The sequence below is a fragment of the Podarcis liolepis genome, assembly GCF_965112155.1.
Source record: "Podarcis liolepis genome assembly, chromosome: 13".
Taxonomy (NCBI): Eukaryota; Metazoa; Chordata; class Lepidosauria; order Squamata; family Lacertidae; genus Podarcis; species Podarcis liolepis.
The window spans coordinates 36,450,452-36,738,809 of NC_139573.1; the positions used below are offsets into that span (position 1 = coordinate 36,450,452).

The following is a 288,358-nucleotide window of genomic DNA, read 5'->3' on the forward strand; positions in this document are numbered from 1 at the left end:
TTGTTTTATTTGTTATTACACCTTGCATTTTTGTGCTTTTATATTGCAAACTGCCGCATGATCCTCAGATGAAGGGCAGTGTATAAATTTAATAAATAACTGAATAAATCCAGAACATCCCATGACTGAGCCATGAAACTGGAAACATCCTGCTGACGCCCATCTTCAGATTAAAACCTTTGCCCATCCTTCTGCAATTCTCTGTCCCAAAGCAGGTCAGCCGAAATCCCCTCCCCGGCCACCTCCATCTGCTGACTGTCTCTTTCTTGTGATCCCTCCCATTCAGTAGGAGGTTCGACCACAGGGCTACATGGATGGCAACGCCCGGTCTATTATGGTCCCTACCACCAGGCCACCATACAATCGTCCTCTCTCTTCCTCCTTAATTGTGGCTGGCCCGGTGATACCCGGCAATCAGTCATGCAGGGTTCAGAAGCTATTTCCAGCTCCTAATTGAAATCTTGCTTGCAAAAATGCCACAAGGCCCATTAGCAAGACCTAAAAGAGAGCCTTGGAGGAGACAGGGCAGAGAGGAAATGTTTCTTCAAATACAGGACTCTCTGGGACGGGTTGCATTACAAGAGTAGAAGGAGGGGAATCTCTCTGTGTTTTGTATATGTATGTGGAGAAGAGAGGAGAGGTATTTGTGCACACACACATCACGGCGATATTTTTTCTCTAAAATCGTATCTGCATTATAAAGAACTGATCAAGTTTGCATATGAGTCTGCGGGAGTTTGAAGCAAGTCAGTTTGCAATGGGATTTACAAAGCAAGAAATTCCTCAGGCATCGCTGTGCCCAGTTTTAATTTGAGACAGAGTTCTGTGTTGCACTTCCGAGCATAGGCTAAGGGGCCTTCTCACTGTTGAATCAAGGGGCAACCATGACAGAACCAAGTCGTACCCTCCAACATTTCTCTGATGAAAATAGGGGTGTCCTATTCTGTAATGTTTTTATTATCTATACCCAGCTCATCTGACTGTGTTGTCCCAGCCACTCTAGTGGCTTCCAACATATATAAAAACATAATAAAACATTCAACATTTTAAAAACTCCCCTACATGCCTTCAGGTGTCTTCTAAAGGTTGTATAGTTACTTATCTCCTTGGCTCAGGGGCTCGCATAACTCCATACTCGCCAACATTTCTTCAATTAAAATATGGATGTCTTAAGGAAAAGCAGGATATTCCAGGATCTAATCAGAAACTGGAACAGCTTCTGTAAATCCAGGACTGTCCCTGGATAATAGGGGCATATGGTGGGTCTGCAATGTGGAATGCTCCCATGCAAGGTTTCAGCCAGCCATGCCCTGTTTCAGCATACTCCATTCCATCCCTTCCCCTCCTACCAATCATCCCCCCCCCCCGTTTTATTCTCCCTTAGTCACTCAGCATTCTCTGGCCACTGCACATGCTCATTGGTCCTCCCCTTTTAGAGAAGCCCTCCAGGTGACCCACTGATCAATGAGGAGGACCACCTTTGCTTCCTGGAGCCACCCCATTCTGAGAGGACTCCAGCCGCAGGTGCTTGTTTTCACTGAGTGTTCAACTAACCACTCGTGGCTTGAACCGAGAAGGCAATAGAGTCAAGTAAACAGACAAATCAAGTTCTTTTTTTCTAAAAAAAAATGTTTAGGGGTACAGTGGCACCTCTGGTTACAAACTTAATTCGCTCCGGAGGTCTGTTCTTAACCTGAAACCATTCTTAACCTGAGGCATAGCTGTCAACTTTTTCCTTTTTTTGCGAGGAATCCTATTCGGAATAAGGGAATTTCCCTTTAAACAAGGGAAATGTTGAAAGCTATGATCTGAGGCACCACTTTAGCTAATGGGGCCTCCCGCTGCCGCCACACCACTGGTGCGTGATTTCTGTTCTCATCCTGAGGTAAAGTGCTTAACCCGAGGTACTACTTCCGGGGTTAGGGGAGTCTGTAACCCAAAGCGTTTGCAACCCAAAGTGTTTGTAACCCAAGGTACCACTGTACTCTCATTTTCCTACTCATATTGAAATACTGCCCCTCAATGAGGCCAAACTTAGATTCACAAACTGTATACGGGTATGCGTACCCCTGCGTCCCCCCCAGAAAAAAAAGCACTGGACAAATCAACCGAGAATGCAACCTGGCCCTAGACAGGCTGTTGCTCAGAGCTCATTCTTGTGTAGTGGAAGCCCCATTGCCATGGCAACCCCTCGTTGGTTCATGGGTTGAGGTAGGCCCCCAATTGATGCACTAGCTCAGGAAAACCATCCACATGGAAAAGCAGGTGAGCCGCGAGACAAGTTTGGGCAGAAAACACGTCAAGGCAGAAAGTTCAGAAAGTGAAGGAGCTGCCTGAAATCTGTGAGTTAAGCTCAAAGCTCAACTTCCCGAATTAGCAGTAGTGAGGAGCGACGTTGCCTAAAAGACCTAGGAAGCTGATACCTTCTACCCTACAAATCCCAGATTTGTAGGCGCTTGCAAGGGGTAATAACAGTGGGGAAACACTCTTGTGAATGCTCAGGTGCTCTGCCATTGTACTGTAAAGCATTCCCTAGGAAGAGGATCCTATCTTATTTTTAAAATTATTAACACTTTACGTTGCTTTTTACCATTTTAATGTAATTATTTTATATTTCCCACTGTTTCTTAAACATTTTACATTGTTTTTAATTCTACATTTAATAGTGTACTTAATGTATTATCTTGCCTTATATGTGCTCTGTTTCTTCCTACCTTCTCTACTGGTTATTGACTGAAATAAATATAGTGGTACCTTGGTATTCGAACCTAATCTGTTCTGAAAAACCATTCGAGTTCCAAAATGTTCGAAAACCGAAGCATTTACTTATGGAATACTCAATACAGAAGCTGCATGGCACGTTCGACTTCCGAAAAGCGTTCAACAACCGAAGCAGTTATTTCCGGGTTTTTGGTGTTTGAAAACCGAAACGTTCGATGTTACAGGCTTTGTAAATTAATATAAAGGCCCTAAGTTTGGCTTGGCAACATATGGGCAGTTAAAAGTTCTTTCCTTATTCCTGATTGGATTCAAACATCTGGGTGGCAACAGGTGGCCCATCCATCATCATCATCAACATTTGTTCACAACCGAAAAATAGAAAACGAAACTACAAAATACAGTGGTACCTCGGTTTTCGAACTTAATCCATTCCGGAAGAGCATTCGAGTTGCGAAAGGTTCGAAAACCAAGGCACAAAGGGCAGTCTGCAAATTTAATAGAGAAAACTGAGAAAACCAACATATACACTCAGTGGAAGTCGTTCGACTTCCAAGACATGCTTGAAAACAGAAGCATTTACTTCTGGGTTTACAGCATTAAAAACCTGAAATGTTCGACTTCCAAGACATTCGTAAACTGAGGTACGACTGTGTTAAATGTTCAGAAAAAGTCAGAAGCCCAAGGCAGTATAAGTTCTTCAACTAAGTTTATTCAACATTTGTCAGTGACAACAGCTCACTCATAGAAACATGAGAACCAAACTGACTGGACAACACAATAATGAACCTGAGCATGAACTGACCGTTGACAGTTGGAAGTTCAGGTACTTACTTCTCATTAGAACGTTCGTCTACCAATGCTGCTACGATTGGTTAGATACGCGCCTTGTAACATAAAATGTGTTAAACTCAATACATAACACTCCTTCCCCAACTTCCTAACAAAAGGAACAAACATAGTCATCAAGATGTGCCAGCCTTTTCCGCTCCTGCTGGGACCGTCACGGTTCCTGTGCCCGAGTGGGTGACCCAGGAGGTTCCTCCGGTACCCGCGCGCGGTCTGAGTGTACCCCAGGCCGGCTCCGATGGGGTCACTGCTGATGGAGCTACTGAGGATTCTGGCCTGAAGTTGCCCTGCTGGGGTAACTCAGTCACCGGCAACCCGTCTGGTTCCCACCCTGGCCTGGGCACAGAATCTCCCGAAGTACCCATTTCTCTGTCCTCTGGTTCCGCTCGAAGTTCCGTGTTCAGAGGTGCCCTGACTCTGAACTGGTTGAGGTGTCTCTTCCAAACCAGTCCCCTGTCCAACTCTACCTCATAGGAAACTGGACCAGTACTGCTGGCAATGATACCAGAGACCCAATGATACCAGGGACCCAACCCTCTCCTGGCCCATAGTTTCGGGCGTACACAGTGTCGCCCAGGGAACACAAGAACCAAACTGACTGGACAACATGATAATAATGCCAAGCATGAACTGACTGTTGACAGTTGACAGTTGAAAGAGCATGCACTTACTTGCCATTAGAACGTTTGTCTACCAACGCTTCTACGATTGGTTAGAACACACCTTGTAACATAAAATGTGTTAAACCCAATACATAACAGGCGGTCTGCAAATTTAATAGAGAAAATAGAGAAAATAAACATATACGCTCAGCGGAAGTCGTTCAACATCCGAGGAGTGCTCGAAAACAGAAGCATTTACTTCCAGGTTTACGGCGTTTGAAAATCATAGCATTCGACTTCTGGGACGTTCGAAAACCAAGGTACCACTGTATATATAAAGATTGACTATTAAACTACTTTGGGAACTGTAGTTCTGTGAAGGGACTCCCAATAACTCTCAGCACCCTTAACAAACTACAGTTCCCAGGATTCTTTTTTGGTGGAACTTTGACTGTTTAAAGCGATAAGATACTGCTTTAAAAGAATAGTGCAGATGGGGCCTTTCTCTGATATATATATATGTCGAAAGCAACTTACAAAACCTACTAATGCAATAGCAAGTGAAAATTTCCACATGAGTAATAAAACCAGGTTTTACTGTAGAGTTAGCAGAGAGTGACCCAGTGATTAATAATAGCAGTTGGAGTACCCCAAAAATTATAAGACAGTGAGGGCTGGGACTGCCACAGCCTTGGTGCCACCATAGAGAAGGCCATGTGGAGGGGCACAGAGGGAACTTCCACAAGGCTCTCCGCATATGGGTTGGTAACATTTACTGCACACCTTTCACAGGTGAATATATGAAAATCTAGGGTTGTACAACATGACTAGGTAGGAAGGGGACCCCCCCCCCCCGTTTTACTTCTCTTTTTTGTCTCAACTGAAAGTGACTGGTTGACAAAGGAGAAATCTGGCTGTTATCCCTTGTTCCTTAGTAGCAGCGCCTACAATGTGGGAGAGTGGCGAACCCAGCACATGACATCCTTGGTTAGGCACCACTGCTGAAATCTATTCTGGGCCTCTCTTTTCAAAAGCATCCAGATTGGGAAACCACCATTTAAATTTCCCAAAATGCCCTAGAGCAGAATTGACATCAGCCAGCATAGTCAAAGACCAGGGATGATGGGAGTTGCAGTCCAAAATTATATAATTAAATAATAATAATAATAATAATAATAATAATAATAATAATAATAATAATAATTTATTTATTTATACTCCACCCATCTGGCAGGGCTTCCCCAGCCACTCTGGGCGGCTTCCAAAAAAAATTAAAATACTGTAATACATCAAACATTAAAAGCTTCCCTAAACAGGGCTGCCTTCAGATGTCTTCTAAAAGTCACCAGGCTCCCAGTTGTCTTAGGACTCAGGGGTCAGCAAACTTTTTCAGCAGGGGGCCGGTCCACTGTCCCTCAGACCATGTGGTGGGCCTGTATATATTTTTTTTGGGGGGGGGGGAAATGAACGAATTCCTATGCCCCACAAATAACCCAGAGATGCATTTTAAATAAAAGCACACATTCTACTCATGTAAAAACATGCTGATTCCCAGACCATCCACAGGCCGGATTTAGAAGGCAATTGGGCTGGATCTGGGCCCTGGGCCTTAGTTTGCCTACCCATGTCTTAGGTGGATTGTGGGCAACTTCTGTCAACACTGCTGGGGAAGTGGGGTAGAAAAGGCTGAGAGGTGAGAGAGCAGGGAATTGGGGGACCACCTCAACCCTTTAGACCAGAGGCAACAGCTAGATATGCCTAATGCTGCCTGAGGTGACAAAGTGGAATCATTGACGTTTTTCACAGTGCCCCCAATATATACAGACCCTCCAAGTGTCCCTATTTTCTAGGGATGTCTGTGATTTAGAGAACCCATTCCAGTTTCTGATTTGATCCTGGAATGTCTCGCTTTTCCTTAGGCTGTCCCTATTTTCATTGGAGAAATGTTGGAGGGTATGATGTTATCCAACCCCCGAGCCATTTGAAAGCAATCCTGTATAGGGAAGTTTTTTATGTTTAATGTTTTGTTATGTTTTTATATACGTCAGAAGCTGCCCAGAGTGCTGAGGCAACCCAATAAGATGTGTGGGGTATAAATTGTAAAATTATCATCACGGAATGGGACGTCCCTATTTTCATCGGAGAAATGTTGGAGGGTATGATACAGTATATGGTGTATTTTTCGGCACTATAGGAAATCAAAACAATGACTTCCTGAAGTGCCGCCATTTTAATTTCCCACAATCCCCCAGAATGTGACATTCCAGTGACGCATCCCAGACCCAACCACTTGGGACCAATTGGAGTGCTGGAATATGCCCACATGACCCCACCCAGCAGGCTCATGATGCAAATGGGATGCCATAGCTCCAAGTGGGAGAGGAAAGAATGTGTGATTCAGCCCACTATGTATAAAGGCATCTGCACGGAATGCTGTGTCATAACATAAAGTTATGGGTGCAGTGGAAAGGCGTACCATGGGAAACAGGAGCTTTGGCCTAGATAAAAGCTTTAACCAGGCCCACATTTCAACATTGGGGGGGGGTCAACTTCCCTCCCTCCCCCCAGACCCACTGATCCGGATCACAGTGGGAAAGCTTCACATGTTCTAAGCCTCAGCTCTGGCACTGAAAAAGTAGCCAGGAATGGAAAAGCTCTGGAATGTGGTCTGAGCTTGGAGGCAGTCAGTTGCCATCTTGACACAAGCCACCACATTTAAGGAGCCAACTTGTATGGGTATTGTGAGGGTTTGATTAGCTGCTTGTGCGTGAAAACGTGCTCCCTCAGAGTTTGTGCGACCCCACAAACCTCCGTGTGTGACGGAGCTCCTCAGACATGTCTGCTCTAGTCACTAGTAGTGTCCGACAGTGGCTGTCTGCGGAAGCGTTTCCAGCAAAGAAGTTCCTTAACGGAAACGCGTCTCCTGGACTCACGGCGTGACAGTTTCCTGCGAGGTGTGGGTCTCCCTATGGGAGACTCCGATACCTCCCCACTGTTCTCGCTGGAAGCCTCCCTGAGCCCTCCCTCCTGCTCGCATTCCCTCAGAGACCCACTCCTCCCCCTGCTGGTCCCTGCTTCAGCAGTTGAGTCTCTTTCATCCTGCCTGAGTCCCTCCACCACCTGATGCTCTGATGGCAGTTCCCTGACATCCACCTCCCCTCCAGGGCCCCCCTCACCCCCTCCCAATTCCTCCCCCCTGGGAGGTGAAGGGCTAAAACCCCGAAACGAATCTTCCTCATCTTCTGACGTCTCGAACAATTCTCTCCATCGATCGTCGTCCTGGCCAGCTGAATCCTCCTCCTCTTCAGAATCTGGGAACCCCTCCAACTCCTCTTCCTCGTCGGTGGTGGCAAAGTATTCCCTTCGGAACCTCGCTACAGGCTGAGGTTTACGTGGGAACCTCTGATGAAAAGTCTCTATTAAAACCTCGTCATTGACATCCTCTGCCCTAACCCAGGTGTTTTCCGACTCCGGTTCCCCTTCCCACATTACCAAATACTCTACTTGATCTCCCTTCCACCTGGAATCGAGGATCTCCGCTACATGGTAGCTGTGTTCCTTCTCCTCCATTGCTGGTCCCCTAGTGACCCTCCCCTCACTGTCTCCTCTATACGGTGACAGCAACTACCTGTGAAAAACTGGGTGCAGCTTCATGTGGTTCGGTAACCGGAGCCTGAAAGCCACTGGATTGACCTGCTGTATGACTTCAAACGGACCCAGCCTTTTGGGTCTTAATTTCTTACAACCTCCTTTGAATGGCAACCCTTGGGTTGACAGCCACACCTGGTCCCCCACCCTGATGCTTTCACCTTCCCTTCTGTTTTTGTCTGCCTGCCTCTTATATTCCTCCTTAGCCCTGTTTAAGTTGAGTTGGAGCTGGCGATGGATCGCTTCCATTTCTTCCACGAACTGTTCTGCAGCTGGAACGCTCCAGTTCTCCCCCTCCCCCCCTGGGAAGGCTCTGGGATGGCACCCGTGATTAGCCAAAAAGGGGCTCATCCCCGTGGACACGTTCTCTGCATTGTTGTAGGCAAATTCTGCCAACGCCAGCTTCTCCACCCAATCATTCTCTCTGTCATTAACATAACACCTCAAATATTGTTGGAGAACCCCATTTGCTCTTTCCGCCTGCCCGTTGGTTTCAGGATGACGGGCCGTCGAGAAATTAACCTCTACATGCAGTAAGCTCATGAGCTTCCTCCAGAACCTGGAAGTAAATTGTTTCCCTCGGTCTGAAACCACCCTCAAGGGGGCGCCATGCAACCTAAACACATTCTCTACAAACAATTTGGCGGTTTCTTCTGCTGTAACCGCATGTGAGCAGGCTATGAAGTGGGCCATTTTAGTTAACAGGTCTACTACAACCATGATGGCTGTTTTCCCTCTAGACCTTGGCAGATCAGTCATGAAATCTATTGCCACTGCTTCCCACGGTCTCTCAGGTGTGGGCAGTGGTTCTAATAAACCAGCCGGCGCCTGCCTCTCCCCCTTGGCTCTTTGGCATTGTTCACACCCTCTCACATACTCCCGCACATCTTCCCTGACCTTGGGCCACCAAAATTCCCTGGTAACCAGCCACATGGTTTTGTGTTGCCCAAAGTGCCCTGCTGTGGGGCTATCGTGCAGCTGCTTGAGTACCTTCTCCCTCAATTCCCCTTCAGGTATATATAACGCTCCCTTATAATACAATGCCCCATTTCTCTCCTCAAAACCACCGGATTTGTCTTCCTCCCCTCTGAGATCCCTGAGTTTCCCCTGGGCGTATGCATCCTGCACCGTGCCCTCTACCAATTCCCTTTGCCCCACCAAAGTCGCCCCACACACCCAGCGGTCCTCTGGAATGATATGGGTTTCTTCGGGTGCTCCCTCCCCCTCCAAATATTCAGGTTTGCGTGAGAGAGCGTCCGCCCTAACATTCTCTGGGCCTGGCACATAACAAATCTCAAAGTTAAATTTGGAGAACTCTTGGGCCCATCTCAACTGCCTTTGGTTGAGCACTCGCGCCGTTCTCCAGTACTCTAGATTTTTATGGTCCGTGCACACTTGCACTTTATGTTGTGCACCAACTAGCAGATGCCTCCATCTCCGGAACGCCTCATGAATAGCAAGCAGTTCTCGGTCGTACACCGTGTAGTTCCTCTCGGATTTGTTCAGCTTCCGCGAGAAGAAGGCACACGGACGCCACTCTGACTCCTCCTTCCCCGGCTGCAGAAGAAGCACCGCCCCTATGGCTCTGTCAGATGCGTCTGTTTCAACCCTTAGCTTCTTTCGTAAATCCACATGCAGAAGTTGTTCTTCAGAGGCGAAGGCCCTTTTCAGTTCCTCAAACGCTCGCTCCGCCTCCGCCGTCCATACAAACTTCTTTTTACTGCTGAGACAGTCAGTGATGGGCGCCGTCAGATGGGCGAAGTTGCGGATGAACTTACGATAAAAGTTTCCAAACCCTAGGAACCTCTGCACATCCTTCTTGGTTTTGGGTGTTTTCCATTCCAGCACTGCCTGTACCTTGCCGGGATCCATGGCCAATCCCTTGTCTGACAGGCGGTACCCCAGGAATTCCACCTCCTTGGTATGGAACCGACACTTCTCCAGTTTGACCCACAGCCTGTTGGCTTGCAGTCTGCTCAACACTTCTCTGACGTCTCTCACATGTTGCTCCTCATTCTCAGAATACACCAACACATCATCTAGAAAGGCAACGCAATTCTTGTAGAGCAAAGGGCCCAGCACGTGGTTCATAAAAGATTGAAAACACGCGGAGCCTGCTTACAAGCCATTAGCTGTCTGCGCACCACCCCTTCCTCAATATCGCTGGAAAACATGATATCCATTGCACGAAAGAACTTCATTGTGTCCTTTAGTATGTCATTGTGCGTTGCCATTAGGGGTCGAACCCAGTCTCTAGCCCCTTTCTCAAGATGCCCAATTACAAAAGCAACTCGCGATTCCTCATCAGGGAACTCATCGAACTGCACATTAAGGGCATATTGCATCTCTGTCCTAAAAGCATGGTAGTCCTTGGGGTCCCCCCCAAATTTCTGCACCAATCCTGGTACCTTTCTGGGGAATTGAGTGGCTCTCCCCTTCTTGTCTGCATCCTGAGCCCTTCTCTCCTCCAGCCTCGCCGTCTGCAGGGCCAGTTGAACCTCCAACGCTCGGTATCTATCTTCCAAGCTTGGACCAGCTCCAGCCCCTGCTCCTCCGGTTCCGGTTGGTTCGCTCATGATGCCTTCTCTTGCACAGGCAGCGTACAAAGACTGTCGGACTGCTGTGAGGGTTTGATTAGCTGCTTGTGCGTGAAAACGTGCTCCCTCAGAGTTTGTGCGACCCCACAAACCTCCGTGTGTGACGGAGCTCCTCAGACATGTCTGCTCTAGTCACTAGTAGTGTCCGACAGTGGCTGTCTGCGGAAGCGTTTCCAGCAAAGAAGTTCCTTAACGGAAACGCGTCTCCTGGACTCACGGCGTGACAGTTTCCTGCGAGGTGTGGGTCTCCCTATGGGAGACTCCGATACCTCCCCACTGTTCTCGCTGGAAGCCTCCCTGAGCCCTCCCTCCTGCTCGCATTCCCTCAGAGACCCACTCCTCCCCCTGCTGGTCCCTGCTTCAGCAGTTGAGTCTCTTTCATCCTGCCTGAGTCCCTCCACCACCTGATGCTCTGATGGCAGTTCCCTGACAGGTATGCCATACAAAAAAATCCCTTTTTTAAAAAGTGAAATATATCAGCCCTCGGTGCTCAGAACAGGCAGGTTTTTGTTAGAGCGGGGTTTCCCAAACTTAGGTCTCCTGCTGTTTTTGGACTACAACTCCCACCTTCCCTGACCACTGGTCCTGCTAGCTAGGGATGGTGGGAGTTGTAGTCCAAAAACAGCTGGAGGGCCAAGTTTGGGTTAGAGTGCTAGCCTGGGACCTGGGACACCAAGGCTCAAATATCCACTGAGCCCCAAATCTCGCCGGGTGACCTTGAGGCATTCACTGTCTCACAATAACCTCCATCACAGGGTTACTGTGAGGATTTTTTTAAAATTTTAAACAATTTACAGTGGTACCTCGGGATACATACGCTTCAGGTTACATATGCTTCAGGTTACAGACTCCGCTAAGCCAGAAATAGTGCTTCAGGTTAAGAACTTTGCTTCAGGATGAGAACAGAAATCGTGCTCCGGCAGCGCAGCGGCAGCAGGAGGCCCCATTAGCTAAAGTGGTGCTTCAGGTTAAGAACAGTTTCAGGTTAAGAACGGACCTCCAGAATGAATTAAGTACTTAACCTGAGGTACCACTGTATTATAAATATCAATACATTACAAAACAATATACACTTAACATTACATTACATATGTTACACACAAAACATACAACACATATCTCACCTTCACCACCCCTTCTACCTACCTACCAACTAAGAGGCAAACATACTATGAGGATGAAATGGTGAGGGGCAGGAACCCTATATTCTACCTTGAGCTCCTTAGAGGAAAGATGGGATAGACATCTAATAAATGATTAAATAAAAATAAATATTTATCATTGTTGCTCCCTCTAGTCAACCCTGCCTCTAATGGGCCCTGAGCTTTTACTTAAGCCAGAGTGCTTTTCTGCTATAGCAGTTCAATAGATACAGTGGTGCCCCGCAAGACGAATGCCTCGCAAGACGGAAAACCCGCTAGACGAAAGGGTTTTCCGTTTTTGAGCTGCTTCGCAAGACGATTTTCCCTATGGGCTTGCTTTGCAAGACGAAAACGTCTTGCGAGTGTTCCGATTTTTCCCCGCTCTCCCCCCTTTTTCTAAGCCGCTAAGCCGCTAAATAGCCTTTTAGCCGCTAATCCGCTAAGCCTTTAATAGCCGCTAAGCCTTTAATAGCCGCTAAACTGCTAATAGCGCTAATCCGCTAAGCTGCTAATAGGGTTGCTTCGCAAGACAAAAAACCGCTAGACGAAGAGACTCAAGGAACGGATTAATTTCGTCTTGCGAGGCACCACTGTAATGTTCTTGCACCTAGAAAATGAGACTGCTCCCGCTTGCAACTTTCCCCCTGGTGATGATTCATGGGCTGCATCCAGAAGGCATGTACTGAGAGCAAATTTCAGCACCTGCCATCCCCGGATAGCTGCTTTGGCAATGTTAGGAGGGTTGTGGCGATGCCTGCTCCAGTTTGGCTGTACCTACCTGCCTGCTGCCCTTGGCTCTGCATTTCCCTAGCAGTGGGCCACACATTGCCCAATGCCCAAGAGTTGGGGCAATATGGGCAGGCAGCTCACAGCCACCTGGTGCAAGACACTGATGCCGTGCCTGCCCATTGCTGCAAGTAAGCCCCACTAGAGGGGGGGGGGGTCCACAGATGCTGGAACCACGAGGAAGAAGGGGAAGTCAGTGTGCTGCAGGCGCAGCGATGGAGCCAATCTACTTGCCCAAATCTGTACCTGCATCAAGCTGGCCTTCCTGCCAATTCGGTGGAGGCGGATAGCACAGTTGGTTAGAGCACGAAGCCAAGGTTGCAGGTTCAATCCCCATAAGGGACAGCTGCATATTCTTGCATTGCAGGGGGTTGAACTAAATGTTCCTCTGGGTCCCTTCCAACTCTATGATTTTATGAGACCCCCTCACCCCTGGTGTTGGAAAGCCAGATACTGTGCTACTGCACTCTGCCTTGCCAACCACTCCTGAGCGCCATCCTCTGGACAGTCATAAGCAGGCAAGTGGGCACTAGCACAGGGATCAGCAAACTTTTTCAGCAGGGGGATGGTCCACTGTCCCTCAGACCTTGTGGGGGACTATATTTTGAAGGGGGCAGAATGAACGAATTCCTATGCCCCACAAATAACCCAGAGGTGCACTTTAAATAAAAGGGCACTTTCTACACATGTAAGAACACGCTGATTCCCGGACCATCCACGGGCTGGATTTAGAAGGCGATTGGTCCAGATTTGGCCCCCGGGGCTTAGTTTGCCTGTCTGTGCTGACTAGCAGATGGCAGGCTGAGCTTGCTAGGGAAGGGCCCCATTCACTCTGATGGACCATTCTTCAAATGGGTGCACCTTCAACCTGAACCTAGCATGGGTATGGGCAGGGATAGGACTTCTGGAGCGAACCAGTGGCAGTTCTGCACTCAGGGGTTGAGATGCTATTTGATTGTCAGCTTCTTCCTCAGCATTCTTAGCCTCTAGGTCTGGAGATTCAATATGGAAAAACTGATGAAACAGCTGCGGAGAAACGTTTTCCACTTTGGGCATATTCTTCATACTCTCTCTTTTTTCAAAAAGGCAAAGCCTGCTGCCAGTGACTTTGAAGACAGTGAAATTTGCAGAGGAAGTTGAGGAGCAGCGGGGACTTGCTATAAGCAAGAATGAACACATGATAAATCCATAATGGCTAGTATTTGGCCGTAAGGAAACAAAAGAAAAGTCTTGCTCACGTCAGCGCTTATTTACCTAGAACAGAAACGGCAGAAGGTACAGCATATATCTGCTGCTAGATCCCGGATGAGTTGCAGTAGCTTGGCAAGTGTTTCTGACTTTAAATTGTCAACAACAAAAGACTCTCCACCACCCCACTCCAAAGTGCTATATTTTTCCGTCTATAAGACGCCCCCAGGTATAAGATGCCCCCTATTTTGGGGGACTATGGTTTAAGAAAATGGAGGAAGATCTATCCGTGTATAAGTCGCCCCCAAATTTTGGTCATTATTTTTTAGGGGGGAAACCTAGTCTTATACACGGAAAAATACGGTACGTTGTTATAATCCCTGATGTGTTGTAACATGGATGCATGTTTGTGTTTACAGAGCATCTCAAGTATATGATTCCTGATACCAGAAATCTACAGGGTCATATATACCAAAACTTTCCAAATCTCCTCCCATACCAGAAATCTATAACAAAGATGAAAGACACACAAAAGTAACTTTAATTTTGAAAACAAGAGGAGGTTGCCATCTCCCAGGGAAATCTGAAGATGTGCAGATGACCATGGTTTTGAAGACTTCACAAGGCAGTTAGGCAAACCTATCTTTGTGTCCATCTTATTAGTTTTTAAATTTATTCCAAACACAGAATGCTGGGTTTCCATTGTAGAATTTGTATTGCAGAATTTAGTGCACACACACGCACACACGAAGGCCTGGCAGAAACGAAACTGCTTAGCCCTCCCATGAATATAATTAAATCCGTACTGGAACTATATAAAGAGAGAATGCAAGCTAGATTGGGGAATGGGGGAGGTTGGAAGGGAGGAATGGTTGCAGACCTGGGGTAGGGGTGGGTGAGAGCAGCCACATCATTAAAGGAGTCTTGGCCCAAAGCGGGGCCCTTGATTCAGAGCAGCTGCACCAGGCATAGGGAGAGAGAAATGGCTGCCTAGCCAGTAGAGGAGTTTCACCAAGAGGAGAGAGGGAGAGAGAGATGGGGAGCTGGCAGGCATGACAGAATTTGCAACTGGCACTCAAGTGGGGAGAGATTTTCAAGAGAAGGGAGGGAAGCATGTCTTCCGAATGCTTCACATACAAAAGGGGGTGGGGTGGGGGGAATAATTTATACATCAGGTTTCATCCCTTCGCTTTGACCTCATTCCAGGCAAGAAAGAAGGGAGAGAAACTCAGATGCCACGTGTTCCAAATGCCGGGAATTGTGGTCTGGCAGAACATTGCCTGTGCTGAAAAAGAAGAGAAACTTCTTAACGCTGCCTTTTCTTCTTGGTACCATTCTCATCCTTTGCTTTGGACAGCAGTGACTTCAGCTGGCAAAAAACAAAAAATGCCCTGCTTATCCACAAAACTTATTCCAGAACAGGAGGTTTTCACTCTTGCCACACTTAGGTGTTGCAAGATCTGCATGTACACAACGCATTAACGTGAGCGCGCAAACACACGGCGCACCACTTCCTTTGATCGCAACAAATATCCACAATATCCCAGAGGGAAAGCAGCGTTCAAATGTTGCCACCAATTTACCATTCTGGTGACGTGTCCCAGGGTAGGTGGTAGAGAGGGTGGTCTAAACCACTGAGCCTCTTGGGCTTGCCAATCAGAAGGTCGGCGGTTTGAATCCTTGTGACGGGGTGAGCTCCCGTTGCTCTGTCCCAGCTCCTGCCAACCTAGCAGTTCAAAAGCATGCCAGTGCAAGTAGATAAATAGGTACCGCTGCGGTGGGAAGGTAAACTGCATTTCCATGCGCTCTGGTTTCCGTCACGGTGTCTCGCTGCGCAAGAAGTGGTTTAATCATGCTGGCCAGATGACCCGGAAAGCTGTCTATGGACAAACGCTGTCTCCCTCAGCCTGAAAGCAAGATGGGCACCGCAACCCCATAGTCGCCTTTGACTGGACTTAACCATCCAGAGTTGAACTAGATGATCCTTGGGACCTCTTTCTACTCTAAAATTTTATGATTCTTTGAGACCACAAGCGTGGGCAGATGTGACTTTAGCAGCTGCTATTCAGATAAGTCAAATAGTCCACAAGCTGCATTGCTCAAGGAGAGAGAAGGAGGGAGAGAGAGATCTTAGTCTCCAGAATTGCCTAGGCGCTGTCAAAATAGGACATTTGTGCAGATTCCCAGGACCCCCCCCCCCTTAGCAGAATGAACACGAGGGTCATTCTGCCACATTTTGAATTACCATCTAAAGCAGGGGGCAAAATAAGACCACTAAGTCTAAAATAACTGCACCATTGCCTGGACTTTTAACTATGTTTGCTGGTGCCTCAGATGGAAGTGAAATTGCCCTTGCTTTATGCACCATATCAACTTTATTTCAAATACTGCTGTTCCATAGGAGATTCTAGAGAAGGAAGCCTGGCTCCAGAATGCCCCTTATTTTATTTTTTTCATTCTGACAATTTTTTATTTTTATCTTGTTCTGGCAAAGCCTGCGAAGTTTCCAGCTCTGCTGTTGGCTGTGACGAAACGTTTGGCTGGTGCCATTGAATGGTAACCTTTAAAGTACTTGAAGGCTGGATTACAGGTGGGGAAGAAAGAGAACAACAGTTCCAGGCCCACTTTGTACTTCCTCGTGCCATTGCTTGTGTTGGCAAAAGGGGGAGGCGATAGGATGACTGTTAATGGAGATTTCTCATAGTAAGGCAAGGGGTCATCAACATGGCGCCTGCAAGTACAATAGAGTCTTCAAGGTCTTCCCTTGGCACCTACAAAGCTTCAGAGCGCCCTGCCACTCATGGCACCCTTGGCCATGCAGTGATGAGGTCCCCCTTCCTCCCTCAAATAGTACATAGAGCTGAAGGAGGAAGTTGGAAGAATGACGCTCTTCCCCACTTCCTCTTTCAACTCTATATGCTTTTTGAGGCTCAGGTTAATTCTACTGACTCCAAATTTCCCACTCAGAACGTGAAGTCTGAGCACACTTTATCTCTCTCTGTCTTGGGGGCCTGGAAGGTGGGAGAATAGCCACTTGGGGGGATGGTGCCCATGGCATTCTCGAAAAATACAAATGTACCTATGCTTGTGACATCCCTGTTGAACCAAGAGGTTCTGCCCCTTCAATTTCTGTTGATACTTTGTTTAAGATTTTCTTGTCCAAACTCTCCCCTTGCAGCTGGGTGTTTGGGTGTCAGGGAGAGGAGAACATTGTCTTGCTTTCCCCTTTATTAATATCATATCGCTCCTCTTCTCTGCATTAGCTACCTGGGTCACTGCAGTAATCTCTCCCGGCAGATTTGGGTTCTCTCCGCTTTTCAGATTCAGGGCTCTAAGAACTGTAGCTCTGATCAGTGTTAGCAGGTCTCTCGCCTCCAACATACCACGTTTTTTGGTGATTATGGGGTCTGTGAGGTGCTGCGAGAGTGCATGGAAAATGATAATCTTCCATTCCTTAGGGATGTGGGGTATGGAGGATTCTCCCTGCACTGCTGGCCACAGTCTGTCCAGAGGGAGCAAGGAACTACAGTTCCCACAATGCAGCGCAATAGCACAATGAGACTTACGCTGTTTGCAGCTTGCGCTCCAGGAATCAACCCTACCTTGTTGCAACGTGTGACCCCCAAATGATTCCTCAGGCTGCCAGGGAGGACCCCAACTCATGCCACACAGAGACCTTGAAGTGCCGATGTAGGGCAGTCCTAAGCTCAGCACTGTTGGTGCTGCAGCTGTGTCCAAGGGCCTCTGGAAGTTCTCCACCTAATTTATGGACAGAGAAATTGCAGTGCTGCTGGAGAAAACCGGCTCACTAAATCTCTACAGCTGATAGATAAATTCTCCCAATGGGGTGGGGCTCATCATTAGCAGTGGTAGGAGCACAATGCTTCCTTTCCCCCCAGAAATATTTTTTGGGGGGCACCAGTAGCCACTTGCCAAAGCTCGCTTCCACGGGGGGGGGGTGGAGCTCACAGTTGCTTACCAGAAGGGGGAAGGCCGAGGCAGCAGGGAGGTTGATGTCATGGGCAAACATTGGCGCTTTGCCAACTGCCCCTCTCCCTCCTGGTGAGAACAAACAACCCAGCTGCTAGGAAGCTAGAGCATCATCTCTGCCCCAACCTCTGAGCCACTTCTGGCTGCTGCTTCAGGTGGCAACAGCCGCTGCCACTGTACTGGCAGCCCGGCAGCCATTTTGTTTCAAATCTAGCATCGTGTCAGGGCCTTGTGTGTATGAGACGTGCCTCCCCCCCAAAAAATACCCGGAGACAATTCTGCACAGTGGCCTTTCCCCCCTTGGATAGGAGTGGGTGGGGTGAGAGGGAGAGGTGAAACAAAGAAAAATATACATTTCCTCTGAAAAATAGTCATCACTCTGAAATGTTTCACCTCAGCTCTAGGATATGCTGGGGAAAACGTCCTCAGAAGAATAGTTTGGCTGTGGGATGAGTTGTCTTAGGGGGGCAAAGAGGCATAGCTGTCAACATTTCCCTTTTTTAAAAGGGAAATTCCCTTATTCCGAATAGGATTCCTCGCAAGAAAAGGTAAAAGTTGACAGCTAGGCAAAGAGGAGACTCTTCTTCCTGAGGACTGAGATGTTGCCATTTGTGCGTGAGGGTTGCAGGGGACGAGGGTCCATTGGTGGGCGAAGTGGACTTGGAAGAAGAGGGCTGAGGGAGAAGGTCCCGGATCCATCAGTCCAAGATCCTTTGCCGACCGGTGTCGCACGGTACAGCAAATCCTGAGCACATCCTGTAATTGAAAGCAGATGCATTGCTGCTGCTGCTGCTGAAAAAAGGAAACCCAAGCCATGAGGAATTTCTGCCGGCTCCTGTGCCCAGATTGGTTTCTCCCCCCCACTTTCCCCCTCCCTCCCTTCCTTTCTTTCTCCTCACTGCCCCCATTCTTTCGGTCTCCTCCCTCTCTCGTTGCAATCCCTTCCCTGCCCCCAATGAGAAGGCTTTCTTTCATCTTGGCCGCTTTCCTCCAAGTCGTCGTTCCCCCCACCTCCACCTCCTTCGCAGATCAGCTGATGCTACTTACTGGCTCCCACACCAAAAGTGGGTTTGGTGGAGCTTCCAGCTGGGAGGAGCAGACACGTCCTCAGGCCTCCGGATCGGCATCTGTGCCGGGGAGACGGCTATCCACGTCGGCAACCGTGGCAAAGAGAGGAGGGGAAGGGAGGGAGTTCCAACCCGGGGGGGGGGCAGGGGGAGATGACAGCATGCTGGAGGATGGAAGCTTTCCACCAGGCAGTCTCTTGTAGGCTCCAGCTCGGGTTGAATTTGGCCCTGTCCTCCCTGGACGGAATTGTGACACGGCCCTTTGGAAATTTCCCCCATTCCTTATTAAAATTTTGGTCATCCTGATTTCTGCTTCTTCCAGTCATTTTAGCCCTTTTGGCACAATCCGTCAACTTGATCTGCCATTCTTCTCTGGCCAGGACTTTATCTTCTTTCCATCTCTGAGCCAAGAACATCCACACAGCTGTGGTCGCATATATAAATAGTATTTTCTGCCCCCCTGGAATTTTGGCACCTAGAATTCCAAAAAGGAAGGCTTTGCAAAATAAACCATGCAAAAGAAGATAAGAGAGCTCCCTCACATTTGCTTGGTTGCATGCTTTGTATACATGTACATAGACTTGTAGAATTGGAAGGGACCCTTAGGGTCATCTAGTCCAACCCTCTGCAAGGCAGGAATATGTATGGGGAATCGAACCTGTGACTTCAGTGTTATCAGCACCATGCTCTAACCAGCTGAGCTATCTATCTGATCAGCTCTGAGAACATATTGGTTCTATGGCAGGTCCCATGGCAGGCATTGGCTTAACTGCTCTGATGTCATGGAAGGGTGGGCGGGTTGACTTTAGCCATTCATTTTGAGCATCTAGTGGACAAGGAGTCTTGGGAAATATAAGAACTGGAATGTCAAGATCCTTGAGGTACTTTTCTTTAAATCCTTTTGTGTTCCCTGCAACCCAGTCTAGGGTCTTTGGGACAAACCTTGGTGCAGAATAAGAATTCATTGCTTCTCGGCCTTTTGGCTACGATCAAAATGGAATAATAATTGTTTTTGGTGGCAGCTGATGGTGCAGGCTTTAATACAAGGTGTGACCGGAAAGTTTGGTGAATGGTCACAGAAATCAGACAGCGAGAAATATTCGAACATACAATCAGCATTGGAAACCCGTGAAATGCTCACAATTGTGTCTGAGATGAAGCTATAACTTGAAAGACAGTGTATGAGTGGTTTAAGGAGTTTCCATGAAGGGCGGCAAACCTTCAAAGATGACCCTCGCTCTGGTAGACTTTCGACGAGCAGAACGGAGGCAAATGTCGACAGAATTCATGAGTTATTGATGCGGGATCAGCGTTTGTCCGTCCGAATGATAGCGGAAGAATTGCATATTCCGTGTGAAATCATTACTGAGGTTACTGAGTTGTCCCACCCTCCATATTCTCCCGATCTGGCCCCACCGGATTTCTTTTTCCAAAACTGAAATCTGCATCGAAAAGGCACAGATTTTCCAACATTTCACACGTCCAAGCTGCTGTGACGAGGGAACTGAAAGCAGTACGAAAAGAGGACTTCTCCAGAAGCTTCCAACAGTTCTACGAACATTGTCAACGGTGTGTTGTATCAGAGGAGGCTTACTTTGAAGGCCTCTAAGGCATGTATGTTCAAATATTTCTCGCTGTCCGGTTTCTGTGACCATTCACCGAACTTTCCGGTCACACCTTGTATATTTAAATATACATAGTATAAATGGAGGCTGAGTACTCTGGCTTGGAATCTTTATTATTGGAAATGAGAGGAAAGTACTCTTTATATGCTCAGCAGCGCTGTTTTCTGTGTTACGGCTGAACCGCCCTCACATTCAAAGCACGTCCCAGGGCTTAGTCCTTGCTTTGGACACCTCTCGAAAGAACAAGACAACACATGCCATTTTCCACTACCAGAGCTGAAGCGTTTAGCTGGTGGAACTTTCTGCCTCGCTTCCTCTCTTGAAGTAGGGAAATAGGTGTTTATTTAGGTCAGACAGAGATTAAAAGCAGCAGCCCAGCCCTGCCTGTCAGGGTTGGGGTGGAGAACGTGAGATGGTCGGGGCAGGTATAAATAACTTCCTAGTATGTGTCTAGGAAGGTAAAGGAATGTGATTTAAAACCCATTGAAGCACACAAGAGTCGGGGAAAGAAGGCCAATCTAGAAGGCGAGTGCCCATCTCTCTCCAAATGCCTAGCTTTTCTGGCATGAACTACATTTTCCCCATTTTTTTTTTTAAATCTGCTTCTCATTCGTGAAGCACAGTTTGCTTTTAGGAATCATAAGGTTCAAACTCAGCATTCAAAGGCAATCATTTATGCTGCAAGCTTATGCATTGCTGTGCAAATTAATTGAAACAACGCATGTTTTCTATGCCACATCGATCAGTCTGTCAAGCGCCCACAAAAGAAGATGTTTTAGGGGTGCTTCAGTTATTATGGTGTCGGAAGCCTGCAACCAATAGAAGGAATGGTGCGCTCGCCACAATATATTGAGGTTCTACGAAAGAGAGTTATTCCAGAGCTGGAAAAGAGGTATCCTGACAGTACTGGAATATTGCAGCAGGACTCAGCCCCCTGTCACACATCGAAAGTGGTGAAGAAATTCATGCCAGAGCAGCAAATACATGTACTTGATTGGCTAGGGAATTCCCTGGACGTAAATCCCATTGAGAATTTGTGGGCTATATGCAAAAGTCGCCTCCGTGCTGTAGAATGTACGACTATGGAGAAGCTCATTCAGGCGCTGATTCAAGCGTGATAGAGGGATCCGAAAATCAACAGTGACTGTTAGAAACTAGTAGACTCCATGCCAAACCGTGTTCAAATGCTGCTTAAAAATAGCGGAGGTCATATCCGTTACTAATGTACGTATATGTGGGTTTTGTACAATAAACTACTGTACTAAATTCATTGTTTGTTTCAATTAATTTGCACAAGGGTGTAGTTGTTGTTATTTGTCGAGGGCCACATTCCCCTGGAGGAACTCTGCCAGGGGCCACTGGCTGAAGCCGGTTCTGGACAGCGCCGAAGCCTAGAGTGGGTGGACCATACTTTTGGTCTCTCTTTCTCCCATCCTGGTTTCCCTTCCTCTTCCACCCCCTTTCAGGGGGTTGGGCAGGCGGCGGGGAGGTGGATAGATCTCTCTTGCAAGAAACCCCAACCCTTCACTTGGAGGAGGTGTCTCCCAGCAGGAAAGGGAGGAGCTGTCTGTTTTGCTTCTCTCATTTTTTTCGTTTTTCGCAATCTCCACATTTCTGCAGCGATTTGCAAATTTTCTTTTTACAAATCCTCGTGAAAATCCTTCAGGATCTTCAGCAGGGAGATCACATTCTCTAAAGGCATATGATGATGTTCATATTGTCCTGCCTAGGGCTGATGGAGCTTGTGGCCAAAAACTTCAGGGTTGGGGGCACCAGGTTGATGACAGATGAATAATATGCAGGAGGCCCAGGCCTTAGCAGGCATATTTATGGTATTTACATTCCCCATTCTATTACGTGCCATGGCAGACATTTTATCCATAAACATAGTGCTCTTTGTCCTGTGGAACCCATTCCCTTAAGGGAGATGTTTCTGCTGACTTCCCAGCAGTACTTTGAGGGAAGATTCACCCCAGCTGAGATGCTGAGCTGGGGCAGAATGCAGGCCAGGACACCCTCCTTACTGCTCCACATTCTTTGGTCCTCTTTCGGAAGAATATCAGAAAAGCAGGGAAGGGGAAGGCTGGGATCAGGCTGTGAGCATCAGAAATTTTGTTGTCTGTCTCGAGAAACAATGGAGTGCTCCTCCAGGGGTATAGTCAAACTACTGTGCTAGCAACACTGAAATGACCTACCCTGGGCACAAGTCTGCCAGCGTGCCTGGAAGGCAGGGGCAATGTCTCTGTTTCACTTTGGGGGCGGGGAGAGATACTGAGCTTTTTCAGCTGGTGTGAGTTAAAGATGGAGTGCAAACTATAATGGTTGCAAGAGTCTGCTTTAGGAACCTAGGGCAGGATTCCCTGCAGATTCCCTGTCCAGGGCAGCTGTTTACCAGCTCCATCTGGGATGCAGGCTGAGACCCTACCTGCCCGCAGATTGTCTCGCCAGAGTAGTGCATGCTCTGGTTATCACCTGCTTGGACTACTGCAATGTGCACTATGTGGGGTTACCTTTGAAGGTAGCCTGAAAACTACAACTAATCCAGAATGCAGCAGCTAGACTAGTGATTGGGGGTGGCTGCTGAGATCATATAACAGTGGTCCTGAAAGACCTACATTGGCTCCCAGTACGTTTCCGAGCACAATTCAAAGTGTTGGTGCTGACCTTTAAAGCCCTAAACAGCCTCGGCCCAGTATACCTGAAGGAGGGTCTCCACCCCCATTGTTCAGCCGGGACACTGAGGTCCAGCTCCGAGGGCCTTCTGATGGTTCCCTTCCTGTGAGAAGCGAGGTTACAAGGAACCAGGCAGAGGGCCTTCTCAGTAGTGGCACCCACCCTGTGGAACGCCCTCCCATCAGATGTCAAGGAAATAAACAACTATCTGACTTTTAGAAGATATCTGAAGGCAGCCCTGCTCAGGGAAGTTTTTAATGTGTTTTTATTGTTCTAGACTTAGGTAGGTAGCCGTGTTGGTCTGCCGTAGTCGGAAAAAAATAAAAAAAAAATCATTCCAGTAGCACCTTAGAGACCAACTAAGTTTGTTAATGGTATGAGCTTTTATGTGCATGCATGAAGGTATCTGAAGAAGTGTGCATGCACATGAAAGCTCATACCAATAACAAACTTAGTTGGTCTCTAAGGTGCTACTGGAAAGAATTTTTTAAATTTTGTTTTGATCTTTTATTGTGTTATTAATAATCTGCTGTAAGCTGCCCAGAGTGGCTGGGGAGGCCCAGTCAGATGGGCGGGGTATAAAAAAGTTGTTGTTGTTGTTGTTGTTGTTGTTGATGATGATGATGATAATGATGATGATGATGATGATGTTACATAAATTAAAGCGCTGATTGACAGAAGCTCCCAGTCCTAACAGGAGTTCCCATGTGTTTGTCAGAACATTTGTACAAAAATTGTACAAAAACTGGTGTAAATCACTAACGTTCCCAAGTCTGGCTTTCTTGCAAATAGTTTAAGATGTTTAATAACATCCTATGGTTTAGTGAAGTTTAAAAATGTCTTATGGCTCTCACATTTTGACACACACAACACACAGCTTCTTTCATTAATATAGACCTGTAAATTATCCCCGAACATCTTGGTGGGGGCGGTATCAACCTCCCTATTAGATCATACTACTTAACTCCTCCATGTCCAGCAGCTCAAAGGATCATTTCTCCTCCCCTGCACTTCATTCAGCCTCCAGGCAATGATAAATCAAGGGGAAACCCTTCCACATCCCGCCTCCCCAAGCATCTCTGGAGAAGAACCGCCGACTGCTCCTCTCCCTCCCAGGACATTCCTTTGGGATCATTACTCATCTGGAGTTGTCCCTAAAAGGAGAGAGATTCTCATGAAAACAGGGAGGAGGGAGAGTTGTGGTTAGGTCTGTGAGGAGCTGGGAATTGAGAATAATGTCCCCCTGCAGCTCCAAGTAATAATGTACAAAGAAGAAGGAAGGAAGGAAGGAAGGAAGGAAGGAAGGAAGGAAGGAAGGAAGGAAGGAAGGAAGGAAGGAAGGAAGGAAGGCTAGATGATAGAGAGAGAGAATAAAGGAAAGGAAAGGTTTCACCAGAAATGGAGAAAAGAAGAGAAATGGGTCAAAAAGAAAAATGCTGAATTGAGGAAATGGAAGTTTACTTGAGACTAAATAAGAAGACAAAGGAAATAACTAGTCAATTGGTTAATTATTCAGTTTCCTTTCAAATAAATTTCCATGTTACCAAACCTCAGTATGGGAGTCTATTTAAAAGGCTGAAAGAGGTGTAAGACAACTTACAACCCAACCCTACACGTTTTTAGTCAGAAGCATTTCCCAACATGCTCAACAGAACTTTACTCACCTGGAAGTAAGGCCTATTAAACTCATGGACCTCATTTGTGAGTACACACACTTTGAGTTTTTCCATTATAATTTAATTTTTAAAATGCCACTACTCATTCTTAGAAAGAAAAGCCCTCTTTGATTTTGCAGTAACACACCAGATGCTACTGCAAACTCAAAAAACTTTCAAGGTCACTCTTTGCCCACAGCCCCATCGATTAAACTGGATTCTACCAATGTCTCATTCCAGACATTTAATCCACAAATGAAACTGATTAAAGCTTGTGGCACCAGCTGTGAATACTTAATGTCAACACTAGTTTGATGTGCCAAGAAACTTGTTGATTCAGGCTAATAGATGCAGCCAAAATGGTAAAACTCTCCTTAACCTGACCTGGAAATAAACAGGAAACACTATGGAACTCCAATTTCAGTAGCCTGGAAGTTCCACTTCCTGGTTACTTTCGAAGCCATTTTCCCTCTCTCTCCTGCAGGATAGGAGAGACAGCTGTCCATAGGAAATTAAGGACTTATTCTAACTGTAACTAGGTAGCAGATATCCTACCTTTATCATTTTTTAACAAAACAACATATCAAGTATACATTGACATATAGTAAAAAAAAAGTCAAATAAGCAATAAAACAATAAACAAAATAAAAAGAGTGGGCCTATTTCTTTAGTACCTACACATATAGAAGAAGTTCTAGAAGGGACCTAGAAGGGGAATCCTTACTTCTTTTTTAAGTAGAAGAAAATCCAGAAATTCACGTTCTTTCTAATGCAAATCTTATTTCGTGTGCAAAATAGGAGTTAATTTGCAGACTCATTTTCCCTTGAGACTGTGTAAAACGAAACCTCTGCACCACACTGGAGCCAGACAGTTTTGTGAAGCTGTATCCATTTCTATGGCTTTTCCCCCCAGACAGAAACGTTCAATGATGCAAAGGCTGCAAACATTGGCATATGGAAATAATGCCATCACCTTGTGTGAGAACTTTTGAGTAGGCCTGACGATGACAAGGACCTGATCCAGGCATATTTGTGAGTCTAGATTAAGCTTTTAGGTGGCTGCTGGAAATAGCAAACTGACACATTCTTGAACTCGTCAGATCAGTAGCTGAACCACAACCAGGATGAGGGGAAATTCAAAGAAATTTTAATCCCCCATGGCCGCTGCCAGAGCGGTACCTATTTATCTACTTGCACTTTGATGTGCTTTTGAACTGCTAGGTTGGCAGGAGCAGGGACCGAGCAATGGAAGCTCACCCCGTCGCAGGGATTCAAACCACTGACCTTCTGATTGGCAAGCCCTAGGCTCTGTGGTTTAACCCACAGCACCACCTGTGTCCCTCTAGGCAGTCTACAATCTGCAATTAAAGAGCATAATGTCTGATGGTTGGCCGGGGACGGGGAGGCAGCTATTTTGATCTACTGAAGGCATGGGGAACCTGTGGCCATCCAGATGTTGTTAGACTCCAATTCTCATCCACCCCACCAGCATCGCCAATGGTCAGGGAAGACGGGAGTTGTAGCCCAGCAACATCTCAAGGACCACAGGTTCCCCATCCCTGGTCTTCTTCTTTGACAATCACTCATAGCCAAGTAAGATTGTCTTCCATAAACATGGTTTTAACGGTGAGTCCGTACGTGACTATGGAGGCCAATTCTGGATCCACACGTCCTTCCACAGTGCAGACATAGGTTTCTGGGCAGGAGTTGATCACGGTGAGGGTTTGCCAAGTGTGCCTTCCTCTTTGCAGGTTTCTCCCTTTTCTCCTGAGTTTGAGCATCTTCAAAGCCCATGACACCTTTGGTAAAGGCGGTTCTCCGATTGGAGCACTCGCAGGCCAGTGTTTCCCAGTTGTTAGTGTTTATATTACATTTTTTTTAAGATTTGCCTTGAGGGAGTCTTTAAACCTCTTTTGTTGACCACCTGCATTACGCTTTCCATTTTTAAGTTCGGAATAGAGTAGTTGCTTTGGAAGACGATAATCAGGCATCCGCACAACATGACCAGTCCAATAAGGTTGATGTTGAAGAATATTTGCTTCTTCCAGTACACTGGCATTAGTTCGTCTGCCTTTCCAAGTGATGTGTAGAAATTTTCGGAGATACCATATCCAGGAATGTTAGGCTAGACACAGGGCCCTCTGCCTTTCCTTCAGCCAGTGGTACTCCCAAATGACCTGCCAATTTGTGAATGAACCATGTTGATGCTGCTCATTGCTGGCTGCCAGCCAAGCTGTTAAACCTGGAAGTCTTCGAGGTAATAATCCAGAGGGTCTTCAGAGGAGCTCAGAATGCAACGTCCCCCATGGTCTTGCCCCATTTCATGTCAGGTCCAGCTAGGGAGGGACAAATGCATCCATTTCAGTTCCTCTCTGTTTCTCTCTTTTTTTTTTCAACCTAATTTCCACATCAGGGATTTATTTGTTTTAGTCTTCATGAAATCCTATCAGCATTTTGGTGTGAATTTCTCCTTGGGTACACATGTGTATGCAATTTTGCCTAATAAATGAATTTTGCAATGCGATTTAATCCCGAATGGCCACTGCCTGGTGCAATGCGATTCCATCTAAAATAATGCATTTTGTATATTATTATCCCTAAGGGCTTGCCCATACTTCCTCTTGCCCTTCAGCGTTCCCTTAGGGAAAAACCATTCTCAAGTGCTCAATCAGAGCAAATGGCAATTCGAGTTTTCTCCTGGGAAAGGAGCGGTGCAAGTGAAAAACCACTCACACCTGTGCCAGGACAAACAGAAGTATGGGAGAGCCCTAATATATGCCCTGTAATGCACACTTTGCCTTAATATATGCATTTTTGTGCACACTGCTTGGCTGGAAAGTTGCATTGCAAAATTCAGAGCAGTGTGAATTTCAAAGGGTGGTTGTGTTTCCATTTGTGCATTATTATGGAAAGTTCAAATTAGGTAGACCCGCCTTTAAATGAGACCTCAATAATCAATCTGTTGTGATGGTCACAGATCAGTTGATACATTGGAGTCAAACAGATTTTACTGTGTACAATCCAGCATGGCAGGGGATTAACAGCACATCAGAGATTTAATTTTTGAGAGCTGTGTGCATGCAAGCATAGTGTTCACCTGCTTGCATGCAGCTCAGGTGGAGAAGATACATAAACTGAGGTTGGGGGCGGGGCCTCCCTGTTGCTGCAAATACATCACCAGTTGCACACCTAGAAGCAGCTGAGAACTGCAGGACTGATAGAGGTGCATTTTCCTAATTTGTAAGTGTACTTTTGACAATAAGTGAGTTAATTCCTCACTCTGGACTTTCCTTGCCTGTCAGTGCCATGACACTGCCCCTGCCACTAAATGGTCCTCCTTGTTAGGCCTTCTCTCCTCTTGCACTAGCTGTAACAACAAGTCCCATAATCCCTGGTGGTAAATGATGCTCTGCAGAGTATTTTCGAACCAAGGATTTTCTTCTGTTGCGATGCAAACCTTTCCTACCATATATTCCTGCCCCAAAGTTACAGCTTTTTGGCTTGGGAGATACTGGCAGAGAATACAGGAGTTTTTGAGCATCCCTACTGTGGTCTAAACCACTGAGCCTACGGCTTGCCAATCGGAAGGTCAGCAGTTCGAATCCCCACGACAGGGTGAGCTCCCATTGCTTGGTCACTGCTCCTGCCAACCTAGCAGTTCAAAAGCACATCAAAGTGCAAGTAGATAAATAGGTACCGCTCTGGCGGGAAGGTAAATGGTGTTTCCGTGCGCTGCTCTGGTTCTCCAGAAGCGGCTTAGTCATGCTGGCCACATGACCCAGAAAAAGTGTCTGCGGACAAACATCGGCTCCATCGGCCAGTAAAGTGAGATGAGCACCGCAACTGCAGAGTCGTTCATGACTGGACTTAAATGACCTTTAAAGCCCTAAACGGCCTCGGTCCAGTATATCTGAAGGAGTGTCTCCACCCCCGTCGTTCTACCCAGACACTGAGGTCCAGCACCAAGGGACCTCTGGCAGTTCCCTCACTGCGAGAAGCCAAGTTACAGGGAATCAGGCAGAGGGCTTTCTCGGTAGTGGCACCCTCCCTGTGGAACGCCCTCCCACCAGATGTCAAAGAGAACAACAACTACCAGACTTTTAGAAGACATCTGGGGTATAAATAATAAATTATTGTTATTATTACTGTCAGGGGTCCTTTACCTTTACCTTTTTACTGAATGCTCAAAAAGCCCGATGGGTTTTAGAAGCAAGCCCGAGAAGGAGGATGAGGTTATCGCCATTTACTAAATAAATAAATAAATAAATAAATAAATAAATAATAGTGGGGAGAGACACAGCTACAGGAATAAACATATCCTTCCTTCTGTATCTTCCTTCTTCCTGCTGCATCTGGAAAAGAAGGAAGTTGCAGTGATATATTTTTACAAGGGTGCTGATAAGAAGGAATACCACCGAGGAAGGAATTTCTTGTTCTGAAACACGTCAGTCAATAATGTAAGATTTGGGGCACCTTTAGAAATCCTCTCTCTTTTATTTATTCCACGTCCCCACATACACCATCGTATCAGCAGCAATTCTTACCAGGAGGTCAAATATCGTAGCAAGTCCTTGGAGGTTTTCATCAATCAAATCCTAGGTGGAAAAGAGTTGGTGGGTTTTCATCTGCTGCTGTCTTGAAAGTTGCCATATGCCCTCTTTTTCCAGGGCATGCCCTCTTTTTCATAAAGGGAGCCGTCATAGAGATCCACAATTAAAGTAGAAGTCGGCAAATGCGTCCTCATTTTTGCACTTCAAAATATGGCAACTCTATTTCTGTTTTATTGTGTAAGTCATGTGTCCATGAGAATGACTCCAGTTAAGCCCTATTGAGGGCTCATTCACACTTCCCTTCATATCTCAATTCTAGGCACAAGTCTGGGCTTTCCAGGTCCAATCATCATCATCATCATCATCTATTTGTACCCTGCCCATCTGGCTGGGTTTCCCCAGCCACTCTGAGCAGCTTCCAACGTATATAAAAACATAATAAATAGAATAGAATAGAATAGAATAGAATAGAATAGAATAGAATAGAATAGAATAGAATAGAATAGAATAGAATAGAATAGAATAGATTCTTTATTGTCATTACACAAGTGCAACATTGCACAAAGTGCAACGAAATTGGATGCCATCCCTTAAAAACAGCAAAAGCAAAACAACAACAACAACCAAACAAACCACATTCCAGCCACACCCACACCAACACCCATCAAACTCCCAGGTCACACTATCGAGTTACAGCATTCAAAAAGGCCACAGCTCTTGGATAGAAACTGTTTTTCAGTCTATTTGTCTTTGACTTGATGTTTCTATATCTCCTGCCAGAAGGCAGTAGTGCAAACAGACTGTGTCCCGGGTGAGATGAATCCTGCAGGATGTTATTTGCTTTCCTAAGACAACGGGAACCGTACAGTTCTTCCAAAGATGGGAGAGGATGACCAATAATCCTTTGGGCTGTGGTTATGACCTTCTGGAGCACCTTCCTCTCCCTAGCTGTACAACTGGAGAACCAAGCACAAATACAGTATGTAAGAATGCTCTCTATGGAGCCTCGGTAGAAGGACACCAGCAGTCTCTCACTCAGATTGTTCTTCTTTAAAAGTCTGAGGAAATAAATTCTCTGCTGGGCCTTCTTCACCAGAGCAGTGGTATGTGCGCTCCAAGTCATGCCCTGATCGATAGTTACTCCCAAAAACCTGAATTCCGCCACCCTCTCCACCCGTTCCCCGTTGATATACAAGGGCTGAATGTCCACCTTTTTTTTCCTGTAATCCACCACCAATTCCTTGGTCTTAGCCGTATTAAGAGCCAGATTGTTCTCTCCACACCAAACACAGAGCCGCTCCACCTCGTCACGATAGGCGGACTCATTAAACTTTTAATGTTTAATAAAACATTAAACATTAAAAGACTTCCCAATACAAGGCTGCCTTCAGATGTCTTCTAAAGATTATATAGTTACTCATCTCCTTGACATCTGATGGGAGGGTTTTCCACAGGGTGGGTGCCACTACCAAGAAGGCCCTCTGCAGGGCTCCCGGTAGCTTTACCCATCACTTTCTATGGGAAAACCCATGTTTTACTGCTGAATCAGAGCAAACTGCAAACAGGTTTTCCGCAAATTGCCACTTGCTCTGATTCAGAGGTAAAATGCGGGTTCTCTCGGAGGAATCGCTGAAACAAAGGAAACAAAAAGATGGTTGGAGACACTCCTGGAAAGTCCGAACCTACACCTAGAAAATATGGAGCAAAGGTCAGTGTGGATACAGCCTCAGTGTAGAGCCATTGAAATCAATGAACCTAAGGGAGTAATATTCCTTAATTAAGGGATTTACTCTTATTAGAACTATCATTGCATGCAATCCATGGAATGAAAAGCAGGATAAGAATTATTATTATTATTATTATTATTATTATTATTATTATTATTATTACCCCGCCCATCTGGCTGGGTTTCCCTAGCCACTCTGGGCGGCTCCCAACAGAATATTAAAGACATGATAAAACATCAGACATTAAAAATTTCCCTAAACAGGGCTGCCTACAGATGTCTTCTAAAAGTCAGATAGTTGTTTATTTCCTTGACATCTAGTGGGAGGACATTCCACAGGGTGGGTGCCACTACCAAGAAGGCCCTCTGCTTGGTTCCCTGTAACCACACTTCTATCAGTGAGGGAACTGCCAGAAGGCCCTCGGTGCTGGACCTCAGTGTACTGGCTGAATGATGGGGGTGGAGATGCTCCTTCGGGTATACTGGACCGAGGCTATTTAGGGCTTTAAAGGTCAACACCAACACTTTGAATTGTGCTCGCAAACGTACTGGGAGCCAATGTAGGTCTTTCAGAACCGGTGTTATGTGGTCTCGGCAGCCGCCCCCAGCCACCAGTCTAGCAGCTGCATTCTGGATTAGTTGGAGTTTCCGGGTTACCTTCAAAGGTAGCCCCACATAGAGTGCATTGCAGTAGTCCAAGCTACTAATGAGAGCGGCAGAATACCTACACATAATTTAGAACGGGGGGGGGGGCAGTAGATAGACCAGAATCTGCTGCTGTATGGACAAGCATTTAGGACTCCTGGTTGTTTAAGAACAAAATAGCCACCAAGCCACCCCAATTATACTGGTGAAACGAAGGAACAAAGCAGGGGCTGTTGTGAAACCAGGGACAGGTTTTGGAGTAGGATGGTGAGCAAGATTCTAGCACTCAAATTCCCAGGCTCAGAATTCTTTAATCCTAGTTCTATGCCTTGGCTTTGGTTGGTGGATCTAGCATTCTATAGTAACGTCGATCCTGCAACCTCAGAGTCTCCCAGCTCCAGTTCGGAACGTATATGTGCGATCCAATGATAGCCGACCTTCATAAACATCTACTTGAAAGCATCTCATTTGGCTCCGAATTTCATATTCCTCCAAGGACACAGTCTGGATGACATGCAAATCTCCAGGGAAGAGACCCATGATCTCCTGCTTCCAGACAGAGACGTTTAGAGCTAATAGGAATACATAAGAACCCTTCTGAGCGGAACGGTCTGGGCTTGCATAATTCAGAGGGAGAGGGAGGGAGAAGAGAGGGAGGATGGGCCCCATGGGTTGTTCTGGCTCTTTCATCCCATCCCCTGCTTGCACACATCAGTCAGAAAGGCAGAGGCTGAGCAGAAAGGGTGCTGGTCTGGTGGTCCGAACCCTGGTGTGCACCTTTGTGTGAGAACAAAAGGAGGGCCGGGGGAAAGAAAGGGTTACATGAGTCAAACAACACCCTCCTCCTTTTCCTTGCAGCCCCACTACTCCAAGATGATGTATCTATCCAAGCATTTCTTGTTCCACTTGGCTCTCGTCGACTGACAGCATTATCTACAGCTTTCGAAGGACTGCAGTCAGAGTTTCCACCACCTTCTGCTCAAGCCACTGTTTTTCCCTTCTTTCTCTCTCGCTCGAAGGAAAGGGGCTGGGAGTGAGAGACAGGGGTGTGTGATCGTGGTGGAATGTGCACAGAAAGGCAAGGATGGGAAGGGGAGGGATGAAGGGAGACGAGGAAGGAAGAAGGATCAGCTTGTCTCAGAGATAACTGGCGAAAATGCACAGCTAAAAATGGGCAATGCTTATACATTTGGAAAGCCAACTGAGGAATGTAAACACGAGAGCCGCTGCATGTGTGTGGCTGGTCCTCGATGTAATCTGCTTCTTGGGTCTCCCAGGTGACAAGGGTAAAGATCAGAGGAAGCCTATGGACCACGCGCATACGAATTTAATAGGCTCCTGCATTGTACTATTATCCTACTTCATGGAGTGCCAAGAAGATACAGGGTTTTGCTTCCTTTGGATGGGAGATTTGTACCCTGTAATATTTGTGGTGTCTCTGCAATGTTTGCAACAGCAGCAGCAGCAACAACAACAATTTATTAGTTATACCTCACCCATCTGGCTGGGTTTCCCCAGCCACTCTGAGCACCTCCCAACAGAATTTTAAAAACACAATAAAACATTAAAAACTTCCCTAAACAGATGTCTTCTAAAAGTCAGATAGCTGTTTATTTCCTTGACATCTGGTGGGAGGGCATTCCACAGGGCGGGTGCCACTACCAAGAAGGCCCTCTGCCTGGTTCCCTGTAACCACACTTCTCACAGTGAGGGACCGCCAGAAGGCTCTTGGCGCAGGACCTCAGTTTCTGGGCTGAACGATGAGGGTGGAGATGCTCCTTCAGGTATATTGGGCTGAGGTCCTTTGGGGCTTTAAAGGTCAGCACCAACACTTTGAATTGTGCTTGGAAACGTACTGGGAGCCAATGTAGGTCTTTCAGGACTGGTATTATATGGTCTGTCTGAGGTCTGTCTGAATAGCGATACATAAATACCATAAGTGAGTGAGTAAGTAAAGCAGAGCAATTTTCCTCTCGCACTGGTAATTAACTTGTAGCTAGAAGTCATCACTATCTTACACAGTGTTGCATAGTGGATAAGGGCACAGGTGCTGAACCTTTGACACTCCAAATGTTGTTTGACTACAACTCCCATCAGCCTTGGCTATCTGCCATGTTGGGTGAGGCTGATGGGAGATGTAGTTTGGCAGCATCTGGGGGGCCAAAGGTTTCCCAAACCTGATCTAAGTAAGCAATATCTATCATCTCAAGTCATGTGCTTATCAATACTCTCCAAGGCCTCTATAATAGAACCACAGAATTGTCGAGTTGGACGAGACCCCAAGGGGCAACTGGTCCAATCTCCTGCAAAGCAGGAATCTCAACTGGATCATACATGACATATGGCCATCAGACTGCTGCTTAAAAACCTCCAAGGAAGGAGAGTTGACCACCTCTGGTGGGAGTCTGTTCCACTGTCAAACAACTCTTACCATCAGAAAGTTCTTCCTGAGGTTTAGTTGGAATCACCTTTCTTGTAATCTGAATCTCTTGGTTTGGATCCTCCCCTCCAGAGCAGGAGAAAACAAGCTTGCTCCATCTTCTGTGTGACAGCCCTTTAGAAACTTGAAGATGGCTATCATATCTTCTTTCAGTTTCCTCTTTACCAGGCTAAACATACCCAGCTCCTTCAACCGCTCCTCATAAGGCTTGGTTTCCAGACCCTTCATCATCTTGGTCATCCTCCTATGCACACGTTCCAGCTTGTTAATATCCTTCTTAGATTTCCAGACCCTTCATCATCTTGGTCATCCTCCTATGCATACGTTCCAGCTTGTTAATATCCTTCTCAGGTATCAAAGCTGATCTTAGGGGCAAGTTACATATTTTTGTTAGAATATCAGCAATTTCACATTTGAGTTGTTTAGGATGCCACTTAGACCTGCTATTTTTTTCATTTTAAATTTCTCAGCAACGCCTAGAATTTCATGTGTTGTCACCACTAGTTGCCTTAGTTCCTCATATTCCTTTCCTGAATAAGTTCCAGGAATGGGAATTTGATTGACACCTTTTGGTGAGAAAACAGGTGGAAACAATCTGTTCTGCTATGCAATCTCCTTTTCCTCCTTTAGCACACCTTGGACACTCTTGTCATCCAAAAGTCTAACCATCCCATAGCTGGTTGCTTGCTTCTAATGTATTTAAATAATTTCTTATTGTTGGTTTTCATGTTTTCAGCAATGTGCTCTTTGAATTCTTCTTTCTTTCTTTCTTTCTTTCTTTCTTTCTTTCTTTCTTTCTTTCTTTCTTTCTTTCGCATCCTCTTATAATTTGCATTTCTTTTACCAAGGTTTTCCTAAATGTGTGTTTTTTGTTGTGTTTTCCTTTTTTAAAAAAATGAAATTACAGATTTTGGCGGGAAGTAAAGGGACCATCTTTCTTTCTTTCTTTCTTTCTTTCTTTCTTTCTTTCTTTCTTTCTTTCTTTTTCTTTCTTTCTTTTAATTGGGTTTTATAAACAAGAATAATGTTATACAAATAAGTATACCAAGTTTTCTCGTGTAATTTGTATATCACAAAAATAGCATAATAGATGTGGAAGAATATATACAACATATATTTCATTATTAGTGGTCAATGTATATGTTTGTGGTTCATGGATTGGTTTAAACAATTAGGAAGAAGAAGATGAAAGTGGGGGAGGGGGAGAGGGAATGGTGAGTGAGGTGGGGTCAGGTGGTTATGCTTCTGTTATTCTATTATTCTACTTAGTGGGGGGGGATTGTGTCAGCATTACTTGTATGAGTTGTCTTACCATTCACTTGTTGTATTTCCTTGGTGGTGAGAGAGGGTGGAGTGTCTTAGGGTGTGGTTGGTTGTCTTTGGTTGGCTGTAGTGAGAATTTTTTGTGCATGTGAGTGTGTATTTTTGAATCAGGTTAGCCAGGTTGATTTGTATGCTGTCAGCTGAAACTGACACAGGGACAAATAGAAGAAGACACCTTCACCCCAGTTTGGTTCCCTTTTATCACATACACAGCACAACAAGACCATATCTATCTATCATCTATCTATCTATCTATCTATCTATCTATCTATCTATCTATCTATCTATCATCATCTATCATCTATCATCTATCTATCTATCTATCTATCTATCTATCTATCTATCTACCTATCAATCATCTACCTATCTATCTATCTCTCTATCATCATCTATATCTATCTATCTATCTATCTATCTATCTATCTATCTATCTATCATCTATCATCTATCATCTATCTATCATCATCTATTTATATCTATCTATCATCATCTATCATCTATCTATCATCTATCTCTATCTATCTATCTATCTATCTATCTATCATCTAATCTATCTATCATCTATCTATCTATCTACCATATTTTTTGCACCATAACACTCACTTTTTTCCTCCTAGAAAGTAAGGGGAAATGTCTGTGCATGTTATGGAGCGAATGCCTGCGGGCGGGTGGAGGGGGATCTGCTGCAGTCATGAGCAGAGGATCCATGGTTCCCCTTCCTTCCCTCCTCCGTGGTTACAAAGCATGGATCCACATGGATCCTCAGGATTTTTGCATTGGGCTACTCCGAACTCACTCTCAGATCACATGTCTGTGGCCACAGCATGAACCACAAAAATCATATATCCACTATTTCGTTTAGAATATTTTTTCCCTTGTTTTCCTCCTCTAAAAACTACGTGCGTGTTATGGTCTGGTGCGTGTTATAGAGCGAAAAATACGGTATCTATCTATCATCTCTCTAGTGCTTTTCTTCTTTAAAAAAATGTTTAGGGATACTCTCGTTTTCCTACTCATATTGAAATCCTGTTCCTCAATGAGGCCAAAATTAGATTCACAAAATGTTTAGGGGTATGGGTCCCCCTGCATCCCCACCCCCAGAAAAAAGCACTCTATCTATCTATCTATCTAATCTATCACAGTGTTTTCCACCCCAGTTCCTTCTGACCATCCTGTTATATGAAGAAGGGGAGCTGAGCTGAGTTGTAAAAATGAGCTGCAATTTAACTGATTTTGCAAAGCTGAGATGTCCACCACCTCCTTCACTTGTGTAGCCTTAATTCTGTACATGTAGAATTAAGCTTAAATAAGGAAAGAAGAAAAAAAGAAAAAGACAAATCTCTTGCGTCATGTCTATTTTGGCTCTGAGTCTCTTACTGGTTGAAATATACCCTGTGAAAGATTCCTGCTTGCACACATACATCCAATAATACCCAAGTGCTGCTTGAAAATTTGCAGCTGGAGTGATTTGTTTCCATAAGCAGATGGTTTTATTGTTGTTAATTTATCCCGGGTTTTCGTTTTATTCTTGAATGTGTGTATGCACGCGCCTGCACCCGAGAGAGGAAGAACGAGATTGCTTCCTCTAAGACATCCTGGCCTTTACAGAATTTGGTAGCCTCTGAAGTACAAACGAGGGAATAAAAGAGAATATTTTTTCCTATTTTCTGGCAGTTGAAAAGCACCGGGTAAAGGTTTCAACAGACAAGCGGTGAGCAGGCTCGCCCAAATTTAAAAACCCGATAGAATGCCAGAAGTGAGCTGCAATCCTATATATGTGTCTACTCAGAGAAGCAAGCCTCGTTGAGTTCCATGAGACTAACTTCCAAGTAAGTGTGCTTAGCTGAAGCAGGGTTCGACAGTTGCAGTCTTCCTCCACTTCCATTCTCCATTTTATATACTTTCCCAACTCTTCCTCCCCCTTTTTTCTTCCTCCTATACCTCCCTCCCCCTCCTCCTGTCTGTGACATTTGTTTTAAAGCTTTCTGACTTTTTAAGCTATTTTTTCCACAAAGCTTGCCAAGAGAGGCTAATCAGAAACAAGTGCGGTTCTTCTGCTTCCAGGCGGGAGCCCATCCCTGCAGCTCTCTTTTCACAGTCCAGCTACAGCTCTGGGCTCTGGGCTCCTCCGTCCAGAAGCCCTATTGGGTGGGGGACATCAAAACCCCTCTTTTCCATTGGTTTAGATGCCCTCCATTTGCATCGTAGAATTGTAACCTTGGAAGGGGAACCAAGGGTCATCTACTCCAACCCCATGCAATGCAGAAATCTCAGCTGAAGCATCTATTTCAGATGGCCGCCCAACCACTGCTTAATAACCTCCACAGAAGGAGAGTCCATAACCTCCCAGGTAAGACTGTTCCACTGTCAAACAGCTCTTACTGTCAGAAACTTTCCCCTGGTGTTTCGTTGGAATCGCCTTTTCTTGTCACTTGAAACTATTGGTTTGAGTCCTGTCCTCCAGAGCAGGAGGAAGCAAGTTTGCTCCACCTTCCATGTGACAGCCCTTGAGATATTTGAAGATGGTTATCATATCTCATAGGGACGCAGGTGGCACTGTGGGTTAAACCACAGAGACTAGCACTTGCCGATCAGAAGGTCGGCGGTTCGAATCTCCGTGACAGGGTGAGATTCTGTTGCTCGGTCCCTGATCCTGCCAACCTAGCAGTTTGAAAGCATGTCAAAGTGCAAGTAGATAAATAGGTACCGCTCTGGCGGGAAGGTAAACGGCATTTCCATGGGCTGCTCTGGTTTGCCAGAAGCGGCTTAGACATGCTGGCCACTTGACCTGGAAGCTGTAGGCCGGCTCCCTCGGCCAATAAAGCGAGATGAGCACCGCAACCCCAGAGTCGTCCATGACTGGACCTATTGGTCAGGGGTCCCTTTAACTTTTTTAAAAAGATAAAACGTCTCCTTGATGGGGTTTGGTAGATCCAGGAGCTAGACTTATGCTATGCCTCTCCTTTGTCTCCATGCAGAGGTCTCGTCACGGTCATTGGGATCGGCGTGGGTGTGGGCGGTTTGAATCCCCACGACGGGGTGAGCTCCTGTTGCTCGGTCCCTGCTCCTGCAAGTATATAAATAGGTACTGCTCCGGTGGGAAGGTAAACGGTGTTTCCGTGCGCTGCTCTGGTTCGCTAGAAGCGGCTTAGTCATGACCCAGAAGCTGTACTCCGGCTCCCTCGGCTGATAAAGCGAGATGAGCGCCGCAACCCCAGAGTCGGCCACGACTGGACCTAATAGTCAGGGGTCCCTTTACCTTTACCTAACTGCCCACAGACGCCGGGTGTTGGTGCCCCCAATTTATGAGCTTTAAAACCTTGCATTGCGATGATTTTGGTTTGTCTTCCAATGTAAGTCAGCAGAGCACTTCAGTCAGTCGTGAAGCACCGTCGTGACACTTTTCTCCCAGGAATGGCAGTGTTTCACCACCTCAGCAGTGTCGGGCGCTGGTCACAGTGCCCTTTTGGCATCTGGCCTGATGTAGTTGGTGACAAGCTTGTTGTCATTGCCACAGTGTAGTCCAAAGAGCAAAACATCGCTGGCTGTGAAGCCGGGAAGGAAAGGACTCCAAGCGAAATCAGGGTGTGGCGGAGCCAGACAGTGTGCCAGGAATTCCATGCGGTTGAAAACATAGGAGATGATTACCTATTTATTGACACCCCACCTTTTTCCCTGACAGAAACTCAAAGTGGCTTACAGTCAAATTAAGAAGTGCTGAATCCACACACACAGAGAGAATAATAATAAAAAAGAATTGTTATGCATATGTATAATGTATATGCAAGGTTTTTTTTTTTATCCCGGAGCTGAGCTCCTGTCTCAGGTGGGTGCCATTGCCATTCTAAGAGCAGCACCTCTTTTCCTGGAAAAATAGCATTGGAAACACAAGGACCAATCTAACTGAGTTTGAGAAATAAGTACACAAATTTTAAAAATAGGAAAGGATTTGTGTGTGTAACACTGAAGGAAATGGACCAACACAGCGGTTTTAATATCAGAATCATATCATATCTCATCTCAGCCTCCTCTTTTCCTTTTTTATTTAAATAAATGATTTTTATTGAGTTTTCCATATTTAATTACATTTCATTACACAAATCTATAACATAAAGCGTTGCTCAGACAGAGCATCGACTTCCTTCCCTCCCTCTTTCTGACTTCCAAACATCTTTTAGTAAATTCTCGCATTTCTATAGCCACTTTTTTACCTTATATCTTCTTTTTTTTAGAAATCGCCTCATTATATGTAAATCGGTTCCTTATTTTCACGTTACAAAGCATTTCAATTCAAACCTACAAACGCTTTCAAATATTTACAATTTTCTTTCATATAAAGTATAAATTGGCTCCAGTCCTTCTGAAACAGTTCGTCTCGCCAATTCTGAATCTTCCCCGTCAGCTTTTGCCATCTCCACATATTCTACCATCTTTATCTGCCATTCTTCCAATGCAGGAAGTTCCTGCTGCTTCTATTTCTGGGCCAGGAGTATTCTTGCAGCTGTTGTGGCATACATAAACAAATTTACGTCTTTTTTCTGAATTTCCTCTCCAATTAACCCTAACAAAAATGCCTCTGGTTTTTTATTGAAGTTATATTTAAAAACCTTTTTCATTTACTAGCACAAGGTTGGAAGAACGAAGAAATCCCAACTAAAGAATCATGGCAAGAGAAATTGATGGATTATGCAGAACTGGCAAAACTGACACATAAGCTACGGGACAAGGACAACTGTGATTTCAAAGATGAATGGGAACCCTTTACAGAGTACTTGATGACGCAACAAAGTGAATTGGACTCCTTGGCAAGTTTTGAATAAACACAAACTCTTTATTGACAATAATCAGTTAGACAATTTAAGGATTTATACAATTTTGTAACATGCAGAGAACAGTATTCACAGAGAAACCAAAGACTGGAACTGAGGGGAGTCAAGGTGGGGGGTTGTTCTTTATGGGAGGGTGGGGGGAGGGAGGAAAATGGAGAAAATTAAGGATGTGATATTTTTGGATAACATGTTTTGTTCAAGTTTCTAATAAAAATTTATTTGAAAAATGAAAATCTCATTTTTCATCTCATTGTATATTATACCTCAGAAGGCTTTCACCTCCTTTCAATCTCCTCTTTTCCAGGCTAAACCTACCCAGGGCCTTCAACCATTCCTCATAAGGCTTGGTTTCCAGACCCTTGATCATCTTGGTTGCCTTCCTCTGGACACATCCCAGCTTGTCAGCATCCTTCTTAAATTTGTGGTGCCCAGAATTGGACACAGTATTCCAGGCGTGGTCTGACCAAGGCAGAAGACAGTCCGACAAAGACTTCCCTTAATCTGGACACTATACTTCTGTTGATGCAGCCTAGAATAGCATTGGCTTTTTTTGCTGCTCCATCACACTGTTGACTCATGTTAAGCTTGTGGTCCACCAAGACCCCTGGATCATTTTCACATGTACTGCTAGTAAGCCAGGTGTCTCCCATCTTATATTTGTGCATCTGGTTCTTCCTGCCCAACAGCAGAACCTTACATTTGTCCCTATTGAAATTCATGAAGTAGAGAAGGAAAGGATTGGGCCAGGACCAGCAGTGGAAAAACACAAGCCTCTCAACTTGCTTACTGCCAGAAGCAGGCTGACATGCAAGGATCAATGCTAGGGTGTTTGGAGTATCAAAGAAGGTATCTGAGCATGTACAGAGAGCACTGCTGGGCTTCCAGGTCGGAAGGTGTGACTGTGCAATTCACTGAGCAACCAGAAACAGACTTGCTCCCAGTGTGTGAACTCTGCACATGCTCCAGAATCCCCAGCAATGTGTGAACGGGGGATGCTAGAGGAATTCAATTTTTATCCATTCTGGTGTGTTTTGCATCTCCTGGGCTATTGCATAGATTGGAACATTAACTTAATCTTTGGATCTCACACGTTCCTGGATTTTGCAATACCATTCTTGGTTCAAAAACATTCCAAAATGTGTGGTTTTGTTAAAAAAAAATTGGATGCTGGGATGAAATTGTTGAAAAATGCATACACTGAGAAATTAAGTATTCACAGATTCGCGGGAAAATGAGATGGAACAGATTTGTGAATGGACACATGCATCATTGACACAGGCTGTCAGCCTATCCCAAATGTGAGCCTGACATTTGAGGTTGCAAGTGAAGAAACAGCAAACAAAGAAGGTTGGTCAATGTGTGCCTTGGAGAAGTTGCTGGACTACAGCTCCCATCGCTGGACAGGGGTGGCACTGTGGGTTAAACCACAGAGCCTAGGACTTGTCGATCAGAAGGTCAGCGGTTCGAATCCCTGTGACGGGGTGAGCTCCCGTTGCTCAGTCCCTGCTCCTGCCAACCTAGCAGTTCGAAAGCACGTCAAAGTGCAGGTAGATAAATAGGTACCGCTCCAGCGGGAAGGTAAACAGCGTTTCTGTGCGTTGCTCTGGTTCTGGTGGCTTAGTCATGCTGGCCACATGAAAAGGAAGCTGTACGCCAGCTCCCTCAGCCAATAAAGCGAGATGAGCACCGCAACCCCAGAGTCGGCCACGACTGGGCCTAATGGTCAGGGGTCCCTTTACCTTTACAGCTCCCATCATCCCTGACCAATGGCTATGCTGTTGGGGGGTTGATGGGAGCTGGAGTCCACCAGGGGTTGGACCAGATTACCCTTGTGGTCCCTTTCAACTCTACAGTTCTGGGATTCTATGACATCTGGTTGGCTAACCCTGCAGACTTTAAGTATTCGGGAAATGCAATGTCCCCAGATGAGAACTGCTTCTTGTGTTGGGAAGGCTCCTCTATACCCCCTGCAAGAAATAGATGGCCACCGCTGAACATTTGCTGCAACGTTGCACAGAAACAGGAAAGGCCCAAATTCCTGTATCTGTGTGTCATCGCTGCAGCGACTTTAATGACATGTTTTTCTCCCAGACATTAATGTTTCCGCATCTTTATAAACACCGCATCTACTGTTTGAGACTGTTTCTCTCCTCAAAGGAGCAACGGCGAAGGGAACTGAAGGCCAGGACCGAATTTGATAAACTCCCCTGTCACCTCAAGTGGAGGTGACAGACATTTGTTCTTCAGTCCAAGACAAGCATTGCATGGAGAAAAGAGCAGCAGCAGAGTCATCATCATCGTAATAATAGTTGTTGTTGCTGTTGTTGTTAATAATATTCCGCCCTTCATCATAAGATCTCAGGCTGCTTCACAGAATAAAAACAAGTACAGTGGTACCTTGGGTTAAGAACTTAATTCGTTCTGGAGGTCCGTTCTTAACCTGAAACTGTTCTTAACCTGAGGTACCACTTTAGCTAATGGGGCCTCCTGCTGCCGCCGCGCGATTTCTGTTCTCATCCTGAGGTAAAGTTCTTAACCCGAAGTACTATTTCTGGGTTAGCGGAGTCTGTAATCTGAAACATCTGTAACCTGAAGCGTCTGTAACCTGAGGTACCACTGTAAATAATTAAAAACAAAACAGTAAAACAAACGAACACACACCCTTTCCCACAGACATATTTCAAAGTCTGCACAATCAAACCTTCGTTCCTGAACGGCTCCATTTTGGAACGTTTTGGCTCCCGAACGCCAAAACCCCAGTAGTCAATGTTCCAGTTTTCAAACTTTTTTGGAAGCCGAATGTCTGACGCGGCTTCCGCTTGAGTGCAAGAACCTCTTGCAACCAGTCGAAAGCTGTGCCTCGGTTGTCAAACTTTTCAGAAGCCGAACAGTCTTCCGGAACGGATTGCGTTCAAGAACCAAGGTTTGACTGTAGAATATTGATCAGCCAAAGGCCTGGTTGAAGAGGAACGTTTCCACCTGTCGCCTAAAATATATATAATGAAGGCGCCAGGTGAACCTCCCTGGGGAGAGCATTCCGCAAATGGGGAGTCACTGCAGAAAAGGCCCCGTTCTCCAGCTTCTTGACCATTGGACCCTCTACTGGTCTTGTCCACTCAGTCTGCCGGAGCTTGTCTTTGCATGCAGAGAAGTCTCTAACTCACTGAGGGTTTTGAGACCCATCGGCTACCCTCACCTGGTTTAGCCGGGCAGTCGAAGCCATTTCCCGGGGTGTGGCCATTATTTCATGCTGGCAGCTTCTAGGAGCCACAGGTGAGAGCTGAGAGCAGGCTGCGGACCATAGGTGGACAAACCTCCCCAGAAGGTGCATGACGTGTTTCCCACCAGAGGTACTGCCCTTCCTCTGACACCCCATATACTTGTGTGCAGCATATTTAAAGGTTGCTGCGACTTATGAAGATCTGAGGACTGGGATATTAATTCCAACAACGGCATCCTAGAGTGGGTGGGTTATGATGTAGATTCATCAAGAGGCCCCAATTGCTCCAACCCAGTAAGGTTTCATGGCAGATCAGGGTGAGGAGAAAAAGACTCTCCACTTGACTGGTGGAAATATTCTGTACAGTGGGACCTCAGGTTACAGACGCTTCAGGTTACAGACTCCTCTAACCCAGAAACAGGACAGTGGTACCTCGGGTTAAGTACTTAATTCATTCCGGAGGTCCATTCTTAACCTGAAACTGTTCTTAACCTGAAGCACCACTTTAGCTAATGGGGCCTCCTGCTGCTGCTGCACTGCTGGAGCACGATTTCTGTTCTCATCCTGAAGCAAAGTTCTTAACCTGAGGTAATATTTCTGGATTAGCAGAGTCTTTAACCTGAAGCGTCTGTAACCTGAAGCGTATGTAACCCAAGATACCACAGTACCTCGGGTTAAGAACTTTGCTTCAGGATGAGAACAGAAATCACAGGGCAGCAGTGGGAGGCCCCATTAGCTAAAGTGGTACGTCAGGTTAAGAACAGTTTCAGGTTGAGAACAGACCTCCGGAACGAATTAAGTTTTTAAGCAGAAGTACCACTGTAATTGTAAACCCTTTACATCTTAGCCTTAAGAGGGCCTCTCTTAAAGGTAAAGGGACCCCTGACCATTAGGTCCAGTCGTGACCGACTCTGGGGTTGCAGCACTCATCTCGCTTTATTGGCCAAGGGAGCTTCCGGGTCATGTGGCCAGCATAACTAAGCCGCTTCTGGTGAACCAGAGCAGCGCACGGAAACACTGTTTACCTTCCTGCTGGAGCGGTACCTATCTATCTACTTGCACGTTGTGCTTTTGAACTGCTAGGTTGGCAGGAGCAGGGACCGAGCAACGGGAGCTCACCCCGTCATGCGGATTCGAACTTCTGATTGGCAAGTCCTAGGCTCGTACAATTTCTATGACTTCACCTGCTTCAAAATGTGGTTCGCCAGCCTTGCTATATATTGGCATCTCCCTGGTCGTTCTGCTGAGTAGGGGCCCCTGGACATCTGCCCCAAAGTCTTGGCCTGATGGGGCCACTGCACTTGCCGCAGGATCCTATCCCGCCCTTGGTCTTAATGCCATACTTCCTGCCACCACCACCCCCAAAAGGGAGGTCTCTGCATAGTTTGAGAAACCATGGGATAGATGCTAGGGAGTTTGCCCCAACTTTCTTGCCCAAACCCCAAGCAAAAAAGCTCAGCCAGCCTTGAGTTCCACCCTGCGCTTTTGCTATTCGGCATATTTGGGGAGGAGGTGGTTTGAAGCGAAACGCAGACCAGCATTGCTTCTTAAAACAAATTCTGCAAGACTGGGAAAGGAAAAAATTCCCGGGGTCTTGAAATTTGAGATATTCCACATCCACCCTAATTTCAAAGCAGTTCGCATGATCATAGGCATAGCTGCTGTTCCTTATGTTCAAAAAAAGAACGTACTTGTGGGGGGGGGGGAACAAGGTTGAGAAAATGTGTGGCCCAATTACTGCTTTTCCTGGTGCCATTCAGTGAGGTGGCAAGAGCTGGTCTGGGCAATCCTTTGGGCAGCAAAATCTGTTATTGTAGGGAAAGGGAGGTGGAGGAGGGAAAAGAAGGGATGAGAAGAGAAGCTGCTCTTTCCCCTCCTTCTCTTTCAGACTATAATGTGCTGCGCTGGCAGATCCAGAAATAGAAAGCAAATGTGAGGCTGGCGGGAGGACAATAACCGAAGATCAAATTCAGTCGTTCCATGGTCTGAGTCACAAAGGAGGAATGGGGGGTGAGAGCACGGCTCAAGAAAACTCCTGCAAGATTCTTTTTATTATTATTATTAAAGAAAATATATGCATTGCACCAGGAGCCAGCACCAGAAAGCATGAGGCCTTTATCAGGATGATGTCGTCACATTTCCATGTGCAGAATGTGTCCCCCATGTCCAGTTTGTGCATGCTAGTAGATTTCTAAGAATGAGAAATTAGGGGACTCCTCCTCTAACCTGGAGCTAGATGTGTGAGAGAGCAAAATTTCCAGTAAAGGAATGCACTCTGTACATGCCCATCCATACTCTTTCTTCTCATCTTCCCTAGCAGAAGAGGAGGGGGAATATTTGCCCCCGCCTGATTCCAGCGTTTCCAGAAGCAGAGAGTCAGGCAGAAACAGAAGCTTGCACTGTTGAGAAAGGAGCTACCCAGCTATGAGATGATGATAATAATAATAATAATAATAATAATAATAATAATAATAATAATAATAAATTTTATTTATACCCCACCCTCCCCAGCCTAGACCGGGCTCAGGGCAGCTAACACCCGATATAAGAACAAATTGATTGAAATACAACTTAAAAATAAGATTAAAATACGACATTAAAACAATAAAATGCAGCCTCATTTCAATGGAAACTCAAATCAAAAACTTTTGGGGGGATGAAAACGTCAAGTCTTCACCGAGGCTAACTATCCAGACTGGTCCTACATGGGCCAGAAAAAAAGCCAGGGAAGTTGATAGTAGCTAAGATAGTAGCTAAGCAACCAGAAGGGAGGGAGCAGCTGGGTGATACATCAATAGAGAGTGGGGGGAACCCCCTGCCTCCCCCCCAACTTGGAGGTCCAAGCATGTCAGAGAACAAAGGGGATGTGCGGGGGGGGGGGACGGACTTCCCATTGGCACACTTCTTGCTGCGGAAGTGGGGAGGAGTCAGAGTAGGCAACTGATAGGCTTGTGGAGGGTTGCCTGTTTGCGCTGGTAACAGAATGCTGTAATAAAAGGACTATAAATCTACCAAATGCTCTTTAATTCTTATCGGTGAGACACCGGAAGGGAGAGGGGACCTCCCGTACTTGACACTAAATGTCTAGGGCCAGCCCTATCCTTGGCTGGTGCTGATGAGAATATTGTATTTGCAGGAGGCCCTCACCTGCAGGCCGCAGTGTCCGATTAGGTTTATAATGTTAGGATATGGTTCCATTCCACCTTAAAAGGGGACAGGCATGACTGTTGTGTGTCACATGCCTATTTACTTCCAGCGTCTGCTGGGAACTTCCGTTTGTATATAGCTTTTTCTTGCTGCTGTTTTGCTGGACATGAAGGGAAGCAGACATGTTTTTTCCTTTGTTCCCGCTGCTGAATAAAATGCTGTAATATACTGCTTACACATGGCTCTGTCCGCCTCTTCTGCTGTGGGAAGATTTATACACTCTGCTGATAGAGCGTGCACGCATCTCTAAACGTATCTGAAGCTCGTGTTGCTGATTGATGCTGTTCCAAGGGACACCGGTGATCGTCCGGCTGCCGGCCGGTGGCTGGAGCAAGCTGGAGGCCTGCCTGATGCCCCCGTCTCCCCGGCAGTATCCCAACATATAAGGGGTGAGGCGATCTTTCAGGTGTATCAGTGGGGCTTCCGGCTAGGCACATTTGTATAGGATTGCAGCCAAGCAGTCCTATGGAGCAGGGCAGGGAGAATCCAAGGGAGACGAACCATTACAAAGCCATGCCAAGCTCCCACTGGCATGGTACAAAGCAAGAAGGCAGCATTCCCCCCAGTTAGAGGGTAAATAACTACACCAGCCCAGGGTTGTGCATTTCCCTACCCCATTTTTTAGGGCATGTCAGAGGAAAGGCGGGCCTCTGACCCTGGCAAATCCCCCTGACACTAGTGCTGTGCCCATTTCTCAAAAGGTTTCTTTGCCTGTGAAAGAAGGCATAATTCATTGCTTGGGGAGGAAGGCAGGCAGTAGCAAAGGATTTTTCAATTTCAGTTCGGTTAGTTTCTCGTCTTTTGAGTCTTAAATACAGCTCTCCACATTTTTTTCCAGCAATTTGTCATACAAAATGGCTCACAAAAGTGCATTATATTGCTTGCAAAAAATTTGTGTGGATTAGTGAATTTTTTTAATTTAAAAAAAATCCTCATGAAAATTCAGCAGCATTTTAATGTTAATTTCTCCTAATAAAGACATTGTGGTATGCAATTTTCACTAATCCACACATTTTTTGCAAGCAATATAATGCGCTTTTGTAAGTCATTTTCACCCAAATATCCACGTTCATACTCATTTCTGCCCAATACATACACTTTGGTAAACATAGCCTGGTTGGACAACTACTTCGAAAAATTCAGATTAATGTGAATTTCTGCGTATTTCAGAAAATGCGAATTTGGACAGGTTCCGCTTTAAAGATGAAGCAAATCAAATTTCCCTGAAGTCCGTAGCCACCACTGGCCTGGACTATCGCAGGAGGGTATCGGAGAGTTCTTCGGGGAAACAGGGAGGGATGGGAAGGGTTAAGCACTATCCTCCCACCTAAAGCTTCTCTGCTGTGAATCACACCCTCCCAGGCCTGATTGGAATAGGAGAAGCAGCAGAAGCAGCAGCAGCTGGATTTGGAAACTATCATCATCCAATTGGAGTATTGCACTTTGTCATCTTGCTAAGGAAGAACGCGGGGCGGGGTGAGCCGGGGAGGGGGGGGTCGGTGGCGGTGGCAGGAGAAGAAATCACAGCTTTGGAGCGAATCATTTTGGGATGTCAAAGCTAGTTGTTTTCTTTTGTCCCGGCCCTCTTCTCCAACTTCCCGTTACAAGACCCCAAACCCGTCGTTAAGAGAGCAGCTCCATTTGCGGCTGTTTAGTCTTGTGGCGAGAAGGTAGATGGGCTAATTACAGAGAGTGCTCGAGGCGCGCAGTCCGCTTCAAAGGCCTCTCTCGGTTCTCGGGGAACACACTGGCTTCCCTGCGGGCGGCGTGCCAGGTAAACAGCAGCCCGCAAAGACCGTTTTGGCAGAAGCACCCACCTGCCTTGCCCTGCTATTTAAGCTTTTCAGAATGGAGCTTTAATTCTAGCGTCAAGAAAGGATGGCATGTAATTAGCATCCCTAAAAAGGCTCTCCGGGCTAACTTGTAATCTCGGAGATGGGCAGTTGGCTCGGCGCATTGCAATGAAGAGTTGATGGAGAAGCAGAAGGGGGACGCAGGGAAAAGGGGGGAGGCTTGCGGCTGCCAATTTAAACACACCCCTCCTTGCTCGAGGGAACCGCAGGCACCCAGCACCAAAAACAGTAGCAGGAAAGGGCACTGCAGGCTCGTCGGATGGGCAAATCGGAGGATCTTTTTCGCCCTCCCAAGTCTAAGAGGAGAGCAGGAAGCCGAGAGGCTGATACGGCTAACTGGGCAATGATCTAAGAGGAGGGCAGCCCCACTTCCTTCGCAGATACGAACGCAAAGCGGCAACTGAGACACCACTGTGCGTTTAGGGATCTAACGCAACTCTCTCCATGGTCTGCTCGCTTTTGTTTGTGCAGGGATGATTCTCTCTCTCTCTCAATTGTCTGTTTTACAATTTAGAATATTCATTTAAGCAACCTTGAAATATCAATGCTCTTCTTCTCTTCCCATGGTTCATTTTGCATATCATAAATCCCTGCATATTTTACATAAACGAAACCATTCAGTATTCCATTATTGCAGCCATCAAAACTTATTTACACTGTTGAATTTATCTTAATGCTGCCAGAGTTTTCAAATGCACACAATTCCCCCCTCCCATGTATTCAACAAACATTTTCCATTCTTCTCTAAATGTATGTTCTTCTTGTTCTCTTATTCGATATGTTAAGTCCGCAAGCTGCACATATTCCATCAGTTTAAGTTGCCATTCTTCTTGAGTTGGGACCTCGCTCGTTTTCCATTTGGGGGCTAACAAAACATGGGCCGCAGTGGTGGCATACTGTACATAAAGAACCTTTTTTTGACACCTGGGAATATCTGTCTGAATTATCCCGAGTGGTACCTCAGTTTAAGAACAGCCCTGTTTATGAACTATTCGGTTTACGAATTCTGCAAAACCAGAAGTAGTGTCCCAGATTGTGAACTTTACCTCGGTCTAAGAACGGGAGCTGAACAGTGGAAGGGCACCAGCAGCGGGAGGCCTCATTAGGGAAAGCGCACCTCGGTTTAAGTACGGTTTTGGTTTAAGAACGGACTTCCGGAACGGATTAAGTTTATAAACCGAGGTACTACTGTATACTTTCAAACATTTTTTTCCAATTCATTATGCAGTATTTCCCAATACTCTTTTACCCTTTTACAGGTCCACCACATATGAAAGAACGTTCCCTCAACCTCATTGCATCACCAGCACTTACCTTTTAATTTTATTTGTGGAAGGGGTTATGGTGAAACATTCCATCAGCTGGGCTTTAGGGTTGCCACCTTTGGTTGGGCAAAATATGGGGGCAGGGTGGGCAAAATAAAGGACAGGTCATGGAAATGAGGATTGGGTAGAACACACTCTCTCATGACACCAAATCCTCCCCCCCTTTGTGTGTGGTTTTTTTTTGGGGGGGGGGTTCCCTGCATTCGGCTTCCCACTCCCCTCGCCACCCCAGCCTCGCTCTTCCCCTTGACTCACGTAGATGGGCAGAAGGCATGGGTAGATTATGGCTCCCATGGGCGACTTGAGCTGCAGATCCAGCCTGTCGCCCATGCTAGCATCGGAGGAAACTCGAACGCAGAACAGGAGGTGAGAGGAGGGAGGAGGAGAGGTCAGGTTGGTGTGGTGGAGGGGGCCAAGCGGTGGTGGGCCCACACCATGCTAGACCGGCGGGTGGAGACTGAGGGGGCACAACAACAAGAGGGGGTGAGGGAGGGAGAGTAAGTCGCTCCTTCCCCCTTCTCTATATTGCCCCTCGAGCTCGGTCAGGCTCCCCATCAGAGACACAGCCACCATTTTGGGTCGGCAAAGCTCGAATATGGATGGGGGAAGTGTCCCATTTGAAGTCCGAACAGGACAGGGGACACTTTTGGCCAAAAATGGGGTGGTCCTGTTTTTCTAGGATGTGTGGCGAACCTACTGAGCTCCTTGCCACATGGTCTAAGAGTGGTACAGGCCAGTCTAAATCAGTACAGGCCAGACACAAGTTTACAGTGGTACTTCTGGTTAAGAACTTAATTCATTCCGGAGGTCCCTTCTTAACCTGAAACTGTTCTTAACCTGAAGCACCACTTTAGCTAATGGGGCCTCCCACTGCTGCTGCGCCACCAGAGCGTGATTTCTGTTCTCATCCTGAAGCAAAGTTCTTAACCTGAGGTACTATTTCTGGGTTAGCAGAGTCTGTAACCTGAAGCGTCTGTAACCTGAAGTGTCTGTAACCCGAGGTACCACTGTACTACCTATGCAAGACTACAAGGAATGTGATATGAGAGGGCCATGCAATTCTCCCCACAGAGCTGCAATTTCTGGGAATTCTGGGAATTCTAGTTCTGTAAGGAAGAATAGGAGTCTCCTAATGGGTCTCAGCACTCTTAATAAACTACAGCTCCCAGGATTCTCTGGGTGAAGCCGTAATGGTGGCATAAATAGTGTTTTAAATGTATACTGCACATGGGGTCAGAGACAGAGGTCCAGCTCAATCTTGGGAAAGTCTGGCTTCTTCAAGCCCCTTGGGAACACAAGAGGGCTAGGGAGGCTAATTTGAAATTATCCCAGGAAGGGGATTTTTTTTAAAAAAATAATAATCAGACATATATCCTCGTAATTAACCCAGTTTATGCTGCTTTGGTTATGAATTTCTCCCTCCTGGTGTATGTATTGTATGTAAAGGTAAAGGGACCCCTGACCATTAGGTCCAGTCGTGACCGACTCTGGGGTTGCGGTGCTCATCTCGCTTTATTGGCCGAGGGAGCTTCTGGGTCATGTGGCCAGCATGACTAAGCCGCTTCTGGCGAACCAGAGCAGCGCACGGAAACGCCGTTTACCTCCCCACCGGAGCGGTACCTATTTATCTACTTGCACTTTGACGTGTTTTTGAACTGCTAGGTTGGCAGGCGCTGGGACCGAGCAACGGGAGCTCACCCCGTCGCGGGGATTCGAACCGCCGACCTTCTGATTGGCAAGTCCTAGGCTCTGTGGTTTAACCCACAGCGCCACCCGCATCCCTTATGTATTGTATGTACAAGGGGACTTATCACCTGTCACTAGCTCAGAGACCCATATTTTAATCCTCTGGCCTTCAGTAATCAACATACAGTGCAAATGGATGCAAAAAATGTGAGTCCATCTTCTTGGTGAAAGCAGGCGGGGAGAAAACTAGGACTTAGTGAGTTCCAAGACAGCCAGTGGGAGAAACACTTAGCATTCCTTTGAAAATATACTGTGAATTTCATTCTGGCAAAATCCCAGCTCCAGAGTTCCTCATTATTTTTCCTTCAGCTGCTTCTCCCCACCGCTAAATAAATTGGAATGTTTGTTTATTTTTGTCTGCACACACACACACACAGGCTTTCTTGGTTTCTGTATTTGGCTTCTTCCCAACCACAGCAAATAGCCATGGTCTGAGAGTTTAAAAAGGGCCACGCACTTCTGCGAGGAACCACAGCAAAGGAGCAAAAAGAGTCGCCGTGGAACTCAGCGGAGATTTTTATATAGCTAGGGTGTGCCTGCGGTTTAGAAATTAAGAGCAGCCCATTCTGATTTCAGCTGCTTTTCCTGGGCAGGAGGGAGTGGGGAACCTGTTCGCAAGAGCGTGGCACAAATTCAGGTCCCACGACACACATTTTTGAGACAATGACCAAGGAATGATACAAGAATGGATCTTGTGGTAGCTCCAGGTTTGATGGGGCCATAAGCAAAACGCCCTCTGATGGTGGGCCAAGCAAACCATCATTTCAGCATTGCCAGAAAAAGAGGGCAAACGATGGCTTACCTAGTGGCAGGAATCAGAGTAGCACCATGCGGCTGGGTTGAGCCGCCATTTTCATTTCTCACAATGTCCCTGACTGTCCTGCCCATCTTGAAGAGGGATGGGAAATAGGGGGCCCTTCCTTGGACTCCAACTCCAATCAGCCCCACTCGGTATGGCCAGTGGTGAGGGATGATGGGAAATGGAGTCCACACACATTCCCCAGCCCCGCTCTAGGGCGTTGTGGGGAATTAAAATGGCCGCTTCCCCGAAGACCTGACAGCCAATTGCCCAAAGATGCCAAGTGCTGGGTAGTAGTAGTAGTAGTAGTAGTAGTAATAATAATAATAATAATAATAATAATAATAATTTATTACTTATATCCCCGCCCATCTGGCCGGGCCTCCAGAGCCACTCTGGGTGGCTTCCAACAAAATATTAAAATACAATAATGCATCAAACATTAAAAGCTTCTCTAAAGAGGGCTGCCTTCAGATGTGTTCTAAAGGTCGGGTAGTTGTTGCTCTCTTTGACATCTGGTGGGAGGGCGTTCCACAGGGCGGGTGCCACTACTGAGAAGGCCCTCTGCCTGGTTCCCTGTAACTTGGATCTTAATCATTACTTTCCAATAGGTGCACAAAGACAAAGAACTATGCTTCTGATCAGAATTGCGTACAGTCAAGACACTTTGGGTGCAATGGCAGGTGGGATTGCCAAAGTCTCTCCCCACTCCCCACTCCCTTTCTAATTTATTTTTTTATTTATTTGCATGAAATGCACATGAGTTACATACGTGTAAGCTGCGGGCTTGCTGCGATGCACGTGACCATCAAAGGCCCGATTGTTTTGGGACGCATTTTAACTCAAAGCGAAGCTGTTCTCCTTCTAAGGTGCTTCGTTCCTAAAGTGTGTTTTCCCTCATGGAGAGCTGGGCAAAAGAGTTTGGCCATCTTTAAGCAGGGGCGGGCTGTTACTGGGGAGATTTATATGTTGCCATTTATTGATTGACAACCCTGTTTGTTAAATACACTGCACGCAGTGACGAGCTTCCTCTTTCGCTGCATGCTTCGGATCTCCCGCCCTCCCTCCCTAATGTTAGGCTGTTTGCTTGACCTTGCTATGCCTGTCATGAGGTCGTCTGCTTTGGGGCAGGGGCCTGGTAGGAATTTTGTCCATTTGGCTGCTTAGTGTGTGCCACTTGGTTTTTGCCTACTGCGTAGCAAATCGTCACAACTTGTAAGGTTGTGGTTAGGCATCGGTTTGGGAATTGGTTGGTGGAGGGGTATGGATTTGGCTGTGCCTGCCCCTCCCAAATGCTGCTGCTGCTGCAAGGGTTTTCCATTAAAGGAACCCAGGGGCTCACCATGCTTTTGTCCGAACCCCCTGGCAAGGGTCTAGGGCCACGCAAGAGCCCCTGGGAGCATGCTGGGGCAGTGGCGTAGCGTGGGTTGTCAGCACCCAGGGCAAGGCAAGTAATTTGCGCCCCCTAACCCTTGGATTTGCGCCCCCTAACCCTAGCCCCCAGATGTTGCGCCCGGTGCGGCCGGCCCCCCCTGCACCCCCCATGCTACGCCACTGTGCTGGGGAGAGGTGAGGCGTGGTTCCCAGTCCCGTCTCTCTCCCCAGGTGACTTACCCTTTCTGACTTTGCGGAGGGTATGAATGTCAGAGCTGTCCCAGTGCGGGGTCAGTTAGTCGCTACCAATGCCTAAGCAACCACTCACATTGCTGTATTTTTAATAAAGTTGTGGCCAAAATTATGCCAAAAACCTTAAACAAAAATCAAGTGTCATTGTGTTCTTATTTGGGGTGTCTTGGGGACCTCGATGTGCAATTGTCCCTCCATCTGAAGCCTTTTGCCGTCCATTTTGGAAGCGTGCTGTATTCAAAAGCATCCCCCCTCCAACAACTGCCCAAATCCTTTGCTTCCTTCTCTTGCTGCCTCCTTCTTCCCCAGACCAGTTACGTTTTGCTCCCCTCCTATTCTACGAGATGGTTTAGCCCACAGAGCTGCCTTTGGACTCTGTCCTTATAAAGACTCCTGCGCAGGAAGAAGCAGGAACCACAAGGGGCAAAGTGGAGGCACTTAGGGGGTGTTTGTTCTGGCAAAGAGAGGCCTGGCATCCTCGCCACATCTGGAGAGGCCAAGGGAAAAGAGAGACAGCACTCCCCTCACACAGATACCTCCCTGGCAGTCCAGGAAAGGGTGGGGCACAGCACAGAGCCAGGAGAAAATGCCACGAAAATGTCCCAGTTTCACCACTTGCGAGCTGCAGTATTTCGCCTTGAGAAGCTTCCCTCAGTCTGGCCTTTTTTCCCCCAGTGCCGGGATTCGGCCCCAGGGATCTGTGATTCAATAAGAAAAGTGCCTCTGGACATGTGCAAAGGACCTGGTACCAGTTCCTGGAGTGACGGGGAAGAATTTTGGGGGTTCTAGAGGGTTTTGGATTCCAGATAGACGTGAATCCACACCATGGGTAGGCAAACTAAGGCCCGGGGGCCTAATCCAGCCCAATCGCCTTCTAAATCCAGCCCATGGACGGTCCAGGAATTAGCGTGTTTTTACATAAGTAGAATGTGTCCTTTTATTTAAAATGCTTTGGTTTATTTGTGGGGCTTGCCTGGTGTTTTTTACATGAGTAGAATGACTGGTCCCACATCAAATGGAGGCGCCTTTTGCATGGTTGCACGCAGCCCCCCAGATCCCAGTGCGACTCCTGGTAGTTCGTGCTGGCTTCATCCTCCCCAGGCTGGATACCTGGAGGTCTCCGCCTACCTCAGCCAATCGCCCAATCCCGCCTGGGGAGGCGTTGCCAGGGGATTGGCCAGGTAAGGGGAGGGACTATCCTGCCCACATAACAGAAGATGAATCTTACCTGCAAAGTGGAATGTGTGATTTTATTTAAAATGCATCTCTGGGTTATTTGTGGGGCATAGGAATTGGTTCATTTTTCCCCCCAAAATACAGTCCGGCCCCCCACAAGGTCTGAGGGACAGTGGACCAGCCCCCTGCTGTAAAGGTTTGCTGACCCCTGATCCACACCCTTCTCATTTTTTAATCTTAAAAAGTGTCGGGCCTTTATGAACACAAAACTGGATTGAATGTGCGTCTGCGAGGCTTTGAGCTCAGGCCTTTTGCTAATACTCTAAGCAGGAAAGTCCTTGGAGACAAATAGGTCAATTTTGGTTTCTCTCTGTTGCTCGTTTTTCCAAGTTCAGTTCTTTACCTTTCCACAATAGCTTGCAGTTTAAAAAGAAATAAATTATTATTTAATCCTCATGAAAATTTAATGGCATTTTTGTGGATTTCTTCCAATCTGGAAAATTTTGTATGCAGCTTTGCCTAATACACAGTTTTTGCAAAGAGGCTTCCCCTAATGTAATGCACATTTCTGCATAATCTTTACTCATCTATTTGCACATTAAAGGTAAAGGTAAAGGAACCCCTGAACATTAGGTGCAGTCGTGACTGACTCTGGGGTTGTGGCACTCATCTCGCTTTATTGGCCGAGGGAGCCGGCGTACAGCTTCCGGGTCATGTGGCCAGCATGACTAAGCCGCTTCTGGCGAACCAGAGCAGCACACGGAAACGGCGTTTACTGCCAGAGCGGTACCTATTTAGCTACTTGCACTTGACGTGCTTTCGAACTGCTAGGTTGGCAGAAGCAGGGACCGAGCAACGGGAGCTCACCCCGTCGCGGGGATTCAAACCGCCAACCTTCTGATTGGCAAGTCCTAGGCTCTATGGTTTAACCCACAGCGCCACCCGCGTCCCATTACCTGGCTGAAAAATCTGGATGTGTGGATTTGGAAGGATAGCTGTGCTTCTCTTCATGTCCTGGGTTAGGCAAGTTTGCCTTCAAAATGCAAACCAAATCAAATTTCTCATCCATCCCTCCTTGTGCCCAAGTCAGCCTGGCTAATCATCCAACCACATATGAGGCAGAAGCTACATGCCTATGACACTGTTAACACGCATTCACCCAGCCAGAGCCTTCATTCAAGGTTGCTTCTAGTTTCCCTCACTATCATCTTCAATCTCTGAAATGTTTCTGAACTACGACCGAACTATTTCTTCCTGAAGTAATTATGTGTGTTCTGCATTGCTCATTGGTGTGGAATTAGAATTATTTTATTCTGCTATTTTTATTTTTTAATTATTATTATTCCTCTCCTTGCATCTACAGAACGTATATGGGAATTGCTACAGAATAAACAACTGTAGCAGGGATGAACAGTGCTTTTTTTTCTCTCAACCGGAGCATTTCCGGTACCTCTCAGGTGGGCGCCATTATGGGCCGGTGACTTGCGTGGCATGTTCCTGGGCCCCCCCCCCAGTGGAAATAATGATACATGACACAATTATTAAGGCTAATGGGCTTAAAAAGGCCACAACTTTATTAGTTACAGGTGATGAGCAGTATTGGCTTAGGCATTGGTCCTAACCGACTATATTCGACTTCAGCCCGTCTGCTTGAAGTCCGGGAAGGGTTAACCACCAGTCGGGGGAGTCCTGCTGATGCACATCAACTAGGAACTCCCCCAGGGTCACCGATAGGGGGGGTGTCTTAGGCCCTCACCTCCCTAGGCTTCGGACAGAGCCACGCCCCCCCAGAATCCTTTAACGGACTACCCTTCAATATGTGGGGCAGGTGATGGCGCTACCTCCCCTCTTCCATCTACAGAACTATTCCAATGCCTAACCGCCAATACCCAGAAAGTTGTGACCATTTGTTACGAGGTAGGCGAAAACCAAGTGGCTGGTGCCAATTTGCCAAGTGGAAAAATTCCTACCAGGCCCCTCAACAGCGACCAACCAAGGTCCATAGCAAGGTCAAGGAACGAAAACCTTATAGGGCAGGAGGGTGGGAAAAGCAGGAACAGCTGATGAGTAGCAAAGAGGGAGATTCCCGGCTGCGTCCTGCCTTAAATAGGGCAGGCCATGTCCCTGAGCCAGCCGATTGGCCAGCCAGGGAGTGACACGGCTTGGAACCCCCCCCCAAATCGTGCGGGGGCTGAGCTCCAGCCTCTGCACGTGTGGAGGGGGCATGAAGCCCGCAACCCCACCTCCTCCATAGGGCGAAAGTGGCTTTGCTCTAACAACTTCATGCTGAGCTCCGGCATCTATTTTTTGGGAAGGAAAGCACTGGGAATGAGGAACCGGAGGTCCTCCGGAAGCTGCTGGACTACAGCTCCCATCATCCCTGACTATTGGCCATGCTGGCTGGGGTTGATGGGAGTTGTAGTCCAACAATATCTGGAGGCCACCACATCAGCTCCCAATTAAACTACATTGTTGATACCTGCCTAGATGTGGACTTCTTCCACCTTCTATGTTGCAGTGCTCACTTGACTCTTTTGGCAGGAGCTTGTGCCTTTTTCTGCTCCATTTCTAGCTTCGGTGAGGAGGGGCGAGACAATGATTTATTCATCTGCCCCCATCCACTTTCTCCTCCAGCAGTTGAGGAAATCCATGGGTGGGTGGGAGAGTCATTCCATCCAAAAAAATGTGGGTTTTGCTCCAGTTCTGCAAGCCAACTGAATTCACCTCATCATGCAAGAACAGCTTCCCCCCAACTTGGGACCCACAAGATAGTTTTGGACCACAACTTCCACCGATCTCTCTCTCTCTCTCTCTCTTTTGGCATATAATTTTTATTAAATTTTCTGTTTTACAATTTAAAATTCTCATTTTTACATGCTTAAGATATCAATGCTCTTCTTCTCTTTCCATGTTTCATTTTACATATAATAAATGCCTGCATATTTTACAAAAACTATACCATTCAATTTTCCATTATTGCATCCCTCAAAACTTATTTACACCGTTGAATTTATCTTAATGCTGCCAAAGTTTTCAGCTGTACACTATTATTTCCCAAATATTCAATAAACATTTTCCAATCTTCTCTAAACATATGTTCTCTTATTCTATATGTTAAGTCTGCAAGCTGTGTATATTCTGTCAGCTTAAGTTGCCATTCTTCTTTGGTTGGGACCTCGTTCGTTTTCCATTTTGGGACTAACAAAACAGGGTCCACAGTAGCAGCATACATAAATAACCTTTTTTGACATCTGGGAATTTCAGTCTGAATTATCCCCAAAAGAAAGGACTCTGGTTTTGCGGGGGGGGGGAGTACTTTCAAACATTTTTTTCCAATTCAGTATGGATCGTTCCCCAATACGCTTTTACCCTTCTACAAGTCCACCACATAGGAAAGTACGTTCCTTCCACCTCTTTGCATCTCCACTAATCTCGGCCAGCACAGCACAACATCTGGAGGGCAACCGGTTGGAGAAGCCTGCTCTAGAGCCTTGAGACGTTTCACCTCATTCTCAGAGCAGGGGCAGTGGGCACACCTTAACCTGTGAGTATACGGTGTGTACACACAAAGGAGGTTCAGCTCCAAGACATTCAGCCCTGGTGCTCCTGGGCTCTGCCAAGAACTCATTCTGTAGTGTTCAAACACGGCGCCGCCACATCCCCTTGTCCTCACATCTGTGGAATGACCTCGAGTTATTTATTTGATGGACTATTTTGCGCCTCAAAAGGCTTCAGCTTCAGGAGAGCGGCCGCAAATGCTGGCCCCAATCCAGGAAGCCCGAAGCGATGCACTGCTGCAGCCAGAGACCAACACTTCCAAGTCATAGCTGTCAACTTACAGATTTGAAAATAAGGGACCAGCAGCCTCGAAAATAAGGGATCAGCAGCCAAAATAAGGGATTTTGCTTAGCTTATACAGAAATCCGCCACTGATGGAGCTGTGCTGCTTTTGCTGCCACTGACTGTGTTTTGCAGGGGGTTGGATTAGATGATCCTAAGGGTCTACAACTCCAACCAAAGAAGAGTGGCAGACAAAACTGATGAACGACGTCGAGATGGCAAAGCTTACAGGCAGAATTAGAAACCAGGAAGAGGACCTCTTTAATAAAGAATGGGGAAAGGGTATAATTTAGTTGAAAAGCTATTGTAAAGAGTTACATACATTGGTAGGATTGACAGTAAAAGTTTGAGCTATGGATGGACAAATGATTTATAAAAATAGAGTTATGAAAGGGATGCAGAGGGGGAAATCACTACATTAAGATGCTGCACTGGTTGGAGGGTATGCTAAGCAGCACATCGGGGCTGCCGTTGTCCTGGCACGAGGAATTCCATCGGCCTTTCCCCGCCCGAGAGAGAGGGAGGGAGGGAGACTCTTGCCCACGCCACCCGCGAGCCCGGCATAAGGCAGTTGCGGCGCCACGGCGGCAGCTGAAGCACCGCCCTTCTGAGTCTCTCCCCATCCCCTCCTCTTCCTCCTCCCTCAGGCCGCCTCCTCAGCCGCCTCCAGCTTCCCCTGGCAGCATGGCGGAAGTCTCGCAAGAGGGGCTGTCTGCCTGCCCACCGCCACCTGTCTCCTCACGACGCACCCCTGAGGGGGGAAAGGGAGAGACAGAGACGCGGCTGCTTGTGGCGGCAGAGGACACCGAGCCGCTGCTTCCCTCCCGAGCCGGGCGAACATGAAACCCGGGAAATTTAAGGGACATCATCAATAAGGGACAGCAGCGGGACACAGCGCTGGGATAAGGGAGTTTCCTACCAAATAAGGGACGGTTGACAGCTATGTTCCAAGTTGTGCTGTGGCTGCCTAAGGAATATCCAAAGAGGGATATCCATGGAAATATCCAAAGGAAATCCTTGAGGAATATCCATGGGCTTGCATACGCATTAGAGCATGGGCAAGCCACTGGGGTCCCCCTATGCCAGATGTTTCAGGACCGCAACTCCCATCAGCCCTTGCCAGCATGGCCATTGGTCAAGGATGCTGGGAGTTATAGTCTCATTCTCATCAAACCTTTATTGGCATCGCATACAAACATTCAGAATAAATAGGCCAGTGCGATCTCATTGCCATTTCAACAGTACAGTCATTTGCCAAAGGGAAGAAGAGGTGAGCAATCTATTTCATCTCTGTGGGTCTCCAGCAAGGGCAGGATCCTGTAGTGTATTTTGGCGACAAAAAAATCAAATAGAGGAACTTAGCTACTGTCTTGGTGAGCTCCGGGTCTCTCCCCTGTAATAAGAAGCGTATAACCTCTGTCTCTGGTTTCCATGTTGGAATACATAAAAAGGTAAAGGTAAAGGGACCCCTGACCATTAAGTCCAGTCGTGACCGACTCTGGGTTGCGGTGCTCATCTCACTGTATTGGCCGAGGGAGCCAGTGTTTGTCTGTAGACAGCTTCCGGGTCATGTGGCCAGCATGACTAAGCCGCTTCTGGAGAACCAGAGCAGCACATGGAAACGCCATTTACCTTCCCGCCGGAGCGGTACCTATTTATCTACTTGCACTTTGACGTGCTTTTGAACTGCTAGCTTGGCAGGAGCGGGGACCGAACAATGGGAGCTCACCTTGTCATGGGGGTGACCTTCTGATCCGCAAGTCCTAGGCTCTGTAGTTTAACCCACAGCACCACCCGTGTCCCAAATAGATGGAATACATAGATGGTCTAGAAATTGTTGGCGGAGACCATCATACCTTTTACATTTAAGGGCCATGTGAGCGAGAGTTTCCACCAGGTGGGCATCGCATGGGCAGATCCTATCTCCTTCTGCCATACCCTCAAACCTACCCCAAAGGAGGTTAGAAGGATTAGAATTGAACCTAGCCAGCGAAAAAGCCCTTCTTTCTTGCGGGTTAAACAAAAATTGTAAATAATTAAGGTTAAAATCCTGCGCCCAAGAGAGTCGAAAATAAAGAGGGGGACGTGTTTTTTCCGCAGCGGAGATTAGTTCCTGGCGATCTACTTCCCACAGCCTAGTTTTTAACATGGCCTTGGCGATTGGGAAAGCCACAGCATCCAGGAGATGCTCTGAAATCCCGAGTTGCCGTGTCTTTGCGCAAAACAGTTGTAGCCCTGGGCAAGGGAAGAGTTATAGTCCATCAATATGTGGATACCCGTCTGCCACAGGATGGGTGGATCTGTTCTCTGCCCCCCCCCCCCGCTGCCCAACAGCAAGCGATTTTGTAGCTCATATAGCCGCTCCATATGCAGAAACTTGGACCGTGCTCTCTGGGTGGGAAGACGTATTTTCCAAGGCTGCTCATTCCAGTCTTTTAAATGTCTCTGGTTCCACTCTCATCTAAGGTATCCCGTTTTCTGCTCCCCCCCCCCTCTGCATTTCCACATTCCCATCTCTCCCGTTCTAGAGTTTCTCCTCGCCTCAAGCTCCATCTTCTGGTCCCCTTGCAGCACGGGCTGCTGGCTATGACTCAGCCGGGACTGGGGTTCCATTCCACCCTGAGCCACACATACATACTTGTGATGTCATACACCCCCCCCTCTCCCCCCCCCACTGCACCGCTGCCAAAGCAAACACAAAGCAGAAGCACTGCACCATCTGGAAGCCTGCGAGCTCCAGGAGCGGTGGGGGCGAAAGGCGAGACGCGAACCTTTCTCCTTGCAAGCCAACCCCCTTGCCCTCTGCTCTCCGGCCCGGCAACGTCAGCCCCGCTCCTCCCGGCACGCAGAGGGTTAAGCGCAACGCTGTCAACCAGAGGTCCTCCAGCCCCTCTCCGACATACCAAGCCTAGGTTTGATTTTATTTTTTGCAAAGCTCGGAAAGCCACAGGAACTCGGCCAGCTCAAGAGCTGGGATGTGGCAGCTCTCAGCGAAACCGCAGAGCTGCCTGGCGATGATGGAAGGTGGTTGATCACAGCCAGATGAACCTACGAGGGAGAGAAGAGACCCCGTGGCAATTCCAGCATGGTGTTGGTACTGCAAGGCAGGGGATGGGGTGGGAAGGGAAGGCAGGAAGGCAGGCAGGCATGTCTCAAAGTGGAGAAGGCAATGTTATCCTGCGCTGCCTTGCAAGCTGATATGGTTATACAGTGGTACTTTGGTTACAGTCGCTTCAGGTTACAGACTCCGCTAACCCAGAAATAGTACCTCGGGTTTGCTTCAGGATGAGAACAGAAATTGCACAGTGGCGACAGCGGGAGGCCCCATTAGCTAAAGTGGTACCTCAGGTTAAGAACAGTTTCAGGTTATGAACAGATCTCTGGAACAAATTAAGTTCTTAACCAGAGGTTCTGCTGTATTAGCGAAGAACAGTTTCAGGTTAAGAACGGGCCTCCGGAACGAATTAAGTTCTTAACCAGAGGTACCACTGTCTATATGAGCATGAGGGGCAACGGAGCAGGGCAGGATGTTGAAAGCCCCTCATGCTACCTATTACAGTGGTACCTCGGGTTACAGACGCTTCAGGTTACAGACTCCGCTAACCCAGAAATAGTACCTCGGGTTAAGAACTTTGCTTCAGGATGAGAACAGAAATCGCGTGGCAGTGGGAGGCCCCATTAGCTAAAGTGGTACCTCAGGTTAAGAACAGTTTCAGGTTAAGAATGGACCTCCAGAACGAATTAAGTTCTTAACCCGAGGTACCAGTATACAACCTCCCCCCCCCCACAAGGTTTCACCAAGTTGCAAGAAGGAGAAAGGCTGGGGAGATTGGAGCCTGTATAACCAGGAGTGGGCCACTGGGAGTCCCCCAAATATTTTGGGGCTTCAGTTCCCAGCCACCCACCCCGCCTTCCTCATGGCCATAGGATGATGAGAAGCGGGAAAGAAAAAGAAGGTACCTATTGCCCTTAGTGATGGTCATGTAAAGTAATAAATTGAATTTATGTTGCCTTTTCGGTGGTGGCTCCCCTCCTCCCCTCCATGAATGCCCACCACACAAAATGGTGGCCGGGGTGCCAGCATAATTGCTGCCATGGCTGCTCATAGTTGCCCAGAAAAAAAAAACTTTGGGGAAAAGAAGTAAGCAGGCCTGCATTACATTGAAACTGTTGGCGAATTTCTCCCATGAGCTGAGAAATTCATCCCCAGCCGCTTCTATGTCGGTGTCCAGTAGGGTGAGGAATTTCAAGCAACCATTTGCACAAAACTCTACTTCGCATGCAGACTTACACACATCCTCCATCTATCCAGACAGGGTTCTCTCTCTTTTTTTCTTTTTTGAAGATTTGAATATTGGTCACACGTGGTAGCCAAGTGAATTCTTGAGGCCTTTGCAATGGAAGACAAAGCCAGCAAGCTCCACACAGGATGCTGGAAGGAATTAATGGAGAAACAAAAGAGAAGTACTCACAAATCAGAACCACATAGGAGAGCAGGATAATGCTGCTCCTCCCCTACCCTTTAAAAATCCATCTTTGAGCTTGAGGTGACTATAATAAAAGCAAAAAATACCCCCCCAAAAAACACCCCACTTATAATTGTTCCTTTTTGACAGGGCACTTAATTTGAAAAGTGCTTGGCACAAAATCCATCAACCTATTTGTAATTTGGTAGCTGTTATCCACACAGGAGGGGCTAATATGGCTGCAAATCTCATCTAATCGTGTCACAAAGAAAGATGTTATTGCAGCTTTATTTCTCCATAACAGCAAGGGGGGCATCAATTTTTATTTTTATTTTCAAATAAGGATTCAGATTTTTGACTCTGAGCCAAATTGGACTGATTCCAAAGCACCTAGACTATTTTCCAAAGTGCTGAATCAAACGTGATCTCGTGATCAATCCACAGCACTAGAGTTTGGACCCTGATCTCTTGAGTCAAACACTTCAGGAAAGACTCAACAGGCAGGTTCATTTTTCACAAGATATCTTCAGGAGGAACAGTCCATTAAAAACCTGCATACTCAAAATCATTGAGCATAATGTGGAGCCGAGTCAAATCTCTCAGAGGAATTTTCTCTGAAGATTTTCCAGACCATGAGACTTAATCTTCGGGGTGTGGGTTCGAGCCCCATGCTGGGCAAAAGATTCCTGCATTGCAGAGGGGTAGACTAGATAACCCTCGTGGTCCCTTCCAGCTCTATGACTCTATAAGGACTACTGCAATGCACACTACGTGGGGCTACCTTTGAAGGTGACCCGGAAACTACAACTAATCCAGAATGCGGCAGCTAGACTGGTGACTGGGAGCAGCCTACATAACACCGGTCTTGAAAGACCTACATTGGCTCCCAGTACGTTTCCGAGCACAATTCAAAGTGTTGGTGCTGACCTTTAAAGCCCTATAAACGGCCTCAGCCCAGTATACCTGAAGGAGCGTCTCCACCCCCATCGTTCTGCCCAGACACTGAGGTCCAGCGCCGAGGGCCTTCTGGCGGTTCCCTCACTGCGAGAAGCAAAGCTACAGGGAACCAGGCAGAGGGCCTTCTCGGTAGTGGCACCCGTCCTGTGGAACGCCCTCCCATCAGATGTCAAAGAGATAAACAACTACCTGACATTTAGAAGACATCTGAAGGCAGCCCCATTCAGGGAAGTTTTTAATGTGTGACATTTTAATGTATTTTTAATCTTTGTTGGAAGCCGCCCAGAGTGGCTGGGGAAACCCAGCCAGATGGGTGGGGTATATTATTATCATTATTATTATTTCTTTTGTAGTAGCCACATTGCCTTAGACGGACTCTAGGACCAGGGCTTTGTGAAGGATGCAAAATGGCAGCTAGACTGCTAACACACCTGCTTATTGTGCTAACTGCAGTAGAAGTCGAAATAAATTTTTATGTGGGGGGGGGGGAGAGGAGGAGGAAAACCTGCCAATGTTGAGGCCACCCCCCATGAAACTCTTGGGGAAATTCTCTCCCCCCCACCCGCAGAAATTTGCTGAAATCCCCAGTTCTGCTGTCCCCAGATAGGGTGGAAAATTTGGAGTAGCTCTAGCATCATTAGAAAATCGTGAGCTTCCAGGGGTGGGGGGTGTGGAGAGACCCCGAGAGACACCCAGGACCCAGTGTTTGCCCTAGAATAATTGGGAATAATGAAAAGAAGGCTTGTATTCCCCCCCTTGCTTTTCGTAGCCATCTTCCTAGATCCCAGCTTCCCTGTTTTCAGGAGACGAACAACAAAGACTCGCCGAATGAGTCATCCAAACATCTGGAAAAACTGCAACACAAAGCAAAGCCAGCAACACCCCAAGCAGTGCCTCTCGCTTTGCAGTCCGACCAAGCCCTGTGGTCCAAGGTCTTGTTGCTTTTCTCTGCATCTTTCCAGTTACACCCAGAGCCTTCCTGATTGGTCGAGACTTCTCTCAGGGCCAAATCAGCTCCCGCTTATTCGCTTCTTGCTGACTAACCCCTGCCTCCTTTTTTGCCATTGGATAATAATAATAAAAACCCACTCGCCCCTCCCCGGAGCTGTTTCCCCTCACCACCAAGGAAAGAGTAGCAGGTCAGGAAAGCTGGAGTCCATATAAGGGAAAACAAAAGATAGGTTTCTGGCACAAAGATGTGTCGGAATCGGGCTCAAAGCTGCTCTTGACGGACCAGGATGCTTCGGGATGGCTTTTGACATCTCTTCTATATAGTGTCGGAGAAGCTGTGTGATTTAGCTGGTTTTTTTATTTACAGGAAAGCACTTTTAAAAAATGAGCTGGGAACACTATATTTTGCAGGCAATTCTATTCTGTCCCTTGTGGCTTAGATTATGGATTTTTTTTTTTATGGGCGTGAATTACTTTCCCCAGCCACTAGCACTGCCACGTTGATTGATCCCTGCAATTATTTTGCTTTCAGAGAAGAGTTGCAGTCAGTTCTTTTTTGCTCTGCTTTCCTCTCTTATCTGACTTCTCTACATTCCTCAGCCAGGAGTGTATGTGTTTGCCAATTTAGGATTCCACCCCATTCACCACAACTTATAATAATTGTGTTAGTCTTTAAGGTGCCATAGGACTCTTTGCTACTGGAACCTAGGCTTAGGCTCAGCCAGGATTCAGATTTAAAATGTCTGGCTGGTTTCCAGTTTTGTTTTGCAAAGAAATAAAAGGAGTGCCTCAGATTGTGTTTGAACATTAATGACTAGGTAGCCTCCGGTAACCTTCACACTTCTGAGCATAAGAGGTTTCTGAGTATAAGGTGCAAGTTTCCAAAATAATGCATAACATTAAATGTCTGTCTCGTTCGTATCACTTCACATGACCGAAGATCATAACTGGCCTCTATGCACCTTGGATTATAGATTATAGACAAGGTTCTCCAGAAGTTCTTCCAAGCAGGCATGAGCTTCAAATTGTCCTGCTACAACAATTAATTGAGTCATCAGTTAAATCAATTGATTTAAAAAGCAAACAAACAAACAAAGTATCCCTGAGCAGAAGACATATATAATTTTTAATACAAGCGACTGTAAAGTGTGGAGATGGCAATCCCTATTTTGAAGGCCATCCCCTCACTTTTCTCACACACAAGATGTCTCTTCCAAGATGGCTCCTGCCGCAACATATTTGTGTCATCTAGAAACAAAGAAACAGGCACCTCAATTCAGAAATATTATTTCTACTTGGATGTAACTTTTAACGATTAATGAACGGACTAAAATTTATTTCATCAGGTTGCGTCCATAATAAGTTTAGAAAATTAAGTGACTTGTGCCCAAGGAAAGGCAGGGGTGCCATGTGTAGGAAGAAATTACTACTCAAAGTATTAATGCTGTAATCCTCAACACATTTACTAGTAAGAAAGCTCTGTTGGCAGGTGTAGGGACCGAGCAACGGGAGCTCACCCCATCGTAGGGATTCGAACCACCAACCTTCTGATCGGCAAGTCCTAGGCTCTGTGGTTTAACCCACAGCGCCACCCACTTCCCATCCCTCAAAACTTACACTATGGTAAATTTGTACGTCGTGATTGAACGACAGGACTCTTCTCCATATCGCCAAAGGGTGCTGTAGAAGTAAAGGTACATTCTAAAGGTAAAGAGGACGCGGGTGGTGCTGTGGTCTAAACCACTGAGCCTCTTGGGCTTGCTGATCAGAAGGTCGGCGGTTTGAATCCCCATGACAGGGTGAGCTTCCATTGCTCGGTCCCTGCTCCTGCCAACCTAGCAGTTCGAAAGCACACCAGTGCAAGTAGATAAATAGGTACCACTGCAGAGGGAAGGTAAACAGCGTTTCCTTGCACTCTGGTTTCCATCACGGTGTCCAGTTGTGCCAGAAGCGGTTTAGTCCTGCTGGCCGCAGGACCCGGAAAGCTGTCTGTGGACAAACGCTGGCTCCCTCAGCCTGAAAGTGAGATGAGTGCCGCAACCCCATAATCGCCTTTGACTGGACTTAACCATCCAGGGGTCCTTTACTTTTACCTACCTGCTGTAGAATTTTTAAAGGTGCGAAGGTCGATTTGATGGGCTTCACCATGTCAGCGAATTGGAATCAAAAGGAGGTACGTATTGTTTTGAAGTTTTCTCCCTCCCTCCTTCCTAAACAAGAAGAGGAAACCATTGCAGACAGCTTTATTTTACTTTGTATTTATTTTATTTTGTGGCCGGGGGATGCAACGCATCGAGCTGATTACTCTCCCGCCCGACCCCATCCCTTACACACATTTGCAGATCCTTTTTCATCCTGAAATGTTCTCTCCTCAGTGTCCACCTCATCTGGTTCCCAGCTGCTGCTGAGGCGCTGGCTCGCATTCTCTCCTTGCGGTTGCCTTCCTTTAAAGCTTCTTGTTGTTTTTTCCCCCTGAAGTTTGATGCATGTAGAGTCGGGCTGGGTTCCTGCTGATGTGGCAGCGAGAGATACTCTAGCCTAGAAAGAATCTCATTCTCTCCCAACAAGAAGAGCTGTCCTTAAAAAAAAAAGGAGAGAGAAAATTGGCAACGATGGATCCAGTTCTCCTCTTCCATCCTTGTGATCATGCCCTCCCTGTGATCTTGTTAGCACCTGCGCTTCTTGTTGTTTTTTACCCTTTCGTTCAGTTGTCGCCCCTGATTTTCATGCACAAAAGGACTGCAGAGAAGGAGATGGCTCCCTGCCCAGACATTGCATCCACCTCTGCTCCACATTCCTTTCTTCCATTGCTCTGTCCGCCCGCCTCCTTTCCTCTTGAGTTCAGGGCAGCTCTAACAGGCTTGAAGTCTGTTCCCTTCTGCTTCGCAAAGGAGCCACATTCCTCTGCAGCATCTTCAAGTGGTCATTTCCTTCCTGTTCCTAACTGACCACCCTGTTTGTACGCCTATGTATCAGTTCTCACGAGTCTGACGCCTATCAGGTTAGAGACGGGTTCAGTGCAGATGAATGGAGTCCCCACGTACATCCTATTCCACCCAGTCCCTGATCGTCTGCATTTGACGCAAGGGAGGTCAAGGTCTGAGCACAAGTGGGGATATTCTCTGCACCCTGCCTCCTGTCAATGCATATACAGTGGTACCTCGAGTTACATACGCTTCAGGTTACAGGCGCTTCAGGTTACAGACTCTGCTAACCCAGAAATGGTACCTCGGGTTAAGAACTTTGCTTCAGGATGAGAACAGAAATCACACGGTGGTGGCGTGACAGCAGCGGGAGGCTCCATTAGCTAAAGTGGTGCTTCAGGTTTAGAACAGTTTCAGGTTAAGAACGGACCGCCAGAACGAATTCAGTAGTAACCAGAGGTACCACTGTAGTGTTTGTGTCAAAACAGCTTTATGCTGAGTATGACCATCGGCCAGCTGACCTCTCCAGACAACAGAATGACTCTTCTTTTCTTATGTCTGTGGCTGCAATCTCCTGGGTGACACAGATGCTTGAATAAAGGTAAAGGTAACCCTGACCGTTAGGTCCGGTCGCGGACAACTCTGGGGTTGCACGCTCATCTCGCTCTATAGGCCGAGGGAGCGGGCATTTGTCCGCAGACAGATTCCGGGTCATGTGGCCAGCATGACTAAGCCACTTCTGGAGAACCAGAGCAGTGCACAGAAATGCCGTTTACCTTCCTGCCAGAGCGACCATGCGTATTCCTTCCATTTCCCTCCCTCCCACTCCTCTGCCCATGCTATGCCACTGCATCAATGATGGCCGTATCACTACTTCTTACAAGAGTGTTTTTTGGGGTTATAAGCCTGCTTTTCAGAGTTGTTGTTTAGTCGTTTAGTCGTGTCCGTCTCTTCGTGACCCCATGGACCAGAGCACGCCAGGCACTCCTGTCTTCCACTGCCTCCCTCAGTTTGGTCAAACTCATGCTGGTAGCTTCAAGAACACTGTCCAACCATCTTGTCCTCTGTCCTCCCCTTCTCCTTGTGCCCTCCATCTTCCCGAACATCAGGGTCTTTTCCAGGGAGTCTTCTCTTCTCATGAGGTGGCCAAAGTATTGGAGCCTCAGCTTCAGGACCTGTCCTTCCAGTGAGCCCTCAGGGCTGATTTCCTTAAGAATGGATAGGTTTGATCTTCTTGCAGTCCATGGAACTCTCAAGAGTCTCTTCCAGCACCAGAATTCAAAAGCATCAATTCTTCGGCGATCAGCCTTCTTTATGGTCCAGCTCTCACTTCCATACATTACTAACCATATGTAATGGAAAACCATAGCTTTAACTATACGGACCTTTGTCGGCAGCTTTTCAGAGTACACTGCCATAGCGGTGATGATGATGATGACGATGACAACAACAACAACAACTTATTATATTTGTATGCCCCCCATCTGACTGGGTTGCCCCAACCACTCTGGGAAGCTCCCAACAAAAGACAATAAAAACACAACACAAATTCACACACACTAAAAACTTCCCTGAACAGGGCTGCCTTCAGATGTCTTTTAAGTTCAGAATGATCTGCTGAAGGAGTTGGGAATCTGGGGCACCCCAGGTGTTGCTGGACTGTAATTCCCATAACCTCTGACACCAACCATGCTGACTGATGCTGATGGGAGTTGGAGTCCAACAAAATCTGGAGGGGGGTCACGTGTTCCCAAGTCCTCAGCTGTGTTGCACTTTATTCCATCTTCCTAATGTTTCCATGTGCGTTAGCTTTCATGTTTACTTCCACATGACGTAAATGCTGCCCACTTCAGAAGTTTAGTGCTCATTTCTGCCTGTGGGAAGGCAAGACCTTCCATTTCAGCAATTGCATCATGGGCTAAGACCTGCCGGGGATGTGCTGCTGTGCTCATTAGTCCTGACCCTCAGCCAAGTCTGTGAAGATCTTGCTAATAAGGAGAACTCCAACTTGAACAGTGTGATTTACAGCTGGCTCGCTCTGTGACAATTGCCTCCTCCTCAGTCTCAACATTGAACTTGTAGAACTCAGCAGGGAGGATGATGGGAACAAAGGTAGAACTATTGGGCTCTGCCATTGGCTCTGGTGGCATCTACAGTTGCCTCCCTGCTTTTTACCCTCCCAGTTCCAGTGGGCACAAGTCACCACTGCCCAGTGCTGGTCGAAGAAGAAGACGAAGAGGAGGACGAGGACGAGGAGGAGTTTGGATTTGATATCCCGCCTTATTACTACCCTAAGGAGTCTCAAAGCAGCTAACAATCTCCTTTCCCTTCCTCCCCCACAACAAACAGTCTGTGAAGTGAGTGAGGTGAGGCTGAGAGACTTCAGGGAAGTGTGACTGGCCCAAGGTCACCCAGCAGCTGCATATGGAGGAGCGGGGAATCGAACCCGGTTCACCAGATTACGAGTCCACCGCTCTTAACCACTACACCACATGCAGAACCAATTCAGCCTCCCTGCTGCATTGCCCCTCTGTGCCCTGCTAATGCAACCACAAACTTCCTGCCTAGCAGCTAACTAGTGTCTCTGCCCCACCTGGTGAGCTGCTTCGGCCTGAAAGTGAAAATGTCTGTTGCACTTCCAGAGACAATAGGCAGACTGGAATCCTTTGCAATTCTCACCTTGCTGGGTTTTGCAATGCAATAATAACAATGAAGGGTTCAAAAAATGTGTGGCCGAGTAAAAAGTGCTCATAAAAAATGCATGGATTCATGAAAATAGTGTACAAGAGAAAGTGCTTGCCGTAATGTGTATATTGGGGGTGGGGGCAAATGCACACTAAAACAGTGGCAATTCTTCTGTGAGTACTTAGAAAATCCAAAACCAAGCTAATGTGGAAATGGGAAAATAAGAAGTAGGAACTGAGTTTGACAAGTTTTTAAAGTTTTTAATGCTTGACGTTTTATTGCCCAGAGTGGCTGGGGGAAAACAGCCTGATATGTGGGATATAAATTCATCATCATCATCATTTTCCATCCCTACAGACAGACTTCCAGAGGTGTCATGATCACCCCTATCATGCCACTATTCATTTCACACTGTGATTGTGACATTAATATTGAATGGAAGGTGAAGAGAAGGGTTGCGTTTGACCAAATAAACCCCCATTTCTTTGCCAAAGGAAGCGTCTGCACTTTCGTAGCCCTTTCCGCATGCTTTGCCGAACTCCTTAAGCACGTTCTTTCCCTAAATAGCCGTTTCGGTGGGCGCAGCGCTATGCCAGCCTACGCTAAACGAACACTTCCCATCCTGCATTTTAGGAAGATAGTGGCTTTCAAACCACCACTTGGATCTCTGCGCGTTTAGTGGGATTAAGATGCGGTGAGGGCAAACATTAGGTTCCAGCCCTACACGGTCATTAAGGATAATGAAACACCTTGCAGCCTCGGATCTCTCCTGTGTGTGGCTCAATTAAAAAACAACAACTGCCTCTTGCCTTCCCCAGAGAACCGCAAGCAGAGAGAGAGTGTTGTCAGGGAACAGGAGTTGCGCCTTTGCTACTGCAGAAAGGATTCTTAATAAACCGTGAATGTGTCACTTACATCCGTGTTTGCGTGCTGAGGTCCCCCAAAACACCCCTACCCCAATAACTCACACATCACACAGAATTTTTGTTTAAGGTTTTTGGCATAATTTTGGCCACAACTTTATTAACATACATAGAGGTGAGTGGTTGCTTAGGCATTGGTTAGGACCATCTGTCCCCCCGCCTTGGGGACAGAACTGACTCCCGGATTCCAGCGAAAGTCAGTGAGGGGAAACAATATTGGGGAGAACTGGAGCTGTGACACAGGCCCTCAGCTTCTCCCCGCATGCTCCCAGGGGCTTACGCAGCCCAAACCCGATTCCAGGGGTTTGGACGAAAGGATGGCAAGCCCCTGAATTCCTTTAACGGAATTCCCTTGTTGCAGCAGCAGCATTGGAGGGGCAGGCCCAGCCAATCCTTACCCCTCCACCAACCAATTTTAACCAATGCCTAACCGCCAACCTTACAAGTTGTGACGATTTGCTACACAGTAGGCAAAAACCAAATGGTACCAGCCAATCAGCCAGATGGACAAAATTCCTACCAGGCCCCCGCCCCAATGGCAGACGACCCCATGACAGGCATAGCAAGGTCAAAGCACAAGCCCAAAACAAGGGCGGGCGGGCGGGTGATCCGGTGCCCACAGCGAAAGAGAAAGCAGCTCGCTGTGAGCACGGCTTAAATAATCTCTGTTCCCACCCCCCAGCAACTCGGGCAACCAATCTTTGCCAGGCCCATCTAACCCAAACTGCCTGGCAACAGTGGGGTGTCTTGCCTGGCCCCAACCACAACACATGCTCTCTATTAATGAGAACACGCTTTGGCAACCATACCACTTGCTAACAGTAGTGTCATGGCAAATTTAAGGTGCAGGAGCTCAGAGTGACAATAGCCATGCCGCCAAGAAAAGCCCCAATGTGTAGAGAGCTGTGTTGATTCATTATCATGCTTGCATGTGGGCGCATGATAATTTTTTCCTATTTTTTATGTTCTTCTTCTTACCAGCTTACGCCAAACAGAACAAAAGAATTAGGAAAAATTAGCATGACCCAGTCAAAATCCAGCCAACAGAACTTGAAAACACTGGCTATTGGTTGGCTCGTGGCCCCAAATAACTTCTTTTTGGAAACATTTTCCAGTCCTGCCATTCAGTCTCAGTGGAAGGGAGAGGCTATAATTAGCGGGTATCCAAAGTGCTTAGCCATATTTCCAGGCACTAGGAGGCCCCGAAAATGGAACCAAATTGTTGGGTCTTCCTCCTTTTGCCTTTGTTTTTCTCTGATAACATTAATTATTGGGAATTAAAGCCAGTCTCGGCTGAGCAACTGTGGGACAAGTTTAAACTCTTCCCACCTGGGCCAAGTGCTTGAAAGAATTTGCCAAGGGACAGCACCAGACTGCAAGTTAGCAGAAAGCTCCTAGGGTAGATAGATAGATGATAGATGATAGATGATAGATAGATAGATGATAGATGATAGATAGATAGATGATAGATAGATAGATAGATAGATAGATAGATAGATAGATAGATGATAGATAGATAGATAGATAGATAGATAGATAGATGATAGATGATAGATAGATATAGATAGATGGATGATAGATAGATAGATAGATAGATAGATGATAGATAGATAGATAGATAGATAGATAGATGATAGAGAGATAGAGATAGAGATAGAGAGAGAGAGAGAGAGAGAGAGAGAGAGAGAGATAGAGATAGAGATAGAGATAGAGATAGATAGATGATAGATAGATAGATGATAGATAGATAGATAGATGATAGATAGATAGATAGATAGATAGAGATATAGATAGAGATATAGATAGAGATATAGATAGAGATATAGATAGAGATATAGATGATAGATAGATAGATGATAGATAGATAGATTGATAGATAGATAGATAGATAGATAGATAGATAGACAGATGATAAATAGGTAGATGATAGATTAGATGGGTAGATAGGTAGATAGATGATAGATAGATAGATAGATAGATAGATAGATAGATAGATAGATGATAAATAGGTAGATAGATTAGATAGGTAGATAGATAGATGATAGATAGATAGATAGATAGATAGATAGATAGATAGATAGATGATAGATAGATAGATAGATGATAGATAGATAGATAGATAGATAGATAGATAGATAGATAGATAGATAGAGTTATGTTCAAACAAAGAGTGCCTCTGAGCATAGGATCCCTTGATGCCTCCTGCATGATAAAAGGGTTTCCAGATTCTCAGATTTAGGTTCCCCCACACAGGGTGCCTAGCCAAAGGTGTGCAAAAGAAGAAGACAAAGAATAAAGAGGAGGAGGGGGAGGAAAAGAAAGAAAGAAAGAAAGAAAGAAAGAAAGAAAGAAAGAAAGAAAGAAAGAAAGAAAGAAAGAAATTATTGTGAACCTAAGAAATATTGAGGGAGGGCCCAAATTTGGTCCTTGCTCAGGACACTATATTACCAAGTCTGCCCCTGCAGGTTCTAGACGAATGAAGGTGGGGAGTCTGTGGACCGGGTTGCACATTTAGTTTTGGAATTAGCAACAAGATCTCTTGCACCCAGTTAAATTTATTTCCTAAAATCCATCGGTCACTGCAAAAATACAGACAGCAATGTTGAGGTACATTTTAGCATGCTGGAATCTTTTGCTCATGACCCTGAGATTAAGAGTCTCCTGCTCTACTAAGTGGGTTCCCTATCAGTAGGAGAAAATAACAAAGGCTAAGCAGAGTATATTGAAAAGCAAAGCAGCTAGTAAGCCTGATCTTTATTAAACTGTTGCAACGGGGTCCCCGCTCCCCACACGCAGGACGGAGGAGGAACCCTGAACATTGGTGCACAAGCCCTAATATAGACTTTTGAAATTGCCCAGCCTGTAGCCCAAGACCACCCCCCAAAACATCATACATACATCACAGACGTCTGCCAGGATACCTGATACTGGTCACTGATTGCATTACCTGGGCAGCCTAGCCCTTCTGTTGTGATGGCTAATACTTTAGTTCCAGAATCCAGATCACAGGCTCACCCTATTCATACACAAATGTGCCTTCAAGACAGGATTTGCGAGCAAAAGACAATGGGAAGACTTTACCTATTTGCCTCCCTTACTCCAGAGGAATAATTGAGGTCACTGGGAGAGTCAAAAGGGCTTCATGATTGCTCTCCTGAACTATTTCAGACATATGGTTCACATACTTATGTATGTGTTTGCCTTGTACATTTATGAACATTTAATTTATATTTGAGACCTTAGAATTCTTAAAACACCTCTGTTGAAGGAGTGCAGCCATGGTTCTCATTCTTTCAGCATTACAATAGTCATCCAGGTTTGGGTTTAGGAGCAAAGGATGCTGTCTTATGACAAGTCAGACCCGTGGTCCATGGAGCCCAGTACTATCTACATGGATGGGACACGGGTGGCGCTGTGGTCTCAACCACTGAGTCTCTTGGACTTGCCGATCCAAAGGTTGGCGGTTCGAATCCCTGCGATGGAGTGAGCTCCTGTTGCTCTGTCCCAGCTCCTGCCAACCTAGCAGTTTGAAAGCACGCCAGTGCAAGTAGATAAATAGGTACCACTCCGGCGGGAAGGTAAATGGCATTTCCGTTCACCCTGGTTTCCATCACAGTGTCCCGTTGAGCAAGAAGCGGTTTAGTCCTATTGGCTACATGACCCGGAAAGCTGTCTGTGGACAAACGCCGGCTCCCTCGGCCTGAAAGTGAGATGAGCGCTGTACCCCATAGTCGCCTTTGACTGGACTTAACCGCCTGGTCCTTTCCCTTTTACCTTTGCATGGATGGGCAGCTGATGTCCAGGAATTTCAGGCAGGAATTTCCCAGCAGCCCAGACAGGAGATACCGAGCACTGAACCCAAGACTGAGTTACACCATCCCCACAAGTCCATGCTAAGAGAAAGCGGCCTTCTCTTCTGTCTTTTGCCACCTACTGGCAGGCAAATAGAGTTCTTTCTACTTGGAAACTGCTGTCTGTGGATGCGCATCTGCACAGCATCAGAGAGAGGCTGCGTACAAGAAGGGACAAGGAAGAATTTGGATTTCTGAAACTTGCATTCATCTGGCATTTTTTAATTTTTATTCTGGAGGGGTTTGGTGTGTGTTTGTGTGTGTGCTGGGCTCTCTAGCATTTCACACAGGGAAACGTGTGTATTCTCGTATACAGTGGTATCTTGGTTCTTAAACTTAACCCATTCCAGAAGTCCGTTCCAAAACCAAAGCGTTCCAAAACCAAGAACCGCTTTCCCATAGAAAGTAATGCAAAACGGATTAATCCGTTCCAGGTTTTTAAAATCAACCCCTAAAACAGCAACTGAACATGAATTTTACTATCTAAGGAGACCATTGATCCATAAAATGAAAGCAATAAACAATGTACTGCAGTCACACAGTCAATCAATCCGTAGCTGAACTGGGTTCCACACAGTCACACACACACAAACACACACAAAAAACCAACAACAACGCAAAATAAATAGCAAAAACAGATAGACCTCAGTGTAACACTCAAAACAGAAGCATAACACTCAAAACGGAGCACGTTCGGCTTCTGAAAAAAGTTCACAAACCGGAATACTTACTTCCAGGTTTGCAGTGTTTGGGTTCCAAGTTGTTTGAGTACCAAGGCATTTGAAAACCAAGGCACCACTGTACTTGTAACACTTATTTCGCATTTCGGATCCGTTTGCTCAGACCCTGACCCTGACACCTTACTACCTATTGCTCAAGGCACTTGTCTGCCTGCAGATGTTTTATTTTGCAATAATCGGTCCCTCCTCCTGGACGGATGTTCGAAGCAGGGATTCTGTCCATCTGCAGAGGCAACACTGGGAGGATGGGGGGAAATGCTCTGTCCCAAGGAGGAGAAATCACAGAATCGTAGAATCAGAATCAGAATGGATCTTGAGGATCACCTAAGTCCAGCCCCCTGCAAGGCAAGAATATGCAGCTGTCCCATACGAGGATCGAACCTGCAACCTTGGCAATGTCAGCACCATGCTCAAACTAACTGAGCTACCGAGACATTGCTGGACTACAACTCCCATAATCCCTTGGATACTGACTGATGCTGGGCAAGGTTGATGGGAGCCGGAGTCCAGCAGCATCATGTGAGCCCGTTTTCCTGGCCCCACTTGGCATTTTGTGCCCATGCAAATTAACCCGCATATGATAATTTGGCACAAGAAAGACCTTGCAAACACCTGCTGGAAATGTAAGGAGAAAGAAGGTACCTTTTATCACATGTGGTGGTCGTGTAAGGTAATAAAAGCTTTCTGGGAGATGATGTATAATGAATTGAAAAAGATGTTTAAAATAACTTTTGTTTAAAAAACCAGAAGCTTTTTTATTAGGAATTATAGGTGCCGACATTCCAAAGGAGCAGAAAAGACTTTTTATGTCTGCGACAAGAGGTTCACGGTGTTGACGTTTCCATTCCACCTTAAGGAACAGACATGGGATTGTTACGTGTCACATGTCTGTTTACATTCCAGCACAGTATGCTGGGAACTTCCATTTGTGTATAGCTTTTGCTTTCCCAGTTCTCTCTGAGATGACACAAGAGAGAGACGACATGTTTCTTTGTCCTGATTTATGATTAATAAATCTGTAGTTGTAGTATGCTTCCACAAACCTCATGCCTATTCTGTGTGCGCAGTTCTCTCTGCTGATAGTATGCCCTGGCTTTGAAGCCCAGGTCACTGATTTACGTCAGAACACAGGCTGATGGATGGAGACGGCACAGCTGGGGCTTGCCAGCTGGCCTCCCGGCCCTCTGCATGTCGACACACGGATGCTACGAGCCGAGAGATGGAAAGAAGAAAGAGTCACTACCAGAGAGGAATGGCAAACCAAGCTGATGGGCTACGCCAAAATGGCCAAGCTGATTGGAAAGATCAAGAACCAAGAGGACAAAATGCTTTAAAAAGAATTGGAAAAAAATATAATTTATTTAGGAGGCCACTGTAAGCAGGTGAAAACATTAGCAGGATTTTAATCTCACTTGTAATGTAGCAAACACTATGGACAATATGGATATATACAAAATATAGATTATGAAATAATATGCAGTTGAAAATGCTGACAATAGGACCCGTGGAGGGGATGGGGGGAAGTCTCGAGATTCAGAGAAATCTCTAAATAGGGATATGTACAGTGGTACCTCGGGTTAAGAACTTAATTTGTTCTGGAGGTCCATTCTTAACCTGAAACTGTTTTTAACCTGAGGTACCACTTTAGCTAATGGGGCCTCCTGCTGCTGCCACACCGCTGGAGCACGATTTCTGTTCTCATCCTGAAGCAAAGTTCTTAACCTGAGGTACTATCTCTGTGTTAGCGGAGTCTGTAACCTGAAGCGTCTGTAACCTGAAGTGTCTGTAACCTGAGGTACCACTGTATTTGGTATTGTTATAAATCTGTAAAATCAAATAAAAACAATTTCCAAAATAAAAATAAAAATTATGCAGAATCTTGGGGAGGGGAAAAAGACAGAACTCCCCTGTTTATACCAGTGGCGTGATACTATCTTTCTTGAGGAGCAGAATTTGTCATGCGTATGCTTGAAGATTTTGCAACTGGGGAGGCAACTCTTTGCCACCTCAGGGTTTCCCAATATGCCAGCCCCTTGCTAGGAGCCAACCTACTGAGGCACTTCCTTGCACACAGGAACACATCTTCTCATCCCAACATAGAATCATAGAATCATAGAGTTGGAAGAGACCACAAGGGCCATCGAGTCCAACCCCCTGCCAAGCAGGAAACACCATCAGAGCACTCCTGACATATGGTTGTCAAGCCTCTGCTTAAAGACCTCCAAAGTAGGAGACTCCACCACACTCCTTGGCAGCAAATTCCACTGTCGAACAGCTCTTACTGTCAGGAAGTTCTTCCTAATGTTTAGGTGGAATCTTCTTTCTTGTAGTTTGGATCCATTGCTCCGTGTCCACTTCTCTGGAGCAGCAGAAAACAACCTTTCTCCCTCCTCTATGTGACATCCTTTTATATATTTGAACATGGCTATCATATCACCCCTTAACCTCCTCTTCTCCAGGCTAAACATGCCCAGCTCCCTTAGCCGTTCCTCATAAGGCATCGTTTCCAGGCCTTTGACCATTTTGGTTGCCCTCCTCTGGACATGTTCCAGTTTGTCAGTGTCCTTCTTGAATTGTGGTGCCCAGAACTGGACACAGTACTCCAGGTGAGGTCTGACCAGAGCAGAATACAGTGGCACTATTACTTCCCTTGATCTAGATGCTATACTCCTATTGATGCAGCCCAGAATTGCATTGGCTTTTTTAGCTGCCGCGTCACACTGTTGGCTCATGTCAAGTTTGTGGTCAGCCAAGACTCCTAGATCCTTTTCACATGTACTGCTCTCAAGCCAGGTGTCCCCCATCTTGTATTTGTGCCTCTCATTTTTTTTCCCCAAGTGCAATACTTTACATTTCTCCCTGTTAAAATTCATCTTGTTTGTTTTTGCCCAGTTCTCTAATTTGTCAAGGTCGTTTTGAAGTGTGATCCTGTCCTCTGGGGTGGAAACATGGTGGAAACGTTCTCCCCAGTCACCTTCCCCCTCCCTCCCAACTCCTTCCACTCGCTTGCGTGACGGTAGGCTTGCAATATCTGCCCTCGGGCAGGAGGAACAGCCAGGAAATGAAAATTCTTTTGCTTCCCCTCATCTTTGCTTGGCTCTCCACCTTCCACCCGGCGACACCAGCGAGTTGTGGAATCCGGGAGATGCAAACCGGCGCGAGGAGAGATGATGAAACCAATTTGGCTCAGAGCATCTTCTCGCTTGTTCCTCCCTCCTTCTCACATTCTTGATAGGTAACTCTATCCCCCGATCTAGACTACTGTTGCTTCCTGTTCCTTGCATTAGTTCCCCCCCTCCAACACCCCTCCCTGCAACGCCATGTCAGTTTGTCGTTCCAATTCCCTCCAAGCTGGATTGAGAGAAAGCTTTTTCACGTTAAGTAAATTAGTATGTTTTTGATTTTGAAAAGGAAAGTTGGTGTGGCTTAAGCCTGCCTAAAGGATGTGGTTCTCTCCTAGAAATTCTTTGCCCTACTTGTAGAGGGATATGGACAGGGCTGGCTATGGTTCCCTGTGTATTTTGGAGAAAGCATTCTGCACATGCTCAAATCTACTCTTTTCCTCCCATCTTGGGTGCAAAATCAACTATGTCAGTGACTACATGGAATTGGCAGTAATGACTGGCAGAATCCGAGACCAGGGAGAAGAGATGGTGAAAGAAGATTGGAAGAAATTTAAAGACTATTTACAGAAATATTGTAAAATTAATGAATGCTAGAAGGATGTTGGATAGAAACTAAGGGGTTCCCAGCTGTAATGCTTTAGGAGATACGGGAAAAAAAGGTTTACAAATGGGTAAAAGCTTAATGGCAAGGATTTGCTGAACTAACAAATTGAAGTGGAATACAAAGAAGGGAGGTATGAGGAGGTCTGGGGAAATAAGTGTAAGGAAGATATGTTATGGAAAACTATTTGTTTTTTAACTGTTTTTATGTTGTATTTTGTATTTTGTTTCTTTTTATTTTTCATTTTCATTGTTATATTTTAAAAAACTTTAAAAATTATCTTTTTTAAAAACACCAAAATAAACTATGTCAGCTCCAGGGCCAGCATATCCCTCATTTCAGGGATATGTTGGGGGGGGAGGGGGGCAGTTTAGGATGAAGCTGAAGAGTGGTGTAAAATTGCTCTAAATACACTACAAATAACAATAAATACACACATGGCACGCCCCCCCAAAAAAACCTTTCCCTCTCCAGCACTTTAAAGATAGTGGCCTTTCTACCGTCCCATAGAAACAAGATGTGCAAATAGGTCAGTTTTGGTTCTTTCAGCATCTCATTTCCACAATCTGCAGATCTTAAATTTATGCAGCCATCTGTGGATCTGAGTTAAAATAAAAACTCACCAGCATTTTAGAGCAAATTTTGGAGCGAATAGGCACATCTTTCTATGTAGCTTTGAGTAATATACCCATTTTTGCAAGCAATTCCTGCTGACATAATGCATCTTCATATGTTATTTTCATTAATAGATGCACTTATATGCACACATTACTCAAGTACAGTGGTACCTTGGGTTAAGTACTTAATTCGTCCCGGAGGTCCGTTCTTAACCTGAAACTGTTCTTAACATGAAGCACCACTTTAGCTAATGGGGCCTCCTGCTGCCGCTGCACCTCCGGAGCACGATTTCTGTTCTCATCCTGAAGCAAAGTTCTTAACCTGAAGCACAATTTCTGGGTTAGCAGAGCCTGTAACCTGAAGCGTATGTAACCCAAGGTATCACTGTATATGCTTTTTGTGCTGGTTCCTTGGCTGGAGAACTACATTGCAAAATTCAGAGAAATGCAAATTTCAGAAGACAGCTATGTTTCGGTTCACAATCTGTTTCAGAAAGTCAGTTTGCCTTTGAATGAGAACTGAGAAAGTTCGCCCCCAACCCTACATGGAGGCATCTAACACTGAATCGCCTTCTCCAAGGGCGGACATTTCTCTTCACTGCTGGAGAAATCATCCAGGAAATCATGCACAGCCTTTGACACCTTTTGCCGTGACCATAATATTGTAGCCTTGATTCATTTAATTCATCGCAATTTACTAAGGTTGCAATCAATGACCATTTAACTAAAAGCAAGTCCCATTGAATTCACTTGGACCTAGTTTTGAATTATGGTGCTGGAGGAGACTCTTGAGAGTCCCATGGACTGCAAGAAGATCAAACCTTTCCATTCTGAAGGAAATCAGCCCTGAGTGCTCACTGGAAGGACAGATTGTGAAGCTGAGGCTCCAATACTTTGGCCACCTCATGAGAAGAGAAGACTCCCTGGAAAAGACCCTGATTTTGGGAAAGATGGAGGGCACAATGAGAAGGGGACGACAGAGGACGAGATGGTTTGACAGTGTTCTCGAAGCTACCAGCATGAGTTTGACCAAACTGTGGGAGGCAGTGGAAGACAGGAGTGCCTGGCGTGCTCTGGTCCATGGGGTCACGAAGAGTCGGACAGGACTAAATGACTAAACAACAACAACTTCTGAGTAGGGGTGGAGGAGAAATGCAATTCAGTTTGCATCTAAAGGCGAACCAACATAACCTTCACTTTCCAAAAGACTACGAGAAAGCAAGCAGAGCCATCTTTCACAATTCACATTTCTCTGAATTTTGTGACATGGTTCTCCAAGCAAGTAAAATAAAAATGCGTATTTAGGAGTAAAGTGGGCCTAAACAGGCAAATATTAGTAAAATAAAACCATACAAAAACGCTTTACATTAGGGGGAATTGTTCTACAGAAATGTGTAAATTAGGCAGAATTGCATGCAAAGATGTGTATATCAGGAACAGGTCACTGGTGAATTTTCATGATGACTTAAAAAAAACAACAGTGAACAGATGTGGAAAAGCTGAGACGTGAACTCAAGATTGGGGAAAATGTGGATCAATAAAAGTAGTTTCAGTTCAGCAGACCAAACGAAGGCAAAACAAAAATATTTTAAAGGACCCATCGGCGCTTGCTGAATTTGCTGCCCAGGTACTGCTAACTATTGATGGAAAACTTTAAGGCCTCTCCTACTCTCTCCCTTCTTTAGGAGTATCTTAAAAACTGTCCTCTGAAAACCAGGACACACATGGTCACCCTAGGTGGGGTGTGAAGAAGAGCACCGTCAACAGATCTTAATGAGAAGACAAATTCGTATGGAAGAAAATGATCCTTTAACTATCCTGCTCCTAAAGCTATACCTACCTACCTATCAATTGATCTATTGATCTATCCATATTCCAGTTCCATCCATTCCTATACATGCATGGAGAACTCATTCTGTGAATTTGGATCCTGCTGTAGCTAAACTGTATCTAAGCATCTGAAGTCCTCGTGAAAATTCAAGCAGAATTTTAGTGCAGATTTCTTCTAATGCACACATTTTGATAGCAGTTTCCCCTGATATACAATTTTTGCACAGCAATTCAACCTAATCAAATGTACTTCTGTATGTTATTTTCAATAAAATACACATTTTGTACAGATTAGTTGGCTGGAAAACTACTGCGTGAGATCCGGAGAATTTTCCAGGATAGCTGTGTTTTGGTTTTTTGCATTGCTTCCCAAAAAGGTACCCTAACACAACAGTCTCCTAAATACTACATTAAATTCCACCCTCAGCTTCCTGGATTCCAAACATTAATGGAACAGGTCCATGCCCTTACAGCACAATCTCACACAGGTCTACTTAGAAGTAAGCCCCACTGAGTTCCATGGTGCAGCCGATGTTCATTAGGGAGATTTCTGATGGCTGAGGGTACTATAGATCCCGGACCCAGTTGATAGCTGGACCCCTTGAAGGCAGGGGCATAGCGTGGGTTGCTGGTGCCCGGGGCAGGGAAAATGTTGCGCACACACACACACACACACACACACAATGGACTGGGCAATGGCCAGTCCCTTCTCTGGCCAGAATCTAACCAAGGAAGTCTCCTCTTGCAAACTAGACCTAACATGGAAGCAGAAATAAGGCAAGAAATGTGGAAGCCAGGGGCGCTGCTGTGTTGCCCTGCCATCCTGTCCTTGCAGTGATGTGCTCTGGGTTGTGGCAATGCTTTCCAACCTTCTTCTTCTTCCTCCCTCTTTGGTGGGCGGTGGCAACACCCACCCCCACCCCTTCCTCTTGGCTGGTTCAGGGGTGGAGCGCAAACAGGTGTCCCTTCGCTGGCCACAAGGAGATAGAGGTGTCGATGCCGCCACAGGTCTGAAGGCCCAGCCTGGGTGTGATGGCCTGGGATTCAGACTCGGATTCAGACCTGAGGGATCACAGCCTGCACAGGATTCCCCGCCTCCAGAACCAGCTGAGCTGGGGCTGGGGCATGAGCCTGAAGGGTTCTCACCTGTGCTGGATCCTCAGGTGCAGGCACCAGCTGAGCATGCTCCAGCTCCTGAGGTGATGGAGGATCAATTGCCTGCAGGTGCTCCACCCTCAGCCCCGTCAGAGGAAGCTGAGGTTGCCTCTGGATCCAGTAACCTTCCAGCCTCTCCTGAGCTACAGAGGCTCAGGGCAGAGAGGCAGAGGGAACTAAGTTCCCACAGGAGGAGTGCTCGCCTCCAGGCCAGGAGAGGCGAGTCACCAGAGGATCGGGGCCACCCTATGCCTTGGGGCAGATAAAAGCCAGCCCGCCCCAGTCCCAATGTGATGGCCTGGGATTCCGATTCGGAGGATGAAACAGAGGAATCCCAGCCTGCACAGGAGTCCCCGCCTCCAGGGCCGGCTGAACTGGGGCAAGGCCTAGATGCTGAAGAGCCTGCACCTGTGGCAGTGCATCAGGAGCTGGCCCCAGGTGAAGCCCTTCTGGCCCCAGAGAGGCTTGACGACTCAGTGGCCACAGGTGAGCCTCCTCCAGGGCCCAGTAACCCTTCGGCCTCTCCTGATCTGCAGAGGCTTAGAGCAGAGAGGCGAAGGGAACTGGTTGCCCCCAGGAGGAGTGCTCGCCTTAAGGCCAGAGGAGGCGGGGCTCCTGGGGGCCGGGACCGCCCCTGGCCTTAGAAGAGGATAAAAGCCCAGTCAGCCCGGCCCCAGGTTGCGGGAGCAACGTCGTTGTTGGCTTCGGACCTTCCTGTGTTCCTGATCCATGCTCGGCCTCCTGTTCCTGACTATCCGGTACTCCTGTTCCCTGCTCGGCTTCCTGTTCCCGACTATCCGGCACTCCTGTTCCCTGCTCGGCCTCCTGTTCCCGACCATCTGGTGTTCCTGTTCCCTGCACAGCCTTCTGTTCCAGCGTTCCTGTTCCCCGCCCGGCTCTCTGCCTCGGACCTTGCCCCTCTTCGTGTGGACTCTGCTACACCCAAGGTACCTTACCCCCGGGACCAGCACAGTTTGCTCCCGCCACACCCGCACTCCCCCTTCGTAGGGGTGCGTTCGGGAAGAGCCAGAGGCCATGGCTGAACAGGCGGCTGCACTGGTGGCTTTGGCCCAGGAGAACCAGGCCTTGACTCACACCGTGCAGCAGCTCAGCGACGCGGTTGTGGCACTTCAGCAACGCTTGGAAGCCCTACCGGCTCCTGGGGCCGACGCCCCGGCTCCGGGCAAGTACCCAGTGGCTTTGCCTGAGAAATTTGATGGAGCCCCGGCCAGCTTTCCCATGTTCCTGGCCCAGGCCAAGCTGTATATTCAGGGGCGAGCCCGAAACTTTCCTGACGACCGCACCAAGGTGCACTTTTTGATTAGTTTGTTAAAGGACCAGGCGGCCAAGTGGGCGTTGCCGCTACTCAGGCAAGACTCCCCCTTGCTGGCAGACTATACGGGGTTTTGCAATCGTTTGGAGGCCGCGTTCGGCAACCCCCAGAAAGAGAGTCAAGCCAACCGGGCGATTCGGCGTTTGAAACAGGGCAAGTCCACGGTGGCCACATATACCACGGAGTTTCGGCTGTTGGCACAGGACTTGACCTGGAATGACTCGGCACTGCGGGACCAGTATCTCGAAGGGCTTTCGGACGAGGTACTGGACCAGTTGGCCACAATGGAACGCCCCACCACGCTGGACACTCTCATTCAACGGAGTCTACAAATAGACGACCGGTTGGAGGATCGTCGTCAGGCCCGGGGTCGCCGACACTTCCAGTTCACGGCACCAGCTTTTTCCGGCAGCCCCACGGTCACAACTGATTTAACGGAGGAGCCTATGCAGCTCGGGGCAGTGCGGCCACGCCTTTCCCCCGCAGAGAAGGCGCGGCGTCGGGAGGGAAATCTCTGTCTTTACTGTGGCGGAAGTGGACACTTCGCTCGGTCCTGCCCTGAGAAACGCCAGCCGCAGGGAAACCGCCAACCCCAGTAGCTGATGGCCCTAGCTACCGGGGGTCCCAAACCGTACAGAATGGGCCCGCACCAATGGACTTGCAACATCTTATGGTTTCGGTACGTTTATACCCTCCAGGAGGGCCCTGGATCCTCACCCATGCTTTGGTAGATTCAGGGGCAACCCGCTCCTATATGGACGCTGCTTTTGCCGCCCATCATCAGGTGCCACTTCGGAACAAGCCAGTACCGGTCCAGGTGGAAGCAATTGACGGACGACTTCTGCGTTCAGGTGCCGTTACTCAGGAGACCCAGCCCCTGGTCCTGTGTCTCCAGCAGCACCGGGAGTTGCGAACTTTGGACATTGCCTCTATGCCCCGCTTCCCCCTGGTGCTCGGGATGGACTGGCTGGAAGCCCACAACGTTCAGATTGACTGGGTCAAACGGACTGTGCACTTCCCAGACCCATGTTCCCATGCTCAATCCGGAACGCTGGCGGCCGCGCCCTCAGAGGAGGCAGCACCCACGCTCCCAGCCGTGTACCAGGACTACCAGGATGTGTTCGAGGAACGGGGGGCAGACCAGCTGCCGCCGCATCGGCCTTTTGACTGCGGCATAGACCTCCAACCCGGAGCGCCTTTACCAGTGAGTCGCTTATATTCCCTAACAGAGCCAGAGCGCGAGGCTTTGCAGGACTTCTTGCGCAAGAACCTGGAGCGTGGGTTCATTAGGCCTTCCACCTCGCCTACCGCGGCACCAGTGCTTTTCGTTAAGAAGAAATGTGGGGAACTCCGCCCGTGCCATGATTACCGAGCCCTGAACAAAATTACCGTCCCAGACCGGTACCCCTTGCCCCTTATCTCGGAGCTGCTGGAGCGGGTGCAAGGGGCACAGGTGTTCACCAAGCTGGACCTCCGGGGGGCCTACAACTTGATTCGGATCCGAGCCGGGGATGAGTGGAAGACAGCGTTTGGCACCCGGTACGGGCAGTTCGAATATTTGGTTATGCCTTTCGGTTTGTGCAACGCACCTGCTGTGTTTCAACGCTACATCAACCACGTGTTTCAGGACTTGTTAGACAAGTACGTGGTGGTGTATTTGGATGACATACTGATTTACTCCCGTGACCCGGCTCGCCATGAGGAACATGTCCGGACCGTGCTGCAGCGCTTGCGTGAGCACCGTTTGTACGCAAAGCTCAGCAAGTGCGAGTTCCATCAGCGGACTGTGGACTTCCTTGGTCACCGGCTCTCTCCAGATGGGGTGCAAATGGACCCGGGGAAGGTGACAGCGGTTCAAGAATGGGCGGCACCCCGGAACCGCAAGGACCTACAGCGTTTCCTGGGGTTCGCCAATTACTACCGGACCTTCATCGCTGATTATGCTCATCGCACCACCCCGTTGACCCGGCTACTGCGCCCAAAGACGCCGTTTTCCTGGGACAAGGAGGCAGAGGAGGCGTTTCAGGGGTTGAAGGCCTGTTTCCAGAGGGCACCAATCTTACAACATCCTGACCCCTCTCGACCCTTTGTGGTGGAGACCGACGCTTCCAGTACGGCTCTCGGTGCCGTCTTGTCTCAACAGATTGGTCCTGAAGTGCCACTCTTACCCTGTGCCTTCTATTCCCGCCAGCTCCTACCGGCGGAGCGTAACTATACTGTGTGGGAGCGGGAACTACTGGCCATCAAGGTAGCCTTTGAGGTCTGGCGCCACCATCTTGAGGGGGCACGACATCCGGTGGAGGTGAGAACCGACCACCGGAACCTGGAGTACCTCCAGACCACCCGCAAGCTGAACCAAAGACAGATCCGGTGGGCGTTGTTCTTTTCCCGGTTCCAGTTCCGGATCCGCTACATCCCTAGCTCTCAGAATCAGAAGGCGGATGCCCTGTCCCGGAAACCTGAAGACAACACAGACACGGTACAGCAAGCAGAACCCACCACGATCCTACCTCCGGCTGCATTCCTGGCCACCCAGGAGGCGCAGCCACTGCAGGTTCGGGTGCGGGAACAGCAGCGGGTCGACGCTTGGGCCCAGGAACGACTCCGGGAGCTGGCTGAAGGGTCCAGCCCACAGTATCCGGGGCTGGTCCTGCATCAGGGCCTTCTGCTGCACCACGGTCGTCTGTACATCCCGCCAGGGCCACTACGGCTGGAGGTTCTCCGGATGGCCCATGATGCCCCAGCAGCGGGGCACTTTGGACGGTATCGGACCACCCATCTGGTCAGTCGAGAGTTTTGGTGGCCCCGCCTGAAGGCTGACGTAGCTCGCTACGTTGCTGGTTGTGATGTCTGCCGGCGCGCCAAGGGTCCTACCGGGCGACCCCCCGGCCTACTTCAGCCATTGCCAGTTCCACCGCGCCCTTGGCACACGGTTTCGTTGGACTTTGTAGTGGACTTACCCTCGTCTCGTGGCTGTACCTGCCTTCTGGTTTTCTCCGACCATTTCACCAAGATGGTGCACTGCGCTCCCTGTCCATCTGTACCCACAGCCAAGGAAACTGCTCAGCTGTACCTTCAGCATGTCTTCCGCCTGCATGGCCTACCTGAGCGCGTGGTGTCCGACCGGGGCGTTCAGTTCACATCCCGGTTCTGGCGAGCACTACACCAGACCCTCGGGACGGAGGTCTGCCTCTCGTCAGCCTACCACCCACAGACCGATGGCCAGACGGAACGGGCGAACGCGGTGCTGGAGCAGTACCTCCGGTGTTACTGCAGCTACCAGCAGGATGACTGGGTCGACCACCTGGCATTGGCGGAGTTCGCCTACAATAACGCGGTGAATGCGTCCACCCAGCAGACCCCGTTCCAGGCCAGTTATGGTTATCATCCACGGCTGTTTCCAGAGGTGCTGCCGACATCCGCGGTCCCGGCGGTGACGGAGTGGCTTCAAGAGCTCCAGTCCCAGCAACAGCTTTTGGTGGAGCAACTGCACCAGGCCAAGGAAGCGTACAAGGCCCAGGCCGACCGCCACCGCCAGGTGGGGCCGGAACTTCGCGTCGGTGACCTGGTTTGGCTCTCCACCCGCCACCTCCACCCCTCTCGACCTTCGCGGAAGTTGGACGCCCGCTTCACCGGCCCGTTCCCTATCGTAGACCAAGTCTCCCCTGTGGCATTTCGTCTCCGGTTACCCGCAACCCTGAAGGTTCACCCGGTCTTCCACAGGTCCCTTTTGAGTCCGGTGGCCCCACCCGACGAGTTCCATCCGAACCGTCCCCGACCGCAGCCAGTGTTGGTTCGGGGAGAGCCTGAGTACGAGGTGGAACGCATCCTGGACTCCCGATACCGCAGGGGAAAGCTGCAGTATCTCATTGACTGGAAGGGGTACGGACCGGAGGACCGTTCCTGGGAACCAGCGGCCAACGTCCACGCACCTGCCTGCCTCCGAGAGTTCCATGCGACGTACCCCAGCAAGCCGGGTCCGGACCCTCGGTTGAGGGGGGGGCCTGGGAGGGGGGATGGTGTGATGGCCTGGGATTCCGATTCGGAGGATGAAACAGAGGAATCCCAGCCTGCACAGGAGTCCCCGCCTCCAGGGCCGGCTGAACTGGGGCAAGGCCTAGATGCTGAAGAGCCTGCACCTGTGGCAGTGCATCAGGAGCTGGCCCCAGGTGAAGCCCTTCTGGCCCCAGAGAGGCTTGACGACTCAGTGGCCACAGGTGAGCCTCCTCCAGGGCCCAGTAACCCTTCGGCCTCTCCTGATCTGCAGAGGCTTAGAGCAGAGAGGCGAAGGGAACTGGTTGCCCCCAGGAGGAGTGCTCGCCTTAAGGCCAGAGGAGGCGGGGCTCCTGGGGGCCGGGACCGCCCCTGGCCTTAGAAGAGGATAAAAGCCCAGTCAGCCCGGCCCCAGGTTGCGGGAGCAACGTCGTTGTTGGCTTCGGACCTTCCTGTGTTCCTGATCCATGCTCGGCCTCCTGTTCCTGACTATCCGGTACTCCTGTTCCCTGCTCGGCTTCCTGTTCCCGACTATCCGGCACTCCTGTTCCCTGCTCGGCCTCCTGTTCCCGACCATCTGGTGTTCCTGTTCCCTGCACAGCCTTCTGTTCCAGCGTTCCTGTTCCCCGCCCGGCTCTCTGCCTCGGACCTTGCCCCTCTTCGTGTGGACTCTGCTACACCCAAGGTACCTTACCCCCGGGACCAGCACACCCAAGTTGCAGGAGCAACATTGTTGGTTGCTAGTTCTTGCCTGAACCCTGTCCTGTTTTTCTGTCAGAGCACCTGACCTGCCCTGGCTCCCTGCTTGCATGCCTGTTCCTGACTTCACCCAATTCCCCGAGGGAGCCTGCCTGGGGGGCCCTGGGGGCGTCCCCTCAGAAATTTGCACCCGGGACCATGCCCCTTCCCCACACTACACCACTGCTTGAAGGCCCTGTGCGGTTTTCTCTTGTGCATGGGAGCTGGAAATGGACTTCACTTCAGTCAGGTTTCAGTGGGTTCCAGCACCTGAAGATCTAGACCAGGCATGGCCAAACCTGGCCCTCCAGATGTTTTGGGACTACAACTCCCATCATCCCTACCTAACAGGACCAGTGGTCAGGGATGGTGGGAATTGTTTGGCCATGCCTGATCTGGAGGAAACAATTCCAGGTCAGAGGAAGGTGTGGCTTCCAGGAGGGGATGAATTCCAGCAGAATGGAGAAGGGGGAGGCCAACCAAAAATCCAATGCGACAGAGCTGGAACCAATTTTATGATTGTCCCTTTGACACTTCTCAGATTGTGCTGCTGTCTGATTCAGACTCTTTCTCCTTTCAAAATGGGGTTTGCTGTCTCCCGACCACAGAAAGTGTGTATTTTGGGGGGTGCGGGGAGAGAAAGAGCAAGGAACGCCTTCCTAAACCAAGCCTTCTTTTCCAGGGGCCTCTCCATGGAAAAGCCAGCTTGCCAGCGGCCACAGCGGGGTGGAAAATAAATAAATAAATAAATACATATCCCAGCTGCCACCAGCCTGGGAAAGCCATCAGCTTAGCCTCTTCCAGACTCCCAACCACTGGTGTACGTGGCAGCTGCAACTTCATGAGGTTTTTTTTATTATTATTATTTTAAAAAAGAAAAAGAAGCTGAGGCGGAGGAGATCCCTGCCGTTGTTACATTCCAGAAAGGAGAAAGGAATGGGGGCAAGTCAGGCCAGATGGAGTTTTGTGGAAATAAAATTTTTAAAAAAGAATCTTCCCTTTGCTGTAAAATTTCAGGAGAGAGAAAGGGGGGGGGACAATTTTAATATACATTGGTACCTCGGGTTAAGAATTTAATTTGTTCTGGAGGTCCGTTCTTAACCTGAAACTGTTCTTGATCTGAGGTACCATTTTAGCTAATGGGGCCTCCCGCTGCCGCTGTGCAATTTCTGTTCTCATCCTGAATCAAAGTTAACTTGAGGTACTATTTCTGGGTTAGCGGAGTCTGTAACCTGAAGCGTATGTAACCTGAAGCATCTGAAACCCAAGGTATCACTGTATTTTTTGAAGACAGAAAGCAAAGGTTTGTTTTCAAAGCACTGTTGCATGCACCTCAGTCTCTGAGCTTTGAGAGACTTCCGGGGCATCCCAACACTTACCCAGGGGTTGGCTTCCCCGGAATGAAGGTAAACAAAGACTATGATGTCTTTGAGATACAGTCGTACCTCGGTGGTTGAATGGAATCCATTCTGGAAGTCCATTCTACCTCCAAAACATTTGGAAACCAAGGTGTGGTTTCCGATTGGCTGCAGGAAGCTCCTGCAGCCAATTGGAAGCTACGACAGACATTCGGGTTCCAAAGAACATTTGCAAACCAGAACACTCACTTCCGGGTTTGCAGCGTTTAGGAGCCAAAACGTTTGACTCACAAGGTATTTGACTTCCAGGGTATGACTGTTTTTTGAATTTATCTGCACATATGCGCTGTGGGTTAAACCACAGAGCCTAGGGCTTGCCGATCAGAAGGTCGGTGGTTCGAATCCCCACGACGGGGTGAGCTCCCGTTGCTCGGTCCCTGCTCCTGCCAACCTAGCAGTTCGAAAGCAAGTCAAAGTGCAAGTAGATAAATAAGTACTGCTCCAGCGGGAAGGTAAACGGTGTTTCCGTGCGCTGCTCTAGTTCGCCAGAAGCGGCTTAGTCATACTGGCCACATGACCTGGAAGCTTTATGCCGGCTCCCTTGGCCAATAAAGCGAGATGAGCACCGCAACCCCAGAGTCGGCCATGAATGGACCTAATAGTCAGGGGTCCCTTTACCTTTACCTTATGTGCAACCTAAGGGCAGGGTGGAAGGGCTTGTGGCCTCCTTGATAGAGAAGCCCCAGACTCGGTTTTGGGTTCAGTGCAGAGCAGACATGTCTCTTTGTCTCCTGCTTCCGCATCAGCCAAAACTCACACACATGAAGTCTGCTCCTTGACCTACTGCTCCCCATCTTATGATGCCGTGGTGTCCAGCCAGGAGGGGTGTGAAAAGGCCCTCTCATTTGTCTCTGTGGCAACCTGATAGCATAGGTAAATAGCAATACTAAACTAGTGTTGCCATACACCTGGAATCTCCCAGATACACCTGCTATTCGGCCCTCATAAACAGCATCTGTTCAAAAACTGCTAAAAGCATCTGGGAAAATCCGGACGTCTGGCAGCCCACCATAGCTCAGAAACTCATTTTTGTTTGAGATTCTGCAGGAAAAGGCTCAACAGTTTTGGGCAAAAGCTCAACAACTTTTGTGTCCAGGTTTTCACCTTTTAAAATAGGTAAAAAGGTAAAGGACCCCTGGACGGTTAAGTCCAGTCAAAGGCGACTATGGGGTTGAGGCGCTCATCTCGCTTTCAGGCTGAGGGAGCCGGCGTTTGTCCACAGACAGCTTTCCAGGGCGTGTGGCCAGCATGACTAAAGCGCTTCTGGCGCAACAGAACACCGTGACGGAAACCAGAGCGCATGGAAACACCATTTACCTTCCTGCCACAGAGGTACTTATTTATCTACTTGCACTGGCGTGCTTTCAAACTGCTGGGTTGGCAGGAACTGGGACAGAGCAACGGGAGCTCACTCCGTCATGGGGATTCAAACCGCCGACCTTCTGATTGGCAAGCCCAAGAGGCTCAGCGGTTTAAACCACAGCGCCACCTGCATCCCTTACCTTAACTATTGAAATATGGCAACCCTAACATAACTGACCCGCTAAGGTGACAGGAGCAAAAACAGGATCTGCACAGGAAAGTCAGGCCTAATGAGCACAGCAACTCTGGTTTGGTAGGGCTTGCCCCTATGAGGCAGTTGTGGAGATTGACAGTTCCTGCTTTCCCACAGCTGCCTAAATCCACTCTTCTCAAAGATTTTTTCCCAAGCAACCCGGGAAAAGAGAATAAAGGGGGGGGGACAAAAAGTTTAAAAGAAAAAAGAGGCTTCCACTTCTCTATCTGCCAATCATTTATATATCAATTATTCGAAACATTTGCCACATACACTCCAGAAATATCCAGCTTTTTTCCTATTCTGCTAGATGGTAATCCCAAATTTTCTTCCCAAGCATCCATAATTTATAAAAAGAAATTGTCACTCAGGATGTCCAATGTAGCTCATCATTTATGTATTGTTATCTTGGCTGCTTGGCCTGCTTTAAATGGCTGTGCAAATCACCTTCAAGTGCAGAAACATATTGGCACTCACAATCCGTTAGCCTTATAAAGGTTTTAAATTAAGTGGCCCAGTCCATCCTCACTTTGTGTCTTCTTGGATATCCTTGGTGCAAATGTACACACACACACACACACACACACACACAGAAATGGAAAGCAGAATTCCTGGAAATAATAATAATAATAATAATAATAATAATAATAATAATAATAATAATATTTATACCCTTCCCATCTGACTAGGTTTGCCCAGCCACTTTTATATTCCAGCAGAATATAAAAACATAATACAATGTCAAACGTTAAAAACTTCCCTAAACAGGATGCTTTCAGATATCTTCTAAAACTCAGATAGTTGTTTATTTCCTTGACATCTGATGGGAGGGCGTTCCACAGGGCAGGCGCCACTACCGAGAAGGCCCTCAGAGCTGGACCTCAGTTTCCAGGCTGAATGATGCGGGTGGAGACACTCCTTCAGATATAAAGGTCAGCACCAACGGTTTGAAGGTCAGCACCAACACTTGGAATTGTGCTCGGAAACATACAAGTGCCACAGATATCCATCCTTAGATGTGAATGGCAAAGTTGGCCTTGAAGTGTCTGTCCTTCTGTAGCCCAAATGGCACTATCTATGCATAAGAGAGAAGTATCAGCAAGCTCAGGGGAATGCTAAGGTTTGCAGGAGTGTAACCAAACACAAATCTTTAGGAGAAAGTACCCAAGAGAGGAAGGGACGCGGGTGGCACTGTGGGTTAAACCACAGAGCCTAGGACTTGCCAATCAGAAGGTCGGCGGTTTGAATCCCCGTGATGGGGTGAGCTCCCGTTGTTCGGTCCCTGCTCCTGCCAACCTAGCAGTTCGAAAGCACGTCAAAGTGCAAGCAGATAAATAGGTACCACTCTGGCGGGAAGGTAAATGGCGTTTTCGTGCGCTGCTCTGGTTCGCCAGAAGCGGCTTAGTCCTGCTGGCCGCATGACCCGGAAGATGTACGCCTGCTCCCTCGGCCAATAAAGCGAGATGAGCGCCGCAACCCCAGAGTTGGTCACGACTGGACCTAATGGTCAGGGGTCCCTTCACCATTACCTTTACTCCCAGTTAAATGTATATAGGATTTCAGCTGCTATCAATTGTCCCGTGTCACTTCATTTTTTCTAGATGCTTGCATTTTTATTGTTATTGTTTATTACATTTCTATCACCTGAAGATCACAGGGTGCTTTACAATATAAATTGTGTAACCAGCTGATCCCTGATTTGCCTGTCACCTCAATGCAATGACTCATCCTTAGCCATGGCAGGAGCCACTCAAAATACTGGTGTGTCCTTCAGCGTCATGGAAACGGCTTGAGGCGTCAGGTGCTTTGTGATAGTGAACTTTAGAAGGGGAATCCCGTGTAGTCCACTATCTTGCTGGTGACACGGTTACCTGTGGAGAAAACTGTGCATCCTCCTGAAATGTGAGATTACTTCCTGTTTTAGAGGGAAACTGAGGCAGGAGAAGGAAGGCAAATCAACTCTTCTCTCCAGAACATGACTCTTACCATAGGAGCCAATTTCTAGGAGACAAGGTTCCTTCAGCCCCACCCCCCATAAAATATTTGAGGGGGCCAGACCCCTCACCAAATCCATGGGCTTTGCCATTCACTTGGTATCCGTGTATCTCATCTTGCAATTGATTATGTGGAATAAAATATTTTATTCAAGTTGGCACCCCTGACTGCTATCTTGAGCAGGAGGCAGCTGAATTCATAAGGAATGGGTTGTGTTAATTTTTTATTTTTATTTTTTTAAAAAACCATTTTAAAGACTCAGTGCTATTTGGTTACTCTCAACTTTCAAGGCAAGCATTCAAATGTATATTCTTTTAAGGGGAGACAATATCTTAACACCCGGGAATATCTGTAGGGAAGGAGGTAGTTTTTCATATATCTGAGGCCCAAATCACGTAGGGCTTATACAAGGACAATAAAATGCGCCAATAAAATGGAATGCTGACTGTTACAAGTAAATGGAAAACTGGGATGGGGGAATGGAATGGAATATCCTGAAATAGGGCATAGGAACCCTGAACAGGAGCCGAACTCCACGCTGCAACATCCTGTTGCACCGCCGTGTGAAACTTCCTGTGATGTCGATGCCTTTTTGCAAATGTTGTGCAGAAGATTCCAGAACCTATGGATTCCTTTGCTGGAGGCAAAGCCTATATAGGAATGCTCAGCTAGTCTCTCTCTCTCTCTCTCTCTCTCTCTCTTGTTCCTTTTAAAGGATGAGGTGCAAGCCATTACATGCCCAGGTTGAAAAGCTTCTATAGTATAGTGTTGAAAACTAGGAGCACTGAGCTGGGGATTTTTCCTCTTCCAGCTTCAGGACAGGCATGTATTAAAATTAAGCAAGCCATTATCTCTTGGTATCACACCCCAGCATTTATAATGTGTGTGGTGGGTGGGTGGGTGGGAGTAATAATATCGGCCCAGTATATCATGCTGTAATCTGGATTGTGGAATGAACAGGTGCAAAATGCTTTTAGTACCAAAGGGGAGATACATAGATCGTAAGGATCCAAAGGGACACAGGTGGCGCTGTGGTCTAAACCACAGAGCCTAGGACTTGCCGATCAGAAGGTCGGCGGTTTGAATCCCCGTGACGGGGTGAGCTCCCATTGCTCAGTCCCTGCTCTTGCCAACCTAGCAGTTCGAAAGCATGTCAAAGTGCAAGTAGATAAATAGGTACGGCTCTGGCAGGAAGGTAAACGGTGTTCCCATGCGCTGCTCTGGTTCGCCGGAAGCGGCTTAGTCATGCTGGCCACATGACCTGGAAGCTGTACGCCAGCTCCCTCGGACAATAAAGCAAGATGAGCGCTGCAACCCCAGAGTCGGCCACGAATGGACCTAATGGTCAGGGGTCCCTTTACCTTTAAGGATCCAAAAGTTATTTGCTGTGCTTGGCATTGAAAGAGGCTGGCGGAAGACTTGCACAACAGTGCTGAACTCAGGTGGGTCACACTTCTAGCATCTTGGTTAAGCATCAGGAAAGACCATTAACAACCTTCCGTCGCTAGGCTTGGACTGACACCTTGTGGCTGAAACCCATAATAACCGCTGCCTATTTGGTGGGCTCTGCTTTACTTCAGGGTGGGTGAATCTGTCCGTTTTTATTTCTCCCACTTTCTCATTTTTCCAGCCTTGAATTCAGTTCTCCGTATCTTCTTCTTTGGCGATCCCTTCTAGCCAAGTAAGATTGTCTTCCATAAACACGGTTTTAACAGTGAGTCCGTAAGTGGCTGTGGAGGCCAATTCTGAATCCACACGTCCTTCCACAGTGGGGACATAAGTTTCTGGGCAGGAGTTGATCATGGTGTGGATTTGCCAAGCATGCCTTCCTCTCAGCACATTTCTCCCTTGTGTCCTGAGTTTGAGTGTCTTCAAAGCCCATGACACCTTTGGTAAAGGCTGTTCTCCAACTGGAGCACTCGCGGGCCAGTGTTTCCCAGTTGTCGGTGTTTATACTACATTTTAAAAGATTTGCCTTGAGAGAGTCTTTGAACCTCTTTTGTTGACCACCAGCATTACGCTTTCCATTTTTAAGTTTGGAATAGAGTAGTTGATTTGGAAGACGATAATCAGGCATAATCACAACACGACCAGTCCAACAAAGTTGATGTTGAAGAATCATAGATTTGACACTAGTGATCTTTGCTTCTTCCAGTACACTGGTATTAGTTCACCTGTCTTCCCAAGTGATAGGTAAATTTTTTTGGAGACACCATTGATGGAATGCTTCAAGGAGTTGGAGATGGCGTTTATAAGTGGTCCACGTTTCACAAGCATACAGTGAGGCTGGTAGTACAATAGCTTTGTAAACAAGCATTTTGGTTTCCCTGCAAATGTCACGGTCCTCAAACACTCTGCACTTCAATCTGGAGAAAGCTGCACATGCAGAGCTCAGGCAATGCTGGATTTCAGCATCAATGTCTGCCTTTGTATAAGCCCGACATGACTTAGGCCTCAGATATCTGAAAGACTACCTCCTTCCCTACAGATCTTCCCAGGTCTTAAGATATGTCTCCCCTTAAAAGAATATACATTTGAATGCTTGCCTTGAAAGTTGAGAATAACCAAATAGCATTGAGTCTTTAAAATGTTTTTTTAAAAAAATAAAAATAAAAAATTAACACAACCCATTCCTTATGAATTCAGCTGCCTCCTGCTCAAGATAGCAGCCAGGGGTGCCTACTTGAATAATATATTTTATTCCACATAATCGCAAGATGAGACACACGGATACCAAGTGAATGGCAAAGCCCATGGATTTGGTGAGGGATCTGGCCCCCTCAAATATTTTATTCGGGCGGGGGCCTGAAGGAACCTCGCCTCCTAGAAATTGGCTCCTATGGTAAGAGTCATGTTCTGGAGAGAAGAGTTGATTTGCCTTCCCCCTCCTGCCTCAGTTTCCCTCTAAAACAGGAAGTAATCTCACATTTCAGGAAGACGAACAGTTTTCTCCACAGGTACCCGTGTCACCAGCAAGATATCGGACTACACGGGATTCCCCTTCTAAAGTTCACTATCACAAAGCACCTGACCCCTCAAGCCGTTTCCATGACGCTGAAGGACACGCCAGTATTTTGAGTGGCTCCTGCCATGGCTAAGGATGAGTCATTGCATTGAGGTGACAGGCAAATCAGGGATCAGCTGGTTACAAATTTATATTGTAAAGCATCCTGTGATCTTCAGGTGATAGAAATGTAATAAAGGGGGAAAGGAAGAGAGGGAAGGAAGTCAAATAACAACAACAACAACAACAAAAATAAAAATAAAAATAAAAATAAAAATAAAAATGCAAGCATCTAGAAAAAAATTAAGTGACACAGGACGATTGATAGCAGCTGAAACCCTATATACACTTAACTGGGAGTAAAGGTAAAGATAAAGGGACCCCTGACCATTAGGTCCAGTCGTGGCTGACTCTGGGGTTGCGGCGCTCATCTCGCTTTATTGTCCGAGGGAGCCAGCGTACAGCTTCCGGGTCATGTGGCCAGCATGACTAAGCCGCTTCTGGCGAACCAGAGCAGCGCACAGAAAAGCCGTTTACCTTCCCGCCAGAGCGGTACCTATTTATCTACTTGCACTTTGACGTGCTTTTGAACTGCTAGATTGGCAGGAGCAGGGACCAAGCAACGGGAACTCACCCCGTCGTGGGGATTCGAACCACCGACCTTCTGATTGGCAAGTCCTAGGCTCTGTGGTTTAACCCACAGCGCCACCCGAGTCCCTTAACTGGGAGTAAGTTCTGTTAAAAACAATGGTGCTTACCCCTAAACAACAACGGCAACAACAATTCTTCCCCAGCCACTCTGGCTGGCTTAAAGCACATACAAAAACATAGTAAAACATCAAGCATTAAAAACTTCCCGATACAATCGCAGTAAAGGAAGAATGGATACAAAAACCTATGCAGAAACGGCGAAACTTACCAGAAGACTAAGAAATCAAGATAAACTTTTTATAAAAGAATGGAAATGGTTTGTTGAATATTTACAGATAAATTGTAAACAAAAACATTAGCAGGATTATTGTAATAACCTGCAGTTTTATAAGAGTGTGTATTTACAGTAGACAATTAAACGAGCAAATGTAAAATGAATTTGAATATGCAGAAGATCTTAAAAACTAGCCTCCTGAGAAACAGTTTCTATCCAAATGCGATTTTGGTTTTAAACGCAGTGTAAGGAGTCTCTATGGGAGTGTATTGTATTTTTAAAATGGGGTATCAGAGTTTTTAGGGGGCTAACCAGGTTGGGATAGCTGGGATAGCAGGCTTGTTGGTTTTGAATGTCTTACGTAGATATCCCCCCCCCATTTCGTTGTTCTATATGGGACAATGACAATAAAGATTATCGCATCGTATCGTAATAGCCCACGTCCAGTGGGTTGTAAACTCCTGCCTTGCTGTTTCACATGGAATCCATGTTCCTCCTAACATAGGAGAGGCAAGACGCACAATTCTCTTATGCCTCACCTGATCGCCTTGGCTATTCCATACAAAGTTTCAGAAATGGTAGCCCTGGTGGGGCGGGGGAACCCTCTGCTGTTCTGGGGAGCCCTGGCAAATGCCTGATCTCCTTCTTCGCACCTTGCTGTGTGCTCAGCACAGCACATGACGGTGTCTTGCACCCGGTGGCAATGACCCCGTTCCCCACCCTCAGGCAAAGTCCACAGGGCGGCGAACAAGATAAGACTTTGTCTGAGCGATCCGAGTCGTGCACAGGGCACTGGACTGCAAGGCAAGAGGATGGCAACATGGCCAAACCAAGCAGCAAGGCTCTTGACTTGCCTCTTCGCTGTTTACCGGGAGGTGAGTTTGCCGGATGCCGTGGGACTCATAGCACAGAGTTGGGAACATTGCTGGAAGAGGAAACCCCAAGGAGCTGTGGAAGGGAGGGAACCTTATCCGTGAGGAAAGGCTCCGACTTTGGGGATATTTTAGGTTTTGAGTGGGTGGGGAACTAAGTTGCCGAGAGGCGAGACATGCCATAGAGAGAAGTTGTTATTCTTCTCCTCCAGTATTGCTGTCTGTCTCCCCCAATGGAACTGATGGGCAGTCAAATTCGGAACAAAAGAAAAGCAGTACCTCTTCACCTGGCACATTAAGTGGTTTATGGAACTCCTTGCCACAAGATACGGTGGTGCCTCTTAGTTTAGATGGCCATGAAGGGTTTTTTTGGCAAATCCGGTCTGATTCAGCACTGCTGTTTTTATATTTCTGCGAATTAATGGTGTGAAGAGTGTACGGTGGTGAGAGCTTTTTGACTGTTAGAGGCAGGGAAATAGATTTCCCCTTCCTAACCCGTCCTTTTAACATTCAGAAAGAAGTATGAAAAAAAGAAAAGGGATGTTGGTTTGTAATACATGGTTGAATGGCAGTCTGCAACTGAGGGAGGTTAGGGAATCTCCATCCTTAGAAATAGTTCAGAAGGGGATAGGCAAGTTTTACTGATGCTGAAATGAATACTTTCCCTATTTGCCCTGTAATTTTTTCTGTGAGAAAGTTTGAATTGATTATTTAAATTTGGCAGGGGGTGTTGGATGGCAAATGCTGGCTCCAAAATTTAGGCTCATGCTCCCTCACAATACTTTTGATTTTGGCAGGTTTCAAAAATGAAATCTCGTGGGCTGTCAAATACTAAGTATTATGATTGCATGTGATCTATCAATTACTGAGAGTGGGCAGTCTCGTTGCCTGGACAGCCAGACCCTCCAAGTGCACTGATTTTATTTTATTTTATTTTAAAAGATATTTATTGAAAGTTTTTAAAATACAAATAAAGTCAAAAGACAAGCATACAAAATAACAAACAATTAAAAACACACATTAATTTTCAATAACATAACTTCCATACACTTATTTCCTCAGACCTCCTCATACTTCCCTTCTTTGTATTCCAGTTCAATTTGTTAATTCAGCAAATCCTTACCATTAAACTTTTACCCATTTATAATCCTTTTTTCATATCTCTTAAAGTATTACCGCTGGAAACCATTTAATTTCTATCCAACATCCTTCTAACATTCATTAATTTTACAATATTTCTTTAAATAGTCTTTAAATTTCTTCCAGTCTTCTTTCACCGACTCTTCTCCCTGGTCTCGGATTCTGCCAGTCATTTCAGCCAATTCCATGTAGTCCATCACCTTCATCTGCCATTCTTCCAGAGTGGGTAGATCTTGTGTCTTCCAATACTTAGCGATGAGTATTCTCAAGTGCCCTGATTTCACTGGGATAGCCCCCGAATTACAGAAACTGTTCCGGTTTCTGATTTGTTTCCAGATTGTCCTTTTTGAAGCATGTTCCCATTTTCCTTTGAGAAATATTGGAGGGGATGCAATACAATGGCCATTGTCTCTCATGACAGACAGATGCCAACAAGAATGAACCAATTACAGATATAAAACTAGTGGAAATAATTGCATCTATAGAAACAAGGAAAAAAATACGTGTAAAATGATTAATTTTATCAATTTACATACGCTCAACAACGTTGCGAAAGAGACTAGTTGGCTCAACAACTAATCCGCTTAAACATGTGCAGGTGTCAGCACTTGGTCTGAAGGAATTGGTGTCAAAATTTGCGACGGAAAAGGAGATGTGCCCCAAATTGAAATTTTTAAGACACTTACATTTTTTAATTACAATTCACAAGGTTGTCCAAAATAATTAGTGAGCTGTACAACATTTTCTTTTCTATTTGAGAAAGGTGACCAAAGTTGGTCGTATTCCTTATCCTCGCAATTAAAATAAAGTTAGCAGTTTTGAGTCCTTTTCCATTTCCCCCCTAAAAGGAACCTGTTTTTGAATATGGAAGTTAGCAATTTTCCTTTTTGCGGGAAGTGCAAGCAGTTAGTCTTTCCTAGGGCACAGAATAGCCTGCCACCATCACTCAGGGGCGTAGAAAGGGAGGGCGGTGGGGGTGGTCCGCTCTGAGTGTCATCTGGAGGGTGACAAAATCCCCCCATGCCAGATCGCGCCACTGCGCCATGATCAGACCCCCCACTAGGAGGATCATGCTGCCGCGCCGAAATCGGATCCCTGCCGAAAGGATCGCCCCGCCCCTTGGGCGGATCGCCCCACCCCCGGGTGCACATCATGTGACCACTCTGGGTACCCAAGCAGCTAGCTCTGCCACTGCCATCACTTACTAACCTCCCATCTTCCCATACCATTTGCCAGGGCTGATGGGAGCTGCATAATAACTGCTGCCGGGCCATGGGCTCCCCGTCTCTGGCATACCTGCTTCCTCTCCCATGCTTAATCTACACAACAACCCTGTGAGGTAGGTTAGGCAGAGAGAGGGTGACTAAATCACCCAGTGGCTGAGTGGGTATGTGAACCTGGTTCTGCCCAGGGCATCACTCTAAGCCAGGGGTCAACAAACTTTTTCAGTAGGGGCCCCTGGGGATTGGACTATATTTTGAAGGGAAAAAAGAACGAATTCCTGTGCCCCACAAATAACCCAGAGATGCATTTTAAATAGAAGCACACATTCTACTCATGTAAAAACACCAGGCAGGCCCCACAAATAACACAGAGATGCATTTTAAATAAAAGGGCACATTCTACTCATGTAAAAACATGCTGATTCCTGGACCGTTCGTGGGCCGGATTGAGGAGGCGATTGGGCCGGATCCAGCCCCCGGGCCTTAGTTTGCCTACCCATCCTCTAAGCACTACACCCCTCCAGTGTCTCACGAACATTTAGTCAGACTCTCACCGAGACTGTTTGGTGCACAAAGCATCCCTGAACTCTTGGTCCCATGGTCCCCTAAGCTTCTTGCAGTATGGCAGGCAATCACACCAAGACTTCCAGTTCCTCTTTGGAATAAACCAGGAGTGGCTTCTGAGCATGCACATTGACCCTAGGTGAGAAATTTGTAAGCAAATATTTTGTCACTCGGCCTCATTTCTTCCTTGCTTGCCAACTAAAGGTGTGTTTATCAAGCAGATGGATAGAAAAGCAACATATTTTCCATTAATATTCCATCATTAGAGGAAGACAAGGGAAGCAGAAGTGGATTTGCTGCGAGACCAGCTGATTATAAGAACTTCACAACTTTGGAAACTACCGTATTTTTCTGTGTATAAGACGATGCTTTTTGCTAAAAAAAAGGTTAGGCAAAAATTGGGCGTTGTCTCACACAAGGATAGTGAATGCAGAGGGGGGACGTGCGATTAGTGGCAGCAGCATCAGAAGATTGGCAGCGGTGATTGGGCGGTTGATTGGTGGCTGCGGCAAGGCCTGCTGGTGATTGGATGTGGCTGCAGCAATTGGGCAGGCGATTGGCAGCTGTGAAAAGTGGGCAGGTGGGCTGTTGGTGGAGGTGAGTAGGCAGATAATTGGCGGCTGCGGTGAGGTGTGCAATCGGCAGTGGCTGTGGCAAGAGATCGGCAGTGGCGGGCAGGCAGGTGAGCGATTGACGGAAGTGACCTCCCCCACCCCCACCCAAAGCTAAACAACTTAATTTCTTAATTTTGGGTTAAAAAAAATAGGAGTCGTCTTATACGTGGGGGCACCTTATACACGAAAAAAATACGGTAGTGCCCAAATTTGCTTTTTCCTCCTCCGTCCCCAACCCTCCTCCTTTCGTGTTGTGTCTTTTAGCTCAAGGTAGGGAACTTGGTTTTTTAAATAATTGGTCCACAACCTTCACTGGCAACTTTTTTTTTTTGGTGAAGATCAAGATAAAAATATCTCGCTGAAGGAAGGGTGGGATATAAACTAAATAAATAAATGCACTTTAAATAAAGACATATTCCTTTCCAGTCGTTCACTTCCAGATTCGTTCTCTTTCTAGGTTTCGACGTTCAAAGGAGAAGGAGACTGTTTGGATTACTCGTAAGTTACAGCTCCAGCTTCTTCCTCTGGCCTGTTCTCCTGTACTGAATATGCTAGAAGGACTGGCTCAGACCTTAAATGGACGAGCGTCCAACCTGGGCGTGGGAAAATTGGGTAGATAAAAAAATTGGGTAGAAATTGGTGCAACGCGGATGGAGCTCTGGGTTAAACCACAGAGCCTAGGGCTTGCCGATCAGAAGGTCGGCGGTTCGAATCCCCGCGACGGGGTGAGCTCCCGTTGCTCGGTCCCTGCTCCTGCCAACCTAGCAGTTCAAAAGCACGTCAAAGTGCAAGTAGATAAATAGGTACCGCTCCGGTGGGAAGGTAAGCAGCATTTCTGTGCGCTGCTCTGGTTCACCAGAAGCGGCTTAGTCATGCTGGCCACATGACCCGGAAGCTGTACACCGGCTCCCTCGGCCAATAAAGCGAGATGAGCGCCGCAACCCCAGAGTCGGTCACGACTGGACCTAATGGTGAGGGGTCCCTTTACCTTTAAGACAACAGGGGTGGAGGTGAGGAAAACCCAAGCAAAAACAATTGGCATGGCCAAAAAAACTAGGCTTGAGAAGAAATCCAGACCCTCTCCAGGGTTTCCTTCCCCAGCTCTCGCGGCTGAGAGCTAGAAACTTGCATGCAAAGTTTGAGCCTAGAAACTTGCATGCAAAACACATGTTGTGCCACTGAGATGCAGCCTCTACCCACAAAGTTAGGGAAAATCCAGGAGCAGCTGGTAGGGAGGAGTGGTGGGCAAAGCGAGAGCGGCCTTTTTCTGTTTTATTATTATTTATTACTAATGTTCTACAATGTGGTTTTAATGGGGTACACCGCCCTGGGATCTTTTGATAAAGGGTGGTATATTAAACATAAATAATAATAATAATATTAATAATAATAATAATAATAATAATAATAATAATAATAATAATAATAGCTTTTGTTTTTCTAAACCTTTGCCTCTCTCCTTCTTCAAGGTGTATGGGCAGCTACTGCACCTGCATTGAATGGAGAATGCCTGGCTGGTCCATGTACGTATGGAGCGAGTGTGGGACCCCCTCCCTGGAGAGTGGATTAGGTGGGGGAATCACTGCTTGTGAATTGGCAGGAGAAGACTTTGGTTTGTCCCTGATCACACCAGTCTTGAGACTAGTCCATTATCAGATCGATGGACTGGAGGATTGCGTTTGTGTGCTCCCAGGGGTCGGGAACCAAATGTGGTCTAGGCTATGCCCCCTTCCCAGCCACACCCCCTCTCCCGAAGACACACCCAGTGCCGGATTTACATATAAGCTAAACAAGTTATAGTTTAGGGCCTCACTCTCTTGGGCCCCCCCCAAAAAAAAATTAAAGAAAAAAATATGTAATGGGTCCCGTCTGCCAGTCTGTTCCCTAAAATATCACTGGTTTGCTCATTTCTATATATAGGGTGCCTACATTCTGCTATTTATAATTATTAGTAGTTTGCATCATATATTTACACCTATTATTATTTCATGTTATAGCAAGTTTCTAGAGACTAGATTATGAGTCTTTGTAAACTGCGTTTCTAAAGGAACTTTTGTTATTGCCAAATGCCAACGTGTTTGCATTATTAAGTTTGTTATGATTAAAAAATCATTCTAAGTCAGAGCTTAATAATTATTTCACTATTAATATACTTCTTCTTAATTGTATTTCAGTTCATTAATTACTTTGATAAAATAAGTATTTTGTTATGTGCAAATGGCTCTAGATACCTATTAGGTCCAAAAATTACCATACAGCATATGTTCAACAAACAAAAAAGCGACAATTTGTTGTTGACAAAGGACAGCTGGACATATAAAGGGCCCCATTACCTTCAGTAGCTTAGGGCCTCATCAAACCTAAATCCAGCCCTGGTCATGTGCCCGTCTGCATTATATAACAATTCCTTAAGCCTTCCTTAAAAACATTAAAAATCACGAGTATTGTACACTGAAAGGGTCTCATTCCTCTCAGCAATTGTGCTGCCACATTCCGCCCTCTCTGCTGCTTCCAGATCAAGCTTGAGGGAAGCCCCACAGAGAGCGCATTGCAGTAGTCTAAACTTCCATTGCTATGCACATTTTCTTTGGGCGGGGGAAAAGCATTTTATTCCTGATACAATGCATATTTGTATGCTCAACTTGCGGGGAGGGGGGGGGGCTGAGAGAAAAACAATGCCCTGGAGCAGAATGCAGCCTACAGAAGGAATGTCTTCTTGGTGGTGGGTTTCAGATATTCTGTATTAGCAGCATGGTAAAAGATAAGGGCGCGGGTGGCGCTGTGGGTTAAACCACAGAGCCTAGGGCTTGCCGATCAGAAGGTTGGCGGTTTGAATCCCTGTGACGGGGTGAGCTCCCGTTGCTCGGTCCCTGCTCCTGCCAACCTAGCAGTTCGAAAGCAAGTCAAAGTGCAAGTAGATAAATAGGCACCGCTCCGGTGGGAAGGTAAACGGCATTTCCATGCGCTGCTCTGGTTCGCCAGAAGCGGCTTAGTCCTGCTGGCCACATGACCCGGAAGCTGTACGCCGGCTCCCTCAGCAAGTAAAGCGAGATGAGTGCTGCAACCCCAGAGTCGTCCGCGACTGGACCTAATGGTCAGGAGTCCCTTTAACTTTTTTAAAAAGATAAAACGTTTCCTTGATGGGGTTTGGTAGATCCAGGAGCTAGACTTATGCTATGCCTCTCCTTTGTCTCCATGCAGAGGTCTTGTCACGGTCATTGGGATTGGCGTGGGCGTGGGCTGCCTGACGGTGCTTTTTAAGTGTTGCTGTGCAATTTGCAAAGACCCGGAGGAGACCGACGGGGAAGAAGTGGCAATACACATGCCCACCTTGCCACCTGCCTTTGCCCCACCTGTGCCCACAGCTCCTCCACAGCAAGAGAGCATGGATCCTCCTCCCTACAGTGAGGTAACCATCTCATGTGACTTTTTCTTCTGCTCGTGAGATACGGCAGGTATTCCTGCAATGATGACAGCTAGCCTGCTTCCGGTGAGCTTCATAGCGGTGTTGAAGAGGGAGTTCCACCGCTTTGTGATGGGGAGCTTCACAACATTTGTCAATCTAGTATAGCCTGCACTGACAGGCAACAGTTCCCTGTGGCCTCAGGCAGGGACCTTTCCCACCATCGGCCGCCTTCATTTACATGGAGGCACCAGAGATGGAGCCTGAGGCTTTCTGCAGGCAAAGCACGGTGTTCGTCCACTGAGTCCCTCCTGGCTGGAACTCACTTTTTGCAGATGGCCGTTGTCTTCTGAGAAAGCCACATCTGCCTTAAGGAGGAGGTGGGGTTGTGGGCTTCACGGCCCCTCCACGTGCCCAGGGGGTGGGAGGCCAGCCCCTGCACGACTGGGGGATTCCCAGCTGCGTCACCCCCTAGCTGGCCAATCGGGTTGGTCTGGGGGTGTGGCCTGGCCCTTAAAGGCAGGGCACAGGTGGGGGATCTCCTTCTCTGTCCGCCCACCAGCTGCTCCGGTTTCCCCACCCTCCTGCCCTCTAAGGTTTGCTTTCTTTGACTTTGGTTGGTCGCCGTTGGGGGCACGTGGTAGGATTTTTTTCACTTGGCAAATTGGCACCAGCCACTTGGTTTTCGCCTACCTCGTAGCAAATCGTCACAACTTTCTGGGTATTGGCGGTTAGGCATTGGTATAGTTCTGTAGATGGAAAGAGAGGAGGTAGTGCCATCACCTGCCCCACATATTGAAGGGTAGTCCATTAAAGGATTCAGGGGGGCGTTGACCTGACTGAAGCCTAGGAAGTTAGGGCCTAAGGCACGCCCCCTATCGTGACCCTGGGGGAGTTCCTAGTTGATGTGCATCAGCAGGACTCCCCCGACTGGTGCTTAACCCTTCCCGGACTTCAAGCAGACAGGCTGGAGTCAGATGTAGTCGGTTAGGTCCAATGCCTAAGCCAATACCGCTCATCGCCGGTAATCAATAAAGTTGTGACCATTTTTTAACCCACCAACCTTAATAATTGTGTCATTATTTCCACCTGGGGGGGTCGGGAAGTCACCACACAACCTTCTTTCCACCCTGGAGAAAATCTCCTTCCCCTTTCATTCCCGATGGTTGGGTAGGGTAGATGTGTGTGTTTAAGAGCCCCCTCCCCTGAATTCTTCGTGTTTTGACATTGGCACCGTTCCTATCATTCTCTCCAGGTTGCTTGGAAGCTACCCTGCTACCCAACTCCTGAGGGACAGCCGCCTGCTTATGACAACATAGCTCTGGATATCTCCGAGCCTCCTGCATACATAACCGTAAGATGACAGCTAAAGAGCGCCGTGTTTCTGCTGCTATTACAACCAGAACTGTGAGAAGACCATAAAAATAATAATAATGGGTGGATCGATCCAGGCTCGCATTCCCTTCCCAGTCTGCAAGGTGTCCTTATGAAGCACAAAAGCTGGGAATATAGATGATGGCCTTTCCCTTCCACGAACATTTGGTATTCACAGATATACTGTCTCATGAAGGTTCCATTAGGTATTATGCCAAATAGTTGTTGACAGATCTGTGCTTTATTATTACTTTGCCTAACCCCTGTTAAAAATCTCTCAGAGCTTGTGGCCACCTTCACATCTTGTGGGACTTACTCCATGCTTATCAGTTATTATCAGGCTAGTAAGTGTATTATTAGTGTTGTTATTATTATTTATTGAACTTATACACAGCCCTATACCCGGAAGTCTCAGGGCGGTTATGTGTTGAAGAAGCACCTTCCTTGGTTCATCAAATACAGAAGAAAGTGTCTCCATACTTATTGCCCCCACAAGGGTCTTAATTCTAAGCTACAAACCTCAGCCACAGTCCCCCCCCCTCCTTTTAATTCTCTCGTCAGCTGAGGAAACCTCCCTGTTGTTGTTGTTTTTAAAAAAATATTTATTGAATTTTCAAATTTTGCACATTTCCCCCTAGACCTTGGAGTCTCCTTGTGACTTCTCATCCACCCTTCTATGATGTTCTATGTTTTCCCTTGTGCTGCTTATTATCTTTATAATTATCATCCTAAATTATTCATCTGACTATTTCTAAGCTGTTACTCGTATTTCAAATCCTGTTCGTGTTTTCATAACACTGTTTCTTTAGATATGCTATGAAATACTTCCATTCCTCCAAAAACGTTCCTTCATTTTTTATCTCAAATTTTGGCTGCTAACCTTGTCATTTCTGCCCATTTCTCCATCATTCTTATAAACCATCTGTCTTTCATCGGTATCTCATCTTATTTACATTCTTGGACTCAGACAGAGAGCTGCCTGCACTACACACTTCTGAAATTTGGTTCCTGGGATTTACAGGTCAAAGGGTTATGTGACTGACCAAAACAGTTGTACTTTGGCTCTCGGACGGAATCCATTCCAGAAGTCCGTTTGACATCTGAAAACGTTCTAAAAACCAAGGATCGGCTTCTGATTGGCTGCAGGAGCTTCTTGTGGTCTGGTGCGTCTTATAGAGCGAAAAATACCGTATATGGGGGATGTTCTCTGGTATGTCTGTTTGTTTATTTATTGACCTTTCCTCCATGGACCTCAAGAAGGCAAACGTGGTTCTCCCTCCAGCTCACCCACCTCCCCTCAGCCTAAACAACATAACAAGGTTATTGGGAGAACAAAACGAGGCTGAGATGAGGCTGGAGAGACAGTGACTGGCCCAAGGCCCCCCAAGTGGGTTTCTTAGCCAAGTGGGGATGTGGACCCGGGTCTCCTGGATCCTAGTCCATCACTATACTACCCTGGCTTGTAGGCATACCCTCTGCAAGAACTCCTCCAGGAGAATATATGGCTCTTTCACTTCGTTTATAAGGTTCTATGAAATCCACCTCATAGCAACCTCCCTTTCGCAGCACCAGTGAGTATGTTGCTCAGAAGCAGTGCTTTTTTCTGGGGGGGACGCAGGGGGAACACATACCCCTAAACATTTTGTGAACCTTTGTGCTTTTGTCCATTTACTGTATTTATTTCCCCCGATTTGAACTATAACATGGTGGTTTTCTTGAGTCAAAATGAGAATACTCGGGTTACGAAATTAATTCGTTCCAGAGGCCCGTTCTTAACCCGAAACTGTTCTTAACCTGAGGTGTGCTTTCGCTAATGGGACCTCCCGCTGTCACAGGTGCGCGATTTCTGTTCTCATTCTGGGGCAAAATTCGCAACCCAGAGCAACTACTTCCGGATTAGCGGAGTTTGTAACCTGAAGCGTTTGTAACCCAAGGTACCACTGTACCCCCTAAACATTGTATCAATGCCCGTCATGCAAGGCGCCCAGAAATCTTAAACGGGGCAGGTCTGAGATTGAGAAAGTGTTTCTCGTGTGGGATTTCCAAGCAGAAGATCTGCACACATTCATTTCTTGCATATTAGTGGATTCCCAGGGACTGACTGAAACCAATTCTTTGAAACGTCTCCTCACTCCTTCCCCTGGTTCTTGTTATGGTTGTGTTCATCTGAAATGTTATCCAGCATATCACCTTGCTTGTGATTTCCAAAGCAATGCTACGGTCACTTGTAGGTAAGGAATCAGTACAAATCTCTCTCTCTCTCTCTCTCTCTCTCTCTCTCTCTCTCTCTCTCTCTCACACACACACACACACACACACACACACACACACTTTGGCTTCCAGATCTAGCCCTGCTGGATAAGACCCTAAGGCTTATGATTGATTTATGTTGTAATTGCGATGTTCTGCCATGTTATTATTTATTGTATGTAAGCTGCTTTTTGACTCATGTTGAGTGAAAACCAGCACAGAACTAAAATAAAGGAAATGAAATGACTGGAATCCAACACACAGTTTTCCACAGTGATTAAGCAAATAGCCTTCTCCTGTTCTTGTTCCTCGATTACTATAAATTTAGGGTTGCCATACACCCGGGATTTTTCAGACATTACTGGGATTTGGCAATGTCAGGAGTGTTGAAAAATAGCTCAAAAGCTTCAATTTTCTTGGAGATTTTGCCAAAAAACTTTTGTGTCCGGATTTTCACTTTTTGAAAATGAGAGTACCCCTAAATATTCTTTTTAGAAGAAAAAAAGCACTGCTCAGAAGTAACAATGCCAACCCTATATAAATTAGCAAATGCAAATTTTACGCAAATCTGTGTCTTATTTGGGGGCTGCAGCGCTTCTTTTGAAAAGCAATGGCATTGAACTTCTGTGAAATATACAGTCTGCAGAACTAATGTCACAACATTACATAATACATAATATGGTACACTTGAACTTCTGTATAAATATGAACTTCCATGTCTGTTCTGATATTAAAACTTCTGCTGTGTCGGTCCATTTCCTTCAGTGTTACACACACAAATCCTTTCCTATTTTTAAAATTCGTGTACTTATTTCTCAAACTCGGTAAGATTGGTCCTTGTGTTTCCAATGCTATTTTTCCAGGAAAAGAGGTGCAGCAGCTCTTAGAATGGCGATGGGACCCACCTGAGACAGGAGCTCAGCTCCGGCTGAAAAAAAGCCTTGCATATAGGTTATACATAAGCATAACAATTCTATTGAATTTTTTAAAATGATTCTCTCTGTGTGTGTGGTTTCAGCACTTCTTAATTTGACCGTAAGCCGCTTTGAGTTTCTGTCAGGGAAAAAGGTGGGGTGTCGATAAATAGGTCATCATCTCCTGTGTTTTCAGCCGCATTGAATTCCTGGCACACTGTCTGGCTCTGTCACACCCTGATTTCGCTTGGAGTTCTTACCTTCCTGGCTTGACAGCCAGCGATGTTTTGCTCTTTGGACTGCACTGTGGCGATGGCAACAAGCTTGTCACCAACTACATCAGGCCAGATGCCAAGAGGGCACCGTGACCGGCGCCTGACACTGCTGAGGTGGTGAAACACTGCCATTCCTGGGAGAAAAGTGTCGCGACGGTGCTTCACGACTGACTGAAGTGCTCTGCGGACTTACATTTGAAGACAAACCAAAATCTTCGCAATGCAAGGTTTTAAAGCTCATAAATTGAAGGCAGGCTTGGCACCAACACCCGGCGTCTGTGGGCAGTTAGGTAAAGGGGACCCCTGACCTAGGTCCAGTCGTGGCTGACTCTGGGGTTGCGGCGCTCATCTCGCTTTATCGGCTGAGGGAGCCGGCGTACAGCTTCCAGGTCATGACTAAGCCGCTTCTAGCAAACCAGAGCAGCGCACGGAAACGCCGTTTTACCTTCCCACCGGAGCAGTACCTATTTATATACTTGCAGGAGCAGGGACCGAGCAACAGGAGCTCACCCCGTCGCGGCGATTCAAACCGCCGACCTTCTGATCTGCAAGTCCTAGGCTCTGTGGTTTAACCCACAGCGCCACCCGCGTCCTGTATGTGGGCAGTTAGTGAGGTCCTAATTCACCAGCAGTACATGGGCCTGACTTGTGTAGGGTTCCCCATATTTCAAGCTGTAAAAATCTGGACACAAAAAGTTGAGCTTTTTGGAGAAAAGTTTTTTTGGGGAAATTGCCGCAAAAGATGGTAACCGGACATATGGCAACCCTAGACATCTGGCTCATCCAGACTTGCCCTTACCCTGCCCCTTTCCCCCAGGGAAACCCAATATTTACCACTGAACTGGAGCAAACCTCAGCCAGATTTTCTCCAGATAGATGTTTGCTCCAATTTATTGCTAAAGAATACCTTTTCCCGAGGAAAACAGCAAGGCCAAAACCACTCAAGCCCAGGCCTGGAAAGCACGGGCCCAAGTGAAACCCACTGGGACCCTTTGCAGTGTTCTTAAATCCCAATGGGTCTACTCTTGAGTAAAGCTTGAACATTGCCCATCACCTGCATTTCTCAAGAGTGGGGCAATCGGACGAGTTGCTATCATGCAAGCTCTGTCTTGCTAACAAGCACAGAAAATCCCGGTGTTCCAAATTTCCCCAAAATGCAACGAGTTTCAGCCCGAGAAGCCGGAAGAAGACACAAGAAGACAAGAGCTTCGAATTTTGTGTGTTCTTTCTTTGAAATTTAATAAAAGTCGACAGGAATGTGTAACAAAAGGGGTCCGTTTCAGTAGTGGCTACAGGGGCACAACGTGCACCAGGGAGAAGAAAATAAGTTACAACAGCATCCTGGGTTCTCAAAAGCAGCTACTTCTTTCTCCTATTAATTAGGAGTATAAAACAGCACGAAGAAAAGGGAAAGTGAGGAAAGTGTAAACATAAAAAACAACCAGGACAGCCACCGACGCCAGACAAACAGTTGGAGAGGTAGAAACAGATTTTTAGAAAGAGAGGCAAAGGTAACGTTCTTATTGTCTATTGCAGGGAAGGGGAAGGTTTAAGCCTTCCAGATGTTGCTGAACGACATCTCCCAGGCCACTGGCCATGCTTGCAACATCTGGAGGGCCTAAGCTTCCTCACACCTGTTCTCATGGAATCACTGAACTGTAGAGTTGGAAGGGGCCCGAGTGGTCATCTAGTCCAACCCTCTGCAACAAGGGAATCACAGCTAAGTGATTCCATTGAGGTCCAAGTCTTCCCCCAAGCTGGTAAATGTTTGGCAGTGTTCATGCTTTATCCTTGGGCAGTTACACCGCTAGAGAGATGGGCTTCTTTAAAAGGGCAGTTTATTTAATGAGGTTATCATCTCTCCCCCTGCCTCTGCCCCACCCCCGGCAGTCTGAATTTGATAAAGAAGCCAACCAGATTGGTTCCTGAATTTTCCATCTGCAGTGGCAGCAGGTCCTCCAACAACTTGCTCGCTGCTGCCCTCTGCTGCCCGTAAGCATCCTTCACGCGAGGCATCCTCCTCACTCTGCCTAACAGCAGGGCCGGACCCAGATTAATTCCAAATATCTCAGGCATATAGATTGAAGTGTTAAAATGAGAGCACGTGTGTTTTTTAGTTTCAGGGGCTGGAGTTTACAGTCCAGTTGAATCCTATCCTATCCTCTTGCCCAGCCACTGCCATCTCGTTGTTGTTGTTGTTGTTGTTGTTGTTGTTGTTGTTGTTGTTGTTGTTGTTGTATTATTCCTCTGACTCCTGCTTTGGCACCCTGTTGTTGAGACCAAGCCTGCTTCCTAGCATTAAAAAACCCTCTCATTTTACTAGAGCTCTTGTCTCCATGTTCTCCATGTTCTGAAAGCGGGGCTCTCAGGCCATGTCTAGCGGGAACACAAAGCTGAATTTTGGTCCGATCTATCAGAATCTTCTAAGTTTGGGGGAGTTTCAGTCCTTTGTTTCATGGTAAGAAGCCATTCTTCCATAGGTTGCTCTTCCCACATTTCGTTGCATGTGAGCACATAATATAAACATGGCTCTCACCTACCATAAAGCAGTGCACCTACTGATGGGCGTGATTTCCCCTAAGATAACTCATTTCGGTATGCTGCTTTCACTAATTCATGCATTTTCGCAAATACTTTCCCCTGTAAGATGCCTTTTTGTATATGTACTCTTGTGTCGGAGAGCTGTATTGCTCATTCAAGGAAGTGCAGTTTCTGAAGAAGATGGATTTCGATTGAAGAATAGTTTCGGGGAAGAGCCAGCTTGGTTGGTTTGCATTAAAATGCAAAGGAAACCAAATCTCTTGCATACCACCAGGGTGCACTGTCTGCTGCAGCAACCACTGTAGCCAACAGCACCACTTTCGCCTTTATTCCACCAGAAATAAAATGGGGAAAAACCAGCCACAAACTTTGCCAAACAAAGCTCAGCAACTTTTGCGTCTGGATTTTCACTTTTTGAAATACGGTAACTTTGTATGAACTAGCAAATGCAAATTTTACGCAAATGTGTGTCTTATTTGGGGGCTGCAGCGCCTCTTTGGAAAAGCAAAGGCATTGCAATTCTGTGAAATATACCGTCCGCACTACTAATGTCACAACATTACATAATATGGTACATTTGAACTTCTGTATAAATATGAACTTCCATGTCTGTTCTGATATTAAAACTTCTGCTGTGTCGGTCCATTTCCTTCAGTGTTACACACACCAATCCTTTCCTATTTTTAAAATTTGTGTACTTATTTCTCAAACTCAGTAAGATTGGTGCTTGTGTTTCCAATGCTATTTTTCTAGGAAAAGAGGTGCAGCAGCTCTTAGAATGGCAATGGCACCCACCTGGGACAGGAGCTCAGTTCTGGCTGAAAAAAATCCCTGCATATACATTATGCATACGCATAACAATTCTATTATATTTTTTTTAATGATTCTCTCTGTGTGTGGTTTCAGCACTTCTTAATTTGACTGTAAGCCGCTTTGAGTCTCTGTCAGGGGAAAATGTAGGGTGTCGATAAATAGGTCATCGTTTCCTGTGTTTTCAGCCACATGGAATTCCTGGCACACTGTCTGGGTCCGCCACACCCTGATTTCGCCTGGAGTCCTTTCCTTCCTGGCTTCACAGCCAGCGATGTTTTGCTCTTTGGACTGCACTGTGGCAACAGCAATAAGCTTGTCACCAACTACATTAGGCCAGATGCCAAGAGGGCACCGTGACCGGCGCCTGACACTGCTGAGGTGGTGAAACACTGCCATTCCAGGGAGAAACGTGTCGTGATGATGCTTCACGTCTGACTGACACGGCTTCCGCTTGAGTGCAGGAAGCTCCTGCAGCCAATCGGAAGCCGCACCTTGGTTTTCGAACGTTTTCCGGAGTCGAACGGACTCCTGGAACGAATGAAGTTCGGGAACCAAGGTAACACTCTATAGTCCAAAACCAGTCCATATCGTCATATCAGTGTCATAATTTTTGACCTGGCGATATATCGCAAATCATGGTGTGTATGTGTCTGCACTGTGCAAAAGTCACAATGTGGGGAAAACTGTGAAGCCAGCCAATGCAACACAAAGGCATCCTTATTTCAGATATCATATTGATATATTGCGATGTTTAAAAAGGTAAAGGTAAAGGACCCCTGACAGTTAAGTCCAGTCGCAAACGACTCTGGGGTTGCGGCGCTCATCTCCTCAGGAGTGCGACAGGAGAGTAAGAGTTACAACCCCTTGGCCACCTCAGATGTGAAGCTTTCCTTCAAAGTTCTCCTTGGCGACCTGCTAAAAAACCAAAACCAAGGGGTTCGCAGCACAGCAATAACTTGAACACTAACACCAGAACTAGGGTGGCAGGGTAGCTGCCATAGCTCATAGGTGACGTGAAGTTTCATCTGCTTTAGCATTTTAATGTTTTGTATCTTTTAAAGTGTCGTATTTCCCCCCTGGTTTTCTTGTTTTTATCTTTTCGTTAACTGCTTTGAGGCTTGTTTGCTTTTGCAAGCAAGAGCTGTAGTAATGCTTTGAAATAAAATAAAGTAAAATAGGTACAGTCAAACCTCGGTTCTTGAACGGCTCCATTTTCGAACATTTCAGCTGCTGAACAACGAAAACCCAGAAGTAAATGCTCCGGTTTTCAAACGTTTCTTCGGAACCCGAACATCGGAAGTGGCTTCCGTTTTGAGTTTCCCTATTGAACTGAGGCTTCCTCTTTCAGTTTTCAAATGTTTTGGAAGTCAAACAGTATTCTGGAATTATGGATTATGTTCGAAAACCGAGGTTCCACTGTATTGGAATCTAAACCTCTGTACAGTGGTACCTCGGGTTACAGACGCTTCAGGTTACAGACTCCGCTAACCCAGGAATAGTGCTTCAGGTTAAGAACTTTGCTTCAGGATGAGAACAGAAATCGTGCTCTGGCGGCGCGGCAGCAGCAGGAGGCCCCATTAGCTAAAGTGGTGCTTCAGGTTAAGAAGAGTTTCAGGTTAAGAACGGACCTCCAGAACGAATTAAGTACTTAACCCGAGGTACCACTGTATTGGTCCAGTTTGTACCTAGGTATTGTTCTGGCCACAGCACCCTCTTGAGCTTGCCTGCAGCAACTGCAAGGGAAAAATCCGAACGCTCTTAATCGGAAAGTGTTGTTCTTATCGTTCTTTATAAATAAATAAATAGATAACTATAATAACCATAATAAAAATTCAGAACAGGAAAACGTGTACAATGCTTCTCTCCCCCACCCTATAGCAATGACAAGAGGAAAGGACCCACCAAATCAGTTAGAAGAGAAGCTACCGAGCTTTCGAAACATCCAGGACAAAAACACCATCTAAAATGTGGCGCTACTGAAAATAACACGACACTCTCAAGAGAGACGACTTTTCTATCACACACACACAATAGACAAGATACTGAACTGTTCATCTTCTTTAAAGTAAAGGTAACAGTAAAAATACATGACAGCAGAGTGCACCCCTTTCCAAAAGAGAGGGAGAAAGAAATTAAGGATGTGACATTTCCAGTATGAGACTCTGTTGCACAGTATAAACAGTTTTTAAAAATAAATAAAGGGGAAAGAAAGCCACTATATGCTGCCAGGTCCGTGAAGTGGGGCTGTTCTCCAGACTTTCCACTTCTTGCGATTTCATCGTGCATTTTAAGCATGTGGTGTTCTTTATGCCTAAAGTTCCACTTTAATAACATATTTAGCCCTTGTAGTCATTGATATAATACTGGAAGCAAGACTTGTGAGTGGAGCCCCAGGCAAAACCCGCAGTTATTATTTTAAAAACAGAGATAGATGGAGGGAATGAGTTAGGGGGAATGTTAGCTCAACCGAAAACAGGGGAAAGATAAAAAAAGCGATGGAGGAGGCCAAGGACACATTCATGTCATATATTTAAAAGCACTAGGATTCCACTTTAAATAGTTGTGGCATCCTCTGTGGAATTCTGGGAGCTGACATTTGTCAAGGACATTGAGAATTGATAGGAAAACCCCAGTTCCCTTCCCAGAGTGGTTTAACAGTCCATCCCTCTTCCCAGGGAATTCTGGGAACTGTAGCTGAGGGAGTCTTCTAACCACTCTTGATAAACTACAGTTCCCAGAATTCTCTGGGGAAAGCCATGACTGTTTAACGTGGCAACACAGTGCTTTAAAAGTATGGCACGAATGTGGCCAAAAAGGAATAAAACAGGGTCGGTGCTTGTCCAAGACATTTCGCTGCCTGAAGCTGAACCCCAAAGGAGCCCCATCCCCACTAAGCCCAAAGCTTTAAAATACCGGTATTTGTGGTCCCATTTAGATGCAAGTCCCTGACTTTATCTTTCTCCCAGCTAAGAGACGCATGTAAAAGAAAGAAAGAAGGGAACAGAGGCACAGAACTACTACGGAGAGATGGGCAGGTACAAAGATCCAAACCATGAGAAGTGGGTGACAGCAGTGGCGTAGCGTGGGGGGTGCCAGGGGTGCCGGCCGCACCGGGCGCAACATTTGGGAGGCGCGTTTGGCCGGCCCTCCTCGAGGAAGCAGGAACCCCACTGTCCTCGGACCTCCTCCGAAGGCTGGCGGTGGGGCGGAGAGACCTCCTCCCCGCGCCAGCCTTCGGAAGGCTGCTCCGAAGCCTGTCGGTGGGGCGGAGAGACCTTCTCCCCGCGCCAGCCTTCATGGCTGCTCCGAAGCCTGGCGGTGGGGCGGAGAGACCTTCTCCCCGCGCCAGCCTTCATGGCTGCTCCGAAGCCTGGCGGTGGGGCGGAGAGACCTTCTCCCCGCGCCAGCCTTCGGAAGGCTGCTCCGACGCCTGGCGGTGGGGCGGAGAGACCTTCTCCCCGCGCCAGCCTTCTGATAGCTGTCCTGAAGACTTGTAGTGGGAGCAGTGGCGTAGCGTGGGGGGTGCAGGGGGGCCTGCTGCACCTGGCGCAACATCTGGGGGGGCGAGGAAGAGACTCAAGTGCTAAAATCCATGGGTTAGCGGGCGCAAATTACTTGCCTTGCCCCGGGTTAGGGGGCGCAAATTACTTGCCTTGCCCCGGGTGCTGAGAACCCACGCTACGCCACTGGGTGACAGGACAAAACCACAGGAGCATTTGCAGTAAAAAAATTAAAAATTTAAATGATTCCAAGCAGAAATGCAAATATAAGCAAAACCCTATTAAGAACGAACCTAGGAGTCATTGGTGGGAATGCACACAATTAATGTCACCAACAGCTCAACCCCGCGCATGTATCTACTTTGAATTAAGTCCCACTAAGTTCAGTGGGTGCCACGGCCCCACTGTAAATCCAGCAATCCTGCTACGCCACTGCAGCCACAAGGCAGTATAATAATTGGCAAGTTTCTGCCAGACACCCTCTACAAAGCCCATGTCTGGATTCTGAGTGACCACTACGTAGCTACGTGTGTGAGTCAGCTGGGCCCCAGAGGAATAGGAAATGGTGACTGCTCCAAAAGAGACAGCCCCTCCCCCACTCTGTGACTTAATCCATGTAAACAATAGCATAACTGCTTTTAAATTACTGCCTCCCCCCAAAAAAAAATCTGCTTTGATTTTTAACACCTGTTTTGCTATAACATCAGGCATGTCCTTTTGGCCATTTCTAGCCAGGGTGCTACAGTTAATAATACTTGTTTGCTCTTTGCGCACCCGTAACTGCTACCAATTTATATAGATTTTTCTCACTTTAAATATACATGTTTTCCCAGCCACAAATAAAGGTACATAAATCTCTCCTCTATTTTAGCTATCTGTACAAAATTAAAAACTCATGCACGCATACATTTTGTGGGATATCAAAAGAAGATGAGAAAGATTTGGAAGCCACTGATCATGAGAGAGTTAAGATCCCAAAGAGTGGTTATTCGAGAAGCTAATAAATAAGGCGTGGTTCTGGGGAGGGTGGCAAGAAGGAAAGGGCCGCAGATCAAACCATTCCCACTGTGTCTGGAGAGAAGGCATTGCCATAAGGCAAATTCAAATGAGGATTTTAGCCCGTGCCGGATTAAACCCTGTGGAGGCTTCTAGGGAATTGAAATCTCATGGTCCCCCTCGCAAATTATCTCCTAACACGTTTCTGATTTTAAAGGGATGACATGCAACTAAGAAAGTTTGATCGTAATTTTCTTTCAAGATCAAATCAATATTATTTTGATCCGTTGTCCCTAAAAGGCATGGGGCCGGTGCCTACGATGCCCGTTTGGTAATCCAGCACTGATTTATCTTGCCAGATTTGCACCCACGCCGCAGCACAATCCTTAATATGTCTACTAAGAAGTAAGTCCTGCCACATTCAACAAGGCTCCCTTCCTTCTGGATAAGCAAGTACAGTGGTACCTCGGAAGCCGAATGGAGTCCGTTCCGGAAGCCCGTTCCATTTCCAAAACCAAGGCATGGCTTCAGATTGGCTGCAGGAAGCTCCTGCAGCCAACCAGAAGCCGCGTCGGACGTTTGAGTTCCAAAGGACGTTCGCCAACTGGAACACTCACTTCCAGGTTTGCGGCGTTCGAGAGCCAAAACGTTTGACTCGCAAGGCGTTTGGGATCCAAGGAGGGAAGGGGGGAGGCTTGGCCTTCCCAGATATTGGTGGGTTTCAGCTCCCATCACTGCTCAGCGTTGGTCATGGTGGCCAGAACCAATGGGAACTGGGTTTTGACAACATCCAGAGAACCACGGCTTCCTCATTCCTATGATTATATGATGGCAGTTTCGAAGGAGACATCTACCAATATTCCAAAGCCAGAGATTTGTGCTTTTTCTCCTCCTGGGGATGAGCAGGCTTATTCTGAAACCCCCCTTTTATTGTTCTTGGGGGGGGGGTTGCTTTGCCTCCTTGTTCCACAACTTCTCCATTTCAATTTATCTAGACCCCTACTGGGGAGGGGGGTTACTGGGTGTGCAGTCTGCAGCAGCTTTCTGCATCGTCCCCTCCTTATATTTGTGGAGCAGAAGAAGCGGTCCCTGTTAGAATTCCTGCTCCATGATTGCAGTCATGGGATTTTTGTCTATCACATGACAGTGTATGTTTTGACTCCACAGAGTGGGAAGTGACAGAGACAGGATGTTTGTGTTACTGTGTTCCATGAAGTGTGACTATGTCCTTTGTTCTTTTTCTCTTTGCTGTCTGATGCTAGAGAGAGAGGGAGCCATGTTGTAGTGCTCCATGTGTTTATATGTAAATAAAGTAGATTAGCCAAAATGCTGAGTTGCTGAGGTCTGTTGCGCAAGCTGCAAAGACTGCGGATCCCTAAGTGTGCCATTGTCTGTTGGCATCAGTCGCAGTGATGTTTGGGCAGAAGAAAGCTTTTGAAGCTCCTGATCGACCAGGAGGGAGGGAACATGCCAGTCGGGCATGTGTCTCTGCCAGGGTCCTACTCAAGAGTAGGACAAGCTCCTACAGTCCCCACCACATCAACAGCAACCACTCACAGAGTACTGCCGGGCAGCAGGTGGGTGAGAATTGAAAATCTGAAGTTATCAACAGATGTAAGAATCAGAAACGTGTTTGTGAGCAAGGAGGCGCCTGCAAATCTGGGCTGGGTGGAATGTCAGGTCTGCATAAACCGATAACCGCAGATGTCCTCCTCACGTAGCCCTTATCTCCAGACCTGCTTATCTCCCAAGGAAGGTTGTTGAGCAAACAATGAGGGGACAACGAAGATCAGAAGATCCTGTTTCACAGCCTTGCTATTGTGGAGTGGAAAATCCTGACTCTTGCCACGTCTGAAATACATCTTAATATATGTTTGGTAGAAATAGCAGTGTGTTTCAGCTCTCGGGGTCCCGCTTGCCCCATCAGCATGGTGAGAGTAAGCCAGAACGCACTGCGGTGATTTAATAAATAAATGTTCTGTTTGACAGACAATTGGACTCTGTGTATTATTGGCTGTCCAGGGTCTTGGGTACTGAACCCCAATATTTCCCCCAACAGTATCAATGTACTGCCTTTTCCTTGCAGTTTTGTCCGTGAGCAAGTGGGTTTTATAGTTACTGGGAAAGCACACACTTGATCACCAGCAGGTGGAGTTATTGCTATTTTTTTCTTTTCAAATTAACGCTGGGTGTTGCAAGAAACAGGAAACCTGGCCAGGGACTTCAGGTGCTACCAGGCTGCCCCTGGCAAATTCAGGTAGCACACTCTTACAGTTGATTCGTGCTCTTGCACAACAAACCTGCTGCCCCTTCCCTTTCCCCAAAACTGAACTTCTTGCAACCAGGATGGGGAAATGCACGAGAAACATGGCCTAACCTTTCCACAAACAAAAAAAATGCTCCATAAATAACCAACAGTGTCTACCTTTCCCCACAAACTTTCTGTGGACAAATTAGGAGGAATGTTCATAATATAGTGGGGGGGGGAGAGCTGGGGCAGTGACCCAGCTATCCTCTCTCCTGACATATAAAGGAAAATATCCCAGCTCTATAACCTCCTCCCTCTCCTGACCCCATGAAAGTAGCCTGATCACCGCTGGACCCGATGCATAAGTGTGGGTCTGCCTGAGATGGGTTCGTTTTGTTCTGGGTTTCTCTCCACCCTCCTCCCTCGCAAAGATACAGTGGCAAATATACTGGTTGGGCTCTGCCCCATGTTGCCCTGATGACCAGCTCCTCACGGACTCAGCATCATCTCAGAGGTGGGTGATGGGTGGGAGGAAATCGGGTCTCATTTTTTTTAAGGTGGGGGGAGAAAGAAATTGGCATGTGGGAGAAGCACTGCAGAGAAGCTTTTTTTCTTTACCTGGCAATAAAAAAGCTCCCCAAGTCCAAGGTTCTGCCCTTGCCCTGCAGCGGGTAGTCCCGCCAGTTAACAGCTGCCATAGAGTTGTGAGGTAGTGATTGTTGGTCCTTGGCAGGAGAAAAGGAGAACCCTGGAAACTGAGGGAAGCAACTGCAGGTAACGGGAAATCCGGGAAGCGGAATCCGCGAGGGGAGTGGGCTTCACGTAGGCGCAGACGAGAAGCAGCCCACATTTCTGCGCTACGGATTTTAAATGCCTGATCATCTGTTTTGCGTTTTAATGCTGTAAAAAGGGACAAAGAGAGCTGTGGGCAGGAACAGCAAGGATTAGGATCAAAGATGACTGTAATTGCTATTGCTTTCTCTGGTGGTGCTTTTAGGGGTTTGTTTGCAAGGGGTGGGACACCTTGGACAATGGGTCTCATGGTGCCCCCCCCCCACTTCCCCTCTAAGGTGCCCACTCTCCCCCGGGCTAGATCCATACATCCACCTACAGGGAGAACATAAGGCGGGTGGAGCAGCATGCTATAGCTATATGCTCTTAATGTTTACATGCTTGGAGGCAAGAAGTCAGCTGAGGAGCAGGGAGGTAGTGGTGCCCCCCTTGCAAAGGTGTGGGCATTGGCAGGTGCCCACCGACACTGATCCCTGATGCCAGCCCTGGGTTTCCCTCGCAGCCTCCCTACGCTGCTTTCCTACTAGCGGGTCAGCTTCCCAGAGGCTGGAGAAGAACGACTTCCTAGCTGGTACGACGACGCTGCCTTTTGCAGAGTCGAACCATAAGCCCACCTTGCCCAGTGTTGCCTAGGAGAGTTGAAAGAGCTTGGGGCAGGGAGAGAGGTCTTTGGGTCTATGGTGAGGCTGAGGGAGACCCAGGTTGTACCAGACACAATGCGCCCAACAGCTCTTTGGGGATATTTGCAGCGAAGGAGGCCGCCTCTGCAAACAGCATAAAACGAAAACAAACCATATTAAATAGCCCCATTTTACAGACAGCTAAACTGAGGCCGAAGGATCTCGTTAAGCCGCCAGTCGCCACGGCCCAGGAGAACAAGTCCAAGTGCAAAGTCCCCACCACCTGGCTATCTTGCATCACATTCTTCCTTGCCTCGCTTACAAACCTTTCAGGCACCCCTCTGCCGTTTTTCCAACACCCCGCAAAATCTCGTGCTGACCAAGGTTGGCAAGGCATTCGCCACTCCCCTCCTCCAATCTACTCAGCGTGGTATGTTCGGTGGGGGCAAGGGGGGGCGGGAAGGGGCAACACCCCAGGCTACCAGTTCTTTTGGCAATATTGAGATTGTGGTCCATCGACAAAGCAGTGATTTTGGCAGTGAGTTAGCTGTGACTGGAGAGGCATTGTGTTCCTGCCCACCCCTCTTCCGCCTGACCCAATCAGAGGAGCCGGACACAATTGGGTGGAGCCGACGGGGCAAGGCATTGTGGGTAACTGGTAGCCTGGCTTGACCCCTCTGACCAACCCCCACGTTCGCCATGAGATGAATTCTTCTTTCGTTGCCAGCAATGGGGAGAGGGTGGGGGAGAGCAGCCGCCCCCCACATCTTGGCAGAGTTCTTGGCTGGTTGGAGGTGATCTGGGGCCGGACCGTCAAGGAAGCACCTTTGCTTTTCGAATCTAATAAAGCCAACTTTTTTGTTGCACCTGATTTGCCTGGGCTATTCAGGTAGTGCCCGGTGGGTGGGAAAAGGAGAAAGACGTCAAGGGATGGGGGCATGTGCTGGGTGCTGCAGGTTAAGAGATCTGGGATTCTTGGCCAAGTGAGGAGGACAAAGCCGACACTCTTGAGGCTGTGGGGAGGAGGAGGAGAAGGAGGAGAGGCGGGGCGTCCCTCTAGTAGACCCAGCTGACGGGGACCCATTGCGGTTCGCTGTGCAACTTCTCCAAGGCTTCCTGCAGCTGCTGGAATGTCTGCTCCATGTTGTCGTTGACCAAGCAGAGGTCAAAGTAGTGACCGTAACCCCGCTGGATCCGGCAGCTCTCATCAACCGTCCGCTTCAGGTCGGCATCCTGGCAGGACATGCAAATTATTATTATTATTAGCATTATTATTAATTGAATTTATACCCGGAGGTCTCAGGGCGGTTCAAAGAACAAACTCAATACAGTGGTACCTCGGGTTAAGTACTTAATTCGTTCCAGAGGTCCGTTCTTAACCTGAAACTGTTCTTCACCTGAAGCAGCACTTTAGCTAATGAGGCCTCCAGCTGCCGCCGCGTCGCCAGAGCACGATTTCTGTTCTCATCCTGAAGCTAAGTTCTTAACCCAAGATACTATTTCTGGGTTAGCGGAGTCTGCAACCTGAAGCGTCTGTAACCTGAAGCATATGTAACCCGAGGTACCACTGTATATAAAACCTCAAAATATAAAACCTCAAAATAAAAACAATAACCCAATAGAGTCATACCTCAGGTTACAGACGCTTCAGGTTGCGTTTTTTCAGCTTACGGACCGCCGAAACCTGGAAGTACCGGAATGGGTTACTTTCGGGTTTCGGCAGCTGCGCATGCGCTAAGTCGCGCTTTGCGCAAGCGCAGAAGCACCAGATTGCAACCCGCGCGTGTGCAGATGCGCAGATGCGTGGTGCGAACGCTGTTGGTTGCGAACATGCATCCCGCACAGATCACGTTCGCAACCCGAGTGTCCACTGTAATCCAAAAAGTCTCCTTTCTTCTAACTTGAAGCCGTCCTACCCTCAAGAGCAGGCATCCCCAACCAGCGGCCCTCCAGATGTTTTGGCCTACAACTCCCACAATTCCTAGCTAACAGGACCAGTGGTCAGGGATGATGGGAATTGTAGTCCAAAACATCTGGAGGGCCGAAGTTTGGGGGTGCCTGCTCCAGATCATGAGAAAGCCAGCTTGCTCCATTTTCCATGTGACAACGAGTCCTTTAGATATTTGAAGATAGCTATCTCATCTCCCTCCATCCCAGAGAGGTTTGAAAGGTAGCAACAAGAGAACAGGCCTTCTCTGTGGCAGCTCCCAATCTGTGGAATGCTCTCCCCAGAGAGGCTCGCCTGGTACCATCATTACATGTCTTTAGGAGCCAGGCAGAAACATTCCTCTTAACCCAGCCCTTTGGCCATTACATAATCTATGGCCTGTTAAAGCTGTGCAGCGGGAGGCTGTTATTATGATTATTTTATTATTATGCTGTCTATTATTATGTTTTTGTTTTTATGCTCTGTGTGGGTTTTTTGAATAAATTTTATTAGAATATAAAGAATAGAGAGGTTATTGTAAAACAACAGTAGTAATAATAATAATATGCTACATAACCCTGTGATCTTTTGATAAAGGGTGGTATATAAATTGAATTATTATTATTATTAAAGACAAAGAAGAAGAAGAAGAAGAAGAAGAAGAAGAAGAAGAAGAAGAAGAAGAAGAAGAAAGGAAAATTGAGCAGGAACACTGTCAAATAACTGGACTATTGAATACATCAGCAAGATTTCCATGCCATATTCTCTCCCCCTAAGTGGATGGTTGGAGGTCTCTCATTAACAGCATTTCCATTAACATAGCTGATATATTTATGAGGACCACACCTTATATCAAAATGATGGTATTTAGCTTAGATTCTAACAACCCTTCTGTGTTACACTAGGGGTTATTGTGGAGGGACTGGCTCCCTGCCCAGGCCAAGTTCTGTGCAGGAGGTGTGCTTGGCAAGGCCACCTCCAGAGGCCTCCTTCCTTGCAGCCCCTAGCCCCAGCTGCTGCTGCTGCTACCCCTCTTCCTCGCCACTGCTTCTGCCCGCTTGCCTGCCATGTGGGCGTTGAGGGGACTCACCGCAAGCTGCTTGGTTGCCACACCGTTCTCCAGCGCTGCCTTGTTCATGGCTCGAAGGGTTTCAAAATCCGGTGCCTCAATGAACACCACGTACGGGACGAACTCCGCTGTCCTCAAAACTTTCACAGCCTTTTGACGCATCAGAGAGAGAGGGGAAAGAAAGCGGAAAGAAAGAGAGAAAGAAGAGAGAAAGAAAGACAGTGAGGAGAGAGAGAGGGGGGGGGAAAGAACGCGAGAGAGGAAGAGAGAGAGAAGAAAGAAGAAAGAGAGAAAGAGAGACAGGAGAGAGGAGAGGAGAGAGGAAGGAAGGGAAAGGAAAGGAAAGGAAAGGAAAGGAAAGGAAAGGGAAGGGAAGGGAAGGGAAGGGAAGGGAAGGGAAGGGAAGGGAAGGGAAGGGAAGGAAGGAAGGAAGGAAGGAAGGAAGGAAGGAAGGAAGGAAGGAAGGAAGGAAAAAAGAAAGAGGGAGGGAGGGAGGAGGAAAGAAAGAGAGAAACAGAAAAAAAGAAGGAAGGAAGGAAGGAAGGAAGGAAGGAAGGAAGGAAGGAAGGAAGGAAGGAAGGAAAGAAAGAAAGAGAGGGAGACTGACTTCCAGTACTGCAACACTGATGAGAGTCGAGTTGCAATTCTGTACTTACAAATTATGTGACCTGAATAAATTATGCAATCCAAGACCTAGCATTGCAACCAGGAAAGGTTCCTGGCACAGCCGACCAAGGGAAGACTCTTTCCCCACTCCTCCCTCGGTCCCAACCCTTGGAGTGAGAAAAGAAGCAGTACCTGGGGGTTCACATCCAGAATGCACATCTTGCCTGACTCTACGACTTCATGGATGGAGTCAATCTTGGTCCCATAGAGGTTCCCTTCATACTCGCCGTGTTCCAGGTAGCGGCCTGCTTTGATGTCTCCCTCCATCTCACTCCTGGTCACAAAGCAGTACACCTGCCCGGTCTTCTCGTGCTCCTTGGGTCTCCGTGAAGTATCTGCAGAAGCACAGATATTATTATTTATACCCCACCCATCTGGCTGGGTTTCTCTAGCCACTCTGGGCAGCTCCCAACAGAATAATAATTCGAAATTTGATCTTCCGGTGGGGACTGACCTCATCTGCACCACCCAGACTAAAGTGTGGATGGAAACTTACAGTATGCATTTTGTCAGATTTTGTGACGCAGTTCTTGGCTCTAAACGTATCTGTAATGGGAATTGGGGTTGCTTGTGCGTAAACTGCAAACTGCTCCAAGCTGGTTGTATACTTAACCTTTCCCTGGTTTGACAGCCCTTACAACGCGACTGTCTTAGTCACTGGCAGAATCCGTCAGTGGGCGTCTCCTAAACTTCCTCCAACATAGAAATTCTTTGACTCCAAGTCTCCTCCTAGATTCTCTGCGCGGAAGCCTTCTGCGCAGCGTGGGCGTGCCAAGCGGAGGTCCTGTGCTCTCTCCGCTGATTTCACTGGCAGAGTCTCGGAGCCTCCCCTCCGCAGTACTCTCAGCCTCCTCTTTCTCCCTGGTGTCCCCTGGATTTCCTTCCCCAGCGGAAGCTCTCTCTCTCTCCTTGCTAGTTCCCTCCCCTGCATCATTGGAGCGTCTTACCTCTCCTCTTGCCTCTGATGGCAGTTCCCTGACAGTATCAAAATGCATTTCATAGTCCCAGATAAAATGCATTTAAAAATGCATATCGCAAGTGAAAGTGTGTCCATAATTGCGCATTCTGTGAGAAAATACATTTTGTGAAAAATTACAGACTGACACATATAGATTTTTTTTTTTAAAAAAAAGTGGACATTGAAGTGTTCAACTACGACTTGGGAAACCTGAGTTCAAATCGTCACTCAGCCAGGAAGCTCGCTGGGCGACCTTGGGCCGTTCACTGCCCCTCAGCCTAACCCACCTCACAGGGTTGTCGTGAGGATAAAAACGAGGAGGGAGAGAACCATAAATGCCACCCTGAGATCCTAGGAAGAATGGTAATATATAAATGTAAAAATAAAGGAATAAAAGATAACAAGCATCTGGATTCCATGATGGAAACAAAGTGGGACACAACTTTAAGTAAAGATCGTGGCAGTGGGATTCATAGAATCATAGAGTTGGAATAGACCACAAGGGCCATCGAGTCCAACCCCCTGCCAAGCAGGAAACACCATCAGAGCACTCCTGACATATGGTTGTCAAGCCTCTGCTTAAAGACCTCCAAAGTAGGAGACTCCACCACACTCCTTGGCAGCAAATTCCACTGTCAAACAGCTCTTACTGTCAGGAAGTTCTTCCTAATGTTTAGGTGGAATCTTCTTTCTTGTAGTTTGGATCCATTGCTCCGTGTCCGCTTCTCTGGAGCAGCAGAAAACAACCTTTCTCCCTCCTCTAATCGATGGGCACTTTCTGTGCCAACTTTTAAATGTTTGCCTGATGAAAACTTTTCTATATCTATTTTTGCAGAAAATTAAGAGTCCACCCCCCCAGAAGGGTCCACTAATGTTTGCTTTTATAATGCTTTTGCTTTCAACTCTTTTTGTTAACTCTTTACAGTTTTATATATCTCCATTGTTGCAGACCACTGTGATGTATTTTCATGATACAGTAATATATGAATATTTTTTTCACAAACAGGGATTTTAAATAAAATCCCGACCAGAGAAGAACGGCAGATCAAGTTGGTGGATTATGCCGAAATGGCAAAAATGATCGGAAGAATCAGAAATCAGGAAGACCAAAATTTTAATAAGGAACGGGGGAAATTGATTATTTATCTTAAAAACCATTGTAAACAGTTAAAATCGTTAGTAGGATTGGAATATCACTTGTAGTTTAATGGTGAATTTTGGACACAATGGAGAGGTAAAAGATTTGGATTTGTAAAAGATGGCAGGGGGAAATGATTAATAATAAGAACCGCAAAGGGGAGGAGGGAAGTCCAGGAGATTCTTTTGAATCTTGTTTTTATGTTGTACAGTGGTACCCCGCAAGACGAACGCCTCGCAAGATGGAAAACCCGCTAGACGAAAGGGTTTTCCGTTTTGGAGGCGCTTCGCAAAACGAATTTCCCTGTGGGCTTGCTTCGCAAGATGACAGCCCATAGGGAAATCTCAGGGACAGCGGGGAAGCGCAGCGCGTCTTCCCCACTGTCCTCGGACCTCCTCCGAAGCCTGGCGGCGGGGCGGGGACACCTCCTCCCGCCGCTGCCGGGCTTCGGAAGGCTCCTCCGAAGCCGGGCGGTGGGGCGGGAACACCTCCACCCGCCGCCGGGCTTCGGAAGGCTCCTCCGAAGCCGGGCGGCGGGGCGGGAACACCTTCTGAAGGCGGGCGGGGGGCGAAGGTCTTTGCTCCCCCCTGCCTGCCTGTCCCGGAGGGCTTTTGAAGGCAGGCGGGGGGGAGCAAAGACTTTCGCCCCCCGCCCGCCTTCAGAAGAGGTCCAGGACCTCTTCTGAAGGCTGGCGGGGGGCAAAAGTCTTTGTCCCCCCTGCCTGCCTTCCCAGGGGCTTTTAAATCGCCCCAGACAGCGGAGAAGTCCTCCGCTGTCCCGGGGCGATTTTAAAATGCCGCCCGCCAGCATTTTAAGATCGCCCGGACAGCAGAGAAGTCCTCCGCTGTCCCGGGGTTTTTTAAAATGCTGGGGGTGGGAAGAAAAGCCCTTGCCCCCCCCCAGCCTTCAGAAGAGGTCCGGGGACAGACTGTCCCCGGACCTGGTCTGAAGGCGGTTTCCCTAGGAACATATTAATTGATTTTCAATGCATTCCTATGGGAAACCGTGCATCGCAAGACGAAAAACTCGCAAGACGAAGAGACTTGCGGAACGAATTAATTTCGTCTTGCGAGGCACCACTGTATGTTGGATATGTGACTGTAAAACTTTAATCTGAAAAACCAAAAAACCTATACACACACACACACACACACAACCACAAATATTATTTTACAAATAAATCAAGGTGTGTGAATGTGAAACGGACCCAGAAGTAGACCAATTCATCCATTCCTAACACACAATGCAGGACTTTCCTTCGCTTACACACACAGGCCCAGGGCAGAGTGCAACAACAGAACTAGGATCTGATCTGCCAGGATGTTAAGATGCCCTCCATGCCCCCGTGTCAGGAGTCCAGGTTCCCAGCTTGATAACACAGTAAGCATAGGTAATGAAAAAGGAGGATACTGCAAAAACAAACAGAGAGCTCTGGATGGCTCTTGCATCATTACTCAAGATGACCCTTCTGAAGACTGCTTCTGGCCACGACAGAAGATATTGAACTTACGGCTCTTACGCCTCTTGTTTTGCTTCCTGTCTAGCAACCCTCCCATTCATCGACTCCTTGGACTTAGTGGGTCAGCTCCAACCTCTTCCTGGTCTGAGAGGCTGAGTCTATTCGTACCTATTTGTGCTTCCTGCGAGCGTTGGCTTAGCCTGCTCTTAGCTACTGCCTTATCAGCCGGCCCATCAAGGTCAGGAAGAGTGGAAGTCTGCAGCTGCTGGCTCTCCCCTGCTTTGACTAACACCTAAGCCTCTCTGTTCCTGGTTGCTTTCTGCAGTTGGCTGCAAACCTTCGCTGGGAGCTGGCTCATTCCTGACACCCCGTCTGCAATCAGCAAGACTCACATGGGATGGTGGTTCCATACTGTGACTGGTCAGACATGATGAGCTTGTTCTTAAGACTGCGCCGGCCGACCCCCTGAGCCCCAATCAGCACCAAGGTTTTTCTGCGGAACGGAGGCATGCGAGCCACTTCCTCATAGATCAGCAGCTCGTGCCGGTCAAACTCTGAAGAGGGAGGGAAAGAAATCGCCATCAGCCATTAATGCAGAGGAAGCGCAGTCAGGCGATGTAGAAATGTGAAGGCACACTAAGATCCCTTGCCTGCATTTTTTGTGGTCAGATACATCATCCTCTTCTTCTTCTTGCTGCTGAGACTTCCACACAAGGCACCTGCCAGGAGGGGGAAAAGGAGGCACTAAGCAAAGCTGCGGAGAGAGAAAGCTATCGCGCGTGTGGAAGAAGGTGGGAGTAGGGGCACATTAACACAACGCACCTTGAAAGCACCACAATGCCACTTTAAATGGCCATCGCTTCCCCCAGGGAATTCTGGGAGCCGCAGACTGTCAACAGTTCTTAGAAGACCCTTTACAGTGGCACCTTGGTTCTCAAACTTAATCCGTTCCGGAAGTCCGTTCCAAAACCAAAGCGTTCCAAAACCAAGGCGCGCTTTCCCATAGAAAGTAATGCAAAATGGATTAATCCGTTCCACACTTTTTTTAAAAAAAACCCTAAAATAAATGGCAAAAACAGACAGACTTGAATGTAGCACTCAGAAAAAAAGTGTGGCCCTCAAATCGGAAGTGTGGCACTCAAATTGGAGCATGTTCAGCTTCCGAAAAGAAGTTTGCAAACTGCAACACTTTCTTCCGGGTTTGCAGCATTCGGGTTCCAAGTTGTTCAACAACTAAGCCGTTCGAGAACCAAGATACCACTGTTATTCCCCACTCAGAGCAAGTTCCCAGAGTTCCCCAGGAAGGCAGATTGACTGTTAAACCACTCTGAGAATTGTAGCTCTGGGAGGGGAACAGAGGGTCTCCTAAGAATTCTCAGCGCCCTTGACAAACGGCAGCTCCCAGAATTCCTTGGGGCAGCGGTTCTCAACCTGTGTGTCCCCAGATATTGTAGGACTACAACTCCCATCATCCCTGAGCTCTGGCCTTGCTAGCTAGGGGTGATGGGAGTTGTAGTTCAACAACATCTGGGGACCCACAGGTTGAGAAAGGCTGCCTTGGGGGAAGAAGTCACGACTGTCTAAAGTGCTGAGAGTTGTTAGGAGAGTCCCATTTCCCTCCTCAAACCATTTCACAATCTATGTCTCTCTTCCCAGGGAACTCTGAGAATTGAGGCTCTGGGAGGGGCTGTGCCTTTTACCTGATGAGGGAGTGACTTCGAGGTCTCGCTTCACAAAGGCCTTGCGTTTCTCCTCCAGCAGCTGGCTTGGGATGAGACCAGCACTGCCGCCTTCCACGTGGCAGGCCTGAAACAACCAAAGGTTAGTTCTGAGCACCCGGGCGGGGAGATAAATTGCGGGACCCGAGATCACGTAAAAAGCTTTCCCCCTCCCACAAGGACACGCAACCCATTTTCTTCATTCTGACATTTCTAGCAGTTGCAGTATTAATAAAAGAATCGCAGTAAAGTAGAGGTGGAGACCCCCTCATACAGACTTCTGGTTTTTTGCCTAGAAACTGCATTCCTTTCTAGGACACCTAAATGTGCAGATGTCCTATTCTGTCTTGCATGGGGCCACTCTGATTTCCCTGGCTAGTTCTGGCCTAGCTCCCTACAGACTGATTTCTTGGTGGCAAACAGCTCTCCCTGAACACCACCCATGCCTAATCCCATGAACATGCACCAGGGCCTGATCCAGCCCATGGCTCATTTATTTGACACAAGGTCCATACCTGCCACCAGTTGGGGTCATCTTGGTTGACGATCTGGAGGAGGTCTCCGGCAATGAACTTCAGCCCAGCTTCCTTACATGGAATGAGGTTGTCAGAGGCTGGGTCATAGTCAAAGTGGGCCTTCACAAACACCTAAGGAAGGGGAAACAAGGTGAGATGAGCAGGGAGGCTCTGGAGTGAGAAAGGAGACTCAGAAGGACCGATCCGAGAGGGGTTGACATCATGAGCCAGCTAAGATTGAAACAAAATGGGCTTGCAGGTCACGGTAGACTGTGGCATTGACACCAGAAACCATGGAATTGAAAACAGGAAGGGATGAAAGGTACGTATTACAGGGAAATGTGAGCAGGAAAGTTCTACCCATCTCAAGTCTCCAGTTCTGCGGGAGATAGCTATGCCTGTCCCAACCCTGCAATAATAAAATAGTAACAATTATGATTATAATTTGTTATCATTGGTTATTTATACCCCACCCATCTGGCTGGGTTTTCCCAGCCACTCTGAGCGGCTCCCAGCAGAATACTAAAAACACAATAAAACATCAGACATTAAAAACTTCCCTAAACAGGGCTGACTTCAGATGTCATAAAAGTCATATAGTTGTTTTCTTCCTTGACATCTGATGGGAGGGCGTTCCACAGAGCGAGCACCACTACCGTGAAGGCCCTTTGCCTGGTTCCCTATAACTTGGGCTCTCTCAGTGAGGGAACCACCAGAAGGCCCTCGGTGCTGGACCTCAGTGTCCAGGCTGAATGATGGGGGTGGAGACGCTCCTTCAGGTATACTGGGCCGTGGCCATTCAGGGCTTTAAAGGTCAGTACTGGGAGCCAATGTAGGTCTTTCAAGACTGGTGTTATGTGGTCTTGGCAGCCACTCCCAGTCACCAGTCTATCTGCCGCATTCTGGATTAGTTGTAGTTTCTGGGTCACCTTCAAATGTCGCCCCATGTAGAGCGCATTGCAGTAGTCCAAGCAGGAGAAAACCAGAGCATGCACCACTCTGGCGAGACAGTTCGCCAGCAGATAGTGTAGTTTTTGGGTCACCTTCAAAGGTAGCCCCATACCACCAACCCCTAAACCTTCCCAGGAAACTTACAGCAGAGCAAAAGAAGAAGTGGTGGCATCAGGTATTGGTGTGCCAGCCTAAGCTGGGAAAAAGCACTCCAAGCCCTCCCACTACCCGGGCACCCCCGGGCATGTTGGGTCCAGCTGAACTCCCAAACAGCCAACATGGTTCTTCAGGAGTGCAATTCCATCTAGGACTAGCTGCAAACAACAACAACAACAACAACACACACACACACACACACACACACACACACACACACACACACACCTGAACATCAGCTTGACCTGCAGAAACCAGTGAAATAAATAACTTGCAGCACAGAGATGAGCAAACTTAGCCTGCCCATTTTTGCAAATTAAACCACAACTCAGAAACTTGGGGGAGGTGGGGAGTTGGCAACACGAGGTTTCCTAGCCGAACTGAGGCCTGGCACCCTTTTCTTTAGCAATAAATTGCGGGTTTTCGTTGCAAAGCTCTAACTGCAAACACCTCCTCCCTCCTTGTGGACTGAAAAGAACAATCCGGTAGTCAGGAGACAAACCCAGCAATTTGCCAGAGAGACTGCAGAGCAAGAGCGTGGCCAGTACAGTACTCATTTTGCCCTGTTATCTTCGAACAATAAATCCTGGTGGTGGAAGGCAGCGAGGAAAAAACACTAGCCTCTCTCTCTCTTCATTATAGACTCCTTTTATTTGCATTCGCAGGAGACGCACACTGCTGACGTCTCCTGGGAAACGGATCATATCTGAGCCTGTCTGTTGAGACCTTTCACTCGTCCCCCTCCCTGCCCAATCCGAACGCTTGCGGGGACGAAAACACAGAAGGATGTTTGCAAAGAAACTCAGGGGCTCAGCGCTTGAGCAGTAGCAAAGGGAGAAGAGAACCCCAGTTCAGGCTCTCTCGATCCCCACCCTTGCAACCCCACATTGAATCTCAACAATGAAATGTTGTCAAAGATCAAACTCGGCTCCACTTCTCACGGATCAAGGGAAATGGGCTAAGGCACTGGCTGGCCGGGGATGTGGGAGAAATGTGATTCCATTAAAAATGTGTTCCTTGAAACATTTTAATGGATAACAAAGCCACATAGAGTCTCTGCTTTCAGTTCGTAGAGACCTTTTCTACAGCTCAGTTACATTTGGAGCAAGACATTGCTATCGTAGGAATCGTGAGTCTGGAGAACTTAAACCACTTGCACTTTCAGGAAACAATACGCAAAGTGAAACCCAGCCATCCTTTAAAATGTGCACTGCTCTGAATGTTGCAGTAAAGCACCCCTGGACGGTTAAGTCCAGTCAAAGACGACTATGGAGTTGCGGCGCTCATTTCGCTTTCAGGCCACAGGCAGCTTTCCGGGTCATGTGGCCAGCAGGACTAAACTGCTTCTCACGCAATGGGACACAGTGACGGAAACCAGAGTGCACGGAAATGCCGTTTACCTTCCCGCTGCAACGGTACCTATTTATCTACTTGCACTGGTGTGCTTTTGAACTGCGAGGTTGGCAGAAGCTGGGACAGAGCAGCAGGAACTCACCACCGTCAAGCAAATTCGAACCGCTGATCTTCTGATCAGCAAACCCATGAGACTCTGAGGTTTAGACCACAGCGCTACCTGCGTCCCTGAATGTTGCAGTAAAAGGTAAAGGTAAAGGGACCCCTGACCATTAGGTCCAGTCGTGGATGACTCTGGGGTTGCGGTGCTCTTGCTCTACTGGCCAAGGGACCCAGCATACAGCTTCCAGGTCATGTGGCCAGCATGACTAAGCCGCTTTTGGCGAACCAGAGCAGCGCACGGAAATGCTGTTTACCTTCCCGCCGGAGCAGTACCTATTTATCTACTTGCACTTTGACGTGCTTTCAAACTGCTAGGCTGGCAGCAGCAGGGACCGAGTAACAGGAGCTCACCCCGTCACAGGGATTCGAACCCCCAACCTTCTGATCAGCAAGCCCCAGGCTCTGTGGTTTAACTCACAGCGCCACCCACATCCCAAATGTTGCAGTACAGTCCCGCAAATGTGCGTAAATGCAATCTAGGATCATAGAGTCCTAGAGTCGGAAGGGACCACAAGGAATGCTGTTCTTCCCCCCTCCCTCCCAGCATTTGCCTTCTGAAGCAGCCTCCTCATTCTACCTAACAGCAGGGCCGGCCCTGAATACATCCTTCCCCTGTTGCTTCTCTGCTCTAAATTGTTCCCTCCCAGAGCCCTTGAGCAAGTTATATATTATCTCTCCAGACAGAGGGAAAGATTGAGGTGGGGAAGCAGAGGAGGATTGTGTAATAAGTTAAAGTGCCTTCCCAAGCGCGCGCACACACACACATACACACATGCCCCTGCTGTGGTTTTTTTAGGCCGCTATTTGGGCTTGTTGGTGTGAAATAATCCTCTTTGCTTCCACAAAGCAACAGGATTATATTCACATGAAAACAAGCAGCGCTCGTCTCCATCACCACCACTCACGTCATACTTCCCCCACCCCTCTGCCGCTCGCTTTGGAATCAGCATGGGCTTTGTGACAAGGAGCTGTTGCTAACTCATTACACAATCCCTCCCTCTGGAATGCTTCTAGCATCGCCAGACGTTACTCTCAAATCCCCGCCTGCACCATCGTAACCGGGAGAACACTCGAGTATTCCGTACAAAACGCACGTATGCCCTCAAATCGTTCCCCCCTACGTTTTATTCCCTGCGTTTCACGTTTCATGCTGAAGTGTTTCCACTGAGCGATCCCAGATGTACTCAGAAGACTGGTGGATAGCAGAGGGACGCTGCAAGCATTCTGCTACCCATGCTCGGAGGATAACGTCTCTGACACAGCGGCCTGCAAGCAGGGCGTGAAATTTGCTCCAGACTTTAAGGAAGAATCAAGTGTTCACGTTTACCAGGAACAGTTCCCCTGTAAATAGATCTCTATTTGTTATACTTCGCGAGGGTGAGGCGTTGGCATCGTTCTTCGGAGTTTAGTTCCTCACCAGTGGCATCTAGAAATTCAATCTCCCAGTGGATGAGTCAATGCATACCATCCTATACTGGGAAAGCAAGGCACCAGGCACTGGTTTTTTACATATGTTTGGACATGATATACCATGCCAAAACGTGGTTTAGCATGACCTGTGCTACCCAAGGCTATGTCATGCTCTGGCTGAGCACTACATCCATCTATCTATCTATCTATCTATCTATCTATCTATCTATCTAACATCTACAGTGGTGCCCTGCAAGACGAAATTAATTCGTTCCGCAAGTTTTGTCGTCTAGCGAATTTTTCGTCTTGCGAATCACAAAATCCCATAGGAATGCATTGAAAATCAATTAATGCGTTCCTATGGTCAAAAAAAGTCCAAACAAAGCCAAATTTGGTACAACAACAGTTTATTATTAACTGCTCTTTAAAGTCACACATACTGTAAAGAGCAGTTCAAAAATTGAAGGGAAAATAAATTAACTTTATAAACAAAACATGTCTTTGTTTTTAGACAAAGGAAACAAAGTCGCGAGACGTTTTCGTCTTGCGAAGCAAGCCCATAGGGAAATTCGTCTTGCGAGGCAAATCGAAAACGGAAAAACCTTTCGTCTAGCGAGTTTTTTGTCTTGCGAGGCATTCGTCTTGCGAGGTACCACTGTATCTATCTATAGTTTTTCAAAATATTCATTTAAACAACCTTAAATCCATGACTTCCCTTCTTCTCTTTCCGCGGTTCATTTTGCATACCACACATCCCTGCATATTTTACATGAACTAAACCATTCAGTAATCCATTGTTACATCCATTAAAACTTGCTTTCACTGTGGAATTTATCTTACTGCTACCAGCATTTTTAAATGAACACAATTTTCACCCATATATACAGTAAACATTTTCCAGTTTTCTTTAAACATACATTCTTCTTGTTCTCTTATTCTTATATGTTAAATCTTGCGTGTATTCCATCAGTTTTTAAGTTGCCATTCTTCTTTGGTTGGGACCTCGCTCGTTTTCCATTTTGGGGGTAACAAAACATGGGCCGCGGTTGTAGCATACACAAATATAGTGGTACCTCGGGTTAAGAACTTAATTCGTTCTGGAGGTCTGTTCTTAAGCTGAAACTGTTCTTAACCTGAAGCACCACTTTAGCTAATGGGGCCTCCCGCTGCTGCTGCACGGTTTCCGTTCTCATCCTGAAGCAAAGTTTTTAACCTGAGGTAGTATTTCTGGGTTAGCGGAGTCTGTAACCTGATGCATCTGTAACCTGAAGCGTCTGTAACCCAAGGTACCACTGTAGTCTTTTTTGACACCTGGGAATTTCCCTCTGAATTATTCCCAACAAAAAAAGACTCTGGTTTGTTTGGGAAAGGTACGTTTAAATGTTGTTGTTTTTTCAATTCATTATATATCATTTCCCAATACTCTTACCCTTTTACAAGTCCACCACATATCATAAAATGTACCCTCAACCTCTCCAGCACTTATCTGATTCAGACTTATATATTTTAACAAGTCTGCTAGGAGCGGGAAAATGTTGTTTCTTTTGCTTGCTTGAATGCCTAAGAAGCATTTTACCCTTTTACAAGTTCACCACTGAGCACTGCAACTAAACCTGGGCTTGCATCTGCAAAAGAAACACATAGGCAGGAAACCACGAAGAAATCTTTGTCTGCAGCAAGCAGAACCATGAGACTGGGCCCGGACGACATGCTAAGCCAAACCATGGCTTAGTTGGCACAGCAGGACTGAGGACGGCCACAATTTTTTATTTGGCTAAGCTACGGTTTGGCATTACGTGAAAACTGCATCACTGGGAGAGTGAGGATATTTCACCCCTCCCATTGCAAGAATCAGACAATGTTTCAGAAAGGAGGGGGCGGATTTTGCTCATCGCTTCTTCCGCTCCAGCCTGTGGGAGTCTGAGTGTTATCTGTATATAGATAAGGTGACTGCTCAAGCAACTGTAACACACATGCAGTCCAGCGTCTCCGATTAGTCTTTAGTTACAGTGGTACCTCGGTTTACATACGCTACAGGTTACACACTCCACTAACCCAGAAATAGGGCTTCAGGCTAAGAACTTTGCTTCAGGATAAGAACAGAAATCGGGCTCCGGCGCCGCGGCAGCAGCAGGAGGCCCCATTAGCTAAAGTGGTGCGTCAGGTTAAGAACACTTTCAGGTTAAGTACGGACCTCCGGAACGAATTAAGTACTTAACCTGAGGTACCACATTAGTTTATTTTAGTTCTGCAGTAGCTGTAAAGAATAAAATAAGTTATACTTCAGAGCCGTCGTTCATGTGGTCCATACTCTGCTGTGCTCCGCTTACTTTTGGAACTGAGTTTGGTACTCAGTCCACAGCACTTAGACCTGCTCCCTGCAGTGGAAGGTCTCTGGGAGTGCTTTTCCAGCTCGCCTGGCCCAGACAGGGCAGAAGAGGTTGAGCCCAGTCGGTGGCACCGGCTCAAAGGCGAAGCTGACAGAGAGTAGACGGTGAAATCCCAAAGGAAGCCTCAGCAGTATTTATGTGCACATGTGACTACAGCAGCAAGGATTCTACACGCACAGAAAGGGAACGAAGAGAGAACACCCTCCAAGGAAGAACGTTTGATGAAAATCTTGGAATGGGCAGAGATGGCAAAACTGACGGCACTGATGAAAGATACAAATTTTTGTTGTTGTTGTTTAGTCATTTAGTTGTGTCCGACTCTTTGTGACCCCATGGACCAGAGCACGCCAGGCCCTCCTGTCTTCCACTGCCTCCTGCAGTTTAGTCAAACTCATGCTGGTAGCTTTGAGAACACTGTTCAACCATCTCGTCCTCTGTCATCTCCTTGTGCCCTCCATCTTTCCCAACATCAGGGTCTTTTCCAGGAAGTCTTCTCTTCTCATGAGGTGGCCAAAGTATTGGAGCCTCAGCTTCACCATCTGTCCTTCCAGTGAGCACTCAGGGCTGATTTCCTTAAGAGTGGATAGGTTTGATCTTCTTGCAGTCCATGGGACTCTCAAGAGTCTCCTCCAGCACCAGAATTCAAAAGCATCAATTATTTGGCGATCAGCCTTCTTTATGGTCCAGCTCTCACTTCCATACATCACTACTGTGAAAATCATAGCTTTAACTATACAGATCTTTGTCGGCAAGGGTGATGTCTCTGCTTTTTAACATGCTGTCTAAATTTAGAATCTTTTAAAGAAGACTGGAAACCTTTCCTAGTCTATATAAAAAGTTATTTTCCATACATGAGGACCACAGCGGTGTCTGAAGTGTAAGAAAACAGCGGAACATATTGAGAAATATGTCACAGAGGATGGAATCAGATAAAGAGGAAACCTAAAATGCAATTGTATGTGATTTGGGTTATAAGCATTGATGCTGGCCGAGCGGGAAATCAATAGGACAGAGTAGCAAATGTAACTTTCTGTACGGAAAAAGAATACAATATTATTATATGTATTAAAGAAGACCTGCTTCACTGTAGGGAAATGATGTTTCCTTGACCAGCTTTAGTTTAGCCAAAAGAACAACCATCAGCTACTAAGGCTGCTTTTAAAAGGCTGCAAAACACAGCATAGATTCTATGGAATAAAGAAGGGGTGGGGAACTGGATGCAGCTGGTGGGGGGGCGGGTGGATTCTTATCTCTACCCCCCTTCTCCCCTTGCAGGGCCAGCCACCTGTCAATCACCTGATGTCACCATGACACTGGGTGACCCATTTTCCTTTGGCTGCGCAGTCTGAAATCAAAACAGCTGTAGGCAAAGACACAGCACTTTGCAAGCCCCCCACTTGCACAGCGCAGGGCCCTGCAGGCACTGAGGATCAGCGGATTGTCGGGACTCGCAAAGGGCTGTGCCTCACTCAGCTGCACTGGGGAGTTCCTCTTGGAAATAATCGGGAGCTCCTTTCAAGCTCCCAATTGCAGCTACTTTCTTATATGTCTCCCCGCCTCACGTATGATATCAGGTGAGGGGCAGATGGGACTGATTTTGGAAAAATAACCTCATGGGCCAAACAGGGATGCATACCAGGTTTAACTGGTCCTGTAATAAAAATAAAAATAAAAATAAAAATAAAAATAAAAATAAAAATAAAAATAAAAATAAAAATAAAAATAAAAATAAAAATAAAAATAAAAATAAAAATAATTTATATGCCGCCCATCTGGTTTCCCCAGCCAGTCTGGGCGGCTCCCAACAGAAAATTAAAAACACGACAAAACATCAAACATTAAAAACTTCCCTAAACTTTCTCTGGTTGGAGGCTCCCAATCCAAGTGAAATGGTTGGTGGTGGGAGGTGCTGCAAAGTGGGGAGTGTAATAATAATAATAATAATAATAATAATAATAATAATAATAATAATAATTATAACCCGCCCATCTGGGCAGCTCCCAACAGAATATTAAAAGCACAATAAAACATCAAACTTTAAAAACTTCCCTAAACAGGGCTGCCTTCAGATGTCTTCTAAAAGTCACAGATAGTTGTTTATTTCCTTGACATCTGAAGGGAGGCCGTTCCACAGGGCGCGAATGAGAATAAGGATGCTGGAGGTAAGGATAAGAGTATCAGTTTACTTCTGCTCCATGTCACTTTCACTTCTCTTAATCCATAGTTCCACTCTACCCCATTCCTGTATTAAACTACATTTTTTTAAAAAAATCTGCACAAAATTCTGCATTTAAATATGCCATACTAAACATCTTTCCCCTTGCAATAGACACATTTCCTCTCAAAAGACACATCCCTATATGTATTTTCACTCGACATGCACAATTCCATATGGTTTTCTAAAGGTATTTTGGTTTCTGCCATGTTCCAACCAGAACATTAGTCCAAGAGGTACAGAGCAGGTTGATTCCCATTAAAACTCGCAAAGATCAGGAGTCTTTTGAGGCATTTCCAGTTCAATGCTGGAGGCTACAGAAGCAGCACCTCCACTCTGCTTACTGTGAAGCTTGTTTGACTTCCTTTTACCCTGCCCACCTTAAACTTAAGTGTTTTGCAGCTGGTTGCAATTTGATGCAGAGTGCGGCCCCGACTTTGGCTGTAAAATAATAACTGCTTAATTGGGCGTTAACTCCCGTTGGTCCAGCGCAATGGACCTTACTTCTCAGCAGTGTCTGTATATATGAATGATTCAGAGTGTCGGTGCTGACCTTTAAAGCCCTGAACGCCCTCGGCCCAGTATACCTGAAAGAGCGTCTTCACCTCCACACTGAGGTCCAGCTCCAAGGGCCTTCTGGCGGTTCCCTCCCTGCAAGAAGTGAGGTTACAGGGAACTAGGCAGAGGGCCTTCTTGGTAACGGTGCCCACCCTGTGGAACGCCCTCCCATCCGATGTCAAGGAAATAAACAACTATCTGATTTTTAGAAGACATCTGATGGCAGCCCTGTTTAGGGAAGTTCTTAATGTCTGATGTTTTATCATGTTTTTAATGTTTTGTTGGGAGCCACCCAGAGTGACTGCGGCATTCTGGATTAGTTGTAATAATAATAATAATAATAATAATAATAATAATAATAATAATAATAATAATAATAATTTATTATTTATACCCCACCCATCTGGCTGAGTTTCCCCAGCCACTCTAGACGGCTTCCAACAGAACACTAAAATATAATAAACTATTAAACATTAAAAGCTTCCCTAAACAGGGCTGCCTTCAGATGTCTTCTAAAAGTTTGGTAGCTATTTTTCTCTTTGACATCTGGTGGGAGGGCGTTCCACAGGACGGGTGCCACTACCGAGAAGGCCCTCTGCCTGGTTCCCTGTAACTTGGCTTCTTGCAGTGAGGGAACTGCCAGAAGGCCCTCGGAGCTGGACCTCAGTGTCCGGGCAGAACGTTGGAGGTGGAGATGCTCCTTCTAGTATACTGGGCCAAGGCCATTTTGTAGTTTCTGGGTCACCTTCAAAGGTAGCCCTACGTAAAGCGCATTGCAGTAGTAGTCTAAGCGGGAGATAGCTAGAGCATGCACCACTCTGGTGAGACAGTGAAGTGGGGAATCTTCTGTAACTGCAGAAGGGAATTCCACAATTCGTTCAGTACCTTGCACGGGGAGCGACTGCACTTCATGAAGGCACCCTCCGACTCACGGAAGATGGTAAGAACGACACTGAGGAGAGGAGGGAGAAACTTGTTCACCTCCGGTCCCCCTGCCTCAGGCGTTCCTGCTATACAGGATGCCTGGAGAGCAGGTCTCAGGTAACCAATCTTATGTGGGAAGCAGAGATGGGGTGGTCTTAAGAAGCAGAAAACCTTTCCCCATCCTTTTCTTGCACCCCAAAGGACTAATGGCTGCGCCAGGGTCCCCTCTAAGGTGTGAAGTCCAGGTTGGTTTAGGCCAGAGACGAATGCCTGAGGTAGAAAAGCGCTACCTCCTGAGCAGAAATTTGTTCGCGTCGACTTAGGCCTCACCCAGAACCAGGTTGCCAAAAAAAAAAGGGGGGGCTGTGTGACAAACCTACACAGCTTCCCATGCTCGGAGCCTGAGACGGCTATGTGTAATTGATTTGACACCTGCTCATTAAATTCTCACGCCACTATACCCAAAGCACCCAAGCATTAAGTCACTTCTGAACTCCGCCGCATGAGACAAAGAGAGGGGACGCGTGACAGAGCAGAATGGAAAAGTCACTTGGCAAAGGAGGGATGGAACAGAGGGACACGGACATTGGCTGAGGCAGCAGATTTCTCTCTCTTTCCTTCCCAAAGGGTTGTGAGAGATGAGGAGTTACAACCCTCAGCCTGGGAGGGACAAATCGGTATTTCTGTTTTTACCCATTAAATCTGTTTGTGCCATTTGTGAATTAATCTGTGATTTAAAAAAACCAAAAACTCTCCATGTAAGTATTCATTTAAATTTCTACTTCCTTTAATATTCAAAAATGCATATTTTTTTATCTCCAATAAAGCATTTAAATACGTACAGTCGTACCTTGGAAGTCAAACAGAATCCGTTCCGGAAGTCCGTTTGACTGCCAAAACGTGTGGAAACCAAAGCATGGCTTGTGATTGGCTGCAGGAAGCTCCTGCAGCTAATCGGAAACCGCGGAAGCCCCATCAGACCTTCGGCTTCCAAAAATAGTTTGCAAACCAGAACAGTCACTTCCAGGTTTCGATCATTCGGGAGCCGAAACATTCAAGAACTAATCAGTTCAAAAACCAAGGTATGGCTGTATTTTGATATGTTTACGTCGCAACATTATAACTTCTGGTTTAAAGGTGGCGAATGAGTTGTTTTAATAAATGCACAAACATTATGAGAAGTATGAAATCTGTTGGGTAGATGCAATCTGCACACTTGTCCAAGAGATAGAAATCAAACCAAGAGGTGTTAATTTTGTACAGGAATCTGCAAAGATTTAGGGTTCTAGTCAATGCAGCAATTCAAGGGCTGTCAACCTCATGCCTGTAGGAGCCATTGCACCCATGAGGGTCTTCATTTGCACCCCTGCACAGCAGCCCCAGTCTTTTGAGCTTTCTCCTAGAAAGAAAGTTTTGAAACAAAAATATGCAGATACCCTTTCAAGCATTTTTTGTGAAATGAGCAAGCCTGGCTGATCTAGCTTGCTAGTGTTTTTAACCAATGAGTGAAGTCAGAGCTGTGGTTGATAAGTGAATTGTTGAGCCAACAGGCAAGAGGAATTCCTGGGGTCTTAAAGGCCTGCTGTTTTCTCCTTTTTAATGTATTTTTTTCCCTGCTTCTGTCTTATTTTCCAGGCAGAAATTCAACAGTTTGTGCTTGCTCTCATATGGAAATACAGTTATGAGGAAAGCATCGCCCTGACTGCACACGTTCTAATTTTGTGCCCCCACAGCAGCCATTTTGTGACTTGTGCCCTCAAAACTCTCAACATTCAAAATGTGCCCCCTGGTCTGAAAAGGCTGGCGACCCCTATGGCCATCAAATAAATAAATATAGATAGGGATTAGGAACATCTAAGAAGATATACCAGGAGGTGGTATGTCCAACTGTGTAAGAACGCTGCCAGAAGTAATGGTTGCCAGATCATAATTCAAAGAAAAGTGAGGAACAGGGAGAGAGTATACAGGGAAGAGCCATGTACTCAACTGTGGCTGGAATGGGGATGGTTTCTACTGGCTTCCTTAGATTCACTATTTTATTTTATTTTATTTTATTAAGTTGGAATCTGCACACCATCTCAGGCGAGCTGAAAATCTCAGATGCAAACACAACAATGCATTGGTTATGAAGAAATCTTCTCCTGAGTCCATTGTGAGATTGACAGCAGGAGCCTCTGAGCAAGGCCTCTGTCATAACTCAGGACACACGAGAAATGCTTTATGCACCAAGAGTCATGGAAGATGGAGCAATCCTCTCCTTGGACAATCTCAGGAAGCAGCCAGAGTGTCAAATACTTTGGCATGTACTTCCAGGAGGAGAAATCCAAAGGATCTGCGATGAGTCCACCCCCTGCTCCTGAGATTTGCTTGCCTACAGGCTGTAACACTAACAGCTCTTCTCCCAAAAACCTCCCTTTGGACACCCGGCCTTCCATGACTGTGAGGGGAGAGACTCCATCAGGCAAGGCCTCTATCCACCTGCCTCACCCCACCCTCCAACCCTAGGAGTCCTCATAAGGGAGCTGTTCCTGTAGGAAGAACTGTGAGGGGAGAGACTTCGTCAGGCAAGGCCTCCTTCCACCTGCCTTGCCCCACCCTCTAGTCTCTGCTTCTCAATTTGTATTGTATTATTTTATGTACTATTGGGACGCGGGTGGCACTGTGGGTTAAACCACAGAACCTAGGACTTGCCGATCAGAAGGTCAGCAGTTCGAATCCCCGCAATGGGGTGAGCTTCCGTTGCTTGGTCCCTGCTCCTGCCAACCTAGCAGTTCGAAAGCATGTCAAAGTGCAAGTAGATAAATACGTACCGCTCCGGTGGGAAGGTAAACGGCATTTCCGTGCGCCGCTCTGGTTCGCCAGAAGCGGCTTAGCCATGCTGGCTACATGACCCAGAAGCTGTACGCCGGCTCCCTCGGCCAGTAAAGCGAGATGAGTGCCGCAACCCCAGAGTCGGCCACGACTGGACCTAATGGTCAGGGGTCCCTTTACCTATTTTATGTACTGTGGCTTGCTGTTGTTTTATTGATTATAGTTTAGAAATTATTTATTGCAACTGTTTAACTTTTATATGTTATTATTCTTTAATACGATTCTAATGATTGTTGACTGTTACTTTTTTGATGTAGGTTGCCTATTTTAAAGTTTTATTGCCACATTTTTGTATTGCATTAGATTGTTATAAGATGTAATTTTTTTTGTTTCTTCAGCTTGTAAACCACCTTGAGTACTGTAAGATAGAAAGATGGCACAGTGGTACCTTGGATTAAGTACTTACTTCGTTCCGGAGGTCCGTACTTAACCTGAAACTGTTCTTAACCTGAGGCACCACTTTAGCTAATGGGGCCTCCTGCTGCTGCCGCGCCGCAGGAGCACGATTTCTGTTCTCATCCTGAAACAAAGTTCTTAACCTGAGGTAATATTTCTGGGTTAGCAGAGTCTGTAACCTGAAGCGTCTGTAACCTGAAGCATATGTAACCCGAGGTACCACTGTATACAAATTTAAAAATGATGATAATGATGATTAAGCGTCAAGTTCCAGGGAGACAAAGAGGCACTGCAGCCTGCCTCGCGTACGCACTGTGGCCCCTTCGGTTGAAGACGGAGTTCCTCCAGGGAGGTGAAACCTGGGATTTTTGCACCCCTGACTAAAGAACAAGACTATATCAGCTGTCATTAGGCTTCGGACTGGTGCTGGGGCAAGACTTCAGTTTGCTGAGCAAGCACTGCTTGCAAATGCAAAATCTTGTCTCTGACTCCAAAGTGCGCTGACCAAGGTGCTGAATTTCATTCCACTCTGTTGCCTGCCTGTCAGAACCTATTACCCATCCTCGGTTGAGACTGATGGTTGTTCCCCAGATGACCCCCCTCGCGGCGGCTCGTTTTAGTTACAGCGTATAGAAAGTTTGGCCAGCTTTCCCAATACAGTATTACATAAAACAAAAGGAAGAAATCACTGGCAACAGCTTCAAACAGAAAGCTGGGCAGCTTGCTGAGGTTAGAGTAAGAACATTAAGAAGAGCCTGCAGGATCGGGCCCATCTGGTCCAGGATCCTCTTTTCACTGTGGCCAACCGGATGCCTGTGGGAAACCATCAAGCAGGATACGAGCACAAGAACGCCACTCTTCCCTCCTGCGGTTTCCAGCAGCTGGTATTTGGAAACATGGTTGCCTCCAACTGTGGCGGCACAGCATAGCCATTGTGGCTAGTAAAAAGGTAAAAGGTAAAGGACCCCTGGATGGTTAAGTCCAGTCAAAGGCGACTATGGGGTTGCAGCGCTCATAATAATAATAATAATTTATTATCTATACCCAGCCCATCTGGCCGAGTTTCCCCAAACACTCTGGACGGCTCCCAATCTAGTGTTAAAAACAATACAGCATTAAATAATAAAAACTTCCCTAAACAGGGCTGCCTTCAGATGTCTTTTAAAGATAGTTGTTGTTGTTTAGTCGTGTCTGACTCTTCGAGACCCCATGGACCAGAGCACGCCAGGCACTCTAAGATAGCTGCTTATTTCCTTGACATCTGATGGGAGGGCGTTCCACAGGGCGGGCACCACTACCGGGAAGGCCCTCTGTCAGGTTCCCTGTAACCTCACTTCTCGCAATGAGGGAACCACCAGAAGGCCCTCGGCGCTGGACCTCAGGGTCCAGGCTGAACGATGGGGGTGGAGACGCTCCTTCAGGTATACTGGGCTAAGGCCATTTAGGGCTTTAAATGTCAGCACCAACACTTTGAATTGTGCTCGGAAACGTACTGCGAGCCAATGCATATCTCTCAGGACCGGTGTTATGCGGTCCCGCCGGCCACTCCCAGTCACCAGTCTAGCTGCCGCATTTTGGATTAATTGCAGTTTCCGGGTCACCTTCAAAGGTAGCCCCACGTAGAGCGCATTGCAGTAGTCCATCTTGCTTTCAGGCCAAGGGATCTGGCGTCTGTCCACAGGCAGCTTTCCAGGTCATGTGGCCAGCATGACTAAACCACTTCTGCACAACGGGACACTCTGACAGAAGCCAGAGCACAAGGAAACACTGTTTACCTGCCGCAGTGGTACCTATATATCTACTCGCACTGTTGTGCTTTCAAACTGCTAGGTTGGCAGGAGCTGGGACAGCGCAGCGGGATCTCACCCGATTGTGGGGATTCGAACCGCCAACCTTCTGATCGGCAAGCCCAAGAGGCTCAGTGGTTTAGACCACAGCACCACCCGCTAGTAGCCATCGATAGCCCTCTAGTCCATGATTTTGTCTAATTCTCTTTCAAAGCCATCCATCCAAGTTGGTGGCCATCACTGCTTCCTATGTGCTGCATGGAGAAGTACTTTCTTTTATCTGTTCTGAATCTTTCAGCAAAAAAAAAAAATCACAGTAGTTAACAGCATCACAGAGTTCAAAACAGGGGGGGGGGGGATATTCATGCTATAAGGCTGCAGATATTGCTGGAGGGCCATAAAGGGTCTTCTGTGGTTCTCTTGTAGGCGCCGGCTATGAACACGAGAGCATATGAGCAACACTTGCAAATGCCAGGAAAGTCTCCATGCTCAGCACTTACAGAGTCTTATCAGGCAATTTTCAATGACCTGAATAATTATCAGTGTATGGCCACACATGCGGCTACCGAAAACAGGGGGGGGCTTTTAAAAGCACTTTGAGCTTTCAAATGTTTAATCGGTACTGACTCAATGTTTTGTTGATTAACTGGTGGTGGTGGCCAAATTTAAATTGGTGGCCCTGCAAGTTAAGAGCATGCTTGTTTGTTTTCAGGGGCTATTTTTAATTCTCGGTGTGCTCCTCCTGCAACAGGGAATGCAGAAGAAAATACTACTGACGGCCTTTCCTTTTCGGAAAAAGAGCTTTGGGACGTTATCATAGACTTCCCCCCAGCAGCTCTGAAAGGCACCAATATGGATGTTCTGATAATATCCAAAAAAAGAAAACAGATAAATAATTGATGGATTCTTTAATCAGCCGACAGCGTAATCATTATGATTTTAGGACGGGGAATCTTTCTGAAAGGAAGAGAGAAGCAAGAAAGGAGTGGAGAAAGAAATGAAAGAATAAAGTGGAAAGCCTGCCTGTTTCAGTCAAGAGATGATGATCACATTTTATCTTTGTTCCAGGCAGAGGTGGGGTGGAGGGGGGTGGCAGTTAGCAAGACCTTATTTAGCACAGGGGAGACAAGTAACTAAATGATGGCTCCTCCTACCTGGCGAGGTGGGTGTGGCTCCTGGTAGCTGGGCAGGATCTTGAGCACGACGCTTCCGCTGGCGTTTTTCAGCACTTCTTGCAATGCCCGTGGGTCACTGCCCACCTCCTGCCCGTTCACCTCCTTGATGATGTCACCCACATGCAGCAGCCCCTGCTGGTCAATCATGCCACCGTGCAGGATGCGGGCAATGACAAGCTCGCCGCGCTCCACCCGGAACGTCACACCCTGAGGGAAAAGAAACCAGAAAGAGTGCAGGGTCAATGCAAAGCAGTTATGGGTAATGGGGACAGGGCCAGCCCAACCGTGAGGCAGGCTGAAGCAGCTGTTCCACCTGGGGCACCCAATTGCTATGCACCATATTTTTTGCTCTAGAAGACGCACCTTTCCCCTCCTAAAAAGTAAGGGGAAGTGTGTGTGCATCTTATGGGGTGAATGCAGGCTGCACAGCTATCGCTGAAGCCAGAACAGCAAGAGGGATTGCTGCGAAGCCTCTTCAACAACATTTGATTCAGAATATTTTTTTCTTGTTTTCCTCCTCTAAAAACTAGTTGCATCTTATGGTCGGGTGCGTCTTATAGAGCGAAAATTGCGGTAAGTGGCAGGTTGGTTGGTTAGTTGATTAGTTGGTGGGTCACAGGGCCGGATTTAGGTTTGACAAGGCCCTAAGCTACTGAAGGTAATGGGGCCCTTTATATGTCCAGCTGTCCTTTATCAACAACAAATTGTCACTGTTTTTTGTATTGAATATATGCTATATGGTAATTTATGGACCTAATAGGTATCTAAAGCCATTTGCACATAACAAATAGGAGCCTACACAACACAAAACACTGTTGCTGTATGTAGGTTTTATTTCATTTATTTTTAAATCTTATATTTTGGAAATGTACATCCAGGTTTTTTTCCTTTAATTTTTTTTGGGGGGCCCCAAGAGAGTGGGGCCCTAAGCTATAGCTTGTTTAGCTTATACATAAATCCAGCACTAGTTAGTTAGTTAGTTAGTTAGTTAGTTAGTTAGTTAGTTAGTTGGTTGGTTGGTTAATTGGTTAATTGGTTAATTGGTTAATTGGTTAATTGGTTAGTTAATTAGTTAGTTAGCTGGTTGGTTGGTTGGTTGGTTGGTTGGTCGGTCGGTCGGTCGGTCGGTTGGTTGGCTGGCTGGCTAATTGGTTGGTTAGTTAGTTAGTTAGTTAGTTAGTTAGTTAGTTGTTGATTAATTAGTTGGTTAGTTGGTTTGTTACAGGTCTGCTCAGTACACTGGCCTTTAAACTAAAATATGGCAAGGCCATGACAGTGGAAAAAGACTTTACTCACCAGGTGCTCCCCAGCAGTCTTACGAATCCCCACCATGCGCACGGCATCCGGTGGCACCGGCTGGTTGTTGAACATGGGGTCCAGGACTGGACTGGGTGGTGGCGTCTCGTAGCTCTTGGAGGCAACGGAATCGTGGGTTTCCAAGAGGGACTGAGAAAGGGGCACGGCAGGGGTGGGAAAAAGGAGACAACAGAAAGACTCGCTCAGCTGAGACCAGAGACAGATTAAGTAAAAGGTAAAGGAGGGGAACAGGCCTCATTACGGGGGGTCATGAGGATCAAGTCTTTTGCAGTAGGTCCTGGATCTCCAGGCCTTTCTCTCCAAACAGCACACTCATGATACCCCCAGAAAGCACAGTGATGGCTTGCCTAGAGGCATCCCTTCATATAGGAAGCCTAAGAAACTGCCCTATGCTGAGTCAAACACTTGGTCCATCTGGCTACACTGACTGGAAGCAGCTCTCCAGGGATTCAGACATTCCCACTGGGAGATGCCCATGAATGAACCCAGGACCTTTTGCGTGCACATAAACAGGTGCTCGACCACTGAGCTACAACCGTTCTGCAGCTAATATGCATATTTGTGCAAATTTGTGCCATGGGCCTGTGTCCAGAGACCTTAAAGTCCCTAGTCACAACACTGGAAGCAGGGACAAATCTTCCAAGCCGTACCCAGAATGTCAAAAATCAAGGGGTGTCTTACACACAGATACATCCCCTCCATTTTCTTAAATCTGAGTCCTCCAAAATAGGGGGGGGGGTCTTATACATGGGGGCGACTTATAGATGGAAAAATACGGTATGTTCTTGATCAGAAGAGGATCTATTCCACGGTGATTTCCGAAATCACTAGATTCAGCCCAGCAAGAACATACACAAACGCACAGCGTCCTGGGGAACTATTAGGCCATATATAAATGGTTAGATATATAGTACAACAGGTGTAGAGGTGCCTATCAAGCTGGGACTAGGGAGTGCACCAGGCTTCAAATCCCCACTTAGCCATGACAGTCACTGGGTTATTGTGGGTCATTCATTCTCTCTGAGCCCACAGGATTATTGCAGAGATAATACCATGTGTGTCACCTTGAACTCTTTAGAGGGAGATGAGATCACAACATCTGAATGACATTGGGAGGGGGGCAGAATCTAAAGAGCAGAATTCTAAGTGTATTACAACTTGGCTTCTGATACCTGACTATTAAATTATTATTATTATTATTATTATTATTATTATTATTATTATTACCCCGCCCATCTGGCTGGGTTTCCCCAGCCACTCTGAGCAGCTCCCAACAGAATATTAAAACACGTTAAAATATCAAACATTTAAAACTTCTAAACAGGGCTGCCTTCAGATGTCTTCTAAAAGTCAGAAAGTTGTTTATTTCCCTGACATCTGATGGGAGGGCGTTCCACAGGGCGGGCGCCACTACCGAGAAGGCCCTCTGCCTGGTTCCCTGCAGCCTCACTTCTCGCAGTGAGGGAACCGCCAGAAAGCCTTCAGAGCTGGACCTCAGTGTCTGGGCTGAATGATAGGGGTGGAGATGCTCCTTCAGGTATACTGGGCCAAGGCTGTTTAAATATTGTTTAACTATTGTCTTAAGCTTTTAACTGGGGTGGGCAATAAATGAAGCTTTCACTGTTAATAAGCTTCTACTTCAGTTTCCTGTGAAAACTGAAGGCAGCCCTGTTTAGGGAAGTTCTTAATGTTTGATGCTTTATTGTGTTTTTAATATTCTGTTGGGAGCCACTCAGAGTGGCTGGGGAAACCCAGCCAGATGGGCAGGTATAAATAAATGATGATGATGATGATGATGATGATGATGATGATGATGCATAAACCTTCCAGTTAAAACAAGACAGGCAAACCCTTGTGAGCCTTTAAATCACTCCCTCATGCCACCTTAGACACAGACACAGAGAGGCAACACTAGCACAGAGAATCTACACTTTGTGTATATACATCAACAGTCTGAAGTTACACGATCCAGGAAATTTGCTGAAGCTAAGCAGGTATCCCTGTTCAGGGAAGTTTTTAATCTGTGATATTTTACTGTATTTTTGGTTTCTATGGAAGCCGCCCAGAGTGGCTGGGAAACCCAGCCAGATGGGCAGGGTACAAATAAATTATTATTATTATTATTATTATTATTATTATTATTATTCTTCATCTGGTCAGATCAAAAGTGGGAAAACACCTGGGAACTCCTGGTGTGTTGCCACACAGCCCATACAGAAGAAAGACCTGATGCAAATGCGACAAGGAAGCAAGCAAATAAACCAACAGCATTAAGCCGGATGCCTCAGGTGTCTCTGCAAAAAAAGAGGACACAAACCGTGTCTTTCTTAAACACACGGAAAAAAATAAATCTTGCTGTTGCATGTTGTTGAGCAAAGGCCCTCAGCCTGGCATGAAGCAGAAAGCTTTATCCATCGCCAAGTCGGAACCCTCTCCCCAACTCCTGCTGCCAAATAGGGCAAATCCACAGATGTCCCTTATTAATATCCTGGCCCTGTGGGTCTTTGTGCGAAAGGGCACTTCTCCCGACACCTTTCTCTCTGTGTGTGTCACGCACAGAGAAAGCTGATATGCGCTGGGATTCCTGCTGGCACCTCCTTACGAGAAACGAGCCCTTCGTGAATTGTCTGTCCTCCTTCCTGGGCCACTTACAACGAGTCCGGGCTCCAGGGTCCATGCGAAATCAACTACCCCAGTTCAGGTCTGGAAGTGACACCTTTTTCTCACTCCTCAGAACTTGAGAGACAGCTGCCTCTCACCTGGAAGTGAGGCTCCCTTCAGATACAAAACTTCACAACTTTTAGAAGACATCTGAAGGCAGCCTTGTATCGGGAAGTTGTTGTTGTTGCTGATTTTAAATTTTTCATTCATACTTTTCAAATTTATACATTTCATTAGTTTTACAATCAATCTAACATTTCAAAATTTGACTTCCTTCCCCCTCTTTCTGCGGTTCCTAAAATTTATTTTTTTAAGATCCAAATTCATTTCACTTGCTCGTTTAATTGTCTGCTGTAAACATACGCTCTGATAAAATTGCAGGTTATTACAATGATCCTGCTCATGTTTTGGTTTACAATTTATCTGTAAATATTCAATAAACCATTACCATTCTTTTATGAAAAGTTTTGTTATCTTGATTTGTTCTGGTAAGTTTCGCCATTTCCCCGGATCTTGAGAGACAGCTGCTGCCTACCTGGAAGTGAGGCTCCTGGAGAATGCGAGCTAGTTCGGCGGCCGTGCTGTCTTGCTGAGCGATGGAAGTGATGTCTTTGAGTATCTCCTGGACCAGCTCCAGGTTGTTGTCCCTCACGGCTTCCAGCTTTGTCTCCTCCAGTCGCTCGTGAGCCTGCACAGTGGGCGGGTGGCAAAAGGGCGAAGGAGGGGGGTGGATTAGAGAGGCACATGTAAATAAACCAACAAAGCCCCGCGAACCCTTTGTCCTTCTGACACTGTAGATGCTGGAGACCTACGGGGTTATGTTTATGTGGATGCCCACGGCCCTGTTCCCCCAAGTTAAACCAAAAGCATGTGTGTGTGGTTGATAGAGCTCTCCAAATTTTAAATATGGGTTCCTGCAGAGCTTGGGAAAACTCATCAGCACTTTCCAGAGCCAAAAGGGTAAGGTTGGGGGGGGGAAAAGAGAGGGTGTGTTGTGAACTGTGTAAAGGAAAGGGGATTGGAAGAATTACTCACACATGCCGCTCTCACACAAACACACAGCCCACTTGCTCAGAGCAGCATCCCCAGAAAGATCAGAGCCTCTCCCAGCCTTTGACAGGGAGCGCAGTAAAAAATCAAGCAGGTCTTTGCTGCAAAAGGGATGAATCGCTGGCTCTGGAGGAGCCTCGAGGCAGACACAAAAGAGAAGGAACTAAAAATAAGAAGGCTCTCAAGGAGAAGCTTAGCGTTGCCTGCCTGAAGCCAGCAGGAGGGCGGTGGGACGGAGAGCTAAATATGAGCCAGTTCTGGAATCCAGGGCTAGCACTGGGAAATAGCGAGGTGGGATGTTTCTGGATAGCTTTAGCTGAAAAATAGGACAAAAAATCCTGACTCTAGCCCTCTCGAGAGCAACTTTCCCAGACTCCACTATTTGACAGGGGCTGGGTGAGAAGGGAGAAGGCATTTGGGGCCCTCAATCCAGGAAACATTAACATACAAGTTTCGCTAGGTTTCTGCGGCCAGCTCAGGGCCAAACTAAAGGAGAAACAGGAGATGTCCAGTTTTCTTACAGTATCTGAAGGCAGCCCTGTTTAGGGAAGTTTATAATGTTTGATGTTTTATTGGGTTTTTAATATTCTGTTGGGAGTTGCCCAGAGTGGCTGGGGAAACCCAGCCAGATGGGCAGGGTATAAATTATTATTATTATTATTATTATTATTATTATTATTATTATTATTTCTACTATTATTAAAAGGAGGAAATGGGTGTGGAAGGCAGAGAAGCTGCCGGATGCAGTGATTGGGATCAGAGGGACAGCATGAGGGAGGGTCTGCTTAACCCTTACCCTTCCGGCCATTTCCCTGCTCAAAATCACTCCCCAAGCTCTTTTTTCAGCCTGTGGCTGGAAGATATGTGGTCCCTGTATCTTCTCCCTCAAGGAGAAAAGCGGCTTGGGGTAAGGATGTGGCAGGAGAGGAGAGAGAGAAATTTGATTCGATTCACATCAAAAGGCAGATCTACCTAATATGCAGTTTCCTGAAACTGTATGTAAACGGAAAAGCAACAATCCTTCGAGATTTGCACTTCTCTGAATTCTGCCATTCTCCAGCCGAGTAATGTGTACAAAAATGCATATAACTGAGGTAAAGTGTGCGTGAAAATGCATATTAACTGTGAAAGCATACAAACGAAGACAAATATGTTTTACAGAAATGGGTATATGACATTTAAAAAATGTGCATCTTAAACACTGGTGAATTTTAATGAGGACATTTTTAAAAATCAAACTGAAGTGGAAATGCGAAGGACTGAAATTAAGATTTGAAAAGCGAGAAATCAAGAAAATTGAAAGACTATGGGTTACAGCTAGCTTGGTTAGAAATGAATTCAGCATTTCAGACTGAGAGATGCTGCCCATGTCATTTTCAGTTACCATTTCAGTTATTGTTACTTGATTATAAATAAATTAAATTTCGTTATTATCTGAACTTGGTTGAAACAAAATGTATTTTTCAGATCCAGCTTATGCATTCCCCATTTCAAAAGCAACCTGGCTCCAAAGGACTAAAAATTCCAAAGCCAGAAAAAGGTTTGCTGCGTAGGAAATAATCTGGCATTAGTAACTTAGTGGAAAGTTGCATGAAAACAAGCGAACCATAAGAACAAAATTGAAGCTTTGACTAATATTATGCCAAATTTAAATATCTAAATATCTGATAATAAAGTCTAAATGGAGACATAATATTTGAAAATTACAGAATAAGATTTGAAAGAAGGTGAAGAATTGCTGAAGATAACTCTATAAATGGGAACGCAGGAAAGGGAGATGTGAGGAAGTCCAAAAGAAAAGTTATGGAAACTTGGTTTTATTGAAATTTAATTATCTGTTTTGTGTTTATTTTTATTTTTGTATGTTGGTGATGGTGTTTTATGTGTTTGGTGATGTATTGTTTAAAACCTTTAATAAATATCATTAAAAAAGAAAAAAAAGAAAAAGGTTTGCTGCGAACTGCCCTGCCATCTTCGGATGGAGGGTGGTATATTAATGATCTAGGCAGCAACCATTTCGCATGGGGGTCTGTTTCCGGGTCCCCACACCTGTCAGCAGAGCGTGTATAATTCTGCCTCCGTTCTTCCCTCTTCTGGATCATTTGGACGCACCTAAAGTGGTCATCACTAATAACAATAACAGAGATCAGTTTGCATTTCTTAGTGCAGAAAGCACTGATCTGATGTATAGAAATATTTCCTATTCTAATTCATTCAAGAGAGTTCTGTAAGCTTCTCTGTGTGAAAGAAGCAAGCAGAAAGTGTCTGAAGTTTGGGTTATTCCTTCAGAGAAGCTGAATACAGCTGGTTAAAACTGGCTCTGTTATCTCTTTCTGCCAAGGTCATGCTGACTACAATAATAGGCCAGAAGGAGCCTCGGTTTCACTTTCTCTTTCTGTCTCTCTTCCTTCTGTTGTGGTGTTCTGTACATAGTATGCTGTGTTAAGGTTTAGACTTCTTATAAGTTATTGTAAGTTTAAATTAAGTCTACTGCAACTGGATTTCTTTTTTATTTTAATTTCTTTTTTAATTTTATTGAATTTTAATGGTACAGGGGGAAAATAATAAAACAAAACAAAAAAGAGAGAAAAGGAAATACATAGATAAGACAAAAATAAATTACTATTTACACAAACAAAAGTCATTCCCACCCCGTGACTACCCATCACCCCACCCCACCGCTTCCCTCCACCACACCTCGACTACCATATATTTTGAATTTTGTATAAAACTTTGCAATATTTTAAGTTTTATATTTTGATCTTGTTATGACATGACTTATTAATGGTTTCTGTTCCACTTTACTCCTTTAATCTAAACATATCAGCATATTCTTTTTTGAACAGTGTTTATCCATATATTCTTCAAAACATTGCCATTCTTGTCTAAGTTTTTGATTTGACTGCATTTTTATATTTGCAGTTAGCTTGCCATTTCTAGAAATTCACTTAATTTGTGTAGCCAGTCATCTTTTGTAGGTATTGTCTCGGAACTGGATTTCTTACGGACGGTGCCAATCCTGAATGTATTGGATTTGTGACCATTGTTCTCATTTGCCTTCAGCAGCAGTAAAGCTCTGCCTCTGGTCTGTTAAGTTTTTACTCTGCTAACTATACGTTGGAGTTCTGCTCTGGATCAATATTGAGTAGAATTCCATGACAATAACGACTGCACACACTTGAGAGCAGGCGCTGTTGGCTGTCTACTCTTCCTGGGTTGTTTGCTTATATTATCTTTCATTTTAATGGCTAATTTTCCCTAGTGGCTGCAGTGGAGAGAATGAGGGACAATTAGCTGCCAGAAGAAAGATAAGCAGAGGTAAACAACAGAAAGGTGGCCAGGGATTAATGTCTCTGAGAGTGTGTGTGCACCCGCAACTGTGAGCATTTCTCACACACCCCATCTTCCTCTGCCTGCCTCTAGGGGAACTGCCTCTGTAACCTGAAGTGTGTAACCTGAAGCATCTGTAACCTGAGCTACCACTGTACTTGCACTTTGTGCTTTCGAACTGCTAGGTTGGCAGGAGCTGGGACAGAGCAACAGGAGCTCATTCCGTCGCGGGGATTTGAACCGCCGACCTTCCGACTGGCAAGCCCAAGAGGCTCAATGGTTTAGACCACAGCGCCACCCGTTCCCATTATGGATATATAAGCCCTTGCAGGTTCATCAGGCTATTTCCATGGTCTCCCATATTCTAACAGGGAACTCATTCTTCAAGAACTGCATTCTTGTGCAGCCAAAACAATGCCATCCAATCAGAAGAGGGATGGATCAATGGAGTGTGGGGACTCAAGATTTGCAGAAGTACCCAAAACAGCCCAATGAGGAGGAATAAGCATGCTAAGTATCGTATTTTTCGCCCTATAGGACACACTTTTACCCCTCTAAAAATGAAGGGGAAATGTGTGTGCGTCCTATGGGGCGAATACAGGCTTTCGCTGAAGCCTGGAGAGCGAGAGGCTCTCGCTCTCCAGGCTTCAGGAAGCTCTGCGCGCTGCGCCGGGCTCCGGAGGGTCGCGCAGAGCTGCCTGCATTCCGAGCTGCGCACTCTTCAGCGCACCCGGTCTTCGCACAGCTGTCCGCAAGCCTGGGGAGACCGGTACAGCTCCCTAGGCTTGCGGATAGCAGGCCGTTCTGGGGGCTGGGGTCGGGGGAAGCTCGGGCTTCCCCCGTGCCAGCCCCGTGCCGGGGGGGAATATTTTTTTTTCTTTATTTCCCCCCCAAAAAACTAGGTGCGTCCTATAGGGCGGTGTGTCCTATGGGGCGAAAAATACGGTAGGTGCAGAATACTGCCTGACTGTTCAGGGAAGAAAATGGAAAACTATGGACAGGGAGGATGGAATGAATTATTCTGGAAAAGCACATCACTGGCTAGAAGCCTGAACAGGAGTTCTCTGCACAGCAATGTGTGCTGAGACAAAATTATCCCCTCCAAATTCTAACTAGTGAATGCTTTTCTCAAATACTCTCCCGCTATTCTCTAAGTGGCTGAATATTTGATGGCTGCTTTTGACATCCAGCTACGCTGAATTTTGTTGTTTGATGCCTGACAGGTTTTGACAATAATTTATTGGTTGATGCTAGCAATTGTGTTTGATAGTGCAGGCTGGACAGATAGCAAGTACACAAATTGTATTATTGAGCTTCAAACCAAAAACCACACTCAGATTACGGCTAATTATATCTACTAATAAGATGGTTATTATCTTCTTTTGGGAAAGCCCCACTGAAGGGTGATCCGTAAATATTTTAAATAAGAAAAAGTAAATGAAAACATTTTATACTAGAAAAATAAAAAAACACTTTCCATCCCAGAGTAGTTAAGAAAAAAACGTGGGAATCAGCATTGGTATTTAAACTGGCACACCAAGCAACAGCTGGAATAAATGTTCAAGAAAGCAAATTTCTTGAAATGTGGGGTTTATTTATACATTTTTGGAATAATAGAATGGGGGGATAGTATCCCACCCTATGCTAAACAAGAGTTGAAAGCTCATTCTAAAACTGGGGGTAAACATGTTTGGGCTCTATTCAATTACTGTATTTTTCCGTGTATAAGACTATATTCCCCCCCCCCAATTTTTTTAAGTTTAAAATTGGGGGTCGTCTTATACACAGAATGTTGCAATTCATTATTTCTTAATTTGGGGTTCAAAAAATAGAGGTCGTCTTATATGTGGGGGCATCTTATACACAGAAAAATACGGTAAGTCCTACACAGAGTAGACAAAATAAAATACGAATTTTGTTAGTCGTGTCCATTAGCTATAATGGGTCTACTCTTGAGTAAGACTAGCATTGCCCCCACCCCCACCCCGCAGTTTATCCTAACTGTGTTACACCTTGTTTGTAACATTTTTTCTTATAAAAACACTAAATGAAAAACTCATTTATAACCGGGCCTTTCTGCCTCAGCTTGAGGCAGCTTGCAGCAAAATCAATAAGTCTGATCAATAAACATCAACAAAAACAAAGAATATGAACAAGCAGAGGAGAGTAAATAATACACAAAACTACTTAGCAGCGGGGAATCAGGCAAAGGTCCCCAGCTGATATGCAATGGCTTTTAAAACAAACAAGAATACCAGCCAGCCCACATGATCAACAGCATGCAATGGTAGTTAGTACTTGACAGCGTTAGACAGCTGGACAACTTAAGAGATTTGTTTTTTGAAAAACTACCCTGAGAGACACTCGCGGCTTAAAGCGGTTGAATTTTGAGGAGGAAGTTTTTCCTGCTTAAAATGGCACTTTTAAACTTAAAATGTCTTGTCCCAAAATTGCCAGAGTTTTATATTTCTGCAGATTCTGACCACCACCTCTCTCCTGGAACATGAAAGAAAGAAAGAAAGAAAGAAAGAAAGAAAGAAAGAAAGAAAGAAATCTTGAGCCTGCATACAGGCAGTTCATGTGTCTCAGGCCTGTGTCCTGTATTACAGCAGTGCTCCTCCTTCTTTCTCTTCCCGTTTTAGCTGCTGGTATTACCATACTGTTAATCCAAAGATGGAGCTGTGCTGTGATGAACTATGGCTAAAATGAAGTTGTCTGTAATAGCAGAAATAGGCTGGGCAGAGGGGATGGTCCCCAACAGGGTGGATAAAAATCAATGATTTAAAAAAAAAAAAAAGATTTAAAAAAATAAATAAATCAGATTATTATTTTTTTTTAATTGGATTTTTAAATAAAATGCTTTTGGAGGAAAAGTCTTTCTAAAGATAGTTTTCTGTTTAAGTTACATTATAGCCCAACAAAACATTAAAATACAGTGGTCTGTTAAACATTAAAAGCTTCCCTAAACAGGGCTGCCTTCAGATGTCTTCTAAAAACCAGATAGTTGTTTATTTCCTTGACATCTGGTGCGAGGGTGTTCCACAGGGCAGGTGCCACTACCGAGAAGGCCCTCTGCCTGGTTCCCTGTAACTTGGCTTCTTGCAGTGAGGGAACCGCCAGAAGGCCCTCGGCGCTGGACCTCAGTGTCTGGGCTGAATGATGGGGGTGGAGACGCTCCTTCAGGTATACTGGACCGAGGACGTTTACTTTAATATCACATTCTATTATTTCTCTTTGGAATTTTGAGATTTCATGAGCAAATCTCTTTTTCCCTTCTCATTTTTAAATCATTCATTTATCTGGACGTGTCGTAACCAATTTAGAATGGAATCTTCAATCTTCTCACCCACTTCTGCTGTGTATTCCTCCCGAATCTCATTTTAAAAGAACCACCTTGCACTTGGCAAGACACCGTCATCCATTCTGTCACACCACATGGGACCCATTCAGCTAAAAAACACGGAAGAAGTCATATATGTGTGTGCATTTGTGTGTGTGTGTGTGCATTTGTATTATGTGTGTGCAGTGTGAAGGCCGGATTGTGTATCCAGGTAAAGGGGAAATAAAGCGAGCAGAGAATAGGTTGTCAGCTAATCTATTCGGCAAAAGCGTTAAGGGCAAGATTAAGAAGGAGTAAGCGATGCAGCGGAAGTGGGTGGAACTGGAGAAGCAGGATCTGTTGCAGCAAACTGCCCCTCTCCCAACTACCCCATGTAACTGTACCTTAGCCAATGATCTTACTATTGGACTCTCCATGAGGCCACGGAGAAAGATGAGGTCCAGGTCTCCGGCTCCCATAGAGTTGGGGAGGTCACTGAGGTTGTCTAAGACCTGCTGCATTGCTGTGTAGAGAAACAACAGGGATGTTATTTCATTTTTTATTGGGGTGGGGACAGAAATCATAACAAAACAGGTGCAATCAGGGCAAGCCCAAGACATTCCGGCACCTGAGGCAAGCCACAAAATGTAACCAACCTCCCCACCATAGCCTACAACATTTCTCCAATGGAAATAGAGACGTCCTATCCCATAATAATTTTACTATTCCTGCCCCACCCATCTCACTTGGTTGCCCCAGCCGCTTCTGGCATACAGTGGTACCTCAGGTTACAAACGCTTCAGGTTACAGACTCTGCTAATCCAGTAGTACCTCAGGTTAAGAACTTTACTTCAGGATGAGAACAGAAAACGTGCTGTGACAGCACGGCGGCAACAGCAGGCCCCACTAGCTAAAGTGGTGCTTCAGGTTAAGAACAGTTTCAGGTTAAGAATGGACCTCCAGAACAAATTAAGTGCATAACCAGAGGTACCACTGTATATACAAACATAATAAAACATTAAACTTTTTTAAAAACAAAAAACATAAAAATACCTTCCCTATACACGGCTGCCTTCAGATGTCTTCTAATGGTTTTATATACAGATAGGTAGCGTGTTAGTCTGCCATAGTCAAAATAAAAAAATTCCTTCCAGTAGCACCTTAAAGACCAACTAAGTTAGTTCTTAGTATGAGCTTTCGTGTGCATTCATCTGAAGAAGTGTGCATGCACACGAAAGCTCATACCAAGAACTAACTTAGTTGGTCTTTAAGGTGCTACTGGAAGGAATTTTTTTATTTTGACAATGGTTTTATAGTTACTTATCTCCTTGGCTCCGCAGTCGGATAACTCCATACCTTCCAACATTTCTCTGAAGAAAATAGGGATGTCCTAAGAAAAAGCGGGACATTCCGGGATCAAATCAGAACCCAGGGAAGCTTTTGTAAATCTGAAACTGTCCCTGGAAAAGAGGGTCTGCTCTGGGGGCCCTCTTATGTTAGACAAATGCCCTAAATAAATAAAGAATCTTGCTTCATCGGAATACAAATAGGAAGGGGGGAAAGCCATTTCCCTTCACAAAATTTAACCAAACGGGGAGGTATTTGGCACAGCCTAGTCAGTAGTGTGCCCTATATTTCCAGGCCCACTAGCTAATTGAGGAGAACGTTTCATTAATGACGGACGCTTTTGTTGATCAATTTACTGACTGGATCACCAGTCCTACCTCATTTGCTGTGTTCGATGGGGGGAGGCGGAATTCCCCCTCATATTTGCATTCCCTGAGAGGGAAGGGAAAGCCAGATTGCAGCCTCTGTGCCTTTGTCCACATGCGCACACAGCGCAAACAAACAAACAAGCAGCATTTGTGGGTCTTGGCAGACAGCCACAAACATCTGCTTCATCCCCAGATGATAAATTCATTAACACAGGATATAACTGGGGTTCCTCTCTTGCCTGTCAGTCCACAGAGCAGGCAGAGAGGCCTCTGAAGATGACTGACCGCTGTGGGGCAAACGTTTGAGAGGCTGTTGAAAACATTGTGACAGAAATAGCCACACGCAAATGCCAGGCACTAACTGCTGAGAATTGTGAGGCTCCCCCAAAGACGGACGGCCGTTCTTCTGGTGTATCGCACCCCCCACTATAGTGGCTAATTGTCCCTGGCGAGTTATGAGGGGACAGGGCAAAGACAGCAGATGGAGAGGGAGAAGCGAGCCAGCAGTTCCCTCTCCTCATGAGGGGGTTTTGCCTCGGCTGGAGTCTCTGCCAGCCCTCGACGGGATTTTCGGGATTCTCAACCCTGAGGGGGCAGCTTAGATCGTACGACAGTGGCAACCTCGGTTCTCGAACGAAATCCGTTCCGGAAGCCCGTTCGGCTTCCGAAACGTTCGGAAACTGAGCTGCGGCTTCCCACTGGTAGCAAGAGCTTCTTGCACTCAGCGGAAGCCGCGTCGCACGTTCGGGTTCCAAAAAACATTCGAAAACAGAAGCATTTACTTCCAGGTTTTCAGCATTCGGGAGCCAAAATGTTTGGGAACCAAGGTTCCACTGTACTTCAGACTGCAGGGTTCCGCATGGCATCTTTTAAAACACTGGTCCCTCGATTAAAAACAAAAAAATCCTGAAAATAAAAACTATCACACCAGGGAGAAAGGTTCTGAAACAGCACAATCTTTCCGCCCAGAGTGGCTGGGGAAACTCAGCCAGATGGGCGGGGTATAAATAATAATTTATTTATTTATTATTATTATTATTATTATTATTATTATTATTATTATTATTATTATTTCCGCAATGGGATATTGCTGCCATATTCTGCTGCACCTGTAGCAGACCAGGCTTCTGAGGCTGCCTTGCATGCTCAGGTTTGGGGGCTGGGGCTGGGTTGCCACCGCTTCCCCCTTGTTGGCAGGAGGCCTGGATCCAGCAGGCCACCAAAGTATCCATATTTTCCAGGGACAGTCCCGGATTTACAGAAGCCATCAAAGTTTCTGATCTGATCCCGGAATGTCCCACTTTTCCTTAGGATGTCTCTGTTTTCATTGGAGAAATGATGGAGGGTATGGAATAGGATGTCCCTATTTCCATCAGAGAAATGTTGGAAGATATGGAACAAAGGTAAAGGTAAAGGGACCCCTGACCATTAGGTCCAGTCGTGGCCAACTCTGGGGTTGTGGCACTCATCTCGCTTGCAGGCTGAGGAAGCTGGCGTTTGTCCACAGGCAGCTTTCCAGGTCATGTGGCCAGCATGACTAAACTGCTACTAAACCACTACTGGCGCGGTGGGGCACTGTGTCAGAAACCAGAGTGCACGGAAACGCCGTTTATCTTCCCGCCGCAGAGGTACCTATTTATCAGCTTGCACTGGCCTACTTTCAAACTGCTAGGCTGGCAGGAGCTGAGAGAGAGCAATGGGAGTTCACTTCACTGCAGGGATTCGAACCACCGATCTTCTAATGGGCAAGCCCAAGAGGTTCAGTGGTTTAGACCACAGCGCCACCCGCCACCAATGCTTTTGAATCTACTCCTTTCCCCATCCGATGGAGGGGAATGGGCATTCTTCATTGTGCGTTAAGTGAACAAGAGGATTCAAAGTGTGGTTCCAAAGAAGCCAAATGCATTTCCGAAATGTCCAGGGGCACATTTGGAAGGATCAACCCGAAATTGTACTTTTCCCTAAAACGCAGAACCCCCCCCCCCTTTTGCCACAACCAGAAGCTATGAATTACCACTTCTTTGTCGTTGTCAACACACACTCCTGATAACTTAAAGAAGGCTGAGCTGTCAGTCTGTTACCAAGATAGGAACGTGCCACCTGCAATAGCTCAACAGGCAGCTGGTGGGTAGCAGCATTTGTGAAGGAATTTAGCTGCCACCAGTAAGCAGCACTTAGTGACAAAAGAAGGTACATATTAACCATGTTCAATCATGGATGTGTGGGGAGATGCTGGGGATGAGGGGTTGGGGGTCAACCCAGTTTCAAATGGGAAGTGTAGATAGGTATTGTCAGAGCTGCTTCCAGATCCTAGCTCACAGAGGATCACGCTAGCCAGCGGTCACTTGTAAAAGTCTTTTATTGAGTTACAGTTTCCATTCTCAAGCTGCTGCGTGCAGCTCTACGTCTTAAGGGTTAGACTGGCGAAGCTCCGTCTGAGTCTCCGCCCCCTGTACACCAGCTTAATACCCTAGCCTTACTCCACCTTTTCCGCCTGACCGTTCTTCTCTGGGTCCCTCTGCCCCCCGGGGTCTCTTCCTTCCGGGATTCTTCTGACGCTGACCCCCCAGACCCTCCTGTCTCCTTGCGCCGGGCTTTAGGACCTGGCTCCCTTTCTGGGCTGCTTACTGCGCCACCTTCCTGTGCATTTGAACTTGGCGCGCGCGCCCAACCTTCCACTTTCCGTCTGACCGTTTCTTCGCTCCCCGATGGAGGTGTGGCCACTCCTGACTCGAGCCCTCCCTCCTGTTGTGAGCTGCCAGCGCTTGATACCTGGCGCCCTTCCTCTCCCCTGCTCTCTGTTGGTGACGCTGGTCCCGATTTCCAACTGCTCCCCTCTGAGCCCCCTCTGGCCCTTTCTTCCTGGGGTGTCCCCCTAGGCTCCCCCCTTGCCCTGGCCACTGGTGCTCCTTTCTGTGAATCTTCTGATTCACTGGAAAGACTCGGAGATCTCGGGTCGTCGTCATCACTCATCTTTTCTTCTGCCTCCTCCCCCTCGCTCTCTGTTTCCTCCCTAGCCCTCGCCTCTGCTCCTGAACCCCTGACATCCATGCATTAGCACATCCTAACCAGGGGGCTGGGCCCCTATTGTCCAGTTGGCTGAACTGTTTGTTCAGCCAGAGTCAGAAAAGGTATTTGGAAAGCTCAGTTGCTTAGAGCGTGGTGCTGATGACGCCAAGGTCGCAGGTTCGATCCCCGTAAAGAACAGCTGCATATTCCTCCATTGCAGGGGGTTGGACGAGATCAGTGGTTCCCAACCTTCTTTTGGCCATGCCCCACCTAAGCATCTCTAAATTCCAGATGCACTGCCCGCCCCCCACCGGTGGCATATAATTCTTATTAGTCAAAAAGGGAACTCCTATTCACATGGAGGAAGCCTAAAAGGCCATTGGCTTGGTCTAAGCAAGCTTCCAAATTGCCCCCCTTAAAAATCAAATTGCTCCCCAGTGGGGCATGTGCCCCATGTTGGGAACCATGGGACTACTTAATAATAATAATATTTTAATAATAATTTATAATTTCTATAATAATAATTTGCTATTTCTGCCCCACCCATCTAGCTGGGTTTCCCCAGCCACACTGGGCGGCTGCCAACAAAAGATTAAAAATACATTAAAACATCAGTCATTAAAAAACTTCCGTAAATAACAATAATTATTCCTCAGGATCCCTTCCAGCTCTGTGAATGCAAAGAAAGGAGGGGAAAGCGGACTTTTATTTCAGTTTAACCAAAACAGGCATGATGGCATCTTTCCCTACACGAATGCCACTCAGAACATTCACAAAGCTTCCAGGTTATGCAGAACTCTTTCCTTGCACAAAGCCTAGATGAAGAAGCAAAGCTCAGCGGTTTTGCATCTGTTTTGCATGCAGAAGCTCCTAGGTTCAAGCCCCAGCATTTATGGCTGCCCATCTGAAAGCTGACATAGAATCACAGAATTGTAGAGTTGGAAGGAACCCTGAGGATCATCGAGTCCAACCGAGAGGCAGAGCAAGGTGGGTGTGGTCCGCCCTGGGTGTCATCCCCGGGGGGGGGGGGGGTTGACATCACCACTGCCCCTGGGACACTAGCCCCTCCCTCCAGATGCAAGCCCACCACCGGTCCAACCCTTTGCCATTGCAGGAATTGTCATGGAATTCTACTCAATATTGATCCAGAGTAGATTCCAGTGTATAGTTAGCAGAGTAACAACTCAAACACATTGCAGGATTCCCCCCCAAAATAGAGCAGAGGCAATTGTATTTCCTCCAGAAGAGCTTTACCGCTACTGAAAGCATATGAGCATCATGGTCACAAATCCAATACATTCAGGATTGGCACAGTCTATAAGAAATCCAGTTGTAGCAGGCTCATCTTAAACTTCCAATAACTTATAAGAAGTGTAAACCTTAACACTAAGGATACAGACCACCACACCAGAAGGAAGAGGGACAGAAAGAGAAAGTGAAACCCAGGCTCCTTCTGGCCTTACTATTATAGTCAGCATGACCTTGAGAGATATAGATAAGAACATGGGTAGGCAAACTAAGGCCTGGGGGCCGGATCTGGCCCAATTGCCGTCTAAGTCCGGCCCATGGACAATCCGGGAATCAGCATGTTTTTACATGAGTAGAATGTGTCCTTTTATTTAAAATGCATCTCTGGGTTATTTGTGGGGCCTGTCTGGTGTATTTACATGAGTAGAATGTGTGTTTATATTTAAAATGCATCTCTGGGTTATTTGTGGGGCATAGGCATTCGTTCCTTTTTTCCCCTTCAAAATATAGTCTGGCCCCCCAAAAATCTGAGGGACAGTGGACCAGCCCCCTGCTGAAAATGTTTGCTGACCCCTGGATAAGAGAGCCAGTTTAAGCCTGCTGTACAGTGGCACCTCAGGTTACATACGCTTCAGGTTACATACGCTTCAGGTTACATACGCTTCAGGTTACACACTCCTCTAACCCAGAAATAGTGCTTCAGGTTAAGAACTTTGCTTCAGGATAAGAACAGAAATCGGGTTCCAGATGCGGCGGCAGCAGGAGGCCCCATTAGCTAAAGTGGTGCTTCAGGTTAAGAACAGTTTCAGGTTAAGAACGGACCTCCGGAATGAATTAGGTACTTAACCTGAGGAACCACTGTACTCAGCTTCTCTGAAGGAATAACCCAAACTTCACGAACCTTCTGCTTGCTTCTTTCACACAGAGAAGCTCCCAGAACCTTCCTGAATTAAGTAGAATAGGAAAGATCTCTACACATCAGATCAACACTTTCTGTACTAAGAAACGCAAACTGACAGAAATATGCATTTTGTCCCATGCAAGGATCGAACCTGCAACCTTGGCACTATCAGCACCACACTCTAACCAACTGAGCTATCCAGGTCATCTTTGCTACAGCAGAATGTGTGGCTTGGCTTTACACAGCCAGTGTGGTGTAGTGGTTAAGAGCGGTAGTCTCGTAATCTGGGTAACCGGGTTCGCGTCTCCGCTCCTCCACCTGCAGCTGCTGGGTGACCTTGGGCCAGTCACACTTCTGTGAAGTCTCTCAGCCCCACTCACCTCACAGAGTGTTTGTTGTGGGGGAGGAAGGGAAAGGAGATTGTTAGCCGCTTTGAGACTCCTTAGGGTGGTGATAAAGTGGGATATCAAATCCAAACTCTTCTTCTTCTTCTCTCTCTCTCTTTCTGTCTCTCAACTGGCTGCTGTTGCTTCCACCCCTGGGTAGACAGAAAGCAGCTTCCACAGAATTAACCCTACTAAATATTTCACACATATCTAGGACGGAGCCTTAATCTGGAACACCAGGGAAGTGGGCAACATTATCATCCCCACAGTCCCTTGCCTCGGGGACAGCTATCTCCTACCTCCTCTATGAAGCTCCGATTTCAGAGAGGAAACGAAGAACCTCTCTTCCGAAAAGAGGTCACTCACTGGGCTGCCATTCACAGCTGTCTTCTGGAAAGATGCTGAGGGCACTTCTTCCTGCTGCCGTGGCAACCGTCTCAGGGTACCACAGCCCTGCTAAGATTGCTCTCAGCTCAGTTTTGCAGCGGAACCAAAGGCAAGGGGAGGCAGTTCTTCCCCACCTCTTTTCTAACAGTCTCAAATGAGGCAAAAAAGAATTGCCAGACAATGAGATGCAAAATATATAAACACTGTGTGTGTGCGCGCGCATGCATTTGTGCCTGCTTACGAGAGCAAGTAACACTTGTCAAGGAGGTTGGCTTTGTGAATTGTGTTCTCTCTTGTACTGCCAGCAAATTTGGACTGAACTCTGATGGGGCAACAAGTGAAACTGGCAGCTTAATTATACGATCTGAGGTGAAACCAGAGTATAATACTGGTGAGGCTTGCCAACCTCCCACAAAAGCAAAAATTTGACCTTTTGCTGTTAGGCAAAGACCAGAAGAAGACCTGGATGGTTGCCAGATTCTGTGTGCAAATCTGTAGACGCAGACCATCGCTCAACTCAAAATAGTCCAGTATGAAAATCCCCAAACCCGGTTCCATAGGTGACTCTGAGTCAACTCCCTGGGATAGTTTATTGTTGCACAGTGTGTCCAAATTCATTGTTGTACATTGTTTTAATTGTCTGTTTTACTGAATGTTTTTAATTTGTTTTTAGTTTTTTATGTGTTTTAATTATCAGTTTTGTTTTTTATCCACTTAATATTCTATTCTCTGACTGCTGGTCTATGACTGTAATAAACTGATTGGAAAGGGCAGGTTAATTGATTTGGACCAGAAGCTACCGCCCTTTAAATGTGATATAAATGTGCTTTGCTGCCATGAACCCTCACTACTACTGTACATTAAAAATGGGCTTTCGCCACCCTGAATGTCTAGCTAAAAAGATCGCTCAGATTTTAAACCAAATATGGAACCTTCCCAAACACTTGCATCCCAGACACCTAGGAATCTATTTTTATGTACATATATCCCACTTTTAGGCTACAAACCCTCCCAAAGTGGCCAGAAATTGAATAATTGTCTATTCAGCTTGGTTCTCGGAATTATAATGTTGTCTCTTTAAAAGATTGCTGCCAGTGTTTTTTAGGAACTGGGTGCCACTTCCAGCTACAGAGTACTTAAATCTTATAAGGGTACTTAAATCTTATAAATGGTACTTAAATCTATCAAGGCTGTTCAGGCTGGAGTTGAGCCAAACTTTATCAGCAAAAGTTACCAGAGAACTTTCAGTCTCCTCTCAAACTGTTGGAAAGTATCAGCAGACCCAGGGGGAAATTTGGCATAATGCCTCCCCCAGCCTGTACACACACATACACATACACATACACATACACATACACATACACATACACACATACACACATACACACACACACACACACACACACACACACACAACCTGAGCCTACAACGGGGGGGGGGTCACAGCATTAACACTCCCGCAATAACTTGCTTCCCTCATAGTCACAGCCTTGGATTCAAACAGAAATCAAGCACCCCTCTGACTTCCCAGTCTACCACTTTCCTTCTAGCTTTTAGTTCACACCACCCAACTCTCTCCACTCTGCCCTTTGTCCTTCTCACCATTCGAGAGTTGAGGGAGGAGCCCCACCCATTTGGTATCTGGCACAGACCCACTTCCTTTGTTCCCTTAATGGCCCATCACCCAGGCTATCGCTTCGCCAGAAAGCTAGCCTGGCTTATATTTTAACAGTTGCTGGATAGGATGGGGAATTCCATGTGCCAACTACGGATGCAACACAAATTTATCTTGACTGTTGAAGAAAGGAGTGGTCTTGATTCCTGCCGCCTCCCAAGCTGGTTTGCTAGGACTCTAGAGGCTCAGATTCGGAAATTTAAAGGGTGGAGCCTGGTGAGGTTGGGGCAAAGCCTGGTTAGCATTCAAATATGGAGCAGGGCATAAGAAGTAGCTGTCTTGCCAAGATATTTTGACCATCTACTCTAGATGATGATGATAATGATAATGATGATGATAATAATAATAATAATAATAATAATAATAATAATAATAATAATAATTACTTATACCCCGCCCTCTGTGGCCAGAGCTGGCCTCAGGGCAGCTAACACCAATAAAATTTCAGTAAAAACATAATAAGAAGAAAGAAAAAGAGCAATTTAAAATACAGGTTAAAATGCAATTTAAAACGCAGCGTCATTTTAAAAGTCAAAGCCATAAAGGGGAGGGAAACATAAGGGTCAGACTGAGTCCAAACCAAAGGCCAGGCAGAACAGCTCTGTCTTGCAGGCCCTGTGGAAAGATGTCAAGTCCTGCAGGGCCCTAGTCTCTTGTGACAGAGCGTTCCACCAAGTCGGGGCCAGTACTGAAAAGGCCCTGGCCTAGTTAAGACTAACCTAACCACCTTGTGACTCGGGACCTCCAAAATGTTGTCATTTGTGGACCTTAAGGTCTTCCGTGGGGCATACCAGGAGATGGGTCTCCACTACAGCAGAGCGTCTTTCCTATCACCTGTTATGTGATTCTCCCAGCTGGAAGTGCCAGGGAATGAATGGGGGACTTTATGCACACTCCCCCTGAGCTATGGTCCCTCCATAGCTGGTGGGCAGCGCACTGGCAGGGTTTGGAGTGGGGATTAGAGGCTGAAGGCTCAGAGGCGAGGCTTGATCAGCATGGGCAGAGCTAAGGAGAAAAGGGCTAAAGCCAACCAGATAACAGCTTCGCTGCTGCCACTAACTCAGGGGTCAGCAAACTTTGTTAGCAGGGGGCCGGTCCACTGTCCCTCAGACCTTGTGAGGGGCCGGACTATATTTTGGGGGGGAAATGAATGAATTCCTATGCCCCACAAATAACCCAGAGATGCATTTTAAATAAAAGCACACATTCTATTCATGTAACACTGATTCCCGGACCGCCTGCGGGCCGGATTTAGAAGGCGATTGGGCCGGATCCTGCCCCCAGGCCTTAGTTTGCCTACCCATGCTCTAACCAATCACTCCAAGACCTACTTCTTTCACCTGCAGGTGCTGAGAAGACAACCAAAACTTGAGAACCTGAAAACCATCCTGCCAAGTTCAGCATCATCCACAGTGTCTCCTTCATATTAACCAACTGGAGGATATGATGATGATGATGATGATCAGCATTGCTCCTCATCCAGATGTCAAATGTCTAAAATATTCCATTTCTGACAAGCCTGAAATTGTTAGCTGTGAAAATAGGTTATTTTGAAGTGTTTTCCAATATTCTGAAATGGTTTAAAAGATTGTATGTTTGTGTTGAATTCTGTTGTTTTGCTGTTCTGTTGTCTTCCGCCTTGGGCTCCTTTGGGAGGAAGAATAGGATACACACACACACACAGAGAGAGAGAGAGAGAGAGAGAGAGAGAGAGAGAGAGAGAGAGAGAGAGAGGTACCTTGCATCTCGAACAACTTGGCTCCCAAACAAATCAGCTCCCAGACAATCGAACCCCAGAAGTGACTGTTCCAGTTTTCAAATAATTTTTGGAAGCCGAACGTCCGGCACTTTGGTTTCTTTTGGAAGTTGAATGGACTTCCGGAATGGATTCTGTTCAAGAACCAACGTATGCCTGTATATATATTCAAACATTTTCACTGAAGCATGGCAATCATTTGAATCACTGTACTTCTTGAGGCTTTGAAAAGAGGCCAAGATGCTTGGGGGGGCGTGCTTGTTCATTCCCCCCTTGCCTCCCTCATGAGCTCCACCTGATGCAGGGTTTTTGCACAGGAAGCCATCAGTTTTCTAATCTCTTTAAGATGCTCCCTGATTTTCCCCTACTCCTCCCCTTCCCCGGCGCCTGCTCTATTACATCCTCGTTTCTGTGGCAACGAGGGGAAGAGATTTGCATCCAAGGTTACGCTAAAACTAGGGATGGATGAAAGAAAGATTTAAAGAGAGAAGCAGAGACAGAGAGAGACAGGGAGACAGACAGAGGGAGAACTCTGGCTGCAGCGCTGAACCCAAATCGCACCAGCACATCAAATCTCTCAGAATGGGAGAAGTCACAAACAGGAAGGGGCAAATAAACCCAATTTCTCATTTGTCCAATACTGAATTCAGTTCTCGGCATGTCCATGTCAGTTTTGCAATGTGTTACTTAAAAATAAAAGCACCCTCATGACAGTTCATCAGCATTTTAGTGCAAAGTTCTGCAAATATACTTTTTTTAAAATATGCAATTTTGCCTGATGTGCATGTTTTTTGCAAAGCAGACAGTTAAGTCCAGTCAAAGGTGACTATGGGGTTGCAGCGCTCATCTTGCTTTCAGGCTGAGGGAGCCGGCGTTTATCAACAGGACAGCTTTCTGGGTCACGTGGCCTGCAGGACTAAACCGCTTCTGGCACAACGGAACACAGTGACAGAAACCAGACCACACGGAAACATCGTTTACCTTCCTGCCACAGCGGTACCTATTTATCTACTTGTACTGGTGTGCTTTTGAACTGCTATGTTGGCAGGAGCTGGGGCAGAGGAATGGGAGCTCACCCTGTTGCAGGGATTCGAACCGCTGACCTTCTGATCGGCAAGCCCTAGAGGCTCAGTGGTTTAGAGCACAGCGCCACCCACATTCTTGTCCCCCTATTATATGCACACAGAGCCACACTTTACCCTAGCAGATGGGTTTCTGTACTTGGCTAGAGAAAAGGAAAGGAGAGAGGAAATAGGGGCTGCCTAATATCTAGACTGGGACACAGGTGGCACTGTGGGTTAAACCACAGAGCCTAGGACTTGCCAATCAGAAGGTCGTCGGTTCGAATCCCCGCGATGGGGTGAGCTCCCATTGCTCGGTCCCTGCTCCTGCCAACCTAGCAGTTCGAAAGCACGTCAAAGTGCAAATAGATAAATAGGTACCGCTCCAGCAGGAAGGTAAACAGCGTTTCCGTGCGCTGCTCTGGATCGCCAGAAGCGGCTTAGTCATGCTGGCCACATGACCCGGAAGCTGTATGCCAGCTCCCTTGGCCAATAAAGCGAGATGAGCGCCGCAACCCCAGAATCGGTCACAAATGGACCTAATGGTCAGGGGTCCCTTTACCTTTAATATCCAGTCTAATAGGGGCTGTGGGTATGTATGAAAGCTGTTTGGAAGTCTAGCCTGCAAACTTCATCCACAGTTGTGGTAGCTCTCAGCTTAGGGCAAGACTGACACTTTCACTACCATGTGTGGTTAACCGGCTTATGCAGAGCTGCGAGGATTACAGGCTACGCTCCCTGTGTAATCAGAAGATTCAGAGAGGAGATATAATTGGACAGGCAAGAGCTTAGAAATCGAGACAAGAGCTAGCAGGTAGATGCTGAGGATGAGTGCAGAGACTTGAAACCAAATGGCTCCTGTGGTCCATGAGATGTGCCCCCTGGGAGCAGAGGCATACGAAGGGGGGCAGGGAGAGCGGGTGCCATCCCTGGGGGGGTGACAAAAAGGAACACCACGGGGGGCTCTCGCCACCACCCCCGTGCACGGCAGCTCATCACTGCACCTCCGGCGCACTCATGTCCCCAAAGCTGTGTGAAAGCTCCTCTTTTTCCTTGGTTTTTTTGTCAGCATCACTTGTGTGGGTTCTCTTACTATTGGCTTGTTGTATTTCCTTGGTGGTGAGAGAGGCTGCTGTTGTTGAGTTGTTTAGTCATGTCCGACCCTTTGAGACCCCCTGGACCAGAGCACGCCAGGCACTCCTGTCTTCCACTGCCTCCCGCAGTTTCGTCAAACTCATGCTGGTAGCTTCGAGAACACTGTCCAACCATCTTGTCCTCTGTCGTCCCCTTCTCCTTGTGCCCTCACTCTTCCCCAACATCAGGGTCTTTTCCAGGGAGCCTTCTCTTCTCATGAGGTGGCCAAAGTATTGGAGCCTCAGCTTCAGGATCTGTCCTTCCAGTGAGCACTCAGGGCTGATTTCATTAAGAATGGAGAGGTTTGATCTTCTTGCAGTCCATGGGACTCTCAAGAGTCTCCTCCAGCACCATAATTCAAAAGCATCAATTATTCGGTGATCAGCCTTCTTTATGGTTCAGCTCTCACTTCCATACACCACTACTGGGAAAACCATAGCTTTAACTAAACTAAATGGTAAGAGAGGTTAGTGGTGCCTTAGGATGTGGTTGGTTGTCTTTGGTTGGCTGTAGTGAGGTTTGTTTTTGTGTGTGAGTGGGGGTAGGGGTGGGTGTTTGGATCAGGTTAGCCAGATTGACCCGTATGCTGCCAGGGGATTCTTGTTGTTGTCTTGTTGGACTACGTATGTGACAAAGGGGAACCATACCGGGGTGAAGGCATCTTCTTCTATTTGTCCCCATGTCAGTTTCATTTTATTGGTTAGTTTTTCTAATAAGGCTGTTTCCCATACTATTTGATACCATTGATCCATCAGGGGTTAGCAACCTTTTTCAGCCAGGGGCCAGTCCATCATCCCTCAGACCATGTGGGGGGCCAGACTATATTTTTTGGGAGGAAATGAATGAATTCCTATGCCCCACAAATAACCCAGAGGTGCATTTTAAATAAAAGCACACATTCTGCTCATGTAAAAACACCAGACAGGCCCCACAAATAACCCAGGGATGCATTTTAAATAAAAGGACACATTCTACTCATGTAAAAACACACTGATTCCCGGACCACCCATGAGCTGGATTTAGAAGGCGATTGGGCCAGATCCGGCCCCCAGGCCTTAGTTTGCCTACCCGTGATCCATGTTTACTCCTGACAGGTCTCTCCAGTGTCTGGCTATGATGTTTCTGGCTGCTGAGAGTAGGTGGGTTATGAGCTCTTTATGATGTGAGTGGGCATTATTATCTTGGGAGATGTTTAGTAGGGCCAGTTCTGGGGTGACTTCTAATACTTGCTTAGTTATTTTGCATATTTCTTGTAGGGACCTTTGAAATTTGAAAGAACAAAGGCCGCCTCCTTCAAGGGACAAACCACGTTATGATGTACAGCTGTGTTCGAAGTTATTCAACCCCCGTCGCAAACCACGTTTGTTATCAAAATTCACAGACTTTGGGCTGTTTCCAAATCAAACAAAAGCAACTGAAGTAGCCCAACAGCATTTCTGAAACAAAGACCACATGGAACAAACTGCTGTGTGAATGGAGTTGCAGTTTCTCTCAGAATATGCACCTTTTTGAGTCAAGATGAGTGTCGGAATATTTGGAATGGTGAAAATCCCAAAAGTTATTGACAAGAAGTCTGTGCCATATACACAGCACCCTGACTATCAAGTACTTCCCAAACGATGTTATAATCTTGTCCTCAGCGCCAAGAAAACAAAAGCACAAAAGATAGTTTATGAGAAACTCGTAGGAATGACAACAAACTCTGAGAGCCCCACTTAGACTAAACACCTCAAAGAAGCTGGGGGGAAATTAAGATACTCAGCACTGTTCACGCTCCTGCTTATATTTCCCAGCAACAATAAGAACTTTTGATGCAAAACACCATGGAAAAGGAAGGCCACGCAAACCCTGATACAAAAAGCAGAATGAGTCAGGATCATGTTACGCCATGGGAAAGTGCACTCGGCTTCGCAGCAACAAAAGCGAGGGCAAAGGAAAGCAAATACCTGCACAGGACCTCATTTTGATGTCTGCTACCTTCTCCCCCCACTGAATCACCAGGGCTGGGTGGTACGTGGTTTTCAACATCACAATGTATCACAACCAAATGTCGCAATATACTGATATATCACAATGTCTGGAATAAGAATGGAGCTATCACGGTTTTTCTCCAAGGCTGAGGCCAGTTCTCGGATCTGTTGTGGACCGAGATATTTCTGCATCTGGAATCTGTGGTGCAAGATCTGCAGCTGCTTTTGAGAGAAAGCGGTGCGAGTTTTGCTCTTCTTGCCTCCTTTACTTTCCTCCTTGCACTGCTGGGGAGTAGAAGTCAGATCTGGGGAGGGGGCGGCTTGTTGGGGCTGTTTGCAGAATCTGGTGTATAATAAGTGAATAACCCAGAGCTGCAAGACCACGGGGAGAGATCTGGGTTATTTCTGGGGCCCTTCCCTTCTGGGCCGCTAACAGCCTCGGGGGCAGGGAACCCCCCAGAGCAGCTCCCCGGCTCCATCTCCTCCTTCACCGAGGGCCAGTAGTAACCATTGCAGCCCATGTCAGCTGCCGCTGCCGCCACCCCTGCAGAGTAGACCCGGTAAGAGGCATTGAGGGCCAGCGGGATGCTCATGAATGGAGGAGCCGGCAGGACCCTTCCGAAGCGTGCCTGGATCACCCTCTCCCACATGGTGATTTTTGCATAGCAAAGACACATCACGATTGGTGGTATATATCACCAGGTCAAAAATTATGAAACCAATATCTTGATATGGACTTCAAAACAGTTTGGGACGGTATATTGCCCAGCCCTAGAGGCAGACTCCTTGGCTTCAACATCAGCCCCAAAAAACAACAACAATGAAGTCTTCCACCTCACACTGCTCCATTTACTGTCTAGCCCGGGGGGAGGGAAGCCTGTGGCCCTCGAGATGTGGCTGAACTACAACTCCCATCATCCCCGGCCATTGGTCATGCTTTCTGGGGCTGATGGGAGCTGGAGTCCAGCAACATCTCGAGGGCTTCCCCACACCTGATCTGATGAAGAGCTCTGGAGAACTCAACAGCTTTCCCACTGCTTTGTGATATTTTGGTTGGGCTAATTGAAGGTACCACCCTACCGTGGATTTTAGAATTTTCTTATATACCTTTACATATAGGCACGTTTGTTTTCTATAGCTGCTTTTGCGAGCTCCCCCCCCCCCCCATCATCAAGGAAAGGTGTCTCGCGAGCAAGTGTTTGGTTCTAGCCGTAGCCCCGCATACTTGCAGGCATACTTGCAGGCAGTCGTAAAATGGTACAAAGCAGATATTTGAGGAATAATCCGTAGCACAGTCGTACCTTGTGAGTTGAACAGAATCCGTTCCGGAAGTCCCTTCGACTTCCAAAATGTTTGGAAACCAAAGCCCAGCTTCTGATTGGCTGCAGGAAGCTCCTGCAGCCAATCGGAAGCCCCGGCGGACATTCAGCCTCCAAAAACAGTTCGCAAACCGGAACAGTCGCTTCTGGGTTTGCGGTGTTCGGGAGCCAAAACGTTCGAGAACTAAGCTGTTCGAAAACCAAGGTACGACTGTACTCGGAGTGGAGCAGGTTTGGGGATGCTGAGATAGGAGCGAGTCATTACCTGTCTCTGAGTCGGTGGAAGCAACAGGCATCTCAGCAGCTGGGGATGTTTGCGCAGTGTCAGAAGTTCAGGTGGCTGGCGTTCCTTCTGGTGAGTCTTCTTGGCGGTGCTGTGAAGAGGAGAGAAATGGAACAACTGATAGATGGTCTAGGGCAGGCACGTCCAACTCCCAAGAGATTGCGATCTACTCACAGTATAAAAGAAACTGACAGTGATCTATGCTTTTAGGGAGACAAAGTTCTTGAGCTTTTTTTAGGAAGCCAGAGTTTTTGAGCTTTTTTCTTGGCAGAGAGATATAACTAGGGGACCACAGATTGACCTGTTGGACATGCCTAGTCTAGGGCATGAGGAGGGCAGCTTGTCTTGTCTGTGCCTACAACCACAAGATCTGCCAACTGCAGAAAGGCACCTAAAATTAGAGAACAGGGAACTCCGAACATGTTTTGAATCTAGGGCCAGAACGGAGCTGAGCTTACAAAACCAGCTCTCATTTCCAGAAAGCTGGGGAGGAGTCAGTCGAGGCCACCAAGAGGCGCATTCAGAGGGTCTACTGTACTGAACTCAGGGACAGCAAACGCCTGTCATGGGCTGGCTGGACACAGAGGAATGGTGGGAGGCACCAGCTGGGGAACCCCCAAGGGAAGAAGGCTCAGAGACTGGAGAGTGGTAGTGGGATGACGATGAGTGGTCAGAGGGAGGAGACTGGGAGGAAGAAGTGTCAGAAGATGAAGGGGTGACAGGGCTTAGTGAGCAGGGAGAGTCTGAGGAGAGAGAAGTCCAAAATCAGCAGTGGAAGCAGGAGAGGAGGGAGGCAAGAGGCAGAGATGAGTCAGACTGGTGAAGAAGCTCTCCTCCCACCAAGTCTCCCAGAACCAGAAGAGGTATGAAGAGAGAGGAGCAGAGACAGGCGTGTTGTCGTAGTCTCAGATTGCTTGGGAAGAACCATGGGGGGAGGAGATTTAGGCAGCCTTGGACCTTCTGCTCCCACAACTGCCTCATAGGGGCAAGCCCTACCTTGAGAAGAGCTGCTGTGCTCATTAGGCCTTGTGTCCCTGAGCAGGCCCTGTTCCTTGTTCACTTACTCTGTGTGATTTATCGCTGGCTGACTCCCTGACCATGCCTTGGTCTCTGAGCTTTCATTGTTAAGGACCATTTCCCCTTACTGGTAACTGGTCGAGGACCTAATGTCCATAATGGGCGGAGACAATGTCAGTGGTGGGCGGAGCCAGAATTAAAGGCAGGCGGGTCTCTCTGCGCTCTCCGCTTAAGCTTTGATGTTGGAAAGCTCCTCTGTAAGAGCCTTCTAAAACCATTAAAAAGCAGGCTGAGATTGTCTACCCACACTGCTAATAGGACCAGGCCTAGGTTTCAGGGGGCTCTTGGCAAAACACCTCTCCCAGTGTACCCACTACCTATGTTCTGAAGATCAGCACTCCAGGAAAGGGAGCGAACACTTTCTTCCCTTAACCTTTTACAACCATAGGAATCTGTAGCTCCTTAGAAACTAGTCGGCTAAGAAATCTCAATAATCATCTAATGGAGACCTAATTGGGAGACCCCAAATGGGGGTTATATGACATGAGTTCCTAAGTCTGCCTCCTGCATCTCCACCTCCCATTTGATTCTGCTTTGGGATGCTGTCCTTTTGGGTATATTCCATTTGCGGAGTTGTGACTGCTGCTTGCAAGCCTATGGAGACGCTTCTGACGGAAGCAGTAGACTCAGGATGCTCGGGATAAGGCATTCGACTCCATCGCGGGGGATTTGCCTGCAGTGGCGCTTCTCACTACACTGCTTTTGATTTTTGGGTTGTTTTCTTTTTGCATCTCTTGGCAGTTCTTGGACTGCTCCCTGTGCTTTCCCTGTACAGGATGGCCTCTATTCGTTGCATCCTCTCCCTTCTCGAAACTGGAGCTGAACAGCTCAACAGATGCTCACACTCAAAGCATAAAAATAGTCCTAAGCTAGCTACTAACCATAAGCAGGCGAAGCGGCTTTTCAAACCTCGTGCAGCTTTACCTATTTAAAACCAGGTTGCTACAAGGGGTTGAGCAGCCTGCACCAACATGCTGCCCTCAATATATTCTTGGATTCCAGCTCCCAGCTGGCCAATGGTCAGGGATGATGGGAGTTGTAGTCTGACAGCATACGGAAGGCACCAAAGTGGGGAGGCTGGGGTACAATAACAGTGCTGGATTTGGATCAGGGAGGCCCATGGTTCAAATGAGATGCTTGTGTTCTCTAGGCTCAGGTCCAGAAATGAGTGTTGTGGGCTTTGCAATGCTTGCCTCCTAGAAGAAGAGTTGAGCATTAGATGCCCTCAAAGATAGTCTTCCCACTTCGATTAAAATATGAACGGCAAAAATCCATTTCTAGACTTACACATCCTTTGGGAGTACAGTGGTACCTCGGGTTAAGTACTTCATTCGTTCCGGAGGTCCGTTCTTAACCTGAAACTGTTCTTAACCTGAGATACCACTTTAGCTAATGGGGCCTTCCGCTGCCACTGCTGCACAAATTCTGTTCCCATCCTAAAGCAAAGTTCTTAACCCGAGGTAATATTTCTGGGTTAGCGGAGTCTGTAACCTGAAGCGTATGTAGCCTGAAGCGTAGGTAACCCAAGGTACCACTGTATAACGCTGAGGACACTGCCTCTGTGGGGAAAAGGCCCACCCCCAGAGGGGACCACACGCCATCTCCAGGCAAGGGATAGATGAATCTGTCAACCTGGTTTCTCTCTCTCCCCCCCCCCCCCAATCTTGAGTTCTTCACATTTCTGCATCAGTTTGCAAATTATTTGAGTTGTTTGCATTTAAATGCAAACTGAATTTAATCTCGCCCCCGTCCCAACAGCAAGGAGGCCTCCCTGTGGAGAGCGTGCCACAAATGGGGAGCCGCTGCAGAAAAGGCCCTGCTCTTGTGTTGCCACCCTCTGAAAGTCTCGTGGAGGAGGCACACAAAAAAGGGTTTCAGAGGATGGTTGCAGAGTCCAGGTCGGTTCATATGGGGGGAGGTGATCCTTGAGGTATTGCGGTCCCGGGAAGACCATGAGGGAACCCAAAAAGATTCCCAACCCCTTCTCTGTCAGGATAATATTCCGCAACTAGGACTGGTCAAGGCACATGAGCCCAGCTCTCCCCAAAGTGACACATGTTAACCACTGCATCGCCCTTTGCCAGCTCGCCATCTTGTAAATGTTAGCGGAACATAATAAACTGGGGAGCAGATACTATATCTGGAAAGGCGAACCTGCGGCCCTCCTGCTGTCATTGCACTCCAACTCCCATCAGCCCCAGTCAGCACAGGCAATGGTCAGGGATGATGAAGGATGTAGTACAACAACAAATTAACATCCCAATTTGTATTACATATGATCAACATATGGAAGTGAGAGCTGGAGCATAAAGAAGGCTGATCGCCAAAGAATTGATGCTTTTGAATTCTGGTGCTGGAGGAGACTCTTGAGAGTCCCATGGACTGCAAGAAGATCAAACCTGTCCATTCTTAAGGAAATCAGCCCTGAGTGCTTACTGGAAGGACAGATCCTGAAGCTGAAGAAGAAGAAGAAGAAGAGTTTGGATTTGATATCCCACCTTTCACTCCCCTTTAGGAGTTTCAAAGTGGCTAACATTCTCCTTTCCCTTCCTCCCCCACAACAAACACTCTGTGAGGCGAGTGGGGCTGAGAGACTTCAAAGAAGTATGACTGGCCCAAGGTCACCCAGCAGCTGCATGTGGAGGAGCAGAGACGCGAACCCGGTTCCAAACATTACAAGACCACCGCTCTTAACCACTACACCACACTGGCTCTCCAGGCTCCAATACTTTGGCCACCTCATGAGAAGAGAAGACTCCCTGGAAAAGACCCTGATGTTGGGAAAGATGGAGGGCACAAGGAGAAGGGGACGACAGAGGACGAGATGGCTGGACAGTGTTCTTGAAGCTACGAACATGAGTTTGACCAAACTGCGGGAGGCAGTGGAAGACAGGAGTGCCTGGCGTGCTCTGGTCCATGGGGTCACAAAGAGTCGGACACGACTAAACGACTAAACAACAACAACCACATGATCAACATAGTTGCTGGTATTTGGGGGCTATGGGGGCTGCAATGATGAGCTTCTCCTGAGCTTCAGGTTTCACTTCTACACCTTCCAGGGTTTCAGCCAACAGAAGCCACGCAATTTGCAGGCTTCTCTTTCCAAGCAAGCCACTTAAAAAATAAATAAAAACACAAGCCAAGGAAATTGCCCTGGCCGGTCACCCCCTAAGACACTCCATTATTAATGCAGCCCTCGCTGACAGCTCGCAAGAGAAATCTCAACCTGGTCTTCTGGCAGCAGAGGGAAATAATCCATCACACAGCCAACATGCCCACGAGCAGGGGCTCCATCAATAAGCGAGGGATCAATAGTACTCTGGGGACGGAGGAGTCACATCCCTTTTGCTAATGGACTCGTAGATGTTCGGTGGGGCCCGAAGGCAGACCCGGATCCAGGATCTGGGAGGGAGTCAAGCGTGGTCTCCTCGGCAGGACCCGGTTAAACTGGAAGAGGTTGAATGTGCAAAATGAGAATTCTCTCGGGCTGCGTCTTATCTGATTGGGATACTCTGTGCAAAGTTGAAATGGTGAGCTGCTTTCAGAAGCCCCACTTGTTTTGGAGCTTCTCCATATTGTAGAGATGGAAGGGACCAAAAGTGTCATCTAGTCCAGTGTTTCCCAACCTTGGGCCGCCAGCTGATTTTGAACTACAATTCCCATCATCCCTGATCACTGGTCTTGCTAGCTAGGGATGATGGGAGTTGTAGTCCAAAAACAGCTGGAGGCCCAAGGTTGGGAAACACTGATCTAGTCCAACCCCCTTCCACGCAGGAAGCTTTTGCCCAACATGGGGCTCGAACCCACAACCTTGAGATTGATATTCTACCGACTGAGCTCTGGCAAATGCCCCCCTTCTAGAGCTGGCCTTCTGCACATGCCCAGAGGCGCCTATATCACCTTCTTACTCACAGCTTCCTAGGCTAGCAGATTCCAAGGAAGGACCCTGATGAACATTTCCTGACTACTACCCTCAGCCACTTAAATTAGGGATATTGAAACCCGCAAGGAAGAATGTTGTCTTTCGATCTAGTGGGGGTGGGAAGCACAATGGATTTCTTTTGGAAACCCTTTTTGATCTTTGGCCTTGAATTATCAAAGGATTGCTTCCATTACAGTGGGGCCTCAGATATAATCACACATGCATATTCCGTCTCCAGCTCTGCTGCATCATGGATCTGTAGTCTAAAGACTGCGTAAATATCTTGAGCAGGTATTTTTCCATCCTTGCTGCCTGAACTAAGCAGCTAAAAACGATTTTGCAAATGTTTTGTAAGCATTTTAAAGATGCCAGTTTTATAAAATCTTAAAATCCCAATGGGAAAAACTGTAAAGCAAAGAGCGAAACTTTTTCTGGCAGCAGAGGAAGCCAGGAAATTTCTAGAACACTTTTTCTGCACTGATTTGATGATCTGGGCTATACATAAATACAACCGTAGCTAGGTTCTCGAATGTAATCCATTCCGGAAGTCCATCCGACTTCCAAAAACATTCAAAAACCAAGGCACGGCTTCCGATTGGCTGCAGGAATTTCCTGCACTCAATTGGAAGCCGAGGAAGCTACGTTGGATTTTTGGCTTCCGAAAAGCGTTCGCAAACCAGAACACTCACTTCCGGGTTTGCGGCGTTCGGGAGCAAAAACATCCGAGTACCAAGGCGTTCAAGAACCAAGGTACCACTGTAGTTCAATCATGGAAATTGCCTGCAATAGAATGTTTTAATCTGTCTGGAGCTGGAAATGGAGGTCAACCTCCTTCTAAAATTCTTGCAAGCATATAAATAAAATCAATTGGCTATTTACGATCCGTGGCAAGGCATCCCTGGAGGAAGGGACAGAAAGAAACAGGTTGGCTGCAGGAAGTACCTTTGTAAAGTAGGCTATGTGACAGGCACACACAGAATCCAAAGGTTTCTACATACAGTACACATCAGCTCACACCGTCTTTCCATCTTCTAGCCAGCCGAGCAAGAAACATTCTTTACAGCAGGTCAAAGGTACATTCTGCTAGCCAGGCAAAAGCACTCTAAGAGGGTGTGGAGCAACGCTGGGGAAAATATCGCCTGGGGTATTTCCCAAGGGCCAGACAGAGAGACCTGGGGGTCACATTCAGCTTCCAGGACCAAAGATTGCCCATCTCTGGTCTAACAAGAGATGGGATTTATTGTAGGGATGAGAGCATGGAGAGCGAGCCAGAGGGATTCTGAGCTGGCAGGGAGGCTAGCTGGAAATCAGGGTAACAAAAGACAGTATGAAAGGCATGGACCTCAGCCCAGTATACCTGAAGGAGCGTCTCCACCCCCATCGTTCAGCCCGGACACGGAGGTCCAGCTCTGAGGGCTTTTTGGCAGTTCCTTCATTGTGAGAAGTGAGGTTGCAGGGAACCAGGCAGAGGGCCTTCTTGGTAGCGGCGCCCACCCTGTGGAATGCCCTCCCATCAGATGTCAAGGAAATAAACAACTATCTGACTTTTAGAAGACATCTGAAGGCAGCCCTATTCAGGGAAGTTTATAATGTTTGATGTTTTATCGTGTTTTTAATATTCTGTTGGGAGCTGCCCAGAGTGGCTGGGGAAACTCAGCCAGATGGGCAGGGTATCAATATTATTATTATTATTATTATTATTATTATTATTATTATTATTATTATTATTATTATTATTATTTTATTATTATTATTATTACTATTACTCAGATACAGATAAACTAGGTGCCAAATGACTCCTTAAACCATGGGTAGGCAAACTAAGGCCCAGGGGCCGTATCCGGCCCAATCGCCTTCTAAATCCGGCCCACAGGCGATCCGGGAATCAGCATGTTTTTACATCAGTAGAATGTGCCCATTTATTTTAAATGCATCTCTGGGTTATTTGTGGGGCCTGCCTGGTGTTTTTACATGAGTAGAATGTGTGCTTTTATTTAAAATGCATCTTTGAGTTATTTGTGGGGCATAGGAATTCGTTCTTTTTCTCTCTCTCTTCAAAATATAGTCCGGCCCCCCACAAGGTCTGAGGGACAGTGGACCGGCCCCCTGCTGAAAATGTTTGCTGACCCCTGCGAAACAAAGGTTTCGGTCACCAAAACAGAATCCCTACTTGCCATCTGGGGACAAGGCAAGGATAAAGCCTTATTTTTGAAATGATGGACTGGTTATGATTGAGTCTCAGTTAAACATCTGGAGAGTTCAGGTGACAACCTTGAGCTAGGTACAGAACTTTGAGTACTTAAAGAAGAAAAGTCACTTTATCCAGGGACAGTCCACATATATATTGGGCCTACACTGACCTCTTTTTCTTAATGGCGACACTGACCATTCATAACATTAAGAATATCACTCACAACTGTGAGCAGGGCAGTGGGGTGGGGCAAGCGAAGACAAGCTGCAACAATTCACTATAACCTTGTTCACTGCTCCTGCTCAGGCTGCAGTGGGGAAGCATTTTGGTTCCTGAAATTCATTCTGATTGTGCACGTAAAATATAACTGATAGAAGTCTACAGGATGGGGCATTGATGTATGAAAACAGTCCAGATCCAATGAATCACAGGCATGCACCTCCAGATGTTGGAGATGTCCGGTGACATCCTGGCACCCAGGCAACTCTATGTACCTGGTCACAAGCATCTGATCTTTGTTGTTTAGTCGTGTCCAACTCCTCGTGACCCCATGGACCAGAGCACGCCAGGCACTCCTGTCTTCCACTGCCTCCCGCAGTTTGGTCAAACTCATGCTGGTAGCTTCGCGAACACTATCCAACCATCTCATCCTCTGCCGTCCCCTTCTCCTTGTGCCCTCCATCTTTCCCAGCATCAGGGTCTTTTCCAGGGAGCCTTCTCTTCTCATGAGGTGGCCAAAGTATTGGAGCCTCAGCTGCACGATCTGTCCTTCCAGTGAGCACTCAGGGCTGATTTCCTTCAGAATGGATAGGTTTGATCTTCTTGCAGTCCATGGGACTCTCAAGAGTCTCCTCCAGCACCATAATTCAAAAGCATCAATTCTTCAGCGATCAGCCTTCTTTATGGTCCAGCTCTCACTTCCATACATCACTACTGGGAAAACCATAGCTTTAACTATACAGACCTTTGTTGGCAAGGTGATGTCTCTGCTTTTTAAGATGCTGTCTAGGTTTGTCATTGCTTTTCTCCCAAGAAGCAGGCGCCTTTTAATTTCATGACTGCTGTCACCATAGCCAGGTACGAAATACACCTGGCGCCTGGCTAATTTTGAACACCTGTTGCTTCTGGGGCAGACAGCCAAAGCTGGGTGCCAGGAAAACTCCAGCATATTTCCTTAGTAGTGTGTGGCATTGTCTACAAGTTTTCTGACGCCATGTGCCAGCCATAAAGCAGAGCTCGTGAATTTTGCCAGTGGACAAGAGGATTGTCAAGGAAAGAGAATTAAGACCAATTGACTGCACAACTGTGAGCAGCATGCTGGCTGGATGAGGCCCTTACCTGTGCTTAAGGGACCGGAGGACTGCAAGGAGAACTGGAAAGTGTGTGGGTAGGGTAGAGATTGGTTTCTTAGGGCAAATGGGGCCCTGCCCCACCAGCCTCAGTCTGCTCTCAGCCAGTTCCCACCTGCCTGTCTGCATACTTACAAGCAGTCCAGGGTTGGCGAGAGATTTGTTGCAGGCTGAGACATTTTATTTTAGAATCAATGGAGATTGAATACTTGTTTATTCCACATAGTCCAAACACCATCGAGATCTTGCGTATTTTTAGCCCCTGAAAAGTGCTTCTTGAGGAACTGGTTCGGTTCCAAAAAGTACAGATTGATTCTGCATTACCCCAAAATGTGTACATTTGAAAACAGATGAAGGTGGTCTGTGCATTGTGTGGTGTGTGTGTGTGTGTGTGTCCATACCTGCCCCACGATGTTATGGCTGGGTGTGTACCAAGATCACAATCACAACCAGGGTGGATTAAATCAAATCGATTTAAATCATGATTTAAATCACTAGTCAGAAAGACTTGATTTAAATCTATTTGTTTGTTTTTACAGAAAGACTCATTCTTGCTGGTATAATCTTAATATTTACAACCAGACGAAGGTTTCATTTTTGGACTAATAAATTTTCAGAGTAGTTTTTACAAGTTATATCCAAAATTACTGACTTGGTTATACTATTAGAAATACATAGATTGATAATTACAAAATTATTGCGAGGTTTAATAAGTTAACTGTTTTAACTTTTCTGCTGTACTTTATTGGAAGGAGAAAAACAATCATTTCCTTCATAACAATTTAAACAATTTATTTAACTACAACAGTAACATTATAGCATATGTATCCATGTTTGTTAACTGTTGTGGTTAAACAATTTTTTAAAAAAACTTAGACTGAGTTTTAGCACACATGAAAAACTTAAAACAAATCCTTATTTCCTGATGAATAGCCTTTGGACTATAAAGTAACTTAAACAGAAAACTATCTTTAGAAAGATTTTTCCTCCAAAAGCATTTTATCTTAAAAATCTGATTTTTAAAAAAATCCGATTTAAATTTTAAAAATCTGATTTCTTTATTTTAAAAATATCATTGATTTTTATCCACCCTGATCACCACTTCTTCCTCTTCTGTTCACCTGGGGCACGAGCAGGGAGGAAAAGGAAAACCTCATCTAAGAGTGGACTTTCAAGCAATTATCAAGGAACCATCGAATCACAGAACTATCGAGCTGCAAGGGGACCCTCAGGGTCATTTAGTCCAACCCCCTGCAATGCAGGAATCTCAAACCTAAGCATCCATGACAGATGGTCATCCAACCTCTGCTATAAAAAACAAACCAGTGAAGCCCACCAGTTTTCGAGGGAGTCAGTTCCACTGCCCAACAGCTTCCACCACCAGAAAGTTCTTCCTGGTAAAGGGACCCCTGACCATTAGGTCCAGTCGTGGCCGACTCTGGAGTTGCAGCGCTCATCTCGCTTTACTGGCCGAGGGAGCCGGCGTACAGCTTCCAGGTCATGTGGCCAGCAGGACTAAGCTGCTTCTGGCGAACCAGAGCAGCGCACGGAAACGCCTTTTACCTTCCCGCCAGAGTGGTACCTATTTATCTACTTGTACTTTGCTGTGCTTTCGAACTGCTAGGTTGGCAGGAGCTGGGACAGGGAGCTCACTCCGTTGTGGGGATTCGAACCGCCCACCTTCTGATCGTCAAGTCCTGGGCTCTGTGGTTTAACCCACAGCACCACCTGGTAGTTAGTCGAAATCCCCTTTCCTGAAACTTGAATCCACCCCAACCATTGGGGATGGCAGGATCCAGACCATAGCTGTCAACTTTTCCCTTTTCTTGCGAGGAATCCTATACGGAATAAGGGAACTTTAAAAAAAGGGGAAAGTTGACAGCTACGAACCAGACTCAATCTAGGCTGAAAGCAGCACACTCAGGATAACCATACACGATTCCAGATTGAGGGGGAAATGACATTTTTGTGCTGCAAGCAGGTTAGTGCCTACGCCGCCATGGTCTCCAGGGAAGCATCAATCTCATCGTAAAACAGCTCTCTCTCTCTCTCTCTCACACACACACACACACAGACACAAATCCTACCTACTCACTCAGCAGCCTCCTCCAGCCTTTTCCCCCCTCCCCAGCAGCTGAAAAGGATTCCGACATCATCCATTCAAAAGCAGAAGCCTTCTGGATTATAGGAGCCTGATTTCACGTGACAAGCTAGGACCTGCCATGGGGCTGAGGGAGGGGAAAGGGGGGAATCGTAGGCTGCTGAGCTGCTCTGTGCTGCCAGCCTATCACCACATTCCCCCTTATGTAAGACCCTGCTCCACTCAGGCTGATGGAAAGCTCCAATGTTTGCGGCTCTTTGTTTTCAAAGAAAAACACACAAATGCCCTCTTTATTGTCAGCGGTTTTCCAGGCAGAAGCGGTACCACGGAGAGAGCCATTTTGAGGAAGAGCAGAGCACAGCTGAAATAAAATTTCATACGCATTTTTTTAAAAAGAACCGCTGAGATTTAGTTTCCATTATTTTCCCACTTTTGTTAACACCATACTTAAATGGTTGCCTTTTCTCTCTCTCTTTTTAAAGTCCTCTTATCCTTGGGAATTCTTAAGTAATCGTTTTAGGTGTCAACGTGCAACTCATCCCTCCCCCACCACAACCCACCCCCCCAGTCCAACCATTCTTATAACTATCTTGAAACTGCAATTAGAATACAGTGGTACCTCGGGTTAAGTACTTAACTGATTCTGGAGGTCCGTACTTAAGCTGAAACTGTTATTAACCTGTTATTAACTACTGTATGAGCTTTGATTTGCAAGAAAACTGTAGGGTTGTGCCACCGCTGCTCCTGCCCCGCTCCAACCATTTTCACCTCTAGAATGCCGAAATCATGGTAAATCACTTTTGTGTATTATAGAATCATAGAATTGTAAAATTGGACCAGGGGTCATCTAGTCCAACCCCAACATGGTTCTCAAACCCACAACCCTGAAATTAAGAGTCCCGTGTTTTACCAACTGAGTTATATACAAAGCTATATAAGCTATTATGATTTAAATAATACTTAAAACTATTTCTTTAAAACATGGGTGGCACTGTGGTCTAAACCACTGAGCCTCTTGGGCTTGCCGATCAGAAGGTCGGTGTTTCGAATCCCTGTGACGGGGTGAGCTCCCATTGCTCGGTTCCTGCTCCTGCCAACCTAGCATTTTGAAAGCACGCCAGTGCAAGTAGATAAATAGGTACCTCTCTGGCAGGAAGGTAAACGGTGTTTCCATGCGCTGCTCTGGTTTCGCCAGAAGCGGCTTAGTCATGCTGGCCACATGACCCGGAAAACTGTCTGCGGACAAACGCCAGCTTCCTCGGCCTTTAAAGCAAGATGAGCGCTGCAATCCCAGAGTCATCTGTGACTGGACTTAACTGTCAGGGGTCCTTTACCTTTCCCCCCCTTAAAAACTAAAGACTTTCTGCCCACAAGGCAAGCCAAGAGGCGCTTTATTTTCTACCGTATGAGAACCCCGACAAATCAAAAATAGACACAAAATACTGGGGGTGGTTCCTAGTAACGCCGCGTTTGCTAATCAACTTTCTAAAAATATGCAATGTCTGTGCCTGGACCGCAACAGGGGCTAGGACATCTGCAACTTTGAAAATTGTGCAGAAGAGGGAATTTTGGCAGGTGAAACTTGTCGTGTCAAGACCAGAGGTGGGGAAACGATTTCAGCTGAAAGGCCACATGCCCCTTCTGGGCAACCGTTTGGGGGCCACGTTTTCATGGTGGGCGGGGCCAGGGCCAAAAGTGGGTGGAGTAATAATTGCAAATTTTACCTATGTAAGTAGGCTCATTTCTACACACAGTCACATGCGCCTCTTTCATTCTAACTAGGCAAAAATATTGGGGGTGCAAATCAGGACCAGTGAGGGTTGTAACCTGAGAGGGGGGGAGAGAGATCTGAGGGCCACCTAGAGAGCGCTGGTGGTTCTCCTCTCCTGCTATAGAGTCGCACCAGCCCAGTTCCCTCTTTGCCTCTCTTGCATCTACCTAGTGAAGGTGTGCTAATCTCACACATACGTCCGCAGGCTATTGTTTTCAATCATCCCCGACCAATGGGCATGCTCCCTGGGGCAGATGGGAGTTGGACATGGGTAAGCAAATCCGGGGGCCGGATCCAGCCCAATCGCCTTCTACTCACAGCTGTCCATGGAGGCGTAGGTAAATTCTGTGTCCAGGGCAGCTGTCTACCAGCTCCATCTGGTACGCAGGCTGAGACCCTACCTGCCTGCAGACTGTCTTGCCAGAGTGGTGCATGCTCTGGTTATCTCCCGCTTGGACTACTGCAATGCGCTCTACATGGGGCTACCTTTGAAGGTGACCCGGAACTGCAGTTAATCCAGAATGCGGCAGCTAGACTGGTGACTGGGAGTGGCCGCCGACACCATATAACACTGGTCCTGGAAGACCTGCATTGGCTCCCAGTATGTTTCCGAGCACAATTCAAAGTGTTGGTACTGACCTTTAAAGCCCTAAACGGCCTTGGTCCAGTATATCTGAAGGAGCGTCTCCACCCCCATTGTTCTGCCCGGACACTGAGGTCCAGCGCCGAGGGCCTTCTGGCGATTCCCTCATTGCAAGAAGTGAGGTTACAGGGAACCAGACAGAGGGCCTTCTCGGTAGTGGCGCCTGCACTGTGGAACGCCCTCCCTTCAGATGTGAAGGAAATAAGCAGCTATCTTCTTTTTAAAAGATATCTGAAGGCAGCCCTGTTTAGGGTAGTTTTTAATATTTACTGCTGTATTGTTTTTAACACTTGATTGGAAGCTGCCCAGAGTGGCTGGGGAAACTCAGCCAGATGGGTGGGGTATAAATAATAAATTATTATTATATTATTATTCTAAATCTGGCCCATGGATGGTCTGGGAATCAGCGTGTATTTACATGAGTATAATGTGCCCTTTTATTTAAAATGCATCTCTGGGTTATTTGTGGGGCATAGGAATTCGTTCATTTTTATTTTATTTTTTCAAAATATAGTCCGCCCCCCCCCCCCCAAGGTCTGAGGGACAGTGGAGCGGCCCCCTGCTGAAAAAGTTTGCTGACCCCTGGAGTTGAAGAATAAGGGCATCTAGTGGACAACAGGTTCCTGTCCAGACCCAGATAGTAAGTATGATACTGACATGATGGCACCCTCACCAGCAAGAACCAGGGCAGCAGAGGGGTCTGGGGGACAGACTAGAGGCCGATTTACACCTTGCACTTAAAGCACACCCAACACACGTCTAAAGCAGATGGCTATCCCACAAGAATTCAGGGAACTGTAGTTCCCACCAGCTCCGGATTCAGTTGAGAGTCAGTGTGGTGTAGTGGTTAAGAGTGGCAGTCTCGTAATCTGGTGAACCGGGTTCGCTTCCCCGCTCCTCCACATGCAGCTGCTGGGTGACTTCTCTGAAGTCTCTCAGCCCCACTCACCACACAGAGTGTTTGTTGTGGGGGAGGAAGGGAAAGGAGAATGTTAGCCGCTTTGAGACTCTTTAAAAGGGAGTGAAAGGCGGGATATCAAATCCAAACTCTTCTTCCCCCGCCCAGGGCACTGAGAGCATGTGCAGAATGGAAGGGGAGAGAGGGGACGGCACCAAATTGTGTCCTTGCTCAGGGTGCTGTGTTACCAAAGTCCCACCCCCACCCCGTTCCTAGGATTTTTTGGGGGGTGGAGGGTTGCTCGTGTGCTTTAGATGCATGGTGTGAATCTGCCCTAGGACTGGAAAGACCTGGGTTCAAATCCTCACTCAGACATTTAAGTTCACTAGGAGACATTGGGCCAATATCTCTTTCTGCCTCTCTGTCCGTCTGCCTCTGTCCCTGCCTTTTTCTCTGCCTTAACCTACCTCCCAGGGTCGTTGTGAGGATAAACCAGGGAGGAAAGAACTGAATATGTCACCCTTTTTTCTTTAAAATACAGTAGTAGTAGTAGTAATAATAATAATAATAATAATAATAATTTATTTATACCCCGCCCATCTGGCTGGGCTTCCCCAGCCACTCTGGGCGGCTTCCAAAAGAATATTAAAATACTATAATACATCAAACATTAAAAGCTTCCCGAAACAGGGCTGCCTTCGCATGTCTTCTAAAAGCCTGGTAGTTGTTGTTCTCTTTGACATCTGGTGGGAGGGTGTTGCACAGGGAAGGTGCCACTACGGAGAAGGCCCTCTGCCTGGTTCCCTGTAACTTGGCTTCTCGCAGTGAGGGAACTGCCAGAAGGCCCTCAGTGCTGGACCTCAGTGTCCGGGTAGAACGATGGGGCTGGAGACGCTCCTTCAGTACCATTCTGGAGCCCCGTTCGCATCCAGAAGCAAACGTAACTAGCGATGGCACGTCTGCACATGCACGCGTTGCTTTTCGCCGCTTCTGCGCATGCGCGCGATGTCATTTAGAGCGTCTGCGCATGCGGCAAGCGGCAAAACCCGGACGTAACGTGCACCCCGCCCATCTGGCTGGGTTTCCCCAGCCACTCTGGGCGGCTTCCAACAAAGGTTAAAAATACATTAAAATGGGTTAAGAGTGTAGGACTAGGACCTAGGAGGCCAGGTTTCAAATCCCCCCTGGCCGTGAAGCTCGCTCGCTCGCGGCCTCCCTCGCAGGGTTGTTGTGGGGATTAAATGAGGGGAGAGAGAAGAACCATGTATGCCCCCTTTGAGCTCCGTGGAGAGGGGGAAAGGATGGGGTCAAACGCAATCCATCAATCAATATGACCTGTGGGGGGGGGGTATAGGGCAGTATACAAATTTAATTAATAATAAAAATAATTAAATAATTAAAAAAATAATTAATTAAAAATAATTAAATAATTGAAATAAAAATAAAAATAATTAAAGAGAAACCGGATTAAAAGCCTTCAGTAGCACCCAGGGCATCACCCTCCTCCTGTTCCCGGGTGGGGAATGAATTGCAGCGCCGGATCTCCACGCGCGCAGCAGCCATCATCAAAAAGCAAGGAGTAAAGCAAGAGTAGGGGGCGGGGAGGAGGGTGCAATGAAGAGAAAAGGGACCCACTGCAAATATTCAGATCATAAAGGGGTTGGGGGGGCTGTGTGAAAGGCGCCCCCGCGACCTAGCGGCAAGAATTAGAGGGTGGGGTGGTCAGCGAGAGCTTTAAAATGAAGAGGCGCGTCTTCGCCATCAAAGACGAAGGTCTCTATTCCGCACAAGAAGAGGGGGGTGTTAAAATCCGAATTGGGGGGGGTTGGGGGTCGCGGAATGCAAGCCTGAAATTGATGGCGTTGTAACTGACCTGTGCGTTTAGAGGAGGCGGGGGCGGGGGTAGAACGGAGAAGAGGGGAGGAAGATCAAAGACCCGGCAGGGGGGAAACTCCCACGTTGTTAGGCGCGCTCTGATTAAACACGCTCCATGGCGTGTAGGAAGGAGAAACGGCGTGAATGAACAGGGGAGGCAAAGAGGGAAAGGAACGCGGCCGCCGCTCACCTGCTTCGGTGCACAGGCGACGGATACGTCGGAGGAGCGAGCAAGCGAGCGAGGCTGGGATGCGATGGGATGGATGGATGGATGGAGTCGCTGCGCTCCGAAGCCGCTGCGAATTCCCGCGGCTCTGGATCTGGCGAGGCGAGGCTCAGGACTGGCTGGCGTCGCTACTCGGAGCGGCCTCTAGGGGGCAGCACCTCCTTAAAAGGGCGACGCTCCCGGTAAACGTGATTTCTCTGGGTCCCACCAGCCTTTATTTGTGCAAAAGCAGGGTTTGGGTTAAAGCAGAGACATCACCTTGCCAACAAAGCCAACGAAGGTCCGTATAGTTAAAGCTATGGTTTTCCCAGTAGTGATGTATGGAAGTGAGAGCTGGACCATAAAGAAGGCTGATCGCCAAAGAATTGATGCTTTTGAATTCTGGTGCTGGAGGAGACTCCAGAAGATCAAACGTATCCATTCTTAAGGAAATCAGCCCTGAGTGCTCACTGGAAGGACAGATCCTGAAGCTGAGGCTCCAATACTTTGGCCACCTCATGAGAAGAGAAGACTCCCTGGAAAAGACCCTGATGCTGGGAAAGATGGAGGGCACAAGGAGAAGGGGACGACAGAGGACGAGATGGTTGGACAGTGTTGTCGAAGCTACCAGCATGAGTTTGACTAAACTGCGGGAAGCAGTGGAAGACAGGAGTGCCTGGCGTGCTCTGGTCCATGGGGTCACGAAGAGTCGGACACGACTAAACGACTAAACAACAACAACAGGGTTTGGGTTCTCCCACCTGTTAAGTTGTGGGTGAACATATCAGACGACACAGCGGTTCTTCAGACAGCTCTTGTTTATTCACAGGCCCAGAACAGAACTGGGCTGAAGGGTTCAGCCAGCCGGCCTATATAGAGCTCAACTACAAAGCAACAGTAACAACTTTCTGTAACTATCCAATCACTGAAGGTCACTTTCAATTCCTTATTTGCATATGTGGACCCGAGTGAAAACTATCTACAGTATCCCCCTGCTGGCCCAGGGCGAGAACATCAGCACATAACACCACCCACCCAGTGCTTTTCTTCTTTTAAAAAAATATTTAGGGGTACTCTCATTTTGACTCAAGAAAATCACCTCTTCATAGTTCAAATCAGGGGAAATAAATACAGTCAATGGAAAAAAGGACAAAGATGTTTAGGGGCAGTGCATTTTTTCTATAAAAAAAAAAGTTTAGGGGTACTCTCATTTTCCTACTCATATTGAAATCCTGCCTCTCAATGAGGCCAAACTTAGATTCACAAAATGTTTAGGGGTATGCGTACCCCTGCATCCTCCCTAGAAAAATTCACTGAGTACCCCCTCCAAAGAACAATTCACAAAGCGTCTGGACCAATGTAATGCAGCTTAAGGTGCTCTTGAGCAGATAGCACTATTTCTGGGTGAGCGGAGTCTGTAACCTGAAGCGTATGTAACCTGAAGCGTATGTAACCTGAGGTACCACTGCCCTAAATCCAGGGCCGGATTTAGGTTTGATGAGGCCCTAAGCTACTGAAGGTAATGGGGCCCTTTATATGTCCAGCTGTCCTTTGTCAACAACAAATTGTCGCTGTTTTTTGTGTTGAATATATGCTATATGGTAATTTATGGACCTAATAGATATCTAAAGCCATTTGCACATAACAAAATAGGTAGAATGTAGGCACCCTATATATAGAAATGAGCAAACCAGTGATATTTTAGGGAGCAGGCTAGCAGGTGGCGCCCATTACTTCCATCATAGGAGCCTACACAACACAAAACACTGTTGCTGTATGCAGGTTTGATTTTATTTCTTTTTTATCTTATATTTTGAAAATGTACATCCAGGTTTATTTTTTTCCTTTACATTTTTTGGGGGCCCCCAAGAGAGTGGGGCCCTAAGCTATCGCTTGTTTAGCTTATACGTAAATCCGGCACTGAGTGGAACCTTGGTTCTCGAACTTAATCTGTTCCGGAAGTCCATTCGACTCTCGAAACCGTTCAAAAACCGAGGTGAGGCTTCCGATTGGCTGCAGGAGCTTCCTGCACTCAAGCGGAAGCCGCGTCAGATGTTCGGCTTCCGAAAAATGTTTGAAAACTGGAACACTTACTTCCAGGTTTTTGGCACCCAGGAGCTGATGTGTTCATCAACTAAGCTGTTTGAGAACCAAGTTTCCACTGTATATATTGTCAATGGCATTGTCTATGCATTGCTGCATCCTCGTTTGTCATTGGTGTGTGTGTAAAATAGCCACCCTAAGCCACAATTGTAGGGCAAAGGCCAGGACCCCACCTATCTCAATGAGGAGGGTGCAATCCGACTTTCAGAAGACATGTGAAGGCAGCCCTGTTTTGGGAAGTTTTTAATGTTTGATGTTTAATCGCGTTTTTAATATTCTGTTGGGAGCTTCCCAGAGTGACTGGGGAAACCCGGCCAGATGGGCAGGGTATAAATGATATCATCATCATCATCATCATCATCATTTTGCCACATTTTGAAGGAAACAGAGTAATCCAGGTTAGCATCTAAAGGGCCCACCACCATCAAGACCAGAGTCTAAAACAGACTTATCCTCATTTTGATAAGTGTTTTCAATACTTTTCCTAATGATTTCTAGCATGGAATTTGGAGGGGGGGGGGTTTGCAGCTGTCAAACACATGGCTGACATTATCTAGTAGGTCAGGGATTTCTTATTCCTGTTATGGAAAATAATCCCCATTGGATATGATTTCAGATCTAACAATCTGAAAAGGGAGGAAATAAAAGAAGCGGCAAAATGCAGTTTTCACTTCATTTAAATTCTAATTATCTGATTGAGCCATAATTAAGTGAGGAAGACAGAAAGGGTTTCTGTGGGCAACACAGATTCGCATCTGTGGAAAAGGAAACTGGACAAAATCGAAAAGAGATCACTTTTCCAACATGTCCACTATGGCAGTAATGTAGTCCAACTTTTCTTGGCACAGACCTGGAGAAAAAAATGAAAGTCTAGTGAACTATTAATGTTGGCTGCGTACACAATAAACCTTTACAGCACATTCAAAGCACGCTTTTCCTTCTCCCCAAGGAATTCTGGGCCATGTAGTTTGTTCAGGGTAACTGGGAATTGTAACTTTGTGAGGGGTGAACTACAGGGCCCAGAATGCTTTGAGGGAAAGGATGTGCTTTGAATGTGTTTTTAAAGACATAGTGCATACGCATACAGTAGTACCTTGGTTCTCAAATGCCTTGGTACTCAAACAACTTGGAACCCAAACACTGCAAACCCGGAGGTAAGTGTTCCAGTTTGCAAACTTTTTTCAGAAGCCAAACATGCTGTGTTTTGAGTGTTACGCTTCCGTTTTGAGTGCCACACTTCCATTTTGAGCGTTACGCTGAGGTCTGTCTGCTTTTGCTATTTATTTTGTTGTGTTTTTTTTTTTTTTGTGGCTCTTTTTTTCTAACTGTGTGGAACCCAGTTCAGCTACTGATTGACTGATTGTGTGACTAAAGTACATTGTTTATTGCTTTCATTTCATGGATCAATGGTCTCGTTAGATAGTAAAACTCATGCTAAACGGCTGTTTTAGGGGTTGTTTTTCAAAGTCTGGAATGGATTAATCCATTTTGCATTACTTTCTATGGGAAAGCGCACCTTGGTTTTGGAACGCTTTGGTTTTGGAACAGACTTCCGGAATGGGTTAAGTTTGAGAACCAAGGTACCACTGTACATAGTTATTTAGCTTATGAATTTGTACCTCATTCCCCGCTTCAGTGTAAAAACATTTCATTTTTTTAAAAAGTAAATATTATTTTTCAGAGAAATTTTGACATAAAAACAATCCAATATTTCCCAAAATATATATATATTGACTCCCCTGCCCCCGCCCCGCCCCCACTCCATGTAAAAACATTTCCAGGAACGACCTGCCAGCCTCTACCACCACCTCCAAAAAATTAATATCAAAAGCAATATCAAAAGATTTATTAAAAAAGCCAAGCAATGAATTCTTAAAAATTGGTGGTCAGTGGAGCTGCAGATGAAGAACATTCTGCGCTACACAGCAAAGGTTAAAAAAATCATTTAGCTCCATCTAGTGGGCATTTGTGGGAAATAGAACTGAAAAGACTGAGACAAGGTAAAGGTAAAGGGACCCCTGACCATTAGGTCCAGTCGTGACTGACTCTGGGGTTGCGGCGCTCATCTCGCTTTATCGGCCGAGGGAGCCGGCGTACAGCTTCTGGGTCATGTGGCCAGCATGACTAAGCCGCTTCTGGCGAATCAGAGCAGCACACGGAAACGCCGTTTACCTTCCCACCGGAGCAGTACCTATTAATCTACTTGCACTTTGATGTGCTTTCGAACTGCTAGGTTGGCAGGAGCAGGGACCGAACAACGGGAGCTCACCCCGTCATGGGGATTCGAACCGCCGACCTTCTGATCAGCAAGTCCTAGGCTCTGTGGTTTAACCCACAGCACCACCCGCATCCCAATAATGGAATAGGACGTCCCTATTTTCATCAGAGAGATGCTGGAGGACATGTTGTTGTTATTTCTTGACTCATGCAGGAATGTTTGTGTGCCCTTAGTTTCATGCGTAAAATCTTTCAAGCTGAGCTGAATCTGGGTGGAGAAAGCACTTGGGTTGGGGGTGGAGGAAGCAGGGGGTATAAAATGTTCTCATATGTACTTCAGGCTCAGGGAAGGAAGAAAGAGAGAGCACAACCTGTTCAGGCCAGCAGTTTCTGCATCAACACTGCAATCTTGGGCTTCTGGTGAAAAAGTGGGGCGGGAGGCTTGGTGGAAGAAACTCTGTGTTGGTTCCTGGGAAGATCCTGACCCTCTTTTGGGGGGCTTGGTAGAGATCCCACATGGGACGCGGGTGGTGCTGTCGGTTAAACTACAGAGCCTAGTGTTGCTGCTGACCTTTAAAGCCATAAACGGCCTCAGCCCAGTATACCTGAAGGAGCGTCTCCACCCCCATCATCCAGCCAGGACACTGAGGTCCTTCTGGCGGTTCCCTCACTGCGAGAACTGAGGTTACAGGGAACCAGGCAGAGGGCCTTCTCAGTAGTGGCGCCTGCCCTGTGGAACGCCCTCCTATCAGATGTCAAGGCAATAAACAACTATCTGACTTTTAGGAGTCATCTGAAAGCAGACTTGTTTAGGGAAGTTTTTAATGGCTGATGTTTTATCGTGTTTTTAATATTCTGTTGGGAGCCTCCCAGAGTGGCTGGGGAAACTCATCCAGATGGGTGAGATATAAATACATTGTTGTAGTTGTTGTTGTTGTTGTTGTTGTTGTTTCACTGCCAATTTTCCACCTGCCCCAAATCATGAGAGTGCCCTGAATTTCCTCTATCTCCTCCCTGCAACAGACGGTCTTTCCTTGGAGCAGCTGGGTCTTAGATAGACATCTGATAAGAGGGCATTCCACAGGGCGGGCGCCACTACCAAGAAAGCCCTCTGCCTGGTTCCCTGTAACCTCACGTCTTGCGGGGAGGGAACAGCCAGAAGGCCCTCAGAGCTGGACCTCGGTGTCTGGGCTGAGCGATGGGGGTGGAGATGCTCCTTCAGGTATACTGGGCCGAGGCCGTTTAGGGCTTTAAAGGTCAGCACCAACACTTTGAATTGTGCTCTGAAATGTACTGGGACCCAATATAGGTCTTTCAGGAATGGTGTTATATGGTCTTGGTGGCCAGTCTAGTTGCCGCATTGTGGATTAGTTGTAGTTTCCGGGTCCCCTTCAAAGGTAGCCCCATGTAGAGCGCATTGCAGTAGTCCAAGCGGGAGATAACCAGAGTATGCACCACTGTGGCAAGACAGTCTGCAGGCAGATAGGGTCTCAGCCTACGTACCAGATGGAGCTGATAGACAGCTGCCCTGGACACAGAACTGACCTGCATCTCCATGGACAGCTGTGAGTCCAAAATGAGTCCCAGGCTACGCACCTGGTCTTTCAGGGGCACAGTTACCCCATTCAGGACCAGGGTGTCCTCCACACCTGCCCCTCTAACCCCCCAAAACAGTATTTCTGTCTTGTCTGGATTCAGCCTCAATCTGTTAGCCGCCATCCATCCTCCAACCACCACCAGCCACTGTGATGGCCTGGGAATCTGATTCAGAATCTGAACCTGAGGAGTCCCAGCCTGCACAGGAGTCCCCGCCTCCAGGGCCAGCTGAGCCGGGGCAGGGCCTTGAATCTGAAGCGCCTGCACCTGTGCTGGATCCTCAGGAGCAGGCACCAGATGAATCCACTCTGGCTCCGGAGGTGATTGAGGACCCATTGCCTGCAGGTACGCCTCTCCCAGCCCTGTCGGGGAAGGTGAGCCTCCCCCTGGGTCCAGTAACCCTCCAGCCTCTCCTGAGCTACAGAGGCTCAGGGCAGAGAGGCGGAGGGAACTGGGTTCTCTCAGGAGGAGTGCTCGCCTTAAGGCCAGGAGAGGTGGGTCACCTGTGGGCCGGGACTGCCCCTGGCCTCAGAGGAGATAAAGGCCAGTCAGCCCAGTCCCAGGTTGCGGGAGCAACATCGTTGGAAACCTGTTTCTGCCAGCACCCGGACCTGTTCTTCCAGAGTTCCCGACCACGCCCGGATTCTTTTTTTGCAACCTGCTTCGCCCTTGGTGGACAGTCTCCAGACCCTCGACCCAGGACCGGACTCTGACCACGCCTCACGGTAACCTCCTCCCCGGACCAGCACAGCCACTGAATGTGCATTCATTGTGCTGTAAATGTATGATGTGGATGTGAATTGGTCCCATGACCACTGATACCTTCTGCAAAGCTGGGTTTAAAATACCACCAAAGCAATTCAACAGCAGATACTGTGAGATGTGTCCACATTTGATTTCAGTAGTTTTACATTCAAAGGCAACCAGATTGCAACGAGAATCTTGCTTTATTATAATGATTAAATTCAACAGTTAGTTGAAGAGGAGAGGAAGGAGAATGCCCAGTGGGGAATGTCTTGCTTGGCAGCTGGCGGCCATCAGATGAAGAAAAAGTCAAGTGAAGAGGATCAAGGAGCAATCAGGGTTCAGTCTGGAAGGCTTGCAGACATCCTCCTTGTGGACATGTCCCTGAAAGAAGCAATGGAAGAATCCAATAGAAGGTGTGAGTGGGAGATTCCTCATCTCTCCTTATGTCTGGGACTGGAGAGAGAGGAGAAATGGTGGAGACCGCCTTCCCTTCCAGGGAGGAGGAAGAGGAAGACAGTATAGATTTACAAGAGGGGTTTGAGGGAGGTCACAGCTCGGAGGCAGATGAGGGGGAAAGCTGGGAAATCATGGGAGAGCCGGAACAACACCCAGCTGGCACATTGTCCTTAGAAAGCATTCCTACCCCTCCATCTCCCAGAACCTGGCAAGTCTTAAAAGTAGGAGAGCAAAGAGCTCAAAGACAGAAGGCACATTTCAGCACCCGTAGAAGTCAGGCTTCAGGAAATCGGCTTCCTGCCCCATTGTCATAAATGAGCATATCAAATATAAGGGAATTCTTACCAGTTAGTTTCTTTAATAAACACAGTGCAGGGCAAAAGGATGCATCTACCCAGAATGGCAGTGCTCCCAATTAAGGCTTACACCGCCTCCTTCTCTATTAATCTACGTCACTCCCACGTCTTGTAATCTGAGCTTGTACCCTATGTGCATTCTGTTCTGCCCCTTTCTGAACCCTTCTTGACCTTGGGCTGACTGGAGGAATGCTTCCCAGAGACAGTGAATCTGTTAACCCTCTCTCTCCCCCAGTGTTTCCTCTCCTAGCTGTTCCCCATTCAGTATTTCCCAGCTTCTGCCTTCTGAACTATGCCCCTCTGCAAACCACAGTTCCAAATCTATACTGTCCTCCTGCTCTTGGGAAGATCCAGAAGCAGAGGGAGGGGGAGGTTCCCACCATTCTTCCTCCTCAGCATGGTCCCTGACAGTAGAGCAGATGATGAGAATGACGAATGAGGAAGTGGGAGAGACCGGGTGTGGAGAATTCACTCGGGACCATGCCGTTATCCAAGAGGCTGGGTTCTATAGCCTCTCTCTGTAAAGATTGAAATAAAAAAGGACAGCAAGAAACTTTTCCTTGTCTTTATACTTGCCTGGGCAACCAGACAAGAACCGCCGACAGCATCCTGGCACCTTAAGGCTACACCTGTGAATCCTATTGTGTTATAGCCCCTGTCCACCCAGAAAGGTCATCTGGGTCTTCATCTGTCACAGGCCCAGTCAGCTCAATGCAAACTGTAATATACTCCTGATCGACCTCCTGTGTTGCAAACCACAATGCTTGTCCCAACTGTCAGAGCCTGGTGTTGACAGACATTTGAGTAGGGTTGCCATACATCCAGGAAATCCCAGACTTATCCCCTTGGGTGGGGGGGCTACATGCCCATTCGGGGGGGGTGTTTTACAATTTATAGCAATTGTCAGGGTTTGGGGGGGTGTTTGTTTGTTTAATATTATTTTGTGCACCTGCGATTCGGGTGTAGGGTTGGGCTCTGGTGCAATTGGCCTGGGCTCTGGCTTCAGCACGGGCAGCAGCTGACAGCTTAACAACTTTTTCTGTCTGGCTTCTTACCTCTTGAAATATGGTAACCCTATATCGGGGACAAAAGTACTCCAGCAAAAGGATATCCTTGAACACACTGAAGGCAAAAACCAAGGACACCACCTTCCAGCGTGCCATACTGTATTTGTTCACTACCAAATAGGCATGGGGAGAAATTCAACTTTGTTTGCATTCTAATGAGAAGCCACCTAATTCGCAGTTCTCAAACCAATAAGCAGGCTGGAACACAACTATCCTCTGACATTCACACATCTCTGGGGAGGTTGTTTTATTTTTATTTCTATTTTATTTATTTTTTGCAATGCAGTTCTCCAACCAAAACTATGAGTGCAAAAATGTGTGCCTTAGCAAAACGTGTGCCAACATATTAGCAAAAATAACCCAGAAAAGTGTGTTAGAATTGGGGGAAACTGCTTGCAGAAATGTGCGTATGGATGGAATGTACCTTGGGATATGCATCTGAGAAATTTGCACCGGTTCCAAAAATAAAACTTACTTGTCAGTTTGAACAGTCCAATCTGGTGCTTGGATCTCCGCAGAGTGCCTGGCTGCTGGATCGCTTGCCAAATCTGGGTAAAGATGAAAAGCTGGTTTGTCAAACTGTCTTTACCATCACCAACAACAATTCATTCCTGTGCAGTACCACAAACTATCTCTCTCTCTCTCTGCATTCTGGCTTTTAATGAGAACTAGCGAGTCCTGTGGAGCATTTCTCACAGGGCCGTCTTAACCATAGGTGCTAGGGGTGTGGGGCACCCGGGCACTGGGCTCTCAGGGGCGCCAGGCCAAGAGTCCAGGGCCCAAGAGTTGGAGTCCGGGGAAGAGCCCGCCCGTCGGTTGGAGCACCGCGGTGGGCTCTGCTGCTGCGGGTGGCTTTGCACCGTGAGTTCGGGGGCGAGCGAGCCAGTGAGGCACTGAGGCGGCCAACTGGCTCCACCCTCCTGCGTGCTTGGGATTGGCGTAGGGCTGTGGAGAGGCCTGCCCAGTGCATGCTGCTTACACCACGAGGCGCCCAGCTTCACTCAGTCTCCAACGCCTTGGTCTGATTTGTTGTGCTGGGCTCCTTATGTTTCCTGTTTTCTTTTCTAGAGCAGAGATAAGCATGGTGTCAACTCTCTAAAAAAGGGGGGTGACCGGGATGTGTGCCGGGCAGATCTTTCCACCCCGGCACCACATATGCTCAAGACAGCCCTGGTTTCTCAAAATGCTCTACAAGGTAAAAAGGGGATCTACATAATAATAATTTATTATTATACCCCGCCCATCTGGTTGGGCTTCCCCAGCCACTCTGGGCGGCTTCCAACAAAATATTAAAATACAGTAATCCATCAAACATTAAAAGCATCCCTAAATAGGGCTGCCTTCAGATGTCTTCTAAAAGTCTGGTAGTTATTTATCGCTTTGACATCTGATGGGAGGGCATTCCACAGGGCGGGTGCCACTACCGAGAAGGCCCTCTGCCTGGTTCCCTGTAACTTGGCTTCTCGCAGTGAGGGAACTGCCAAAAGGCCCTCGGCGCTGGACCTCAGTGTCCGGGCAGAACAATGGGGGTGGAGACGCTCCTTCAGGTATACTGGGCCAAGGCCGTTTAGGGCTTTAAAGGTCAGCACCAACACTTTGAATTGTGCTCGGAAACGTACTGGGAGCTAATGTAGGTCTTTCAAGAACGGTGTTATGTGATTCCAGCGGCTACTCCCAGTCACTAGTCTCGCTGCCGCATTCTGGATTAGTTGCAGTTTCCGGGTCACCTTCAAAGGTAGCCCCACATAGAGCGCATTGCAGTAGTCCAAGTGAGAGATAAGCAGAGCATGCACCACTCTGGCGAGACAGTCTACATGAAGAATTAAATGCATTTCACTTAACCTGGGACGGTTGATTGAGTTGTGGTATTGCTGGTACTCGTTGTAATATTGAACCAGTTGGTCGAGTGGGGCATCTTCACCGGGGAATTCAGGAGCAATGCGTGCCGTGTCTCCAACGTGGCTGAGAAACACAGCCAGACAGCAAGCGAAGGTGAAGAAAGAGAGACGGAATCTCCGTGGAGCGATCATCTGTATTGGGAAAGGAAAGGAAAAGTCCCTATGATACCAAGGCGTCTTGGGAGGCAATGGATGTCAACATCACTAAGCTTTATTATGGTATATGTATATGTAGCTAACGAACTAGTGCGCTACTATTCATAATAAAAATTATTATTATTATTATTATTATTATTATTATTATTATTATTATTCTATACCACCCTTCATCCGAGGATCACAGGGCAGTTTACATTATAAAAACACAAAAATACATAAATAGTAACTAACAAAAACAGTACACATGAAAAACAGTTTAAAAGGCCATAGATTGTTTTATTAACCACACGTTGCTATGTCCATGGAATTGTGTAAGTTCAACATGAGCTAGTGTATGGGCAACTCATACCCTCCAACATTTCTCTGATGAAAATAGGGACATCCTATTCAATAATACAGTGGTACCTCGGGTTACATACACTTCAGGTTACATACGCTTCAGGTTACAGACTCCGCTAGCCCAGAAATAGTGCTTCAGGTTAAGAACTTTGCTTCAGGATGAGAACAGAAATCGTGCTCCAGCGGCACGGCAGCAGCAGGAGGCCCCATTAGCTAAAGTGGTGCTTCAGGTTAAGAACACTTTCAGGTTAAGTACGGACCTCCAGAATGAATTAAGTACTTAACCTGAGGTACCACTGTAATAATAATAATAATGATAATATTTTTATTATTTATACCTTACCCATCTAACTGGGTTGCCCCAGCTGCTCTGGGCAGCTTCCAACATATATGAAAACCTAATAAAACATTAAGCATAAAAAACCCTTCAGATTTGCCTTGAGAAGTCTTCTAAAGGCAGTCTAGTTACTTATCTCCTTGGCTACCCTCCAACATTTCTCCAGTGAAATTAGGGACGTCCTAAGGAAAAGCGGGGCATTCCAGGATCAAATCAGAAACCAGGATGGCTTTTGTAAATCTGAGACTGTCCCTGGAAAATAGGGACACTTGGAGGGTCTGGAAACCGTGTGAAGCAAGGTAGGCAGATGAACATGAGTGCTGGCCCCAATGCTGGACATGTTCTGCAGCACTGATCCTCCTCGGTCCCTGTTCTAAGACTCATAAACATTATGGCAACCTTATCCTTTTGCATCTGATACAGTGAACCTAAGGGCTCACTCTGACTTTTGTGCTGTGTTTTGAGGCACAGATGCAGGGTTTAAAGCTCTGTGTCTGAACACTTTCTTTCTTTCTTTCTTTCTTTCTTTCTTTCTTTCTTTCTTTCTTTCTTTCTTTCTTTTTTCCAGAAAACCCCACATTTGATTAGAGCAAATGGCAACTGGGTTTTCCGCAGAATGGTGTTTGCTCAGATCCAGCGGTAAAACATAGGTTTTCCCTGGGGGGGGGGGTTGCCGCCTGGACACAAAGCTTCCAAGTGTGGACTTGTGCTCTGAAAGCGCAGTGCAAAAGGATGAGCTATGAGCCATCCTGGACCAGATCAAAGCCCATCCTTCTGTTCACGTCTCTGGCTAGCCAGAGGTTTCATGGAAGCCCACAGACTTGTCTGTAAAGCCTTTCCTCCACCCTCAGCAGGCTTCACTTGATAGTTCACAATGGTCGAAAATACTTTTATCACCTCCCAAGACTTTTCCATCAAACGCTCTCAGCTTCTCCTTGGAACCGTTTCCCCAGCAGAAGCTTAGGAAGGAGAGAGAAAATCCTATAGTCATCTCCTCCTGCCCCACAAGCCAGGAAAGTATCAGAATGCACAGCAGGTGACAGAGCCTTGGAAGGAAACTTCCTCCAAGCAAGACACTTTTATCTGAGAGAAAGATGGTGAAAACAGAAAATTCACTGGGACGGTATGACTTTTGTAACTGCAAGCAACGAACCAGGGACGGCGCAAAGGAGATCTTCTGAAACAATAAGTAGCACTGCCCAAGGCGTGATGGAGAGCAGCAACGGCTGGCAAAAGATAGAGATAATATATTACAAGGACAGGAAAAAACACTACAGACAGAATATTGTATTGTAGAATATTGGAGTACTGCAATATATCCAAAACAATGGGAGAAATTGGAAGGATCTCTAAAGAGAAGATAGATAGGGACTGGAAGGAGTTTAAAGGATACATGCAAAACCATATTGAAAAATCAGAACTCCTATTAGAATAAACAAGTTCCGTTTTAAATACTGGAATACTAAATAAGATGGATAACAATGTACAATAGAAAAAGAAGCATGAAATTAGGTTAAAGGTGTGTGAAAGAAAGTAATAGAAGTGGAAAGAAATTGCAATTGAGTAGATTGGAAGTCTAACACAAAGGTGGGGTGAGGGGTGGTGGATGGTGAGGGGGAAAGGATTAAGGCTTTCTGGGAGATGATCTATAATGAAATGAAAAAGGTATTTAAATATACCTTTCTGAAGAAACCAGAGGCCTTTCTCCTGGGCATTGTCAGCCAATTGGTGCCAAAGAAGGATAGAACTTTCTTTATGTACGCCACAACAGCAGCAAGAATACTCATCGCAAAGTACTGGAAGACACAAGATCTACCCACCTTGGAAGAATGGCAGATGAAGGTGATAGACTATATGGAACTGGCAGAAATGACTGGCAGAATCCGAGACCAGGGAGAAGAGTCGGTGGAAGAAGATTGGAAAAAGTTTAAAGATTATTTACAGAAATATTGTAAAATTAATGAATGTTAGAATGATGTTGGATAGAAACTAAGTGGTCTTTAGCTGTAATGCTATAAGAGAATATGAGAAAACGGTTATTAATAGGTAAAAATTTAATGTTATAAATATTTTAAAATTGAAGATTAAGATGAATGAAGAGGGGAGGGATTTGCTGAATTAACAATTTGAACTGGAATACAGAAAAGGGAGGCGTGAGGAGGTCCGGGAAATAAGCAAATGAAAAATATGTGATGGAAAGACTGAATTGTTTTTAACTATTTTTATTTTGTATTTTTCTTTTTTTATTGCATTTTTCTTTTTTCTTTTTATTTTGTAATTTTTTGAAAATCTCAATAAATATCTTATTAAAAAAAGGAATTATCTGTGGGATTGAGTGTAGGTATGTTTGATCATTTTTAAGGATTGTGTGAAATTTATGTTTGTATGTTTGTATATTCGCAATATGTGTGCATTAATGCTGAATTATTTTAACAATAAAAAACTTTTCAAGAAAAAAAAGAAAGAAACATTACGGACAGAATAATTGTCACCCACAGAAAGGAGAGAGTTTGAATGCTTCAACTGTAGTTGTAGAAATCATTCCATGTGTCAATACAAATGGAGGTCGATAAAACTGCAGTTGCAGTATAAGGGATTGGTATTTGGACTGGAGCGTAATTGAAATTTATAAGATTTTGGAATGCAGAAACAAAGAAAACCATCAAACCGTTAATTCTAGCATGCGGGGGGCAACCTAATTTGCATAATTTGGCACCTCATTGGTTGGTATTATGAATTGTGTTATAATTTGGCATTGTTATAATGAGGCTATTATTGGATTGTTGTCATTGAAAAGCAATAAAAATTACAGTATTTTTTGCTCTACAAGACTCACTTTTTCCCTCCTAAAAAGTAAGGGGAAATGTGTGTGCATCTTATGGAGCGAATGCAGGCTGCGCAGCTATCCCAGAAGCCAGAACAGCAAGAGGGATCTCTGCTTTCGCTGCGCAGCCATCCCTCTTGCTGTTCTGGCTCCTGGGATTCAGAATATTTTTTTCCTTGTTTTCCTCCTCCAAAAACTAGGTGCGTCTTATGGTCTGGTGCATCTTATAGAGTGAAAAATACGGTCTTTTTGAAAAAGAAAATACTTTTATCACCTTTCAAGACCTTTCCGTCACTAGTGCCAAACACTCCCCGCTTTTACTTGGACTCGTTTCCCCAGCAGAAGCTACAAAGAAAGGAGAGAGAAAACCCAAACAGTGGTACCTCAGGTTACAGACGCTTCAGGTTACAGACTCCGCTAACCCAGAAATAGTACCTCGGGTTAAGAACTTCAGGATGAGAACAGAAATCGCGCGGCGGCAGTGGGAGGCCCCATTAGCTAAAGTTTTACCTCAGGTTAAGAACAGTTTCAGGTTAAGAACGGACCTCCAGAACAAATTAAGTTATTAACCCGAGGTACCAGTGGATTTGCATTTTTGCAAACCAGTGTAGTCGTTCCCTTATGTCCTACAAGCCAGGAAAATATCAGGGTGCACAGCAGGATTTCAAGAGCCTTGAAAGGAAATTTCCTCCAAGCAAGACAACTGACTAGAGAAATTGGTCCCAGGCGCTTCATCACAACCACACAAAGTTTTTACCCTGAGCCTTTCGGAAGCTGGAAACAGGAATGTGCTGGGCTGGGTGAGTCCTTCTGTGTTTCCTCTCGATCTCAATCTGTGGCAGCTCCTGGGGGATTTTTATACCTTTTTCCCCCCTCCCCCCCCTCCCCCTCACACCTCCACACAGCGTAAAGGGGGACACACTTAATAGCCCTTTGCAACCAGTGAGTTCCGTCCCTCCCCTGACAGTTCACCCACCTGAAAACATTTTGCTGGCAAGAACTAGATTGTGGGGGTTCCTCCCCCCCCTCTAAATGCGAGTGAGTGATTAATTAGTTATTTGTTTTTGGTCCACCTGAAGATAAAATGGAAAGAATCGCCTTTAAAAGAGGAAAAGGGGGGGGGGAAACAGAAGCACAAAGCATCTAGTTTTATAGCTCATGGTGTGTGTCTTATTTTCAACAATATGCCGATTTTTATTTACACCTTCCTAATACAGTGGTACATCGGGTTACAGAAGTTTCAGGTTATAGACGCTTCAGGTTACAGACTCCGCTAACCCAGAAAGAGTACCTCGGGTTAAGAACTTTACCTCAGGATGAGAACAGAAATGGTGCGACGGCAGCGGGAGGCCCCATTGGCTAAAGTGGTGCTTCAGGTTAAGAACAGTTTCAGGTTGAGAACGGACCTCCGGAATGAATTAAGTACTTAACCTGAGGTACCACTGTATTTGCATTTTTGCAAACATTGTTAGGTTGGAGAGCTGCATCGCAAAATTCAGAGGAGTGAAAATAGGTGGAATGGAAATGGAATTGAATTTCCTCCCCAACCCTAAGTAGGAGATATATGTTGCCTGCAGTAATCCGCCAAGTGGTAATCATTCAGAGAGGGCTACTATTTTTAAGTCTCAGAGGCCGGATCCTTCATCCTCAGCAAACCTCTCTTTCTTGGTGCAAAGTGAAATGTTCAGTTCCCACCACTTGCCTACGGCTTCCCTCAACTTCATTCCTCAAAAGCTGTTTTCACAGCAGGACCTGAAAATTTCTGGTTTGGACTTTTATTCTGTTCTTCAGGTCCATAGAGTAGCAACAACAAAATAGACAGCTTCTGTTTAGACTGGAAGAGGGAAAGGTAAGCTTTCATCATACCATGTCTTCATGGTCCTGCTAGATCTGTTACCAAAAAATAGACTGATAATAGTCTCAGGGCCAACTTGCCCACACACATTGGGTGTAGCTAACCAAAGGCAAATAATGAAATAAAACCAAAGAGATCTGCTTCATAGGTCACACTGAAGGCAAGGGTGGCATCTAAAACCTCTTCCCTTTGAGTCCAATGAGATTTACCCCCTGATGGACGTGGGTGGCCACAGAACCTAGGGCTTGCCAATCAGAAGGTCGGCGGTTCGATTCCCCGTGCCGGGGTGAGCTCCCATTGCTCAGTCCCTGCTCCTGCCAACCTAGCAGTTCGAAAGCACCTCAAAGTGCAAATAGATAAATAGGTACCGCTCTGGCGGGAAGGTAAACGGCGTTTCCGTGCGCTGCTCTGGTTCGCCAGAAGCGGCTTAGTCATGCTGGCCACATGACCCAGAAGCTGTACACCGGCTCCCTCGGCCAATAAAGCGCTGCAACCTCAGAGTCGGCCACGACTGGACTTAACAGTCATGGGTACCTTTACCTTAGCATATACAGGATTACAGCTTTTTATATGTGATGCCAAATGGGTTCACTTGGGGGGGTCTGTGTTGGTTTAATCGAACAATTAATTTCTGCAAGGCAATCTTTCTGGTTTTAGAATGCAGCAGTTGGTTTAACTCTTTCATTTCCTGCTGCAATCCAGATGGCCCTGGGAGAGAAAGATATCCTGGTGCCAATAAAGACACTGCTTTGCTATATATTAAAGGGAGTAGGAAATGGGTGTGCTTTCAATATGAATATGCCTGACTTTCTTCCATTTTATTTATTTATTTATTTATACTTTTCAAGTTTATATTTCACTAGTTTTACATTCATTTTGACATTTCAAAACTTGACTTCCAGCCCCTGCTTTCTGCAGTTCCTTAAATTTATTTTTTAATATCGTCTGCCTATCCAAATTAACTTAACTTGCTCATTTATTCATATTCTTTAAATATATACTCTTATAAAACTGCAGATTGTTACAATAATCCTGCCAATGTTTTTATCTGTTTATAATTTATCTGTAAATATTCAATAAACCATTTCCATTAATATTATATATATATATGAATGAATGACCAGGGATCCACAGCACTAAGATTCAGAGAACTGTATAAACCACAGAAGGCTGAGCATATGGAGGTGCATAGTGCTTCACCTAAAAACTTCCACATGAACATATCTATGGGTTACTTGTATAATTATGCATGTATTGCTAGGTTTCTGGGTTTTGCTCCCTGTGAAAGAGGCACTCTCTCTCTCTCTATATATATATAGATAGATAGATAGATATTTAGATATATGGAGTAGGAATGGGTAGAGAAATCCAATTCAGTTCACATATATAAGCAAGCCTACGTAAATAATTTTCACTTTCTGAAACAATGCACAAACATAGCCATCCAAATCTTGTAATGTTGTTCTCCAGCCAAGTAATGTGTACAAAATAGGATATATTGAATTAAATTAAACGTACGGATGTATATACCGGTAAAAATAACAGATAAAAATGTGTTGCATTAGGGGAAATTGCTTTGCAAAAAAAAGTCCACGTTAGGATAAATTAACACTAACATCCCGGAGAATTTTCACAATGAATTTTTTTTTTTTAAGTTAACAGATGTGGAAATACACAGAACTGAACTTAAGATTGTAAGAATGAGAAACAGAGAGACCAAAACTGACCAGTTCTCCCATTCCCACGTCAAGCACAGTGGATCCCTGCATGGAAACCTCTTTCCACACATGCAATAATTTCACTTAGATCAAGGTGTGCTAAGTGTCTGTCTATTAAACACCTTGAAGATAAACACATTGGGTGAAAATTGGAGAAAGCAACGTTAAATTTGGCAACACGTGCAGCGGATTCCAAGAAAAAGCAAGACGGACTTTGAGGGGGGGGTTGTTTGGGGTCCCTCTACCCCTTGATCCTTTAGAGAAAGACCTTTGACAAAATTTTAATTTAAGTTTCCCTTCCGTCTTCAGAAAGGCATTTTCAAAACAGATCTTTAACAAGCGGTCCAAGCGGGTGAACTTCTTCGGGTTCAACGAAAGAAAGGGAGAGAAACAGATGTCGCTATCCATGACCTGAAAGCTGATTAATGCCAGAGGCAGATTTAAATAACTGCTGGCTGGCTGCTGTGTTTTCCAGAAGGAGACCAGCCGCCGCGACTTTGCCCCAGTAGACTTTGGGTGCAATCTGAGCATCGTCTAAAATTAATCATGGCTCCATCACACCTCCTTAATTCCAGTCTGAGACTGCGACAGGACACAGATTTGGGCTTACGTCATGCTAAGAAACATCTGTTTCCGTTTGCTGCAACCTGGCCCTCTTGGTGACATTTAGCGTTGTTTCTTCTAAGAATAAGATGTTACGCTGCAGCTGAATTGAACTTCCTTGCTGCTGCCTGCATCCAGCAGGTGGCACCCCAGTTATTCATGAAGTCCCAGAATCCCAGCAGTGCATCCAGAATATAAGGGCATTTTATTTTATTTTTTGTCCTTGCAGTAGCTGTCCGATTTCCAGCAGGTGTCAACTGTCTGATTCTTTCTTCTCCCCTTGCGTCAACTGTCCAGCAAGTATGAACTTAGACTCCAAAGTTACAAAAGTGTAAATGTCAAGGGTTCAGAATTTTGGCCCTCCACCCTTGGGAAGGACATCTCTTTTCAAACCTCTAGAGTGGACAGATGCAAAAGGGCTCCTGCACCTTTCATTAATAGTTGTGAATTTTGCTGTTATCTAGGGACGCGGGTGGCGCTGTGGGTTAAACCACAGAGCCTAGGACTTGCCAATCAGAAGGTTGGCGGTTCAAATCCCCGCGGCGGGGTGAGCTCCCGTTACTCGGTCCCTGCTCCTGCCAACCTAGCAATTCGAAAGCATGTCAAAGTGCAAGTAAATAAATAGGTATCGCTCTGGCGGGTAGGTAAATGGCGTTTCCATGCGCTGCTCTGGTTCACAAGAAGCGCCTTAGTCATGCTGGCCACATGACCCGGAAGCTGTACGCCGGCTCCCTTGGCCAATAAAGCGAGATGAGCGCCGCAACCCCAGAGTTGGCCACAACTGGACCTAATGGTGAGGGGTCCCTTTACCTTTACCTTTACCTTTACCTTTATCTATCTCTCATCTATCTATCTATTTTATTTTATTTTCAGATTACAATTTTACAATCACGTATTCAACATACAGCATAAAATCAAGATTCCAAAGAACCACCTGGACTTTCCCCTCCTCCCCTTTGTGGGCGTCCTATTATTAATCATTCCCTCCTGCATCTTTTCTAATAATCCAAAACTTTTGCATCTCCATTATATCCAAAATTCACCATGAAACTACAAGTGATTTTCCAATCCTGCTAACGATTTTTAACTGTTTACAATGGTTTTTAAGATAAATTATGAATTTCCCCCATTCCTTATTAAAATTCTGGTCTTCCTGATTTCTGATTCTTCTGGTCATTTTGGCCATTTCAGCATAATCTGTCAACTTAATCTGCCAATGCTGCTTCCTTTTAATCACTATTTTATAAAGTACTAATTCTAGATATTTAACTGAGTTTCTTATATTTTGATCAGGGGTTGGCAATATAAGGCCCATGGGCCACAAGCGGTCCATGGGGGATCATTTAACCATGGGCCCCTGCCACCTGCTCAGGGACCCCTACCGCCTGCTCAGTCGACTCCCATACACCTCGCTAAACCGGCACGGAGCAGAGTGGGGACCGCCCTCCACGATGCTGGCTGGCTTCCCATTGGCTGCAGGAAGTTCCTGCAGCCAATGGGAAGCTGTGCACACCTCCTCCGCACCGGAAGAAGCACCGGAAATAGCGTGTGCGTGTGCGCGCGCACTCCGGCCCACTGCGACATTAATAATAATAATAATTATAATAATTTATTATTTATACCCCGCCCATCTGGCTGGGCCTCCCCAGCCACTCTGGGCGGCTTCCATAGAAACCAAAAATACAGTAAAATATCACACGTTAAAAACTTCCCTGAACAGGGCTGCCTTAAGATGTCTTCTGAATGTCAGGTAGTTGTTTATCGCTTTGACATCTGCTGGAAGGGCGTTCCACAGGGCGGGCGCCACTACCGAGAAGGCCCTCTGCCTGGTTCCCTGTAGCTTTGCTTCTCGCAATGAGGGAACCGCCAGAAGGCCCTCGGCGCTGGACCTCAGCGTCCAGGCAGAATGATGGGGGTGGAGACGCTCCTTCAGGTATATTGGACCGAGGCCGTTTAGGGCGTGGTCCATTAGTGGGACTGTGAACCGACTCAAGCCACAAAAACCTTGCTGACCCCTGATTTTGATGATGTTGCTGTTCTTCCATGGTTTGCTGGTTGGTGCATGTCTTAGAATATCTTACATGATATTCTAAGCCACCTTTTGGAAAAGGTTTGGTTATAACCATTTGGCATAAATTAGATTGTGTGTGTTTTTGTGGTAGAGCTGTGTAGACCACCTTGGGAGCCAATCTTGACTTTGGGCTTCTGCATACCCATTTGCCCGGCTGCTTTCCCCTGAGGAAACTTGATCTTTAGTGCTGAAGGGGAACAAACACCAATCGAGACCATTTCCATCCCACACACCCTCTCTGTGTAGCTGCGGGTGCTGGCAAACCACGCTACACCACTGGGAAAGGTGACCGATTTTAATATTTAAAGGGGTGTGGGGAAGTAGAGAGGGGACCATTGTTCAGGCCATACATGAAGGACAGAACCCGGCCTACCCAGTCACCAGAACAAGATGTCAGAATAGATGGTTCATTCTATTTCAGACAGTAAGCAGGGAATGGTGTTTTTTAATGCTCTCCTCTGTCAGAAGCTTCTCTGGACATAGAAAATGGGCACAGAAAGCAAAGGGTAGAACCCGAGGCTTTCTCTACAGTAGGGAAAGGGTTCTCCTTGGAGGACATTTTGGCATGACTTGAAAAATGGTATCCCAGGATTCTATTTCCCAGTTGGAATTCTCTAGTATATGTTGGGAAACTGTGTATGTGCAGCTACTCACACAGAGTCAATTAAGGTTTGGCAGACAGCCAGAAGGCAATCTGAAGGAGTAAGTCTGCCTGGAGATAACAGAGGCATGGAGACCGCTCCCTGATTGGTCAAGCTCTCTCAATGGAGTGATAATTAATGGCCTACTAACTGGAATGTGTTAGTTCAGAGTTTTGTGTTCAGAGTTCAGTGTGTCAGTGAGTGTAGGAGTTGTGAGTTGTGTCAGAGCTAGCTTAAGATCCATGTTCTGTTCCTGTAAGTAGTCCACTGTATATAATAAACACCTAACTACAAGTTCCTGGTACCTGCTTCATCTATCCTGTCTGCAGCCAAGTTGCCAATTGCTTCCGTGGATTCTGCGTGTACTCTGCTAGGTCTGGCTAAGGTCCTGCAACTAGTCAGAAAGTTGCGAAACACCAAATTGGTTTTGCCGATAGTATATTTGCTGTAGCAGTTTCTTTACCCCAGCACCCAAAGACAGTCCCACTTCAGTTGGTTGGGAACAAAGGGAGGAATGCAATAGGCTTCTCCATCAAACTTGCTTTTTATTCTTGAGACAAACAGAAATAATTTCAAATACATACATCTACACACACATACACCTATTCACACCCGCACACATGATGTACAAGACAACCCAGAGTAGACATAATGAGGGCTTGCACTGGGGGGGGTGTCTTACAACCTTGGCTGCTGCCAAGGCTGGAGGCAACCTTTGTGTCCCCATTCACAAAGCGCTCTTCTGGCACCCCCTGTTGGCTTGTAGGGAGAAAGAGGCCTGGCTCATTGCAATGTTGTTGTCTTGAAAAGGGGGGTGCAGTGAGAGTTTCTTTCCCAAGCCTCTTCAGTATTGGATAGAGAAAGTTGAGGTGGGGAATGGACTCTTTAAATCATCACAGCTTAATTGGTTTTGAGAAATGCAGAATGAACACAACGATTTGCCTGTTTAAAAAGAAGCAGCAGATGGACCACTGGCTGAGAAGCATCGAGATCGTTACCACATGTTGGAGTCATCGAACCTGGAAAAAAGGAAGAAATGGTTGTGAACGCAGGGAATTACAATCCGCTGCTGCTCCCTGTCCCAAAGGCCAAGACCATTTACCTGCAGAACCCAGAGCATTGGTGTACCAGGCGTGCACAAACTGCTTAAAAAATGGTTTCTTAGCAAGCATATATTTTACATACATTGTGGCTTCAAAAATGCTGGTTGCTTCAAAAATATTGTTTTTACTCATGAGCAAGTTAGAGATAGATTATTGATAGTGAAACTCCCATGATTAATTGATTCCAGTAAGTTTAAAAAAAAATTGTTCTGTGAACCATCCTGAGAGCTCCAGGTATAGGGCAGTATATAAATTCTAACAACAACAACAACAACAACAACAACAACAACAAACACCTTTTATTATATTATATTGTATTGTATTGCATTGCATTGCATTGCATTGCATTGCATTGCATTGCATTGCATTGCATTGCATTATCAGCTGGCTAGCTCCATTGGATAGAGTAAGGTACTGATAATGCCAAGGTTGTAGGTTCAATCCCTATAAGGGACAGCTTCATATCCCTGCATTGCAGGAGGTTGGACTAGACGATCCTCAGGGTACCTTCCAACTCTATGCTTCCATGATTTGCTTGAGCATATGGGCTAGGATAAGCTCTAGATCTCAACAAATGTCATAAAATAGGGTTGATACCATGCTAGATACCATGATACCATGCTTAAACTGAATCATGAATGGCCCTGAAACTATATTACATGCTTCCTGGGGTTCTTCTATGTGTCTGTGGTTTAGCTTGGAAAAGGGTTACATATGTGCAGAAAGCTGCTTCCCCATTGCTGGGTAATCTTGACGTTCTAGGTCTAGAACGCATTGCTCCTGGAGCAGACAAGGTGGTTTCCAATCTCTTGAGAATCACTTTTCTTTCTATTTATGAGGCCCTCGGGATGTTCCTCCCCATCCCAGTAGATGACACAGAAAACACAATGTGTCTCCAAGCCTAGAGCTTGCCCTTCCCTTTAGCAAGGTTGTGGTGGTTAGAGAGAATTGGCTCCGGGTCAGAAACAGGCAGGTCCTGGGTAGGTTTGATGCAAAAATGATGCACCCTCTGCTGCTAGGACTTACCTTGACCGGTCATCATGGCTAGCTCCACTGTTGCTGCTGCTGTCTCCAAAAATAAGCTCTGACATCAAGGTCTCTGGGCTGGACCTCTTGCCAAACCTTCAGTTGGGAGAGGAATAACTGAGTTAATGCCATCCTATTTGTTCCCTTGGAGACAGAAAAGGGGATTTTTCCTCCTCCCCACCCTACCTCTGATTTGCACAGCCATGAGGCAGCCCCCCCTTACTGTTATTTAATGGCAGCAGACATGCATGGCAAGGAATTCAACACTAGCACACACACACACACACCACTGGTGTGCATTTTATTCCTGCACGGCTGCTGGGAAATAATTTAAAAATTCAGTTCAAACCCGGAAATTGTGGGAGGGAGCTGGGGAGTCCTTGTGGCAGGCTTTGTTTAGGCTGCCTAGCCTCCCCGCCCCATAGCTGATGTGCGGGGTATCGCAGCAGCAGCTTTCCCATGTGTCTTCCAGCCTCCTGCCAACCCCAGAGCTTCAATTCTAGCTGTGGATATTTTTGGGTGCAGTATTTTTTGGTCTGCATTTGGTCTGGATTTAAAATTTGGACATTTTAGGTTTGTCTTAGTCTGGTGCATGTAGGGTCTTTTTTTCTGTAGTTGTGCGATTTGTGCTTATATTGTATTGTGATGGCCATTGGTGATAAACAATAAAAAATCTATTGAATTAATTTGAGGGAAAGCAGCCGAGAGAGCATTTAAAAGGTGTTTAGAGAGTGCTCCCCACTTTATGCAATTTCACCGATGCCCGGAACATAACCCCTGCGTAAGTGGAGGGACACCTGTAAGGTAAAAAAAGGTAAAGGACACCTGGATAGTTAAGTCCAGTTAAAAGTAACTATGGGGTTGTGGCATTCATCTCACTTCAGGCCTCATGAGGGAGCCGGTGTTTGTCCACAGACAGCTTTTCAGGTCATGTGGCCAGCATGACTAAACCGCTTCTGGTGCAACGGGACACTGTGATGGAAGCCAGAGCGCATGGAAATACCGTTTACCTTCTTGCCGCATAGGTACCTGTTTATCTACTTGTGCTGGCATGCTTTTGAACTGCTAGGTTGGCAGAAGCTGGGACAGAGCAACAGGAGCTCACCCCGTCGCAGGGATTCGAACCGCTGACCTTACGATCGGGAAGCCCAAGAGGCTCAGTGGTTTAGACCACAGCGCCACCCACATCCCCAGGGACACCTGTACTGCCTCGGCCACTAGCTTTGCTCTGACTCATGCATTCACCCACATAGGGAGTCGCTCTCACTGCTGGCTTTGCCTGGGGAATGTTAAATAAATGTGCTCAGGATGGAAGAAGGCTGCATTTTTCTCTCCCTTCCTTGGGAGCCCTGTGCATAATGCTCATTCCCCACCAACATTCAGCAGGCAGGAGGGTGTGTGTGTGTGTATGTCTGTGTGTAGACAGGGCTCACAGACACCACTCCAGAGACCATCACTGCACCACTTTAAAAGCAGCCCGCACCTTGGCCTTGTCACCAGGTTAAGATAGTGTCGGAGCGCTGACAGGTATCTGGCCATTTCTTCAGCGGAGGCGTCTTCTCCAGGGTGCTCTGGCTGTTGAGGGTAGGCCTCTACCAAGGTTCCCAGGCAGAACAAGATGCACAGAGTCACAGCGATCATGAGAGGCCAGGACTTCAGGGAGGTCACCATCTAGCGGAAAAGAGACAAGAATGTACAGAGTCCGAAAAGCAGCCTTAGCTAACTGAGTGTTGCCAGGTTTGAATTGCAAAAGCTGCCTGTGCTTCCAGACCCTTGTGGAAGCGCCAGTTTTACATTATGTTAGCTGTCTTACACATCGCCAACTTGTCAACATCTGGTGTACGGTGGTACCTCGGGTTACAGATTCTTCAGGTTGCAGACTCTGCTAACCCAGAAATAGTGCCTCGGGTTAAGAACTTTGCTTCAGGGTGAGAACAGAAATCGCTCTCCAGCAGCACGGCGGCAGCAGGAGGCCCCATTAGCTAAAGTGGTGCTTCAGGTTAAGAATAGTTTCAGGTTAAGAACAGTTTCAGTTTCTAGTACAGCTGCTAGAATAGTGATTGCTGCTAGTCACTAATTATACCCACAAAGGAGGAATGGATTTGTAAACTAAATGAATGTTTAATTTTGGCAAAGTTAACTGCTATAATAAGAAATCAGTCGAATCAAAAATTAAAAAAGGAGTGGAAATGTTTTGGTGAATATATGGCAAAATATTGCTGGGGGAAAAGACACGCTAATATGCCTAGATTAAAATGTGAAGTACTGGATGAAAGAAAAATTACAATTTAAGAAGATTGTAGAATGCAAAGATTATTGTAAATTGTATAATGTGGAAGAAATCGAGTGGGGGCAGAGGGAAGCGGGAGGAAGGAGAAAAGAATAATATGATGGATTGAGGAAATATAAATGTAAGTGTATGGGGGGATGGGGAAGAAATGGTGTTGGCTTTGGTACATCTGTATTGTCATGTAATATGTGAAAACCAATTAAAAAAAAAAGAACAGTTTCAGGTTAAGAACGGACCTTCAGAACAAATTAAGTTCTTAACCTGAGGTACCACTGTACTAAGCATCAGGCTTACCTAAACTGCCTGGAAAGCAAAACGTAAGCAGATGTTCCGTGTGGGAATAAGCACCTCAGGCTGCAGAGGCCATGCTCCAGAATATCCTGCTTACAGATATGCCCTCTCTCTACATTCATTATACATTTGCCCCAATTCTGAAGCTCAGCATAGATAGCAGTTAGGGTTTCCGTGTCTTGAAGCATCTGCTGCTAATATTCAGGAAGCAGACTGAAAGCGAGCAGAACAGGAGGATATAAAGTGCAGAATCTGAAGGAAGCACTTGGATAATAGAGAGAGTGTGTTGGGTTCATATGGGAGTATGAATGAAAGGTCTGTTGATTTCAGTTCTCCTAAGTTTCTCATTTCTCAGTTTCTCTTAATCTTAAATTCAGTTCCCCATGTTTCTGCAGCATTTTTTTTAAAAAAAAAACCTCTTAAAAATTATTTAGATTTTAGTGCAAATGAAGCCTTAAAAACATATTTTGGTAAGCGGTTTTGATAAAAGCAGTTTCTCCTAATAGAATGCATTGACACATTTCATTTCCGCAAATACGTTGATTTTCCTACCTAATGTTTCCATTTTGGCAAACTTTGGTTCTTGTTTCTAGAACTGAATCACAAAATTTAGAAGAGCACGGATTTTGAAGGGTGGCTGTGTTTTGAGTCTCACGTTGTTTTGGAAAGTGTGGATTTGATTGATTCAGCTTGACGTACAAACTGAATTGACCTTCTCTCCCTTCCTGCGTTGGAGAGTTCAAATCACATTTGGCCATAAGTTGATTGGAGATTTACCTATCCAGACAATAACTCCTTGTACAGTGTAGTGGAAACAAGAATACTTTTCCACGGCAAACCCTCTCCATACTGGACTTTTAAGCATCCTTAAAACAAGGATGGGACGTGGGTGGCACTGTGGGTTAAGCCACAGAGCCTAGGACTTGCCAATCAGAAGGTCGGCGGTTCGAATCCCTGCAACGGGGTGAGCTCCCGTTGTTTGGTCCCTGCTCCTGCCAACCTAGCAGTTCGAAAGCACGTCAAAGTGCAAGTAGATAAATAGGTACCGCTCCGGTGGGAAGGTAAACAGCGTTTCCGTGTGCTGCTCTGGTTCGCCAGAAGCAGCTTAGTCATGCTGGCCACATGACCCAGAAGCTATACGCCGGCTCCCTCGGCCAATAAAGCGAGATGAGCGCCGCAACCCCAGAGTCGGTCACGACTGGACCTAATGGTCAGGGGTCCCTTTACCTTTACCTAAAACAAGGATGAGGAACCTGTGACCCTCCTGATCTTGATGGACTGCAGCTTCCACCATCCCTGGCAATGAGCTATGCTGGTTGAGGCTGATGGTAATGGTACTCCAGTGATATCCCTCCTCCCTCTTTTGGCCTCCTCTCCCTTGCAGTTTCTCTCCCCAAGACCCTCTCCCCTAAGCCAGAATCAGTTCCAATATCCAAGCCCTCCACTGGTTGAAAATGGCTAGAAAGAGGGGCTTCTGGGAGTTAAGGAGAAGAAGATCAATGAGACGATCTGCACTTCTCAGCTGCTATTTTCTTTTGCTTCTAAAATCCTCCCATTCACATCTAAACGTGGAACCGGCTGCCCCAAAACGCACAGAGCATCTTGTGTTTGTCAGCCGTAAACAGCCCCCAGAATTTAGAAATGAAGTCGTGCTTCAGCCGGCCTCTGATTCCCTACTCCCCACAACTTTCTTCCCCCCCCCCGAAAAGAAGTGCAACACACTGAAGCACAATTGCTTTCCTGCCACACTGTACTCACCGTCAAAACGAGGTCGAAACAGGTGCAAAAGCTGGATGCCGAGGGGTGCAAATTTCAAGTTGCCTCTCGCCGGTGCCTCTGCTAGCAGCGCTCTCTCGGCCGAGGGTTTATATCCTTGGGAGGTAAGTAAACTAAGGCGGGGGTGGCTCCTCCCTCCCTCCCCATCCTACTCGCCCATCTTTTGTTGATCAATGCAATTCTGTATCAGGCACCTTGATTACTCTGCGAGGAAGCTGCACCCAGTAAAGGGGGGGGGGAGCAGGAAGGAGAACCAGGGTGTGGGGATTTATAGACACAGCGACAGTGTTCCTGAGCCGAGCTCTTTGCAGGATTGAATAACTGGAACTTTTGTGGAACATTGATGGAGCTAGGATGATAGCACTTTATACATTCATACAGACATTCTGGTTATAGAGTTAGGGGGTATACAATGGTACCTCGGGTTACAGATGCTTCAGGTTACAGACGCTTCAGGTTACAGACTCCGCTAACCCAGAAATAGTACCTCGGGTTAAGAACTTTGCTTCAGGATGAGAACAGAAATCGTGCTCCGGCAGCGCAACAGCAGCAGGAGGCCCCATTAGCTAAAGTGGTGCTTCAGGTTAAGAACAGTTTCAGGTTAAGAACAGACCTCCAGAACGAATTAAGTTCTTAACCTGAGGTACCACTGTACTCTCAAAGTTTAAGAGAAGCATCAATATAAGCTGATCAACTGCAATGTTTAAAGGGGGCGGGTGGGCTTTGCTTACATCATAGCAGAAGTAACCTGTTAGTCTCAGCGCCGACAATTCTTGTGACAGGCACATTGTGAAGGGCATGGTAACACTACCTGGTTTTTGAAGCTGGAACACAACTATCCACTGAAATTTGCACTTCTTCGAATTTTGTGATGCTGTTGTCCAACATGTACAAAAATGCATATATTTGTGAAGATAACTGCCGAAATGCATATACTATTCACGGCTACATACAAAAATGTGTATATTGGGAGGAATTTGCCCTAAAATGCTGGCAAATTTTCATGAAGGTTGCTTTTTTAAAAAATAAAAAAAATTCTTGGCAGATTGCGGTGTAAATGCATAAAAACCAAATTTGAGACTGGGAAGATGAGAAAGTAAGAAAACCTGAAATGGACCAATTTGTCCAGCCCTAGGAGAGAAGATGCTGAGCGGCCAAAGAGAGCAATTCTTACTCAGAAGAAATACTTCAAAGGTAGAGAATGAATTCTTCCAAGATTCCATGAGCTACAACATTTTGCACACATTGAGTGCTCAGATGAAGGGCACTAGAAGCAGTGCTTTTTTTCTATAAAAAAATTGTTTAGGTGTACTCTCATTTTCCTGCCCCTCAATGAGGCCAAGCTTAGATTCAGAAAATGTTTAGGGGTATGCGTCCCCCCCAGGAAAAAAAGCACTGACTAGAAGCATCAAAAGAAAGTGGTCTATGCAGAATTTGACTGTGTTGTACTGAAGTGGTCCAGGGCTGTCCCCACATAATATAATAATAATAATTTATTATTTATACCCCGCCCATCTTGCTGGGTTTCGCCAGCCACTCTGGGCAGCTTCCAACCGAATATTAAAAACAATACAGCGTCAGACATTAAAAACTTCCCTAAAGAGGGCCGCCTTCAGATGTCTTCTAAAAGTCAGATAGTTGTTTATTTCCTTGACATCTGGTGGGAAGGTGTTCCACAAGGCGGGCGACACCAAAGAAAAGGCCCTCTGCCTGGTTCCCTGTAACCTCACTTCTCGCAGCGAGGGAACCACCAGAAGGCCCTCAGTGCTGGACCTCAATGTCCAGGCCGAACGGTGGGGGTGGAGATGCTCCTTCAGGTATACAGGACCAAAGCCGTTTAGGGCTTTAAAGATCAGCAGCAACACTTTGAATTGTGCTCAGAAACGTACTGGGAGCCAATGAAGATCTTTCAGAACCGGTGTTATATGGTCTCGGTGGCCACTCCCAGTCACCAGTCTAGCTGCCTAGCAAAGCCTGGATTGCCCCAGATCAGCCTGATTCAGTTCAAGGACTCAGCCAATGAAAAGCGCTTTAAGTGGGTACTGGAACAGGGCTGGTGAGAGATGTGGTCTGGGGAGGAAGAGTCCTGAGGACTAAACAGTCTGACTTTCCCCAGCCTTCCTCTAAAGTTTCTTTTTTTAAAAAAAATAATCATTTTTATTTGATTTTACAAATTTAAAATTATAACAATCCAAATACATCCATTACTCTGAAGTACTTGGGATTACTCTGAATATCGTGACTTCCCCCCACTGTCTCCACGGGTCCTATTGCCAACATTTACAACTGCATATTATTCTGTCATCTATATTTTCTATCAATCCATATTGTTCATAATATTTGTTACATTACAAGTGAGATCAAAATCCTGCTAATGTTTTCATCTGCTTGCAATGGTCTCCTAAATCGATTATAATTTTTTCCCATTCTTTTTTGAAGTTTTTGTCCGCTTGGTTCTGGAGCTTTCCAGTCAGCTTTGCCATTTCTGCAGAGTCCATCAGCTTAGTTTGCCATTCTTCTCTGGTAGAAACACTTCCTTCTTTCCATCCCTGAGCTAGTAGCATCTATGCAGCTGTCGTCACGTACATAAAATGTCTTTTCTGCTCCTTTGGAATGTCTGTATCTATAATTCCTAATAGAAAAGTTTCTGGTTTATTAACAAAAGTTCTTTTAAACATTCTTTTCAGTTCATTATGTATCATTTCCCAGAAAGCTTTTATTGCCTTACATGACCACCACATGTGATAAAAGGTACTTCTTTTTCTTTACATTTCCAGCAGGTATTTGTACTTGTTCTATACATTTTTGCTAACTTACTAGGAGTCAAATACCACCAGTACATCATTTTCATATAATTTTCTTTCAGCGTACAACATGTTTTGCATAACCTTTCCTTGTATTAGATTTTACAATTTTATATTCAGTCAACATAATGACATCGCATAATGGGGGGGGGGGACAAATCACTTCTTCTTCTGGTTTTTTGATGCATTTGTTCCTTCTGCTATTATTGTTCTACCTAATTTTGTAATCTCTTTTGTAGGTATACTTCTAATCATCTTTCTAATTGTATTTCAATATCTTTTTGTTATCTTTTCCTTAATTGTAAGTGTTATTCAAACCCTGCCAGTGAGTCTATTCCTTCACAATGTTTCTGCAAGTACTGTATAAATGGATTCCAGTCTTTTCTAAATTCTCTGTTATCTTTATCTCTTAATCTTCCTATAGGTTTTGCCATATCTGCATATCATTTTGGCTTGCCAGTCTTCTTTCGTTGGTGCCTTGTCATCTTTCCAAAGTTGTGGCCATAGAATCCTGGCTGCTGTTGTGGCGTACATAAATGAGTTCTTCGTTTCTTTTGGTATTCTTTTCCTGTAATGCCTAAAAGAAAAGCTTCTGTTTTTTTTAACAAAAGTTATTTTAAACATTTTCTTCATTTCATTACAAATCATTTCCCAATACTTTTTTATTATTTTACAATTCCACTACATATGATAAAACATTGCCTGGTGGTTCCATAACCTTTCCCAATCTACTATCTGAATAAAGTTTCAAGGTATTTGGTTGCAGTAGCAACAGACTTTGAATTCTTCTTCATGTGCTAGAATATACTTTGGCCTGAAGGGAACATCCCAGTCTCTGATAACTCCTACGTCTGTTCCCTCCCAATCATCCTATGATCTGGGTACGGCGGTTAAAAAATGGTTTCTTCTGTCCTTCTGTCCACATCCTCTATGTGAGGGAATATCTTAACCTCTAAACAAAGCCTTCAAACCTTCTTCCAGCTCCATGTGGCCATGAATGCAGGTCTTGTTATAAACCCCCTCAAGTTCATTATGTAAATTATGTCATCATTATGTTGCTCCACCCCTGCTCATCTCAATGCCAAGGAAACGTGATCCAAATGCGGGCGGAGGCAATCACAAATAATTTTTGAGATGAAATCAGCAGCAACAGCAAAAACCAATTTCGCGGGATTGATTTTGATTCTGGACAGGGGTTGAGTAAGCGAGCATCAGCCATTCCTGCCCTTGTTTCTGTTTTCTTTTGAATTCTTCTTCTTTTATTTTGACAAGGTAATAAGCATATATAAATAAGAACAAAAATGTGCACCCCATCACCAAGACCGTTCTGTTGTAACTACCCAAACTCCCAAAATTTCAACACCTCTTGCGATGGTTTGACCCCTTTCTGTTTTAACAGTACAAATTCTACAAACACCCTCCATATCTCCTCTATATCATTTCTCCTGCATATTCCTCGTCTTACCTTAATGCCACATGTTAATTTATAATGAATAGCTATATCCCACACCTCTTTATGTCATTCTTCCATTTTATATTCTGCTTGCCCCGTTCCACTTCCTAAGGTAAGGTAAAGGTCCAGTCGTGGCCAACTCTGGGGTTGTGGCGCTCATCTCACTTTATTGGCCAAGGAAGCTGGCGTACAGCTTCCGGGTCATGTGGCCAGCATGACTAAGCCGCTTTTGGCGAACCAGAGCAGCGCACAGAAACACCGTTTACCTTCCCGCCGGAGCGGTACCTATTTATCTACTTGCACTTTGAGGTGTTTTCGAACTGCTAGGTTGGCAGGAGCTGGGACCGAACAACGGGAGCTCACCCCATTGCGGGGATTCGAACCGCCGACCTTCTGATTGGCAAGTCCTAGGCTCAGTGGTTTAACCCACAGTGCCACCTGCATCCCTGTTCCACTTCCTAGCTGCCAATAAATTGGTGATCAAGTCCTTCGTAGCCTGTGAACCTTCCAGAATTCTCCAGCATCCCTAAATTTAATAAATATTCTTCTTAATAATGACTTCAGCCAGGGTACCAAAAGTGGATGGATTAACCTGGGTTCGTACCCTAAAAGGATCCTGTAACCTTAAGGGGAAATTTTAGCCAGGGTGACTTAACTCTGCATCACAGTCATTGCGATGGGAAATGTCACAGCTGATGACATTTTCCCTTACCGGCAGCTGGTACTCTTATGTCACCAAATGATGTTTTATGACTTTTTGGGTGTATTTGGTTCTTGCTTGTTGTATTGTGCTCTGTCATTGTAAGGCAAACCTTCCCCGACCGATCAATAGATGCAAGAGAGCAAATAAAGTCAAGGTACTAAATAAACATCATGTTTAGATATGAAACGATGTAAAAACTTCACAAAGATTAAATCCCTAGCCTGTGGTCAATAGGCTGTTCAGTTACCGTAATAAACAAACCATCGTGTGTGGCTTCGCGACGCTGAAATGCAGACAATGTGTATAATACGACATCGCTGTATTCCAAAATATCTTGCTGTGCTAACTGGATATATGTCTTTCAAACGATGGCTGGACCACAGCAATGAAATTCAAATACATGGTTGCCCCAAACCTTGCTATCCTGAGGACGAAGGCTGTTCTCTGAAGATGTGTTTCAGAAAACATGACAGGCGTGTTTTGACTCGTAAAGACTTATTCTTTGGGCATTATAGAAATACACGGCGTATTTATTTAGTAACTATCGTCATGAATGGGTTTGAGTGGAGTATACGTGTCTGAAAGAAATAGAATAAAATCTAATTATAGCAGAGGTAGGTTGCCTGAGGAGTATTGACCCCACATTAAAACACTCATCTGGAATCATCCTATTAAAACCTCGCCATACTTCTGTCTCTCCCTCATGGACAGGAGTGCCAACTTGAACAAAATATTGGGGGGGGGGCCCAGGTAAGCTCCACCCTGCATAACTGGCTGCATGATGTGGTTTCACACACAAAATTTGAATGGCAATTCAACTTTGGGGAGTGGCCCCCTCAAATATTTTATTGGGGGGGGCAAAGATCCCTCGGCCCCTAGGAGTTGGCTCCTATGCTCATGGATAAAATGGCAACCATCAGTTAGCCCCTGAGTCTACCTGCAGCTTCCCAGAGAATCCCAGGGACTGTGGTTTGTTAAGGATGCTCTGAAATGTAGCGGAGTCTGTAACCTGAAGCGGATGTAACCTGAAGCGTATGTAACCCGAGGTACCACTGTACTTTGAAAGAAAACTACAGTGGTGCCTCGCAAGACGAAAATAATTCATTCCGCGAGTCTTTTCGTCTTGCGATGTTTTTTGACTTGCGAAGCACGGTCTGTCGCAACTGCGCCTCTTCAAGCAGCTTTAAGAAAAAAGCGCAAGACATTTTCGTCTTGCGAAGCAAGCCCATAGGGAAATTCGTCTAGCGAAGCAACGCAAAACCGAAAAACCCTTTCGTCTAGCGAGTTTTTCGTCTTGTGAGGCATTCGTCTTGCGGGGCACCGCTGTATATGAAAACGTTGTACCGTAGTATTTGACCCCAACTAAGCTGACAAAAATGTATAGGACAAGTACAAATACTTGCTAGGAATGTAAAGAAAAAGAAGGTACTTTTTATCATATGTGGTGGACCTGTAAAGTGGTAAAAGCTTTCTGGGAGATGATATATAATGAAATTGGGGGGGGGGAATATGTTTAAATTAACTTTTGTTTTAAAAAAACCAGAAGCCTTTTTATTAGGAATTATAGGTACCGACATCCCAAAGGAGCAGAAAAGACTTTTAATATATGGAACAACAGCCGCCCGGATGCTGCTAGCGCGAGTTGGAAAGAAGACCAAGTCCCTACCAGAGAGGAATGGTAAACTAAGCTGATGGGCAAGGCCGAGATGGCAAAACTGACTGGAAAACTCAGGAAGCAAGAGGATAACATTTTTACAAAAGAATGGGGGGAAATTATAAGTTATTTAAGAGACCACTGTAAGCAGATGGAAACCTTGGCAGGACTTTGATTTCACTTGTAGTATAACAATTACCATGGACAACACGGATTGATATAAAAGTTAGAGTTTGGAAAAAGATACAGTTTTAAATGTTTAAAATGGGACTCCAGGGAGGGGGAGTCCTGAGATTAAGAGAAATCTCTATATATGGATATATATTTAGATTCTTATAACTCTGTATTGGGGGAAAATCAAATAAAAAAGATTTCAAGAAAGAAAGAAAGAAAAGGGTTTGAATAAAAACACTATGGGAGTGTGAGTGGGAAGCCCATCCGTGGAAGAAAGATGTTATGTATGGTAATTATTTGATTTGAAGTTAACTGGGGAAATTTAATTAAAATAATATCTTTTTAAGAGAGAGAGCATAAAAAAGGAAAAATTCCAGGAGGTTTCTCCATTAAACTTGCTTTTTATTGTGGATGCAGAGAAAAGTTCATTGAAAATGCATACATTTACATACATTCACCCATAATCACACATACACACGCGCGCACAAATGGTGTATAAAATAAAAGATCAACCCAGAGTAGACATAGTAGGCTCTTGCACTGGTGAGTCAACACAGACGTCACTACGAATACAACCTAGGTCACCACAAAGGCAGCCCACCCCCACCCCCACCCCCACCTTGTCCCCAGACACAAAGATCTCTTGTGTCGCCCCCTGCTGGCTTATGGAAAGACGGAGGCATGGCTTGGTTGTAGTGTTGTCTGGGGAGGGGAAATGATTCCCCAAGCCTCACGAATACCAGGTGGAGAAAATCGAAGTGGGGGAGAGGAGAGGGTCTCTTCAAAGAAAAGTTTCGGCTCTCGTCACGGGTTGATTGTTTTTCTTTAAAATAAAATAACCGCAAAACGACACCACAGAATTGGAACGTCTAAAAAGTGGCAGCCGACGGGCCATCAGCCGAGGTGTGCGAAGGTCGTCACCACCCATAGGAATCATCAAATCTGCAGGAAGCAAAGGCAGAATCACACAATTGCAGGGGAAGGAATGAGGTTCGCTGCTCCTGTCCCAAAAACAAGGCCACCCACCCTCCCAAATCCATCCAGAGCAATGGCATACCACAGGGTGGGTGCTTTAAACCAGGGTTTCCCAAAACTTGGTGTTAGGGACTGGGAAGAGGGAGAATGGTGGAGACTGCCTCCCCAGCCTGACCCTTCCAGAGAAGAAGAAGACAGTTCAGAAGAAGAAGAGTTTGGATTTGATATCCCGCTTTATGACTACCAGAAGGAGTCTCAAAGCAGCTAACGTTCTCCTTTCCCTTCCTCCTCCACAACAAACACTCTGTGAGGTGAGTGGGGCTGGGAGACTTCATAGAAGTGTGACTGGCCCAAGGTCACCCAGCAGCTGCATGTGGAGGAGCGGAGATGCGAACCCAGTTCACCAGATTATGAGTCTACCGCTCTTAACCACTACACCACAACTGGGGTTTGAGGGAGGTCACAGCTCAGAGGCAGATGAGGGGGATAGTTGGGAAATAATGGGAGAGGAGGGGGGGAGAAGGAGGAGGAGGAGGAGGAGGAGGAGGAGGAGGAAGAAGAAGAAGAAGAAGAAGAAGAAGAAGAAGGGTGACAGCTGATGGATACCATGTCTTTAGAAAGCATTCAAGACTCTCTCTCTCTCTCTCTCTCTCTCTCTCTCTCTCTCTCTCTCTCTCTCTCCCAGAACATGGCGGACCTTGAACGTAGGAGAGCAAAGAGCTCAACCAGAGCCAGGGCTTTTTCAGCCATGGCCCCGATCTGGTGGAACATTCTGTCACAAGAAATTAGGGCCCTGCGGAACTTGACATCTTCCTGCAGGGCCTGCAAGACAGAGCTGTTCCACCAGGCCTTTGGCCAAGGCACAGTCTGACCCCCTCTCTTCTTCTGCAATCTTCATAGAACTCTAGCCCAACGGTTGCCATTAATTTGATTCTGAACTGATTTTAGAATGTATTTCAATTAATTGACTGTGTTTTTATGTAAACGGTGCTATTTTTACTGTTGTTAGCCGCTCTGAGCCCGGCTTTGGCTGGGGAGGGTGGGATAGAAATAAATTATTATTATTATTATTATTATTATTATTATTATTATTATTATTAGCCAAAGGCACTTTTCAGCACCCATAGTGATGACTCATGAGAAGTGTGAGGGACAGAGGGAGTGGGGTTTGACTCTGAGCAACACCATAATTCTGAGAGGCCACATTCCTGAGCCTCTCTCTGTGAATATTGAATAAAAGCAGATGGTAAGAACTTTTCCTTGTCTTGTCAGTTCCTGGCAACCTGCCGAGGGGGCTAGTTCCTCTGCTGCCTGACAATACCCCTTTTCCAGAGAGTAAGCTCCACTAAACTATGACTTACTTCTGATTCTGAATAGGCAAGTGTGGGATTATCACCAGAAAGCATTCCAGACCCACAACCTCCTAGAACCCGGCAGGCCTTAAAAGTAGGAGAGCAAAGGGCTTGGAGACCATGGGGGGGGGAGTGCTGTTGATGAATGGGGAAGTGGAAGAGAAGGGAGGTGGAGATTTACTCGGGGCAACGCCATTATTCCAAGAGCCTCTCTCTGTGACTATTGAATGAAAAGCAGATGGTAAGGACTTTTCCTTCTCTTATCCGTTCCTGGCAACCTGCCGTGGGGGTTGGTTCCTCTGACGCCTGACACTTGGGTCGCCAGCTGTTTCTGAACTACAACTCCCATCATGCCTAGCTAGCAGGACCAGTGGTCAGGGATGATGGGAACTGCAGTCCCCAAAGAAGCTAGTTTGGGAAAGCCTGGCTTAAATGCATTGTTAAATACAGTGGAACCTCGGGTTGCGAACGTGATCCATGCGGGAGGCGCGTTCACAACCCACAGCATTCACAACCCACAGCGCCACATCTGCGCATGCGCGGGTTGTGATTCAGTGCTTCTGCACATGCTCAAAGCACGATTTAGCGATTCTGCGCATGTGCGAGTGCCAAAACCCGGAAGTAACCCGTTCCAGTACTTCCGGGTTCGGCGTGGAGCGCAACCCGAAATCGCATAACCTGAAGCGTCTGTAACCCGAGGTACCACTGTATATGTTTCATATAAACCTTTTTTCAGTGTCGCCCTTTGATGTGCTAGATCTGAAATAAGGGCCATAAAAGATAAACGGATGGAATAATTGCACTGGATCACGCACGGCTCTGAATCCGCAGTGCACGATTCCTGGGATTATTCCACATTTGACTTCAGAGAAAGCATGGTGTAACAGTCAGAATGCTGGAGCAGGACCCGGGTTCGAATCCCCACTCAGCCACAAAGCTTGCTGGGGTGGCCTTGGGCCAGTCACTGCCTCTCAGCCCAACCTACCTAACAGGGTTGTTGTGAGGATAAAATTGAATCACATGCACCAGCTTTGAGGTGAAGGTGGCATATAAGCATAATAAATAATTATAGTTTAGCATGGGGTAGCAGGGAGGTTCCTTTGGATAAGTGCAGAATGCTGCTTTCCTAGTGATGAGTAATCTTTCGGGGGTAGGGGCAGAGGGGAAACATTGCACTGGGTCAAGATGGAGGTGTCTTCCAAGCAAGTCTGAGTCTTAAACTCACCTTTGTTTCTACAGATTAGACATCACAGTAATCACACAGAAAAGTATCTGAGCATTTAGAGCATGTTCTTTCCTTCCTATTTAGCAATCCTTAAAAGTTGTTGTGGTTAGAAAGAATAGGTAAAAATGAAAGGTAAAGGACCCCTGGACAGTTATGTCCAGTCAAAGGCGACTATGGGGTTGTGGCCATAGCTGCCAACATTCCCTTTTTTTGCAGGAAATTCCCTTATTCCAGCACCATTTCCCGCTGCTTCCCGCTGCTATCCCGGATTGTTAGATATCCTGTAGACTGTCCCCAGGACAGGTAAGGCTGCTGAACCCTTATTTTCGAGGCTGCTGATCCCTTATTTTCAAATCTGAAAGTTGACAGCTATGGTTGCGTTGCTCATCTCACTTTCAGGCCGAGGGAGCCAGCATTTGTCCACAGACAGCTTTCCAGGTCATGTGGCCAGAATGACTAAACTGCTTCTGATGCAATGGAACACCGTGACGGAAACCAGAGCGCCCAGAAACGCCATTTACCTTCCCGCCACAGCGGTACCTATTTATCTACTTGCACTGGTGTGCTTTCGAACTGCTAGCTTGGCAGGAGCTGGGACAGAGCAGCGGGAGCTCACTCCGTGGTGTGGATTCGAAGGGCCGACCTTACGATCAGCAAGCCCAAGAGGCTCAGTGGTTTAGACCACAGTGCCACCCACTCCTCTAGAAAGAATAGGACCCATGTCAGGTACAAGTGGCTTTCGGTACTCTAAAAATGCTAGGAGGACTCACCGTGATCTCATGTTGTGGTCACTGTTGCTGCTACTGCTGCTGCTGCTGTCTCCAAAAATGAGTTCAGACATCAAGCTCTCTGGACTGGATCTCTTGCCATACCTTGTGTAGAGAAAGGGGTGGAGAGGAAGGACTGAGTTAGTGCCATCTTAGAAGTTCCCTTGGAGAGATGTCCAGATTTTTGCTCTTCCTCTCCCCGTCACCTAATTTCAGCAGCTACAAGGCAGGAGCCCCACACTGCACTTCCAACAGATGGAGCAAGGATAAGAAAGGAATGCCTCTAAGCATGTACAGAATGAGCTACTGGGGCATCACCACTCACGTCTACACCTTTGGGCCCAGCATACATGAAGGAGCGTCTCCACCCCCCATTGTTCAGCCCAGACACTGAGGTCCAGCTCCGAGGGCCTTCTGGCTGTTCCCTCCCTGTGAGAAGTGAGGTTGCAGGGAACTAGGCAGAGGGCCTTTTCGGTGGTGGCGCCCGCCCTGTGGAACGCCCTCCCATCAGATGTGAAGGAAATAAACAACTATCTGACTTTTAGAAGACGTCTGAAGGCAGCCTTGTTTAGGGAAGTTTTTAATGTTTGACATTTTAGTGTGCTTTTAATATTCTGTTAGGACCCACCCAGAGTGGCTGGGGAAACCCAGCCAGATGGGCAGGGCATAAATACGAAATTATTATTATTATTGTTGTTGTTGTTGTTGTTAATTTTATTATTATTTATTTATTTTATTATTATTGGCAAGGAATTTCGAAGCAGAGGGTAGAAACTTCAGGTAGCCCCAAACAACCTTTAATAATAATAATAATAATAATAATAATAATAATAATAATAATAATAATATTGAATTAGATTGTTATAAGATGTACATTTTTTGTTTCTTCAGCTTGTAAACCGCCTTGAGTATTGTAAGAAAGGCGGTATTCAAATTAAAAATGATTATGATGATAATAATATTTATACCCCACCCATCTGGCTGGGTTTCCCCAGCCACTCTTGGCAGCTTCCAGCACGTATAAAGACATCACAAAATGTCAAACATTAAAAATTTCCCAATACAATGGTTTGGGCACACAACTCAAATGCAAAACCTGCATTGCAAATCTTGCCTGTGTTTGAACATCCCCAAAGAGGGTTGGTCAGAGAAGAAAAACAGAGAAGATTGGTTACATGAGCTGACCCTTAGGGTGTGACTCTCCCTGCAAAGGTGGGCATTTATCAGTGGATTCTAAAAGGCTTGTGCATTTCCCCCCACAGGAATATATGCGCTGCCGTTCCGTGGTTTGCGGAAATCAGATCCACAGCTCCCCTGGGTTCAGAACTGGGTCAGGAGTTCAAGAAGGACATGGAGACAAAATGAATCAACCCAGAGGGGCGAGGGCTTGCTAATCGCCTCCTGGGTCGGATTTCCAATTAGGTTTCTAGGAGATGACAGTTAATGGGCTGTACCAGGCAGTTGGTGCTAATGGTGGAGGTGTTGAAATGGGCTTTTTTTTTTTTTAAGCAGCTGGGCTGCTGATTTGATTGGCTGCCTTTAAAAGCTGCAGGGCTCAGCAATCTCTGCAAATGAAAAGCTACACTCTGTGGGCGCACAGACCATAGTTAACGTACTCGACAAAGTAGTGATAATTTGCATAGGCAAATAAGGTTTAAGAACATGCTTCGTGGGCCTTCTTAACTTACACACTTACTCAGCAGAAGATAAAAACTGTTGGCAGACCCTCCAAGTGTCCCTATTTTTCAGATTTACAGAAGCCTTCCTTCCCGATTTCTGATTTGATCCCAGAATGTCTTGCTTTTCCTTAGGACGTCCCTATTTTCATCAGAGAAATGTTGGAGGGTATGGAGTCATGTGACCCCCCCCCCCTTGAGCCAAGGAGACAAGTAACTATACAACCTTTAGAAGACATCGGAAGTCAGCCTGTATAGGGAAGGGTTTTTTTTAATGTTTAATGTTTTATTATGTTTTTATATACAGTGGTACCTCTGGATGCGAACGGGATCCGTTCCAGAGCCCCGTTCGCATCCTGAAGTGAATGCAACCCGCGTCTGCACATGCGCAGGTTGTGATTCGCCACTTCTGCGCATGTGTGTGACGTCATTTTGAGCATCTGCGCATGCGTGAGTGGCAAAACCCAGAAATAACGCACTCCGTTACTTCCGGGTTGCCGCGGAGTGCAACCCAAAAGGGCTTAACCTGAAGCGACTTCAACCTGAGGTATGACTGTATTTTGGAAGCCACCCAGAGTGGCTGGGGCAAAGCCAGTTGGATGGGAGGGGTATTAGTAGTAGTATTAGTAGTAGTAGTAAATAGGACATCCCTATTTTCATTGGAGTAATGTTGGAGGGTATGCTGTTAGCATGCTTTCACAACACAGAGAAAATGAAACCTGGCACAGGAACAGTCTAAGGTTGAAGAAAGGTGTCATCTTTCGAAAGGGTTCACTGTGGCTTCCTTGCAGCTTCACAGCTGATGACAGACAAGGATGCTATTGAGCTGGATACAGTCCCAGACAGCAGCCTTGCCCTGACTCCCTCCCTCTGCTGCCTTCACCTGGGGAATGTTAAGAATGTGTGCTCTACTTGGCAGGGAGCTAAAGCCTTTCCTCCATTCCTTTGGACCTCTTCACCCAATGCCCATTCCCCACCAACATTCAGGCAGGCAGCAGGGTGGTGTGTGTGTGTGTGTGTGTTCATTCCCCTGGTACATAAGAAGCCACTACTGCACACCCAGACCCACACGACCCTGCTCACCTCTGCCGTGTCACCAAGTTGATGTAATGCCGGAGAGCTGAGAAGTATTTGGCCATCTCTTCTGGGGAAGCATCTTCTCCGGGACTCTCTGGCTTGGGAGGGTAGGCATCCACTAAGGTCCCCAGGCAGAACAAGACGCACAGGGTCACGGCGATCACAAGAGGCCAGGGCTTCAGAGAGGCCACCATCTGGAAGGAAACAGACGAGAACGCACAAAGCCTGCTAAGCAGCCTGAACTAACCCAATGCTGCCAGGTGAGCCCTGCAAAAGCATCCCATAGTCCCTTGTGGAAAGGCCAGCTTTACATTAATACATTGCCACCTTGTTGAGATCTGACATGGCCATCAGCCTTTCCTAAACTGCCCGGAAAACAGAACACCGGCAGATGCTCAGTGTGGACATAACTGCGTACAAACACGTCGCTGTCAAATGTTCAACCAGAAGAATGTCCGGTTCCCTGAAACAGCCTCTTTCCCTTTTGACCCCTGATCCCGAGGCTCAGAATAGCAGCTTGGTCACTCGAAGCACCTGCTACTAAAATGTCAGGAAACAGCAAACAGAAGAGGAGCATGTGCCCCCAAAACACCTGCCATCCTGTTTTGTTCGGGAACCCCAAGGAACCCTCGGCTTTTAGAAATTAAGTCATGCTTCGGCTTTATTCCCTAGTCCCCACAACTTTATTTCGCTCCCTGAAAAGAAGTGCAGCAGCAGATCGAAGGGACTTCCCCCCCCCCATCCAAACCAACAATTGCCTGTCCCAGATACTCACTGTCAAAAAGAGGTAGGAACAGGTGCAAAGCTAGATGTAGAGGGATGCAAGTAGGATTCAGCCAGCCCTTCTGCAAGTTTCAAGTTGCTCTTCTTGCTGATGCCTCTGTTAGCAGCTCTCTCTCAGCCAGGGCTTTATATCCTTAGTAGGTGGGTAAATTAAGGAGGGGGAGACTCCTCCCCTCCCTCCTCTTTCAGTCATTCACTCACCCATCATGTGTTGATCGATGCGATTCTGAATCAGCCACCTTGATTGCTGAGCGAACAGGCGCTGCACTTGCTAAGGGAGGGGGAAGCTGAACGGGGAACAGGGTGAACCTTGACAGTGGGGGGGGCAGAATTTAGAGAGGCAGCGACTGTGGACCTGAGCCAAGCTCTTTGTCCGATTAAATAACTGGAGCTTCTGATGGGGGGGGGGGACTAGGATAATGGGGCTTCACACAGTCCTAAGATCTCACACTGAAGAAGGAAGGCATATATACTCTTCAGGTTTGTGCTCATCCCCCGAAACTGGTAAGATGCAAAGTTTTAGGAGACAGGCTTCACTCACACAGTGAAAGAAGAAGCCTGTTGGTCTCAGTGCCGGTGAATATTGTGACACGCACAAGCATATGAAAGAACTGGGAGGAAAGGATTGGTTCAGATCAAGTATTCTGTTGCCTTGATAAGCAAAGTTTAACTTTCAGGACCAGGATTCTTCCGGTGATCTGTCTGATGAGAGGGGAGGGACGTTGCCCCGCTTGTAAACTTCACCGTGGTGTCTAGCTGTCTACTGGGAGAAGAGAGGGTGCTGAAATCCATCAGCCATAGACTTGCCACATTTCTATCTGGCTAGGGTGGCCATGTCAAAATATAGGGGGTTTGTGGAAAATTTCAGTAGGATGCTGTGCGAATATTCTGAGGTTCTATATGCACTCAGTGTTCAGACCTCCTTCCTTCCCTCCATGGATTCCATTTCTATATTTTGTTTCTGCATCTTTTAATGTCATCTATCTATTATATAATCATGGTTTCCAAAGTTCATGTTACTTTACAAGAGTCCTTGTATTCCTGCCAATGATTTCAACTATTTACAGCGGTCTCTCAAATGTGCCCAAAAAATTTATTTCAGTCTTTTAGAAAAACTTGATCTTCCTGGTTTCTGATCTTTCCCGTCAGTCTTGCCATTTCTGCATATTCCATTAGCTTGGTCTCCCACTCTTCTCTGGTCGGTACTTCTTCTTTCCATCCCTGGGCTAGGAGCATCCTTGCTGCTGTTGTTGCATACTTAAACAGTCTTTTATTTTCTTTGGGTAATTCTGCATCTATAATACCTAACAAAAAAGCCTCCTTTTTTTAAACAAAAGTTATATTAAACATTTTTTTCAGCTCATTATATATAATTTCCCAGAAAGCTTTTACTTCCCCACACGTCCACCACATATGATAAAAAGTACGCAGTCCCTGACACTTTATTATGTCCCTTTACTGTGTGTTTTTTATATTTGTTGACAACCTACGCTAATAATTTGTTGGAGGGTATACATTTAATGGGATGCGGGTGGCGCTGTGGGTTAAACCACAGAGCCTAGGACTTGCCGATCAGAAGGTCGGCGGTTCGAATCCCCGCGACGGGGTGAGCTCCCATTGCTCGGTCACTGCTCCTGCCAACCTAGCAGTTCGAAAGCACGCCAAAAAGTGCAAGTAGATTAATAGGTACAGCTCTGGCAGGAAGGTAAACGGCATTTCCGTGCACTGCTCTGGTTCACCAGAGGAGGCTTAGTTATGCTGGCCACATGACCCGGAAGCTGTACACCGGCTCCCTTGGCCAATAAAGTGAGATGAGCGCCGCAACCCCAGAGTCATCCGTGGCTGGACCTAATGGTCAGGGGTCCCTTTACCTTTACCATACATTTAATAAATGAATCTATAAATTGATTTAGATCACCTAAACAAGTAAATAAGTGGCGTCATTATAACAAGATACTGCATTTCATTTCATTCAGTCTGTGATTATTATTTTGCTGCAAAATTGGGCATCTTCCTAGGTTGCAAACTTGCATTTGTCATTTAGAAGATTGCCCAGGTGGGGTTTCAATGTGTTAGTCCATTGCAGCAAAAAGAAAAGTATATTGTGGCACTTTATAGGTTAACAAGCATGACAGAAGCTTTCAAAGGCCCTTTGCCCTTTGCATTTTCTAATTAGCAGAAACCTTATCTGACGAAGGAACGAAAAATTGTTTCCTGGGAATGGCAAAGGGGTATATTAACATAGATCTTTCCAGGGACACAATATGTATTGCCTGCAGTTGTAACACTTTAAACTTATTTCTGCGTTTGCAAATAATCTTCACTACCTCGTGTCAGACCAACCTATCTGTACCATGGAGAAAAATTGGAAATGCAAGTAACTGCTGGATCTCATTGAATATCAATAGACTGTGGTCATTTGCAACAGAGAACCTCTGACAATTGCAGGAACAAATTGTAAAAAACCACAGGAATGCAAACAAAAGGAACCAGCTGGGGAACTACCAAGGGTAGAAGTCTCAGAGCCTGGGGAGCGGTGGTGGGAGCACAAATTGCTGCAGAAATGTGGACAACTGAATTTAACATTGGAAAAATGAGAAATGGAGAGAATCAAATTTGAGAGATCCTTCCACCCCTATTCCCTAGGCATAATGACAACATGCAGTCTCCAATACAGTGGTACCTTGGTTCCCAAACTTAATCTGTTCCAAAACCAAAGCATTCCAAAACCAAGGCACGCTTTCCCATAGAAAGTAATGCAAAATGGATTAATCCATTCCAGACTTTTCAAAACAACCCCAAAATAGCAATTTAACATGAATTTTATTATCTAATGAGACCATTGATCCATAAAATGAAAGCAATAATCAATGTACTGTACTATAAAATAAATAAGACAGTATTGTAGATGATTAAAAAAAATCTTATTTGCCCTGATGATAGTCATTGTTTGGATGTGGGGCTTTTATCCATTTCTGCAGTCACACAATCAATCAATCAGTAGCTGAACTGGGTTCCACACAGTCATAAAAACAAGTCACAAAAACGAAGTTACAAGCCACAGGCACAAGTCAGTCCCATAAAACAAAGAACAAGTTACAGTCACAAAAACGAAAAAGCCACACAAAGAAAAATGCAAAAAATAGCAAAAACAAAAGCTCCAAATATCACCTTTGTGTTGCATGGGTCTTCGGGACTCAACAGCCAACAGACTTAACAGGAAGCCTCTGATTAGCAGCGGAAAACTCAATTTACAAACGGAAGACACTTGACAGGAAGCGGAACATGTTCAGCTTCCAAGGCAAAGTTCACAAACCAGAACACCTATGTACTTCCGGGTTTGCAGCGTTCTATTTCCAAGTTGTTAATAAGCTAAGCTGTTCTAAAACCAAGGTACCACTGTACTTCTGAAAAGTTCCGCAATCACGTCCTCTCTAGCCCAGCTATACCTAATGAGCTATCATTCGCTGTCTTAAGTTTCACTGGATGGGCAAGCATCCATCTCATCCCCATATTTCCAAAACATTCTTGTGAGTTTTTTTGGGCAAGGGGGAGTTACAGTGCATGATGCCTGAGTCGCTTCCAATTGCTGGATCTAGCAAGGGTCAAAATCTTATGGAGGATCCCATTCATGAGTTAGCAAGGCAAGAGACGTAATTGCCAAACAAGTGGAAATTGACACCTGGCTTGAGAGCAGTACATGTGAAAAGGATCTAGGAGTCTTGGTTGACCACAAACTTGACATGAGCCAACAGTGTGACGCGGCAGCTAAAAAAGCCAATGCAATTCTGGGCCTCATCAATAGGAGTATAGCATCTAGATCAAGGGAAGTAATAGTGCCACCATATTCTGCTCTGGTCAGACCTCACCTGGAGTACTGTGTCCAGTTCTGGGCACCACAGTTCAAGAAGGACACTAACAAACTGGAACGTGTCCAGAGGAGGGCAACCAAAATGGTCAATGGCCTGGAAACGATGCCTTATGAGGAACGGCTAAGGGAGCTGGGCATGTTTAGCCTGGAGAAGAGGAGGTTAAGGGGTGATATGATAGCCATGTTCAAATATATAAAAGGATGTCACATAGAGGAGGGAGAAAGGTTGTTTTCTGCTGCTCCAGAGAAGCGGACACGGAGCAATGGATCCAAACTACAAGAAAGAAGATTCCACCTAAACATTAGGAAGAACTTCCTGACAGTAAGAGCTGTTTGACAGTGGAATTTGCTGCCAAGGAGTGTGGTGGAGTCTCCTCCTTTGGAGGTCTTTAAGCAGAGGCTTGACAACCATATGTCAGGAGTGCTCTGATGGTGTTTCCTGCTTGGCAGGGGGTTGGACTCGATGGCCCTTGTGGTCTATTCCAACTCTATGATTCTATGATTCTATGATTCCCTGTGCAACTCTGAAAGGTGCAGAAGCACCCTGTTCCCTTTGGGATTTGGCAACCTTACGCTGCTGCAGCTCAGCATGTAACTAAGCCTACAACTGAAACAACGGCATACAGCTTCCCTGTTTACATCTGCCACCGCCTCCCTGCTCTCCCTCTGTTGTTACTCCTGTGTTGACTTTTAGACTGTAAGATTCCCAGGGCAGAGACCTTATATTCCATAAGCACCACACACACCTATGACAAGATAGACACATACACATAGGTAGACGATAGATGAGAGATGACAGACAGACAAATACCGTATTTTTCCCATCTATAAGACGCCCCCTATTTTGGGGAACTCAGATTTCAGAAAATGGGGGAAGATATATCCGTGTATAAGACGCCCCCCTAATTTTTGACATTATTTTTTAGGGAAAAACATAGTCTTATACACAGAAAAATACAGTATATATAGACACACAAACTAGAAAACTAGAAAGAGGATGGATGGATAGATAGACAGATAGATAAATGAATAGATAGTTGGATAGACTGGTTGATTGATCTTTCTATCTAAGTCAGGCTTCCTCAACCTTGCCCCTCCAGATGTTTTTGGCCTACAACTCCCATGATCCCTAGCTAGCAGGACCAGTGGTCAGGGATGATGGGAATTGTAGTCTCAAAACATCTGGAGGGCTGAGGTTGAGGAAGCCTGATCTAAGTGGACAACATGTGCAAAATCAGAGATGGCCTCCCTCGCAGATTTTGGCTCACGAGGAAACCAAGAGCATCTCTCATTCAGTTGAACACCTTTAAGCTGAGGAAAAGGGCGGCTGCTTTGGTCAATGTATGAACCAGTTGCCTGCATCAAACGATAGGGCCGGCTATGGCTGGATGAATGTACGCAGAGGACAGCAAGCAGAGAAGAGGTTTTAGAATTGCCATGGGGAGGGTGGCTAGAAAAGGCTCAGGTGAGAATAGACATTTTGACATCTTCATCACAGGTGCCTAAAGGAAAGTTAAATTTCATTCATTAATATAGCACACAGTAGCAGTTTCAAGTTTTTTCACTGTGGGAGATATTTTTGACTTCCAGTTCTTGTTACTTTTACACATAAATCCACTGATCCCCATTTCCGAACTACTCTATGAATCTTCCCCCACCTCCAAGCTGCACAACAATTTGCATTAAAATGCATATTTAAATACCCATTTTAAAATGTGTTGGTAAAAAAATTAATAAATGTGCTTGCGACCCCCAGGTTTTCAGACATCCATAAAAAGCTTCACACACACACACACACACACACACACACACACACAACTTTGCCCTTGTGCACCTTCTCACGGTGAGGCACTCAACTCCTTACGTCATCAGGCAGCCAACCGGCCTCCTCTCACTCCTCTTAATTAGAAGGACGGATGATTTGTTCATTAATCATTGCTTTGCTGTCCAATCTCCCATTAAAACTCTGATTGCATCAGAGAAATTTCTCCCCACCTAATCAATAGTCATCCAAATCCTCGCTTTATGGACTGATTAGTTACCCTTTTGTGGTTTCGTTTCATTAACATTGCAGCTTTAGTGGTTAATATTTCAGGGCATCGGTGTTGCAGGCCATGGGGCCAAGCGCCATTATCATGCCACCCTGGATTATGCAATATGGTGGAGCTCTGTGCAATTTTTACCCGAATAGAGATGTGGTGCTAAGAAGTCAATAACTTATTGCCTGTTGGTATTTTTACTTTAAAAGAACAACAGGAGAATTCACTGGATGTCTAGATCCAGGTTTGGGGCAAGTACTCTTTGGTGAGAGCACCCCAGCAGAGATTTAAAATCATAAAACATGCACCAAAGTAAAGCGTGGAATTATAGGCTGTTGGACCTTTAAAATAACCCCTTTTAAGTTTCTTCCCAAAGTTTCCCTTTCTTCCCTTAGCACTGAAAGAGACCACATGCTCAGTAAGTTAAAAATGGTTACTTACAAACTCTTCAAAGGTCAGATTCATGTGCTTTTACACACAGCAGCAAGAAAACACAGGCAGAAAAACTTAGCTTACAAAAATTGATAAAATGTTCCTAAATACTTGGTCTAGAACTGCAAATTGGCTTGTAAGCCATGCACATGGTCTGAACCTGGATAAACCAGGTTTATTATTATCAATAATAAATTTATTTAAAATTTTTATTTGTACCCTGCCCTCCCCGGCCAGAGCTGGGCTCAAGGCGGCTAACATCATAAAACTAACACAGTATACAAAGAACATAAAAACATAAAACAGGCAATCAATTAATTAAAATACATCTTAAAATTAGTTCAGAGCAAATAAAAATCTGGACAGATGGCAGTCCACGGGTAAAATTGAGAGTGGTTAATATTCTCCAGGACCAACTGTTACCACTAGTCTTATAAAGGACCTGTGAGTGAGCTAGGAGGCCTCTTTAATGCTTGTTCTTATACAGAAAGAAAAGAATCAGACTGAACCCCGACCAAAGGCCTGGTGGAACAGCTCCGTCTTGCACGCCCTGCAGAAAGATGTCAAATCCCGCAGGGCCCTGGTCTCTTGTGAGAGAGCGTTCCACCAGGCCAGGGCCACGGCTGAAAAGGCCCTGGATCTGGCTGAGGCCAGTCTTATCTCCCTGGGGCCTGGGATCTTCAGGGTGTTATTATTTGCAGACCTTAAGGTCCTCCATGGGGCATACCAGGAGAGGCAGTCCCGTAGGAACTACAGTGGTGCCTCGCAAGACGAAAAGAATCCGTTCTGTGATTCTCTTCGTCTAGCGGTTTTTTTGTCTTGCGAAGCAAGCCCATTGACAGATTAGCGGATTAGTGCTATTAGCGGCTTTTAGCGGCTTATCTGCTGATCGGATCAGCTGATAAGTGGCTAAGCGGCTTAGAAAAAGGGGGAGGGGGGAAACCCCGCAGGAACTCGCAAGACATTGTCGTCTTGCGAAGCAAGCCCATAGGAAATTCGTTTTGCGAAGCACCTCCAAAATGGAAAACTCTTTCGTCTAGCGAGTTTTCCGTCTTGCGAGGCATTCGTCTTGCGGGGCACCACTGTATTATTATCAGGAGTGCTCATTGGAAGGACAGATCCTGAAGCTGAGACTCCAATACTTTGGCCACCTCAGAAGAAGAGAAGACTCCCTGGAAAAGACCCTGATGTTAGGAAAGATGGAGGGCACAAGGAGAAGGGGAGGACAGAGGACGAGATGGTTGGACAGTGTTCTTGAAGCTACCAGTATGAGTTTGACCAAACTGCGGGAGGCAGTGGAAGACAGAAGTGCCTGGCGTGCTCTGGTCCATGGGGTCACGAAGAGTCGGACACAACTAAACGACTAAACAACAACAACAACAAAGTAGTAGTAGTAGTATTTAATTTTCAGTTATATACATTTCTATAGTTTCACAGTCATTTTAACATTTCAAAACTTGACTTCCTTCTTTACATCTTTGGAAATGTTAGAGGGCACACTTCTCCACATGGTTCCAAGAAATACACACACAAAGTTTTGTTTTCTGCAGGCAACATCTCTTCAGTTCCTTCCGCCTGTCCTAATTCTTTTGTAAGAGCAGGCCTGGTTTCACTTTTGTAGTTACTCCTGGACCAGGATTCAAAGTAGCGCATGTGCGCACAGGTTGCTCGAGGGAAGGATCGGCTGGAAGGTTATCGTGCGCACCCTGTCCTCCTTTCATTTCCCTTGCTGTCGTTTTAAGTGGACATCATGCAATATTGATCTCCTCCTTACAAAGTCCCCCAGGGGTCTTTTCAGAAGGCAGAGATAGCCCAAGCCTCCATGATGGATGGAAAACCAGCCTTGTGGGCGAGACGCGCCGTTCGGAGAGATGACGAGGCCCGTCTGACAAATCCTATCACGGATATCACTTACCGCTCAGACCAGCCCTGACAAATCCATTCTCTGAAGCCTGCGCCAAAATAAATAAAAGGATCGCTTAGTCGTAGTCATATAAACCACCGCGGAACTTGCCAGCTTGCTGATGGCTCCAGCTGAAGAAGGAAAATTGGATGCTGCTGTAATCTCAGACGTCAACAGTCCCTCAAAAACTGAAGTGACGGATTGGACAAGGTAGGTCTACAAGTGAATCAGGCTGGAGAAAACTTGTGGGAGGACAAGATGGTCCTTTCTTCCCATTCCACACACAGAAGCTGAACGATGCTTAGAAGCTGGATGACCCCAGTGATGGGACAGGGTCTCTCACTGCATCTGAGCTAGCTTTCTTGGGAAGGGCCATAGCTTAGTTGTAGACCCATCTGAAACCCTGGAGGGATACTGTCAGTCAGTGTAAGCTATATTGAGCTAGATTGACCACTGGTCTAAAAGTCCTTACACTTGTAAAATCAAATAAAAATTATCCCCCCCCCAAAAAAAGGAACATGTTTCATGAAAATTAGCCCTTTTCTCTCGAGAATGGTTGAATGATTGAGTATACAGCCGTACCTTGGTTCTCAAACAGAATGTATTCCTGGAGTCCGCTCGACTCCCAGAACTGTGCAAAAACCAAGGTGTGGCTTCCGATTGGCTGCAGGAGCGTCCTGTAGCCAATCAGAAGCCGCGGAAGCCACAGCAGACCTTCGGCTTCTGAAAATCACTCACTTCCGGTTTTTGATCATTCAGGAGCCGAAACGTACGAGTTCCAAGGAATTCGGCAACCAAGGCACGACTGTATGCATCTTTTAAAGTGATATAATTACAGATAGAAATCACTGTAAAGGAACAACAACAACAACAACAACAACAACAACAATTGATTTATACCCCACCCATCTGGCTGGGTTTCCCCAGCCACTCTGGGCAGCTCCCAACAGAATATTAAAAACACAATAAAACATCAAGCATTTAAAACTTCCCGAAGCAGGTCTGCCTTCAGATGTCTTTTAAAAGTCAGATAGTTGTTTATTTCCTTGACACCTGATGGGAGGGCGTTCTACAGGGTGGGCGCCACCACCGAGAAGGCCCTCTGCCTGGTTCCCTGCAACCTCACTTCTCACAGGGAGGGAACCACCAGAAGGCCCTTGGCGCTGGACCTCAGTGTCTAGGCTGAACGATGGGGGTGGAGACGCTCCTTCAGGTATACTGGGCCGAGACCTTGTGGTACAGCAAGGTCTGCCAGCTCCTAATATCGAAAGCTTCTTCAGCCATGCCTCTTCCTTGCCTCAGAAGAGTACCCAGTTTTCAGAAATCTTCCTCCAATGCCACCGACACTGTTGCCAAGTGACCCTCCTCTCACCCGAAAGAAAACTCATGTGCGCAGCGGGGAGAGTGTATCCCCAGGCAATGGAGGTGTGCAGTGCATGAGCTTCAAGGTCATGGGGAGCCACAGAACTGGCTGCAAAGCAAACTCATCTGCCTGCTCACATGCGCATATGCCAGCAGTTAACCACCATGCTCCTCAGAAATATTGCCTTTCTTTCCATGAAACCCTGTCGTACATAGATATAGTCATTCCGCCTCCCTTCATTGCAGCCATTGATAAGGTTTTAGCCTTCTCACCAGCGTAGGTAACTGACCACACATTCTTGGCAGTTCTTTAGAAGCAGCCCAGCAGCAGAAGCCCTTCGCATGTGCACAAAATGTGCTATTTCTCCCTAGGTGAGTATTTCCCTAGTTTGATCTATGTTCACACATGCACATATCTTCCGCACAATCATTTCTCACTGTAGTGTTTGTAAGCTCCCATTGCATGGTGTGTGAGAGGCAAGCAGGGATGGAGGAGCCATTTCCAAAACAACACGGGAACCAATACAAAGTCATTCTTCAAATTCTCCGAATTTTGCAATTCAGGTCTCTGGCCACAAAACGTGTATAAAAATGCATGTTATAAGGTCACGTGTGCCTATAAATGCATGTATTTGTGTGGGGGGGGGAATGACATGTAATACTGCATTCTATTATTGCAAAAGTATATGGGGCATGTAAAAATGTGGGTTGGGGGAGACTGATGAATTTCCATGAAAATATTCACCAGCGGATGCAGAAATGTGGAAAACTGAACTTAAAATGGGAGCAATGTGGCAGTGAGAGAAGCTGAACCTGATATACCCACTCATTCCTACAGGCAAGGCACCACATTGTGAGTATCCTCAACAGCCTGCCCCACAAGTCCCCCTCCAAGTTCCTTAGATACTTTAATTGTGATGGCCTGGGACTTGGGCTCAGACTCGGAACCAGAGGAGTCTCAGTCTGCACCGGATCCTCTGCCTCAGGCATCATCTGAACCAAGTCTGGGGCCTGATCCTGAAGAGTCCCAGTCTGCACAGGTTCCCCTGCAACAAACACCAGCTGGGCCGAGTCAGGGGTCTGAGCCTGCCCTGGCTCCAGATGCAGGGATTACCTTGTTGCCTTCAGCTGGGCCATCACTTACAGCTGCTCCACTACCAGTTGGGTCAGGGGAGGCTGAGGCAGCCCCTGGGTCTAGTAACCCACTGATGTCTCCCAAGCTGCAGCGACTGATGTCTGAGAGAAGGAGAGACCTGAGTAATCGCAGGAGGAGTGCTCGCCTTTGGGTGAAACAGGGAGGTGAGTCGCTGGGGGATCAGGACCGGCCACTACCCCGACAAAGATAAAAGGCTGTCGGACCCTGCCCCAGGTTGCAGGAGCAACATTGCTGTATGCTAGATCCTGCCTGAGATCCTGTACCTGTCCTTGCCTGGTTTCGTGCCTTGTGTCCTTCCTTGGCCCTGTCAGACTGACTCCTAGCAGAATCTTTGGATTCTGAACTGGTCCTGGACCGTGTTTCACGGTTACCCCCGGGCCCAGCACAGTAATGATGGGATCCTTCTTTGCAGTACAGGGTTGTTGTTTTTAATGCTGTAGCAGGGAGGGACAACCCTGTTGCAAAAGCAAGAGGTAGGCTTACTCTAAAACATTGGGAGGGGAAAACATTTTCCCATTCAGCTACAAACGTCTGGAGGGCTGGAGTTTGCCTATGCCTGGGTTAGAACATGGTGCTGATAACACCAAGGTTGCAGGTTTGATCCCTGCATGAGACAGCTACATGTTCCTTTTTAAATAAAAAACCAAAATCCAAATCTATTATTTGTTTTTAAACAAATACAATAACCATTAAACCCTTATCCAGCAGTACAGCTAATGGTGTTTGTTTTATCCGTTGTCTCTCGACGTAGACGTACACATTCAACATCCAAACATACTACTTAACGTAACCCCTCCACTGAGAATTTTGAGCAGTTGGTATAAAAGGGTCCTGATTCTGGTCATTAACATGGTTAAAGAAATAGGTTCGCATTTGTTGTGAAGGGGTGTCTATTCGTTGTGCCTTTAATTCAGGGGTCAGCAAGGTTTACCTCGCCTGGGACGGTTCACTCCCACGGAGATCGCTCCGTGCGCCGGATCACGTCTGCACAGATGCGATTTCTAGTGTCTGCGCAGATGCGATTTATGGCGCCGCGAAAGCAAGTCACCAGTCCGCGCTGCACTGGTTTACCATAGCGCATGGGGACTTGCCGAGCGGGCAACTCGGTTTGGGGGCCGTTTAAACGACCCCCGTGGTCTGCTTGTGGCCCACGGGCCGCAGGTTGCTGACCCCTGCTTTAATTATTCTCCTGTGTTTGGTGAGACGCTCAGACATTAGCTGAGATTCCTGAATTGCAGGGACTAGATGATTCTTAGGGTGTCTTCCGACTCTGTAATCTAAGGGCAAGGTGAACAGAGAAGCAAGGCTGGGAACGGAAAGAGGCGTGGCTTAGAGAGCAGCAGCTGAGGTTGAAATCGAGAGGCTTCTCTTCTCTGATTCTCTGGCTGCCTGCAACCCAAGGCCAGGAAGGAAGAGCACAAAGGATGGGTGCAGTCTAACCCCTCTTGTCTGTGCATAAGCCCTGAGCCAAGAACTCTGCACTTCCTGCTGTGTCCTTCCACCCCACATCATCCCCCGTATTGTACCCAGGAGAACAGGCAGCGTAAACAAGACCAGTGTCTGTTCATCCGTGTGTGAGGCACATCCACCTCTGGAGCTTTCTCTCGAAGCCAAGCGTGGAGGCTCAGTTGCAAAACATTCTGAGTAATAAGCACAGAAAGCAGGGAGCCCATTTAGTCGCTCAGGTGTGTCTGTACTAGCAGGCGGGTGGCTAAATGAAAGCTGCTAACACAATCAGCCTTATTCTCCAAGGCATGGCAGGAGAGCAGGCCAGGTACTGAGGAATAAATGTAGGCAGTCAGAGCATGGCTTGGCTCTCAATCTAACCTCCCCCCATCGCTCCCGCTGGGGCTCTCGTTTTTCCTAGAATTGCCTTTCTCCAGCCACCCTCCCTCCCCAAACTCATTTGCAAAAGCAGGCGGTGGGTGGCAGGGGGAACAGCCAAGAGGAACAGAGCTACAACAAACGGTTGGGATTTAGTTCGTTCCAGGAAGGTTAGGTTGACCAGATGCTCAGGATTGTGTTATGGGAATGGCTGGGGGCTCGTGCCTCTAATGGCTGTGGAGGAGGGCAAAGTAGCAGAAATGCAGCTTGTCTGCTGTTAAATTCTCCTTTCTATCTAATTACAGTGGTACCTCAGGTTACAGACTCTTCAGGTTACAGACGCTTCAGGTTACAGACTCCACTAACCCAGAAATAGTACCTCGGGTTAAGAACTTTACCTCAGGATGAGAACAGAAATCGTGCTCTGGCGGCGTGGCGGCAGTGGGAGGCCCCATTAGCTAAAGTGGTACCTCAGGTTAAGAACAGTTTCAGGTTAAGAACGGACCTCCAGAACAAATTAAGTTCTTAACCCGAGGTAAAAAGGTAAAGGGACCCCTGACCATTAGGTCCAGTCGTGGCCGACTCTGGGGCTGCGGCGCTCATCTCGCTTTATTGGACGAGGGAGCTGGCGTACAGCTTCCGGGGCATGTGGCCAGTGTGACTAAGCCGCTTCTGGCAAACCAGAGCAGCGCACGGAAACGCCGTTTACCTTCCTGCCAGAGTGGTACCTATTTATCTACTTGCACTTTGATGTGCTTTTGAACTCCTAGGTTGGCAGGAGCAGGGACCAAGCAACGGGAGCTCACCCCAACGCGGGGATTCGAACCGCCGACCTTCTGATTGGCAAGTCCTAGGCTCTGTGGTTTAACCCACAGCACCACCCGCGTCCCTCCAAGGTACCACTGTATTAAAGGCACACAACACCATCTAACTTGCTTGCAACCATTCTGGGTGTAGGATCCCCCAATAAAATATTTGAGGTGGTCAGCCCCACCCCAAAAAAATGTTAATGGGCATTGCCATTCAAATGGTGTGTGTACACCATGTCATGTGATTGGTTATGTGGGGCGGGTCATACCTGGGGCCCCCAATATTTTATTCAAGTTGGCCCCCCTGATTCTGGGCATTTGGTCACCCTAAGCTAGGCTAGCGAGTGAACAATGGCACCTTTCCCGTGTTCTGAGGCATACCTGAGTTATAGGTAAAAGGTAAAGGTAAAGAACCCCTGGACGGTTAAGTCCAGTCAAAGGCGACTATGGGGTGCAGTGCTCATCTCACTTTCAGGCCGAGAGAGCCGGCGTTTGTCCACAGACAGCTTTCTGGGTCATGAGGCCAGCATGACTAAACCGCTTCTGGTGCAACAGAACACCGTGACGGAAACGCCATTTACCTTCCTGCCACAGTGGTACCTATTAATCTACTTGCACTGGCGTGCTTTCAAACTGCTAGGTTGGCAGGAGCTGAGACAGAGCAATGGGAGATCACCCTGTCGTGGGGATTTGAACCGCCGACCTTCCAATTGGCAATCCCAAGAGGCTCAGTGATTTAGACCACAGAGGCACCCGCGTCCCAGGTAGAGGAATAATTTTATTATTTATACTCCAGCCACTCTAGGCAGCTTCCAGTGCATATGAAAGCATAATAAAGCACCAAACATTAAAAACTTCCCGATGCAGGGCTGTCTTCAGATGTCTTCTAAAAGTTGTGTAGTTCTTTATCTCCTTGACACCAGATGGGAGGGCATTCCACAGGGAAGGAGCCACTGCCGAGAAGGCCCTATTGCCTTCAAATATGCCAGTTGAAAGCTTGCAGAACATGACTGCTACATCTACTGAGTAGTGGCAGCTTCAGGGCAGGACTTGGGAGTGGGGTGGAGCTCAGCAGCATGAGGATGCCCCTCCCTACACATCAGGGCTTGTTTACCATATCTTGAAGTACACAGTACCTGCTAAAGCCACTTCTGCCCTTAGGAGAAGGTGGGGTTGTGGGCTTCACGGCCCCTTCATGCGCATGGTGGGTGGAGGCCAGCCCCACACAATTGGGGGGATTCCCGGCCACGTCACCCCCTAGCCGGCCAATCGTGATCTCCCTCTTTGCCACCCACCAGCTGTTCCTGTTTTCCCCACCCGGTAGGTTTTCGTTCTTTGACCTTGCTATGGACTTTGGTTGGTCACCACTGAGGAACCTGGTAGGAATTTTTCCACTTGGCAAATTGACACCAGCCACTTGGTTTTCGCCTACCTCGTAGCAAATTGTCACAACTTTCTGGATATTGGCGGTTAGGCATTGGTATAGTTCTGTAGATGGAAGAGGGGAGGTAGCGCCATCACCTGCCCCACATATTGAAGGGTAGTCCGTTAAAGGATTCTGGGGGGCGTGGCCCTGTCCGAAGCCTAGAGAGGTTAGGGCCTAAGGCACGCCCCCTATCGGTGACCCCAGGGGGGTTCCTAGTTGATGTGCATCAGCAGGACTCCCCCGACTTGTGGTTAACCCTTCCCGGACTTCAAGCAGACGGGCTGAAGTCGGATATACTTGGTTAGGACCAATACCACTCATCACCTGTAACCAATAAAGCTATGGCCTTTTTTTAGCCCATTAACCTTAATAATTGCGCCATGTGTCATTATTTCCACCTGCGGGGGTCGGGAACTAGCCACGCAAAGTGTATTTGTGCATGGAAGGGGGGTGGCATAAGGCCATTACATCCAGAGCATACAATTACCTTACTGCCATTGGGTTTTGCTCTCCGTGGAATTTGATCCCCGTTTCTCTCCAGCCAACTGGCTGGTTCTCTTGGAAGAACAGAGCTCTACTATGAGCAGTGTTTTGGTGACGTTCCGTTTTAATAGGGAAGCTGCCGTTTCAGAGGGTGCCAAAAACCAAGGCTGTGCGCACATTACCAGCGTGAAACACAGCTAACAATGTAAAGATATTAAGAACATAAGAAGAACATTGCTGGATCAGGCCAATGGCCCATCTAGTCCAGCATCTTGTTCTCACAGTGGATAATAATAATAATAATAATAATAATAATAATAATAATAATAGTAATATATCTATACCCCACTCATCTGGCTAGGTTTTCTTTTAAACCATCCAGTGCTGCTTCCTGCTGGAGGGAGTTCCATAGTTCAGCTACGTGCTGCGCACTTTCTTTTACCTGTCCTGAATTTTCCAACCTTCAGCTTCCAGCCCCGGGAGGCTTCGTAAGAGAGGTGCTCTGCTCCAGAGGAAGAACTGTGAGGGGAGAGAGACCTTCTAGTCCTCATCAGGCAATGGCGTTTCTATCTGCCTTCCCCGACCCAGCCCTTCCCTGACCATGATTTCGAGAACAGCAGCAGCAGCAGCAGCTGGGAAGAGAGGAGTTCAGAGATAGATAGATGCATTTTTACAGCAGTACCTCGCAAGATGAATGCCTCGCAAGACAAAAACGCGCAAGACGAAAGAGTTTTCCGTTTTTTGAGTCGTTCCGCAAGACGAATTTCCCTATGGGCTTGCTTCGCAAAACGAAACGTCTTGCGAGTTCTTGCGAGTTTGTTTCCTTTTTCTTAAAGCCGCTAAGCCGTTAATAGCCGCTAAGCCGCTAATAGCCACTAAGCCGCTAATAGCCGTGCTTCGCAAGACAAAAAAAACGCAAGATGAAGAGACTCGCGGAACTGATTAATTTCGTCTTGCGAGGCACCACTGTAATAGTTTTATGTGTGTCCTCGTTCCTCAATTTGATCCGTTTACATGGTTCTGTATGTTTTGCAGTATTTTATGCATTGCGATTTGCTGGGGTTTTTTTAATTGCTTATAGAGATTGGTAATTCTTTCTTGTGGCTGATAAGTGTAAGCTGTTTAATTATCATTTGCTGGTGTTTAATTTTACTGTTTACTATTAGATTCTGATGGCTTGTTGAATGTCGCTTTGTTTGATGTAAGTTGTTTATTTTAAAGCTATTGTGACTTTTTGCATTGGATCAGATTGTTACTATGAATGCTTGATGTTTTTATATGTGTTGGAAGTTGCCCAGAGTGGCTGGGGAAATCCGGCCAGATGGGTGGGGTACAAATAAAAAATTGTTGTTGTTGTTGTTGTTGTTGTTGTTATTCCTTGGATGTCCACGGGAGAAAACAAACTTTTCTCTATCCCCTTTCTCCGTTCCATGAATAATCCTTTAAACTCCTATCCTGTCACTTTTTGCTCACCTAAAAAGGCCCAAACACTGCAACCTTCATAGGAGAGTCGCTGCATCCAACTGATCGTTTGGGTTGCCTTTTTCCAGGTTGTTCTGAATTCTGATTGAAACTAGTTTCTTTTTCAAGGGGCTGGGGCACACCAGCATGCAGCATTTCTATAAGAAATGGCAGGATAGCTATGGTGGTCTTGTAGTGAGGTTAAGGCTTACTGGAAAATGATATACAATGAAATGAAAAGGATGTTTAAAATAACTTTTGTAAAAAAAAAAAAAACAAAAAAAACCTTAAGCCTTTCTCTTTGGAATTATAGGGATAGAACTACCAAAATTGTTTAGAAATTTATTCATACAGTGACAACAATGTTACTTGCCCCAAAATGGAAAGAATAAGAAGTCCCAGCAAATGAAGAATGGATCCAAAAACTTGTGGAATATGCAGAAATGGTGAAACTTACCAGAAGAATGGAAGTGGTTAATTGAATATTTACAGACAAATTGTAAACAGATAAAAACACTGACAAGATTATTGTAACAACCTGCAGCTACATAAGGGTATATATTTAAAGAAGATAAATAAATGAGCAGGTTAAGTTAATTTGGATACGCAGAAGAGATTAAAAATAAATTTAAGGAACCGCAGAAAGAGGGGGAAGGAAGTCAAAATCGGTGAAATGTATATATCTGAAAAGTATAAATAAAATTTAGAAAAAGAAATAGGATAGCTATGGATTGTTAGTTATGTTGTATGTACACCACTTTCCAAACCTAGCAGTGGGAGCGCACTGAATGCAGAGTAAACAGCAGTGTGTACACAACCAAAAAAACCCTTCATTCCACAATTTGTTTTACACCTTTTAGTAGCCACCATTTCCTCAATCTGCTGCTGCCTGGTGGAGGTTTTTTAAGCTCATAAGGACATTGCACTCTTTCCCCTGCTCCTAAGCCTGTTGCTGTGAGATGAAGCGCCTGCTAATGTACATTGGAGCATGCCTCGTAGCACAACCTTTCTCCGTGGCACATAAATGCTTCACTTTAAAAACAAGTGTGGGATCCTAAGGACTCGTTTCCATTAGAGGTTTTAAAAGAGAGACTTGATGGCCGCTTAGAATCGCAGAGTTGGAAGATAACTTTTGTGAAAAGAGCAGAAGCCTTTTTATGAGGCATTTCAGGTCAAGATTTGCCAAAAGAAAAGAAACTCTTTATCTATGCTACCTTCTTATCGGCAAGCCCAAGAGGCTCGGTGGTATAGTCCACAGCGCCACCCACATCCGAAAAAGACATACATCTGGTATGTAAAGGTAAAGGGACCCCTGACCATTAGGTCCAGTCATGACCGACTCTGGGGTTGCGGCGCTCGTCTCGCTTTATTGGCCGAGGGAGCCGCATACAGCTTCCGGGTCATGTGGCCAGCATGACTAAGCTGCTTCTGGCGAACCAGAGCAGTGCACAGAAACACCATTTACCTTCCCGCCGGAGTGGTACCTATTTATCTACTTGCACTTTGACGTGCTTTCGAACTGCTAGGTTGGCAGGAGCAGGGACCAAGTGATGGGAGCTCACCCTGTGGTGGGGATTCGAACCGCCGACCTTCTGATCGGCAAGTCCTAGACTCTGTGGTTTAACCCACAGCATCACCCGTGTCCCACTATCTGGTATGTACTAGAAGGAAATTCTAAAGAATAGGTGCCACCACAGTAAAGTCCCTATTCCTGTGTCATATAGAACAGACCACCTGAAGAGGAGGCTTCTGTAGGCATCATAGAATTGGAGAGCTGGAAGGGACCACAAGGGTCATCAAGTCCCACCCCCTGCAAGGCAGGAATCTTTTGCCCAAAGTGGGGTTCAAACCCACGACCCTGAGTTTAAGAGTCTCATGCTCTACTGAGCGGTGGACAACCAGCTATGTACACGGGTGAGACAACCTTCCTTTTTACAGCAATGGTGCACCAAGCATTACAATGCCTCCGCCGTAGCTCTAGCTGCGTCCTTGATCAAGCAAGGAAACATTCCAAGTCCTGTATTCAGTGTCTCCTTTGTTGGGCTCAAAGCAGCTCCAGATGGCTGGCTCAGCTAGGTGGGCTGGCACGGTTGCCCAAACTATTAAGAAGAGAATTGGCTCTGCCTGGGTGCAGTCAGGGAGTAAATGTACCATTGGCGAAACAAGAGCTCCCTGTTATTTGCCCCAGCAAGATCACCTTGAGAAGAAGAAAGCATTTATTGAGAGTTACGCCCCCTCTAAATTTGATATGGTGCAGCACAATTTTGCTGTTCACATCAACGTCAACAGCCTAAAACTGGAGTAAAGGTAAAGGGACCCCTGACTATTAGGTCCAGTCGTGACCGATTCAGGGGTTGCGGCGCTCATCTCACTTTATGAGCCGAGGGAGTCGGCATACAGCTTCCGGGTCATGTGGCCAGTATGACTAAGCCGCTTCTGGCAAACCAGAGCAGCGCACGGAAACGCCGTTTACCTTCCCACTGGAGTGGTACCTATTTATCTACTTGGACTTTGACGTGCTTTCGAACTGCTAGGTTGGCAGAAGGTCGGCAGTTTGAATCCCCGCAACGGAATGAGCTCCCATTGCTCGGTCCCTGCTCCTGCCAACCTAGCAGTTCAAAAGCACATGACCCAGAAGCTGTCTGCGGACAAACGCCGGCTCCCTCGACCAATAAAGCGAGATGAGCGCCACAACCCCAGAGTCGGTCACGACTGGACCTAATGGTCAGGGGTCCCTTTACCTTAAGCTACTGAAGGTAATGGGGCCCTTTATATGTGCAAATGGCTTTAGATACCTATTAGGTCCATAAATTACCATATAGCAGATATTCAACACAAAAAACAGCGACAATTTGTTGTTGACAAAGGACAGCTGGACATATAAAGGGCCCCATTACCTTCAATAGCGTAGGGCCTCATCAAACCTAAATGCAGCCCTGGTCCTAGCCCAATGCTCTAACCATTACGCCAGTCTGGGTGGCATAAGTAACAGCAGTCACACCCCGAACGGCGGAATTGGAAGGAATTATTAAGATCCTGGAGGGGGAGAAAACGTAACTGGCTTTGCCTGGTGCTGAAAGGGCAGCAAAGCAGTTAACCTGTACACACCCATACAGTCATTCCCCAGTAATGAGTGCAATGAGTGTACATTCTGCCTACCCTGGTAACTCAAGAGTTGAGGTGTACAATTCAACAAGTGTAAGCTCTTTAACACAAAGAATGAATGAATGAATCTTTATTTGCATCAGCCATAGCAATAAAACAACAATACGATATACAAAGAATAGAAAAATAAAGTCTATTATATAAAATACATTTTAGGGTTTTGAATCAATAGTCAAATAGTGGGTCTTATTCTGATTGCCCCAGCTAAAAACCTTGCAGACTTTGCTGTCACCTGCTCATCTTGATCTGCCAAGAGAAAGGACACTGTGGCAGTGGCTGGGAGACCCGGAATGGAGAATAAAAGAGGGGTGATCATCTCATTCCTCAAGGTTTTATAAACAGTGCAAGCCAGAAGGGCATGCGCCACTGCCATCTCCACAGGGACATAAGCGTTTTTCGTGTGGAATCTGTTGGAATAGTCCCTTAAGTACAGCCAAGGGCAATACATTCAATCTTGTGAGAGTAAAAGCATGTCTATATTTTAGAATTGCTAGGTTATGCAGATAGGGTGCCAGAGAGTCGAAATGGGAAGGTGGGAAATAGTCATACCATGGGCAAAATTTCCTTATTGTGGCCAAGTTGTTCTGACGCTCGATATCATTTAGGCGCTGACAAATCAGACTGTTTGCTTTACTAAAACCCAAAGTGAGTAGCTGTTGTGGTGATAAACCACAAGAGTAAAGTTTTTGATAGACAATTTTAGTCCAGGCGCTCTTGTGACAATCCTGCAGCACTGGGGATATTAGACCGGGGGGATTTGAGTTTAGGCAAAGCCAATAGTTAAGTGCCCTATGCCAGATCCATAATTCTACTGAGGGAAGATTAGTCTCTAGGCGCAATGATGCATTTGGGACACAGGGTGGTACAGAGAAAATTTGCCTTAAGAACTTTGATTGGACAGCTTCTGTAGATCCAAGGTGAGGTTCACATAAAGACTTGCACATGTGTAACAAAGAGCCTTGTACCTCGGTTCAGTGTAACATGCGAGTGAGGCTTTGCTACAGAGTGGAGAGCTCCAACCATCATTGCACAAAAAGTATTATTGTTGGTTTTGTTATTATACAGGGTAACCTTCTCATTCCGTAGGTGGCATTGGGATAGAGGACTCCATCTCCCTAGTTGGCAAAGATTGTGTTGTTGTTCCATTCTTTCTAAGTGCCCAGCACACACCTCCTTGATCTCAATGAAGTCTAATAACTGGTAGTAGTAGAAGCTAGTAGTAGTGGAAGCAGCCTTGTGTGCATTTAATCAGATCCCCTGACCTAAATCAAGGAAGACGAAAAAAGAACAGGATTTGGTGGTGGAAATAAAAGTTTATTTGCTGCAACCAAAATCAATGCTGTTTTCTAATTTCTTCCAAGAAGTCATTAAGCACTAACTCAGAGAAAATCTCCCAATCAATGAAGATGGAGGAAAAACAGCTTTTCAGTAATTAATTGCCACTAACGGCTTCTGGGTTAATGACAACAAAGCGGTGAAAGCAATAAGAAGGGGAAAGCAATGATGTGCCGACCATCGCAGATGTCTGGGCCCAGACCAGCCCTTGGCTTTCTTGGGTAAATGTCTACCAAGGTTAATAATATGTTTCCCATAGTGCAGCTGAACGCCGGGACAGCATTCACACTACATGATCATGCTTTAAACCATCATGGCTTCCACCAAAGAATTATGGGAGCTGTAGTTTGTTAAGGCTGCTGTGAGTAGTTAAAGGTAAAGGGACCCCTGACCATTAGGTCCAGTCGTGGTCGACTCTGGGGTTGCGGCGCTCATCTCGCTCTATAGGCCGAGAAAGCCGGCATACAGCTTCCAGGTCATGTGGCCAGCATGACTAAGCCGCTTCTGGAGAACCAGAGCAGCGCACGGAAATGCCGTTTACCTTCCCGCTGGAGCATTACCTATTCATCTACTTGCACTTTGACGTGCTTTCAGACTGTTAGGTTGGCAGGAGCAGTGGGAGCTCACCCTGTCGCGGGGATTCAAACCGCCAACCTTCTGATCGGCAAGCCCTAGGCTCTGTGGTTTAGACCACAGCGGCAACTGCGTCCTACTGTGAGTAGTTAGGAGGCCTCATTCCTCTCACAGGACTACAATTCCCAGAAGAGGGATTGATTGTTAAACCACCCTGGGAAATAAAATATGCCAGATCCAGGCTGGCATAGTTGAATGGTCTGAACCTGGGGTTTCTGGGAAAGAAAGGGGTTCTGCACGGCCATCTTACCCATAAGTACTAGGGGTGCGGGGCACCTGGGCATCGGGCTCTTAGGGATGCCAGGCCGAGAGTCCGGGGCCTGAGTGTTGAGTCTGGGAAAGAGCCCACCCGTTGGTTGGCGCACCGCAGCGGGCTCTTCTGCTGCGGGCGGCTCTGCACCACAAGTTCAGGGGCAACCGAGCCAGCAAGATGCTGAGGAAAGCTGGCGGGCTCTGCCCTCCTGCGCGCCTGGGACTGGGCAACCTGGGGGGGGGCGCCAGGTGGATCTTTGCACCCAGTGCCACATATGCTTAAGACAGCCCTGGGGCTCTGGATTCAGTGGATCCAAGACCCCTCGTTTTGTGGACTTCCACCTTCTTCTTACTTCTCCCGAGTAAGACTTGCTCAGAATTGCTCAGTCCTCCATAATTGCTCAGAATGCCTTTCAGGCAAGCTTGGGCTACTGATCTCTTAGCCTTGGGGAAGGGGATATTATGTTTAAATTACCTATTGATAATTTTTTATTCTTGACAGCCATCTTGGATGGCCTGTTGCCGGGCAGAAAGGTGGGGTGCAAATATTTCAAACCAACCCATCAATAAGAATTCTTAACAATTTTGTTTAGTTCCAGCTTGGATCAAAAGTCCCTCGGAAAGAATCTAGTTCCAACATTTCTGTATCAATGCACTACTAATTTGGTGCCCCTGAAACTAATGGGGAGAAGCCAGTGTTGATGCCCTGCTCTTTTGTTGCAACTTTCTGATAAGTCATTATCTCCAACCCCTGACATATCACTTTATTTCCAAATTGCATTTTATAGTTATTCAGTGCAGTAATGAGGTACGTAACAACAGCCTTCAGCTTTCTTTGTTGTTGAAACCTTTTCTTCCATTCGTGGGTTATTGTAATTTTAAAAGTTATAATAAAGGTTTGGCAGGTGAGAGGGAGTTGCAATGGAATGATGGTTCCTTGTTTCTTTGACAGCTGGCAAACTCTGAAGCAAGTCCATGTTTTGTGCTGAACATCATTCCCAGGGAGGTGCCAATTCTACAGCAGCCCACAGAGTTTGTTGGGAGGGGGGAGAATCTCCCTTAAAAACCCCAGCGGGCATAGCGTGCCGAGCATGCAGAGAGAAAGTGATCAGGTGTTATGGGTTAAATAAATAAATAAAAAAGAACACCAGGTCATGCAGAAAAGAGCAATTGCTTTCTTTTGACATCAGGAGGTCAATTAGCAATCAATGTAATTGTTGTAAGAAAGACACGGCGGGCTGTTTGCCCCGGAACCTCCTCCACTAATCGATTGGAGGACGAATGTGTGTTTGAACAAGATAAGGCTGAGTGGAATGAGTCAATTAAACAGGGGCCCCCTTGTCTCTTCTGTGTACACAATGAGGCCAGTTCATCCTTAGTAGCCTCGCCAGTGGTTTTCCACGGACGCATTAGCTCAGATAATGTCATGCACAGGGCACAAGAAACCAGGGATATGATGGGGGGGGCACAAAACTGCAGGAAGTCAGACACCTGGCCCGCCCTGAGTAATGCCCATCTTGTTGCCTAAATTGCTGGCAATTGCAGCCTCGACCCTTTTTATGTGCTTCCAGTCGAAAGACGATGAGCGACGAAGCATTTTCGAGGCTTGGTCTGAAATGATTATGGGGTTTTTTTTTAGACCAGCCTTGACCAAGCTGGTGCCTGCCCAATGTTGCTTGACTAAAATGACCCTGGGATTTGGAGTCCAACAATGTCTGGAAGATGTTAGGTTGGGGAAGGGCTGCTTTAGCAACGCAGCTGGAGGGCACTGCCTGCGACTTTTTCAAAGCCTACAAATAGCGCATAGTGCTAAGTCCCTAGTGACAAAATATGGCCCTCTGACAAGAGAGAACAGGTTTTGAAATATTGTCATCTAAAGGGCAACACGTTACTGAGTAAATTTTACAAAAATTTTTGAGTATTTGCGACACATATGCAAGCATAGGGGAAAGTGATCTGAGCCATGAGCCCCTTTTTCCCCTCCCCCCTTTTTTTTAATATACAGTGGTACCTCTGGTTGTGAACGGGATCCATTCCGGAGGCCCCTTCGCAACATGAAAAGAGTGCAACCTGAAGCACCATATCTGCGTAGGTGCGCAGTGCGATTTGGCGCTTGTGCGCATGGGCGAGCGGCAAAACCCGGAAGGAACCCTTTCCAGTACTTCTGGCTCGCTGCAGGACATAACCTGAAAGAACGTAACATGAAGCAAACATAACATGAGGTATGACTACAGATAGGTAGCCGTGTTGGTCTGCCATAGTCAAAATAAAAAAAATCCTTCCAGTAGCACCTTAAAGACCAACTAAGTTAGTTCTTGGTATGAGCTTTCGTGTGCATGCACACTTCTTCAGATACCTTATCTGAAGTTATCTGAAGAAGTGTGCATGCACACGAAAGCTCATACCAAGAACTAACTTAGTTGGTCTTTAAGGTGCTACTGGAAGGAATTTTTTTATTATGAGGTATGACTGTAATTTTTATTAAAGTTTTTGTTTTACAATTTAAAGTACTCATTTTTACATCCTTAAGATACCAGTGACTTCCCTTCTTCTCTTTCCATGGTTCATTCTACACATCATAAATCCCTGCATATTTTACAAAAACTATACCATTCAGTATTCCAGTATTACATCCATCAAAGCTTATTTACTCTGTTGAATTTATCTCAATGCTGCAAGCGCTTTCAGTTGTACACAATTATTTCCCATATATTCAATTAACGTTTTCCAATCTTCTCTAAAAGTATGTTCTTCTTGCTCTCTTATTCCAGGCTTCCTCAACCTCGGGCCTCCAGATGTTTTTGGCCTATAACTCCCATGATCCCTAGCTAGCAGGACCAGTGGTCAGGGATGATGGGAATTGTAGTCTCAAAACATCTGGAGGGCCAAGGTTGAGGAAGCCTGTCTTATTCTATATGTTAAGTCTGCAAGCTGTGCGTATTCTGTCAACTTAAGTTGCCATTCTTCTTTGGCTGGGACCTTGCTGCTTTTCCATTTTTGGGCTCAGAAAACACAGGCTGCAGTAGTGGCATACATAGATAACATTTCTTGACACCTGAGAATTTCAGTCTGAATTATCCCCAACAGAAAGGACTCTGGTGGTGTTCGGGGGTTTTTGGAAAAGTACTTTTAAACTTTTCCCCCCAATTCATTATGGGTTCTTTCCCAATACTCTTTTACTCTTTTACACATCCATGAGATCCCTTTTCACCTATTGTCATGGACTGGTTGCACACAGAGAAATGGTGGGGGGGAACCAGCTAGGGACCCCTCAAGGGAAGAAAGCTCAGAGCCCGGGGATTGGTGGTGGGATGACAAAGCGAGTTCTCCTTCATGGAGAGCGCATGTTGCAGTGGGGGCTAACAAGACACCCCCACTGTTGCTGGGCGGGAAAAGAGGTTAGCCACCATTATCATTGAGCTCTTCCTGCTGCTGGCAAGATTTATATGTTGCCATTTTGTGATTGACAGTCATTGCTTTTAAATACCCTGCGCACAGTGTTGAGCTTCCTCTTTTCGCTGCGCGCATCGGATCACCTGCCCACCAGCCGTATTTTCAGGGTTGTTCGCTTGACCTTGCTATGCCTGCCATGGGGCCGTCTGCTTTTGGGGCAGGGGCCCGGTAGGAATTTTGTCCATTTGGCTGATTGGCTGGTGCCATTTGGTTTTCACCTAAAGGTAAAGGTAAAGGGACCCCTGCACATTAGGTCCAGTCGTGGCCGACTCTGGGGTTGCGGCGCTCATCTCGTTTTATTGGCCAAGGGAGCCAGTGTATAGCCTCTGGGTCATGTGGCCAGCATGACTAAGCCGCTTCTGGCGAACCAGAGCAGCACACGGAAACGCTGTTTACCTTCCCCCTGGAGTGGTACCTATTTATCTACTTGCACTTTGACGTACTTTCAAACTGCTAGGTTGGCAGGAGCAGGAACCGAGGAATGGGAGCTCACTTCGTCACGGGGATTCGAACCGCCGACCTTCTGATCAGCAAGTTCTAGGCTCTGTGGTTTAACCTACAGCGCCACCCACGTCCCTTTCGCCTACTGCGTAGCAAATCATCACAACTTGTAAGGTTGTGGTTAGGCATTGGTTTTATTGAATTGGTTGGTGGAGGGGTATGGATTGGCTGTGCCTGCCCCTTCAAATGCTGCTGCTGCAAGGGTATTCCGTTAAAGAAATCCAGGGGCTCGCCACGCTTTTGTCCGCACCCCTGTCAAAGGGTATTAGGGCCACGCAAGAGCCGCTGGGAGCATTTGGGGAGACTTGAGGGCATGGTACCCAGCTCCATTCTCTCCCCAAGTGTTGTCCCTTACTGAATTCGCAGGCGGGCGAATGTCAATCTGTCCCCATGCGGGGTCAGATAGTTGCAACCAGTCCCTAAGCAACCACTCACATTTCTTGTAATTTTAATAAAGTTGTGGCCAAAATTATGCCAAAAACATTAAACTAAAATCAATTGTGTTTTTATTGGGGGGGGGACCTCGACACGCAATGAGTGGTCTGAGGGAGAAGAGAAACAGACTCGGAAGAGGAGGTCTTGAAAAGTTGAAGGGGCAACAGAGTTCAGTGAGCTGGGAGAGTCGGTGGCAGAGAACAGTCTAGACTCAGAGGCAGAAGCTGAAACAGAAGAGGAGGGAAGCCAAGAAGGAGAAAGGAGTCTGGCTGGGGAAGAGTCACAGCATACTTTAAGAACTAGTTTCAAACATTTTTTTTTAAAAAAAAGTTCTCTTTTGTTTGTGTTTGACACCCTCACTGCTCAATCAAATATATACTGGAGACAATAACAAGCATTGAAGATGTGGAGCATTAAACGCTGGTATAATTCCATGTCCTCTACTCCTGCTCCAAAAATAAAGGCCTCTCGGATGACTATTACAAACAAAATTAAAACTATAACAGGTTGGGAGTTGCCAGCAGATCCATTAGTAACTCTGGGTACATAAAACACCATGTCTTATCAGATTATGTGGAAATGATAGTTCATCTCTAAACAGCCACGTCGTATGTCAATTCGTTCCAGGTGGATGAAATCATGAACTGTAAAAGAGAAAAATTTAAGAGTATGAGAATGAATAAACTTATAAACAAAAGGGAAGGGAAGGTAGACATCTTATTTATTGGAAAGTGGAGTGTGTTGTGGCGGAGAAACCTCAGTAAAATAGTTATTGGCATGTACTATTAGGAACCTTGTAAAATATTAATGTTATTTTTATGTATTTACCTGTATGCTAAAGTATCCCTTTGTGTACGTGTACAGTGGTACCTCGGGTTAAGTACTTAATTTGTTCCAGAGGTCCGTACTTAACCTGAAACTGTTCTTAACCTGAAGCACCACTTTAGCTAATGGGGCCTTCTGCTGCTGCTGCGCTGCCAGAGCATGATTTCTGTTCTCATCCTGAAGCAAAGTTCTTAACCTGAAGCACTACTTCTGGGTTAGCGGAGTCTGTAACCTGAAGTGTATATAACCAGAGGTACCACTATATTTATTATTATTATTTTTCCATATCAATGTAAATCGGGGACTTTGCATCAATGTAAAGGAAATAAAGGTCAGAGCAATCTGAACTCTCGATACGCCAGGCTGGGGGGATTGGGATGAGCAGAGATGCGATTCTAGGTTAAACTGGCTTCCCATTGGTCCATACCAAAATCTGGGATGCCCTTGTCCCAGACACCATTTTCCTGTTTGTTTGGTTTTTTTTGTGAGAGCACAGCGGCCATTTTGCTTGCCATGATCTCACACCATGGTTTCCTCCCCCCAAAAGCACTTTTTTCAGGCACGGCGCCCAAAATCACACATCCGGGGCCCCCCAAAGAGCTTTGCGCAACAATGTTACTACAACAACGCATTCCTAATTGAAACAGTAATAATTTGTTCAATGGATATACTCCTCTTTATCCGAAGTTGCGTGGTGAGTTCCCCTCCCCCCCAGGTGGAAATAATGACACAAGACACAATTATTAAGGTTAATGGGCTTTTAAAAAAGGTCACAACTTTATTAGTTACAGGTGATGAGCAGTATTGACTTAGGCATTGGTCCTAACCGACTATATCCAACTTCAGTCCATCCGCTTGAAGTCTGGGAAGGGTTAACCACCAGTCGGGGGAGTCCTGCTGATGCACATCAACTAGGAACTCCCCCGGGGTCACCGATAGGGGGTGTGCCTTAGGCCCTAACCTCCCTAGGCTTCGGACAGGGCCACGTCCCCTGGAATCCTTTAACGGACTACCCTTCAATATGTGGGGCAGGTGATGGCGCTACCTCCCCTCTTCCAGCTACAGAACTATACCAATGCCTAACCGCCAATACCCAGAAAGTTGTGACGATTTGCTACAAGCAAATTTGTGGCTGGAGCAAATTTGCCAAGTGGAAAAATTCCTACCAGGTCCCCCCAACGGCAACCAGCCAAGGTCCATAACAAGGTCAAGGAACGAAAACCTTATAGGGCAGGAGGGTGGGGAAACAGGAACAGCTGACAGGTAGCAAAGAGGGAGATCCCCGGCTGCGTCCTGCCTTTATAGGGCAGGCCATGCCCCCTGAACCGGCCGATTGGCCGGCCAGAGGGTGATGCGGCCGGGAATCCCCCCCAATCATGGGGGGGGTGGCCTCCCCCCTCCACGCATATGGAGGGGCCATGAAGCCCACAATCCCACCTCCTCCATAGGGCGGTAGTGGCTTTCCCGGGGAGGTGAACAACTTTAAAAACACAATTGATTTTTTTAAAAAATCAATGAAGTAAAAAATCTGAAAATGATGTTAACGAAGTGAATCAATAAGAGCCTCATAGAATCTTAGACGTGGAAGGGACCCCAAGGGTCATCTAGTCCAACCCCCTGCAATGCAGAAATCTCAGCTAAAGGATCCATGACAGATGGCCATCCAACCTCTGCTTAAAAACCTCCAAGGAAGAAGAGTCCACAGCATCCCAAGGGAGTCTGTTCCAATGCCGAACAGCTCATACTGTCGGATCCCGCCCTGTGTTCAGCCTGTACCATGGTACCCTGGTTCTCAAACGCCTTGGTTCCCAAACACCGAAAACCCGGAAGCAAGCGTTCCGGTTTCTAAACATTGTTCGGAAGCCGAACGTCCAATGTGGCCGTCGGCTGTTGTTTCCGGGGCGCCTGCACCAATCAGAAGCTGCGCCTTGGTTTTCTTTTTTCTTTTTTTTTTTAATGATATTTATTACTTTTTCAACATATTCAACACAACACTACAAACAAAAAAGAAAAGAGAAAAAACAATACAAATACAATACAAAAACGCTACATGGACTAACAAAACAAAGCAAAAACCAACAAAAACAATTTAAAAACACCTCAAACATTTTCAATATCTTATATTTCAATATCTTATATGCGCCTTGGTTTTCGAACATTTCGGAAGACAAACGGACTTCCGGAACAGATTAGGTTTGGCGCTTTTGTTTCTGCTATTTATTTTGCATTTTTGAGGCTTTTTCAGTTCATTTGTTTTTGTGTCTGTGTGGAACCCAGTTCAGCTACTGACTGATTGACTGTGTGACTGCGGAAATGGATAAAAGCCCCCCCTCCCCCCTGCAAACAATGACTATTATCAGTGCAGGTAAGAAAAAAAAATACTTTTAATTGTTATCGTCTACAATACTGCCTTATTTATTTTATAGTACAGTACATTGATTATTGCTTTCATTTGATGGATCAATGGTCTCATTCAATAGTAAAATTCATGTTAAATTGCTGTTTCAGGGGGCCGCAATGGCACAAAAATGTGGTTACAAAGCACGGATCCACATGGATCCTCAGGATTTTTGCATTGGGTCACCCCAAATTCACCATCAGATCACATAGCATGTCCATGGCTATAGCCCGCACCAAAAAAATCGCGCATCCGCTGTTTCGTGGGGCCACAATGGCGCAAAAACGTGGTTACAAACCACGGATCCACATGGATTCTCAGGATTTTTGCATTTGGCTACCGCAAACTCACCGTCAAATCATATGTCTGTGGCCACAGCATGAACCACAAAATCATACATCCACTGTTTCGTTCAGAATATTTTTTTCCTTATTTTCCTCCTCTAAAAACTAGGTGCTTCTTATATGGTCAGGTGCTTCTTATGGAGTGAAAAATACGGTCCTTTCTATGGGAAAGCATGCCTTGGTTTTGGAACACTTCAGTTTTGGAACGGACTTCCGGAACGGATTAAATTTGAGAACCAAAGGTACCACTGTACTTTTAAAATGCCAGTGAAAAGCAGAGGACAGAACTCTTTGCAAACGGCTCCCAGTGCCTCTGCTTTAATTGGAAGTGATGGCCTGTATCCAGCCTCCCTCCGCCAAGCGCTCCCTGCTGGCTGTGCCCTCCTCTTCCTCCCGGTGACTCAGGAAGATCTCCCAGGGTGGGCTTCGCTTCCAGTGCTCCTGGCTGAGAAGGAAGGGGCTGCATCTGACAACCTTTGCCTGGGCATCACCGCCTCCAGGTGGGAGAAACAGTTGGAGACCGAGTTATCGGCTCTGCTTGAAGAGCAAGCCTTGCTCGGGAAAGGAGAAGAGGCTGCAGTGTAGTCCCCCCCCCCCCCCCGTTAATAGAAGCATTGTCATAGCCAGGCTAGGCCAGAACAAGGCATATTGCATTCCCTCCAACACGTCCCATTGCCGAATATAATGAATTTTGTATATAGTGGTACCTCGGGTTAAGTACTTAATTCGTTCTTAACCTGAAACTGTTCTTAACCTGACGCACCACTTTAGCTAATGGGGCCTCCTGCTGCCGCTGTGCCGCTGCTGCACGATTTCTGTTCTTATCCTGAAGCAATGTTCTTAACCTGAAGCACTATTTCTGGGTTAGCGGAGTCTGTAACCTGAAGCGTATGTAACCCAAGGTACCACTGTATTATTTTCACAAATACCTGTATTTCTTCTTCCTGTGTTTTGTTCTAATATATGCACCTTATTGTTGGAGGACTGCATCGTGAAATTCAAAGAAGGGCTGCACCCCACCAAAAAATGTCTTTATTAAAGGTATTTAAACAGAAAAACAATTCAAACCTGGCCCAGTGGCAGTGTGATTTGAAAGGCAATGCACATACAAATAGCCCGAGAGCTAGGATTCCCTGAGTGGTTAAACAACACATCTCTCTTCATGGGGAACTCTGGGAATCATACCTCTGTGAGGGAAATTTGGGGTGGTCTCCTAACAAATCTCAGAACTCTTAAACTACAGCTCCCGGAATTCTGTGGCGGAAGCCATGAGTGTTTAAAGCAGAGTTTCCCAAACTTGGTTCTCCAGCTGTTTTTGGACTACAGTCCCCATCACTGGTCCCGCTAGCTAGGGATGATGGGAGTTGTAGTCCAAAAAAACCAACAACTGGAAACCCTGGTCTAAAGTGGTGTCATGGTTCTGTAAATGAATGGCGCAAAAGTGGCCTCTGTCTCACCCTGCTGTGCCTGTGACATGTTCCCTTGCCTTCTGTTTTTCCATTTAGGAGGGGGAAAGAGGCGGAGGGGGAAGCTGTTTACACAGCGAAATGCGGAGCAATCTGAAGGAAGAGAGTGTGCAAACAGAAGAGGCTAAAAGGGGCCATTTAGTCACTGTTCCTCTTAATGCACACAGCCTGGCCCCGTCATTTAGAACAACCTGCAAACGTCAAAATGCTGTCGGAACAGCTTACGAAACTGCCCAGGGGGTGTCCATCTAACTTTCTGGAACTATCCCCTGAGATGAGCAAAAGGCCAGTTTTCCATCCCATTTGCTAGGAAAGCAATCAAGAGCCATTTCCCTCCCCAAAGCGCCACGAGACAGATCTCCGATGCAAAGGAAACACTTCTTGGCCAAGACCCAGAGATGGCAGGACTGAAGATCCACAATGCCGCCAGGATCGGCTGCTTCCTCACATTACCAGGTGTTATGGGAGCTAAATAGTGGACAGTGCTATTTCAGCCATGTTTTCTCTTTGATTTCATTGGAAAACCCACTTGCAGGAGGGAGAAAAAATGATCAAGCAGTCTGCAAAAGGATACAATCAATACGATAAAGGTAAAGGGACCCCTGACCATTTGGTCCAGTCGTGACTGACTCTGGGGTTGCGGTGCTCTTCTCGCTTTATTGGCCGAGGGAGCCGGCGTAAAGCTTCCGGGTCATGTGGCCAGCATGACTAAGCCACTTCTGGCGAACCACAGCAGCGCACAGAAACGCCGTTTACCTTCCCACCGGAGCGCTACCTATTTATCTACTTGCACTTTGATGTGCTTTCGAACTGCTAGGTGGGCAGGAGCTGGGACTGAGCAACGGGAGCTCACCCCATCACGGGGATTCAAACCTCCGACCTTCTGATCGGCAAGTCCTAGGCTCTGTGGTTTAACCCACAGCGCCACCCGCGTCCCTAATCGATACGATACGATAAACTTTATTGTCATTGTCCCAAACAGAACAATGAAATTGGGGGGGGGGTCTACATAAGACATTCAAAACCAACAAGCCTGCTATCTCAACCTGGCTTGCCCCCTAAAAACTCTGATACCCCATTTTAAAAATACAATACACTCCCATAGAGACTCCTTACACTGCGTTTAAAACCAAAATCGCATTTGGATAGAAACTGTTTCTCAGGCGGCTAGTCCTAGTCTTTATATCCCTCTACCTTCTTCCAGAAGGCAGAAGCTGGAAGAGATCGTTTCCGGGGTGCGCACTATCCTGCGCTATCTCTGCAGCTTTCTTATAGCACCTGGAAGCATAGATTTGATCCAAGGTGGGAAGAGTGCACCCAGTTATTCTCTCCGCAGTCTTTACAACCCTGGACAGCATTGTTTTCCCCCTGAATAATTGAGAGGGCAAATGATGGTAGGTAGTATGCTATTCCTGTTAAGGTAGACATCCTCTTGCTTAGCATGCTAGCAATGAACATGTTTATTTCAAAGTCAGAACACATGGCACTCCTGACGGTGGAGGCAGAACATAGCCACTGTGGCCGGTAGCTACTGACAACCTTTCCCTCCATGCTTTTGCCTTATCCACTTTTAAAGTCACCCACGCAGTGGCATAGCCTGGAAGGGGGAGGCGACAGGGGTGCAAAATTGATAGGGGCCCAAATTTCAACACCCGGTGCTGCCTCAATACAGCTGCACACTTCCGTTGCTGGGCTCTGTTGAAAATGGCTTCTCCACGTGAACCAGGAAGTGACCTCTCCAGACCACAGAACGACTCATCTCAAGTCTGTGGCTGTGATCTCCTGGGTGACACAGATGCTTGAATGTGCATGCTTACTCAGTCCATTTCCTTCCCTCCCATTCTTCTGCATGGCCCCGGGCACTAACAAACCATGCTATGCCACTGCATCCACGTTGGCCACATCACTACTTCTTATGGGGTTATTTGGAGGGTTAGAAACCTGCTTTTCAGAGCACACCGCCCTAATAATAATTACAACAGCAAAAAGCAATTATAGTTTATTTATATGCTGCCCATCTCGCTGGGTTTCCCCAGCCACTCTGGGCAGCTTGCAACACATTCCAACCCAGTAAAACATCAAAACCTTCCCTATATAGGGCTGCCTTCAGATTTATTCTAAAGGTTATATAGTTTCTCATCTCCTTGACATCTGATGGGACAGTGTTCCACAAGGTGGGTGCCACTACTGAGAAGGCCACCTGCTTGGTTCCCTGTAGCTTCACTTCTTGCAGTGAGGGAACTGCCAGAAGTCCCTCAGGGCTGGACCTCAGTTATGTCATGCATTTGAGAGCTTTTTGTAAGCCATCTTGGGCTTCTGCAATGAACTCTACGTGGTGCTACCTTTGAAGGTAGCTCAAAAACTACAACTAATCCAGAATGCCACAACTAGACTGGTGACTGGCCTCCAGGACCATATCACACCAGTCCTGAAAGACTTACATTGGTTCTTAATATGTTTCTGAGCACAATTCAAAGTGTTAGTGCTGACCTTTAAAGCCCTAAACAGCCTTGGCCCAGTATACCAGCTCTGAGGGCCTTCTGGCGGTTCCCTCACTGCAAGAAGTGAGGTTACAGGGAACCGGGCATAGGACCTTCTCGGTACTTGCACAAGCCCTGTGGAACGCCCTCTGATCAGATGTCAAAGAAATAAACAACTATTTGACTTTTCAAAGACATCTGAAGACAGCACTGCTTAGGGAAGTTTTTAATGTTTGATGTCTCACTATGTTTTAATGCAGGGGTCAGCAAACTTTTTCAGCAGGGGGCCGGTCCACTGTTCCTTAGACCTTGTGGGGGGCTGGAGTATATTTTGGAGGGGGGGGAATGAATGAATTCCTATGCCCCACAAATAACCTGGAGATGCATTTTAAATAAAAGCACACATTCTACTCATGTAAAAACACCAGACAGGCCCCACAAATAACCCAGAGATGTATTTTAAATAAAAGCACACATTCTACTTATGTAAAAACACGCTGGTTCCCGGACCGTCCGCAGGCCGGATTTAGAAGGCGATTGGGCCGGATCTGGCCCCCAGGCCTTAGTTTGCCTACCCGCATTTTAATGTGTTGGAAGCTACCCAGAGTGGCTGGGGAAACCCAGCCAGATGGGCAGGGTATAAATAATACGTTGTTGTTGTTGTTGTTGTTGTTGTTGTTGTTGTTGTTGTTGTTGTTGTTGTTATCATGACAACTTTTATTTTTAAAATATGCAAACCGATAGGGAAACATGGAGAACTGGACTGGAAAAATGAGAAACTGAAATGGACAAATGTGCCCATCTCCACTCTCCCCAGGCAGTTTACAATTTCACTGAGAAACGGAGGAGGCTGGGTGTGGGGTGGGGTGCTGTGAGACCTTTGCAGAAGAAAAGGGACAGGGGTTAAGCATTTGCCAAGCTAACATTCAGTTCTGCCCCAACGCACAAAAGAACAAGTAGAACAAATATGATTAATCGGTCTCGATCATTAGCAGCAGGTGTTGCTCCATTGTCACCTGCAGCCATACATTGTATGATAACCCTCCTAAATCCTACCGAGTATAAATAATGAACCATTTATTCTTCAGCTCCCAAACTACCGCACACAGTCTAGAGAATTCCTTTTCATAAAATGTTGTTTGATGGGGTTTTGTTTTGCTGTTTGTTTCTTACTTTTTCACCATTTCATTTCCAGGGGTAATTCAGATGTTGGCACGTAAGGGACACTTTCTTCCAGGACAAGGCCACAGTTTGTTCTGTTTTCCTTTCTGGTGTCTCTGGGAACGCTTTTGGGGAAGGTGGAAAAACAGACCAGCCTCCCCTTCCATCTCTAGCATACCATTGGTTTGGCACCCATAATAAGCGAGCCTGCCCGCTGGAAGGACAGAAAAGGCTGTCGCCAATGCTGTCTACACCCGGTTTTTCTGTCATTCCTAGGGAGTATGGAAGGTGTGTTGCATGGGTAGGCAACCTAAGGCCCATGGGCTGGATGCGGCCCAATCGCCTTCTAAATCTGGCCCGTGGATGATTCGGGAATCAGCATGTTTTTACATGAGTAGACTGTGTCCTTTTATTTAAAATGCTTCTCCGGGTTATTTGTGGGGCCTGCCTGGTGTTTTTACATGAGTAGAATGTGTGCTTTTTAAAAAATGCATCTCTGGGTTATTTGTGGGACATAGGAATTGTTCATTATATTTTTCAAAATATAGTCCGGCCCCCCACAAGGTCTGAGGGACAGTGGACCGGCCCCCTTCTGAAAAAGTTTGCTGACCCCTGGGTTGTAATTGCTTGACACTGAGTCTCTTGGAGCAGAACTGGTGGAGAAGTTCATTTTGGTTTGCCAATTTTTATTTTTTTTAATCTGATTTGTGCTTCCTGAGCCAATACGCAAACTGACACCCCAGAGCCAATGCTCTTCCACTGAGCCTACAGCCCTTCCCACTAAATATCTAAAGGTTGATATTAAGTTACCTAACAGACCAACACAAATAGAAATCACAAGATTGTAGCTATTATATAAGGGGTTATTATATCTGGATGCAATGCAATGGAGATTATTAAAATTTTGGAACGCAGAAAAAAAAATGTAGAAGAATGAGCTCATCAACTCTAGCATGCGGGGGAACCGGTTTAATGAAATTGTATAATTTGACATTTGAATAATTGGCAGTAATGATTGTATTAATTAGATAAAATTGGTATTGTTACAGTGAGGCTGCCATTGGAACGATATTGGAAAATCAAATACATACACACACAGTGGGGTTTTTTTGGAGGGGGGCATAGGGGGACTCATACCCCTAAACATTTTGTGAATCTTTGTACTATTGTCCATATACTGTATTTATTTCCCCCGAATTGAACTATTCAATGGTGATTTTCTTGAATCTAAATGAGAGTACCCCTAAACATTTTTTAGCAGGGGAAAGCACTGTGTGTGTGTGTGTATACGATTGATTAGATAGATATGATTGATTATACACAAACACACATACACATATATGTGTGTTTGTGTATAAATATAAATATAAATATAAATATATTGCCTTCCTAAACACACCCAGAGCTGTGCTGGGAATCCCACTTCCCATCATGCACTGCGTTTTCCAGCTCTCTTTCGGCCCCCCAGGCATATAATTTGCAAGAGACACCTGCATCCCTTGTCCTGGGAAATGGATCAAGCCTGAAACAGACACCTCTTCTTCTGATTTTATTGAATCTCCTGTAATAGCCCGACAGGTGCTGCTACGCAGAGTGGCAAAGGTGAGAGGCTCCTGGGGACGCAAGCATAAGTGAAGCTCTGCCTGCTGCAGGTGGCTCCCTCACTCCCAGGCCAACAGTGATTAGCTCCCAAATGCCCCGGGGAGATCTCAAGTTCCCGTTTATGTCCAGGAAGCAGCTGCAGTCAGGCGGGGAGGGAGCCTGGCATCATCAGGTTCCAGCATTTGGTGCTCCTTGGATTCAGTTCATAAGTATAATTCTCCTGGCACATAGAGGCAAAGACAGAGCCACTTAGCACCAGAGAGGACAGCTAGCGGGGAAAGATTTGGCGCATGGGCTACTCTGGGAAGTGCTTAGCAAGCCAGTGGTGGATTTTGTTGTTGTTTAGTTGCTTAGTCATGTCTGACTCTTCGTGACCCCATGGACCAGAGCACGCCAGGCACTCCTGTCTTCCACTGCCCCCCGCAGTTTGGTCAAACTCATGCTGGTAGCTTCGAGAATACTATCCAACCATCTCGTCCTCTGTCGTCCCCTTCTCCTTGTGCCCTCCATCTTTCCCAACACCAGGGTCTTTTCCAGGGAGTCTTCTCTTCTCATGAGGTGGCCAAAGTATTGGAGTCTCAGCTTCAGGAACTGTCCTTCCAGTGAGCACTCAGGGCTGATTTCCTTAAGAACGGATACGTTTGATCTTCTTGCAGTCCATGGGACTCTCAAGAGTCTCCTCCAGCACCATAATTCAAAAGCATCAATTCTTCGTCGATCAGCCGTCTTTATGGTCCAGCTCTCACTTCCATACATCACTACTGGGAAAACCATAGCTTTAACTATATGGACCTTTAGTGCCGGATTTACGTATAAGCTAAACAAGCTATAGCTTAGGGCCCTACTCTCTTGGGGGCCCCCAAGAAATTTCATAATGAAATTTCAACCTTTCAGAGAGAAATAATAGAAAATTGTAAGAAATTAATATCAAAAATGTACAATCTGTTGCTGGACTGGGAGACGAAAGATGAAGAGGTTGAATCAGTTATGATTAAATGGGCACAAGATGTGGGACACAGTATTTAGATGGAGGAATGGGAAAAACTATGGAAGAAAGAGATAAAATTTACAGCATGTGTGGCAATTAAAGAAAATTACATGAAAATGATGTATAGATGGTATCTAACTCCTGTTAAATTAGCAAAAATGTATGAAACTAAAGAAAGTGTTGGAAATGTAAAATAATAGAAGGGACATTTTTTCATATGTGGTGGGATTGCAAAATTCTTAAGAAATATTTTGAAATGATTTATAATGAAATGAAGATGTTTAAAATAACTTTTGTTTTTAAAAAAACCAGAAACTTTCCCATTTGGCTTAACAGGAATGGATTTACCAAGATCACAAAAGAACTTGTTTACGTATGCAACTACAGCTGCACGAACACTATTAGCACAACACTGGAAAGAAGAAAGTGACCCAGCTAAAAGAAGATTGGCAAGTAAAATTAACGGAATATGCTGAAATGGCAAAATTGACAATGAAATTAAGAGAAAGAGACAACAATGAATTTAAGGAAGAATGGAAGGACTTTATTGCATATATACAGAAGCAATGTACACAGGCCAATACATTGGCAGGGTTTTAAGACTACTTGTAATTTCATTATGTATGGAGAATAAGTCATTCAAATGGTTAAAACGTTACAATGGACATGTAGCACACTGACACACAATGGAACCAAGGAAGAGAATAGGGGGAAGTCAATCTGTTTGTTTTTATTGTTGTTTTACTTTTGTTATTGTTGGAAAACTTATATAATGTTATGGGGGGAAAGCAGTTTTGGAGGAACAATGTTGATTTAAAATATTGGGGTGGGAATGCAGAGGTCCATTAGGGTTTCTGGGTCAATGAACTGCTCACCATATAGATAAAACATTTGGTGCCTCCAAATGAATTGGGGTTTTGTGTGTTTACAGGCTTGGCAAAGCTGGAAACTCACAACAGGACACCTCCAACCCTAATTAAATGCACAATTGGTTTGAGGCCAGAACTGGGGCAGGTGGTTCCAGCTCAGATCATCTGATCCAAGGAGTCCATGTTGAGCCCTGGGATTGTATCAAGGAGTTGTGTTCAACCTTAGTAACAAGCAAGGGGATGTGATAAGAATTTTAAGGTCTTAGATATATGATAAATGTTCATAAATGTACCAACCAAGCATAGATCAACACAGGAAGACCGACCTGAAACCATTTTGACTCCCAAGCTGACCAAATGTTTTCTCTGCAGGGAGGGAAGGGGTCAGGGAGCCTTCCCATTGTCTCAGGAATTGAGTAATCACCATTTCAAAGGGTGACAGACTACCAGGAAAGGCAATGAGATAAGGCATTATCAGATAACCTGGCAGACAGGGAAAACAACAACATTCAAATTTCTGTTGTGGACCACCTTTTCTGTGGTGTAGGTATGATGTTTGTGGGGGGTGGTCTTGGGTTACACCCCTTCTGTGATGGATGGATGATGTATGGAGGGGTTGTCTTGAGCTCCAGGGCAGGGAATTTAAAATGTCTATATAAGGGCAGGCACACCTTAATTCTGGGTCGTCCACCTTTCCTGCATGTGAGGGGAGCACCCTGTTGCAACAGATCGATAAAGATCAGGCTTACTAGCTGCTTTGCTTCTCAATATTCTCTGGTTGGCCTCTGTTATTTTCTCCTACCAATAGGGAACCCATGTAAGGATTCTATAAGGGCTCTTGGATACCCCATAAGGGAAAAAGGACAGATTTTGTTTACAACAGGAACAAATTAAAATAAAGGGTGGGCAGGGGGCAAGGGATGAATGTTTTCCTACATCCAAAACTCTTTCACTCTCTCAAGGGATTGGTTAAACAGCATCGCTCATTAGGGGATCCATAGATTTCACCTACAGCTCAACTGTCCCAGGAAAACTGGGACATCACCCTTTTTTCACGTGAGAGCATGGCGGCCATTTTGCGCACTGTGATCTTGCACAGGTCACGTGACACATGCAGAAAGCATGGCCCCAGGAAATGGCGTCCTGGTTTCCACCTCAACGTGTTGGAGGGTATGTTGCATGTGTAAGTTAGGGGGGTTTTGTGGGTTTATTTTTTCTTTTAAGAGAGAGAAAGAGGGAAGATAGCAAAGGCACCTTCCATTTCCAGATCAGAAAAGGGAAGCAGCAGATGCTTCAGAGAGCATATAAATAAAATTACAGCGCTTGAAAGATTGATTAGCAGAGTCCCAGCTGTCCCATTATCACCAAAGTTGGAATTGATGATGTCCTTAAAAGCAAATCATTGAGTGGAAGGCGCCTGCCATGATGGCTTTGGAAACTGTATCGTCTGTTTCAAATCTCTACCTGACTGTGTCTGGAACACAAAGCAGAGGTGAGCAGTCTCATAGGAACATATACTTGGATTATTTCGGGGAGAAAGAGAAATAAAAGAGGCCAGTTTGAGTCAAAAATAACATTGTACCTTCTCTTTGACCCAGTAAGAACACACCAATTCCCCCCGCCCTTAAAAATCGAAGCAGAACAGCCTATGATTCTCCCCACTATGGAGCAGAATTCAACATTTCCTTCCTCCTGCAACAGGAAACCTAGCAAAATTCAGGTTCCTAGTGCTGGTCTACAAGGTCCTATATTGTTTGGGATCAGGATACCTAAAAGATTGCCTCGCCCCTTAAATTCCCAGTCAGTCACGGCACCTTGCTGGAGAGGGCTTCCTGCAGATATCCTACCAGAAGTTTATTTCCAAATGAAGGAAAGTTTTTAATGACTGATGTCTTAATGTATTTTTAATCTTTTGTTGGAAGCTGCCCAGAGTGTCTGGGGAAACCCTGACAGATGGGCAGGGATTTATTTGTTTGTTTGTTTGTTTGTTTGTTTGTTTGTTTGTTTATACTTGTAAAACCAAATAAAAATAATTTCAGGGGGGAGAAAGTGTTTGCAATTGTTCATGAGAACTCACTTCGAGAAATGTTATAATAATAATAATAGAGAGTAATGGACTCAAATACATAAACGAGGTTTATTCAGCTTACCTGAGCTATCTCGGCATATCCCATTTCGCATCGTTCGTATAGGGCGCACATATTACGCGGCATTTCTGGTGGGTTGAGGCATGAGGCAAGGTGTGGCAAACCTTCTCTCAGGTAAGCATGTAAAGAAATTAATCTTCATCCCTACTAGCAGGTGTGGCAAGCTGTGGTGTGAGCCAGTGTGGTGTAGTGGTTAAGAGCGATAGACTTGTAATCTGGTGAACTGGGTTCGCATCTCCGCTCCTCCACATGCAGCTGCTGGGTGACCTTGGGCCAGTCACACTTCTCTGAAGTCTCTCAGCCTCACTCACCTCACAGAGTGTTTGTTGTGAGGGAGGAAGGGAAAGGAGAATGTTAGCCACTTTGAGACTCCTTTGGGTAGTGATAAAGCGGGATATCAAATCCAAACTCTTCTTCTTCTTCTTCTTCTTCTTCTTCTTCTTCTTCTTCTTCTGGCCCTCCAGGTGGTGCTGAACCATGACTCCCATTATGCCTGGCTATTGGCCATGTTTCCTGGGGCTGATGGGAGTTGGAGTCCAGCCACATTTGGAAGACCAAAGATTCCACACATAAGGCCAATGGCCTTGCCTTCAGGCAGCAGGGAGCTGACTCAACTCAGGGCCGTCCCCAGACATCTTGCTGCACAAGACAAAAGACACACACACACCTGTTTCCTTGAAGAGCAACTGACTAGAATGGCAATTGAATTTTACTGGCAGGACATTGGCTGCCAACCGTACTGTATGCTTGTGAAACATGGACAAATGCCATCTCCAACTCCTCAAAAGATTCCATCAGCAGTATCTCTGGAAAAATTTACTCATCACCTGGGAAGACAGGCGAACTAATGCCAGTGTACTGGAAGAAGCAAGGATCACCAGTGTCAAAGCAATGATTCTTCAACATCAATTTTGTTGGACCGGTCATGTTGTGTGGATGCCTGATTATCGTCTTCCAAAGCAACTACTCTATTCCAAACTTCAAAATGGAAAGCATACTGCTGGTGGTCAACAAGAGGTTTAAAGACTCTCTCAAGGCAAATCTTTAAAAATGTAGTATAGACATTGACAACTGGGAAACACTGGCCTGCGAGCGCTCCAGTTGGAGATCAGCATTTACCAAAGGTGTCACAAGCTTTGAAGATGCTAAAACTCAGGACGAAAGGGAGAAACGTGCTAAGAAGAAGGCACGCTTGGCAACTCTCACCATGATCAACTCCCGCCTGGAAACCTATGTCCCCACTGTGGATCCAGAATTGGCCTCCACAGTCACTTACAGACTCACTTTTAAAACAGTATTTATGGAAGACAATCTTACTCGCTACGAGTGATTGCCAAAGAAGTGATCGCCAAAGAAGGTGCTTGCTAGGCCTGATGGGAGTTTTAGTTCAGAAACATCTGGAGAGTCAATTAACTGGGCAAATTGGGCCGAGTTATTTCTCTTGCTTGCTCCACAGATTGAAGGAAGGTCTAGAAACCACGTTTGTAGCACTTCTCCAAATTCTTTCAGTGGTCTTAAAAACAAAGCACTCAATTGCTCCGACTATGCTTACTCTATATAGTCGCTATCCAGCCATACTCCTTTTCACACCCCTTAGAAAAAAAAACCACCACAACCCAGTTCTTGGATCTGTCCATTTTCCGCCCAGCATATTGATGCAAGGAACACTGTGACAAAAACAAACAAAACCTCACCACGCAAAATGGTGAAAGGGACCTGTCAAAAATGAACGACGGGACAAGACTGTGTTACCCAGAATGCCACAGAAGCCATTGTTTGATGCTTACCTCACGACGCATGTTTGAAACAGGCTGCTTTGTTCAGGACAAAGAGGACACACTGCCTTTGGTTTTTATCCTGGATTAGTCATTGTTTCCATGCTGGTTAACGCCATCAATTTATCCTGTAACTGACAGAAACAAAAAACCGGCCCACACTCCCCTATTCTCCCAGCCCTGGCTGCACCAGGCAGCTCAGTTATTACATCTTGACAAAGCTCTGGAAAACTAAGAGAAGAACCATTTAGAGCAATGCGAAGATGTGGGTATCATAAAAGCCTGTGTGCCATAATGGGCATTAAGGAGCCAGAGGACAACGCTATACCATAGATTGCTTTGGTTTGTAGTAGCCGATGTCTCAATTTCACATTTATTTGGACGTATTTAACCGGGATGGGAACGCATCAAATGGGGGGGGGGGGAGACCTTTATTTCCACTCACATTTCAAGGCAAACCTAATTCACACTTTCAAAAACAAAATAGGTGAATTGAAACACAGCCACCCTTTGAAAACCACACTTCTCTGAATTTTGCAATGCAGTTTTCCAGCCCAGTGGTGTATACTAAGGGGGGGAAGTGTATACTGGAGTAAAGTGTATATATTAATTAAAAACAACTTGTATTAATTAAAACCTATGAAAATGCATTACGTTAGGGAACATTGTTTTGAAAAAAAAATGCATGCAAAAATTAGAAGAAAATTCTGCTGAAATGCCAATGAATTTTCATGAGGACTCTATAAAAAAATCCTCTACAAACCGATGTGACAATGTGGAGAAATGAGCTTAGGATATAGATACACATTCTTCAGTCCCTGAGAAACGGCCTGATGCAGGATTCTTGTACCAATAGGTGCCATAGGAAGGCCCTTTATGCAGAGTCAGACCATTATCTAGCTCAGTATTTTCTTCATGACTTCTTGTCGCTCCCTGGAGAAACTGAGCAAAGAGAAGTCATGGTGGCAAAAAGCAGGGCTCTTTCCCAGCCTTCCTTGGCTTAGCCCCAGCACAAGTCTTCTTTCCCCCAATATTTGGTTTGCTCGGTCCAGCAAAGATGTGAAGCTGCGTTGCCTCTCCAGAGATGCAGAATACTAGACAAGCACAAGCACAGGCTAGGAAATTATTCTGGAGACATAGTAGTATCGAGCTTCCAGGAATATTTGGATCCTCTTATTTCATTTTAAATGCTTATATATCCTGTCTGCCCTGATATTTGAACTTGCACATTTTAAAATATTGTTTAGAAAGGATAAGCAGTGGAAATACTGCATTTAGCCGTGGGAACGCTTTATTGAACTGAACTGGGCATGCATTCAATGCAATCTTCCCCTTTGCGCACACCCAGAGCTGCAAAAATAAAAAATAAAAATCTGCTGTAGATTAGTAGAGGGGACCACCTAGTGCCAATTCCTGGTCACCGCACTTGTATTTCAGGATGGACCAAGCAGCCAGAAGTGCATTTTTAGTTGAAACACCTAAAGACATACCATCAGGCGGCGGGAAGTGGGGTTATTATTTTGGTTTAATTATTTACAGTGGTGCCTCAGGTTACATACACTTCAGATTACAGACTCCGCTAACCCAGAAATAGTGCTTCAGGATTGGAACAGAAATTGTGCTCTGGCGGCACAGCAGCAGGAGGCCCCGTTAGCTAAAGTGGTGCTTCAGGTTAAGAACAGTTTCAGGTTAAGAACAGACCTCCGGAACGAATTAAGTACTTAACCCGAGATACCACTGTACTTGCATTTTATCTTGTTTTATTCCATCATATGCCCTGGGATCGTTTGATGAAGGGCGGTATAGAAATAACAAATAAATATCATGGAATTCTTTCTGCCAGTTCCTCAGGGAACTGTTTAGGGGAGTTTTTAATGTTTGTTTTATCGCTTTAATGCTTTCCCCAGGGAAGTTCACCTGGCACCTTCATTATACACTTTTAGGCACCAGTGGCAGGCTGTTGGAGATGCCCTGCCAGAAACCCTGGCAAGCTGCTGCCATTCAGTGCAGGTGATACTGAGCTAGAGCGACCAATGAGCTGACTTGATATAAGGCAGCTTCCTAAATGCCTAAGGGACGCGGGTGGCGCTGTGGATTAAACCACAGAGCCTAGGACTTGCCGATCAAAAGGTCGGCGGTTCGAATCCCTGCGACGGGGTGAGCTCCCGTTTCTCGGTCCCTGATCCTGCCAACGTAGCAGTTCGAAAGCATGTCAAAGTGCAAGTAGATAAATAGGTATCGCGCCGGTGGGAAGGTAAACAGCATTTCCGTGCGCTGCTCTGGTTTGCCAGAAGCGGCTTAGTCATTCTGGCCACATGACCCGGAAGCTGTACGCCGGCTCCCTCGGCCAGTAAAGCGAGATGAGCGCCACAACCCCAGAGTCGGCCACGACTGGACCTAAAGGTCAGGGGTCCCTTTACCTTTACCTTAAATACCTAAGATGCTGGCATGACATGACGATGCACAAATGCTGAGTTTTGTACAGCTGCCAGTTTCTGCCTGGGGCGTCAAGCATTGCATAACCGAAACCTCCCCAGTCCACGCAGCCCTGCTAAAACTTGGGTTGTTTGGAAGTTCAAAGACCGGCGAGTGTTTGGAAGCAGCGGAAAGGACAGGCACGGAAAGATAAAAAATGGGAGACTGGAAAAAGTGTTTTATTTTCTTCTTGATCCTCCATAAACACAGTGTGGTTTAGAAAAAGCCAAAAGGAAGACGCAGCCATCAGCAATTATCTGCCGATAAGGGAAAGGGGGAATGCAGTGTATGGTCAACCGTGTTTCAGTGGCCTTTGAGCCTAGAAAAGAGAGCCCAATCAGCTCCAAAGTGCCTTCACAGGAGTGCTTGGGATACGACTGAAATGGAAGAACACACTTTTTAAAAAGCAAACACAGACCAGTGCATCCAAACAGATGGTGTGGCTGGTGTTTCCCAGGAGTGATTGCTGGGCAGCATTTTAAACCCCTGGCAAGCCCCAGCCAAACACAAACATCCCACCCTCCTCAACACACACACCAAATTCCAAGGGGATGTTCAATTCCGACAAGGGTTTTCTTCTTTCCCCTTCATGCACACTCTTCCCTGAAGTCCAATCCCTATTGTAGAAACTGCATGTATGCAGATTAAACTGCAGAAAGCTTGCGCGCTGGGGTCGACAAGGAGAAACCCGATCAGGTACAGGGGGAGATTAAATGTGTGTTCTGGTGGTAGGTCGCCTCCACACACACACCCCAAAAGCAGATTCCTGCCCCTATAACAGCGCAATTCAATGTGTTTCAGCACACGTGCCATTTTAGCTGATTATGCTAGGTTTTAAAGATTTCTGAACATGCTGAGAATCCCCTTCCCCACCCCCTCATTCTTTCCAAAAGAGAAAACAAACTTGGGAATCTGGAGAGACGCCACTACTATGGAGCAATGATTCAGTTCTCTGTGTCGCCTTTGAGTTCGGAAGTAATAAATAAAATGTGCCAAGCATGATCTTGCAGATATAGAAAGAGCTCATGCTTGTACATAGCCAGCTGGGAAATTAAGGTACCCAACTTCCTCATGGTGAGAGAACAATTCTCTGCCTTTCCCAAGTTATGCTGCAGTGGCCCTCCAGATGAAACCCAACTGCCACTGGCCCTGGCAAGTGGGTCCAATGGTCAAGGACGATGGGTGTTGTAGTCCAGCAAAATCTGGAGGGCCTCAGCATCCCCAGGCCTGGAATAAATTATTCCAGAACAAAACCTGCTCAATGCTGGGGGATGGAAGTAGCAGGAGTTTCTGAGCTCTTGAAAGCTGCCTTGGGTCATTAGGCAGCCCACCTAGTCCAATATTGTAAAGTCTGAACTTGCCCCTTCCAGGGGTGAGGGGCAATGAGCTTCAGGCTTCTCTTCCCCAACAACCCAATCCCATCCACCAAACATTTTGAGAGCAGCCTCCAAGACTCCCGAGTTAGGTAAAAGGTAGCGCTGGATTAGCTCTTCTTTTCCCATCGTGCAAGGATGACACCATCCCGTTTAATCAGCTACGCCCTGTGTGCACAAAAGCTGTATCCACTCTGTACTGCGCAAGAATGGCGGCAGGGAGACATTTCTCCGAGTTGCTACGTTCCAAATGGAACAGTTTTGCCTAACTGGTTGTAGGTGGCACTTCATACGTGTCCAGGGAGCTTTGCAAAAGCTTTGGTACAGGCGAAGAGGAAGCCAGCCCATCTAAGAGGGAGTCTGTGGTTCGCATGAACTTCTGAGAACCTTTCAAAATCTCTGACCTGCTTGTTAGAAGGAAATGCATGTTCCACAACAGCCTCCACCACCTGCATACAGAGCAAAGATGAGTCGAATGATCTCTGTGTCTTTGGCTACCCAAACCCCAGGGTTGGGATCCAGAACCGGCGCACCCAAGGTCACAGCGACCTTTGCAAAGTTATCTTTAACCTATTGGCCAGCATGGACGCAAAGATTCACCCCTTCCCTGCTGAAATGAGATGACAGCCCAAAAGCTTCACTGATGCAGCCCTGAGCCCACTAGAGACTCTCACAATTACTACAACATGTGGAGGAGGAAACTGCTAAGGTGTCCTTTTGAAATGAAAATAACAATGTAGGAATGGCTCTGGGTTTTGAAAACCACCACCTGCTCGTTCGTTTAGCTGCCAATAGCAAGGAACGGGTGGTGTGTTTTTTTAAAAGATGCAGTAAAATGATAAAAAAATAAATAATAAAAAAGAGGGAGCGTCTCCATCCCCTGCAATATGTACCCCACGCCCACTTCAAAGCACCGTGCTTCAGTGTCTCAGAGAGTCTAATGTCAGCCATCTGTGGCCAAAATTATGGCGGCCCCAAAGATCCCAACGTTCTGCCCAACCAGCTTCATTTGATTCCAGAATTCGACTCGGCGGGAATCGTGCCAGTAACCCAAGTTGCCGTCGATGAAGAGGATGACCAGAGGGAGGATGACCGACAAGATCTGAGCGGCTGCGGTGATGTAGTAGCCAGACAGGAAGGACAAGGCCAGCACCCCGTAGAGGACAAAGAGGAGCTGTAAGGCAATTTCTCCACCTGGGACGCCACTGAGATAGGCGAGGCGATCTTCCTTGCTGTGCTGGAGAGAGTAGGCCTGGAAGAGGAAAGGGAGGCAAGCAGAGAAAGTGAGGGTGATGGGAGTTGTGGTCCAGCAACATCTAGGGTTCCAAACATTTGGGATTTGACCATTCTGGGATTTGACAGCATACGTACCACGCAGATGAGGTAGATGCCGATGAAAACCTGCCCCGTGGACTGCAGGGACCTGTTTCGCGGTTTCTGCCGGTAGATCTCGCCGGCCCCGCTTGCCAAGACCAAGAGACCACCAATGATGGCTATTGTTCGTGAATACATCCTCACCTGCGCCAAAAGACAAGGCAGGCAAGTTAACGGAAAGCAAACCAAACACCTTGAATCCACAATAACCAAAGATACGCTGGTTTACTGTATCATATGAGCTGCAAACATTTGCACCCAAATTCCCAAGCATCCACACTGCTATTTTTGCAAGAAGAGAGAATTCTTCTACTCTGGTCTAGCACAGACTATTTTTGGAAGATTACAGTTAAATGCCTTGTTCAGACCTACAAATCCCAGCTTAATAAACATGAAGAATCCTTGCATATGTGCATTCCAGCCTTACGCAGCCCCCAACACCGCTGAGACTAATCCAGGAAGTCTTCCATTAGTTTTCTGATACATCCACAAACCACAAAACTATGGTTGCCGGGTTCAGAATGAACCATGATCTTAAACAATGGTTTGTACATTAACGGGAAATGTGGGTTAATGGAAGACTTCCTGGGTTGATCTTGAAGGGAAAGGTGAGGACAAAGCAGACAGGCACAAGGTTTGTGAACATGTTGGTGTATTAAGCCAAGATCTGTACTTCTGAAGTGATCCAGGGTCTGATACCAGAAGGGCTAGACAGAAAGCAGAAACGGGGTGAAAATTAAAGGTGTCATTGACCAATTTGCTATCTCACTTAGATTCACAACCAACGCCTAATCCACACAGGCTCAGAGCAGATACCCTGTAGAGTAACACCAGCATAAAAAATTAATTCTGTACTTACTCTAAAAGCACTTTAGAAGACAACCATTCTTTATCCCTCAGCGCTTATGGGCACAAACTAAAGCATCTCACATTGCTCACCTCTGGCAGATCCTCAGTCTCAGACAAACCTGAAGATCTGTTCAGAGGAAAGCTCAGTGCCACAGCCTTAGGCCGGGAGGCAACTATCAGCCTGCAAGCCAAATCCAGTCAACAGAGAAACCATCTATCCGCCGACTGCTCTGATGTCCTTCAGGAAGCAAAGAGGAGCCCTCTGGACACATCTAATCTCACCACTGTCCCTTATTGCAAAGAAAGCTTTAAGCATTTTTTTTTTTTTTGGGGGGGGGTTAAGGCTGGAAAGGGAGGTGACCAAAGAGCAACATGAGTGTAGAAAGCAAGCAGTGGGGATCACTTTTGCCCCAAAGATTTAAGAGTTGGGGATTTTTAAAAAGTGGGCAGTTGATATAAATGCATAAACAATATCTGGGATTCATGCAGGATAGCTTCAATAGCATATAAAGGATGATACACATGTAGGGCAGGTACATATACAGACAAACTACAGTCAAACCTCAGTTCTCGAACAGCTCCGTTTTCGAACAGTTCGGCTCCCGAACACCAAAAACTCGGAAGGAAATGCTCCAGTTTTTGAACGTTTTTTGGAACCCGAACATCCGACACGACTTCCACTTGAGTCCAAGCAGCTCTTGCAACCAATCAGAAGCCATGCCTCGGTTGTCAAACGTTTTGGAAGTTGAATGATCTTCCAGAATGGATTACGTTCGACAACTGAGGTTTAGCTGTATGCCTCTGACCACTTGACGCTCAGGGCAAACACCAGGGTTTAGTTCCCTTTATCATAAGCTATTGGAGACGACGCTCTAAGCCAGCCTTTCTCAACCTGTGGGTCCCCAGATGTTGTTGAACTACAACTCCCATCACCCGTAGCTAGCAAGGCCAGAGCTCAGGGATGATGGGAGTTGCAGTCCAACAACATCTGGGGACCCACAGGTTGAGAACCGCTGCCTAAGCAATCAGAGACTGCACCTGCATGCCCGTTTTTTTGCCACCCTCTTCTGGTTCTGGGAGACCAGAGAGGAAGAGAGCTTGTCACAGCAAGAGGGGGAGACACTTGGGACTCTTCACTAGCCTGACTCATCTCTGCCTCTTGGCCTCCCTCATCCCACTCTTCTGTTTCAGCTTCTGCCTCCGATTCTGGACTTCTCTCTGCCACAGATTCTTCCCGCTCACTAAACCCTGTTACCTCTTCAAGCTTCTGACACCTCCTCCTCCCAGTCTTCTCCCTCTTCATTGTCCCACCACTACCCCCCAGGCTCTGAGCCTTCTTCCCTTGGTGCTTCCCAAGCTGGGGACTGAACCCGAGGACGTTTTGTAAGCAGAGCAAGCGCTCTTCTACTCAGCTGCAATCTAGTACAGTCCAACTGCAGCTTTTGAGAAGACAATGAGCCAAAGACTCTCTCTCTCCTCTATCTCACCTTCAGCCAGTCTCCATAGTGTGCATAGCCTCCAATGTACGCCGCATATGTGCTGATAGCCAACTGAAGGGCAGCCCCCAGGGCAAACCACCTGCGCTTCACCCCAAAGGACATGAAGCTAGCACACAGCACCGCCATGCCCATGTCGAAGTAGAGAAATGGAACAGGGATGTCTGGTTTTCTGGGCAAGGAAATAAAATGTAGAACATTAGTCATCAAAGGCACCCAGAAGAAACAAATACAACACAAGGAGAAAGTTACGCCAAAGAATAAACGGACATAAATCTGACATCAAGAATCACAAAACAGAGAAACCAGTAGGAGAACACTTCAATCTCCCAGGACATTCTATACAAGATCTCAAAGTAGCTGTTTTACTACAAAGGAATTTCAGAAATAGACTGGAAAGAGAAGCTGCTGAATTGCAACTCATTACCAAACTTAAAACCATGGAGAGACCTGGTCTGAACAGAGACATTGGATTCTTATCTCATTATACATGACTAGCCATTTCTCACCTTCTCACCCCTTGCCTTTTCCTGTAAGACCTATTACAGTCGTTAAGAGTCGTCAACAGGCTCATCTCAGCTATCTGCCAATCTCCCATTCCCACCACCCTTCTGAATAATACCCCTCCCCACCTTCTCACTATATAGAAGGATCTGGCAACTTCTGTTTCAGTGTATCTGAAGAAGTGTGCATGCACACGAAAGCTCATACCAAGAACTAACTTAGTTGGTCTTTAAGGTGCTACTGGAAGGAATTTTTTTATTTTGACAAGGAGAAAGGAAAGAGAAAAATAGGGCTATGGGTGTTTTTTTTAAAGAACTAAATCCCCAAGGAGGAATCATTCCACCCCGAAACAGACCCAGCTATGGAAAGTTTTTTCGTGATGTACGAACTGTTGCAAAGCTATGCAGATTTAATTAGCGTCGCTAAATGCAACATTTTGAAACCATGGGGAATTCAATTTCAAGCACAGACTGTTATAAGTGCTATGGAACTCATTGCCACGATATGTTATTTTGAAAGTCTGGACTTGTGTGTGTGTGTGTGTGTTTTAGTAAGTCAGTATACTAGCAGCAGTTCTAGGTTTCTACCCCAAATATAGGTAAAGATAAAGGGACCCCTGACCATTAGGTCCAGTCGTGATCGACTCTGGGGTTGTGGTGCTCATCTTGCTTTATTGGCCAAGGGAGCCGGCGTACAGCTTCCGGGTCATGTGGCCAGCAGGACTAAGCCGCTTCTGGCGAACCAGAGCAGCGCACGGAAATGGCATTTAACTTCCCGCCGGAAGGGTACCTATTTATCTACTTGCACTTTGACGTGCTTTCAAACTGCTAGGTTGGCAGGAGCAGGGACCGAGCAACAGGAGCTCACCCCATCGGAGGGATTCAAACCACCGACCTTCTGATCGGCAGGTCCTAGGCTCTGTGGTTTAACCCACAGCACCACCCCAAATATAGTTAGCCATATAAACATCCATGTTCTTTTACTTCCTTTTCCCAGAGTTTTCCACCATCTCTCTTCCCATCTGCAGGCATGACAAGAAACGCATGCATGTGCCAATACACTTGGGAAGCTATGTTCAGGTATCCTTCCTGCAGGCTTGTAAACAGCCACTGGCATGGTCGCCTGTGGCAACTATGACTCATCTCCAGGCAACCTGCAATCTCTGAAGCTTTCAGTCCTAGCTTCCAGAGCAGGAGAAAACAAGCTAGCTCTGTCCTCCATGTGACAGCCCTTTAGATAATAATAATAATAATAATAATAATAATAATAATAATAATAATAATAATTTATTATTTATACCCCGCCCATCTGGCTGGGCTTCCCCAGCCACTCTGGGCGGCTTCCAAAAGAATATTAAAATACTATAATACATCAAACATTAAAAGCTTCCCGAAACAGGGCTGCCTTCAGATGTCTTCTAAAAGCCTGGTAGTTGTTGTTCTCTTTGACATCTGGTGGGAGGGTGTTCCACAGGGAAGGCGCCACTACCGAGAAGGCCCTCTGCCTGGTTCCCTGTAACTTGGCTTCTTGCAGTGAGGGAACTGCCAGAAGGCCCTCGGTGCTGGACCTCAGTGTCCGGGTAGAACGATGGGGGTGGAGACGCTCCTTCAGATATTTGAAGATGGCTATCAAATCTCCTCTATCTCTTTATTGGACATACTCAGCTCCCTCAAGCGTTCCTGATAAGTCTTGCTTTCCAGACCCTGTATCAGCTTGTCAACACCCTTCTTAAATTGCCCAGAACTGGGCACAAGTATTCTAAGTGTGGTCCAACCAAGGCAGAATAGATGCTTCGATGGAGATTCCTGCATTGCAAGGGGTTAGTTAAATGAAAGGACCCCTGGGAGTAACTATATAACCTTTAGCCCTGCATACAGAAGCTTCTTAATCTTTAATGGTTTATTATGTTATTACGTTATCATAACGACCCACAATGGCTCTCTTAACGGCCCTGGCTTGGCCAGGCTACCCAGGAATTCCTTTGCAGCTTATATTCTCCTTTCCTATCACAAATAGCCCAAAACTCTGGCATTTGTTAATTTTGGTGTTTAGTAAGACACACACACTTCTATAACATTATGCTGGAAGCCACACAGATGGGCAGGGTATTACTACTACTACTAATAGCAATAATAAAATAATAATATTTATTGAATTTATATACAGTCATACCTCGGGTTACAGACGCTTCAGGTTGCCTTTTTTCGGGTTATGGACGCGTTGAAACCCGGAAGTACTGGAACGGGTTACTTCCGGGTTTCAGCAGTCGCACATGTGCAGAAGTGCTAAATTGCACTTTGTGCATATGCAGAAGCGCCGAATTGGAACGCGCCCACGCACAGACGCGGCGCTGCAAGTTGCGAACGCTGAGGGGTGCGAACGTGCCTCCTGCACGGATCACGTTCGCAACCTGAGCGTCCACTGTATCACCCTATACCGGGAGGTCTCAGGACA

General features: G+C 46.4%; 5 protein-coding genes and 1 long non-coding RNA gene across 10 annotated transcripts in view; 1 reads left to right on the top strand and 5 right to left on the bottom strand.

Moving 5' to 3' along the window:
• The first annotated feature begins 51,589 nt into the window (after positions 1-51,589).
• On the top strand, positions 51,590-110,323 carry TMEM92 (transmembrane protein 92). The gene is made up of 6 exons (XM_083470358.1): positions 51,590-51,600; positions 98,826-99,506; positions 103,502-103,542; positions 104,514-104,567; positions 106,246-106,453; positions 107,703-110,323. The coding sequence occupies exons 2-6, from the start codon at positions 99,444-99,446 to the stop codon at positions 107,808-107,810; spliced, it is 474 nt and encodes a 157-aa protein (XP_083326484.1). The 5' UTR covers positions 51,590-51,600; positions 98,826-99,443; the 3' UTR covers positions 107,811-110,323.
• On the bottom strand, positions 61,702-193,541 carry MPP2 (MAGUK p55 scaffold protein 2). 5 transcript variants are annotated; one of them, XR_014518121.1, is made up of 15 exons: positions 193,108-193,541; positions 177,073-177,181; positions 160,651-160,769; positions 153,083-153,235; positions 149,866-150,015; positions 148,549-148,776; positions 132,222-132,353; positions 131,689-131,794; positions 130,639-130,707; positions 130,381-130,542; positions 126,565-126,767; positions 125,788-125,916; positions 123,097-124,003; positions 63,137-63,277; positions 61,702-61,893 (listed from the first exon to the last, which is right to left on the bottom strand). XR_014518121.1 is itself a non-coding variant. In XM_083469894.1 (13 exons), exons 2-13 carry the CDS (start codon positions 177,101-177,103, stop codon positions 123,827-123,829), a joined length of 1,659 nt encoding a protein of 552 aa, XP_083326020.1. In that variant the 5' UTR covers positions 177,104-177,181; positions 193,108-193,246; the 3' UTR covers positions 121,617-123,826. The 5 variants fall into 5 exon arrangements, 3 of the variants coding, with proteins under 3 accessions (XP_083326020.1, XP_083326022.1, XP_083326021.1); XR_014518122.1 differs by lacking the exons at positions 61,702-61,893; positions 63,137-63,277 and adding an exon at positions 121,617-122,258 and having other exon boundaries at positions 193,108-193,246; XM_083469894.1 differs by lacking the exons at positions 61,702-61,893; positions 63,137-63,277 and having other exon boundaries at positions 121,617-124,003; positions 193,108-193,246.
• A 6,529-nt stretch (positions 193,542-200,070) lies between these two features.
• Positions 200,071-208,033, bottom strand: LOC310690897. The gene is made up of 4 exons (XR_014518264.1): positions 207,979-208,033; positions 203,507-203,694; positions 202,140-202,212; positions 200,071-200,166 (listed from the first exon to the last, which is right to left on the bottom strand). It is a non-coding gene; the product is annotated as an uncharacterized lncRNA (long non-coding RNA).
• A 6,607-nt stretch (positions 208,034-214,640) lies between these two features.
• On the bottom strand, positions 214,641-220,674 carry LOC310690818 (goannatyrotoxin-Vere1-like). The gene is made up of 4 exons (XM_083470391.1): positions 220,578-220,674; positions 217,722-217,909; positions 216,239-216,334; positions 214,641-215,128 (listed from the first exon to the last, which is right to left on the bottom strand). The coding sequence occupies exons 2-4, from the start codon at positions 217,907-217,909 to the stop codon at positions 215,104-215,106; spliced, it is 309 nt and encodes a 102-aa protein (XP_083326517.1). The 5' UTR covers positions 220,578-220,674; the 3' UTR covers positions 214,641-215,103.
• Positions 220,675-227,764: 7,090 nt separating this feature from the next.
• LOC310690816 (goannatyrotoxin-Vere1-like) lies at positions 227,765-235,352 on the bottom strand. Its single transcript, XM_083470389.1, has 4 exons — positions 235,231-235,352; positions 234,462-234,649; positions 231,706-231,807; positions 227,765-228,325 (listed from the first exon to the last, which is right to left on the bottom strand). Exons 2-4 carry the CDS (start codon positions 234,647-234,649, stop codon positions 228,301-228,303), a joined length of 315 nt encoding a protein of 104 aa, XP_083326515.1. The 5' UTR covers positions 235,231-235,352; the 3' UTR covers positions 227,765-228,300.
• A 45,119-nt stretch (positions 235,353-280,471) lies between these two features.
• Positions 280,472-288,358, bottom strand: part of TMEM101 (transmembrane protein 101) — an 8,531-nt gene continuing 644 nt past the window's right edge. The window contains exons 2-4 of the mRNA XM_083470272.1: positions 285,392-285,572; positions 283,053-283,199; positions 280,472-282,933 (exon numbers count right to left, since the gene is read on the bottom strand). Of these exons, the coding sequence (XP_083326398.1) occupies positions 282,625-282,933; positions 283,053-283,199; positions 285,392-285,572 (637 nt within the window). The 3' untranslated portion in view covers positions 280,472-282,624. The remainder of the gene's footprint in view (positions 282,934-283,052; positions 283,200-285,391; positions 285,573-288,358) is intronic.

Excerpts from the sequence above, each read along its gene's own strand:
- TMEM92 (XM_083470358.1), top strand. The coding sequence starts at position 99,444 with ATGGCAACATGGCCAAACCAAGCAGCAAGGCTCTTGACTTGCCTCTTC. Across the intron at positions 104,568-106,245 it reads AGAATGCCTGGCTGGTCCAT|AGGTCTTGTCACGGTCATTG; the intron begins GTACGTATGGAG and ends GTCTCCATGCAG. Across the intron at positions 106,454-107,702 it reads ATCCTCCTCCCTACAGTGAG|GTTGCTTGGAAGCTACCCTG; the intron begins GTAACCATCTCA and ends CATTCTCTCCAG.
- MPP2 (XM_083469894.1), bottom strand. The coding sequence starts at position 177,103 with ATGCCTGTTGCTTCCACCGACTCAGAGACAG. Across the intron at positions 148,777-149,865 it reads AGACTGCTGGGGAGCACCTG|GGTGTGACGTTCCGGGTGGA; the intron begins GTGAGTAAAGTC and ends CTTTTCCCTCAG. Across the intron at positions 130,708-131,688 it reads CGAAGTCACTCCCTCATCAG|GTGCCTTGTGTGGAAGTCTC; the intron begins GTAAAAGGCACA and ends CCCTCCTGGCAG.
- LOC310690818 (XM_083470391.1), bottom strand. The coding sequence starts at position 217,909 with ATGGTGACCTCCCTGAAGTCCTGGCCTCTCATGATCGCTGTGACTCTG. Across the intron at positions 216,335-217,721 it reads AACCTGGTGACAAGGCCAAG|GTTTGGCAAGAGGTCCAGCC; the intron begins GTGCGGGCTGCT and ends TCCCAACTGAAG. Across the intron at positions 215,129-216,238 it reads AGCCATGATGACCGGTCAAG|GTTCGATGACTCCAACATGT; the intron begins GTAAGTCCTAGC and ends CCTTTTTTCCAG.
- LOC310690816 (XM_083470389.1), bottom strand. The coding sequence starts at position 234,649 with ATGGTGGCCTCTCTGAAGCCCTGGCCTCTTGTGATCGCCGTGACCCTG. Across the intron at positions 231,808-234,461 it reads AACTTGGTGACACGGCAGAG|GTATGGCAAGAGATCCAGTC; the intron begins GTGAGCAGGGTC and ends TCTCTACACAAG. Across the intron at positions 228,326-231,705 it reads GACCACAACATGAGATCACG|ATTTGATGATTCCTATGGGT; the intron begins GTGAGTCCTCCT and ends TGCTTCCTGCAG.